This window comes from Sciurus vulgaris (assembly GCF_902686455.1).
Source record: "Sciurus vulgaris genome assembly, chromosome: 13".
In the NCBI taxonomy this organism is placed as follows: Eukaryota; Metazoa; Chordata; class Mammalia; order Rodentia; family Sciuridae; genus Sciurus; species Sciurus vulgaris.
This window is the reverse complement of record NC_136474.1, coordinates 94,716,929-95,005,286: the sequence shown is the minus strand read 5'-3', so window position 1 is coordinate 95,005,286 and position 288,358 is coordinate 94,716,929. Positions and strand designations below refer to the sequence as shown.

The 288,358-nt window shown below is 40.0% G+C and overlaps 1 protein-coding gene and 1 long non-coding RNA gene across 6 annotated transcripts; one reads left to right on the top strand and one right to left on the bottom strand.

Moving 5' to 3' along the window:
- Nucleotides 1–160,058: 160,058 nt before the first annotated feature.
- Nucleotides 160,059–166,837, bottom strand: LOC306643243. The gene is made up of 2 exons (XR_013758863.1): nucleotides 166,682–166,837; nucleotides 160,059–163,348 (listed from the first exon to the last, which is right to left on the bottom strand). It is a non-coding gene; the product is annotated as an uncharacterized lncRNA (long non-coding RNA).
- A 4,635-nt stretch (nucleotides 166,838–171,472) lies between these two features.
- On the top strand, nucleotides 171,473–277,464 carry NETO1 (neuropilin and tolloid like 1). 5 transcript variants are annotated; one of them, XM_079109262.1, is made up of 11 exons: nucleotides 171,473–171,803; nucleotides 173,749–173,802; nucleotides 174,041–174,178; nucleotides 180,817–181,065; nucleotides 237,382–237,423; nucleotides 237,542–237,669; nucleotides 247,833–248,061; nucleotides 269,155–269,268; nucleotides 273,301–273,856; nucleotides 274,803–274,877; nucleotides 276,138–277,464. In XM_079109262.1, exons 1-10 carry the CDS (start codon nucleotides 171,776–171,778, stop codon nucleotides 274,861–274,863), a joined length of 1,599 nt encoding a protein of 532 aa, XP_078965388.1. In that variant the 5' UTR covers nucleotides 171,473–171,775; the 3' UTR covers nucleotides 274,864–274,877; nucleotides 276,138–277,464. The 5 variants fall into 5 exon arrangements, with proteins under 5 accessions (XP_078965388.1, XP_078965387.1, XP_078965389.1 ...); XM_079109261.1 differs by having other exon boundaries at nucleotides 275,725–277,464; XM_079109263.1 differs by lacking the exons at nucleotides 237,382–237,423; nucleotides 237,542–237,669; nucleotides 247,833–248,061 and having other exon boundaries at nucleotides 275,725–277,464.
- Nucleotides 277,465–288,358: the final 10,894 nt, after the last annotated feature.

The following is a 288,358-nucleotide window of genomic DNA, read 5'->3' as shown; positions in this document are numbered from 1 at the left end:
ATCATACTACCTGTATTAATAAGAATAGTGATGAACCTAAAATGTCTTAACTCTGATTGTCATTGATCTTAAAAATCTCACTTTATTGTACCTTCAGATCAAGAGGTATGAATACAATCAACCCTGGAGCAGAGGGAGAGGAGAGACATGTATCACAGAACTTCATGTTACAACTAATGTTAGTATGATTGTTCATGCTCTTCAATGCTGACACGGATGTTATTGGTACCAGTTAAGCAAACACTAAAATAAACAATGGAGTATTTATGATAAAGATCAATTGACTGAGTGGGTACTTTGTGGACTAGTAAACTGGATTCTAAGTAATTTCCAAATCATATTTTGTACAAGAGCCATCAAATTAAGGTGTGATATTATGAAAACCCAGGGAGGGAGAATGCTGTTTTTATGCTTCTCCTGTCCCACCAGGTTAATAAGGTACAAATGAGGATGAATCTGCAATGCATTCTGTATTCCTTCTCCCTGTAAAGGCAAATGGTCTCTAAGGTAAATGTTTTTGAGCATGCATAATGCAAAATATGGTTTCATGTGCATGATGGCAAAATTTTCCCACTGTGCATAAAGACAATCTACAAAGACATATAATGTTCTTCCTGGAGTTATTATGTATGGAGATTTGGAAGAAGACTTTGATACAAAAAAACATAAAGTAAATATAAATATATTTAATATATTAATATATGATGTGCAAATGAGGAATGTCAGGGATGTGGATATATTTATGTTATGTTTTAAAATATTAATAACTCTCTTTACACAGTATCTTCTTTCCCTGCTTCAAGAGTCCTGCACCTCACTGACCACACACACTTGCAACATGTTTTGCTTCAGAAGAGGGGTGATGTGGCACAAATCTTGACTGTCATTGGAATTACGGAGTAAACATTTTTACCCCGAGTAATGAGAATTTGGAAGCCTTAGTCAAAAGTTAAAGCCATGATTTTTTCAGATTGCAAAAAGAAGTCAAGTGCGCAGAGAGGAAAGGGGTACATGGTGTGGTGGGGCATTTGAGGTGGTTGTGTGTCTTCCAGGCCCAGCTGGGTTCTGGGAAAGGGTGAGGGTGGTGGGCCAGGTTCCAGACACTGCGCGACTGCGCTTCAGGAAGGACAGCAGCTCCTTCCTTCCTGGGCACAGCCTGGGAGCTTTCCTTATGTGGAGCAGGGGCAGAGTGTAGGTAAGCAGAGGTCTGCATTCTTCCCCAGCCCTGCCACACCTGCAGACCCCACCCGGCCAGAGTTGGTGGGGTCTCTGCACCTGAGTGTGCTGTCCCCTGGAGGCAGCAGTTAGAGAAGGCGGTGACTTTGTAGGAGAGGAACGCCATACCTACTGCCTCAATTCAGTCTTAAAAACAAGTTCATTTTTGGTTCTAGTCTAGACTGGAAGTGAGAAAAAAAAAAAAAAAATCTTTTCATGAAAGAACATCCTGACTAGGTATGACTTTTACTTTCTGAAGAAATCTTTAAAATTGTGAAACTCAAAACACCATTAATCTTGCATATTTTCTAAAGGACATCTTTAAGCATTTTAAACTTACAGAATTCCTTTTGAATTGCAATGAGCAGAGTATTTTATTGCAAAGAAACCCTTCTGCTGAAGGAGAAAGCGATTTCAACAGACTCAGCAGGTATTAACTCCGCAATTACAAGTTCTATGGACAAAGATGGACTATGGAAGCCAGATGGGTTCTCAGAAGAGACCAGAGGCTTCTCATCTCCAAATCAAATACATGAAGGGCAAAGAAAACTAGAGCTTTTCAACTCAGAAAACGAAAGGAAGAAGAATAATTTGAAAGCTAGCATTAAACATCATTTTCTGGTTGTATATTCTGGCTTTCATTTTATTGAAAATGTCTGAGAGGATAAGAGAAATTAGTTTAAATCAAAAGCTTAAGACATTACAGAAAAGGAAATTCATTAAACATTAGAAGTGGGTTTTAAAGTGTTTGTTGGAGCATCTATAAAAACATTAAATTCATTCCTAAAATAGTGAAAAGTACATTTATGCAGAATGACTGCATCAGATAGAAACAGAACCTTTTCCTTTCTTTGTACAAAAATATTTCCATACAAATCAGAACTTTCAGTGGGTGACAATACAGAAATAAAAATCATACATATGCAGATACCTACACTTAATGCACAGATGTGTCGGCATGTGTGCCCTGTCTACATATGAAGCACCACACTCTTCTTGGACACTTAGACATTCTGATTTTCAATGAAATCAGCTTATACAGGAGATGTCAGCTAGACCAGGACTGTTGGAGGCGGGTTGCCTAGTCTGATGGGCCCAGCCCATGCTGTTCTCCAGCTCCACCTTGGCACTGAAGCTGGCAGCCAGAGAAGCACCCAGGATGTGCACAGTAAGTCCGCCGGACCTGGGTGTTTGTGTTTTCAGAGTCACCATGGAGAAGAAGCTATTTCCTCTTTTAAGGAAAGTCCTAGCTACCTGCAGAACTAAAACTGTGCCACATGAGATAGAGAAACCAAGCAGAAAATACCTGAAGGCTGAAGGTTGGAAGCTCAGGAAAAGGCAAAACAAGCCATTCAGATGTGAGGGAGAGGAAATGCTATTTTTGTTTATGGATTTCAATCGTATCTTTTATGAGATGAATAATGTAAGTGCTATCGATATTCCCACAATTTTCAAATTTAGAAGTCAGTACCTATTGCCTCTCTAAAGTCCAGACTTATAGAAACAACTGGAAACTCAAATTCCACCCTGAGGTATCAATCCATCAATGAAACAGAACATGAATCTGGCTTGAGTCAGAGTTTATGTTAATGTAAGTGACAAACAATTCCATAAGGAAAACATGATTCTTTATCAATAGGTGCTGGAATAACCAGAGAGCTTTGCAGAAAGAACTGTACCCTGATCCTCTACAACATATACAAAGGTCATCTCAAAAAAGGACGAAACCTAATCTTAGGCTTCCAAAAGAAAGTTGGAGAAAATCTGGGTTAGGCAAAATTTCATTGAACGAGTGAGGAAATCATGAAATAGGAAACAAATTGATAAGATGGTCTGAAACAAGTTTAAAAATGTCTCCTCTTAAAGGATGGGGTACAGAAAAAGCTAAGCTGTGGTCTGGAGAAAATATTGGCAAGATATTTGTCTGTTAAAGACAGGGTCTAAAATGTCCAAAGATTTCAGTACAATAAAAATAAGGTAGTCAACCCAATAAAAAAAAAAATGGCCATAAACTGAGTTTTTAAAGATATGTCAATGGACAATACACATATAAAAAGGCTCAAAAAACAGCCAGGGAAGTAAATATTAAAGTCAGGATCAGATACCTCTTCAAACCCCTTATGATGGAAAAAGAAAACCCAGAGGTTGGTTAGGATGCAGAGCAACCGGGACCAGCACACATTGCTAGTGAGGACGAAGACAGGCAGCTCATCCATTTGCACCTGTGGTTGCCATGGGAACGCCCTGCTCACCGCCAAGGACCAAGAGCAGAGCTGACCAGGTGCCCCATAGTTGCACTTTGATTTGCACCACAGCGTGTGCTGAGGTCATGATTCCCAAGTCTGCTCCCCGAAGGGCTGAGCGCACAGGGGACCAAGCGGCAGACCTGTCATCCGCCCACTGACTATGGCAAGGACGCCCCTTCTCCTGGCTTCTCGAAACTTCCTCATTCCCCCAAGTCTTGGCCCCACTCTCCTGCAATTTGCCACAGATTTTTCTTTGTAATCAGATGGTTCTCACTTGCTTCTTTGCCTGTTTCTCTGACACAGTATCTTCTCAAATACTGATGATGACCCTTTTAGTACCTTGCAGGCACATTTTCTTAGAAAACTAGAGCAATTGTCCTAGGGCCCAGCATTCCACTTGTAGGTATTTAATCAGGAGAAAACCAAAAAGCAAGAAGACAAGTCTACACCCAGTCTTGCATATGAATATTCATATAGTCTATAAAAATAGAAAATTGAATGACTATCAATTGTTCTGTTTATAAATATATTATTTTCCATAATATGAATGTTGAATCAATTAGAAAATATTATGTGACCACAAATGAATGAGGACAAATGCAAAAGCCTCAGACCCTATGATTTCACCTTCATAAAATTCTGAAAGAGAAGACATAGTGTCAAAAGAAATTGCTGATTAAATGGGACTAGGGTTTTGAGGAGAGGATTAACTAATGCCAAAAAGAATGATGCTTGGTAGAATTCTGAAATTGTTGAGTTGGTGATGACTTTGTGACCATCTACCATTATCTAAATTTACCAATGACACCAAAAGTGTGAGAATCTTGTTATACATAAATTATAATTCAAGGAAGGTAACTTGAAAGAAAATGATATATGTGAATATAAATATATAAATACATATCCTATATCCATTTATTTTCTAAACTTAGGTTTACACAATGATTTTATAAGTTATTTATAAAATAAAATGTAAAGATTCCATGAAATAGAGGCTGTATTTTAATTTTAACTGAAACGCTTGTGTTTTATACAATAAGGCTAAACCAGTGGTACTAACCTGATGTGGACAGATGAAGATGTACTTTTGTCTTATGTTAATTAAGTCTATTCTGTATCCTCTGCATATGATTGAATTGAATTTGCACATTCATGCACTGCTCAATAACTGCCTTTAACTTCTAAAATGTAGCTTTGTAACTGCTTTTCTCATTACCACAGATACTAAAATGCTCTAGTCTCTATGTTACCTATGAATTTTTATTGAATAGAAGAAAGATTAAGAAATGTCAGAACACATAATTGCAGCTTATGGCACAAAACCAACCCAGAGCAGTTACAAAAGGGAGACAGTTGAAGTCTGGCCAGCAGAAGAAAGGAGGCCCGCCAGTGAGGGGCACTAAGGAGCCTGAGAGTTACTTGGTCCATCTGAAATAACTTCAGTGTTCATGCCTGTCAGGATGACCCCGTGTGACTACAGCACAAAACCCAACATGTTTGAGAGTCCACATCGTCTTCTTACTCTGACCCTCACCTGCTGCCGGCTCTGTGTGTGCACACCAGGTGCCAAGCCGTGTCACCCTGTGCCGTGTGTTCATCTCCTGCCCCGTTCTAGGTGGTTTTTAGCCCAGGCACAGGAGTGAGGAATCCTTTGGTATTTCCATCATTTTACTTTGGAAAACCCGACAGGGGAAGCTTATGTGCTGAAATCGCTTCCTGGAACATTTTTTTTTCTGAAACCTTAAAGTGTAAGTGAAGAAAAACATTCCCTTAATCTTTTTTTAAAAATATACAAGGTATAATTAATTCCTTTAAATAGGGCTTAGTGCTTCCCAGAAAATAACAGAAAATTTAACAACAGGAGAAATGTTACTCAGAACATATAATTTCTTTCTTTAAAGTATTTGTAAATAGTCTGTTGTATTTTAAGTAAGTAGTGAGCAAGGAATCAAGATATTTTTAGTAGCTGAGCATTTTTAGGTCAATATTTTTATGCATGCCCCAGTAGAGGATCCAAATAAAATGACCTGTTGAAAAGTAATTCAATTTTGTCATTATTAATATAGTATCCCATTGTAGTCAAATATAATTACTGAATTATATGAAGATTAATTTTTTCTTATTTCCTTACTGATAATACCTCATTCAAAGTATTACTTCTTTAAAAAGACTGTCAAACTACAGTGAAATAAAGAACCACCTCTATTTTACAACTGAGATATTTAAAAATTTCTTGAAATTTGTTGCTTTTTCTCTTGGATCAGAAATTATTAATATTTTTTCCCTAACCCCTTAAGAAATATTGCAGACCATGGTGAATCTTGGCTGTTAGACTAAAGTATTACTAATTACTACTTTCACTTGCCCAAGCCATGTTATCCACCTTATTCTGCCTTTCCTAAGAGGTGAATTTCAGAGGACAAAACTCAGAAGCAGTACCATGAATACACACAGACAGAAATAGAACAATGTTCTTGTATTTTCTGTGTCTTTGTCTATGCCCACAATACAATGCATGATCCCTTGAACAACCTGCGACCCTGACAAGTATTATGTGAATGAGTGAACAAACACTGACTCCAAAACTTCTGTTTATCTGAACAATCACATTCAGCGTCCTCAAAGGCTGAAATTTCTCAACCTTGGCTATGCACCAGAGCTGACAGGTTGAATTCAATTTTGTCAAAATGTAACAATACATTGGCTCTTAGCAGGATTTACCCTGTGCATTTCACATACCTAAATAGATAATTTTGTAAAATTAAAGGAGTCACAAACTTGGCAGTACTGAGAAAAGACTGGATATATTTAAATGACAGATTTAAATTAAACTTTGCTTTCCAGGAATATCAAATCTATTAAAAGCTCCAGGGATTACTGTTGCCAGGAAGAATTCTGAAAAAACAACTTCTCTAAACCTAGAGGTCATGGTCCTTATGTTGATTCCTGAGGATCCAGTCTACAGAGAAGACAAGAAGAGGAAGTATACATTTCCTTTGGTTATACTGAAATAACTTAAAATCATCTCATTTAACAATTTACTGGTAGTGCTCATGAATATACTAATATTCTTACATAGTTCTTAGGTACTTTTAGGTCATCTCGTTTATTTTGGACATATGTGTTATGAAAATCAGTGCATACACTTACTAGATTCCAAACTGAGATTATATTCTAAAAGCTAATTTGAAATTTCAGTACTGAGCCATGACATTGGGGCTTCCCACTACCTCATGCAAGCTAATACAATGAATGTATGCATTGCTTACTCTTTCTCTCTCTTACTCATAACAGATACAGATATGTAATATATGCATTAGATAAGAATTTTTTCTCCTAGAGCTTTTTAAAAAGTCAATATAACACAAAGAAACAAAGATTATTTTGTAGAATCAACTAACACATGGAGAAAAACAAACCATATTTTTCTTTTTCAATAAAAATTAAAATTACAAATAAGTACCACATCTAAAATTCCATCACCTGAAATCATGTCTGCGATAGTGAACTTCATTTTGACTGAATGTTTTCCAGAGTTAATTTTTGAATGTGCCCCTTCATTCCTATTTAACAAACCGGGAAGTTCTGCGCCGTGCTTGGTGAGCGGCCTTGGGTGGAAATGACCAGAGCAGGGTGCAGCTCCTGGGGCTCTTGTCCAGATCAGGTCAGCTCTGCAGGGCTGCGGGCACACTTGCAGACGTCACACTCATTCTCACTGTTCTTCATGAATCATGCCACACGGCGTTCGGATAGAACATAATAAATTATAGGGTATGGCTTCTGGCCAACCAAAAATTGCCTTTACTTATTTTAAGATACCATCATTAGTAGATCCTTCTGGATGTTATTTATCCACCGCCCACTGCTGAGTCCTTAATCACTGCATTTTTCTTTCCCTGTTCTTGGAGTGTGACATAAAAAAGAGTCAATCTGAGACCTACAAAGAATGTTCTTCTGCCTCAAGGCATCTACCACTTTCTCCTTTCATGCATATTTTGTTATCTGCTCACACACAAATAGAATCGCTTTCATTTCACTCTCCAATGCTGTTTGCTAAGTCCCTTTGTAAACTTGGTTGAGTACAGCATTTTGCCTAAGAGTTTACAGTCCAAGTGTGTGAAAAGAGCCTTTTCCCATCTCTGCCAGATGTCATGTGGGCAAAGGCAAAAGTGATCTGTGTTCCTTCTTGGGGGATGTGGGACCATTTGCCCCGTCCAGGCCCCTGCATAGGTATCTGTGCCCACACTGCTTGTTGGTGTTTATTTCTCTCAGTCAGAGTTTCCCCAAACCCTTCACAGGCTAGCTTGAGTCTCCCAAAGCACCTGACCACGCAGGCCCTGGTGCACACCCTCCACACTTGACATGCACACGCCAAGACACCAGGGCTCCTATTTTGCCCTTGATGAAATAATTCGATCATTTTAACAGTTCTCAGTAGATATCCTCAAAAATATCTGACTCTGGTAAGGAAAATGTGCTGCACTCGGCACTTCTGCAAAAGTCCGTGTTCCTTGGTATGGCTGCTTAACTTCCGCTACAGTGGATGATTTCCCCTGAGTGCCGCCCTCCCTTCCCACCCCTCTGCTCCCTTCTGATCCTCATAAGGCCCCTGGGTTTGCTGGGGCTTTTGACTTTGGCCTTTGCTTTAGTCCTTTATGAAGAAACTCTTAGCTGTGAAAGTATGGTTTATTCTGACTGTGTGGTTTGCTTTACATGTATCATGAAAGCAAATAGGAATGGCTTTCCAAAAGTCCTGTTTCCTCTTTATAAGTTTTTTGAGGTATTTCCAGGTCCTGTCCACATGGATCATACCATTAACGTCTCAAAGTGGCCCTCCCAGGCAGCTTGCTAGAGCTCCTCGGAGTAGAAGATTTGTAAATGAAGTGAACAATGATACCCTGGCCTCAAAGCACCGATCACCCAGGAGAGGTTCCCATGTGGGGCAGAAATGGGAGAGCAGAGGATTTTATGAAATGCTCCCTGGAGATCTTGCTACAAACACATCTGCTCCCTGGTCCACTCCACACTGCATCATCGGGTGACACATCCCTACACAGAGTGATCTACTGCCTTGACGTAAGAATTGTGGCTTGAAGGTTGTGTTGGTTTGTGTGAATTAATAAATTGATGAGGCACTAAGAAAACTGGGTTATGGTTCCAGAAAAGGTGACTGAGACATAGGGTGGCAGGAATTCGCAGGAGGGATAGAGGACAAGGTCCTAAATGAGCAAAGTCAGTGTCAGAAATGCAAGGGGAGCCAAGAGCAGCCTCGATGTAATTGCTGAAAGCTGCATGGTCTGCACACTTGCTTAGGAATGGATGCAAACAGGAAAGTGTCTTGGTTCTAACCTCCCTCCTCCATTTTGCCCCTTCCTGCACGACTGCACAGCAGCTTCCTTAACACTGACAAGGTGCGGGTCAAGGTGAAACGCAAGTCAATATTCCTGCCTCAGTTTGAAATCTTCACCTATATCTTCAGATTCTTTTTTTTAGCAATGGGGTAATTTTGAAACTCCTGTTGCAATTAGTTGGTAGCTATAAGTCTTTTTTAAATTTTCGTAGATAATTGAGTGTTGATTACTTTTAGGGAAAATCACTAAACATGAATACAAGGGACAGATGAAAACAGGATGACCCTTAATTTTTACCAGCTCCGCAACGATCAGATCAGCAGATGAGGACCGACTCCCAGATCCAAAGCCTAGAAAAGCAGCTTCCCTATGGTGTTGCTGCGTCGTTCTGAGTGTATGAAGCAAGTCGTCTCATCTCTACAAAATGGGGATGGTGACCTGGGGAGCTTCACTTGTTTCTCTCTTCCTCATGCCAGGATGGGACTTAGAAGTCTGTCTTGAGTTCCGGATTTCCATATGGTAAGAATGAAGGTCTTGGTCACTCCCTACGCCACCCTAAGCATGCTGTACGTGGACACTTGTGCTCATTGGCTGGCCGCTGTAGGAGGAATTTCAAATGCTCCTGCACCAGAATCCCAGGTAGGGAGGGTGTTGGACTCCCTGAAGGGAACCTGCTGCCTGTTACGTAGGCACTCATTGACACCCACAGGTGCTTTCGGAATAATCTCCCACTTTGCTCTTTATCTTCTCCAAGGGCAGAAATAAACTCAAAGATTTACAGAATCATCTAAGATTTATTTACATTGCATGCCCTTTTGGCATTTCATGGTTAATACATGGACATATTTATTGAGCACCTATCTGGTATGCCATGTATTCAAGTCATAAAGGGAACAAACTAAACACGAAGATCCTTCAAGAATCTTACAAAGTAAGAGGAGGTAAGTAGAACCTCATCAGATAATTATTTCTTAACTAAAATGATCTCAAACTCAGATTAAAAACTATGAAAAAAAAAAAAACCACTTGTGAACTGGTCAGGAGAAGGGGACCAGAGCCAGAGGAGGTGGAAGGAGAGGGAGACAGAGGAGGTGGAGGACTGTGAGGATCTACAAAGGAAAGGAGTTGCTTGAGGTAGCTGGGCTCAGCAATTCCAGCAGCTGCATGGGAAAATCTGGATGTGAAAAAAAAGAAAGAAAAAACTCGGGTTTCTGGGAAACTGGCAAAGAAGGCCTTATCTGTTGGGGACTCAGGGAACTGAGAGCAGATGATCTGAGGATGTAGCAGGCAGGGCACTCAGGCCTTAAAGACCCAGTAGAGGTCCCAACCTGACCTTTAAGTAACTGGGACACTGTCCACTTGAAAAGCCAGGCAAAGAATTTTTAGGGGCAACGTTATGCAAACATTTATTCTACCATTTTCACTACCTAAGAAGTTTGTCAATAATCATAAAAACAGAAGAAAAGAAAAAAGTCCTTTTTTGGATTTAGCGTATAAGTGACCTATGTATTACATAGTAGTTTTTGGATATAAGTTTTAAAAACTGAAAGCAAATTTGGCAAGCAGGATACATTTCACATGTTTCCACACAAAAATGTACAATTTTTTCTTTGATAGATGCATTGTGTCTTAAAGCTTACCAAATAGCTGTCTTAATAAGCTGCCTGAGTGGTGTGTGTTTAGTTCAGTTGGATTTGTATGTATAAAAATAATCTTGCTATTCAATAGTTGTAGGTTTATAAATAGTATTGCCTTCATGACCTGGCGACTGGATAATTAGGACCAAATATAAGTATTAAATAACTTCTCAATCTAATTTTATTCATATGTTTTTTTTCTAAGAGTAATGAATGTTCTGATCATCCATTTAAATAAGGAGATTTATTACTCTTAAGCAGTGAGATGATTATCAGAAAGTCTCAGTAGCGATGAACCCAGTTTGCAGTGACTTGCATTTGGAAGTTCTCTGGGCTGACACCCTTCCCACATGCATCTGCAATCTGTTGGCAGCTGTCAGAGGGTCTGCCACCCAAAGCTGCTGATATGGTATTTGGGTGACACAGAGATATGTAGTCCTTAGTTCTAATGATATCAGCATTATCTTGGTTTGAGTCACTTTTATGCTTTATGCTCAACTGATACTTAAAGTGATGGTTTTGCCCCTTGTTCAGAACAAAAATGGGGTTTGTCCTTGATGATTTTTCCTTGTGCTGGTGGCAGTGCCCTCCTGCACTCAGCCGGCAGCACTGGCCACATGGGTTCCCACCCTCCTCCTGGACAGGAGAGCAGGGGGCTTCCCGGAGGCTCGTCCCCTTCCTACCTGCACTTCTCCTCACAGGCTCACCATCGGTGGTGTCAGGGCTGTGTGCCGACCGCACGCACAGGTAAGGACTGGAAGAGCAGTCCAGCCGAAACAGTGTGGCACCTGATCCAGAGAGATGCAGTTTCAAATTCAGATGCTGAGCTTACTCACTTTTAAACTTCAGTTAAATTTCTTGCATTTTCAGACCCTGAGTTTCTTCACCAACTAAGGGTAACATTGCCTCCATTTCATGAATGCCTGAGATTAGGTTAAGCCAGTGCCCAAATGGTGTGGTAGCCTTACATAGCTAATTGCTGCCTTGTGACCTGTGGGCAGAGGATCCACTGATTGACAGCAACATGACAGAGGACACTGGGAGGTATTGAAGATGAAACTCAGAAACATCCTGATTTTTCTTGGGGTGCAGCTGCACACTGAAAATAGTTAAGTTGGGCCTACAATTGAAGTTCAGATGGCTGAACTGTATTTGAAGAAAGGGTAGACAAGTACCCTGACAGATGGAAACATAGAGTCAATAAAATCATCATGCCTCCTTGAAAGAGAAGAAAGCCTGAAAATAGAGATGACCGGAAGGAGGGTAAGCGAGGTTCTAGATCACTACAAATCTACTCCGGTGGTAAGAAAGTCCCAAATGTCAGATCCTGAATTCATTTTATTTGTGAATATATTACTTTGAGTGAAGAAAGGTCTTTGTAGGGGTGACTAAGGCTGCAACTTGGTATAGTGAGTGATGCAGATGGGCTCAATCCAATCACATGAGCCCTCGAAGCAGAGGACCAGAGTAGAAAGATTCAGTAGAAAGGGAAGTGGGAGAGGTTCCAAGGACAGGGAAGCATTGATGCAGCTTTTTTTCTCCACCTACAAGGAGCCCAATTATGCAGACAGCCTGAATGAGCTTGGAAGTACATTCTTCCCAAAGTCTCAGAAGGAGTACCTCCCTCTGCCACCTTCCCCTCAGTATCCTGAACCTCTCAGCCAAGGACCAGCAAAGCATCACTGTGCAGAGATATCTGTTAACTACAAAACCCTGGGACCAAGCAATAGGCTGCTTACTTAAGCTGCTGGGTCTGTGCTTATTTGTTATAGAAGCAACAAAAAACAAATACACTATGCACCATGGGAGGAAAGCTACATTAAAAAAAAAAAAAAAGCATATGAGGTTCGTGCAAGTTCTATTGCCTTTCCAATAGTATATTGACTTATAAAAGTATGTCCAACTTGTCATATGTCTATGTAAATAAGTGTGAGAGGTTTTAGAAAATTGATAAGGATAGTTACCCCATTAAAGGTAATTATAAACTCATGTTACAAAAGGTCTCTAATAATTTTTGAATTAATATATAAAGGTGAAACCTGAATATTGATAGGAAGGAAATTTATGAAAATAGTATGGGCAGATTCTTTAATTGGTTCAGGGAATCGTTCTCAAGAGGAAAGTTTAACACAAACACATGTCAGAAAAAAAAAGAAGAAAGCAAGCTAAAATTTAAGTTTTATATATATAAAATATTTCAGGGGTCTTATTCAATGGATGCAATAAATGCTGAACACACCAGTGTATCAGAAGTGAGTTAAATTTTGCATCACTTCTGATTGACAAAAGAATCCTCAAATATTGAAAATATAAAGCCAAGACTTTGAGTAGATACCTTTATATGGTCATGTTAAAGATAAAGAAGAAATCTGTACTCTCAAAGATGGTTTAAAAAGAATACAAAAATAAATCAATCCATGCTGGTGGTGCAAGAATATCAGAAGCAACTATTTTTCTCAGGTAATCCAAGTTTAAAGTACATTTTAAATAAAATATTTGTTACAACCATGTAAATATTTCAGGAGTTCTTGCTGTATTCAGAGGTAGGTATGAACTTGCAGCAAAAGTATTATCTTGTTTACCACACAGTTATGGTAGTAACTGTGATAATGGTACTTAACTCCACAGAAGGAGAGAAAAAAATAATAAATGAGGTACAAGAATCTGATTTTCAGCAAATCTTCTCTGTAAGAATACATTTATATGCACTGACATTGCCTCTATGTGTTCTAGATTTTTATTGATATAGTCAGGCCATTCCAGGGAAGACATAAAAAAAAAGTTATGTGCATTGTAATTTTGATGGCCATATAGAGAAAGGGAAAATAGGTCGCTCATGAGTATGAGCCAGTGGAATAGGGACTCACAAAATACTGAATTTTTTGTTATTTTTGTTGTTGCTGTTGTGATCCTGGTGGCCCCAGGGAGGAAACGCAGATCCTCAAGTTTGTGAAGCACTCTCTAACACGAGTTATGTCCCCAAACTCCAAAATACTGTTCAAAAGTCACATTATTTCCAGGACATACAATTATTTTTCTTGTTTTTTAATTTTTTAAATTTACCTATAGTTTTATTTGTACTTTTTAGATATGCATGTCAGTAAAGAGTATTTTGACATATTACACATACACGGAGTATATATTCATGGAGGACATACAACTTAATTGAAGTTCTCTATTTTTGTTAATTTTATCTTGGTGATATGAAGACAAAAACTCAAATATTACTAGCAGTGAGACTACCTGGTATCCACACTACAGAGACACTGGTTTGCGAAGACACACACTGTTCTAAAGCTTGTGCATTTGGAGTATAGAATGACAAAGTCAACGGGCCCCAAGTGAACTTGAAAGGAAGAAGGCTATTATAGTCACGAGTCCCAGAGGTGGGGAGGCAGCACAGTCAAGGAAAGACACCAGGGTGTTCAGGAGGAGAGGACAAGAGCCAGGAGTGGCCTTGATCAGGGTTTCCGGAAAAGGCAGGCAGGATAAGCATTTTAAGACGGTCAAGTTTGGATATTTTGATAGGCATTGGGCCTTAGCTGCTTCCTGCCTGTTCCTGGATGCCCGGACAGGGGAACCTGGCCTCCCAGGTTTATGCAGCAGGAAGCAGAGGTTCAAGGATGAGTTCAAGAAGGGGCCATTTGCATCTGGAAAGCAGCTGACCCCAGAGGTCACTTTGCTCTCTGCTAGTGCTGACCATTGCAGGGAGGTAGTCTCCCAGAGGGAAAGGGTTTTAAAATGGCCAAACACCGTTATGTACAGAAAATTTAAAACACAGACACAGCATAGGAACACGTGGACTCAACTGTATATAACATAAAACAACTGGAAGCAAATTAAATGCCTAACACTAAAGGTTGTTTAAAAATATTGTCTTCCCTAGAACAATGTTTGAAAAAATGAACTCTGATTCAAAGCCTAATGTTCAATATTTCTGTCATTGTGGTTATTGCTTTGGAGTTTGCTTTAGGATCAATAAAAAATAATAATGTTCACCTGTAAAAACCGTGTAAAAATAGCCAATGAAACCTTCCAGAGAATAATGCAGAGATTTTGCCATGCCAAGGAACAAAATATGCTCAAACGTTTCTCTAATTAAATAAAAGAAGACTGGTGAAGAAACAGAATGCAAGTCCAAGGGAGGACCTGGGAGCAACATCAACCTGTGCTCACAGGACCTGAGATCTTCTAGGCAAGGTGTGAACCTTTGGGATTAAAGAGCAAGCAAGTGTGGACATGGCCCTTGCAGGTGTGAATGTTGGAGTGCAGTCTGAGGCACTAATCAAATAATCTTTATAGCAAAAATGAAATTAGAATTTTACCAAGTGTGATGGAGAAGATATACACAGTAGCCAAAAATCTCTAATGGAGAATTTAACTCATCAGAGAATAGAGAAGTGCTGATTTAATAAGTGATGAATACTTCAGGATTGTAGGAAAGAAGAGAGGAAAGGAAGAACACCAGAAAATGAGGCTCTGGGCAAGCAGGGCTGGGAGGAAGTGCAGAGGTAAAGCACCTCTCTGTGCCTCCCCAGTATCAAAAAGAGAACAAATTTTGAAAATGTGCAAAGACAATGAACAGTCCATTCCAAAGTGAACCAATACTCAGTTTCTATGGACATGCCAATGTGATTAAAACTTTAAAGATTACAAAATCTTTTTTTCCCATTGATTAATAATAATAAAAGATATTTACCCAGCATCAGTGGGAAAACAGGCATGAAAAGAAAATCAGCTTGGCAGTGTTTGCCATCAGAGTAAGAACATATGCTTATAATTACTTACATATGCTTCAATTAATTTGTGTTTTAATTATATTATAAAATAAAATAATAAACAGATAACATATAATGAAATAACATGGAGGAGAGGAGTAACACAGGATCTCATCCACACTGGGGGGAAATTTCGAGTGCTAGGCTTGGGTGCCTGAGAGTGTGTGGGTCATAATCCCTTGCTACCTTTCCCCCTGGCTTACCCAGTAAACAAACCATGTTTTGTAAAGCCACTTGGCGTTCCTGTCACTCAAATTGCAACAACTCCCTTGAAGAGAGTCTTGGAGTGCCCACCATTGTGGAGGTCGCTTTCCCTCACGTGGGATCCCAGTGTACCTGGCGTGCCCTGCCGCTCTCACTGCTGCAGGATCATTAGCACATGAGCTGCCTGGGCATGTCCATGCATGCCATTGAGACAACGTGCTAAAGAAGCACATGCTACAGAGCCAGGTCCAGTCATGTTTTAAAATATTTACTAATACTATTTCCCCCGATTCTAAATCAGTCAATGGTATGGCTACCGTGCAAAATAAAATTGATGTCCTCACCATGGCTAAGGCCCATATTTCACTGCCCCTTCCCTTTCTCCCCTCTCATGAACTCCAGTCACAGTCCCCTCTACTGTGCCTGAAATAGTGTGAACTTGCAAACACCCATCTTCTCTCCTCTTTCCCCGGCCTAGATAATGGGTTCCCCAGCATAGATGTGACATTCCCCGGGCTGTACCTCAGAAATTGTTCTCTAATCCAGAATAACATTGCCACTCACTAGCCTATTCACTTCACAGATAATATAATTTTGTCCATAGCTTGTCTTTTGTGTGTCTACGTGCTTACTCATGGGAAGAATGTTTAGCAGAATCAGGCTCGGCTGAGCCATGGGATACAGAGGTCCGACTCTAGACACTGGCAGTCAGGAGAGAATATATCAGACAGCCTGGGGTAGGTGGCCCTGCACAGAGGGGCTGAGGAAATGCTAATTCTCTAAGCAAAGGCTTCCCTAACTCTATCCATCCCATTCCTCACAGAAGCCCCTCCCTGTCCCTCTTTACCTGTGTGACTGTAAATGAAGGTGAAGGTGGGCTTCTCTATGTTGTAGGAGGCCAGATTCAACACACCCCTTTCCATTTGAAAAGATTATTGGCTATTGTGTTTATTTGACTAAATAAATTTCTTGGTGATTAATCGATAGCCAGCACCATACTCTGACAGAAATTCTTTCCCTCATTCACACAGGATGTGGCAGGAGAATTTTGCACACTTACTAATGATTGCATGTATAAAATTGTCCTTCATAACCCTGAATGATAAAGTCTTTGAAGCCAGGATATTTGTGTGCTTTATTTACATATATTTTATATAGAACAAGGCATATATGAGTTCATTTTAAATATATAGTACATCAATGAAAATGGTATTGAAATATTGAAAGTGATATTGTACACCCATGTGTATTTGGGATGGTGGGAATTAAGTTAATTTTTACTTGCTTTTGACTGATTAAAACTATTTTTTTGGCAATGATTTTTACTTGCATAACAAAATGTAAAGTAGTGGGGGAGTGTGATCACAGAACAAAACTGTTAGAAATAATAGCTACTGTTTACTGAATGCAAGAATGTGTTGGGTGCTATTCTAAAAATTACATACATAGTAACTCATTTCACCTGCACAACATTGTGAGATGAAGGTGTTACTCTGCCTGCTTTCTAGATCCGGAAACTGCTTCACAGAGGTCAACAGCTCATTCGGCAGCTTAGGGAGGCTTCAGGCTTGAGGCTCAGAGGCTGCATTTCGAGCTGGGTGCACAGCTCACAGAACTGCATTCTGAAAGACAGCCCTTTGGCCAGCGTGTCCACATTAACAGAGCATCGAGAGCCAGCCAGCTTCTGGTCAGGTTTCCTCATTTTCAAGGACCCTGTGCCCGGACACTGCATTTGGCCGTAGAGCCTCATGTTACTTCTGCCAACAGCCTGCAAGCACTCCCTGGTGGTTTCATGAGTTCAGAACTTGTCCCAGGTGGGATTTTTGGCAGCTTGAAAGTTAATTACATAAAATTTGTTATATTCAGCTACTTTTTCTATTCATAGACATAGACTGCTCTTCTAGTCATAAGGGAAAAGGCCAAAGAGATTTGTTCACATGGGTGACAATGAACTTGATTCTGGCATTTCTGAAAATGCATCTTCAGTTTAAAAAATGCCTTATTGTGGGACCAGAAATGGAAGATCATTCCTTTGTTCTGAGCAATGAGTTTGTCTTGATCCCTCCCGTTGTTACTTGGGTCTTTGGTCTTATCACTGGCAAGATCAGGCCATCCTTAGATCTAACGCCCCATTGTAAGTCTTTCTTTACTTCTTTCATAATTTGTGTTCTTGGGCCTCAGTCTAGTGTTTTTTGTTTTTTGTTTTTTTTTTTTTTTTCAGTGAATTTTCTTTTTTTAGAAATAAAAATATCTAAAATCAGTGTTCACCTCTAGCTTTCCAGAGCCCCTCAGTCAAGAGTCCATCTTCATTCACAGCAAAGGGAGTTGAATGTGCTTCCTTTGGAGGGATCTGTGCACAGTCAGAGGTTGGGGCCAAAGACACGCCGTGGCAGTGATGGTAACAAAGAAGGCTCTAATACTTTTTAAAAAGACGCGTCTAATGCTGGCTTTGAATGAAGATGTGAGACCGCTCTGTTCAGCCCTTTTAATGAACAGCATGTCTCTTTAGATAAGCCCAGGAGAAAGGGCTCCTTTTTTCCTCTAGAAAGAACTACTTTAGCAGAGTGACGGGTAATGAGATGCAAAAGCCCTTGTACAGAGTCGCTTTTATGACGTTCCCTCAATGAAAATGGCTGCTGGTTGCATTACCCCATCCCTTCCCAATAGGAAAGGAAACAATCCTTTGGCCATAAATCGTGAAGAGATGTGGGGAAATCCCGTGGTGCACAGAACAGTCCTCGACATCACACGCACAGACACACACACACTCTCAGGCATGCACACACAGTATTTGAGAATTGTTGGGATGAGCACTAGGAAATGTCATTGCTCCAGAGAGTAAGAGGAGCAGAACTCTAAAGATTGTGCAAGTAGGAACTGGAAAGAGGAAGCTGGAGCCCCGCCTGGTCTCCAGTCCTCAGTGAGAATCAGAGCAGAGTGATCCTGGCTGGAATATGTTCATGGACTTCAGAAGAGGTGCACCTTGCTGCGGCAGGCAACCTGTCCCAAGCAGTTCCCTGCTGGTGGCATCTAGCAGCTCTCCTGGTGCCACCCAGGAGAGTGAACAATAAAAAGCCCAAACCCTCTCTGTCAAGCATGTCAGTTTGGTAATGTTTTGCTTATTAGTAAACAGCATGCCAGCCCCTGTGCAGCCCTGGGGTTGAAGGAGAGCCACATTTGTCTGAATGTTTATATCAGGTGTAAAGTAGAAGTCATCACTCATAGAAAGATCGGAAAGAAATACAAACGACAGCAGAGAGCAAGAGGCTTCCTTTCTACTTTACCTAGCAGCTGTTTTTAAAAAGAATACAATAGCAATTATAATGTATCTTCCTCTAAAGCCATACAGGGAGTTATCCTGTTGAAATGGGATTGGAAGATAATTCTGAACAAGACTACCTCCCAGGTGCGACCTAGAGAGTTGGTACTTATGAAGAATTTTTGTAGGACAGGTAGACAAAAACTCTCTAAGCATCCTTTTAAATGTTATTTTAAAGTGTGTGTGTGTGTGTGTGTGTGTATGTGTGTGTGTGTGTATAGTATTCCTGATATTATTGGCCAATCCTTTCTATAAACTAAAAATAAGGAACAAAAATATAAATGGAAGGAATTACTTAGGTATGGGAATATTGACTTAAAGAATTCGATCATTTTATTTCCTGCTCTGTGTTTGAACTCGTTCACATTAAGATATTTCATTTCTGAAAGAAATACAACGTTATTATCCAGTTGGCATAGCTCTCAGTTACTCTGGCATGTGATTCTGTCTGGCTTAGTATGAAATTAAGAGTCTAAGAGAACTAAAGGACTTTGGTGTGGCCTTTATCCCAAAGAAATATAAGCTTTCAAATTTAAAGAAGCATTTTATTTAATCTTCTGAAATTGATCTCATTTATCAGAAAATTCACAAAAGCCAAAACATTCCTGTGGGGATAAGCTGAGTTAAAAATCCTCCATGCTTGGTTTCTTAAACCCAGGGGTGGTTTCCTTGGTCAAAGAAAAATTTCACTGAATGAGGTGAGTAGTCAAGGAAGGTTTTATTCAAGACTACTGCAATAGGGGAGAGAGATTGGACTCTGAGACAAAAGGCCAGAGAGGGGAAGTGCTGGTGTTAGCTGGGGAACGTCCTGAAGGATGATCTAGGGGGTTGGTCAATAGAATCCAGCATCTCTGTGGTTAACTGGTACCTTTCCGTTACCCTCCCACCAGGCAGAGAGATGGGTCATGTACAACTAATTAGAACATGTTAATTTTTTTTTAATGGAAAAAAACTGAAAAGAAATTTACATTTCAAAAGAGCAAAGGAAGAATTTATAGTAACGGGTTTTCTAAAGTAAGTGTCCTAAGATAAAGGAAATCAGAACAAGTCAGAAAGAAACTTTTGCAAAGTTTACTCAAGCTGAGAGTGAGGGGAGGCTGCCTGGATCACCTGACATGCAGCAGGACCCTCCAGCTCCAGGGCCCCGTCTGAGAAAAGGACTGGGAAGCCCTGGAACCCTCACGGGGCAAGTGCCTGACAGTGACCTCGACCCCCACTGTCTCCCAGTCCACTGGGAACAGATAAATCAATAGAGATAACGATAAAACCATCTTCCGATCCTTTCCAAATAGATAAGTAAATTTAGAGAGTGGAAAAGAAAAGAAGGCTGATGACATCTTCAACAAGGAGAGGGATAAATACTCCAGAGTCCCTTCCAGAGCATGATGAGTGATGCCAAGACAGACAGCAGCAGGTGTGCGACTCCAGCCGCAAAGGAAACAGGAGAAAGGAAACCGGAAACTGCAGAAAGAAACTCATCCCAGAAGGGACAGCAGTCCAGGCTTCACACTCTGGAATGTCCACATGAGACACTCCCAGGAAAACCGACAGAGCTGGAAAGAAGGTCGCATGGACTCCGGACCTTTCAACAAGCATTGTGGGAACCGTGGCGGTCATTAGATTAAATTCTAACAGCACAAAATGGCTAGTGACAGTGAGCCTATTGAGCCTTCAAATGTCTCAGAAATATTCAACAAGGTTCTTTAGAAGGATGGACTCTGAGGAGAATTTTTTTAAATTTTCGAAACAGAATTTTAATTGTACAAGACAGAAATGTGACACAATCTCAGGGAGCTGAGGAGTTCAGGTGCCAAGCAGGGCAGAGGGACAGCAAAGGCAGAGCTAAATGCTGTAACAGAAATACCTTAAAGATGGAAGCTGTGTCTTAGGGAACAAGATTAAGAGAGCTCTGGAGTTGCAGAGACAGGTAGGGAGGATTTTGAATTGGGTTTCATCCTACAAAAGAGCAAACTAAAACATTACACAAAGAGACCAAGCACTTCAATACTTACATGAGCTGAGGAGAAAGAACCTCAGATTTTGGGCCAGAAATGCCATCCTGACTTATTTTACCCTAAGACAGGAACAGTCGATCACAGCTCTTGAATACTCATCTTATATACAAATTAGCAAGAACAAAGAAAACTATCAAAACTCCCATACGTATGTATAGGAAAAGAGAAAAAATCAGTAACAGTCTAATATGTTATTTAAAGTTTGTACTAGGTGAAATATGTACACTTATATATCAAAATCAGTCAAAGGGATTCTCAGAAAGCAAACTCACCACTGATGGAGGAAGTAGGAAAAATCTTCCACAATCAAATGAGAACAACCAAAAAGAATAAATGAAACAGGAAAAGGATAAAAAAATCAGTGGCAAAACAGAAATGCATAGGAAGGAAAATTTTCAAAAGTGGAGATTACATTATTAGGTGGAAATAGGAGCACATAGATGGAAATATGAATAGAATAAAGAGAAAAGAAGAATGAAGTAATAAATGGTCATGGAGGAGGAAAGGGAGGCAGAGGTGAAAGAGCACAGCATGTTTATTTAAGGAGACTGGACGGTACCAAAGGTATGAAGCTGGTTACAACGTTAACCAGGGAAATTCTGATATCAAAGCATGTAGGTCTAAATACTGAATGGGTGAACTATACTTTTCCTATTCAACTCCATATGGTCTGTTTTGAGATATAACCTAGAAAAAATTATTAGCTTTTATGATAAAGAAAACATATTTAGACAGAAAAGCTGAGTCACTTAGAAGGAAAACTGATTTGGCATCAAGCTTCTCCTAGCAATACCTTAAAGGAAAAGATAAAGCTGTGTGCTATTTTAAGAGATTCTTGGAAAGAATTGTGAGTCAAGGATTTCATATGCAAGTAAATTTCCATCAATTACATGGAGCGAGACAAATAAGTACAAACACAGAAATTCCTGGATTACATCTCACTGGCCTTGTCTGAAGAACCTTTGAGAGATCAAACTACATGTGCTTAAAAGAATCAGGCACTAATACTAATAATGACATGACTTACCAAATGAGTTGTGTGCACCTGGTGGGACTCTGAAAGGAAACAAGGAGCAAGAGCAAGAGGAGGAGGTGAATCAGAGGACAGTTGTCACATGCCACCGAGGGCCTTGGAAGTTGTCTAGTGTTGGAGGGTGATTCAGAAAATCAATAAGTAAGGGAGGTGATTAAGCACTTATTTTAAGTGACCCAGGGGAAAGCAAATTTTAGAATGAAATGGGACACATTAAAAATAACCACACATTGGTGGATCCACCAGTTTTCTTTTCTCTCTTTTTCTTTTAATATTTGAAATCATCCTAATTAAAAGTAAAACGTCAGCAAAAGCAAAATTTACAGAGAATTATGGAAGGCTCAGTGGTGCACACCTATAATTCTAGTAACTCAGGAGGCTGAGGCTGGAGGATGGCAAATTCAAGGCAAGAGTGGACAGTTGAGCAAGACCCTGTCTTGAAATCAAAAATAAAAAGGGCTGGGGATGTAACAGTGGTAGGAAGCCCCCCGGGTTCAATCCTCAGAACTGCGGAAAGTGAATTAATTAATGAACTAAAGTAAATGTAAGTTTTATTTTAGAGTAAGAACAGAGTTATATTTACGGAACAGTTGAGAAGCTAGCACAGAGAACCCTGCTTCTCTCTCACCGGACTCCCACTCTCATCCTCCTCCCTCACAGACACCTGGCTCCCGACCAGCCACCCAGCATGCCTCACTACAGCTGGCTGGGTCCACACGACATCCTGGTTTCCTTACTCCCCACCCCAGGCCTGTTTTCCTCCCGGGCTCCCACCCTGGACACTGTGTTCCACTGGTCATCATGTCCACTCAGGAGGCCCCTCTGAGCCTTGGCCGTGTCTCAGACTTGCCTTGCTTCTGGTTTCCTTGACCATTTGAGGATATGGTGTCCATTATCCGTTAGCTAGGGTTGGCCCAGTGCTTTGTCACGTGCCTAGACTGGGGTGACGGGTTTGGAAAGGAAGACCCCCACCAATAAACTGCCATTGCCATCCCTTGGTGTCCAGAGTTGACAGAGTAACGTGACTTAGGGTCACTGCATTAACCCTGATCATCTGGCCAGGGTAGTACTTGCCATTCTTTTTTCCTGAAATTATCTCTAAAGTGGATACTGAATTATCCATTAAATACAAATATGTCTATTTAGACACCATAGACGATGCATGGAACCTGTACTATTGAATTCCATACATAGGAGGAACCAAAACATTTATTACTGTATGCACAGGCATCCTTGCAGTTTCATAAGCCTAGCTCTCCAAAATTCTCAGGGGATATTTCATTTAACTATAGATGAGTGATCAGATTTCAAATTCAATTTATTCCTTTTAAAAATATTGTTTAGGTAAAAGTAGTTGACACTTGGTTAGTAATAAATTATTATATTTTATTTGTTCTTTTTACTTATACTTGACACCAGAGTCAATTTTGACGTATTTATAAAAAACACGGAGTGTATATCTTATTCTAATTAGGATCCCAGTCTTGAGGATGTACATGATATGGAGATTCACTGTCATGTATTCATATATGGATGTAGGAAATTTATGTCCGATTCATTCCAGTGCCTTTCCTATTCCCACCCCCCCTCCCCTCATTCCCCTTTGTCTGATGCAATGAACTTCTATTCCCCCACCTTGTTGTGTGCTAGTATCCCCATATCACAGAGAAGTAACCGATTACTAATAAGAAAGACTGAATTTTGTCTTTTTACCTTTCGTTTGGTACATGTGTATAGTTATTTTAATTGTGGTAAATTGATAATAGATTTAAATTGCCAAACGAAATGAAATGAAATAACCACAGTTAATCATTCTGTACTTCCTGAGAGCACCTCTGAGAGATTATGCTCAGCAAAGCTTTGAATATTTTCTACAAGAAACTTAAAAGTTACAAGTGAGTAAGAAATTCAAAGCACTAAAAGAAGACCAAGGAGAGAATAATTCAGAAACCAAGGGCAAAAAGAGGGTTTGTTATAAAGGTACAGTCAAGAGACTGATCGAGACAGAGCTGGAAAGTGCCCATAGGCTCCGTGAACATGTGAAGGGGGACAGGTCCCTGGAATCCTGCAGACATGAGCAGATGACAGTGGTAAAGGCCGAAGCAGAGGTGAGAAACTCTCATGGAGATGAAAACTGTCAGCTTCCTTACCAGGGAGCGTGAGAAAGAGTGTAGCAGCATCATTTCTGAGAACAGGGACAAGAGTGTAAGAGGGAGTGACAAGGGTGGACCGCAATACCTCTTTTAGGTAAAGGAAAACAGAGGACTGATGAGGGACACAGAGAAAGGCTATCAGACACTGGGAAGGCCCAGGACAGCCTGAGGGTGGTCGGGGAACTCCGCTGTCCTCCACCAGCACAGAAGGAAATGGTTGGGGGAGTCCCGTGGGAGCTGTGGTGGGCAGCAGGCTGGCCATGGCTTTGGGCCACGGGATGAGGTTCAGCTGGAATACGTGCACAGGGTCATCAGGTAAAGCACCCTCCGGGGGGCAGCCGAGCCTCCTTAGAAGGTCACTCATTTGCTTCCACCCAACCAGTTTTTACTTTCCATAAGCTTCTCTCTGACCACTTTCTAGGATTCAGAATACACTGACTCTAACCAGTACAGGCAACATGGAGGAAATTCATGCTAGCACCTTTCAAGGAATCCCAAGGAAGTAAAAGTCTCCTTTCAAATGACGCTTGTACTGGAGATGCTTCAGGCCAGAAACTGATGTCCTGGGTGTAGAGGAGGCAGCAAAGTGACAACCCAAGACAGAGTGAGACACATCCAGATGTGGGCTTGTGTGAATCTGCCCTGTCAGTGAGAAACCAGTGGGATCTCACACTATAAAAGCAAGTTGATGGCCATGGTTTGATTCTGATGACATTTCTGCTGTCCAAGAAGTGCAAATGGGTACAGTTTAGCCTTAAGGCCATGAGCAACCCTTCATAGCCACTTTTCTGGATTCCTCTTTAACTCCTATTAATTGCCATTTGTACTCTCTTGAAGAAAATAATTGGAAGTTCTTGGGCATTTATAATTGAGCATCATAAATAGAATGTCCCATCTTCTCATATGGTTTTTCTTAAAATGTAATTTTTAATGATATGCATAAAAGTAATCTTTTAACTTTAAATTTTATGCAAGCAATCCAGTTTAAGAGTTGAAAGAAAATGAAATTTCTTTTACAGTTAGCTTTTTGGTCCCAGTGGCCAAAAGACCCAACACTAACGAAGTAGAAGAGGGAAGTATATTCTGGCTCACAGTTTCAGAGGTTCAGTCCATAGATGGCCCACTCCATTGCTCTGCTTCCAAGGTGAGGCAGAACATCATGGCAGAAAGGTGTGATGAGGAGAAAAACAGCTCAGGACGTGGCAACAGGAAGCAGAGGGCACTCTGCTTACCAGGACAAAATATAACCCCAATGTCACAATATCACACTCCCGGTGACCCATTTCCTCCAGCCACACCATACTTGTCTACAGTTGCTACCAGTTAATCCATACTAGTAGATTAATGCACAGGTTAGGTTACACCTTTCCTGACCTAATCAGTTCACCTCTGGACACTTGCATTTTCTCACATGTGAGCTTCTGGGACACCTCATATCTAGACCATAACAGTTCCATCTGGGAAATTGTTGGTACCGGAAGTTCAATGAAGCCTGCATAGTGCACCTCATTGCATATTTTCTGTATCTTGGTTTATTTCTTTCAGACTATTACACTTAACTGTGCAGAGAAACATGAACTCCTATTTCTTCCATATTATCTTACCTGATCAAACAGCCCTCTGTTTCCTTTTGCCAAGGTTCTTTGGGGTCTGCTTTGGGGTGGGCCTACCCATTTATAATATGCCATTGTGTTGTCATTTGATTCTAGACTCATGCACTTAGCATCTCTTCTTTAATGTGAGTGATTTTCCCATTTTATAAGACAAATTTATAAATTGTGCTGTTTGGTTTTTTTTCTGAATATTTTAATGCCATGAAACATGCAGAATATATTACATGCAGACTACACAGGATTCGTTTCAGGGGACTTTTGGCCTAAAGTTCAAGGCATAGAAATTTTCAGACTCTTTACCCATACCAGAGATTCCACTGAATTTTCAGAAGATTGGATACTATAAATCTGTCATTATAAAGATATCATGGGCTGAATTGGGCCCCCGCCCCCCGCTCATTTCTTGAAGTACCAATTACCAGTGTGAATGCTTTTGGAGATGGGACCGAGCAGGTAGCAGTCAAGACTCCATATGGTCCTGAAGCGGGGTCCTCCCATACCACTGGAGGAAGAGGGAACAGAGGGAACAGAGGAGAGCCACATAAGGACGCAGTGAGAGGACACCACCTGTGTTATGGTTTAGGTGACCTGTCCCCCAAAAGCTCATGTCTGAAACAATTTGAGAAACTTCAGAGGAGGAACGATTGGGTTGTGAGAGCCTTAACCTGATTGGTGTATTGACCTCCTGACAGGGGTTAATGGGGTGGTGATTATAGGCAAGTGGGGTGCGGCTGGAGGAGGCGGGTGGATGAGGGCGTGATTTGGGCTGGGTATTTTGTTCCTGGTGAGTGCAGCTCTCTGTTTCCTAATTGAAACGTCCTAAGCCACCTTCCTCACCACATTCTTCTGCCATGATGTTCTGCCTCCCCTCAGCTCAGCAATGGATTGACCATCCCTGGACTGAGATTTCTGAAACCCTGACTTCCAAATAAACTTTCCCTCCTCAAAAACTGTTCTTGTCATGTATTTTAGTCATATCAGAAAAAAAAAAAAAAAGATGACTAAAGCAATCTGTTATTTAGGAAGTGGAAGATGGACAAACACCAAATGTGCCTATGCCTTGATCCTGAACTTCCCAGCCTCCAGAACTGTAGGAAATAAGTTTCTGAGTATAATCAGCCCCGCAACCTAAGGTATGTGCTGAGAACCACCCTGGCACAGTAAAGTAAACTGGTAAAAACGGGATCAAAAATCCCAAAGATCAAAAATCCAGAAGATACTATGTTTAATTGTTATCAGGTATCAAAGAACGTTTTTGAGAATAAAGACTATTAACAAAATTTCTAGGTAGAGGTGCAGCAATGTTTATGAGGAATATGCTTCTTTCTGAAGTATTCAGCTACCATTAAAAATTCCCTCACTCTTGGTTAAGTTTGACAAATGTCAGATTTCCATCACAATTGGACTCCTACGTGGGGTATTTGAATGATGTGTGCTTACCACCTCTAGCCAAGGACACCTCCATGGCATCCCCTCACATGGTGGTTGTGGTGGGTAGTGTTTTCTCTCAATGCACTGAGTTGGGCCAAGTTCAAAAGCATGATTGCACCCTTTCCTTAATCCACTACCTTGAGGGCTGAAGCAACTTGTTCTCTCCTTTTATTTTGGCCCTGTACCATTCTGTCCCTAATTCTTTCCCTGGCTGAGATTAGCATGAGGAACAAACAACATTTAATTGACCATCAAGAAATATAACTTAACTGCTCGTTTTAGTCTGATTCTAGAAACTGGGCTTATTTCCTGAATTCTCCCTTTAATATCCTTTGGGTCAAATAATCTTTTGAAAGTAAACCAAGTCAGTCATGGACCTGACACACATTAGAGTTGGAAATATCCTTAAGAGAAATAAAGGCACAATCTGCATTTTACACCTGAAGTCATACAGTGGCAAGAGAAGCCTGGGACACACTAGGCAGCTAGGCCGAAGTGACCGCCGGCCCCGTGGGTCTCCTCTCCCTAAGTCACCTTCACGACCCTAGTAGAGACACCACACAGGGGCTCCTAGACCCATGTTTGGGGGTAACTTGGAATTAGGATAATGTATTCACCAGTTGGAGTCAAGAAGAGGAAATTTTGAACAAAAGGGTAGCATTTTCATTAAGGGCACTTGTATAATTTATAGGAGTACTGCGTATTCCTTGTCTCTTCTTATTTTTGGAGAAAAATCTTACTGTATGTGCTTCGATGTGATAGCAGGTTGCAGGGTGACTTTTAAATGCTTAATAAAATGTGATAAATTTTAAAATCAAAGTAAAATTCTGTGTTGATTCCTAATGTTTGTTTAAATGTTGCCGGACATGTGATCTCTGTATCCGGGAATCGGGGAGAGCCCTGGATTCCTGCATGTCCTGATTCTTTCCTATCCCGCCACACCTAGAGGAAGCTGTATCCTGCCAACCCTGAGGGCGAGCGCCAAGGTCTCCCGGGTGCTGGGCCCTCCCTGGCCTCCTGCCTGGGGCTGGCTCCCGGACTGGGCTCTTCCCCTCTCCCTTGGGCACATGCGCCACCCCTCCCTCGGCTTGGTGATGACTCGCTTGCTTGTTTTTCCTTGTTTTTCCTTCCTCCTTACTTCCCTTTTCCCATCCTAACAGTGGTGGGGACTGAACACAGGGTGCTTTGCCACTGAGCTTCCTCCTCAGTCTTTTTCTTATTATAATAATTTATTTTGAGGCAGGATCTTGCTGAGTCACCCAGCTGGTCCTGGGCTGGTGCTCCTCCTGCCTCCAAGTTCCTGGGATTACAGGCATTGCAGTTCTCACCTGAACGTATCATGCACATGGATGTCAAGCCCCAGGACCGCAGGTCTAACCAAGGACTTTTCACAGCGCGAGGCCCATATAACTACAGTGTAAAGATGGAGCACGTTGTCCGGCATTCCACCATTGGTGAATAGCCATGGGGTTTTCATTGTCTGCTACTTGGAAGATTCTGGAGCAAACACATTTCTTCATACTTAGGATCGGTTTCTGCTTTTTTTCCTGCAAGTCATTCTTCCCAAAGTTAAGTTTCTCAACGGGATGTAAAATAGCTCAAGTCAAAAGCAAGGGGTCATTTAAGGGAGAGGAGATATTTCCAAATGAGAGTCAAGGGCACTGAAGGGGAGATAAGTTAAACGTTATTCCCCAGCATCTTCTCATCACAAGGGAGACAAGCTGCAGAGCTGTGGCTGCTTAGGTACCTAGTCAACATGATGACCTTCCTGGAAAGACTCAGAGAAGGAAAGATCATGTGAATCCCTGACGCACCAGAGCTTCACGGAGAAAGAGTTTGAAAGTAGCACAGCTTGACTGGATGACAAACTGAGTCAGTACAACAAAAAATGCGTTCATCTAGGATTTCACAACAATGAATGCCACACGCCCATGCAAAATTTAAAATTCTACCTGGAAATGGGTTTTAAATGAATTTATTTAAATGCTATTTGAAAAAAAAAAAAACTGCTTTGTCTCCATTCTAAAAGTCAGTCTTGTCCTGCAGTAGTATAAAATATAAAAATAATATACAGTGAATATGCATAATATAAAATAAAATAGGAAAGGGGGGAATAGTAGAAATAGTTAAGTCCTAATAGAACTTGATAACTTAATGTCTAGGAATAACTGTCCCCAGTGAGGAAATTATATTACTTTATAGATATTAAATAGCATTTCATTTTAGAATAAACAGCATTTCATTACACTGAAAATAAATTTGATTGGATATTTCCCAATAAAATAAACTTTTCAGCTTCACTTCAGACTTGATGAGATTTTGTTCCTCAAATTAGTCGTTTCATATGAACTTGCTATACTTATCAAAACGAATACTGTTTTATTTTTCCCATTTAGGTTCTAAATTGCTATTTTATACAGGTTCTGCTGTTATTTCTTTTTTGTGATTGCAGGTTTTCAGTTTATTTATTGTTTTGGCCAGGAATACACCCCTTTCCCCACAGCCGGTCCTTGAGTAATTTCACCAACTCCTTCATATCTTACCTTGGCTGCCACTTCTTCCGAGAAGCTTTTAACTCCTCCTGAGACTTGGTCAGACCTTGTGCCACACCCTACTACACTAGGGCTCTTGGTATTGTCTGTTCACACTCAGCGCCATCCCTCCACCCCAAGCTCTGTGAGGCCAGGGCTGTGTCCTCACTGGACGGCGGCACCACCATCTGACATGCAGTGTCTTGGGTGGTCGCTTGAAACTCCCCACATGATGTTCTAAGACAGATATGGCTCATGAAGGCAGAGGGCACACTGGGCTACCAATGGCACTGCTTTAAACCCCACATTATGTACGACCACAAAACTGGATCCTAATTGGAATAGGTTGCATTCCATGCGTGTTTAATATGCCAAAGTACACTCTACTGTCATGTACATCTACAAACAACTAATGGAGGCATAGAAAATAAATTTTAAAAGACCCGTCTTGGTAGGTAGCATGGGCCTGGGGACTGGTGGGCGTGAGGCGAGAGGCGCTCTCTCTGAGGAGTCCTCCGACCCTCAGTCACGCCTGCTCCTCGGGCACTGTGCCCTCCTTTCCTTCCCTCCTCTTCCTGTGGGCACAGGTTCCCTTCCCTCTGCACGGCTTCCTTCCTTAGTTCTACAGCATATTCTTGTCTTATCAATGCTCAACACAAACAGATAATCCCTGGACTGCAATTTCCCTTCTCTTCTTAATCAAAGTGCATCTGAAGAATATCACATTTCCCCCCTTTTCACACACATTCCATTTACTCCTTGATAAACAGGATACCAAAGATCCGGCTCTGCTGAGAGCTGCCCAAGTTTACCCAGGGAGCAAAGAGCAGGGTGCCCTGACCAGGAGGCTTCACCTGGGCTCCACACTGGCCTGCAGCCCCCTCAATGCTGACATTGACCGGGAGTGTTCACATGTGGCTCTCAGAACCATTGACTATGAGAAACAATACCTATTTTTTTTTAAAAAAGGTCATCTTATGAATCTCACCAGACTGGTGAGATTCAACCAAATATCTCCTCAATGTTGGACCTTTCCAAAATCTCAATGATTGGTGAATCCAGTTCCTCATGTTCAATTTGTATAACTAACATTCTGACAAGGTTGTGGCTTCTCCATGTGCCCAGGGCAGCAACCTACTTCCAGGTCAGCACAGAACTCTTCTCCTCCTCTTTAACCCACTCTGAGTCCAACATTCTGACATCTGTGTTCCTTGTCAGCCTCTATTCAATTTCTGTATCATAGAATTTTGGGACTGCAAGCAACAGGAATTCAACCTGACCCAAAGAGGCATCTATTTGGAAGAAAATGAGTTAGGTGATCGTGCCCAAGAAGCAGGCCTCAGAAAGCCTCAGGAAGCCCCAGTGAGGACTCTGTGGCTGTGGTCCATGACGCCCTCCTGCTGGAGTCCTCCTGAGAGGATCTCCTTTCCTCCTCGTCCATCCCATCAGCTCACTGGTCACACTGCAGGACTTCTGAGTGGTCAACCTGTGGATGTGTGTCCAGCCTATGCCACAGACACAGGCGGAGAAGAAAAGTCATTCTTCCAAAGGCGCATCAGTGAGGCAGTGCATGGAGGAAGAGGCCTGGACTCCAGGCAGGCAAGAGCCAGGGTGTGCGTCTACCACAGAAGCTGGTTTGCCTCCCAGGTACCAACTCTCGAGGCTTCTTGCCCTTGGCTCCACGGGCAGCTTTCAGAGGCGCTTTTGTTATTATCATCCTGCGTCCTGCATGGAAACACCCTCCTAATGACCCCTTTACTGTCTGCGCTGGTCCTCCTTCTCTGCCCCAGGGGCTAACGTTCCCTTCCCCCAGTGTCCTCTTTGGTCTTCCTCCTGATCTCCACCTCATTAACCTTCCGCTTCACCTCACATCTTAATAAAAATGATGCCCAGATATTTATCTCTGATCTTCATCCCTCTTTTGATTTCTACCCCCAAATATACAGCTGTTTGCAGCATGCCTGCAGGTAAATGTCTCATTATTATGCTTCTGAGGTGTTCAAATCCAAATTCACCATTCCTCCATCCATGTCTGTACCTTAGTTGGCTTAATGCAGTAATTCCAGGACCCAGGGGAGAAGGGTCAAATCATCAGCTCCTTCCTGTCCTCTCAAGGACAACTTTCCTTGACTCTCCTACATCTTGCATTTCACCTCGGAACAGCTGATCAGGAGGTGTCATGCTGGCTTTCCCAGTGTGCCTCTTCCCCACCTGTTGCTGAAATTATTTCTGGTGAGCTGTTCCTGAGGTGCAGTCTGTCCTAGTTGCTCACCGTCCTTATGCCACTGGATTCTGACTATAAGCCTTATCATCCATCTTCAACATAAATGCTCCCATTTTCCCTGCATTTTCTCATTAATGTTCATCAGTGACCATCTTGCAAAAAGGCTTTGAAATCTCATGGCTCCATTTCTTCCTCTTGAGACAGTTTTTGCCTTTTGAAACTTTACTTTGCATCTTAGTGCCTACTTTTACATAAAATTTCAGCAGATCTTGAATTTGACAGAAGAAATTCTCATCTAGTACAACTGTTCAGTGGATTCTCATGATCAGTCATGGTGGGAACCATTGAAATAAACTTAACTCTGTATCCAAATACAACACTCAGCCTCAGTGAGTTTTTTAAAAATCTCTTTTATCTGATATGTTTATAAACCTCTTTAGGATCACTACAGTGAAATCACCTATTGCTTTATTGCTGACATATTAAAAATATAGTCCTCTACATACAGTAGACGCTGAATAAATGACTTCAAAGGATAAATTAGATATGCATACATATATATAGGTAGTCAAGTTTGAAAGAACAGTGGGAACCCAGATTTTCAAAAATTTACGTAACATTTCTGATATGGGTTGCAGTCTTTAGTGATGAATTCACAGGAGTTATTTCATATGAAGATTTTCATTATTTTCTACATTTGTCTTCTCCCACCTTTAGCCATATTCTTAGCCTGAGACCATGGACATAAAACCTTAGATCCACGTGCTCACAGCAACCTAGTTCTTCCATCGCTGCTTATCTGCCTGCTTCTGTTTTTCTCAGTTCTCTTTTAACACCTCTTCCTAGTCAAATCTAACTTCATCTTCTCATCACAACTGTCTCCTCTGCTATCAACGCACCACTGGATCTGACTAGTTTAAATTCTGAGGGTTTATTTTAAAAGTCATCCACTGTGAACCTTTCCCAAGTTCCTCCCAAAACCTGTGGAAAATATAATAAAAAGCACCTTGAATTGGAAAGGGTCAATTAAAAATTCTTTACTAACCCATAAGCCACCAGCCCTTTGACCCCAAATAGCTGACTCGCTGAGCTGGGGTTGGAGCTGCTGTGCCTTTTGGGTAGCTCTTTCCCCTGGCAGGTGTCACACTGCTGAGAATCCACGGCAGAGGCAGTGGCACCTGTGCATCTGGAAAACCAAGACTCCCTTTTCCTAGAGTCTGTTCAGTCATTCTGAGTGATGCTGGTGCTTCAGAGCCGTTTCTAGAACTCCAGCCTCGTGGTCTATTCTGGAATACAGTTTTGCTTTTTTTCCTGTATAGTCCTGAGTACATGTTTTATTGAGACAGTGCTGTGTTTCACATATAGTTGCAATTTTAGAGATCAGTGTCTATAGTTGAGAAGTTCTCAATATAATGGAGAAAACAGCAATAAAAACACTAACTGAACTGTAGACATATGACTGCTGAAAGGGTCTGTTTAAAGGATCGCAACTAAAAAGTAAACTGACTGTAATATAGTGATTCATTTTATAAAGAATCTCCAGAAAATAGTTACCTTAGTCAAGGTCACAGTAACTCTTTGGTGTGGGTACTAACTTTAGAACTAGTTTGTAAATGAGGGAATGGACATTTAGAGTAACCCAGGTGCTTTGCCAAGTTTATATACCCAGAGAACAAACCACCCAAACAAATAAACAAGTTTTTTAAAAAAAGAATTTATTTCTCTGGCTATTAAATACAATCCAAACATTCTTTTCATATCCACATGAGTTGTGCACTCAAAAATACTGATTGGCTCATATCCTAGGCTGCAGGGCCACAGGAAAGCTATCTGATGTGCAAACACGTTGCACAGGCAGGCTGGCAAGTGTGCGCGCACACACACACACACACACACGCCACAGCCCAGAGAGCACAATTTCTTTAAGAACAGGAATTTGGAACAGCAAAATCCAAAGCAAATCTGCTAAGAAAATGTCAGATTATATGGAAATACTTTCTTTTCATTTAGCAAACAGCACATGGTCATCAATTTGAAAACTGGTCCACTCTGCTGGGAACCAAGGTTTTCCCCTCCAGCATTTGTGCGATGAGCTTGACAGGGAAAGCATTTGCCCCAGAGAAGAAACAAGTACATGCACTCATGGTATTCCGGTAGGTTCTGGTTCTGCTAGCAGAGGGGGCAGGGGGATGAGGAAGCTGTCCTATGATTGGGGGCAGAGGAGGCAAGAGCTGTGCAGAGGAGGTGATGCTAGAGCAAAGTCTTCAGAAGGAACTATGACTAAGAGTCACAGACTGAAGGCTGAGGAACTGTTAGGCCAGGTCATCTCTCACAGACAAGGAACTCAACTTAATCGACAACAGTCCAATTCATTGGGAATATCTGCAGTCACTCCTAAGTGACCACTCATCAGTTCTTGAGAAGCTGAGAAGCTATTTAGCCACACTCAGGTAAGCCAGGGAAATTACCCGCACACTCTCACGCAGATCACGCACAGAAGGTTGAAATTTGCCAGGACGCCCGCTCTGCTGCCAGTGCTATCTGAAGCCATGGAGAAGCTGGTGGCAAGCATCGTTCTCACACCTGCCAGGAAGTCCTCAAAAGACGATCCGGGGAAGCCATGGTCATTATTTATTCCTCCCCCTCCTCAGACATCACTGGTCAGAGACCACCACTGCCAGAGACCCTTCCACGGTGGAAAGTGCTCAGTCATCTGACTTCGAAACCGTCTCAGGCCTTAGCTAGAGAGTGTTTTAGCTGGAGAGGACCATCCGAGGTCTCCACTAGCTGCTCTGGTGCCCCAGGCCCACCTTGTGCGCCAGGCTTGGTGAAGGCATCTCACTGAACCTGCAGTTCACTCTAGAGCGCGGCTTCTCTGTCTGATCAGGTTTTCCTGGCTCATGTTCCTCTTGGTCCCTAGGGAAGAAGCAATTACTCACCCACCAGCTCCTTTTGATGAGCTCACAGGACATACGTTGTAACCAGGGTTTCTATTACAGACATCGACAACTTGCATTTATTACTCTTGTAGGTCAAGGCCCAGTTCTACATGATGTGGAAATTAAGCCAGTTCTTAAATTACTTCCTGTAAATAAGACTCATTAACCGTGGTGACCCGAGAGCACTTTCAATTTAAGATGCTGCCCAGTGAGCAGAGTCCTTGCATCAATCCTGCAGCCACTGGGGCTCAGCTTCCCTCTGGCTCTGCAGCAGGTGGGATCGACTTCCAGCTCTTCACAAAGGCAGAATCCTCCATCTTCTTCCACATTCACTCAGTGTTCATATCTGAACCGAAGATTTGATATTCTCATTTAGAGAGGAAAGGAGAAATCATTAACAGATTAGATTTTGGCTTTGTGAGGAACCCTGTGCAAAGGCTACAGAAACTGTCTTCACCTGTGCCCAGAAGTGACAGTGAGGTGCCATTCTTGGAGACCACTCAGGAATGCGCCTCACTACATAATACCATGGTTTTAAACGCTTCACAAAAATTAATGCAATTCAACTTTTAAAGTGTCCTGGAAGTGATTTGAATGTGTAGTATTTTGTTTTACTTGTACTCACACTTACCCTATCTCTTTATAAACCCTGCACACTTTTTATTAGATGAAAGAGAGAAATTTTAACAGCAGAGCAATCTTACGAATTCCTAGTCAGAGACAGAATTGAGGCACTGTTCTATAATAAACCTGATCAACACAGATGTCATTTCTGTACGTTATAATTAAATGCATATAATAGGAAGCTAACTTTGATCTGAAAGTCATAATGATTCAGAATGTTAGAAAAGAATCCCAACAGTGGCAGCTGAAATTGCGCCAAGATGAATTTTAACTGCCACTGTCATTTCCAATTGTTTTCTGAGAATAATGTATAAAACCATGTGTGATTCTTATAGACAGGAGTATAAAATAAATACTTGCTGTGCTAGAGCCAATTTATGGGATAGTGAATCCATTTGTTTCCCAGCGTTCTACAAGTGATCACTTATATGAGGTTAAAGAATGCCCTCAACGAATGGGTCTGGTGTAATGTTCCCTCCTAACTTTTGAGAACACAGGGCAACCACAGCAAATGTGAGCTGAGTTGGGCAGCGCTGGAATGCTGCCATGACTCCTGCCGTGGCAGAAGGAAGAGTTCTTCCTGGGGTTGGGGTTCGCTGGTTAGCCTTATTGAAGGGCAAACACCACGTCGGAAATGAGCATGATCAGACCAGCAGTGAATAGAAGTGGCGGGTGTATGTAGTGTCTTTAAATACCGCAAGCCCCAGATCATGGCATGTAAAATTCACCCTCTGACAGCTTCCCTTTGTTCTGAACCTGGGTTCCTGGTCTCTAGAAAGACCAAATGCTTATCTGGGAGGTGTTTACAGAATAGACCAGTTTCTGGGTACCTGGTAAATGCAAAGTACTCATCAGTAACCCCCAGCCTGTATCAGGCTTACAATCTAGCTCAGGAGGCAGAACTAAGACATAAAATAATTGGAAAAGATTAAATGCTAAATAGTGTGGAATTCAGTAGTGTAACAAGTCCATCTGCAAAATATATCATCATCCCTGAGAGTAAGCACAGAAGCTTTCAGTGATAGACCCTACGTGGGAAATTAGAATGCAATGGAAGGAAGAAGAAATAATAACAGTGGGAGGAAAAGATGAAATGAACCCATAAATCATGAAAGGAAGTGAGCAGACTTACCTGGAGGTTAGGAGTTAAAAATGCTGTAAAAAAATACTGTGAAGACAAGCCAAATTCCAAGCTGATGCTGGAAAACTCTTTTATACTAGCAAGCAACAATTTTAGGTCTTTAAGTCAGCAAGTTATTGCCGATTTATCTAGCAATAACGTAGACGAAGGATGGGAAAGAAGGAATGACCCAGAATCAAGGTACTTTACAGTAATCCTGAGACCTTATGCCCATTTTCATTGTCTGGGAACTAGAATAGTGTATGCCTCATAATAGTTCTTAATAACATTTCTCTTTTGAATTAATATTGAATGCATTTGTCCTTCCTGAGTCACTGGGATTTTGAATCAAATTGAGAATGCTTTCAAAACCATAAAGCATAATCCAAACATGAGCTGCTATTGTACTAAAGGAAGCATAAGAGGATGGGATGTGGAAGGTAGCATTAGAGACATCTCCAAGATTTTAACACTGAGAGAAGGCGAAAGCCCATATCCTTGCCAAGTAATAGAAAGTGGGCTTGTCCTGAGGAGAACAGTGAGGGCTGCTTTTCTCAGTTATTTAAATCACACAGAAAACAATGGTCTGTCTCAGTGAAGATGCTTCAGAGGGTGAGACTCAGAGGCGAGAACAGAATATAAACACAGATAATAATAGGAAGCAGCCATTGCTTACAAAACGCCAGATATCATGACAAACTCATTAAGTCAATTATGCTAAGTTTCCCGGGTGGTTCCCACTCAGTCTAAAAGCTGTATATGGTTACTTGTGGTCATCATCGCCCAGGCAGCTACTTTGCTGAATTTATCAGTTCTAGAAGTCTACTAGTAGAAATTTGCCAGATTTCTACTATAGGACCAGATCATCAGCAAATAAAGATAATTTGAATTTTTCCTTTCCTGTTTATCTGTCTTTAATTCTTTCTCTCATCTAATAGCTCAGGCTAATATTTAGGGACTGCATTGAATAAAACTAGTAAGAGTGGACTTCCTTGTCTTGCTCCTATTTGTGAAGGAAATGCTTTCACTTTTTCTGTATTTGGCATGATATTGACTTTGGGATTGTCACATATGACTTTTATTATGTTAGGTAAGTTCTTTCTATTCCTATTTCTTCTGGGTTTTTATCACGAAGTGGTGTTGTTGCCGACTGTGGCAACAATTGTGTGGGTATTTATTGGAGGGGCCTGGGAATAAACTACTTTTCCTATATTCACTAATTTATAGAGGAAGAGAGACTTTGAGAGAAAGATAGGCTTTGCTTAGAGGTTAGAGGAACTTTGCTTATCAGGAAGAGAGACTTTGCTTAAAGAGAAAGTTTTAGAGAAAGAGAGGCTTCTACGCTTATCAGAGATCTATTTCTTCTTAGGGTTCTGCTGCTTCTTCTTAGAGGTGCGTCCTTCATCCTGTGAACTAAGGGGTGAAACCTAGAGGTGTGTTCTTAGTTCTCTGCTCTACGATCTGCCTTCTGCCTCTGCCTACTGCTTCTTACTGCTAGCTGCTTCTTCTTTTTGCTAGCTGCTTCTGCTTCTCTGCTAGCTGCTTCTTCTAGCTGCTTCTTCTTACTGCTGCTTCTCCTCTCTGCCAGCTGCTGCCCCTTGCCTTCTGCCTACTGCTTCTGCTGCTGCTGCTGCTTTCTGCTTGCTGCTGCTTCTCTCTGCCTAGCTGCTTCCTCTCTCTGCTAGCTGCTGCTTCTTTCCTTCTGCCTACTGCCCACTTATATTCCCTCTAGGAGACGGAGGGCAGGGCCACGCCAGTTGAGATCAGGCGAGGAGCCAGCTGCCCTATCACGGCAAAGGTTAAAACAAGCAGGCCCGAGCAGGAGCACTCGGGAACACCTGTGCACGCATTGTGTGCGTGGACTTAATTGAATACGGCCAATGATAAATCACCTGAGTGTGCTTATGTTAATTAACCTCCTCACTGCCGATGTGATCAAAGCAACCCCCGGCTGGCCGCCAGGCGCCATCCTGGGGCACCCCACATGGCACAGCCCCCAACAGGGTGTTGAATGTGAATTTTACCAAAGGATTTTTTTTCTGTATCTATGGAGATAAGTTATCTTGTGGTTTTTGTCCTTGATTCTGTTTCTGTGATGTATTATATTCATTAATTTGTGCTTGTTTAATCATCTTTGCATCCCTAGATGAAATTTACTTGATTACCGTATATAAGCTTTGAAATATGTTGCTGAATATGGTTTTCAAGTATTTTATCCAACAATTTTGCATCTATACTCATCAAGGATATTGGTCTATAATTTTCTTTCCCTGAAGTATCCTCATCTGGTTTTGGTATCAGGATGACACTGGCTTTGTAGAATGAATTTCAAAGCATTTCCACCCTTTATATTTCATGGAACAATTTGAAAAGCCTTGGTGTTATTTCTTCTTTAAAGATTTCATAAAATTCAATTGTGAATCCATCTGCTCCTGGGTTTTTCTTTTTCTAAAGGCTTTTTTGTTTAAATCATTGATTCAGTTTTATTGATTACTTTTAGTCTGTTTAGGTTTACTTTATCCTCTTGTTTCATTCTTTGGTGGGTCATATGTGTCCAGTAATTAATCCATTTCTGCCAGATTTTCCAATTTATTGGAATACAAATTTTCAAATTGACTTCTACAAATCCTCTGGATTTCAGTGTCATTTATTGTAACATAATACCCTTTTTAACCTCTAATTTTATTAAGTCTTCTCTTCCTTTGTCTTGGCTACTTTGGCTAAGCATTTATCAATCTCATTTTCTGTTTCAAATGAACAACTCTGCTTCACCAATTCTTTGTGTTCTTTTATTATCTATTCTATTAATGTCAGCTCTTATTATTATTTATTTTTTCAATTTGTTGTAAATATGGTTTATTCTTGTTTTTTTAAGACCTTGAGATGCATCATTGGGTTATTTGTTTGTGCTGTTTCTGATTTTTTATGTAGGTGCTCATTGTTACAAACTTCCCAATTAGGGCTGCCTTCACTGTATTCTGACACTTCTCGTATGTTGTGCGTCTATTCCCATTTGATTCTAAGAATCCTCTGATTTTTTTCAATGACCCACTCATCAATTAAGTCTATTTTCAATATTCTTGTTTCTGTAAAATTGTTTTATTTAAACTTTTTCTTGATGTTCATTTATAATACAATTCCAGTATGATATTTTCTGATTTTTTTTGTATTTCCAAGATGTGCTTTGTTGATAAATATATATGTATATATATATGATTTATTTTGGAAAAATTTCTTTGAGCAGCTGAAAAGAAAGTGTATTCATCTATTACCATAATGAATATTCTATAGATTGTCAAGTTCATTTGATCTAAAAATATAGTTAACTCATAGTATCTTTTTGATTTTACATCTTAATGAACTGTCTATTAATAGGAGCAGTGTGTTGAAGTCATTCATAATTCATGTATTGGGTCCTATTTGTCCCTGTATGTGAAATAGTGTTTGTTTATGAAATTGGGTACACTGACACTTGTGGTATAAATATTTACCACCATTATGTTTTCATGTTCAATTTTGTTCCTTTACCAATATATTGTGATCTTCTCTTTCTTCCACTTAATTTTGGCTTGAAGACTTCTCTGTCAAATATGAAAATAACTACTTCTACTTTTTTTTTTTAATTCCATTTGCTCGTGTAATTGAAAATTGTATAATTTTCCATATTTTCACTTTTAGTCTGTGAATGTCTTTGCTAGAGAGGTGAGTTTCTTACAGACAACATACACATGGGTCTTGTTTTTAAATTCAGTCTACCAGTCTATGTCTTTTAATTGAAGAATCAAACCATTTGCATTCTGCATTATTATAGAGAGGTATCTATTTCCTGCTTTTCTAATTAGATTTTTTTCCATAGCTTTCTTTGTTGTTTTTCTCTTATTTTGTGTGTAGGGTCCTTTAATTATCTTCAGTAGTTTTGACTTACTGGTCATGAATTCCTTTTAATGCTTATCTTGGAAACTTTTTATTCTTCAATGCCGAGAGATAACTTTACTTGATATTGTAATCTAGGTTTTCAGTTATTTTGTTTCAGGGCTTGAAATATGTCATCATACCTTCCTGGTCTTTTGTGCTTTTTCTTGAAAAATTAGCTATTACCCAGATAGTTTTTCCTTTACAAGTGACCTGACAGTTCTCTCTTGCAATTTTTAAAATTCTTTCTTTGTTCTGAATTTTTGTCATTTTAACGATGTCATGGAGAACTTCTTTTCTGGTCATATCCATTTGGAGTTCTGAGTACCTCCAGTACTCACATCTTCATTCCATTCTCAAGATTTGTGAAATCTTCTGAGATTATTTTACTGGATAAACTTTCTGTCATTAGCCCAAACTTCCATTTCTGCCTTAAGACTTATAAGTCTTAAATTTGGTCTTTTAATGATGTCCCAGAGATTTTGGAATTTCTGCTCATAGTTTCTTAATTTGTTTTTTCTGTATTACTGCCTGATTGTTCCAGTCTTTTGGCCTTATCTTTGAGCCCGCAAATTCTGTTTTTTGCTTCATCTAGTCTATTGGAGAGATTTTCTACTGAGCTTTTTATTCATTTATTGTCTTTTATTTCTAAGATTTCTGTTTGGTTCATTTTTAGAATATCTATTTCTCTATTGAAATGTGTTTTGTATTTTATATTGTCTGCTTTAGTTCATTTATTGTTCTTTAACAAATTCATTGATTGCTTAAGCCATTTTTTTTTTTTTTGTCTGGCACACACTCCACTTCAATAACTAAGGATTCAGTTGGAGGTGGTTTTGAAGGTTTGGAGGCATTTTATAGCTTTTTTTTCCCTCACGTTTTCTGTGCTTCCATGTTGATTTTTGTTGTTGTCATTGGGGTGGATATATCTAATGCTGTTAGGTGGGTGCCTTTTCAGTGAGTTGCTTTCTTTTTATAATATGATCCAGAATGCAGGTTTATCTAATCTTCAAAGTACCCACTCAACATGTTCAGAGTACTACCTTCCATCTCCAGTACCACTTTGAGAGGGAGAATAATCATTAATCACTGCTAATGCCTGAAAGCAAATGACGTACAACCGTACAATAAATACTTAATGAAAACGTTGTCTAAAACCCAACTACCAAAGAGATGGAAAGTGACTATATAGCATACGCCGAAATATTAGTTGTGAAATAAAATTAATATTCCACTGCATACAAAATAGATAGAGAAGGGAGAGAAGGGAAAAGAAAGCAAAACAATAAAAAACTAAAATAAAAGTGTTAGGGGAAACAACAGAGTGAGTAGAAAAACAAAAGAAAGAAAAATGAAAAATAAGGAAATGAAAGAAGAAAAAAGAGATAAAAATCTAATTCAAATATTTAAAAGACCACCAAAAATTAGATAAAGGCATGAAATCACTTACAGTAATAGAAAGTAAAACTAACCAACATAAAAGAGAATTAGGTGAAATATAAAAACTAGTCTCTGAAAGAGATGAGCCATCCTCCTTGCCAAGATGTGACAGAGGAAGACTTACTTCAGGTGTTTACAGTTCTGCTGTCCTTAGGGCCAATGCCCCACCTCATGGGCACGTCCTCTGACAAGCTCTGGGTGTGGAGGCAGCAACGCCAGCCCTGTGCGGGGTGGGGAGCTGTGCATTTATCTTCCCCCAGTCTAGTTCAGTCTCTTGCTTCCAACACCGCAGGGAGCTCGGCCACGCAGGGCCTTTCCACCCCATCTTCACAAATCAAAATACAGGCGTAGGCATGACCCCAAGGTTCTATGTGCTCTGCTGTGGGCCTATGAGCTGGCAGGGCCCCTAGGACTGTGCCAGGGAGTCCCAGTCTGGTAATCAGATCCCCCTGGCAAAGGTGGCAATTTGTGCTCCTATAAACTGTTCCGTGCATAGGCCTAGACAGTGTCGAAAGCCCCCCCCCTCTGGTGCAGAACAAGGGGGCTCTGGGAACGTCTGCGCCCCTGGGAGCTGTAGAGGGGCTGGTGACTGGGTGCACCCTGCCCAGGGGCTGAACCCATTCCAGTCCAGGAGTTGGCTCCTGGGCTCTGTGCAGCTAGGCTGTGCAGTGGGCCCAGCCCCAGTCCCTCTACCGACAGGTTTCACTGACTCTTGTTTCCCATTGCTCTCACAGCATCGGGTGTTCAGGGTGCTTTCTACAAGGTCTTCCTACATGGAGATACGTGCCGTGATCCCTGGAGAAGATGGAAACGGAGGGAATTGTGTTTCCTCAAGATACAGGCATAGCATGACCCCAAGAAGGTGGTTCCTGCCATAATTCTCCACTTACAAAAAAAAGTGAGAAAAGGGGCAACTCATGCAGCAGCTACTCTTCAGTTCCTGGTCCAGTCAAGTTCAGACCACCCGCCTCTTCTGCTTCTGCTTTTGCTTCAGGAACATTTTGCAGAATTGCCTTTCATTCTCTGCCTACATATGGCCCCTCTCCCTGGCCTGCCGGGTCACCACAGCGGCAGGTTTGGATTCCGGGAACTTTCAGTCTCTCTCCTGGTAACCCGTCTCTGAGTCTGCCCAAGTCCTGTGTTGAACCTTGGTGCATTTCCTCAGCACCTACCTCATGGGGCAGCTGCTGTCCAGGTGTTTCAATGCCCATCTGCTAAGGGGCTGTGCTGAACAGGCAGCTCCTACTCCTTGCATAGATTTAGACTTTTATAACCTGTTAAGTTTTCTATAAGGTCCTAAGTAAGCTAGAAGCAGGCTAGGTGAAATGGTTAGCAGCTCCACCACAGAAAAACAGTCCCAGTGACCCCTCACTAGACAGAAAACCACCGCATTAAGATATTTGCAAGGGGGAGACAGGGCACCGTGTCCCCGGCGGATGGCGGTCTAGACTCTTTTGCTCCAGAACTCTGTATTTTGGGAAATTATGGATCGTCACATTCCCATGCATGCTTTACCTGAAGAAATTCAAAAGAATTCGAGATGCAAGCATGCAATTAGAAAGTCAACAAAGTGAATATCAGAGAGTACAGAAAGAATTGAGTCAGTTGCAACATGAATTAAAAATTAAACATAGACTGTCACAAGTCTTCAGAGATAGAGACACTAAATAAAAGTTTGACAGTGTCACAGAGAACTAAGGTATGCCTTGAAGAGGAAATGAAAAATCTCAAACTGTTGTCAGATACAGCCATACTGAGGTCCCAGCAGATTCATGTGTCCAAGCAGCAGGAAGAAAACTTACAAGTCAGATGCCATGATTTGCAGAAAGAAGTACTAGGTTCTCTCTCTTAAGAAGTGACTCATCACAAGCAGCCCAGCCCCCTCCGGCGGGAAGCGCCTCTCTAGGCTAGCTTCCCGGGGCAGACCGCCCAGTGAGAGCCTCTCGACGCAGAGCCAGCCACAAGTCCTCAAGCCAGTGGAGATATTCGACACGCAAGCGGCTTCTGGGACCAGGGCTGGGCAGCCAGAGACCTCTCCAGGCAGCATTGTCCCCCTCCAGCTGCAGGCTTTGTCCACGGGGCCATCCCAGATGGCGGACTAGAGGGTGACTGCATCTCCAGTCACCCCAGAACTCAGAATTCAAGAAGGGGAGGCATTGAGAGACTCGGACTAAAATAGAACCACGGGGTGAGTCTCCCCCACCCAGCGAAGCTCAGCTGGGCAGCAGGCCCGGATTCGAGTGGCTTATTAGAGTGGGACAGGGCAGATAGCGTCTCCCCCAGGCAGCTCGGTGCAGTCTGGCGGTGGGCTCTGCCCACAGGGACAGATCCTCCAGCCTTTCGGAACAGGCCCCCCAGTGAAGAGCCCTTCTGCACAGAAGAAGCGCGGCCAGCTCCAGCCCGCCCCAGCCAGCTACAGCCCGCCCCACTGCCAGCTACAGCCCGCCTGCAGGTTGCTTCAGTGACCAGCACAGGGCACCAGGGACTTCCCCAAGCAGCCCAGCCCCCCTCCAGTGGGAAGCACCTCTCTAGGCTAGCTTCTCGGGGCAAATCACCCCGTGAGAGCCAGTCTACACAGAGCCAGCCACAAGTCCCCAAGCCAGTGGAGACCTCCAACCTACAACCACCCTCTGGAACCAGGGCTGTGCAACAAGAGACCTCTCCAGGTCTCTCTCCCTGGAACCGGTAGCAGGCTAGGGGCAGCGTTCTTCGGAAGCACTGCATTATCAAATTAATCCAAGACTTCTGGCTACTGAAGGCTGGTAGGTGATACACTGGAAATCTACAGGGTCACTATAAGCCAATAGAGGAAATCTACAATATCACAGAGTCCCATTGACATCTGACCAATATGAGAAAACAAGGGTAGAAAATGTCCGAAACAAACCTAGATACTATATCAATAAATCCCAATGACAGCACAGCAGAAGAAATGTCCAAAAGGGAGTTCAGAATGTACATAATTAAAACAATCAGGGAAGCAAACGAGGAGATGAAAGAACAAATGCAGGCATTAAATGAACGCACTAATCAACAGTTAAAAGAGCAAATAACGGAAGCAAAAGAGCATTTCAATAAAGAGTTAGAGATACTGAAAAAAAACCAAACGGAAATCCTTGAAATGAAGGAAACAATAAACCAATTTAAAAATGCCATAGAAAGCATAAACAATAGGATAGATCACCTGGAAGACAGAACTTCAGATATTGAAGAACAGAACAGCACCAAAAGTAGTAGAAGACAGGAAATAGTTAAAATCAGAGCTGAAATCAAAGAAATTGAAACAAAAGAAACAATCGGAAAAATTAACAAAATAAATAGTTGGATCTTTGAAAAAATAAACAAAATTGATAAACCCTTAGCCACGCTAACAAAGAGAAAAAGGGAGAAAACTAAAATTACTAAAATTCGGAATGAACAAGGAAATATCACAACAGACACAACTGAAATACAAAACATAATTAGAAGCTATTTTGAAAATCTATACTCCAACAAAACAGAAAACCTCGAAGACATCAACAAGTTTCTAGAGATATATGAATTACCTAAACTGAACGAGGAAGACATACACAACTTAAATAAATGAATTTCAAGCAATGAAATAGAAGAGCTCATCAAAAGCCTACCAACATAGAAAAGTCCGGGACCACGTGGGTTCTCAACCGAGTTCTACAAAACCTTTAAAGAAGAGCTCATTCCAATACTTCTCATAGTATTCCATAAAATAGAAGAGGAGGGAACCCTCCCAAACTCATTCTATGAAGCCAATATCACACTGATACCTAAACCAGACAGAGATACATGGAGGAAAGAAAATTTCAGACCAATATCCTTAATGAACATCAACACAAAAATTCTCAACAAAATTTTAGCAAATCGCATACAAAAATATATTAAAAAGATAGTGCATCACGATCAACTGGGTTTTATCTCAGGGATGCAAGGTTGGTTCAACATCCGGAAATCAATAAATGTCATTCACCATATCAACAGACTAAAAGTTAAGAATCACATGATTATTTCAATAGATGCAGAAAAAGCATTCGATAAAATACAGCATCCCTTCATGCTCAAAACACTAGAAAAAATTGGGGTAGTGGGATCATTCCTTAACATTGTGAAGGCCATCTATGCTAAGCCCATGGCCAATATCATTCTAAATGGTGAAAAACTGAAAGCATTCCCCCTAAAAACTGGAACAAGGCAGGGATACCCTCTTTCACCACTTCTATTCAACATTGTTCTTGAGACTCTAGCCAGAGCAATTAGACAAACCAAAGAAATTAAAGGGATATGAATTGGAAAAGAGGAACTCAAACTAACCCTGTTCGCTGATGACATGATTATATATTTAGAGGAACCTGGGAATTCCACCAGAAAACTCTTAGAACTCATAAGTGAATTCAGTAAAGTAGCAGGTTACAAGATCAAGGTTCATAAATCCAATGCATTTTTATACATAAGTGATGAATCTTCCAAAAGAGAAATTAGGAAAACTACCCCATTCACAATAGCATCAAAAAAAAAATAAAATACTTGGGAATCAATCTCACAAAAGAGGTGAAAGACCTCTACAATGAGAATTATACAACACTAAAGAAAGAAATTAAAGAAAACCTTAGAAGATGGAAAGATCTCCCATGTTCATGGATAGGAAGAATTAATATTGTCAAAATGGCCATACTACCAAAAGTGCTATATAGATTCAATGCAATTCCAATTAAAATCCCAATGATGTACCTTACAGAAATAGAGCAAGCAATTATGAAATTCATCTGGAAGAATAAGAAACCCAGAATAGCTAAAGCAGTCCTCAGTAGAAAGAGCGAAGCAGGTGGTATCGCAATACCAGATCTTCAACTCTATTACAAAGCAATAGTAACAAAAACGGCATGGTATTGGTACCAAAATAGACAGGTAGATCAATGGTACAGAATAGAGGACACGGACACAAACCTAAATAAATACAATTTTCTCATACTAGACAAAGGGGCCAAAAATATGCAATGGAGAAAAGATAACCTCTTCAACAAATGGTGCTGGGAAAACTGGAAAACCATATGCAACAGAATGAAATTAAACCCATATCTCTCACCCTGCACAAAACTCAACTCACAATGGATCAAGGAACTCGGAATCAGACCAGAGACCCTGCATCTTATAGAAGAAAAAGTAGGTCCAAACCTTCAACTTGTTGGCTTAGAATCAGACTTCCTTAACAGGACTACCATAGCACAAGAAATAAAAGCAAGAATCAACAACTGGGACACATTCAAACTAAAAAGCTTTCTCTCAGCAAAGGAAACAATCAGTAATGTGAAGAGAGAGCCTACAGAGTGGGAGAATATCTTTGCCACTCATACTTCAGATAGAGCACTAATCTCCAGAATCTATAAAGAACTCAAAAAACTCTACACCAATAATACAAATAATCCAATCAACAAATGGGCTAAGGAAATGAACAGACACTTCACAGAAGAAGATGTACAAGCAATCAACAGATATATGAAAAAATGTTCAACATCTCTAGTAATAAGAGAAATGCAAATCAAAACTACCCTAAAATTTCATCTCACCCCAATTAGAATGGCGATTATCAAGAACATAAGCAACAATGGGTGTTGGCGAGAATGTGGGGAAAAAGGTACACTCATACATTGCTGGTGGGGTTGCAAACTAGTGCAGCCACTCTGGAAAGCAGTGTGGAGATTCCTTAGAAAACTTGGAATGGACCCACCATTTGACCCAGCTATCCCACTCCTTGTCCTATACCCAAAGGACTTAAAATCAGCATAGTACAGAGATACAGCCACATCAATGTTCATAGCTGCTCAATTCACAATAGCCAGACTGTGGAACCAACCTAGATGTCCTTCAGTTGATGAATGGATAGACACTGTGGCATATATATACAGTGGAATATTACTCCGCCATGAGGAGTGACAAAATTATGGCATTCGCAGGGAAATGGATGAAATTGGAAGGTATCATGCTAAGTGAGATAAGCCAATCTCAAAAAACTAAAGGACGAATGATCTTGCTGATAAGGGGATGAGGACATACGGGGGTGGGGGATAGGAGGGGTTAGTGTTAGGGTTAGGGTTAGGTTTAGGGTTAGGGATAAGGAGGGTGGTAAGAATGAGGAAGAAAGGAATGTATAGAGGGAAAAGAGGGGTGGGAGGGGAGGGGGAAGGGGAAAAAATAACAAAATGAATCAAACAACATTGCCCTATGTAAATTTATGATTTTCAATTAAAATTTTAAAAAAAGATATTTGCAAGGTGCAATTTTTATTAAATATAAATAAGGAAATGCCTTAGCATTTCCAAGTCATCATTGAATCATCTGCTGATGTCTCTGCCATTTTAGGTTTTCCTTTTCACTGTCTGGACTGGGGTAGTTTTTGCTTAACCTACAGACATAGTTATGATATCCAACTGCACCAGAAAGAAAATCCAGCTAAACCAATCTAATGGTGGTGTGCAAGCATTTCCATTGAGATCATCAAAGGATGAATTATTTTTCAGCCAAAGAATCAGTAGTAATTTGCATTTTTGCATTTGTGTGCATTTCCCCAAAGCCTGATGGAGACTACATGGAGCCTTTGCACTGAAAGAACAAGATAGCCTATCGCTACATTAAATGTTATCTATAAATATTCATATACTAAACACCGAGCATTTATTCAAGTCATCTGAAAAGTCATGCATTTTTTTTTTCTGAAAAATCTATTATTTATCTTTACTGTTATACTATCTTAAATACAAAGGAAACTTGTCACTGATGTTACGTCAAAACAGCAGGTGATACTCCATCCAAGAGGGTTTTGTATATGTGGAAAAAAAATGGTTCCTTTATATTGATTTCGGCCAACTCACACAGTTTTTTAAAAAACTGTCTAATAGTCTTAACTTTGGAATATATTTAAGCTTCATCATGGAAGCATGCACTGATGCATGAAATTATACATGAATTATTTGGTTATCCTTTATTGCCAAGAATATTAAGTGCCATTGGACCCCATAAATGCATCCTTTTCTCTGATGGAAACACCTAACATTAACTTCTTTTTTGCCTTTTAACAGTCTGTGCTGATGAAAGTGGAGAATAACAATGATCTTGGCAGGAGGCAGGGAGGCCTCTCTGTGCTTGATTGTGATGCTGAATCTGGGTAACTAATGAACTAGTAGTAAAAACTAGTAGTAATGATAATAGCACTTTCCATTTCTAAAATATTGACGAGGTTTACCCTATTGTTATGTATGACATTTCCTGGAAGTTCAGTGCATAAAAAAAGGATACAAATGAAATCATACTTGTATTAATCAGTTTTGCATTACTTTATTGAATATGTGAGGCAACTAATTTATGTAGTGAAAAAGCTTTATTTTAGCTGATAGTTCTGGAGGACTCAGCCCAAGATCAGGTGGTCCCTTGGTTTTGAGCCTTTGGTAAGGGCAACCATAACCACAGAAGCTTGTGCTAGAGCAAATCATTCCATGATCCAGGAAACCAAGAGAAAAAGAGAAGAAGAGACCAGGTTCCACAATACCCTGGAGGGCAGAACCCCAGTGTCCCCGAGGACCTCCTGCTGGGCCCCCCTCCTAAGGGTTTCCGCCTACTACCAAGTCTTAGCGGGTGGAACATTGTTGGGGGTGGGAGCATGTATCCAAACCACAGCAATATTAGCAGGAGGGATGTTTCTTAATGAAATGTTCCAGAAGTTGACAGTAACTTGAGAGACTGTTCATTGCATTATCATCCCATTAACAGGATTTGTGAGCCTAACCCTAAAATAAATGTGACTTATATTTTGCTATTTTCCTATCTAAATTATCCCTATTCAGTATGACCCCTTCACTTGCCAAATACACTCTAAATGCTTTCAATTTTCTCTATTATACTTGAAATTGATGATCCAAATATTTTAAGCATTTTTTCCCATTATGAACAAGTTGATATGTATACTGATATATATCATGGAATTTATTGCTTTTTTTTAACTTTATATTATCTATAATGATGCCTTAAAAATGTTTTAAAATGCAAACAAATAATTTTTTGTTTATAAATTCACCTCTGTAACTTTGTATTTTCCATAGGGACTTACATAATTTTTTAAAGATTAATCTTTCTGTGTGAGACTCATGTATATTTACTTTCTATGACTCATAATTTAAAATTCTGGCAAAATTCCACACAATACCTAATGTTAGTAGCACTGTTATAGTTTGGAATAGTCTCTTTTCTCAGGTTAATGGAAAGCAACACCTGACAAAGCAACAAAAGTATAGTCATTTACTCACGATAAGCTCAGCACTGACAGGACACAGGCCAATGAGAGGAGGGGCTGCACAGTAGGCAGAGTGGCCCTGGCTTCTGCTGTACCCATTGGACCTCATTCCTGTGTCATCCCAGGCTGGACGTTGCTACCTGAGTTGCTCCTCACCCTCCACCTTGCTCTGCACTGACCAGAGTCCTTCTGGAAGTTTCCATGAGGATGTGGGGAATGCAGTGTCACCAAGGTGACACAAGTTGCCAAGGCCTCAGGGGAAACCTGCAGAAGCAGGTTGAGAAGGGGAGTATTGGAGTTTTTGTTGAATTTTAGCTTTGATTTCTCTGTGTTAGCCCTGAATCAATTAATGGCCCTCTATGGAGAGTGTCCTACCAAATTAAAAGAAACAATGATGAGACCTGAAAACTTGAGAAAAAATGAAATAAAAGGTTCTAGTATGAAGGATTCACCCCAAAGCAGGAAACCAATCGGCATTAATTCTGAACACATTAGAAAACACATTACCCCTAGTTTCTAATTTTCCTCTCAGTATAAATTTACAAACATGTATTCTCAGCAAATGAAATTTGGGGTAGTAAATAATAATCTTAAGTATATTATAAATGATGTTAATCTCATAGAAAATACCAAAATATAATTAGCCAGACTTTGTTGCTTTGGGAACGTTATTAAAAATGTGCTTAATTGGAATCCAAAAAATGTGCTGATTGTATTTCACATGGTTTTTATAGTAAAGAATTAAAACTAAAATGTGTATTTAGAAATACAGAGTCTAATGTTGGTATATTTCAAGAAGTGAATAATTAAAAATCTACCAGTTGTGATGGGCTGATAGATCAGACTCCATGAGAATGTTATAGGCCAGACTCTAAGGGAAATGACTAAACAGACTCCATTTTGCTCTGAGACTCCATGTTATGTAGGAAATAAGCTTCTCCCATGGGAACACCCCACCTCTGTGCCCATCATCAGTTACTTGGTGTGACATGTTTAATAATATACAATGGCAACTCCTATGTAGTAAAGAATTGCTTTCTTTTGATCCCTAGTGCTCCTAAACAATGTACCATGTAAACAGTAATTGTGTGGATGTTAGCAACCATTCTTTAGTTTATACCTAGGTAAGGGTCATTTTGACCCACTTCCCCCTCTGTTGATGATCTCATGATGTTAGTTTGTAATTTTGAATCATAGCAACAGACACTTATGATGGATGTGATTTTTGGTATAAGAACCCCTACAACCCTGTGGTTGGGGCTGTTCTCCCAATAGCCATTTTTTGGGGCATTGTGTGAGACAGTCAGCCAGCCGGCTTAATAAAGACTCTCAAATTTGGACTTCTCAGTGGTGATCGGTCTGTTCTTAAGTTGTACCCTATAACACCAGTCATCAGTAGTTATGACCTTATGATAAAACTTTAAAGTATTTTTATATCTCTACTGGGCTTATTAAAAGTGCATTTTTGATTCATAATAATTGTCAACATGACCATGTCAATGCAAAGAAATCAATCACTCTTTGTTAGCTTTTTAATATTTCCTTTTCACCTTCAAATGGATTTTTTTCTTGATCATTATTTAATATTAAATAACAATTTTCAAATAAACATGATAAATGAGTTCAAGATATCTATATAGCTATGCTTTTACACTGAATTAAAATGCCTGTGTGATGGTAAAGACATTAATTCAAACATGCAGTGTGGCAATATTTAATGATTTTCAAATATTCTCCTATTTCTCCAAAAGTTCTAACTATGGAATTTATCAGGAAATCTGTTATGCAAGAGATGGTAAGTGTTCTCACCAGGAACTGAAGACTGAGGAAATAGCTTCCGTAGCCAGCCAAGTGCAACCACTGCACAGGGTTCCTGCACTTCAGAACTCCAGGGGTCTTGCTGTGCATAGGACATGTACTTTTTCTTATCAATATCTTTAAAAAGTAAATAAATACATATATTTATATAATTTATATACACAAACAAGACAAAATAAGACTTGCTTCAATTGTGGAATTTGAAAAGATAATAAAACTATAATCAGCTCACTCTAAGGATATTGTCCAATAAGAATGCAAAATTCCACCAAGAGGTTAATTAACCAGTTGCCACATGTCCAGTTTCATTAAATGCCCCCTCCTCTCCCCCTCCCCTGGCAGGTGAGCACCTCTGGCTGGGTGCAGTGTGCACAGTCCAACTTTCCAGCAGCTAGTCCTGCAGAGAAGAGGGGTCTGTCCTGCACAGGTGGGGTGGGAAAGGAGAGTTTGCAAAGCATGCTTTTATTAATCCAGATCATTTCTTTGGGTATGAAAAAAATGCTAATTTAAGTTAAAATGAAACAGGATATTAACATCCACCAACTACTCACTGAAAGGGATAGTGAAGTTTAGATTCAATGTTCCCCCAAAATTGAGTATTAAGGATGTGATTTTATCCAAGGAAATATTAAATTCAAAGGCATGAGTTTGGGACTGGAAATAAGAAAACTGATGAAAATGTGAATGATGCACATTAAAGCCACAGGTACAAATTAAACCCTAGAGATTTCTGTGCTACAGATTCTGGGCAGGCGCTTCCCGTTCGGGTTTGCAAGGCACCTGTCTCAATGTCTCTGCTTCTTCCTAGTGCAGTGGAACCTGCCAGCGGTCCTGGAATCAGATTCTCCTACTCCTGATTAAGGAAGCCCCTCCCTCCATTGTGCACATGTATGGAGGTGGTGTCTGTTAGGAAGGACCACAGGAGAATCTGGGCATCAGTCACCTGGGCTGAGTCACACAAACCAGTGACACCGTAGTCAGAGAGTTCTGCAGGACCTGAGGGTGTGTCTTAGATGATTCTGCTGGACCAGGCCAGCTCCTATGGTCTGAATGCTTGTTTCCCCAGGTCATCTGTCGAAATCCTGGACCCGAGTCAGCAGGATGAGGAGATGGGGCCAGCAGAACACCCTTATAAAAGCAGGTTCCAGAAAGACCTCACTCCTTCCACCATGTGAGGAGAGATTCTGAACCAGAACGTGGCCTCACCACATGGAATCTGCTAGAGTCTGGCCTTAAACGTCCCGTACTCCAGAACTGTGGCAGTGAGACTGTTCTTTATAAACCACCCAGTCTTGGCTGCTTGTTACAGAATCCAAAGGGAATGACAGACCAGTCATCCTGGGCTTTGAGTTTTCCTGTGGCAGAAACGCGTGAAAAGTAAACTCCAGAGCCAAGCTGGGAGCACTCATAACCACTTGGAGAGAGAGAGACAGAGAGAGAGAGAGAGAGATTGAGAGAGAGAGAAAGACAGACCCAAAACCCCACTGGAGCTTCCTCTGGGCCTGGTCCTCACACTTGTCGTAAACCACTGTGATACGGGCAGCAAGTCCTATGTGCCCAAGACAATCAAGCTGAGCCCAAGCCTGGTGACAGGGACATCCTGCACATTGTTCACAGTATCCTGAGAAACACTGCAGACCAGCTCTAGAGGCCTGGGGACAACCACCTGCTACTGCCTTCCGTGTTCGTCGGGATGCCCTGTCACTGAGATGGATGCAATGAGAGCAGAAGTCAGGCACCTGGCACCACAGGTGAAGCTGGCGTGTCCCTATGGACTGAGCAAGCTTTCTGGGAAACTCAATGCAAGCATTAGGAAGCTTTTGCTAAGGAAGAGAAAGTGAATTTCCAGTTTATTAATAGCATACACAGGATGAAACACTAACTTGAATATTATAAAGAAATACGAGTTTCCTTATTTCCCAGAGGACCTGGGTATCTCATGTAGATTCATAATTACTTCAATAATGGACACTTAACGCCTGAATATTCATCAGAATTCTGCTTGTTCTGCTATTGAAGGGAGAAGGATCAAGAGCCGCATACTCACATACATTGAGTCCTCAGTGCCTCCTACAGTGCTGCAGGGATGTGAGATGCTCACTCAAGAAAAGGTAATGTTCTAAGTGTTGTTCCCAGGTCTGTTATAAACATGGGCCGGGGCAGTCAGACCCAGGAGAGGGATCGCAGCAGCTTATTTTGTCATCTTGTCACAGATGGCATTTCCAATAAGGTCAGACGTGCTAGTGCCCCTGGGGCTGATGGTGGTGCACACAAGGGCTGGAGACTGAGGCCTGCTGGTGTGTGCACTTGCTATGGTGGACTGTGCTGTGCAGCCATGTCACTCATGCATTGGGGTTGATATACCTCTCACTTCAGAAGGACTGCAGGTTACAGGCTGGTGGAGGTGGGGAGCATAAGGGATTCATATTAACCTGGCAAATTGGACTGGTTCCGTGGCCCGAGCTGCAAAGGCATCATTGCAAAGAGACTTACACAGCGATGTGTTGCTCCTGTCATCTGGGCTCACCGCTGTTTCACCAGTGCCACGGGGCTCAGCTCCAACCCATTCAGTCACTCCTTGGACCCTGTTACATTCCAGTTGCTGACAGATTTCTCAAGGAAATCAGTAGAGCAGAAATTGTTCACATTTGTGAAGTTCACAGAAAGTTACTTTCTGAAAGCATTTATCAATACTTTTAAGTTAAGATTTATAATGGAGGTATCTACCCATTTGAATTTCATATGATTTAATTTTTTCATCTTATTTGCATAGATCAAGGTTGACACATGTAATTAAAATGGCACTAGTTTCTGCCAAACCATTCTGAAGAGATGTAGGGGTGGTTTCCAGAAGAATTTTTTTTAAAAAATCAGCAAAATGGAAGGAGTTTCAGAGCTTAAGCAACAGAAGTGTTTTATTTTCTAAACAAATATGAGATTCGATATGCACAGTTTATGAGGTTGACTCATAAAGGTAACCTGTGAAGTTTAGTGTCAGCTCTTAAATTCTTCAGTAATGATTTTTATTAAAGATATGTAAGGTTTTATGTGTTCATTCTCCCTGGAAACAGGGAAGACACTAGCTCTTGCTCTTTTGGGGAAGTGAACATACTATTAAATAACTCAGTTTTTCAAAAACAAGCACTTTGGCTTCCATACTTAATAAAGCTATTTTGGGAATAGACTTGTTGAAAAATTAAGCAATTTTATAAGGCCACATGTACTGAATTTTGGTGTATGTTGTAATGATTAATTTGAATTGTCAATTTGATTGGAGTAAAAGATGCCAATGATTAAGAGGTTTCTGGGTGTGTCCATGAGGGCGTGTCTAGGAATGATTGGCATTTGGGAGAGTGAACTGAAGTGGAGCCCCACCTAAGCACGGGCAGCACCGTCCAATAGGATGGTGGCTTGGATAGAATATGAGTTGGAAGAATAAGGAAGCAGCTGCAGATGCAAGTTCTGCTCTTCTTGAACGGATTCTTGATTGCTGCTTCAATTGTCTGGGGATATCAGACTCTTGCTTCTTCACTTCTTCAAAGCAGACTCTGCCAGTTGTTCTCCAGGTAGTTTCTAGAAGCCTTGGTCTCAGAGTCAAGTGGCACTGTTGATCCTTCTTGGTCTGGGGCTTCTGCCTCTTGGACTGCACAGCTGCTGGCTCTTCCAGCTCTCCAGCTACAGACGGCCATTGTGGACTATCCAGCTTCTGGTTGTGTAAGCCAATCTCATAAATCCCTTTTTATAATCATACATCCTGTTGATGCTGTTCCTCTAGAGAACCCTAATACTTACATTAATATGTTTATAAAGGAAATTCTGAAATACATTACTAAGAGAATACATCCATTTGTTAATGCTGTCACCCCCTGTCAATAGGTGGCTCACTCTACCTTCGTGGGTATCACACAATTAATTAAAATAAATTCAACTAAGTAAAAAATAGCCTCTCTTTACATCCCCTTTTCCTAGTTTGTGAATAAGTACCTGCTTCTGAGAGTCAGACCTGACCTCTCTGTGCTTGTGATTGCGTGTGTGTCCACTCCACTGTGATGCTGTGACCGTGCCCACTCAGCTGAGTGTGTTCACGTTACCATGCTGGGAGCAAAGGTGGCGCTCCAGCCCTGATCAGAAATGCCCAGCCATCCATGAAGAAGGAAGTATGGACTAGCAACAACTCAGTCTTGTCTGTAAGGGCTCTGCTGTCACGGTCACGCACAGGATACACAGAAAGAAAGACCCATGGACTGGTCCTTTAATTTCTTATTACCACTAATGTAAGCATGAATGACTAGTTTAAGTAACTTTTCATAAAAATTATTATAGAATAATCTTACCATATTTATGTAGATATATTTTTAATCTTCTTTAAAAAACATATTCCAATTAAAGCTTAATTTGGTATAAAATTGAGTTTCTCAAATATCTATATTGCCATTTTAATTTTGTATGCTTCTATATTTATAGGCATGGTCAGCCAACATTTGACTTTATATCGCTTACAACAGGGAATTGATTACACTGAATAAAGAATTGTATTCTTCTTGGTTGTGACCATAGAATATTTAAAATCAATTAATATTCTGAAATTAATTAGAATGCATTTCATGCCTCACAAATCTCACAAATAAGGTCCTCATTAAAAGAAAGACATAATGAGGCATTCTGAAGACAAGATAATCAGTGCATGTGGTATTTGCTTGGTATTTTGTAGGAGGATAATACTTTAATGGCCCAGGGAAATGTATTTCTTGGCTGGGCTTTACTTACGGAGGCTCAGAGCAGAGGCAGTACATTGAGAGGTGTGAGAGGAATCAACCAGAGTGGCTGTGAGCAGAGCCCTTTGGAAGTTTATTTAAGATTCTGGAGGAAATTATGGGATTAAGCAACCTATGCCAGAGAGGGAAAAGCCATACTTCCTCCAAGGGGTCAGTGGAAACTTTGCAGTTTATGTATGGTAAGTAGTCCACTGATACGGTGGTGGTTGTTAACTGCCTCCCTGCAAGCAGATTCCCTCCTCCAAGGATGAAGACCTCAACTCCTGCCTTCTCCTACACGCCTTCCGGTCCTGTGTCTGCCCACACAAACAGAATGCTACAGAGTGACTTCAAATTTCTTAGTGCAAGCTTACCCTGAGTGGCAGATCGCACTTCCTTACCCTTGGAATGTTCCTTAGAACCCACCTCCATGCTGTGAGGAAGTAAAAGCAGTAACTGGGCAAGGTCCCAGCTCAACCTCCAGCTTGAGCCAGTGCCAACTCTTAACTGCCAGCCATCTGAAGAGGCAACTGGTCCTGTAGCGACGCCAGTGCTATCGTTAACAAGCCAGAACAGGAGAAAGGCCTTGCCTACCTGCAGAGTCAAGTCAGACACAGGTTGCCTAAAGTTACTGAAGGCTGTGTGTTGCAAATAATGCTCCCTTCAGAGACGACCCTTGCACATTTCCTTTGTTTTGTTGGGAAATTTTTATTTCTTTGTTTCATTCCTTGGTTTTCTTTTTGTTGTTAGTTCACCACAAACTTTCAACTCACATTCTGAGGAAGAAAATATTCAGTTAATTATCAAAGTTCTAGAATTAACAATCAAATACTATAGGAGACAGGATATTCTCTGAGTATCAGTGTATCCTCTGAGAAGTCCCAGGAAAGGTATATTTAGAGAAGAGAAAGAAGCATGTCTGAATACTATTTTAATGTTGTTTTGTGTTTTTGCAGAGCTGAAGATGGAAACCAGGGCCTAATGCTTGCTAGACGGCACTCTGCCACTGAGTCACATCCCCAGCCCCCAAATAGGATTTAACTCAGAGTCTCAGCCTCACTGGACTGAGAAGTATATGCCTCATAGGGTATTTTGATAACCAAATTCCGAGGCAAGAGGAATGCAGAATCGTGAGGGGCAAAGATGTTTCAGCCTGGGTGAGATGAATGTCTGGATCAGTCACGAACGACAGACACCTGTCTCAAAGGGGCATCTGCAGCAGAAGCCACGAGGAGGGACGAGGGTCCCCTGGAGTGGCATTGCCACACCAAGAGGCCCCATTGAGGATGCAGCTACCTTGTTACAGAGGACAGCCAGCTGTCTGGCCCCACTCTTCACCCCTATTAAATACCAACATCCTGGGATATTATTTGATAACCAAATTTTGAGGATTTTTAGGTAGATGTTAATGCAGCTTTTCATTCTCATCAACATAAGAAATACACTCTAATTGCTTTCTGTCTTTTGGTCACAAGTACTAAAAAGCTTTAAAGAAATTATTTTTCTCCTAAGAGTGAAGATTCACACTTTTCAGTACCCATTGAATGTAGATTTCAACAGACTCAGTATTGGATAAGAGACTCTTGACGACGTAGTTCTTTTCCAATTTGCTTTATTAGTGTCTTTATAGGATATAAAGGTATTTTGGCTGGGTGAGATTCATTAACAGCTGAAATAAAATACAAAGCAATTCATGTGTCAGTGCTTTTAATTACATAGTTTATTTACTGAGGCACATAAAATCTCTCTTTCCACCAAAAAACACGTAAGCACTACTACAGTTCACAGTGGGCATGAGAGTTTTCTTGGAGTGAAATGGGGTATGCTAACCACACCATATTTAAAAAATCAATATTCCAAGTTTTGTCATTTTTTTTTTTCAGAAAGAAAAAATGTGACATAGCATATTTCTTCAAGATGCCCTGTCAGTAGCAATACCCAATGGACGCTTTGGGAAGTATGATCAATTCTATCCGTACACTTAACCCCTGAGGGACCAAACACCTTCTGCACACAAGAACAATTCCTCCAGTTCCACGAGGGGATCGCCAGTGGACGCTATTGTGCTCTGGGCTGTCCTTGTTCCATCTTGCAACTGCAAGGTCGAAGGTAAGAAAGTGTGTAGCATGAATAGGATCCTCGGGAGATAGGATGATGGCCCCCACCAATCCTCCCAATGTCACTGGAGGCCTCCGTGGCTTCTGGTAGTCAGAACCCTGCCACTTATACAGTGCTTCTTCTTAAATATAAGCTCTCGGTTAGGAAAATATTTAACCCTGAATATCTGTGTGCTTTTCCCATTGTGTGCTTCTCGAGTTGATGTAAACCAGAGAACATTTATTGGTGGGATAAATGTGTAAATGAAAACATTCATTTTAGAATCAAAGGCAGGCCCTCTTTCATTTCCAGCATGAACTGACAAAGTGAAATGCACCTGCTGATGGGGATGAAGGTGGCCCATAAGCCAGGACAAGGACTGTCAAGCGGAAAAGCAAACCAAGGAGAGAGGCAGGAGAGAGGGCTACAGAGCTGACCCCGGGAAAGATGGCAGCTCTCTGGTAGTGAATGTGAAGCTCTAGAAACTCCTAGGAGACGACAATGAAGCAACCGAGCGCTCCTCGTGGAACCTGTGTGCCTTCAGGGGGAAGACCCTTCAGGGGAAGACCTCCGCATGGCCTGGACTGCAAGGTGCATCTCCTGTGCCATGGCTGTTTGAAGGCTGCACACCCAACACTAAGGTGTGGCAAAGTGACATTTTCTAAAAACAGCATCTTCCATTTACTCACTGGGTGAAACGGAACCTGGGCGACACTAGTAGGCACCTCCAGCCTTTCTCAGGTGTCTGTGAAAATGATTTGTGCAAATGATTGTCCGTGTTTAATAAAGGACTTGGTGTAGAATCTGGAGAAGGGAAGATGTAAATTAATCTGGCAGTTCAATTCCTTTTGGAGCATCGATGAAGAAAACATCAGTACCAGCACTGGTCCCTGGGAGGACAGACATGGACACAGCTTGTACCTGCCTTGACTGTAGGGACTGTCTGGCGCCTTGCCTTTCTGTTTCCATCTCAGTGTCTGCATCTGCATGAATTCATTAGACACCAAAGACATGTGGATTACAGACATGGTACCAGCCCTGGACTGAGAATTCCCCCCAGTCCTAGTAAAGGAATTAAAATAAAGCAGAACAGTGGAATGTGGGTCAGCCCCTCCACAGCCTGGCCCGGGCAAGGTGGCCAGCCACTACATGACAGTCTGAGGTCATTCTGTTTTTCTGACATCTACATTTTCTTGGCACATATTCCATTTTTAAGTTTTCTGTTTTTAATTGTACTTAAGGCCTGTACTCCTTGTCAATGTGGTTGTGTGATTGTCAGTGTTAGGAGCTGACAGCTTAAAGTGTCCACCACTTACATAAAAGATTAGGTAGTCATCTTTTTAAAACTTGGAGTAAATCTTTACCAATTGAATGTTAGGCTTCAACTCTACAGTAAAAAGGGAAGAAAGGAAGAATTCCCTGGACTGCTACCCATATCATACTAAGAGGTTGATCTTCTATAACAAAATAACTTCCTCGTCTAAGTTGTGGTCAGACCTTTGACCACAGTGATGAGAAGCTAACTGATAGCCATGTTTTGTCAGTTCGTGTACTTTGGGTTCTTGGACAGAGCAGATGATTATATATGACAGAGCATATTTAATAGAAAGTATTCTGTCCATCAAGACTCAGTTGCTGACCAAAGAACCTTTAATGTGCTTGTTGGTTTTGTCATTAACGTGTTTCCAAGAAATGCACCTCCCTTTTTATTTCTAGAGACATTTCCCCACTGTTGGGGGACACGGTGAACCCCAGTGGTGCTTTTAGCTCCTTCTCCCCAATTTTCTTTTTACTTGTAAGACTCATTTTATTATTCTCTGTGGCTCTTTTTACATATTCTTACATTAGACTTCATAATATTTGGAAAGGATTTCTTTTTCTAATTATACTTTTTATTTTTACAGACTGCATGTTGATTCATTGTACAAAAATGGGGTACATCATTTTCTTTCTATGGTGGTGCATGATGTAGATTTATACCATTTGTGTAATCATACATGTACATAGGGTAATGGTGTCTGTCTCATTCCACCATTTTTCATACCCACCTCCCTCTCATTTCCTTCTACATAATCTAAAGTTCCTCCATTCTTCTCTCACTCCCAACCTCCCACCCCCATTTTATATCATCATACACTTACCGGGGGAAACATTCGAACTTCGGTTTTCTGGGATTGCCTTATTTCACTTAGCATGATATGCTCCAATTCCATCCATTTAACTGCAAATGCCCTAATAATTTCTAAAGCTAAATGAAATCTTAGAGCACTCAATGTGTATAGATTATGACCAATACAGCCATCAATTAATCTTCCGTTGGAGACTCTGTTTAAAAGTTAGTCAACTCAATACGCAAATAATACGCCAAGTTCAGTCTTCCACACATATATAATCATGTGAGTATAAATTAGAAAAATTTATAAGACTAAGAGTTAGAAAGAGATCATGGTCCCGAATGTCCTTCAAGGCACCACCCTTAACAGCTATGTAGTCCTGAGTTGCATGACATTTTGGTCAGCCTCCGGCTGCATGTGTGATTATGGTGCCAAAGGTTATAATGGAGCTGTGGACTGTTGCTGTCCAGAGATCTTGCAGCAGGTGCAAGGTCACAGTGCCCCACATGATCCACAGGTTCACAGTGATCATGCACAGTGCACAATACTTGATAATAAGTAGTCATGTTACTAGTTTATGTATTACTATGCTCTTTTTTATATAAGTATTCTGCTATTGTTTAAAAAGTTTATTGCAAAACTCTATGCGAGGTTATGCTGGCAGCACATCAATGACCCTTGTGTTTACGCCTCCTGATAGGACATGTATTGATATTTGTACAAGGACAAAACTGCCTAATGATGCATTTCTCAGGACATACCCTGAGTACTAAGTGATACTTGATAATTTGATGACTTTTAATGGAAGGCATCAAAATGTGTTTGAAATAATTGACAAAAATGATGCACTTTTATTCATTTGGAAATACAAAATTTTGCCATAGAACTGACATAGTACATAACATAAAGAATATCAAGATAAATTTAAGGTATCAAAAAGTATCTAGCAAAGAGTCCAAAATATTAGAGAATTTTTACTAAATCATTTTACAAAATTAATTTAGATATCTAACACTTGATTTTAAGGAACCAACCACTTCTTTTTACAAGCTAGGTTTCAGAACCTTTTTATAAGTTTCAGGAGCACTGAATACACCTCAGTCATCTGTGGAATCTGCTCCTAGCTCCCTTCTTGCTCACACGTTCTCAGGCTTGCTCGTCATCCACCGCCAAATCTGCTCTCCATGGTGATCTGCGTGTGCTGTGAGTTGCACTGGTTGCACTGTAAGTGTGGATAATCTGCATGATATGCTTCCTTAATTCCACTGCTGACCCATGAGACAAGCCTAAGTACTAATTCCACTTAGCTTCATTGCAATCAGTCATTATAGCATCTTTTAGAAATGTTCTCTGGACATAGAGATAACTCTTCAGAATAAAATGACCACTAGAGAACAACAAAAGCTACCACCAAACTTGAGCTTTGTTTCAGGCATTTCTAAAGCACCTGAGGCCTTCTGTTGGCCACATCCTTTCTCCCCAGTGGGCTAGTAGATTGGGTAGCAAAGCCTGTTCTCAAAGCAGGGCACATAATGAGAGGGAGAAAATCCTAGACAGCAAAGGTGTTCTGAAATTCAAGCTCATTAATGTGCTTAGCTCTCCAAGTTCTAGCCACAATTTGACTTGTAAGTGACTGAAGAGCAAGTTATCACTGGTGTGCAATTAGTGTGTCTATTTTGTATTTGACTCTTCTTCATCCCCAATCCATCATTCCCAATATTAAGAGAAAAAAATGATTATAAAAGACATTCAATTTATTTTTATTGTAAACAAATGGGATACATGTTGTTTCTGTTTGTACATGGAGTAACAGCATACCATTTGTGTAATCATATATTTACATAGGGTAATGATGTCTGATTCATTCTGTTATTTTTCCCTTCCCCCCACCCCTCCCATCCCCCCTTTCCCTCTATAAAGTCCTTCCTTCCTCCATTATTGCCCCCCTCTCACTTCCCATTATGTGTCATCATTTGCTTATCGGCAAGATCATTCATCCTTTGGTTTTTTGAGATTGGCTTATCTCACTTAGCATGATATTCTCCAATTTCAGATAATTTGGGATCTTACGTTACATTAAGGAACTTGAACTTGAACATAGCTGATAGAATGCCATTAAATGGTTTTTGGACATGGTCTCATTTGCATTTTAAATAGTTCATACTGGTAGTTATGTGGTGAATGGGTTTAACTGAGATATAATTGAAAGTAAGGATAACTTCTAAGCAAGTTAAAAAAACGAAGACATTCAAAATGGTATTAGAAAACAACTCATTATTTTTCATTAGGACAGAAATTTTAAGATTTGCAGGAAAAATTGGCTAAATATTTTAAAACAAGCCTCTGATAATCATCTTCTCCACTAGTCAACCAGATATAAAGTAAACTTAAGGCATCAAAAATTGCTGAATAATCCAATGATTCAGCAATATTTATATTTTAATATTGCATTCCCTTATCTCAGACTTTAAAAAATAATTATAATAATATATTTACTCAGTTCTTACTCTTTCAGACATTACTTTAGTTTTCTTTTTCTTTATTGTGGTAACACTAGATTCAACCTTTCAATAAATTAAATATAAATGCAGTATTGTTACTGGAGGCAACATACCGTATGAAAGATCTTAGAACATATTCACCTATGGTAACTGAAACTTCGTATGTTTTGAGCAGCAACTCCACCTCCCTCGACCTCTGGTAGCTACCATTCTATTCAACATGTCTCTGAGTTTGACAGTTTTAAATAACTCATATAAGTAGGATCAACAAACCACAAGGGGAGAAAGAGAGGAGAAGCGGAACAAAATAATTAAAATGCCATGGAAAACAACTAATAAAATGGTAATACAACCAGCTTACCTACCAATAATTACTACACACGTAAATGGATTAAACTTTGCAATCAAAAGGCATAGACCAACTAAGGAGATAAAGTAGCAAGACTCAAGTGCATGCTAACCACCAGAGACTGACTTTAGAACCAAAAGCAAACACAGGTGAAAGTAAAGGTATGAGAAACAAAAGAAAAAAAAAAGCTGCCATGTAAATAGTAACCAAAAGAGAGCAGGGCTGGTTGTAATTGTACCACACTAAATAGACTTCAAGTAAAAATATTTACAAGAGAAAAAGTAGCTCATTACATAATGTCAAAAAGGAAGGTACACCCAGCAGAATACCTAAATATATAAAGCAAACATGAACATATTTGAAAGACAATATGGGAACCAGTGCAATCATAGTAGAGTTTAATATTCTAATATCAGCAATAGATAGAAGATCCGAATAGAGAAATCAAGAAAATGGTAGACGTGGGCAACATCACAGACCAAATGGATCTGCCAGACTTAAAGTGTCCCATTCAACAGCAGTAGAAATCACATTCTTCTCAAGTGTACTCAGAACTTCCTCCAGGATAGATTACATGTTACATAACAAAAAACGAATATAAGAGTATTGAAATCATTCCAAATATCTTTTCCAAAAACAATGGAATGAACCCATACATCAGAAACATGAGGAAAACTGGGAAGTTCACAAACATGTTGTGATTAAATAACACATTTTTAAATAGAAGAAACCAAAAAGAAAATCAGAAGCGATTTCAAGTCAAATGAAAATGGAAGCACAACATTACAAAATCTACAAGATTCAACAAAAGCAGTTCAAAGAGGGAAGTTTAGAGTGATAAAATCTCTATGTTACAAAAGAAGAAACATCTTCAACTCACTGTAATTACAAATAAGAAATGAAAATCAAATGAATGGAGAATTACACTTGTGCAAGCCACACAAAAGTCATGAAGAATTAAATAATAAAACTGAAGGAAACTAATCCGCTGGACAAGAGTATTTGTAAAAGCCACATTTTTAGGAGACAAAAGAAAGAGTGTTTGAGTCATAGTGGGGTCTTTTGGGTTCTATTTTATTTCATTTTTTCCCCTAGTTTATTTTATAAAGAAAATAGAAAAGTAACATATTTGGGATAGTTAGCTCTTGGAAATGTTCTACATATTCTGCTGTTGTTGTTATACATTTCATGATTTTAAAAATTTTCAAGCATTGCTAGAAAAAGGTATTTAAGTCAGAGAGTTTGGGAAGGATCATGACCACTTAATATTCCTAAATCTCTGGCAGTGCTAGGACCCATTTAATGGGATCAGATCATTGAGAAGTGGGGTGCATATTTCATTATATTCTATCTAGTTAGGATCTTTCAAGTTTGAGGCAAAAGAGAAAAGAAAGTTATTTTGAGGGAGAAAGCTCAGCACATATTTGGCATGCAATTAATATATGCTGAATACTTATAGCATCCATGAGACAATAAGTATACACACAGACATTGGTCAGACCACATATGAAAACAGAACTCTGATGCAAAATCTGCAGCAATTTATTCTGAAAACCAAACTCAGCTTCTGCTCAGTTGTGAAATGTATTTTAAAGGAAATTTCTTTTTCTTGGTTATTTAAGTGGCTGTGTAATAATCTAGGCTGAGCTAATGTGCTAGCACCAATATAATAAACCTTGCCACTCAGTACAGAGACTGAGCAGTTTTACACCACATGTTTTTGTCAATAAGATATGCTACTTTTTTTGTACTGTGTATAATTTAATTCATCTTTGATGATTGGGAAATGTTTTCATATTCTGCATCCTTTCAGGAGTCATGTTAGAATTGTTTCTACTATTTCCAGCTTCTGAATACAAGTTCAAAATAAGTAGAAGACATAGAAATCCCTATAACAGAGATACTACAACATATCTATAAAAGTGTAGCTGAGTGACCCGTGATCCGAAATCAGTCTTCAGTTATCTTGACCAGGTTTATGCAGCACAAGTGGCTTCTAAGAGGGGTGGACCCAAGTCATTTTGGGCAGACGATGACTCTGGCATCCTCTCAGCAAGACCAATGGGGGGGCAGGGAAAGCTACTAAGCAAGGCCAACACTGGGATGAAGGAGTGGCTCCTATAGGATTCTTGGCAAATCAAAGGACAAATAGGCAACAGATGATAAATGAGACTTTTTTAGGCGTTAGTATGCAACCTACAATATGTATTTGAAGCAGTAGAATACAGTGTAACATAGGTGATATTTTATATGTAGGATAAAGAAAAATTGATTCATTTTAAGAAATGCTGGTGTTTAGGTCTCATTTTCACTGGAAGCTGTAAAATAAAATAAGGTGGAAAGCTTGTATTTAAACAATGTCAAGTGTGTCTACCAGAAGGGTAGAAGTGCTGTTTTCACATTGCTGAGCCATGAGGAATGGGTGCCTTCCCTCACAGGCACTTGGTAAGAATGAGGCAGGCACTAAATTAAACTGAATTTGTGCTCCTTGAGGCTGTTCTCCACTTCAGGAAATACCACTCAAACCAGAAGAGAGGCATCCCCTGAAACTGAACTGCCGCTGACGTTAGCAGGGGATTGCTTTCAAAGATATGCATTTTATAGTATATTATTTTAAACTTCTCTGGTAACTTCAGCCTTCAATTAAAAAACACACATATGGCATAGTTCTCATTAAAATGTCACAGTCTAAATAAACCAAAGGGTGAGAAATGACATTTGTAGGGGATTTGATAATGAGGAAAGAGGAGGCAGGGAAGACTTGCCAAGTGCAGGGGATGGGTTTTTGTGGTCTAACAGAGATTAAAAGTTACTCCATATGCAAACGTTCTGACAGAAATATTAAAGCTTCATATTGGATGAAGATAGCTTAATGTCTTTAGGTATAAAAGTGGGGAAAAGTGAAATCTGTCCTCTGTATAAGCCACTGACAATGGAAAGCCCAACATGCAACGTTTGCTAAAGGCAGAATAAGTGTGCAGAGGGGGCTTTAGGTCCACATAAGCACACTTCCTTTTTCTCTTTACAGACGTGTAGTCTAGAAAGTTCGATTGAAAGTGCGTGAATCAGAGTCTGAAATGACACGTCAGCTCCGGGAGTTCTGGACAGAGGCTGTGGGCAGATATGGCCTTGGCCACTTCAGATTGAACCGCAGCACCCTCGTGACCTTGAGCTCTGACCCCTTGCCCCAGTGACACTGGAAGAAGAATGCTGAGAGCCAGGGTCTCGAGGAGGTGGAGCTCCCTCAGCTGTCCCCAAGAACATGGTGGCAGAAACAGCCTTTGTCCAGCTCAAAATGCTGCAATTTTTGTTAATGCCACATAGACAAACATCTTAAATATCAGCATGAGAGTTTTACTTTGCATATTTGCAACCTCTTCCACATTTAAGCCATGTCACAATCCCGTGTTGTTTTCAATACAGAAAATTCACACTCAGTTAGAGATAGGCAAAACTCCAAAAATAGGAAATCTGCTTATATGGATTCTACATAGATCAAAATGTACATATATTTCTAAAAAGACCTAATAAAATAAAACTATTTTGTTTTTGACTATCTTGTTACAAAATATTCAAAGATAATTTACTCAGGAAAAAAAAATCCAAGAAATTGCCTACAATGTAGTGGAAATGAGAGAGCCAAAATAACTTCTGAACATTAAATAAAAAATTCTTATTTTCAGGCCCTGTGAACATGAGATAAATCATTTTAACAAACAAAACAAGAAATATACTAATGACTTATGAGACAAAGGTAGAGGGGGCTCCTATTAAATTTAAGGAATAAAGAAAAAAAAAAAGTCCTCAAGTATACTGAGTTCATTTTCCATTATTTAAAAATGTTTAAATCTGAGTTCTCTGAGCGTCTGGCTACTTGAACAGAAAGTATGCCTTTCAATTACTGTTCCAAGGTTGTGTCTCTAACATCAAAGCCACAGTGGTTAGTGCTGAGCCACCCTCGGTGCCTGGAAATGTCTCTGAGTGTCTCCTCCTTCCCGTGACCACAGCACAGCAGGGGACCTTTAGGGAAGTGCCTGCAGGGATCTGTGAACTTTGTGTTTTATACACTCAAGGTACTACCATAATACAATCTGTGCTAGATTCTTTACGGAATTTTGATCTGTTTAAAATTTGGTCTGAAATGATAGATTCTGAGATCTTTAAAGCCTGTAAAAGATAATTGAGGGGATAGAGGTGTTAGGTGTTATCAGTTCATCAATTTACAGCATGCAGTAACCCTTAAACCAGCTAACTCAACGTAGCTTAGCTTTTCTAAAATTCCACGTTAGCTGCTGGGGGTCACCATGAGTAGGCTCCAAATTTCTTATTTCTGATTCAATGCTTATTCTTTATAGCCTGCTGCCTAGTGTAGAGAATACACTAATAATTTTTGTTTGCATCAGTGCTAATAAGGTCTAGATTTTAACTTAACATTTTTAAGTGGCCTCATAAAAACTATAAAAATATGTACCTAGGATTTCCAAAGTAAAAGACCAAAAAAAGTTGGTGATTTAAAAATATCTAATATATCAACTGTATCTGAGTACTAATATTGGTGAATTTAAGATGCAGTTTGTTTCCTAGAGAGTATTTAATTTTTATATGTAGACAACTATGCTATCCAAAATATGGTTCCGCCATAAAGACATTTTGAAATAAACAGTGAACTTGTTTCAGACCAACTTGTTTGGAATCAACTCCTTTCAAACTAAAAAGATATTATCTGCTTGAATTTCAAGAAGTAAAACAATCTGATTGGGAAACCATATTCAACTTTATCCACTGTAAAGTTTGAACAAGGGCAGCAACTGAGCAAAGAAATAAGTAAGTGATAGTATTCCAATTTTCTGTCATCCATTTATTAACAGATATTGACTTATGGCAGAAAGAGTATATTTGTTGGAGGATGTCAACAGTAAAGGTAGATGCTATGGATTGAATGTGTCCCTCCAAAACTCATATATTGAATTCCTTGTTTGATGACATTTGAAGGTGAGGCCTTGGAGAGGTACTTAGGTTTGACGAACTCATGATGGTGGAGGTCCCATGAAGGAATCTATATGCATGTGAGAACAGGACGAGACCAGAGCTCTCTCCATCATGTAAGGAAACAGAGGAGGGCACTCTGAGATGCTAAATCCAGGCACCTTGATCTTGGACTTGCAGTCTCCAGAACTGTGAGAAAGCAAACCCTATTGTTTAAGCCAAGCAGTGTGGTGTATTTTGTTATAGCAGCCTGAGGTGACTGAGACAGTGGTGAACTATTAAGAAAATCTTTGTTCTTTTGTTGAATATTATTCAGTTTCATATTATTGGAGAAAATGCTTGCATATCATTATCAGGGGAAGTGCAAATCTTTGAGAGAACTTAAAACCCTATGCAGGGGAGGATTCAAGATGGTGGACTAGAGGGTGGCTGCATTTCGTGTTGCTCCAGGACTCAGGACTCAAGAAGAGGAGATAGAGAGAGACTTGGGACCAACTCAAAGCAGCCGGGTGAATCTCTCCCATTGGGGAGGCGTCCCGGATGGGGCAGTAGTCCCCGAACGCAGGGAACTTTGTGAAGTAGAGCTGCCCGACAAAGACACCCATCCCACCGCTGGAGCAGTGAACGCGGACAACTGGGAGCATCGGAGAGGAGGCCGCTCAGCACAGCTCTTGGACTCGGCGCAACCCACCCAGGCTCTGGGAGGCTGCCCAAAGGAGAGGGTGCACGGAGAGCTGTTTGGACTGAAAGCGATCACCCCTGAACACAGGGGGCTGCCCAGAGGAGAAGGAGAAGCATAGGCTCGGCACATCGCTTGGACTTGGAGCAGCTGCCCTAGGGCTCCAGGCGGCTATCCGGAGAAGCAATGTGGTGAGTGGTTTGGACTCAGAGCAAGCACTCCTAAACACAGGGGGGTTGTCTGGAGAAGGAGGAGGAGCGCGGCGGGGTGCTTGGGCTCGAAGTGACTGCACCAGGGCTACGGGTGGCAGTCAGGACGAGGAGGTGCACAGTGAGTTCCTGGGACTCTTGACGAACGCACCAGATCTCAGGGTGACTGCCTGGTGGAGAAGGAGGTGCGCGGTGGGTCACCTGGACTTAGAGCGACCACACGGAACACCAGGCGGCTGCCGGAGGAAAAGGCGTGTGGCGGGTCACTGGGACTCAGAGCAACTGTAAGGGGCTCCAGGTGGCTGCTCAGAGGAGGGGCCGCATAGCCAGGCGATTAGGTGCAGAGCAGGGTCCCAGGGCCTAGGCGGCTTCTTGGTGGAAGAGCCCCACAGACAAACTGAGGGGCGGAGCGAAGGCTCCAGGACTGTAGGCAGCTTCTCTGAGGAGAGGCAGCCTAAGGAGATTTGTCTGCGAAGGGCGAGGCTTCCAGGCCCAGGAGGTAGGTCCGGGTCCCTGGGAACATTGCAGAAGAAGGCTGCCCAGCCCAGGCAGTAGTTGTGAATTGAATGGAACCTCCAGGAGGGGAACTGACCAGCGAGACCTCCCCACCAGGTGAGTCCTCCCTGCCGGGTGAGGTTCTCCCACAAGGACTGTAAAACCAGAGACACAGGACCAAACTGGCCTTGCATTAGCCCACATCCTACTTCCCCATTGGATGACGATTCGTCAGCAAGTGAAGGTACCTCTGCCCACTAGCAGGGAATATACCCCATCGGAAGGCCACCACCCATAGGGAGTCAGCTTCCTTGTGGAGCACTGCATTATCAACTTCCTCCAAGACTTCAGGCCACTGAAGGCTAAGAGGGGATATACTAGAAATCTTCAGGGACATTATAAGTCAATAGAGCAAATCTGCAATATCACAGCGGTCAACTGATAACTGAACAATATGAGAAAACAAGGAAAGAAAATGCTGCAAACAAATCTAGATGTTACATCAATGAAACCCAACGACAGCATGGCAGAAGAAATGACAGAAAAGGAGTTCAGAATGTACATAATTAAAATGATCAGGGAAGCAAATGACGAGATGCACAAACAAATGCAGACACTGAATGATCGCACCAATAGACAGTTAAAAGAGCAAATACAGGAAACAAAAGATCATTTCAATAAAGAGTTAGAGATATTGAAAAAAAAAAAAAACAAACAGAAATCCTTGAAATGAAGGAAACAATAAACCAAATTAAGAACTCCATAGAAAGCATAACCAATAGGATAGAATACCTAAAACACAGAACCTCAGATATTGAAGACAAAATATTTAACCTTGAAAACAAAGTGGAACAAACAGAGAAGATGGTAAGAAATCATGAACAGAATCTCCAAGAACTATGGGATATCATGAAAAGGCCAAATTTAAGAATTATTGGGATTGAGGAAGGCTTAGAGAAATAGACCAAAGGAATGAACAATCAATTCAATGAAATACAATGAGAAAATTTCCAAAATCTGAAGAATGAAATGGAAGATCAAGTACAAGAGGCTTATAGGACTCCAAATATACAAAATTACAACAGACCCACACCAAGGCACATTATAATGAAAATACCTAACATACAAAATAAAGACAGAATTTTAAAGGCTGTGAGAGAAAAGAACCAAATTACATTCAGGGGGAAACCAATACGGATATCAGCAGATTTTTCAATCCAGACCCTAAAAGCTAGAAGGGCCTGGAACAACATTTTTCAAGCCCTGAAAGAAAATGGATGCCAACCAAGAATCTTATACCCAGCAAAACTTACCTTCAAATTTGATGAGGAAATAAAACCCTTCCATGATAAACAAAAGCTAAAAGAATTTACAAAAGAAACCCAGCATTACAGAACATTCTCAGCAAAATATTCCATGAGGAAGAGATGAAAAACAAAGAAGCAAATCAGCAATGGGAGGAACTATCCTAAAGGAATTGTCAAATCGTGTCAAAATAAATAAATAAATAAATAAAATAAACCAAATGACCGGGAATACTAATCATATCTCAATAATAACCCTGAATATTAATGGCCTGAACTCATCAATCAAAAGACAGACTGGCAGATTGGATCAAAAAGAAAGATCCAACAATATGTTGCCTGCAAGAGACTCACCTCATAGAAAGAGATACCCACAGACTAAAGGTGAAAGGATGGGGATAAACATACCATGAACATGGACTCAGCAAAAAAGCTGGGGTATCCATCCTCATTTCAGATAATGTGGACGTCAAGTCAAAGTTAGTCAGAAGGGACAAAGAAGAACATTACATATTGCTTAAGGGAACCATAAATCAGCAAGATATAACAATCATAAACATCTATGCCCCAAACAGTGGCTCATCCATGTATGTCAAACAAATCCTTCTCAATTTCAGAGACCAAATAGACCATAACACAATAATACTAGGTGATTTTAACACACCTCTCTCACCACTGGACAGATCTTCCAAACAAAAATTGAACAAAGAAACCATAGACCTCAATAACACAATCAATAATTTAGACTTAACGGACATTTATAGATTATATCATCCAACCAAGAGCGAATACACTTTCTTCTCAGCAGCACGTGGATCCTTCTCTAAAATAGACCATATATTATGCCACAAAGGTAATGTAAGCAAATACAAGAAGATAGAGACACTACCTTGTATTCTATCAGATCATAATGGATTGAAATTAGAAATAAATGAAAGAGTAAAAAACAGAAGCTACTCCAACACCTGGAGATTAAACAATATGCTATTATATGATGAATGGATAACAGAAGATATTAGGAAGGAAATTAAAAAATTCTTAGAGGTAAATGAGAACAAAGAAACATCATATCAAAATCTTTGGGACACTATGAAAGCAGTACTTAGAGGAAAATTTATTTCATGGAGCGCATTCAATAAAAGACGTAAAAATCAACAAATAAACGACCTAACACTACAGCTCAAAGCCCTAGAAAAAGAAGAACAGACCAACACCAAAAGTAGTAGAAGACAGGAAATAGTTAAAATCAGAGCTGAAATCAACGAAATTGAAACAAAAGAAACAATACAAAAAATTGACAAAATAAATAGTTGGTTCTTTGAAAAAATAAACAAAATTGATAAACCCTTAGCCACTCTAACAAAGAGAATACGAGAGAAAACCCAAATCACTAAAATTCGGAACGAACAAGGAAATATCACAACAGACAGGATTGAAATACAAAACATAATTAGAAGCTATTTTGAAAATCCATATTCCAACAAAATAGAAAATTGCAAAGACATCAAGAGGTTTCTAGAGACATATGAATTGCCTATATTGAACGAGGAGGACATACACAATTTAAATAGACCAATCTCAAGTAATGAAGTAGAAGAAGTCATCAAAAGCCTACCAACAAAGAAAAGTCTGGGACCAGATGGGTTCTCAGCCGAGTTCTACAAAACCTTTAAAGAAGAGCTCATTCCAATACTTCTCGAAGTATTCCATGAAATAGAAGAGGAGGGAACCCTCCCAAACTCATTCTGTGAAGCCAATATTACCCTGATACCCAAACCAGACAGAGACACATTGAGGAAAGAAAATTTCAGACCAATATCATTAATGAACATTGACGCAAAAATTCTCAACAAAATGTTAGCAAATCACATACAAAAATATATTAAAAAGATAGTGCATCACGATCAAGTGGGTTTTATCCCAGGGATGCAAGGTTGGTTCAACATCCGGAAATCAATAAATGTAATTCACCATATCAATAGACTTAAAGTCAAGAATCACATGATTATTTCAATAGATGCAGAAAAAGCATTTGATAAAATACAGCACCCCTTCATGCTCAAAACACTAGAAAAAATAGGGATAGTGGGAACATTCCTTAACATTGTAAAGGTCATTTATGCTAAGCCCATGGCTAATATCATTCTAAATGGTGTAAAACTGAAAGCATTCCCCCTAAAAACTGGAACAAGGCAGGGATGCACTCTTTCACCACTTCTATTCAACATCATTCTTGAGACTCTGGCCAGAGCAATTAGACAAACCAAAGAAATTAAAGGGATACGAATTGGAAAAGAAGAACTCAAACTATCCCTATTTGCGGATGATATGATTATATACTTAGAGGAACCAGGAAATTCCACCAGAAAACTTTTAGAACTCATAAGTGAATTCAGTAAAGTAGCAGGTTACAAGATCAATGCTCATAAATCCAATGCATCTTTATACATAAGTGATGAATCCTCAGAAAGAGAAATTATGAAAACTACCCCATTCACGATAGCATCGAAAAAAATAAAATACTTGAGAATCAATCTCACAAAAGAGGTGAAAGACCTCTACAATAAGAACTACAGAACACTAAAGAAAGAAATTAAAGAAAACCTTAGAAGATGGAAAGATCTCCCATGTTCTTAGATAGGCCGAATTAATATTGTCAAAATGGCCATACTAACAAAAGTGCTATACAGATTCAATGCAATTCCAATTAAAATCCCAATGACGTACCTTACAGAAATAGAGCAAGCAATCATGAAATTCATCTGGAAGAATAAGAAACCCAGAATAGCTAAAGCAATCCTTAGCAGGAAGAGTGAAACAGGGGGTATTGCAATACCAGATCTTCAACTCTACTACAAAGCAATAGTAACAAAAACTGCATGGTATTGGTACCAAAATAGAAAGGTAGATCAATGGTACAGAATAGAGGACACGGACACAAACCCAAATAAATACAACTTTCTAATACTAGACAAAGGCGCCAAAACTATGCAATGGAGAAAAGATAGCCTTTTCAACAAATGGTGCTGGGAGAATTGGAAATCCATATGCAACAGAATGAAACTAAACCAATATCTCTCACCCTGCACAAAACTCAACTCAAAATGGATTAAGGACCTTGGAATCAGACCAGAGACTCTGCAGATTATAGAAGAAAAAGTAGGTCCAGATCTTCAACATGTTGGCCTAGGACCAGACTTCCTTAACAGGACTCCCATAGCACAAGAAATAAAAGTAAGAATCAATAACTGGGATAGATTCAAACTGAAAAGCTTTCTGTCAGCAAAGGAAACTATCAGTAATGTGAAGAAAGAGCCTACAGAGTGGAAGAATATCTTTGCCAATCATACTTCCGATAGAGCACTAATCTCCAGAATCTATAAAGAACTCAAAAAACTCTACACCAATAATACAAATAATCCAATCAACAAATGGGCTAAGGAAATGAACAGACACTTCACAGAAGAAGATGTACAAGCAATCAACAAACATGAAAAAATGTTCAACATCTCTAGTAATAAGAGAAATGCAAATCAAAACTACCCTAAGATTCCATCTCACCCCAATTAGAATGGCGATTATCAAAAATACAAGCAAGAGGTGTTGGTGAGGATGTGGGGAGAAAGGTACACTCATACATTGCTGGTGGGGCTGCAAATTAGTGCAGCCACTCTGGAAAGCAGTGTGGAGATTCCTTAGAAAACTTGGAATGGAACCATTTCACCCAGCTATCCCACTCCTTGGCCTATACCCAAAGGACTTAAAATCAACATACTACAGAGATACAGCCACATCAATGTTCATAGCTGCTCAATTCACAATAGCCAGACTGTGGAACTAACCTAGATGCCCTTCAATTGATGAGTGGATAAAGAAACTGTGGTATATATATATACAATGGATTATTACTCTGCCATAAAGAATGATAAAATTATGGCATTTGCAGGCAAATAGATGAAATTGGAGACCATCATGCTAAGTGAGATAAGCCAATCTCAAAAATCTAAAGGACGAATGATCTCACTGATAAGTGGATGATGACACATAAGGGGGAGGGTGGGGGGAGTTAGTGTTAGGGTTAGGGTTAGGGTTAGGGTTAGGGAGGGGGGCAAGAATGGAGGAAGAAAGGACTGTTTAGAGGGAAAAGAAGGGTGGGAGGGTTGGGGGGAGGGAAAAAATAATAGAATGAATCAAACAACATTACCACATGTAAATTTATGATTATACAAATGGTATGCCTTTAACCTATGTGCAAACAGACAAACAACATGTATCCCATTTGTTTACAATAAAAAAATAAAAAAAAACCCTATGCATATGACAGAAAACTAAAAGAGAGATGTCACACATTCCAAAAGAAAAAACCAGGTTAGAAAGCAGGGAATGCAGAGCAGTGATTTGATATTGTTCTGTGAGAAACGTGCGGGTTCTGGCCAAGTACAGGTATGACCTGGAACCCAAGGTCTCCCTGAAGAGTTCTCTCTGGCCAGATTGCAGTGTGAAGGTGATATGTGAAGCCCACTTCCTGGATACATACAGTACATCCATGTTACAAAAAATAAGAGAAATGATGCTAGGGAACCTTCCTTTATGTGCCTCCCTGTAGTTGACCATGGAATGTTTTCCATGCAAATACTGCTGGAAACAATGACGCTGTAAACTCTAGAAGGCACTACGGGCAGTTTTAAAGGGATGAGAATCTGGAGTCAGATAAACATGCACATATGTCTCTTTTCCCATATATTCTCTGTATAAGGGAATCTATACATATGTATGATTATAAACTTTGGAGCTTGGTTTACAAAGCTGCAGGAATTAGGTGGATACGAGGGTTCTAGATTCAAAGGTGTTCTGGCAGCCAGCACAAGGGAATGAGGCAGGGACCTGGGACTTGGAGGAAGCACGGGAAGGCTGGTGTGGAAGGAGTGGGATGAGCAAGGTGGGCAGTGGGGAGAGACAAGAGCAGCTGCAGAATTGGGGACAGATCACATCGGGCTGGGGAGCCATGCAGGGCTTTGGATGTTCCCCAGGAGAGGTGGAAAGCGAACGCAAGTTTTCTAAGCAGATAAATGCCTATTTGACTGGGTGCTTGTACCATATTAAGAAGAGACTGCTCCAGAGCACTACCAGAAGTAGGGAAATGATGGTGGCATTTGGGTTTGAGGGGGGTTGGACAATTGCGGTTGCAGAGCGAGTGAATAGAAATGTGTTCAACTTTGGAAAACTTATGACTGTCATTTGAAATTCAACCTAACCAAGTGGCGCTCTGCAGTGAAGGCCATGATTGAGTGACACTTCTTGACCTGATGGACTGCTGCAGGACAGTAATGGCCAGTGTCATGTGTCAACTTGGCTAGGTCGAGCGCTCAGGGACTGGGTCGAACATTATTCTACATGTTTCTGTGAAGGTAAGTTTTTAAAAAATGACATTGACATCTAAGTGAGTAGATTTTGATTAAAGCAGTTACCCTTCCCATCTCCAGGACACAGGCTGTCCTCCAATCAGCTGGAAGTCTCAATATGAAGACTGACCTTGCCTGAAGAGGAATTCTGCCCACAGATGGCTTTTGGATTTTAGTTGCAACCTCAGCTCTTCCCTAGTCTCTGGTCTGCTGGTCTACCTTGCAGAGTGTGGACCTGCCAGCCTCCAAAATTATGTGAACCAATTCTGTGAAAGGGAGCAAAACATCACACACACACACACACACACACACAAACACTCGTAAACATCGTTGTCTGGAGAACCTTAAGTGATACAAAGGACCTTGCCCGTGTTGTATTTCTTTATTACCAAGGTTCTATTGTGTGTTTGACCCTGAGGCTCAGCTCCCCAAGGAAGGCAGAAAGGGAAGTGTTCCATCCAAATTTGACACTGCTCTGCCACTTTGGAAACACAACTTCACAACTCTACTTTCAGGTTCTTTGTTTAGAAATGGGCATATGACTAACTCAATCAGCTGCTGAGAACATTAAATGCCACAGTGCTTGTAAAGTATCTATTAATAAGTGAAGCTCAAAGGGGACTCCTAACCAATCACAGTACTCCTGCTGCCTGCCATTCTGAGGGCATCAAGCGAATGTTATTACTGTTAATAGGTAAGTGATAATAATGATAGAAAGGATAGCATACTGATTTGGTTCATGTAGCATTTTAAAGCACCTTCAAATATTATTTCCCTATTACACCCCTGATAATCTGAGTAGATTTTGTGAATGTTAAATGATTTTATCCCAATCCAGTACAGGGGAGTTTCTCTGTTTACAGGAGAATCCACCATTCTGTATACTATGGATGCAATTTTATTTGATTCTTATGATGTCTAATTATGGTTGAAATAATTATTGCACCAAAGCCACTAAGATACAGAGAAAAATGGTTTAAAAAAAAAGCATTTTAATCATAATAAGAATACTTTAAGGTAAATCTGTAAACATTTTATTCTAAAATAAACTTAATACATCGAAGTTTCATGCATCTTTGCACTCAATTGTACATATGTTGTACCTTTAATGAAATTTCACATCAGAAATGATGTCAATTTTCCTTCAGAGTCTTCCAACAATGTCTAAACTAGAAACTATTTCACTATATATTATTAGTTGATTTTTTTCAAAGAATAAATTAATTTTAATACTTATCTTAATTGAGAAATTGAAGTAAGATTAAAAATAATAATGACTGTAATAATAATAATGTACTGAATACACACAGGGTAGTTGACAGTAAGACAAGAACTTTACAGGCATTTCTCTGTGAGTGGCACTACGGGCCTTTCAATAAGATATCTTTTCTCATTTTCCAAATGGATAAATTGATGGTTAAGATATGAGGTGTCCTGCAGACTCATGTCGGTTCAGGAATATTCGAAGGTGAAAGGACTGGATTTCAAGAGCTGTGACCTAAGGAGTCCATCCTAGTTTGAATGGAATGACTGAGGGTTGGGCATGGCTGGAGGCTGAGGGTTGCTTGAGGCTGCCTTCTCTCTGCTTCCTACCACTATGAGCTCAGCCACTTTTCTTCACTGGGACTTTTCACCGTGATGGGCTGCCTTTTCATGGGCCCATAGCAATGGAGTCAGCTGTATGTGGACTGAGACCTCAGACACCACAAACACCAAATAAAATTTTCCTTCTCTGCATTGTTCTTTTTATTTATTTATTTATTTAATTTATTTTTTTATTGTAAACAAATGGAATACATGTTGTTTCTCTGTTTGTACATGGAGTAAAGGCATACCATTTGTGTAATCTTAAATTTACATAGGGCAATGTTGTTTGATTCATTCTGTTATTTTTCCCTTCCCCCCCACCCCTCCCCTCCCACCCCTCTTTTCCCTCTATACAGTCCTCCATTCTTGCCCCCTTCCCTAACCCTAACCCTAAACCTAACCCTAACCCTAACACTAACCCCTCCCACCCCCCATTATGTGTCATCACCCGCTTATCAGAAAGATCATTCGTCCTTTGGTTTATTGAGATTGTCTTATCTCACTTACCATGATATTCTCCAATTTCATCCATTTGCCTGCAAATGTCATGATTTTATCATTCTTTATGGCGGAGTAATATTCCATTGTATATATATACCAGTTTCTTTATCCATTCATCAGTTGAAGGACATCTAGGTTGGTTCCACAATCTGGCTATTGTGAATTGAGCAGCTATGAACATTGATGTGGCTGTATCTCTGTAGTATGCTGATTTTAAGTCCTTTGGGTATAGGCCAAGGAGTGGGATAGCTGGGTCAAATGGTGGGTCCATTCCAAGCTTTCTGAGGAATCTCCATATTGCTTTCCAAAGTGGCTGCACTAATTTGCAACCCCACCAGCAATGTATGAGTGTACCTTTTCCCCACATCCTCGCCAACACCTGTTGTTGCTTGTGTTCTTGATAAACACCATTCTAATTGGGGTGAGATGGAATCTTAGGGTAGTTTTGATTTGCATTTCTCTTATTACTAGAGATGTTGAACATTTTTTTCATGTATCTGTTGATTGCTTGTAGATCTTCTTCTGTGAAGTGTCTGTTCATTTCCTTAGCCCATTTGTTGATTGGATTATTTGTATTCTTGGTGTAGAGATTTTTGGGTTCTTTATATATTCTGAAAATTAGTGCTCTATCTAAAGTATGAGTGGCAAAGATTTTCTCCCACTCCATAGGCTCTCTCTTCACATTGCTGACAGTTTCTTTGCTGAGAGAAAGCTTTTTAGTTTGAATCTATCCCAGTGGTTGATTCTAGCTTTTATTTCTTGTGCTATGGGAGTCCTGTTAAGGAAGTCTGATCCTAAGCCAACAAGTTGAAGATTTGGACCTACTTTTTCTTCTATAAGATGCAGGGTCTCTGGTCTGATTCTGAGGTCCTTGATCCATTTTGAGTTGAGTTTTGTGCAGGGTGAGAGATAGGGGTTTAGTTTCATTCTGTTTCATGTGGATTTCCAGTTTTCCCAGCACTGTTTATTGAAGAGGCTATCTTTTCTCCATTACATTGTTTTTTTTGAGTACTTTGGTCACAGTGATGCAAAAGCTGACTAAAATGTGTGGTTTCCTAAGGTTCAGTAGCTGGGATTGCAGAGCTGGCATCTGAACTGTTTGAAGCTAGCAGAACAATCAATATATCTGGGTTTTTTATTTTGTTTTTATGAACGTCATTAGGAGTATTGTTGAAATGCAGATTCCTAGGGATACACCAGAACTACTGGGTTAGAAGTTCTGGACACAGGACTCAGAAAACTGTATGTCTAACACAGTTCAATTAAGAATCTTGGTGTCAGAAGTTTGGGATCTGCAATTTGATTAGCACTGTTTGGTAACTGGATTATAAAATTTTGGAAATTTTTAGAAATTTATTTTTAAATAAAAATTTAAACTTTATTTAACATGAAATTTTTATATTAAATCTTTGTCAATGGAAAAGTTCAAATTTATGTACCCCCGTGTATTAGGTGTCTGTTATTGTTTTAGTAGGGAAATGACTGTCTTCCTGCTGAAGCCTCTCTCCTCAGTGTTACCCAAGATTCATGCACCCTGCAGGAGGTAGCTCACTCTTCTGTATCACACCCTAAAATTCTGTGAGTGAGCAGGGCTATTCCGACCTACTTCAGAGTCCTAAGGAAACTTGAAAGAGCATTCCTGCCCTTGTGCACTTCTCTCTTTGGAAAGTTGAAGGCGCTTTTCTCCAAGTATCCTCTAGAACAGTTTCTATGTCTAATATTTAAGGTTACTTACATCAAAGTGCCAGGGAGACTCCAAAACATGTTTGTGTTGTATGTGCATTCACTGGGGAGTTTAAGATATCATCACCGATATTTAATTATGGGGTGGTGGGTAGAGAGCGTGGGGGGTTAATTGCTCTGGACTTTTGAAGAATAACTCACTATTGCATGAGTGGCTTAAAGGGATGCAATTGTGCACAGATCCGACCCGCATTTTAAAAATCATTTAAAATTATTTGCTCATCCTAAATCAATATTCTTCCAGCAAATATATTTAATTTGATGGGCTCCTGCTCTAGGAACTACTTGATTAAACTCTGACTTTGCAAAACGTTGTAACTTAAATCTCCAGTTACCAATGTCATTGCTGCAGGTATTGTTCTGTACTAAAAAGTATCAGAGATTCTTTTGTGGTGTGTGTGAATAAATGACAGCACTATTGAAAATAGTTTTTGATAGCATATGATCCTCAGAACAAACTGGTGAAATGAATAGGAATAAATGGTACTTTTTTGTAAATAAAGAAATGAATATTCCATGCATTCGAATGGTTTGCCCAAGATCACACAACCACATGGTGGAAACTGGGGGATGTTTAGGTTGTGGACTCCTTATTAAGTGGTGAATTCTTATGTTTTGTATAACTAACCTATGCTAAAGTCTGTTCCATGAAATTGATCTATGTGGGTGGCTGTCTACCCACACAGTACGCTTTGGAGGTACTGTGACATTGGTCTACTCAAATCACTTCCCAAAGAGGTTGTGGAAATCTCATGGGGTCCATCCCATTACTTCCTTTCAGGATGTGGTGTGGACTTCTTGCAGGGAGAATAGTCAGTCCTCTCTAGCCAATGATGGGTCCATGGTTTCAATCAACTTGGAATGAAAATGTTAAAAATAATTGTGTCTGTACTGAACATGTACAATTTTTTTTCTTTTCATAATTTCCTAAACAATGCAGCATATAGCACTGTTTGTATTAGGTATTAAAAGTAATCTAAAGGTGACTTAAAGAATGGGGTGTACATAGGTTACAGACAACACCATATCATTTTATATATAAGGGTCCTGAGCATCCACAGATTTTGTGATCATGGTACACCTGGAACCCATCTCTCCTGGTGGCCAAGGGTTGAGTATGCATCTTTGGGCACACTACCTGTGTTACGGTTGAACAGGGGACCTTGATGGTGGACTGAGGGTAAGGAAACAATGTCCTTTGTGTGTCAGTGCTGGCTGTGGTGTTGGAGTATTTGCAGGGACAGGCAATAGGCATTAAGATCCTGGAGGGATGTGGGAAGGAGCAGATGTGCAGAAGGAGGGTCCAGGGCATCTTAGCTGTTGGTACTGCTGACCAGGACCTGACAAGTACTCTCCATTGCAAACTACTCTAACTTTAATTTTCACATGGATATCTGCATGTGCCATAATCTTCAAATTGGTTGTGATTAATTAATAAGATATTGGCTCATGCCCATAGAGCATTCATAGTTCATAGTTCATGAACATCTCAATTACATTACATTTCTGTTATCTGTATACTAAAACTTAAAGGTCAGTCTGAGATCAGCTAGGAAAATGGATGTTTAAATGACAAAAATGAAAAATAAAACCACCTATAAAAGGCGGTTTGGGGACTTTGAGTGAGAAATGCAGTTTTGTTTTGCTTGTTTGTTCTGAGAAGAAAACAAGAGGCAGCAGTCTGTGGAAGGTCACCAGCCAGTGGCTTCTTCAGGACTTGCAATTGTCTCCTGAACCAGTGTCCCTGTCCACTGCTCTTCCGTTAGACTGCTTCCACCCTTGTCAAGCTGAGATATAGTTTCAATAAAATTACCAAAGCATTCAAATTTTAAAGCCATCTGTCGATATGTAGGCTTTTTTTTAAGCCTCAAAGTTGTCCTTGAAAATGATCAAAAGCGTGTCTGCATTCCCTTTGCAGGATTCTGAGAAACCGAAGACACTAAAGCCAGACTGCTTCTCTGAATCATGGTCCACCGACTTCCGTCCTGTGTGACCGTGGCTGGTTACCTGGCATCACTGAGCTCTCATTCCCCGTCCACGTGAAGATCATAATAATAATGGCCATGTCAGTTTATTGCAAGGAGACAACAGAGCAGAGCAGGACCTACCGAATCCAAGCTATGTCAGCTGTGCACCTTACAAACAAAAGGCAGGATTTGGTAACAAACCTGTGTGGTGAGTGATGTGGGAACTTCTCCCAATTGGAGTCAGACTGGTCTCGGAATACAGTTATCCAGAAGGTATTTGGTAGTGCTGAAAATTCCAGCATCGATTTGCTGTTTGAGATAGAAAATCTGTTTCCATGCATAATGTAGATATAGTCCTTTAAATAATTTACCAGCCACTTTATTGTCTCCAAAGAAATGTAAAATGTGTGAAATACTAGGAAACCAGTAAATCCCTTCTACTTGTGAGTTTAATACCAGAGATTTGGAAATGTTTACTGTCTTCATTCTCTGTTGAAAATATTCCTCCAGTTTAGTGAGCATTGTGCTACTTTAGGTTTTGTTTTCTTTGGGGAGCATGTAGAAACAGTATCGCTGCAAAACACAGAGGAATTATGCGCTGACCATCTAGAATAGGATCTCCCTAGAGGCCTGTCAGCCTGCCTCTCAATATTAAACTAAATAATGTGAAGTTCTTCTCTCATTAAAGGGTGTGGGCATGGAATGTGTGGGATGATCTAAACAAAGTAAAAACATCTAGTAATGTGAAATAATAAGATCCAAGTTCCTCATGACGAACTAACAACCTCAAAATGATCTGACCCCTGCCTTTCATTCCAAACTCATTTCTAAACACGTTTTATTTGCTCAGTCCACTCCAGAACTAATGCCTTTCTTTTCTGTTCTTTTTGTTTTAAACATGTCAATCTAATTTTAACCTCAGTATTTTTGTGCTTGGTCATCTCTCTGTCTCTCTGCCCCCTCTCTCTGTTTCTTGCTCTCTCTCTCTCTCTCTCGCTCGCTCTCTCTCTCTCTCTCTCGCTCTCTCTCACTGTCTCTCGCTCTCTTTCTGGAAAGTTTTTCTCCTGGTTCTTCACAGAATTCTTTTTCTTTTTCTTAACTTTAGTCAGGTCCCCACTGAGGCTGGGAACAAGCAGAGTAGATGCATTTCACTCACTGCGGTGACAGTTTGTGATCTGACAGAAGGCCAGAGGATGCGATGGGGTGAAATCCAGTTCTTTGCTGGTTGGCTGGTTGTTGTGCCAAAGGAGCATCATGTGCAGGGCAGGCAGGCCCCTATCCGGAGGGTGTGCATGTTCTAGTGGGGAGAATCTTTGCCTTCCCCACAATGGGAGGGCCTGTGTAGTTCTCAGGCTGGTGTGTGCAGGATTGGTTCATGTCAGGGATTGAAGACCTAGCATTGGTCTCAGCTGAGGGCAGAATAAGTCAATGTCAGGCTAAGGACTCAAGAGCAGTCAGGTCCTAATTAGAAACCTATAAGTCCCCCACCCAGGCTGCTATGCTGAAGGGTCTACTGAATATGGGTGACTGAGGAAAGGGACTAATCATACCTCCTGAGAGTGGGTGCTCGTGAGCTTTCCAATACTGTACCAAAATATCTGAGTCAACTTAAAAAGAGGGAAGGTTTACTTTGACTTACTGTTTTGGAGGTTTCACTTTGTGGTCAGTTCACCCCAGTGCTTTTGGGCCTGTGTCAAGGCAGACGATCATGCATGACAGGAACTCACGGTGGAAGGAACCTCATGGCAGCTGGGAAAAAGAGAGAGAAGAGAAAGGAGAAAGGTCCTACTGTACCTTCAAGGTCATGGCTCCTGTGATCTAAGACTGTCCACTAAGCCCAATTCTTAAAGGTTTCTACCAACTCCCAACAGCACTAAGCCAGGTCTAAGCCTTTCACATGTGGCTCCTGGGTGTCCACTGGAGATCCAAGATGCAGCAGGGTGTTGTTTTTGCCCTCCTAATTTTTAAAAGACTTTCCTCCAGTGCCTGTCCCTGTGGTGAGAATTCACAGGCAACACAAGATTTTGAAAAGCGTGTCCACCTACTTTTTCCACAAACATCTGGGCACCAATCTAATTGTGGTCCTTCCAAATTCCTGACCCACTTCCAAGCCAGCAGCAAAAGTGTGTGGGTCAGTACAAACCAGTGCTTCTGTCCACTGCCGCTTCAGCAGGAGGGGACAATCCACGGTTCCCTGGAGGACTCCTTTCCACTGGTGTTCCTTTCTGCTCAGCCCTGAGGGGCCCTATACTGCTGCAGCTGCCAAGTTCAGGCGGGGCTGGCATATGATGGAGTGCCAGCTAGAGAGCGGGCTCAGGATCACTGTGTCCTGGTGAGCTGGTCATAGACATGCTCCAGGTGTCCTCAGAATTGGATAGAAAGAGGAGAAATGGTGCAATGATGACTGACGTCAAGAGCCTGGGCCACCTGTTCTTGTAATTTATTTGTGCCTTCAGGACCTGCCCGAGTTAGGAGTCATATAGTCCATTTCCACCTGATAAAATACATACCCAAATGTTTGGCCAAGGAGATCCAATAACCACCAATTAATGATGGAAGCTCAGATCACACAGTCACCTGATATTCCATGGCTAAGTGTCCAGTATCTCCAAGGACTAGGAGCAAGCCAAAAACTATCTCAGAAAAGAAAATTGTCATCTGAGACGGAAACATAGATTTGTTCCAAAATCCAGAGGTCTCTGCAGTGATTTGAGCATCTGTGCTTGCCAGAGGCACCACATAACATCGCTATCTGCTGTGGACAGGTTGAGCTATCTTGCTTCTGCTGGACTTGGGGGCAGCTGGTGCTACAGCCCAAAGATGCTGCAGGGTCTCCTGGTCCCTCAAAGCAGCAGCCTTATGGCTTACTGTGTAGACGGTCAGAGCAACACACTCAAATAGGGCACATATTGCCTCTAAAATAATATGGCAGGCCTTTTAAATGTAGTATCTTAAGGATTCTGACAAAACAGTTATTTTAAAGTATGCAGAATTTAGAGGCATGTGTTTCACTGGTAAATGTTACATAAGAATATATGTTTAAATAAAATTTGCTTTAGTAGGTCAAAAAATATGTAATACTGTTGAAATAATTATATCAAAATTCAAAAGGTCCCTTCCAATCCTAAAATTACATAATGCATAAGTGATTTTTAGAAGCCACATAATTTTCAAAATAATCTATTGCTGACAAAGCATGCCATTCTATGTATATTTTTAATTTGCACAAATGATGAGTAAGTATGTTTTAAATAGCATATGAAAGGTCATTTTGATCAACAAAGCACATTTCTCCTCGTAGAAATTTTCTGAATGAACAGCACAAATTTGCATTTAAATCTGTTTTGAAGAAGACAATTACTAAAAAGTAATATATATAAAAGTATATATATATATTCAATACTAGGGAAAATCAGAAAATTATATATATCGCATAATATATAATTAAATATATTAAATATATATATTATATTTGGTGATTTTCCCTAGTATTCAAGGTCTATAGATTCTCCAGAGTAAACATACACATTTTGAAGTTATATATTTATAAACTAATGTGTTACAGTTTTATATTCTGTGTAGAATATGCAGGTATAGCAATGTTCTGTGTTATAAGTTTTAGGTTCACACTATAAATTTGTCCTGTGTATAAAATAATTCCAACATTTTATGCTAAAATAATCAAGTAGAATGAACATATTATTCATTGAAGCATATATATCCAAACACTGAAAATCAGTATTTGATATTATTCTGTCATTTAACTCTCATGCCTAATCCATCAAGAGTTTAGACAAACATAAGCTAAATGTTCATGATTCCAAAGCTCAACTCTAAGTGTTTTAAGACACATAAAATTAAATCCATCCTCTCGGGACTTCTGCAAACAAGCACCAGACTGGCCTCACTTACCTGTGAAACGTTCCCCACCCGGTGCGCTGAGGACGCGGCCCACCCCAGCTGAAGGAACGCGCTTCCACGATGCAAGCCGCAGGGACGCGCATGGGCCTCCTCCCGCGGTCTGTTCCCCATCCTCTCTCACTTCTCTCTAGCTGTCCAGTCCTCCCCATGCCTCGTCTCCATTCCTGTGTCGCTTGCAGGCACGTCCACTTCCAGACTGCTGGACTTCATCATCCCTTCAGGAAGAGACCACCACTTCAGATGCACTGTTAGCCAAACACCTTCTCCATGATACGTAAATTGCCTTGGTGGTGTGATAGAGGTTTACCAATGGGGAAGGGAATTGGATTTTCAAAGGTTTACTCTATCATGAGCCTGTGTAAAGACTCAGGCTTAGAAAACAATGTGAATCACATGACAGAAGCAGCCAAACTCTGATTTTAGAAAATTCATCGTGGAAGGTAACTTGCCAAGTGCTCACTGAAAGATGATTTATTTAAAAATCAAATTACTTTGGACTATCTAGAATTTTCCATTCTAAAAAGAAGTACATAACATATATATATATATACATATATATATACATATATATACATGTATATATGTGTGTGTGTATGTATACTTATATATATATATAGAGAGAGAGAGAGAGAGAGAGAGAAAACAAAGTTTAGACAAACATAAAAGCATGAATTTTGCCAGTTAACTCATTTAAAGATCATTTAATGTAATGTAATTATGAAATCTTGTGAAATATTTATCAAGGACATATATCACTGATATGCAGATGCTAATTCACAATAATAAGGGGGGCTAGGGAAGAATAGCATTACTTTAGGTAGAGGGGAGTAAGGGGGAGGGGGTGTGGGGGTAGGAAGGACAGTACAGTGAATCAGACATTGTCACCCAGTGTGCATATCTAACCATATGACCAGTGTGATTCTACATCACATATAACCAGAACTGAGAAATTATACCCATTTATAGATGACGTATCAAAGCACATTCTACTGCCATGTATAACTAATTAGAACAAATAACTTTTTAAAAGAATGCACCTAAATAGATGCAATGTTTTGCATGGATGTCACCTGCACAGGCAGGCTTCTTCTCATGGGTCAGTGTCCACTAAGTCCCCTTCATAGCAGCCAGTGCCCTTGCAGCAGGCAGGAGTTGGACAGAGCACAGCAGTGGCTGCTCCTGACCACCACTCACAGCACCCAGGTGTGTTCAGGCCAGGTTTCCCGGTTGTGCCACCGACTAGTCTAAGGGGTTGCAGCTGGACAAAAGGAGAGCTTCACAAGCTAGGGTGAGTGTGTCCAGTCAACTCTGCACACTTGGGTCGATCTCAGGCCCACACCTTATATCCAACATCTCATTCCTTGTCCATCCACGCTGCATAACCCTGTGTTAGTCCGCCAGTTGTCTCTGTGACCAAAATACCTGGCAAGAACAACTTGGAGGAGGACAAGTTTGGTTTGAGCTCATGGTTTCAGAAGACTCAGTCCCTGGTCGGCTGGCCTCATTGCTCTAGGCCAGAGTCAGGCTGCGCATCTTGGGAGGTGAATGTGGCAGAGGAAAGCAGCTCAGATCATGGCAGCCAGGAAGAAGCCAGGGCTGGGGGGAGAGGGAGAGAGAGAGAGAGAAGCGCCAGCAAGACACAAAATAAAATCCTCCAGGGCGCACCCCAGTGACCGACTCCCTCCAGCCAGGCCACACTGCCTAGAATCCCCACTCAGGAGTTGATTTGAAGTACCCGTGCATCAAAGCACTGATGAGGTTACCGCACTCACAGTCTCGTCATCGCCCTTCTGAACTTCCCAGCATTGTCTGAAAATGAGTTTTTTGGGGGAAACCTTATTTCAAACCATAGCAACCCTCAAACTCAAGCACTCCCTGGTGATAGTGCTGCTCATCTGGTGCAACAGCTCCCTAGGGTCTCTGCAGCTGAGCAGTACGTCTGGCCACAGGGGCAGCAACCGCACATACACATTACTCTTGGAGCTGGAAGCCCCTCAATCACCAGATGGATCTGCTGAGCTCCAGGGATACTTCTTCCTGTCCCCCTGTGAAGGAGCAAGGCCCTCTTCTGAGCCAGTTACTGGCAGTGTGTTAACTCTCTTCTTTACTCTGGGGCCCACTGGCATAAGGAGCCAACACGACCTGATGCCAGTCAAAACTTGAATTCCGAGGATCATTCACTGCATCCCCTTGTGCCAGCGTGTCTTCCCTGGAGCCAGGACCCAGTTCAAGCCATCTAGGGCGGGAGAACAAGAGTCAGAGCACCCAAACGGACCTCTTCTGTTGCTTGCTTCAGGTCCCTGGGTCAAGGTCATTCTACTACTAACATGTAGCCTATAAGACCCCCCATCTTTACGTAGCAGCGACCTTGGTCTAAGGCAACGCTGGGGGAGAGCTCACGACAGTGACGATCCTGTGAGCACTTGGGCAGTGCCGCCGGCTGGGACACTGCAGGCAAGGAACGTGCCTCTTTCTGAGTAAGGACAAACTTCCTCCTGCACATGGAAGGAGTCTGACACAAAAACACTGCCATCATGTGACGGGTGGATCCTGAAGCAGATAAAACTAAGGAAATTTAAATACTCTGTTTAATGAGAAGGCACAACACAGGTTAAGTGTGAAAAATGTACCCTGCTAATATATGAAATTGGGTGTGAGGTGCCCTGGAACTCTGTGTGTTCTCTTGGCAACGTTTCTTTAAATATGAAACTCTCCTGAAACAAACTTTTAAATAAATAAGAAAGTAAGACCAGGGCAAGCTAGACAGTGCCCAAGTTTGTCTCCCTACCACCCAGCATTCCCAACAGCAGAGGACGGGAGTCTTAGCAGCTGGACACTTCTGAGCACAGACAATGTCCCATCATTAGCTAAGCCTAAAAATTCAGACACAAAAGTAAGGATCGGAGAATTCCCAAACAACAGGAAGGCTTAGCCGAGACGTCGGGGCTCCTTCTGTAAGACATGAAGACTTCCTTGATTCAGCCTGTGCGAGCCAAAGCAGCAAGAGCAACAATGGTCTTCAAGGGGAAAATGCCAAACTCACTTCCTTCCTTCCTGTTTCTTTCCATCCTTCCCTCCCTCCTCCTTCCTTCCTTCCTTCCTTCCTTCCTTCCTTCCTTCCTTCCTTCCTTCCTTCCTGTTTCCTTCCTATTTCCTTTCCTCCATCCTTCCTTCCTTCCTTCCTTCCTTCCTTCCTTCCTTCCTTTCTTCCTTCCTTCCTTCCTTCCTTTCTTCCTGTTTCCTTCCTATTTCCTTTCCTCCATCCTTCCTTCCTTCCTTCCTTCCTTCCTTCCTTCCTTCCTTCCTGTTTCCTTCCTATTTCCTTTCCTCCATCCTTCCTTCCTTCCTTCCTTCCTTCCTTCCTTCCTTCCTTCCTTCCTTTCTTCCTGTTTCCTTCCTATTTTCTTTCCTCCATCCTTCCTTCCTTCCTTCCTTCCTTCCTTCCTTCCTTCCTTCCTTCCTTCCTTCCTTCCTTCCTTTCTTCCTGTTTCCTTCCTATTTCCTTTCCTCTATCCTTCCTTCCTTCCTTCCTTCCTTCCTTCCTTCCTTCCCTCCTTCCCTCCTTCCCTTTACCTGTCCTTCCCGCCTCCATTTGCTTTTCATTCTAACCTGACTTCCCTCCAATATTCCTTTAGAGTCGACCATATGCATTACAGAACTGAGCGCTTTTTAAAAATGCATGAGACTTTGCCCTGGGGGCTGCTGCCATCACCTGGACGTGGTGTCTGGGGCACAGCCGCCCCTGACGTGGGCGAGGTGCCCGAGGCCTTTTCTCCAGGACCCGCTGCTGCAGATGTGTCACAGACGCCCTGAGGTCTGCTGCCCTCCACGCTGCCTGGACGCCCGGAGGTCTTTTCTTAGGTGTCGCCCTCTACCCTGCTGCAGCCGCCATACTGCTGGCGCCAAAGCCACTGACGCCCCCGGAGGTCACCTGGGGGTCTCCTCTCTGGGTGACACTGCAGCCACGGTCGTAGCCCAGCTGCTGCCAATACCACGGAAGACTGCAGCTGCTGCCGACCCCTGCCTGCTGCCACCATCCAGGGATCCCCTGCCAAGGGGACTCCAGGTTAGGTTGCATGTGGCCGCCTGCATCTTGAGACTCCAGCCAAGGCCTCGGGGGTTGGGGTGCCAGAGGGTTTGCTGCCACCTCCATCCTTGGGCACCCCCATTCTGACTGAGGATGCCAGTTGAGACCTGAAGTTTCAGTGTTGGGGTGCCTGCGGGTTTGACTGGACCTGAGGTCTTCCTCCTGGGAGTGCTGGTGGCTGCCATCCAGTTTCTGTCTCTCAGGATTACTCATCCCTGGTGGTCTCTCTCCAAATTCCAGTGGCGTTGACCTCATGGGACTGCAAGGTGGCCGAACCCAGGACATCTGGGGTCCAGACTAGTGGGATAATGACTGGGTCTGCCAGGGCCTGCTGGGGCAGGCGGTCTTGTGAGTAGTCAGAGACAGGGCTGAGAAGCTTCCAGACGCTGGTAGGGACAGTTGTTCAATTTTCCACCAAGATTTATTTTATTTTTATTTTTTTTCATCTCTGGCATCTCTCTCGACCATATTTGGAGCAGGGTGTTTTTCATGCAGTTTGTTGAGGATGGTGCTATCTGCATGGTATTTTGCAGTTCTGTATATTTTTATTTATTTTTTTCTCTTTTTATGTATTCTTCCTCTCCCATGTCTGCTTTCCTGGATTCCCTACCCCCTTTTCTCCATCTAAGAGCAATCTCTGTTGGTTCCTCTTCCACTCTTTCTTTGGATTTTTGCTTCTGGCTTCTTTCTTTCTCCCTCATAAACACCATGTCCTGCACTATTTCCTTTCTTTGTCCACTATTTGAGATTGTAAATTCTTTTGGAAAATTTTCTGTTTATATTGTGGACAGTGATTGAACTCATCATTGCTGTTTATAGCAGGAGGGCAGTGGATGACTTTGTGGGAGCTATTAGCTTTGAGACTATATATTGTCTGCACTGGGTGCAGTGATATTGGTCTCCCTCTTAAAGGTGGGATACTGGAAATCTTCAGGAACAATATAGGTCTATAGGGTAGAATCTGTACTGCCTCAGATCTGTACAACTAGATGGGAAAACACATAAGCAACATGAAAAAACAAGGGAACAAAGTGCCCAAAAAACTAAGATGCTCTAATAAGAGAATCCAATGACAACACAGTAGAAGAAATGTCCAAGAAGGAGTTTAGGTGTACATAGTTAAACTAATCTGTGAAGTAAAGGATGGCATAAAGAATGAAATCAAAGAGAAAAAACAGAAAGTGAAAGATCACTTCAATAAAGATTCAGAGACTGTGAAAAAAAAGCAGCAAGCAGAAATCCTCAAAATGAAGGAATCAATAAACCAAATTATAAATTCAATGGAGAGCATCACCAACAGACTAGACCAAGTGGAAGACAGAACCTCAGACAATGAAGACAAAATATTTAATATCAAAAATAAAGTTGACCATGCAGAGAAGATGGTAAGAATCCATGAACAGAACTTCCAAGAACTATGAGATAACATGAAAAGACAAAAATCTAAGAATTATCAGGATAGATGAAGGAGCAGAGGTAAAAACCAAAGGAATGAACAATCTTTTCAATGACATATCAGAAAATTTCCCAAACCTAAAGAATGAAATGGAAAATCAAGTACAGGAGGCTTATAGGACCCCAAATGTACAAAATTACAGCAGAAACACTCAAAGACACATCATAATGAGAAAGACTAAAATACAGAAAAAGGATAAAATCTTAAAGACTGTGAGGGAAAAAAAGCAAATTATATCTAAGGGAAAACCAATTCAGATCTCAACTGATTTCTCAACCCAGACCCTCAAAGCTAGGATGTCATGGAACAATATATTTCAGGAAATGGATGCCAACCAAAAATTTTATACCAGCAAAATTGTTTCAGATTTGAAGATGAAATAAAAACCTTCCATGATAAACAAAAGTTAAAAGAATTCACAACTAGAAAGTCTGCACTACAGAACCTTTTCAACAAAATATTCTGTGAGAATGAAGTGAGAAAAAAAGAAAAAGTGAAAACCAGCAAAAGGAGGAACTACACTAAAGGAATAGTCAAAGGAAAAACTAAATCAAATTAAAAGTCAGAAATACTCCAAAATGACCAGGAATACAAATCATATCTCAATAATAACCTTGAATATTAATAGCCTGAAATCATCAATCAAAAGTCATAGACTTGCAGATTGGATTAGAAAACAAGGCCCAACGATATGCTGTCTCCAAGAGACTCACCTCATAGACAAAGACATCCACAGATTGAAGGTGGAAGGATGAGAAAAAAAAAATCACTCATATGAATTGCATAAACAAGCAGGGGTTTCCTTACTCATATCAGATAAAGTGAACTTCAAGCCAAAGTGAATCAGAAGGGACAAAGAAAGTCACTTCATTCTACTGAAGGTAATTATACATCAGCAAGAGATAACAATTGTGAATATTTATGCCCCAAACAATGGAGCATCTATGTACATCAAACAAACCCTTCTCAATTTCAAGAATCAGATAGACCACAACACAATAACACTGGGTGACTTTAACACACCTCTCTCACAACTGGACAAATCTTCTAAACAAAAACTAAATAAAGAAACTATTGAACTAACTAATATAATCAATAATTTAGACTTAACAGACATATATAGAATATTTCATCCATCAAAGATAAAATACACTTTTTTTCTCAGCAGTAATGGATCCTTCTCTAAAATAGACCACATCTTATGCCACAAAGCAACTCTAAGTAAATACAAAAAAATGGAGATAATTCCCTGCATTCTATTAGATCAAAATGGAATGAATTAGAAATCAACAATAAAATAAAAAACAGAAGCTACTTTAACACATGGAGACTAAATAATACACTACAGAATGATGAATGGATAGAAGAGAAAATCAAGGATGAAATTTAAAAAGAAATACTTCGAGGTAAATGATATTACCAATACAACATAGCAAAATCTCTATGACACTATGAAGGCAGTACTAAGAGGAAAGTTCATTGCCTTGAGCACATTTATTAAAATAATAAATATCCACAAATAAATGACCTAACATTACATCTCAAAGCCCTAGAAAAAGAAGAACAAATCAACATCAAAAACAGAAGACAGAAAATAATTAAAATCAGAGCTGAAATCAATGAAATTGAAATCAAAGAAACAATTGAAAAATTGACAAAACCAAAAGTTGGTTCTCTGAAAAAAAATCAATAAAATTAATAAACCCTAGCTACACTAACAAAGAGAAAAAGAGAAAACTCAGATTATTAAAATACATGAAGAAAAGGGAAATACCACAATGGACACAATTGAAATACAGAAGATAATTAGAAACTGTTACGAAAATTTATACTTTACGAAAGTAGAGAATATTGAGGATATTGACAAATTTTTAGAGACACATGACCCACCTAAACTGAATCAGGAGATCATAAACTATTTAAACAGATCTCAAGTAATAAAATAGAAAATGCCATCAAAAGCCTACCAATTAAGAAAAGCCCAGGACTAGACTGATTCTCACCCAAGTTCTACAAAACCTTCAAAGAAGGAATAACAGGAATACTCCTCAAATTATTCCATGAAATCGAAAAGGAGGGAACACTTCCAAACTCATTCTATGTGACTTACATAACCCTGAAACCAAAGCCAGACAAAGACACATCAAGGAAAGAACACTTCAGACCAATATCCCTGATGAACATTGATGCAAAGTTCCCATTAAAATTCTGGAAAATTTCATACAAAAACTTTAAAAAGGGTACCAGGATCAAGTGATGTTCATCCCAGGAATGCAGGGTTGGTTCAACAATAAACATAATTCATCATATCAATAGAATTAAACAAGAATAATATGTTTATCTCAATAGATTCAGAAAAAGCATTTGACCAAATGCAGCACTCCTTCATGTTCAAAACATTAAAACACCTAGGGATAGTAGGAACATACCTCAATATCAAAAAGGCATATATGCTAAACCCAAGGCGTTTAAACATAATTCTAAATGGAGAAAAATTGAAGCATTTAATCCAAAAACTGGAACAAGAGATGATGCCCTCTTTTACTACTTTTATTCAACTTTGTCCTTGAAACTCTAGCCAGAGCAATTAGACAGAATAAATAAAATAGTGGTCTATAATAGGTAAAAAGAACTCAAATTATCACTATTTGCTGATAACATGATTCTATATTTAGAAGATCCAAAAAATTCCACCAAAAAACTTCTAGAACTAATAAATGAATTCAGCAAAGTAGCAGGAAATAAAATGAATATTCATAAATCAAGCACATTCCTATAAATCAGTAATGAATCCCCTGAAAGAGAAATATAGAAAACTACCTCATTCACAGAAGCCTCAAAAAACTGAAATACTTTGGAATCAATCTGGCAAAAGAGGTGAAAGACCTCTACAATGAAATCTACAGAATACTAAAGAAAAAAATTGAAGAAGAGCTTAGAAGTTGGAAAGACCTTCAATACACCTGAATAGGTAGAATTAGTATTGTCAAGATGGCCATACTACCAAAAGCGTTATACAAATTTAATGCAATTCCTATAAAAATCCAATGATATTCTTCATAGAATTATAAAAAGCAATCATGAAATTCATTTGGAAAATTAAGAGACCCAGAATAGCCCAAGCAATCCTTAGCAAGAAAAGTGAAGCAAGAGGCATCAAAATACCAGACCTCAAACTATACTACAGAGCTATAGTAATAAAAACAACATGGTATTGGTACCAAAACAGACATGGAGACCAGTGTTACAGAGTAGAAGTCACAGAGACAAACCTGCATAAACATAGTTATCTCATACTAGACAAAGGTGCCAAAAACATTCATTGGAGAAAAGAGCCTATTCAACAAATGGTGCTGAGAAAAATGGAAACCCACATGTGACAACATGAAATTAAACCCTTATTCTCACCCTGTACAAAACTCAAATCAAAGTGGTTCAAAGACTTAGGCACTAGAACAGAGATCCTGTGCCTCATAGATGAAAAAGTAACCCAAATATCTACCATGTCAGGCTAGGATCTGACCCCCTTAACAAGACATCTAAAACCCAAGAAGTAAAATCAAGAATCAGTAAATGAAATGAATTCAAACTAAAAAACTTCTTCTCAGCAAAGAAAACAATCAAAAATGTGAAGAGAGAGCCTACAGAATGGGAGAAAATCTTTACCATATGCAGCTCAGATACAGCATTATTCTTTAGGATATATAAAGACCTCAAAAAAGCTTAACATCAAACAAATAACCCAATCAATAATGGGCTAAGGAACTGAACAGACACTTCACAGGAGAAGAAATACAATTGATCAACAAACACATGAAAAAATATCCAACATCTCTAGCAATTAGAGATATGTAAATCAAAACCACTCTAAGATTTCATCTCACTCTAATCAGAATGACAATTATCAAGAATACAAACAACAATAAATGTTGCCAAGGATGTGGGGAAAAAGGTACACTCATACATTGTTGGTGGGAATGCAAAATGGTGCAACCACTATGGAAAGCAGTATGAAGATTCCTTAGAAAACTTGGAATGAACCCACCTTTTGATCTAGTTATCCCACTCCTCGGTTGATACCCAAAGGACTTAAAATCGGCATACTACAGTAACACAGCCACGTCATCAATGTTTATTGCAGTTCAACTCACAACAACTAAGCTATGGAACAAAACTAGTTGCCCTTAAACAGATGAATGGATAAAGAAAATGTGGTGTATATATACATGATGGAATATTATTCAGCTTTAGAGAAGAATGAAACTATGGCATTTGTTGGTAAATGGATGGAGTTGGAGAACGTCAGGTCAAGCAAAATAAGCCAAATTTAAAAAAAATACAAAAAAACAAAAAACAAAGGTCAATTATTTTCTCTGATATGCAGAAGCTAATTCACAATAAGGTAGGGAGGCACAGGGAAGAATAGAGCTACTTTATATTAGATAGAGGGGAATGAAAGGAAGGGAAGGGATAAGAGTTAGGAAGAATAGTAGGTTAATAGAGACATTATTACCTCATGTACATATATGACTACATAACTACTGTGTTCCTATAACGTGTAATCAGAAAAATGAGAAATTAAACTTCATTTATGTATGATCTATCAAAGTGTATAAATGCATTCTACAGTCATGTACAACTAATTAGAAAAAAGTTTTAAACATTTTTAAAATGAGACTCTTAGACAAATCAAAACTGAATTTGGAATCCCAACTGAGCCCTTTTATTTTCTGTAAATGAATATTCTTTTACATGGAGCCAAGACTCCTAAAGTAGTAACAATATGACACCCTAGCGTAACATTTCCTCTTATTCCTCTAAACCCATTGAGTAAGTTGGAGGAATATCCTTGGCCCCAAGGGACACTTGCAGAAGGCCACGGCTTCTTACAGGCTTATTAAAACATGGCAGAGGTCACAGGCAGAGAAAAGGTTGAGGAATAATCTAACTGCTCAGGTTAACCAAACTGAACCATTTCAAACAATGAATTACACTAGCATGTTACAGCCAGACACCTGCTTTTAATTTAAGGCCCACAGACATCAGTCAATTTAAGATGGATCTTGACCAAAGTGAAAAGTCTGATTGCAAAATAGCAGGTGCACCAATGACACAGCATCTCTGCTCCCCAGAACCTCAGCATATCATAGGCAAAACAAATTCAGCAATGGTCACAGCCCAGCAAGGACAGGGGCACTCCCAAGGGCTATGCGGCTTGGAAGTGCAGTGCCTCCTGACAAGCTTGGCTTCCACCAGACTTGGAGCCGCTCTGCACCTTATGAGCTTGCAGCCCTCTAGGTTTGCTTATAGAAGTAATAGAAGACACTATATGGATAATCAAGAGGGAGTAATTCCCAGCTCCAGCAGGGATGATGAGCAGTCTGCTATCAGTAAAGCACATTCGTTCATGTCACTGAGTCTGTGATGTGATTATCATTAACTTCTGTCACCATACATGAAGGGAACTGAGGCTGCAAGAAGTATAAGAAGTTACGTACCTACCCCAGGTTTATGTGGTAGGAAGAAAGGGTGTTTGAGTGACCCTGTTGTCCAAGTCCGTGTCAAGGAACTGCTGTTCTATACAACCCAAAGACTACTTAGCACCACCCAAGGTACACACCTACCTGCATTCACCTCCAGGACACGTCTAGCTGTGTCTATCAAGGTGCCTTATGAGAACATGGAACCATTCTAGTTGTTCAGACAGATGTCGGAAGGAGACAGTATGCGTCTAACCAATAGCCAGGCGTTCAGGACTGCAAGGCACAAAGGTGACACTGGGAAATCATTGTGTGGCAATGCAGGAAATACCTGCTCCTTAAATCTCAGGAGAATGAAGGGTTACAGTTTTTAGAATATAAAAGTTTGAAGGACAAACTCTTCAAGCTGGGACACGGGTGTCTAGGTAGAGGCCTGCCAGCCTAGGAACACACTCAGGAGCTCAAAGTGGGGCCCCACATGAGTCAAAGAATGTGACAGAAAGGCTGGCCTTTTCTCCAAAGCACAGTAGACCAGGGTAGGTTTGAAGCCACCTGACATCGCTTAAGCACCAACGTAATTACTGAGATTGTGCTTCCAGGAATCAGGTGCCCTTCTTGTCATTTTCAGAAATACCTTTCGTAGGTGTGACTATGAGAGCCACCATTGTTAGAATGAACTCATATCAGGAGCCACTGTTCAGTGTTTTGTTCTCAGGATACCATGACTTACAAAAGCATTCAGTCCTTACTGAGCATGATATATAATCCATACACATGTATATATAAATGTTTATTTATACAATGATGACTAATTTTCATTTGCAATTCAAAATTACTTCAGGAGTGTTGATATTTCCATCAGAGACCCATGACTAAACATAGTTCATCTGAGGCAAACTTACATAAAATATTTATTTAAGTATAATTGTACTACAAAAACTTATTCAAATCTCAGGCCTCTTGACGAGATTTTCCACAGTTGATTTACATCTAGACAGGAAGGTTAATCACAATGTAATTACTCTGACCTTAAACCACATACATCTTTTTATGTATTGTACTATTTTAATACACTCTGTCTGATTAGCCATCCCAGCTCTACAAACCTATTTAGGAAAATGACTCATCATTATTGTTATCAGAACACACAGACATAAGTAAGAAGTGGTACTGAATGTCTCCTAAATGCTCTCCTGGAGACACCAGGAACTATGAAGCATGGAATCCACCCTGAGCTGACATTCACGTAGACGACGTGTCACACACACATGAACACACGTCATTCACAGCATCTCACTGGGAACCAATATATTATCATCTGGCATCTCACTGTAAGTGCTGTAAGAATTGAAAGGAGAGGAAATATTCCCTATAAGAGGGCAGGGGTACCAAACTAGTCAGGTGCAGGTAAGGGCCACAAAGTCAAGACCCCAGACTCCAGGAGTTGTGTAGAAGCAGACTTGTGGTGAGCAGCCTGCAAACTCATTTATTGCAGGAACAGGTATACATTTGATAAGTTTCTTGTCCAATCACAATGTGCCGTGGAGAATCAGACCACCAGGCTCCTGTACAGTTTCCTTTGGTAACACTAGGTCAACTTGGGGCAGTTGTTTACATTCCTAGGTGGTCAGAGCGGAATACTCCTCTCTGCAAGTTTACACACTTGAGACATTAACTGCTGTGAGCCAAGAACTAGGATTTCTCCCAATATTTTCCCCATTTTTATTAATTTGGACAAGGGATTCCTTCAGGAGGACCTGATTGACCTGAACCTTCATGAATATCTTGTTGAAAATAGACCACAAGCATTTAAGAACTGCAAGTATTATAAGGAAGAGTATACAGGCTAATCCTAACATTGTAGTAGGACTTAGCATATTAAGCAGGTTCAATTTAAAGTGATAGCACAGACCTCTCCCAGGAGGGAGAAGGGGACCATGGCTGATGTTCTAAAGTCCCAAGAAGTGAGCGCACCTTACATCCTTTATAGGTTAAGGTCTCTTTTGTTCTCCAGTTCTTTCCCCCTTATCTCTCCTTCTTACCTGTGTGATTAGGCCTAGTTTGTAGGTGAGATGCATAAAGTGAGAAGCAAATGGGCAGGGGAGGGGCCAATGTGATTCAGCCACGTAAATCTGGTAATCAATGGGCTCTGCAGATCCTTGACATTACATTCTCCCAGGGGCAGTCTCCAACTTCCAGAGGCAGATGGCTTTCATGGCCTCCATTTCCTCCATTTGACTTGATTCCCTATTTCTAAACTAACTGTCTGTCCCCAATTCTGGCTTCATCCCCCCTTTTTGCTCTAAGAACTCTTTACTGCAACGACTACTCTGGCTGCTTCGAACTGGAAGGGGGAAGCATGGGGCAAGCAGTTTGCAGTTCCCTTTTAGAGACCATGTCAATCAAGGGATCCATGGTAGAAGTCTGGTTGGGGAAGAGCAGGTTGTAAAGTCATCTGGAGGTGGATGCTTCTGTGAGAGAAGAACAAAAAGACATGAGTACTGAAATGAGATTAATACAAAATAAATGTTGCAGCATCTGGAACATGCCATGAAGATGACAGAAATCAATAATATATCACCAGGAGGAGGAAAAGTTGAGAAATTGTTCCCATAACAAGGCCTAACAAAGGCTGGAGAGGACAAGGCCTTCGTGTGGGAACCTTAACATTGTCCAAGTTATCAGGAATGTAAACACTACATTTAACTTTTACTGTCATTGGTGTCCACAGAAAATTTAACTAAGCTACTTAATGTCATCTGATTTTGTAAAATATCCTGTTATTGGTATGACCTGCTTTTAGTAGAGATTTCTATATTTCTGTTACTTATGGCTAGATAATCATATTAGCAAACATAAATTAGCATACCTGTGTAGCTTAGGAAGGTCTGCAGGCCTTAAACTGACTAAAAATTTCTGACTCTGGCAGTTTCTCTTGATAGCTGTCAGGCACATTTGCCTAAGAATCTCTCTTTTGTAGCTTTCAGTCTTTATTCTAGTATGCTAACAAAAGTGTATTATTTAAGTTACATTTAACTATTGTTTCTTTTAAATGCCCAAGAATGGCTATATTTTGGTTTTAACTGTTTTGCTAGATGTTTAAGATCAAGCTGGTCAAAGTGACCTGTTCCTGTCTTGTTAAGAGTCAGCTGAGTTCCCACAGGGGTCACTCATGGGGATCTTGAGAGCAGCTTCTTAGCTCCTTTTGTGCCATTTGCTAGGTAGGGTATCCTTGATGAGATGGCTTCCCTTGGAAGCATCAGGGATGTCTCCCTTTTCCAATGACCCTCCTCTGCAGCAGGTGCACTGATGGGCTTTTCATCCTCTAGTGGTCTCACCAATCTCCCTGATTGGGAGGTTGGTTGACTCAGAGTTGCAAAGCTCCTTAGAGAAGTTCTCTTGTTCCCTGGATTCAGGCTGACTTTGAGGGCAAGATCCAAATACTGGTTTTTTCTTGTCCTCTGTATTTAATTTTAATCTCTAAATTGGGTCTTAACCATCCAGCAAGCCAGTCTCACCAGTCAAAAGTAAGAGTACTGGGCTTCAACTTCAATGTCTGAAACTTTACAGTTATTTACCCTTTTCTTTAAGTGGACTCTGTATTAGTACTGGAGGTTACCACTCTATACTATCTGTTCTGTAGGTTATGGCTGATTATCACACGTTACCTAGGTTGTGTGTTCTTGAAGCAGTCCCTCTATAAAACTAACAGGTAACAGTTTTACAAAATGAAATTAGCAAGAATAAAAATACATTCAGCTTGCTTAATAGCTATCTTGAATTTTGGCTGAGCATTTTGGTTCTGTATTATATCCCCTGAGTGAGATCACAGTAATTCCACAATAAGGACAATCCTTTGACTGTAACGTTAAATAAGATGAAGTCTGGCTTATTTTGGAGCCACTCTAACATGCAGTAAGGTGGAAGGCAGAGCCCTGTCTGAGGTAAGACGTGGCCCCTCACAAATCTTAAGTGTTCTAATTCTGATGTTGATCTTTGACTTCCTTAAATATCATTTTAAGTTTACATATATCTTTTCTTGAGTCTATATGAACATTAGTTAACATGATTTAACATGATATCCATTATATCAAAGAAAGACTGAGAAAGTTTTTAACTTTCCTTTTGTGTGGCAAAGTGGCAAAATGTTTTTTATGTTTCATGATATTAATCTTTAGGCAAATCAGGCTCCCACTAACTTTTAGAAATACATTCACATTTAAAAAAATTTTTATCTTAGTGTAAAAAGTAACAAATTTTATATATACCCTATTGAGAACAGGTCCTGTAATAATACATTGAATGATAGAAACAAATCCCCAATAAAATTTACTCTTTACAAGTTTAAATTTACTATTACAGTTTAATTTGGAGAATAGTAGCTTGATAAATTTCTGCTTTAAAGACTTGTATACCTGGAAGAAATGAACTCATTTAATATACAAATAATGAGCATTCCAATTACCTTAATACCTTTATAATAACCAAATTTAGTTTTTAAAGACAACTTTAGACTCTGTAACATAGTACAATACTGTAACAATTGTTGTTTAACCATAATTGCATAAACCCAAAGTCTTAAGAGTAATTGCTCTAAAGAAGAAACTTAACAGACATGATGTTAAGAGTAAATTAGTGATTCTAAGAAATCCTTGTCATTTTAACATATAGATTAAACTTTGGTTTATATCAGTACATTAGTATTTGACCTTAGGAAAAATCTTAAATAGCTTTAACTGATTGTTTCACATACATATAACCAACTTAGTTACACACAAACTTGTTGAAATTTACCCTTTACTTACACATAAACTGTCTTAGCAATTACTTAGACCCTCATGTTTACCACATAAGCATTTTCTTACCCAGAAACATTTTGTTTTTTTACCAAATATATCTGTATATTTAGAACCTTTTATTTTTTCTTTTCTATTTGTTGACTGGCCCCTTGTTGTTCGAATCCTGAAACAACTCTTATGAAATTTCTGAATTTAGCTAAATCACTCCATTTGAACAATATTAAACACTTTGTTGTTTGTAGTACTCTAATTGAAACACAGTTGAAACTTTTGGAGCCCTTTGTATATAAAATTGTACTTGTTAGGACCTAACTCTTAGTCACCTTGTTTTTAGTGATAACACAAAGCAACTTTAAACCATTTTTATTCACCAATCTATGAAAACTCCAATAACTTTTAAGTATGTTACCCCCTGGAATTTAAGGAGTTAAGAGTACTCAATGTTATATGATAATCAGCATTTTAACTTTGCAAATTAATCAGATGTCTCTAACAAACACATTTGAGTAATCTTATGTATGTTAAGTCTAATTTATTTATTTTATTGTAAAACCAAGATATCATACAAGAGTATTGAATAGTATTTGCTAGTTCTTTCCTGTTGAAGAAAAATCCTAAAAACAATTGATATTAGACATTTATAAACATCAACATTTTATTAGTTTGACCACCTAGAGATTTGCGAGTTAATTTCAAAGACATTTTACTTGTATTAGTTTCCCCATTTTAAATTGAACCTTTTTAAATCATGTGAATTTTAATAAAAGCATTTGGATCCATTTTTTAAATTTTAATTTTATGCATGTTTAATTTTGATATCATGTAAATGATTTTTTAGCACAGACAACATGACATGCACATAACACAAAAGTAAAGACCTTGTTACGTTTATCTCCATTGCAATGTAACAGATGTTCAAAAATAACTCTAGAGTTGAATAAAAATAGAACTGATCAGAAAATCATTAACCTAGGTAGGTAGGATCAAAATTGTGAGCTCAAAAAGTATAGCCTTTAAGAAAAACAAAAGAAGAATCCTAGAAGAAAAAAGGATAATGACCATTAATTATAGCATGAAAGTGTGAGAAAGAGGTAGGCAGAGAGAAGGGGTGAGAGGGAGGGAGAGGGAGAGAGACAGTGAGTGAGTTCTGTGTTGCAGTCCAGGAGAAGTTTAAAAGGGACACTTTTTTTTTTTTCAGTCTCAGGTTGGTCCCCTGCTGAGACTGCTGCAGATTCCAATGCAGGCTTCAGCAAGGCCAGGCAGGGGAAATTACATAGGATGTTTTAATCCTTTTTCCTGGTTGGAAATCGGGACAGGTTTGGATGTAAAAAATCATGAAACATTATCTCCCACTACTTTTGAGGAATGGAGCTGCAATGTCATACTCCTTACTGTGACATGCTATGGGCTGTTGGGTTGGTTAGGGTTATTTAGGGTGGGGGGGGGCATGAGGAATGTGGCCAGATGGGTTTTCTCTGCCTAAGTTGATTGCTTAGGAATGTCCTGTTTTCCAGTTACTTGCAGAGAACAAAGCGGGGTAGCTGGAGAAGGGTTATGTTTTGCAATCTCTGCCTCATTTTCTTCACTATTTTTCCCCAGGGTGGCGGGGGGGACTACAGGTTTGTTCACTTTCTTCTATAGTCCAGGGAGTACACTCTTTGGATTTACTTCTCTGTTGGAACTCCCTTCAAACAGGCCTAGATTGCTGTTAGTATAGGATAAAGGGTGCTGGTGGGACTAAACCTTCTCTCACCTCTGCCTTCCTAAAGGAGGCCAGGTCTGGGACTGGGGTGGGGATTCAAGGCCTTCCACCCCCATCGGGGCCTGAATTGATGGAGTGTGCTACAAATGGATTCTCAGGAGAAAAGGACGACCCTTTTAAATTTCCATGCTTCACGGAGGGAACTCCGGAGGGAGCGGAGGGAGCGAGAGAGTGCAATTCACTCCAAGGGTATAGAGGAGAAGGGGCAGATGGCGGGAGGCCTTTGTTATTATTGGTGTCAGTCTCCTCATCCTCAGAAGTTACAATGCTTGAAGTAAAGGCCTGGGAGGCCATTTTCTTGTCTTTTGGTTAAAGTGGGGAGCTGCAGAGCTCTCTGCATAGGGGGGAGATTGGAGTAAACAAATCTCTTAAGAACAAGGAGAAAGACTGTAAAGTAACCTGTAATGAGTATTCCTAAGCCTAAGATAGGGGACCCACAAGGAGGACAAAGGGAGCCTATCTTCCAACAAACAAAGAGGCGTTTAGGATCCGATATATCTCATGCTTAGTCATGGGCTGTGTGTATGAACAGTGTCTCTGGTAAAAATCTCCACAAAAGGAGACCTGGTTCTGAATTTGGGGGCATCAATTCCTTATGTGAATTCTCGGGGAGAACCAAAAGGGAAGGTAGAGTCACTTGCGGAGGTGTGTGCCTTTTCTCAGGGATTAGGACAATCAGGACAATCAGGGAAGAAAGGGGAGGGGAGGAGCCCTGTGCTCAGGACCATCAGCACACAAAACACGAAGGGGCCCTTATCAAATCAGGGGGGACTCGCCAATTCCGAGGAGCCATGTGGGCGCCAAATGTAGGGGTGCCACACAAGCTCAGGTGCAGGTAAGAACCGCGGAGTCAAGACCCAGACCCAGGAATTGAACAGGAGCAGGCTTGTGGAGAGCAGCCTGCACATTCGTTTACTGCAGGAAAAACCATTCATTTTATAAGTTTCTTGCCCAATCACAATGTGCCACCTGGGATCTGACCACCAGGCTCCTATACAGGTTCCCTTGGTTTAACACTAGGTCAACACGGGGCAGTTGTTTATATTCCTAGGTGGTCAGAGCGGAATGCTTCTCTCTGCAAGTTTACACACTTGAGACATTAACTGCTGTGAGCCAAGAACTAGGATTTCTCCCAACATAAGACAGACTGGTGAAGGCAAAGGCAGTGCGCCAAAAACAAGGGCAGGGTGCCTGCTGTACTCAGGATGGAAAGAAGGTCACACCATGCAGGGGAAACCAACTTTGCAGGGTCTGCTTCAATCATATCCAAAACCAAGCAGTCAAGGTGCATAGGCTTCGTTTTCCCCAGAGGATTCCTCGCACCCTGCAGCCTGCCTTTCTCTCTGCCTCCCCGTGGGCACCATAGTTCGCTTTCTGTTATTACAGATTACCTTGCATTTCATATAATGGGGATGGTGCAGCCTGCGCTTGCACCTCGAGTGTGCTGGATTTCACATCTGGCTCCTCCTTGGGACACACGGCTTGTGAGTTTCCTCCAAGGCCAAGTATTACTCAATCCTCAACTGTGTGGATTGTCTTTTCAAGGATTCATGGATTTCTATTGGCTGCTATGAATAAAGTCACCATGGACATTTGTGTGGACATATATCTCTTTCAATTCCTTTTGGGTTGATGCAACTCTTCTTTTTTATGACATGGCTCTTTCAGGCCACTCACTTAGAGCAACTAAACTTATATCCAAACAGTTGTTATAATAATGAAAGCCAGATCTGGTTAGCTACTTGTGTATTTATTAGAATTACATTTTCTCTTTTATTTTTTAAAAATATTTGTTGGTCATGCTTGTTTATTCAAAAAATTTCATATTATGTTCAGACAAGCACCAAAGCTATTCTTTATAAGCACACGTAACAAGACAGCTCAAAAACTAAATTGTCACATTTGTGTGTGTGCTTGTGTGTATAAAGCAATATATATGGTGCAGTTCTAGATGTTGGAGGATGTTTCTGAATGTCTCATATGAATTATATTAAAACTGTAGATTACTTTGGGTAGTATGGACCTTTAAAAAGTTCTGATTTTGTACCTTTATTTTGTATTCTTAAGAAACTTACGGGGAAAGTATGTCTTAAAAATAAATAGCCAATATTAAATACTGGATAGTACAGTGGGGCACTCAGCAGTGACTGCACAGGTTTCCAGGTTGAGTGGTAACAGAGTTTAGTTCAGTCTAGCAGCGTTTTCTGCCAGTTTTGTTCCTTCTCTGTTGGCAACCCAGATGCAAGACGAAGAGAGAAGGGAAACTGAGCGCTGATATGTGAGTCACCATGAGTATCCGACATTCTGTTTTTTCCTCACACTTCCCCAGCCTTTCGTGAAGTTGGGTTTCTGTCCCCTGGCCAGTTTGGCCATGAGTTGTATGTGGTGATAGTGTCACGTGGGGAATTACGATCCTAGGTCCTTCTGTTTCATATGCCCTTCTGTCTGTTTCCATCGAGTCACAGGACGACACGATAAGGTGGTGAAATTCCAACATTAAAATAACCAACGCCCTGAGAAAGTTGCCAGAACCATGTGGGACTCTGTGTGAGTGAGGAGTAGACTGGCTGTGTTTGACCTGTGCCTGTCTGTGGCCTGAGAGTTACAGCAGCTTGCATAGGTCACTCTGTGTATTTTCCTAGCCAACTTAATACTTGTTGCTCAGGTTTCATTCTTAAGAAGAGTAGTTTAGGTATAAAAGAATGGCTTCCAATAATCAATTTAGTGCCCTGGAGACGTTAAGATTAAGCTTACCTTTGTGAGCTCACCTTTGGAAGGCATAAAGAAAATTACTATAACCAAAGATAATCCTGAATTCAAAGGTCAAGGCAAAAAATAAACTCCCCATCCAAGGAGACACTTATAAAGAGATCATGCAGTCAATATCATACAGATCATCAGAGATCGCGAACTCATGGAGATCCATAATGATGTGTCACATAAGTAACAAACATCGCACTTCCAAAATTCATTTATGCAGTGTTTCCAGTTGATTTATTCCATGAGTGCTCAATGTATTTTTGCTGATATAAATTTAACCATTAACCCTAATCCACAATACATCTCACTACTTTTTTTCCCGCAAATGTGCTTGAATAGAGCCATCACATTTAAATCAGACCCTTTAAATAGTTTTTGCAAACTTATACCGAGAAGAAATTATTTCTTAAACCAGAAGAGTATTATCATTGCAGCTGAATTACTTTTGAGTAAAAGACTTGCTCAGTGATCAGTGATGTGTGAAGAAAAAATTTCATACCATATTTTGCTAATTACCTAACTGAAAAAAAAAAAAAAAAGGTGTTTCCTCTGGGACTATATTAAGAAGTTCTCTAAAATAATATGAGGAAATTACTGTTGTTTCCTCACTGTTATGTTAATTGATAATGACTGAGTATGTGCAGTCCATGTGAACTGGCATTCAATGGCAAGTGAAATAAGGGCACAGAATTAAAGAGACTGGGCAGAAAAAAGTTAGCAGTGTAGACCTGAGTTTTCCCTTCTTAGAAACACTTGCTCTTCAATAAGTCCATGTGCTCTTGGCATCTGAGAACGTGGCTTTCCAGAGGGTTCCCACATTCCCGTGATAATTGGACTCCTGTGACTCAACCCTTACATAAACAATGTGACTGCAGAAATGACTTTGCTTTGGAGTCAATGCAAGCAGCCCCCGGCACCAAGCCTGGACTCTGGGTCTCCAGCTAGCTTCCCCTGTAGACACCCTCAGGTCTTGTTTGCGGGGGACTCAGTGCATCTGGTGTGACTTGATCCTGGTTTCCACCTCACTTGGCTTCATTCACCTTTGCCACCATTTGCTGGGTTTTCTTTGTGTCCTTGCCCTGTTATCATTCACAATTGTGTTTATAACTGTTGAAGTTCTGAGTCTTCTCAACAAATCATCAGGGGCGAGGTGTCTTGAGGATCCTTCACATGGGGACTTAAGATCTCTAGGTAACGCCTCAGGAGTTCTGCAACCAAAGCTACTGCTGAAATTTGTGTTAGAATTATAACAAAAATGAAACTATGCATGTGTCTGTGGATATGTTTTGGCGTGAGAATATTTACTAATTCTTGTGCATGTACTCAGCTAAAATGGGTGGAAGCTCAGAACAGGAAGCAGAATTTCTCCTAAACATACTCCAGTTTCTCATAAAACAGGATATGCACAAAACATCCAACAGAGTCGTGATAGGGTCTAGTTTAAAAAACTAGTCTTTAAAATAAACACAAATGCCTTCTTTCTTGTATAATTTGTAGTTTAAGAATTCAACAAGTAATGGCTGTATTTAGAAATATTCTTAAATAATACGAGCACATGGACTACTTTATAATTCACTTCCAGGATATCCTGAAATATGCATCCCCTTCTCAGGATCGTATCTGCCCTCTCTGGCTTCTCAGTCGCATTCTGTGTGGGTGCTCCTCTCCATTACTGCACTAAACCTCTCGTTCACAGGAATGGCAACTCTGGCTCCAAATGCAGGGGCATCGTTCTGGGCCTTTGCTGGGTATAATTTGCAATTTCGAACTTGGACTATTGCAGGATTCAGAACTGAAATACCATATTGTAAAAGAATTAACACAAACTTTACCTGTGATTCATCTCTGTGATCACATTTTCAGGAGAAGGTTACCAAGTACTGACTGATGTGGTTGATCTACACCTCGCCCTGACACCAAGTGCTTTGTGACTTTTCATCGCTCTTTCTAGTGTGTTATGGACACTTAATTTTCATTTCAGTTGATGAGTTACTTAGGTGAAAAACCTTGATATATTATGATTTTTTGTTATTCAGAATGAAATTAGTAATGTTCAAATTATCTCTCAGTGGAATTCTAACAGTAGCTTCAATACCACCTGTTCCAAGGTGTTGACCATTGGAAACAAGGCAGGGACTGTGCAGTTAGAATTAATATTTTGAGAGCAAGAGCACATCATAGCGAGATATGTCAATCTCAGCAGAATAATGTGAGTGGGCAAAGTGTGGGTTTGGTGGAAATAAATTTTAATTATTGGTCACATATATTAAAGTATATTTAATTTTCCAGTATATAAAATTACTGTAAGTTCTATCACATAAGATTCCTCTTTTTCACATTTATTTGGTCAAGACATTAGTAATACTTATCATTAAAATGTACCAGGCCATCTTATATATAAAAGGAAACTCTCTTTTAACTAAGGAAAACACTTTATAATTAAAGGTATCATGCATAAGAAATGTGCTCAATAAATTCATGATTGCTAAATTTTTACTTATCTTTAATGTTCACAATTATAATGAAGAATATCATTGTTCTTATTTACTGGATTTCCTAAAAACAAGTGATTTTCATTTTCTCACATTTCATCACATACTATCTTATTTGCATTTTATAATGATCCATAAAATGTTTTCAGATTCACATAAACCATGTAATTCTGGATAAATTGTTCTGAACATGATTATTGATTTCTCTCTTTTACCAGTGCTAACTGCATACAATCTTTAACGTACTCAACATCCTTTCACAAGAATTCCTAAGCATATTGATCAAAATTCTACTCGAAATGCATTAAATTTTAATTTGTCATTCAAATGAGGATTTAATGTTTTTATACTGGAATATTATTTGTACCATTTTATTACTTGCTTACACATATGAATACAAAATGAGTTGATGCTTAGTAAACTAAGAACAAATAAGAATAGCATCTAATTGGCCTATTTCTATGATTTTGTAAAATAATTATTATTTGTTTCTGGTACTAGAAGACCAATATTCTCACCAAAAACAACCACAAGAGCTACAAAAGTAATTTCACAAATTTGTGCCAAGTTATAGAGCACTGCCAAGCTCCCTGCTGGCCAGCAGGGCTGAGAGGGAGGGGAAGCAGGGGGTGGGCCCTTCCTTGGCACCACTACGCCGGGGAGTCTGTTGCCAACCTTCTGCAGCAGCCACGAATCACAGCAGAGCAGAAAATTCTGCAGTCTCCAGGGGCTGCAGTGGGAGCAAGAAAGATTGGATTTAGGGTTCTCCAAGGAAATTGCCTCAGCAAACACACACAATTTTTGTTAGGACCCGAAAATGACCATGCAATGTAGGAATAAAAGCAAAATTGGATAAGCCAGTTCTCATAAAACTCAAAGCCAGGTTCAAGCAGCTCAGTCTCCACTGGGAACAAAAGCATCTGCCCTGATCCTAACTGACATCTGTAAGCATGACTCCTCCTTGGCAAAAGAATAGCATCATCCAGATTCTTAAATTGCCCTTATCATTTTTCCAATACAGTGTATCAATCAATCTGAAGAACTGTGCATAAGGCAGATAAGCACTTGTGTAATCAAAACATGAGAATATGAGGATAACACAGCCAGAGGACCTGACAGAATTGCATTTAACCAAGTGCTTGAAAGTAACTATGAGGAATATGGAAAACTGAAAAGAATAAATAGGGGAATCTGGAAGTGAAAAAACATAAAAACCGAATTATGTCTATAAAAAATTAGGACACACCTGAAAAGCAGAATAGTTAATTGAACTATAACAGAAGAAAATGCACATACCAACGTAAGTACATGAAAAGCAGGAAACACAGAAGCCAATTGAGGAAACTAGTGGAACGCAGGAGCAGGCCTAACACAAGTACGATTGGAGTCAGAAAAAGAGGGGACACAAAAACAGGACAGAAGCAACATCTGCCTCCAGTGTGAAAATCCTCACTGGGAAGATTTGCAAAGCTCCACCACCCTAACCAAACCACCCAGGGATGTCACAGGAAAACTTAAGATTTAAAAACAGGAGTTGAAAACATCCTGAGAAAACTTCCGTTGAAGACGCAGAAGGGCTGGGGTGTGGGTCGGAGGTAGAGCCTGGGCACAGCCCGGCTGAGGGCCTGTGTTGCCCCCTTAGTACAACCAACAGAGCAAACTGACAAAGAAACAGGAAGATACAGATGACTCCTCACAAGGTAAGGATAGAAGCCCGAGGGACAAGAAAAAGACACTGCCAAACTAGAATTCATCTTTTTCATATTTTGTGAACCTTATTTGGTCATAATTGACAAGTTACAGTGTACAGGATGATCTTGGAGGCACGTAGGCATCGTGAAAGCTAGTTAACTCAGACAGCCTCAGGGACTCATCCCTTCTTGCATAGGCCAGAGCATTTAAGATCTATATCTAAAATCTTTTACCTGTTTTCAAATATACAGCATATTCTTATGCCTGTTGTGGCCGTGTTACACCACAGGCCTCCTCTAGAAGCTTCTCACTCTTTCACCAACATCTCCCTCCACCCTCTGGCCACTGGCTTCCTTCTTTCTGTTCTCTGCTTCTATGTGGTGAGCCTTCTTAGTTTCCACATGTAAGTGAGATCGTGTGGCATTTGTCTTCCTGAGTCTGTTCTTATTTCCCTTCGTGGAACACTGTACAGACCCATCTATGTCATTGCCTTCAACAATAGGACTTCTTTCCTTCAAAAGGTGACGAGGAAGGAGTCCATTGTGTATAGGCGCCACCTTTTCACGGTGAAGACTGCTGAATTGCACACAGGAGTGCAGATGTCTCTATAACACACTGGTTTCATCTCCTTTGCATGGATACCCAGAAACAGGACTGCTGGATCATATGGAAGTTCTATTTTTAATTGATTGAGGAAAGTGGATGGTGTTTTCTTCAGACTGAAGAAATAATAATTCCAGATAGAGGAATGGATAAAAGAATACGAACCTTACCTAATGTAAACGTAGACGCATCTAAAAGAAGTTTGATTGAAGATGGATTAAAGAAGATACTAATAATATAAACTTGAGTGTAAAAGTGCACATAAGATAAAAAATTGATTGAAATTGCACAATAAGCTAGGCTGGGAAACTAACAGAGTTAGAGTGTTCAAGGAGGCATTAGAATCTTACTGTACCTCCTAGGAAGTATTAAAAATTATTATATGTTAGATTTAAGAAGTCAATAATACATTTTGGAACTTCCAGATTAAACATTAAATGTTAGCAAAATGAAATGTAAAACAGAAAAAAAAAAAAAAAACGTAATACAATACATCTTAACTGTTTCAATAACAAAAGAAAATAAAAGCATGTAGAACAGGTAAGGCGATAGTAACATGGTAGACTACACAAAAACATGTCATCGGGTTAAAAATAAATGGATCACGTAGCTTTTTGCTGTGCAGAAGCTTTTTGATTTGTTGTCATCTCTATTTCTTCCTCTTGGTTCCTGAGTCGTAGGAGGCTCAGGAAGTCCCTGCCTGCGCCTGTTTGTTGCACTGTTAATCTTATATTTGCTTCTAGCAATCCCCAAGTTTCTGGTCTTATACCTAGGTCTTCGATCCATTTGAAGTAGGTAAGTTATAATTTAAGGTTTTGCATCTTCCTTCCACTAAAAATATTAAGGAATATAGAAAATAAAGCAAAATGTCAATAATGTTATAATATATCCAGATGTCTCAATTCCAGAACACTGCTCACCAGTCAACCTTACAGACTAGGGTGAGTTCCAGATTGTGGTTGTATTGCTTCATTGTGCTTTATTCCTGAATACTTTTGAGGTGGGTTAAATATTGTTTATCTACTGGCAGATTATTTGGTGTTTTTTTGTTTTTTGGTTTCTTTGGTGGGGTAGAGTGCGTGGAAGGGCAAGATGCAGGCATTGAAAGAGACTGTGAGAGTAAAATCTGAGCATGGTGTTATGGCCATAGGCTTGCCCAGACTACTGTTTGGCATTTTGACAAGCTGCTCAGCAGTCCTTATAGAACACTGCAGAAGTGGAACGTTTGTACAATGCCAGAATAAGAGCAAAGAGTCATCCTTTGCTTATTATTGTATAGATCTGCACAAAATAAATGGTAACATATCTTATATTACTCCAGGGATCTTACTAATAAAAAGTATCCGAACCTTCTTTGTTTCCCTAGATTTTCTAAAACTATAATGCTTCCTCCTTTATTTAAAGATCTATAACACTCTAGGGAAAGCTGTATGTGTGACTGGACATGGTGGAGCACACCTGCAATCCCTGCTAATCTGCAGGCTGAGGCAGGAAGACCGCGAGTCCTGGGGAAATTGAACTTGGTCTCGAAATCTTAAAAAATAGAAATGTAGTTCAGTGGTATAGTATTTGTCTAACACATCAAGACCCTGGGTTAAAGAAGAAGATAAGATAGGTGTGTGTGTGTGTGTGTGTGTGTGTCTGCATACAAAGAAAATAAGGGATGGGCTGGGATAGATGTAGTGGTAGAGCATTTGCCTACCAAGTGTGAATTCTTGGATTTGATCCCAACACTACTAAAGATAAGAAAGAAAATAAGGAAAATACTTATTCTTATAGACAATAAATTTGATTTGGGATGAGGAAACATACAGAACCAATGGTTCTCATACTTGTGACAAATGAGCATACCCTGTGTATTCGGGGAATCCAAACAAACCAAAGTAACCTGTTTATAATAGAAAATTCATATGATGAAGCTTGCTTTAATCATAAAATTAGTGAGAATTTTCCATTGCTTTGACACATTTTATTACCAATTACACATAAAAATATATTTTTCTTCCTCATAGATTTGAGGAGAACGCAACATTAATTTTCAGTACTAGCAAGGAAGTGACTATCATTAGCAGGTAAAAGTCTAATTCCAGTGATTTGTGAAGTCAATATTACATTTACTCTACTTATTTTGTGGTAGGTTTATTTAGTCGGACTGAATTCAATTTGAAGGAAACTCTGAGCATCTTCTAGTAAGCTGCATTTTAATATAAATACACATCCATATGGGAATCTACACTTTCAACTTCATGATCCGTTGTAACAGGAAAATGACCATATGAAGAAGCTCATGGAATTATTATTTCAAGATGTCGTGTTTTCAACTGACATTGAAGAGATGTGGAAATTTTTATAATAATATTCAACAAAGATTCTTGATTAGATATGATGCAACATTTTCAAAGTCTTAAATATATGCTAAATTTTATTTATCCAAGCAAGATAGTTTGAAATTATGTCTTTGAAATTCTTGTTGAAAGATATGGAATAAGCTACACCTTTTTTATCATCAGAAAATGAGGAATTAAAATGAACAGCCAGGTGAGCCAACATTAATGAAGGCTAGACTAGTTTGCCTGTGGCGGGAGGAGGTGGAGAGCTGGCCAGGTGTGCAGAGCACTGGTAGGAGTGACTTTGGACGCTCCTGTGCTGCTCAACTTGGAGTCACCCCTCAGTGCTCTGCACTGACCCTGGAGCAGGTTCCCTGGGGGCCTGCCGGGGATGCCACTGGAGAGTGGGGCTGATGCTAGAAATGCCCTGCTTGTTCTCCTTCCTGCTCAGAGGGAATGTGGGAGTCTGGCTGCGTTCAGACACCCTGCCACTGCCACAGCTCCCAGGTCCTGCCCTGTCCGCAGCCATGGAGTAGAGAGTGGAGCGGAAGTTAGGGTCCTATGGAAGCAAAGCCAGCTCCAAGCAAATGGCAAGGAGACATTCCTTGTCTCCTCAGGAAGCCTCATCAGCTGTGGAAGCCTGTATATTCATGTCCCTGACTCCATCGCTCTTCCTAAGAGAACCATAAAATTCACCAAGAGTTATGAATCTGCTGAGGAAAATGCCAAGAGCGAATCAACCAAGGCCAAGATCAAGTGCTCCTTTGCAGTAGATTAGACATCATTGAAAGGTGTACAAATAATTTATAGTGAGGGCCTCCTTTCTTCAGGTGGAAAGGGTGCAAATGGTCTCAAGAAACAGCACATGAGAACAAGAGCAATTTCTAATCACACCATTGCCGAACTGTGACCAGTGCGACGGAATGGAGGATACAGACTTGGAAGGGTGTAAGAGGAAGGTTCCCCAAAAAAATTCAAGACTACATAGCAGGAGAGAAGTAATAGCAGTAGAGTAGCCCAGCAAGGGAGGCAAGGGCAGGGCTGCACTGGGGCCTTCTGATTCTGGTAGAAATTTCACAAGGGCATTGGTCATAAGGACAGGTAGGATTCATTTTCCTTCTGGGATCTGTGCTAGACAATACAGTGGACTGAACCCTAGAGTGCTATAGCATTGAGCCACATCCCCAGACATTTTATTTTATTTATTTTATTATAAAGACAGGGTTTTGCTAATTTGCTGAGGCTGGCTTTGAACTCACAGGCCTCCTGTTCCAGCCTCCCTAGTTGCTGGGTGTACAGACATGTGCCGCCATGGCTGAATTAAGTCTATTTCTTAATTCAAATATTTAGTAATCATAAAACATTATGAGATAGATACTATTTCTATTTCTGCATTATAGATAAAGAAACTGAAGCACGTAGGTGTTAATTAACTTGCCTAAAATCACATAACTAATAATTGTGTCTCCTGAGTTTTACCACGGCCATTATTCAAAGGAACAAGCATCTCTAGAGTGCCAGAATTTTTTAAAAAAAACTTTAATGTGATTACTGGCTATATGCATGTCTGTTTAGTTCCTTTGCATAGTTTTCTGTGACTTTGGTGTTAATTATTTGACTTTTTCTGCATTCTGGGTTTTTGTTTGTTAATTTGTTTATTTGTTGGTACTGGGGACTTGACCCAGGGTTATTTAACCACAAACCACATCCCTAGTCTTTTTCACATTTTATTTCAAGACAAGGACTGGCTAAGCTGCTGAGGCTAGCTTTGAACTTATGATCCTCCTGCTTCAGCCTCCTGAGCTGCTGGGGCTATAGGCATGTGCCATTGCACCCAGCTTGAATTCTAGATTTTAACCTGTCAACAGACAGCATATGCCTAGACAGGAGATTTTCAGTGTAGAGGAAAGGGATCAGGGGAAGGCAGGGGAAGGGAGTACTGGGAAGTGAAATGGATCAATTTGTGTTTTATGTGTGTAGGGATATACCACAGTGAAACCCACTATGCTGTATAATTAACATGTACAAATTAAAAAAAAAAAAAAACATTTAAACAAGATGCATATTTATATCTTCTATCTTACTAAGGAAATGATTTTCCTATAAATTTTTGCTTTGTGTGATTAGTATTTACCAAACAGTCCATGTATTATATTGCTTTGATTATCTGTATACTGATGATAATTATAATGACATGCCCATTGGGAAGAAAAAAATTAAGAGTCACAAAAACAACTTTAATTTCATATGCATATTCACAGAAAAATACCATAGTCAGTAAAATCATCTTAAAAGTAAAATTATAATAGTATGGGAAGATAAAATGCAATTGGGAATTCAGTAAAGAAAATGCGTATAATGATTCCTGAAAGTTGAAGAACTGATTTTATTCCTACATATTTCAGAAGGATCTGTGAGTATCGGATTGCATTGATGCCCATAGTCTATGGCACATACCCGAGATAAAATTGTTGTGGATCATAATGACAGTATTTGTAAAAATGTGGCATCTGTCCTTGATGACTATTTTAACTTGTGACGGGAAATGTGAGGTGCCAATTTAAGCAGGAGGGAATATATTTGTTTCCAAAGACATTAGTAACATTATTTGGAAGCCACAGGTCTAGAGAACTGGGGAAAGTGAGCTTTCTGCACACCTCAAGGATCTTAGCCATGGCTGCCAGCACAGGACGACGCTCCAGGGCACATGGAGAAGGCCTTTATTCCCTTTCAAACCTGGCAAGTGTGTCCATCTGGTCTCTTCCCTGGCATACTAGGAAAAATTAGATAATCTTGGATTTGACCCAGTCCAGGCAAAGGTCACAACTGACCACCCAGAAGGTGATAGGAAAAACCCATTGCTCCTGAGTTTCTAATGGAGATGAGGTACAGGGCGTGAGGTGTTGCCACATAACAGCTAGACTGTCGGGTGCTTGGATACCTCGGCCTGTGCAGGGTGTGCCTTGATGAGTGCCTTTAGCTGCCCGGGAATAAGACAAGTCTGCAGACGGGACATTTCAGCAAGTGACGTTTTAGAAAAAAGACCTGAGAGAGTCATTCTCCTTTTCATTTTCACTTAACTTCAAGAGTCGTAAGTCGCTTTTAAGAAGTATTTGGCAGTGTATCTCTGAGGATCATTAAGAGGTTTATAATGTCTGTCCTGGCAAGCCGCCGGAGCGCTATTGCACATCCTCTGGATGGAAATGGTTGTACAGAAAGAGCCACCAGCTGATGCTGGTCATGTGAACCTGCAGGCTCCGGAGGGAGAGTTGAGTGCTCTCTGGCAACCTCTGCGGCCCAGTGTTCACGCCACAGAGCTGTTTAATTCCCTTGATACCTCTGTTTTGGAAGAAGTCACTGTTACTTTCCAGTAGCAGACCATTTAGCCCGGGGATGCTCCTTAACTCCACCTGATGGTGGCATCCCCAGAGATTCGGTTCCCAGAGCCAGTCCTTTTCACACACGTCAGGTAGCCCTAGGTAAACTCTACCAAACAGAGGGCAGCATTCACGTCCCTAAAAGCACAGTGAGCCCCTACCTGCGCGTGGGATACCTGGATGCCCTCTGAGCGAGCCCCTGAACAGCAGTGTGGACCCAGCTGGACCTCATTAAAGCACAGACTCCAAGCACTTTGAAACCAGCAAGCCCCTGGCGTGGGGTGCCCATGCTCTCTGCGGTGATCAAGTCCTGCATTTCAACCTCAGCTCCGAGACCACCCTGTGCGCTGGCACCTGCTTGTCTACTTGTCTCCTTTCTTCGTTCTTTTGCCACCTGTTCTTTGGAGACAGAGTCATCAAAGCAACATTCTTGTGGAAAGGATGGGACACAGTCTCAGAATGCATGTCCAGAGCACCCAACCTGGAAGTCCTGCAGGGTGGCATGGTGAGGATGGAACTGTCACGCTGAAGAGTGGCAGTCACCTGGAGAGCTGTCAGAGGTCGCGCATGTAGACAGTCTGGGAAGGAAAGCTCCTTTTGTTGCTATTTTCACAGATTGCCACTGGCCCACCATTCTATAGGCTGATATGTTGCCATCACTGATTCTGGCGAGTTTCCCCAAACTGTCACACGCAGGGCCACGTAGGGGCTCCAGGATTAGGACCCTGCCCAGCATCTGGAGGTAGGATGGACCGCCTCTTCCTTGTCCTCTTCAGCAGACCAGGAACACTGCTGCTGGTGTTTGACTTCCACCGTGAAAGTGCCCTTCTCCTCTTGCACAGAAACTATGATAATTTCAAATAACCTATTTTTCCAAAATATCAAAATGTTCTTGCAAATACTCTGTCATAGACCAATTAAGCATGAAAGTCAAAATAATTAAAAGTGCATATCATGTTTATAGACAGATGTTTAGTGTGCTGTGATTATTTAATATTTACATCTCACTGGTAAGAGCATTAACTCAGTTCTATTAGTGACTATTTAGGATCTACGATTTAGTGTGGAAGTCTATCAGCTACTTGCTTTGTTTATGTTAGAAGGAAACATATCCCATTTTCAGGACAAACAGATTTTTCAGAGGGAGACCATTTAGACTCTGGATCATCCCTGTTGTCAAGAAGGGGCTTCTCCTGAATCAGCCTGATACCCAGTATTCTGCACCGGAAAAGTTTCCCTTGCAATTCTAGCTGACCAAACTCAATCTGTCTTTTCTCTATGTACCTTTCTCTCCCTTTTCCTTACAGCATTTGCCAGTATCTAACCTTTGTTTCTATATTACCCTTGTCTTTCGCTGTTCTACCAGTAATCGTAAAAAATGAGAGTTGACAATTCCACGTGAAAACTCAGGGGAAGGCAATTGTTTAGCTTTCCACAGCAAATCTCAATTTGAAATAAAAAACAGGAAAGTCATCAAGGCCTATATCTGTCAAAAAAATTGACTAGAAGGGACAAGGGAGAAGAGTGAAGATCCATTTGCTTTCATGACCTTCTGGCAGGACAGTCAGATGCCAAGAGAAGAAAGGAGGAGCAGGAGAGAGCAGCAAGGACCAAGCCAGGAGCAGGAGTCCTGAAAGAGGGCAGTGAGCAGAAAGGGCCTGGCTGCGACCCCAGGTCCACACGGGTTATAGGTTCTCTCAGAAACACACCCGCAAGGTGCATCTTGATAAGTAGTCTAAACCTGTCAGGGAAATGAAGAGAGAAGAAAAAGATATTGAGCATTAGATTAATGGCACTCCAGATTGGAGAAGATTAAAACTATTTTAAAAGAAAATGAAAATACAAGCTTTCTGATTTTATATCAAGGAAAAATAAAGATTAGCTTTCATTTCTTTCGACATGGTCTATGTAGAATTTGGCACTTAAGTTTTCTTCCTGTTGCTGTGGGTTTTTTTCCTTTAAAAAATGTCACTAGTACCTTATTCTGAAAACAGAAGGAAAGGAGTAGGGGGTAGATGGGACCACTCAGGGCCATTGTCACAAGTCTGTGCCGCACCAAAAACCCATCATAGAATTTGGTTGACAGGTCAGATCAGCAAGGTCAGGGTTAGAGATCTCTTGAGCTGGAATTTTCCACTCACTGTCTGATGCACCATTTTTATGGACAAAACTGTGTATGCATATTACCCAAAGATCTTGTTAAGGGAGCCCTTCCTAACAGTTTTGCTTGGGTAAAATCTTGTATTCAGTTGCTGCATGGACAGGATGTGAGCCTGAATCTCTGCCTCACTGCAGAAGCCCCACGGGGCTCTGTCATGCTGTCCAGACTTTCACAGAGCATGATGCACGGCCCGACACACCCCAGTTTACACATTTTCATTCATGAGCTGCATTTCCTCACGGAAACATGTACACACACCCCCTTTTTTTTTCTTTAACATATCCTTCAATTAACTTTAAATACTGTTTTAATGGGCAGATGCCTCTCATGTGACCAGCTCAGCTCACAGTGTTTATTCTTAGTTTCATCTGATTTGAGAACCTTCAGTGGTCTGGAAAAGAATGATTTCAATGTGCTATTACATCCTTTCATTCCTGGACAAGAAGCAATCACATTCGTCTTATGGTGCTGAATAAAGTAGAATCCCACTAGAAAAGCAGTCGCAATTTGCAAAGCCTGGGGGAGGTCCCGTAGGCATGTTCTCACATAAGAGCTACTCATCTATGGGGCAGGGGAGATCAGTGCAGGTGAAAGCCGGACAATCTGCCCATTGTGACAAATATCTGTTTGAATTTTTAAAACTTTTTATGGAAATGGCAAACATTTTGAATCAAAACTAGTATTAGATGTAGTATTGGTAAATAAAAGCTTAAAACTCATACTATGGCATTCATAATCAATAAATAATAATTTTGAATCTTTGTTAGTAAGGTAGAGATACAAAGACTCTTGTAGATATGTTGCATATAGTTTTTAAAAGGGAGGCGATAAATGAGAACACAAAGTATGCTCTACAATGACATCTGAGAAGGGCTAGTTATTTAATGTTGACTTTGTCGCTGGTTATAAATCTCCCTGCACACCATTCGAGAATACCTTCCAGTGAAAATTGAGCTAACAATAAAATATACTACCTCAAGGAACAAAACCTAAACTGGGATTCTGCATTGTTATTGCTAATAATAATAGACTCTGATGTTGAGTTTATCTAATCATTTTTATTTGAATGTTTCAGTGTTAATGTAATAAAAAGTTAACTTAAATCTGTGAGGAAAAAGTAGATTATTCAATAAGTGTTGGGATAATCAAGCAACCATTTAGTGAAAAATAATGATGAATCACAACTTTGTAGTTTTTGGTAAAATAAATTCCAAAATGACTGATTATACATATAACCAAAATAAATCAGAAAATACTACAAAAATATGTATTATGAACCAAAATACAAAATACATATTTAATATGATTTTATTTTAAATGATTTTAAATCATTTTAAAAGGACATAAATGTCATTACCAAAAAAATCACATTTTTCTGCATGACAAAAAAATTGCCACGGACATATAAAAATCTTAAAATGAGGGAAATCACCTGTGACAAATACGACATTGTAGCCTTTTATATTTCTAAAAAATCAATGATGACAAGTATAAAAGATAAATCAACCAATGGGAAAATAGGCAAAGGAAATTCCAGAGTTCTCTGAAAATAGAAGTGATTTTAATCAACACAAAATGTTGTTAATTTTATTCACAAAAAGAAAGCAGATGAAAGGGTAATAGGCCATTTTTACATAAAAAATCGCAAAGTTCAAAGTGCTTGATAACAACAAAGTAGAAGAAAGAAGCTTCTCAATGTACGCTGTTAGTTGCTAAGGCACACACACACACACACACACACACACACACACACACACACAAGCCTTTAACATGAAGAGCACAAAGCACAGCAGTTTGGAAAAGATGACCCCCTCCATGACGTCAGTGTGCACCTGAGGCGGGCGCAGTGTGGAGCGTGGCCACAGGCCTTCGGGGATCCACTCTGCTCCACCTCCTTGTCCACCAGTCCCTCCCTGAGAGGGTCTGTCGTCTGCATACGGGCAAACAAGTCCCTGCTCTGGATTAGTGGGCAGACACAGGCATTAGGGAATCCCAGACCAATGATGAGAAATGGCGCTGAAAGCGTCTTCTGAGTCTCCCCCACTCCCACTAGAGTCAGCAGGAGAGCAGGTTCAGCGGGGTATAGCTCTTGGTGCTGGACTGTGGGCTGTGGTCTCCTGACCAGCAGCTGCTCCATGCCGAGCCCTCAAGGACAGACACCACCTGATGACTATGAATCCAAACAAGCAAAGATAAACAAAAACATCAAAGAACACACATCTCACAGATTCCCTTAATGACACTGTGTGGGCGCAGGTGACAGATGACATTGACATAGAAAAACAGACAAAATTTCAGAGTATGCAGAAATTTCAGAATAACACCCAGGAAAAAAATTTATAAAACTGGAAATAGTTTAAAATGTTCCTCAAATACCCTGATTGTTGTAAATTAGAAACCCATTTCCTAATAAATCCTAGAGAAACAATAAAAACAGAAATTGAAATTACAAACCATCTAGAAAACAAAATACAATAATAGAAGGTAAAACATACAACCAAGAGAGCAATAAGAAATTGTGAAAGCAAGACAAAACAATCTTCATTAGAAATCCAGGTTCATACAGATCATCTGCACAAGTAATCTACCACATACATACACATATAACAGATGTAACTCCTTCTGTAGTAGTTTTGAAATGAAAAATCAATCTAAATGTTGTATATTTCAGAAGTATATTAAAATAGATAAAACCCCTTAGGGAAGTTTTGAAACTAGAAAGATTAAAAAAAAAATGATTAGAAATGAGAATTACTAGCCAGTCACAGTTGAGAAAAAAAGATAAAGATTAAAAAATATTATGTAATATAATATTATTACATCACACCCATAAATGTAACATTGATTCAACAATATTATCAAGTGTATTATTATTAGTACTAGTAGTAGTACCAGGGACAGAACCCAGGGGCACTTAATCACTGAGCTACATCCCCAGCCTTTTCTATTTTTTATTTTGAGACAGGATTTCCCTAAAAAGCTCTGGTCCTGGCTAAATTGCTTAGGTTGTCTTTGAGCTTGTGATTCTCCTGCCTCAGCCTGGAGAGCAGCTGAGAGTAGTGGTGTGTGCCCCAGAGTCTGTGAAGTGATTTGTTGAAATCAACACAAAGAATCAGATTATCAAATCAGACTCCCAAGAAACTGACAGTTCAAAAAATATCACAATTCAGTACTAATGCAAAGACAGAAATAATCGAGGTAGAGAAGTGAAGGAGGAGAGGATCTGAAGTCTCCAGCTCAGCTCTCCAGGTCTGGTTCCATCCCCGGCACATCTCTGGTCTGGATGAACATCAGGCAACTCTGCCCATTGGTACAGTTCAAAGCTGTGAAGTGGAAGAGCGCTGGTTAATCATGAAAACATTCTGCTCTGTCTGGTGTCGCTCCTGTGAGCTTATGCAACATCTTCCAAAGAGTCCTGTCCACTAATGGTCACTACACATTGGCTTCTTGGGAGTCATCCTAGCCAACCAGCGCACCCGGCCTCCATCGCTCCACAGGGCAAGGACTCCAGCTGTCTGAAACATTAGCTTCTTGTCAGAAGGTGTGATAATGGATTGTTTCCAAGGAGACTATTCACTGCAATTTTTATTTCCTGGGGGCTTCCCACTGGTAATAGGGGAGAATGAATTGCAGAATTGCTGCTTAATTCTTTCCGTCCCAGAGGACCATATTTAAATATCCTCATTGTCTCAAAAATACTCTGTAAAATAATTTCATCCTCATGATTCACACATGACATTTGATATTCGAGTCTCTTTATTTTAATCAAATCCAGAGAAGTTCTTTAATTTTTTGTCATTTATGACAGTGACTTTATTTTAGAGTCTAGATTGATTGTCCTGCAGGAACTCCCACATTCTGGATTTCTTTCCTTTGCTTTTTCCCCTCATTTTTAGAACACATAAAACTCAGTTGGCAAGAATATCACAGAGGTGATAATGTACCTTATACATTTTACTTTTATATTTCTAAATTGTGTGACTTATTCCTAATCATGATTGATAGGATGCATAGCAAATGCTGTGCCTCTCGTCACATTGTGCACGTTATGAATTTATACTGCCTTCAGTGATTATTCATACATGCGGTCCAGAAAGCTCCCAAAATAACTTTACTTTCACATGCATCTAAATGTCTCATCAAAAGCATGATTATTTGTTAGACAGCTTTTCTCAAAGACGATTTCTTGTCCCCTAACACTAAACAGATGCTGGGTTGACAAAGCAATGGGAATATGGACACATGGTCATGGTGAGCACTGCTGCAGGCATTTGAAGTTTAATTGGCCTTCCTGAACTCTTCTCAAGAAGATAAACAAATGGTTTGCTGCTTCCTTCTGATCTCTATAGCTGTTTTGCTCTAAAATCTGTATCGAGTTGTGTAACCTTCTGCAGAGAACATGAATTGATTTTGTGAGCAAATTTAATGCCTACGTGAGTCACGAATTGCTATTTTACCATCTTATCATTTTACTGAACTCTCAGATAATTTTCCTGGTGATATTTATATCTCAATTGTTCCCCTAGATTTAGAAAGCGTCTCCTGGTATGTCGACTGTTTCCTGGCCCATTCCTAAACTGAACTTTGGTACCTATGCTAACTGTCCCTGTCGTCTAGTGAACTCTTCATGACAGACTACTGTCCTCCTTTCTTGTGACTACATTCTCATTCTTTGTACATAATGTCAGTTAGCATTAATTTAACATTTCATGACATTTTACATCAGAAAATTTTACACTGAAAATTATCAGTATCTTGCATACAACTATTCAAGAGTGTTCTTTCAACTAATTTTATTCAACTCTTTTAATTTCACAAATGTATGAACATTTAATATGGGATCTATTAAAATATTTGGTGATACTTATGTCAAAGCTTAATTTTCTGTGAAGCCAAATATTGTCTATACTTTGTAGATATTGCCTATATTCATATATATAAATGACCATCATCATTTTTACACAGTAGTGCATTTGTATGTTGAAATATGTATGTGGTATCTTTTTGTTAAAATTCAATATTTGAGAGAAATTTACATTTTTAAATTGTAGAAAATGAGACACTAGAAAAAGCAGAAGACAATAAGTTCTGAATGCTTCTAGAAATAAGTGGCATCATGATCATTTCCACACTGGTGCCAGAGAAGGACTCTGGCGGTGGGGAGTTCCAGACTCCACTCCAGAAATCCACTAGGAAGCTGTGGTTATGGGGTAATGGAGCTGGGTCTCCAGGAGACAAATGCCTGGAAACCCCACATGTGGGATTAATTCACAGAGGAAAGAATGGCTTATTACTAGAGATTAAAAACTGAGGTATTTTTGGACGTGAGATCATAGGACAGATATACCCTTGGATCTCATAGTCCATGACCTAACTGGTTGCATAGTGTAAATGTCGTTGGTCACCATGTCCAAGATGATGTCTAGGAACATCCCCTTTGGGGAGAAAATAACATTATATTATTAGAATATTTAATCTTCAGATATTCAGTTATACCATTTTTCTAAGACTGAATTCATTTTCTAAGAATTAATTCATCAAGACATACTTTAATATCCAAAATTTAGGTAGTCAAGTGAAACTTTATGAATGAAAAGATATAACAGAAGACATTCTATTCGATTAATATTCCATTTGGTCACATCATCTTTTCTGTTTGCATGTGGGTGTTGCAGGATCAAGGTTATCACAACAGGGTAGAATCAATCTTTATATATTTTTCAGTATTATCTGAATTAAGTTTAATTTTCTACTTTTCAAAATCAAACATTACATCCGAAAGTATCAAGAACCCAGATGCCATTTGAGACTTTAACTATGTCATCTGTGACAGATGCACTAATTTGTCACATTAATTTTTTTAGATGACATAAGGTTATAATTGGTGATTCTATGTAGTTATGTGGCAGATTTCAACATAATATAAATTATTACATTCAAAGACTCATAAAGTTTGGAAAATTCAAACAGGCTCATTGGATTTTATTGATAGCTTTATTTGGAGGTTAATGCATTAAATAAGCAAGTGAAGTCAGTTTCTGACTTTACAGTGAAAGTATGCTGGGAATATTTTCCATTTCATTACTGAGTGAACAAAGAAAAGCACCATATGACCTTGTCTTTTCAGAGTTAGACTTAAGAATTTATGTTTTTTTATATGCAATTAACATATTTCATATATTATTTCTTGCCACATTTGTTCACTATAAAATAGTTAAAATATACTTATTTCCTAGAATAGAAAGAATGTTCCTTATAAATAAGACCCATATATACTCTGGAACTTCTATCCTCTACCCTCCAATTGAAATTGGTTCAGTATGGTAGCCTATCTTTTTCCAGGCAAGCCAACAGACCAATCCATAGACATATAATCATAATGGACCTACAGTATATTGAAGCATACATATTTTGATTTTAATAGGCTTTGACTTTTGACAATAAAAATGAAAAAATGATGGTTTCTATTGGTACAAAGTAAAGATCACCTTGAGTTTCCTGAATGAGGATTACTGGGCTACTGGGAACAGATCTGGTTTGTTCTTACTGTGCACATAACTTATCTAGGCAGCCCTTTGACTGGGACTTCCCCGTGGTCAAATTTCCATGTGCAAGACATTTTATTTGGACTAGTTTATTAATTTAATGGTATTTTTTACTTTGAAACCAAGAATATTGGATAAATTTATTTAACCATTTTTATTCCTTTATTTTCTCATATTTCAAAGAGTGTGTTAAGAGATATAGTGTCATAACTCTTTCTTGTAGATTTAAAAAATATGAAATTTTTGGCAGAAACTGAAAAACAGAGATGAAAACTATGGTCCCACCCCCAGTGTTATCTTCCAAGGGTCTTTCCAATCCTGCAGTTTAGATACTATTTATAATCTTTATTTATAAACCCGAATTATAAGTTCTAACCTAAAGGATAAGTGGTTGACAAACAATGTATTTTGAGTGATTAATTATTGTTTCCATTAGCTGTGGTTTGGTATTTCACAAGGAAGATAAAAATAAGATAATGTTAATAAACATGCTGGAGCAGATGTTAATTAATAAATTAGGTGGGCAATATAAGCATCATTTTATTCTGGAAAATGCTTAGTAAGAAAATCTCTCTGGAAGAAGATGCTGGGTTTGAGCATACAAAGATGAAAGTTGTAGTAGAAAAATCCAGGAGTCAGTAAAAGATCAAAATATGTAACTTGATATAATAGTGTAAAAAACCCCAGCAAAGAAGTATAAGAGAAATGTTATGATTCGGATATGAGGTGTTCCATGAAAAGCTCAAATGTTAGGCAATGCAGCAAAGTTCAAAGATGAAGTGAGTAGATCACTCAAGTTGTAACCTTTTCAACGAGTTAATCCACTTAATGATTAATAATTTGAATGGATTACTGAGGGCAACTCTGGGCAGGTGGGGATGCTGCAGGAGTAGGTTACGGGGGGAGTGGCCTCTCCCAACTCCTCTCTCTCTCTCTCTCTCCCTCCTCCCCACTGCCATGAACTGGCAGCTGGCCTCTACTATACTCTTCTACCATGGTGGTCAACTTCACATCAGGCCCAGAGCAATGGACTGGGCCAGCCATGAGCCAAACCTCTAAAACTGTAATCCCCAAATAAACTTTTTCTCCTCTAATTTATTCTTGTCAGATATTTCAGTCACAGCAATAAAAACTGACTAAACACAAATTATAATGTGATCAAGAAATTAAATGACCATTGCTGTTCTCAATAGTACAAAAATTCCTTATACTCAGACTTCAACATATCAAGACAAACATACAAGTAATTTTATCACAATCTAAAATGCATTCTATTTTTAAAGGCAACAAAATAGGAAGACAGGCTATCAAGCACAAATGCTGCTTTTTATTCAAATAACTCATTTTGAGTCATTTCACCAAGATTGAAGAAGATCAGATATTGATATTACTTCTAAACCTGTGAACATCTGAAATTATGAGACTTATTTCCTTCAACGATGAAAAATAAATTTTTATTACTATGTTTTCATATTCCTTATAAATTTGACATCTCTATTAAAATGGTTTCATGTTTAAAAAATAAATTTCCAAAATCTATGTTTTTCTGATATCTTTTATCTACTGAATTTTCATAAATTAATTTTAAATGATGATGAATTATTCACCATAGTATGATTATGTTCTATGATTATCAGTGTTATTCAACATGACTCAAGTTTACCTTGATGTCTGAGAAATAAATAGCCCAGAACATACTCTCCTGAAATATTTAACTATCTTATTTCCATCCCTTCTTCTTTTCTGTATGGTAATCATGAAGTGGAAGTTGGTGTAACCATTAGGATTCCAGAAATATACAGTACTTGCAAAAAGTGACAAAGATGCTGATAGAATTAAAGAAACCAACAAGGTCTAATGGCAAAGCTCTAATCATGGCTAAAATCTACAACTGCTACCACACCTAAGTCAGAAGCAACAAGGAAAGAATCAGTACAGACCTAATAAAAGTATCCAAGGTCAAGTGTGTCTTCTGGGAAGAAACTTGCCAATTCAGTGTCCAGTGTGGAGGTTGACAGTAAAACAAATATTGTTCTGTCTTCTCTCCTAAATTCCCTGCCCCACTGGCCTGCAAACCCAATCGGAGATGGCAGAACCACCAAGCTGTCTTGATGAAGTCCTTGGAAGTCCTTCTCCTGAGTGGAGAGCTGGATGGAGGAGCCCATCTGGAGCAGCCAGTGGTGAGAAGTGGACCACACTCAATGCGTCAAGCTGTGGAAAAAGATGTAATTGAAAAACTACTTAAACACAGTGAAAACCATTTACAGGGGATTCACAAGATAAACACGGTGAATCTATATTATATTGTGTTGACTATTTTTCTTTTAATTTGTATTCTTGTACCTCGTCAACACCATGGTAATGGATTGTAACAAAGATGACTCACAAAAATGGAAGATGATAAAGTTTCACATGCAACACTTGATGGGAACTATTTACATAAAATATAATTAGTATGAGAGATTTCTTCTTGCACTCTAATTCTTTGAGAATTATTTTGTAAGGAAATTCTTAGTATTCAATTTTCCCATTGTTGCATTGAGCAATGTAAAATTTGAATATTAAGAAAACAGAATTTTGGTCTTTTGATTTTTAAATATTGGCAGGAAAATCTAAGGAGTGGATTGTAGCAAAGATCAAACTATTTTCTTAATATCACCTTAAAATTTTTAGTGCCTGCAGTTGCACATAATATTGTGGTCCATTTTGATATAATCATATATGCATGGAATACAATTTGCCCCACTTCAGTCCACAGTGCTTCCTTTTCCCTCCTCTCCTTCATCCCCCCTCCTTCTTCCTTTCCTCTGCTGGTTTTCCTTCTATTTATTTATAGTTTTTCTTATTTGGTGCTATATATCTATATATACACATACATACACATGAACGTAAAATTTGCTGTGGTGAATTCGCACCTGTACACAACACAATTTGGTCATTTCCTCCCCATTCCCCTGTCCTCTGCTCCACTGATTTCCCATCTATTTTTAGGGGTTCCTACCACCTTTTCCCTCTTATTTTGCTCTCTATTTCACATATGAGAGCAAACATTGAACCCTCTGACTTTTCAGAGTCTGGCTTATCTCACTTAGCACGTTCTCTGGTTCCGTCCATTTACCAGTAAATTCCATGATTTCATTCTTCTTTGTGACAAAATAGAATGTTATTGTGTATATATACCACATTTTCTTTATCTGTTGATGGGCACCTAGACTGGTTCCAAAGCTTGTTTATTGTGAGTTGTGTTATTGTAAACATTAAGGAGTCAGCATCACTATAGTATGCTGGTTTTAATTCTTTTGAATAAATACCAAGAAGCAGGATAGCTGGGTCATATGATGGTTCCCTTTCTAGTTGTTTGAGGAATCTCCATACTGCTTTTCAGAGTTGTAGTAATTTTCAGTCCCAACAACAATGAATGAGTGTGCTTTTGTCTCCACATCCTTGCCCATATTATTATTTATATTTTTGATAATTATCATTCTGAGGAGAGTGAGGTGAAATCTCAAGGTAGTTTTCATTTGCATTTCCCTGATTGATGGGGATGTTGAACATGTTTTCCATACATTTGTTGGCCATTTGTATTTCTTCTTTTGAGAAGTGTATATTTAGTTCTCCTGCCCACTTATTAACTGGGTTATTTGGGGGGTTTTGGTATTAAGTTTTTGTGTTCCTTCTATTTTCTAGTTATTAATCCCATCAGAAGAGTAACTGGCAGACATTTTCAACCATGCTGTAGGCTCTCTCTTTTTAATCTCTTCATGGCTTCCTCTGCTGTGCAGAAGCTTTTTAATTTGATGCTGCCCCACTTATTGATTCCTAGTTTTATTTCTTGCACTTTAGGAGTCCTGTTAAGGAAATCAAACTGCACCAATAAGTTGGAGTGTTGACCATATATTTTCCTCTCCTTGTTGCAATGTCTCAGGTCTAATTCCTAAGTCTTTGATCATTGAGTTGGCTTTTGTGCAGATTGAGAGATAGGGTGTAGTTACATTCTTCTCTGTATGGATTTCCAGTTTCCCCAGCACCATTTGCTTAAAAAGCTGTCTTTCCTCCAGTGTATGTTTTTGGCACCTTTATCATAATCAGGTGATCGTGTCTATGTGGATTTGCCTCTATGCTCCAATTATTTTAAAATAAAGATATTTTGATAAATAGAGTAGAGTTCAATGAGAACTCTGTAGTTCTTTGATTTTTGTGTTCGGTCTATTTTTTAAAAGCCCAAATGATAGAGAAAATTTCAATTCCCACTTTTTAAACTTTTAATTTCATTTATTTTAATCATTTTTAAAATTTTAAATCAGAAAGAAGAAACCTAAAATGCACTGCTTAAATCTTGTTCACCAGTCATGTGAACTGATATAATGGCCAAAGAGAAACAGATTAGAAAGACCAGGCAATCTCATTTTTGGAGTGAATGTGTGTGTGTGTTTGTGTGTGTAAAAGGTAGGTGACTATTTTTGCACAAGTCCAGGGACACTGCCTCCTCAGATTATGCTAAAGACCAGTCATGCTCAGTGCTCAGCACGGTGCTTCACACACAAGGAGTTCTGACTGAAGCATTCCATTGCCCCTGTTATCTGAGAACTTCATTCACTAGAACATGTGAATAATTCAATTGCTCATTTTACTGACCCCACTGGTCTGTTCCATTGCACTGAATATGAAGGATGGGAAAATCTCCCTATTCAGAGCTATTTTCAAATATGTCATGTAATTTGTATCATAACCGTTCTGTTAAATATTTTCAGAAGCAATTTCCTTAAATTGGCTATGAAAAATATAGATATACTTTAGGAATAAAATAATAAATTACATATTTCATTTTCAAAATAACATGAACACAGCGTGGAGGGTGCAGCTCAGGTAGAGCACCTGCTGTGGTATGTGGGTCTGAGTTCCGTTCTCAGCAATGAAAATAACAATAATAAAATAATAAAAACAATAATATCATGAAAGATTATTGGTATTTCCCTTCAAAAATGGTGAAGTAAGTAATTTGGATTTGTCCTCTTAATAAGAACTAGGAAAGTTTGGTGAAAATGTTTTTAAAAAATCAGTCAGAAGTCATCAGCTGCCTCCAAGGTGTCAATGGAAAATAGTAACTTTAAAATAGCTTTGTGAGCCAGGTATGGTGTAATCCCAGGACTTCGGGAGGCTGAGGCAGGAGGATTGCAATTTCAAAGCCAGCTTCAGCAACTTGGAGAGTTTCTAGGTAATTTAGTGCATACTCCCTCAAAATAAAAATAAACAGGGCTGAGGATGTGGCTCGGTGGTTAAGCGACCCTGGGTTCAAGCCCCAGTACCAAATAAATAAATAAATGAAATAGGTTTGCACATTGTGTTCAAAAATACATGATTTAGAAACTCACAGAGAACTGAAAAATAACTCATTAAATTTATGGTATTGAACACAAAGCACAACATTTAAAATTAAGATATCAATGTATGAACTTAACAGAAATTAGACACAGTTCTAGAGACTTTTGAAGCAAATCAGTATGTCTGAGAAAAAGAAGAGACAAGAAGAACATTTTCAAACTGAGGCCAGGAAAACCACAGGAGACACTATATGCTAAGGGATAGTGGTATACCTAGAGGGAAAAATAACAACAAAAACTAAAGATAAAACCATATAAAAGATAAAAGATATATTAAAGATAAAAATATATTAAAGATAAAAACCATATAAATTTGACTTCTTTTGTTAGTGCTGAGGGAAGAGAAAAAAAGAATATTAGGTCCATGCAATATTTGAAAATAAAGAAGGTGAGAATTTTCTAAACCTGTGAAGATTTCAGAGAGCCAGGGAGGCTGGGTCTTTCCCTCCTGACTTCTATGCCCTGGTGGTTGAAGGCTCCCCAAGTGGTTCACCTTACCCCTGAGGCCTCCAGGTTGTGCGCCTGTGCAAGACCCTGGTGTGGCCAGAGCCAGTCCTCAGGTGCCCACAGAAGCAGGAGGCTGTCCTGTGGACCCCAGTTTCTGAAGTCTGCTGAGAAACCCTGGTGGGGCAGAGCCTGGAGCATCCCCCACAACCTTTAGTAATGCTGATCTCTTCCATTTTATAGGTTTTGCTCTATATATTGTATGTTTCACAGAACAGATGTTCCTAATTTTAATCTAGTGTAGTTATGTGAAGTTCCTCTTTTTATTATCTTTTATGTTTTAGTTAGAAAATGTTGCCCTATTTTAAGGTCACAAGGACCTTTTATTCTTAAATCTTCTCCCACAGAATAGCAAAGTAGCGGCTTTGCAATGGTTGTTGGGTTGTTCAGATCACCGCAGGTTTTGCCACAGCCACGGATGCTGACCTTCCCACAGAGGTCACAGCGCTCCGGGCAGTGCTCACAGTGGTGAACATGTGTTGGTTGATTGCACTGAGTCCCCACAGTGACACAGGAGGTAGGCTTTAGTCTCCTCCTGGTTTACAGATGAAGAAGGAGAGGCCAGGTTCTCTCATGGCTGTCTTGTCCCTGTTCCACAGTGAGCGTCCCCATGTTACCCTGGAGGTACATTATAATGCATATCTTTAGTCCATAGGTGAGGGTACCATTTGACCTGAATGCTGGACACAATCTGCAATACATGAATTGATAACTTGAGGTGCAAAAATTGAGTGAAATTTTGAATTTTGTCTCTTGGGAAAGAAGGTCATTTTCTGTGTGTAGCAACAGAGGGCTAGAGAGATGGGGTTTGATACAAAGGGCTGCTATCCTTCCATGTTTGTTGATTCTTCTGGGGTGTTTTCTGGGAAGAGGTTTCACTCCTTTTGCTCCTAGATGGTTTTTGCTCTAAATACTTTCCAGGTAAGTCTCCTTACCCTCTTTTTTCCTGTACATGACTAGATGTCAACATCAGAATGGCCTTGCTGACCAGGTGCTGAGGTGATTATCAAGATAACCTGTCTGAGTGCCTTGGGAAGAGACCATCCTGCTCCTGGGGTGTTGATTGCACTTGAAACCACACTTGTCTTTTAAAGCAGCTAATATAAACTTCACTGCAATATCATAGTGTTAGCAGGGAAAAGCTCAAGTACTGATATGAATTTTACATTTGTGACCACCTGAAATTATGGTACTTATTTTCTTCAACAATGAAAAATAACTTTTTCTATTACTATAGTTCTTATGTTTGTTATAAAAAAAGCAAAAGCAACAACTCAAATCCTATTTTATTTCCTTTTTTCATAGAGGAAAATGTTATTCTAAGTGCCAAGGGCAGGATCAACATTAACTAGAAGTAAATGAAGTTTTGAAAATACACCAAATTTTACTATGTAGTTGCAATGAACATTATTATTATCATCTCTATTAAGACAAAACAAGGTAGTCATTCAAAAAGCAGAGGACAAATATTCACCACAGAAAATTACAACATAGAGTTTAAATATAGATCATTCTTGCCTCAACTTCCAGTAATACCCTGAAAAAGCCAAAGAAAACCAATGATGTTTAAAGGAGCCATAAATGGTTGCCTTTGAAAATTATTTAGAATTAATTTTATTTTCTTCTTCTGTAGGAATTCTAAACTAAATGAGTGCTCTCATCAAAATTATTCAAGGTCTCCAATGACTGGCTTGTTTATAAGAAGAGGAAAATCCAGTATGGCTCTCTTGTGTCCTGCTTCCCCTGGTCCTCACAGGCAGAACTTCTAATAGTGACCACGGGGTGGGATTTAGATTCGCTCCCACCTGACTCGAGGTCAGGTAAAGCAGCTGCACTCTTACTTGGCCTCAGCAGACACGGAGGCGAAGCACGTTCTGAGCAGCCTAGCCCTGGGGCCCCTGTGCTGCTTTTGCAGGAGACTGCCTTCCTTTTGGCCCTGAGAGCAGCATCTCTTCTGGTTCAGTCACAAAGTCAGGGACATCTTGCCTCTCTGCGTCTCAGGCATGAAGTCAGGGTCTGGCTTAACCGCATTGTCCTCTGTGACCACTGCACTTCTGTGTTCAATTACTGAGGCTTTACAGTGACTTGGCCTTCCTCAGGCCAACCATGCCTGAACTCCAGACAGGTGACTGGGCACTGTCATTTCCTCCATTTTCTGTATCTAAGAAGACACTGTGTGTCATGTAAAACCAGGTCCCCTCCCACGTCTGCTGTGAACAGAGGTGGCCATGGCCTTTGGGTGCTGACCCTGGCCATGGCGATCCCTCCATGCCTCCTCAGACTCTCTTTCGTCACCGCAGCCTTTCCTCTGGCCTCTGCCGGCTTGTTTACAACCTCTTGCTGAACATTTGTCACTCGCTCTGCAGTAGATCTCTAAGCCTTCCGATCTCTATATCTTATCCTTAAAATATACACATGAGCTGAATGATGGTCGATGGCGGACTTGGCCAGAAGGACAAGTGCTCCATAACACTGCTGGGATATGTGTGGACATTCATCAAATGGGCTCTGTCTGCAAATGTTTATTTTAATATTTTATCATGCACTTGCTTGGATATAAAATGCCATTTAAACAAATATATTGAGGACACAAATCTAGGAGGCAGTGATGTGGAAATGCAGCAACAGGGCTAACAATGGTTTTTGAGAGGCTCTTAGGAAAGAGCAGCACAAGAGATACGTAACCTGTTATCAATGTCCACTGTGGGCAGAGCGTGTGTGCACGTGTGTGTTGAAGGAAGCAGTATGTGCAGGGTTCAAGAACGAGACCGAAGTTAGAAATGGCTGGGAGCAAATCGATGAAGCCCTCCTTCCGCCTTTGTGACCCTGGCAAATTGCTTAAGAATCAGTTTCATCTTTCTTAAGTGGAAAAGTGGAAGAATTAAACAAGAATGAATGCCTAAAGTACTTTGCACACTCAAGAAATTGTATTTACTCTTATTAACATCATCATTATTATTGTATGGGAGAGACTGGAATCAAAAGCAGTTTAGGAAAAAGTCTGGGCTTAGTGGGTAACCACAAGTACAACATGAGATATGCTGCAATTCAGAGGCTACATAAGGTAAGGAAGGCACTGTTGTGCTGCCTTCTCAGAAGAGGTACAGCCTCTCAGGGAAGCAGCAGCCTCTGGCAGGTTGTGGTTTAGGACTTTGCAAACTTAAAGGTGAAAAGAAGCCACTGGGACTCCACAGGTCACAGGTCTGGGTGAGGTCTGCATCTCTGACTAGCGGACCTTGGGTAAGGGTCCAGAACAAATCTGCAGAGTGTGCTTCATTCCAGACACCAAATTCAATGAATACTGACAGAGGAGACATTGTAAGGAAAGTAAGCAAAAAGTTAAAAAATCAGAAACATGTTTAAATGACAAGAGAAATAATGGAAGGAATGGATATATTAACATGGGAGTTAATTTTGCTCAATTAATTTATATGAAAAGCATTTCAAATAATTTACTTTTGAGAAAATATAGAATATCCCCCCTGTCTTCCACCCTTGTGAGGAATAAGCAACTTAGAGACACTTAAAATACTAATGTGGGGTGCTCAGGAGTTGTAAAGTATTAAAGTGCTAAAAAATGTTTATTATATGTTCAGGCTTGCTAATGTCCTCTTGTTAAATGCCTAACACTAAGTTTGAAGTTTTTATTAAATAACCTCATATGTATATGATCATGGTGCTTCTGCTTGGAAACTCTGTGAAACACATTCTGCATGTAACAACTCACCCAGATGGAGGCAAAGTAGATCCATAAACACCTATTCATGTAACAATTAAAATAAAAAACAGTACAACAGCACAATGCCATAATAGGTAAACTGAATGTTCAAAGAAAAGCAAAGATGTAACATGTACTAAATCTTGCATCAGCAAAATGAATTGTAAAATCATCCCTAAGATCCAAGAGTCACACACAGCCGAAGTCTCAGGCACATTTAATTCCTTGCATGGAGTATGCATGTCATGCTCTGCTCCAAAAGTTAACTTAGCAATTTATACCATCGCGTGATTTGTTGGATATAAATCTGTAGAGTATGTTCCTATAACTAGATGCAGTGGTTGGTTTACAAGCAAATAACAATTGGATAATCCCTAATTTCTTAAAATTCTTCTATTGGAACAACACCAAACCAAGATGTTTGGCTTATTTTGGTGTTACTTCATTTTCAGTTGGCTTGTTTCTCTGCCAGTCACTATTAAATAGATTATAACACCACTAATAAAAGTACATGGCTTTACAGATCACTTTGTCAGACAGAGTGTATGTACTAAACTAGAAAAATGGAGGGTCAAGTGTAATTTTATAAATTACAAATAAATGTCATTATCTACTATTATAATTGTAGAATGCAGTTTTTATCTGTGTGTGTGGGATGTTGGGCTATGTTTTTTTAAATGCTTCCATAATGCCAGCATTAATCAGATGCAGGTAATAGGGAACCATCAGAGTATTTGCCCACAGTCAGTATTGGCTCTTTCTGAAAAAAGTGGCCAAAATAGAACATGAGAAGAAAGCTGAAGGCGAAAGCATTTGAGGAGTTGCAACGTGTGGGCATCGTACAGTGAATGAGACATTAGAAACAAATTTAGATCAGTTATGCCAAAATTTAAATTTTAAATCAACTGTCAAGTTTGTGCTGCTTGCTGTAGTTATGTAAGGATAAAAATCTACCTCATTCCCAAAGTCCCAAGGTTAGGAATCAAGGGTGACTACAGAATTGATTATCCAAGACCTGATATACACTGTGCTGTATCTGGAGATTGTCACTGACTGGGATAAGGCAGTAGCACTACAATAGAGGTGGGAATCAGAAAACAAAGAACTTCAAATGTTCTCTTTGTAATGGAATCCTCAGTTCTGCAATATGCAGAGACTAGAAAATATGATGCTCCTGGGAAACTAACACCCTGAAATAAGCCAGTGATAAGTTCTTACTCAACAGGGTAGGGTGGTATTTTATGTTGTATGGTGGTATTCTCTTGCTTTTTTTTCCTTTCTGTTTTGAAACAAGGGTATGGACAAATTCATATTATTTCCTTGGCCCTCATCACTTATTATTCTGAAATCAGGTGAATCACTGTGGTTTGTCTCAGCTATATTTAATGAGTTGAAGTCTAAAATGCTAGTTGTGTCAAAGAAAGATTTGGGACTTCACAGAAAGACTAGTGGCCAAAGAGCTTGACGTGAACCCAGATTCCTTACCAGATATACCTTAGGACTAGGTGAAGACAGCAACAAGGATTTTCAGTGTGTACATGCTCTGAATCCATCTGATGACGGTGTGTGTGTGTGTGTGTGTGTGTGTGTGTGTGTGTGTTTCAGGCAGCGTTCTGCCAACAACTGGTTTTAAAGAATCACAGCCACACACAAATGAAATAACAGAGTCCTCCAGGATCAGCAACAAATGAAGAGCAAGTGTCCTGAATTCCTAGTTTTGGAGCATCTTTTGATATACAAAGACAACTTTGGTAAACCTTCTTTTTAAATGATAACCATTCAGACAATTCTGGAGAGATCAGATAAAAGAGGTGGGAGTGTTGAGTGTTGGAAATAATGTTAACTTTCAATTTTTCTATATTTTAAAGAAACAGAGGAATAGTAGCAATTGTTTGAATAAATGTATTGCACATTACTTGAAGAAAATAAGCACAAAACCTTAAGATTAACATTATTCATCCTTTAATACACTTCAGTGTGCAGAATGAAGTCACTAAACATGTATCTTAAAAGCATCCATTTATACAACTGAACTGCCTATTTATTACAGTTTGAAATTACACTTTGAAATGGTATTCATTCTGTTCTAAGAAATTAACTTTCAGGCGTTTTGATTCCTGTGAGTGCCTCACTGTTGGTCACCGGCTTGGGAACTTGGATCACCTTTGCACTTACAATTGATGTTTCTCTCTCCATGCTTAAAATTTACCCTTTTCACCCTATAAAGTTGAACAAACTTTGCACTGCCATTTGGGTGTATCATTGATCCTTACCATGGGACACAAACAAGAAATCTCCCAGTTCCAAATAGAGGTTGAAATTTGCAAGATGATGGAGATATAAGCGCTCTTTTGTACAATGATTCCAGGTCCAATTTATCAAACTATGGTCTCTACATGTGGAGACTATATTTTTTAAAAGTAGGAAGAGCTGCTATTATAATTTTTCAGAAGTGAAAGGACTTTGCTTCAAAGTCCCAAATACTTTGCAATGTGCAATATAAATATGTGAGGTTTTTGTGGACCACTGCTTGCTCTTGAGTTCTAGCCATGATTATTGCCATCCTACAAATAAGAGTGCTATAGAGTAAAATCATTTGTTTTAAAAAGTACAGTCATTATTTTTGAAGTAAAATAATAGAATCCCCCTATGCTATAGATTTTCCAAAAATAATTTCTTAGGTTTTATATCTAAATACAATCCCCCCAAAATATTCTACTAAAAGGGAGGCATCTAAGGGAGATAATAAAGCTAATACCTTTGAAAGAAAAGATTTTTAAAAATAGTGGCAATTTTTTGTGGAATCCTCTTTCTGAATACTTAAATTCAGGGCTCTTTTGTGTAAATTTCTACACAACGTCATCATGTCTGTAGTCAGTTACATGAATACACATACATTTTAAATTTGTCAACGAGAAACTTATTTACCAAAAATCAAAATGCATTAAATGCAATGTAGTCTGATGGATTGAATTCTGAAATGAAAAGTAAAAGACATTAATGTAAAAAATATATAGTAAGAGTTGCCAAAGTTGGTTGTGACAAATGTGCTGAGGTAATATAATTTGCCAATACTGGGAGAGACTGAGGAATGTACACAGCCTCTCCAAACTACCTTTTAACTTTTCTGCAAGTCTAAAATCATTCTAAAACAAAAAAAATTATTAAAAACTCTACTAACCCAATTATGTATTTTTATACCTGTTATGAAAATTGCAGTTCTCTGAGTTGAGAACCTTCCTTGTTTTTTGTAGCTTATAATAGACAAAATAATTAAAATCAAATTGTAATACTCCCTCCAAAAAAATACACGCTAAACGCAGCTTATTTTTCTGTCCTGCTACGTCATGCCATTTTGATGATAGAGACAAGATGAGTTTACTAATTATTATGAGTCATTTTCATATCTTTAGCAAATACAAATTTTTATTAAATGCATTCTAGAATGTTTCTGAATGCATAAGACTGTGATCAATTATAAGTCAGCCAGTAAAGAGCAATTTTTTTTTCTTTTGCAAGTAGGCTGTTCTCTACCTCACATTCTGGAACTAGGATCATCAGTTTTGACACTTCACGACCACATGCAGTTCCACGGAGTGTCTGACTCCCATAATGTGTTGATGACAATAGTTCCTTCTCCTGGATCAGATGTCACCACCATAGAACAGTCTGTGTGTTCCTTCTGCTCACCAATAAAAGACGAGCAATATTTGTCATAGAAAATAAACTCTTTACCAGATGTTAAAGAGATAAATCTTCTATGTGGATTCTGAATTGATTACAGCCATCATGCATTAAACACACTATCTGGCAGGAAATGGGTGAAGATTGAACTATTCAGTGAATCCGTAACCAGAACACTTGGGAGACACATCAGATTTCATGGAATATATTGTCCAAAGCTAAAGAATAACTGGCAGATACTCACTTATGCTCAGGATTGAGGAGAAACCAGAGGGGAGTCAAAGGTTGTTAGTATGACTGTTCAAACCATTGTGAACCAAATAACAATGACATCATCTACAAAAGGAAGAACCTCTGAGGGATGGAGAGGAACATGAAGTTCTGTTCAACCTGAGACTCATCAGGCACAGCTCAAAGCCTGGGAGACACAAAAAAGGTTTATTCATGCTCTCTAGCTCCTGGGAATCAGACCAATAAAGAAAGTTTCCTAATATGACAGAATTAGAAAAAGATGGAAGATGTGCATGTGGAAGATGGGAGTCCCAGCAACTCAGTGAAGATAAACTGGAGAGGCAGGAGGCTGGAGAGGCAGGAGGCTGGAGAGGCTGGAGGTTGGAGAGGCTGGACCGAGAGGCTCCACTGTAGGTGCTATGGTTCCAGAGCTCTAGAGAAATCCAGGCCTCTGTGTCTTCATTTCCTCATGGCTTTCTAGTATCTTCCACAATATATCTGGTGTCCTGAAAGGGCTCAATAAATACTCTATGAACTAAGTTGTGTTGAGCATTCATTCACTCATGTCATACCTATGCTTAGAGAGGATATTCCACACAAGACCCTGATACATATGGAATTGGTGGGGAGTGTCTTCCTGGAGCTTTTTTTCTAGTGGGGGAAAGAAAAAGCAAGAAATCCAAAACTGTAGATATGGGAGCTGTTGCTAGGTATTGGTTGGTCAGAATCAGCTTTCCGATAATGTTAGGATAGAAAGTTAGGGGAGGTAAAGGAGAAAGGTGCCTTGGCTTTGTTGGGATAGAACTCATAGGTGGACTGGACAGTTATGCAAAGTCCTAAAAGGGGACGTGGGCCTATCTGAGCAAGTTAGTGAGGTGGAGAAATAGGAGGAGACCTTATCAGGGAAGTGACAGGCCTTCTCTCAGCAGAGACCTTCTACAGAGCAAAATCAGGGACCAGAATATTCCTTGATGCAATGGGATCCAACAAAGAAGCCCATGCAGGGTGGAAGCCCATACAGGGTGGAACGCCCCGTCTTGCTAGGCATTGCCGGGTGTAACGTGGACATTGCACCACTGGGGAGCTCAGAGTGAAGGCAAGAAGACCCAGTGGGAGGTGACTGTACCTGCAGGGTGGGATCCGGGCATTGCTGAAAGTGGACTTTGAAGAAAGGGTCACAGCATTTACTGATGAAGGACAAAGAAAACTAGGAAAGAACAAGCAGTCAAAAGAGAAGAGCCAGGGAAAGCGGTGGCCAGTGAGGACAGAGGACACGACTGATATTTCAGGTGCATAGGCCTCAAAGGACAGAGGCAAGTAAGAAAAGGGAAGAGCAAAGTGCATTCAAAGGAAGCACTATGGCTTCAGGTGACCCGTTGATTCTTAAGCAGCAACTTATTTATCTGAGGCACAAGTCTTGTTCATTCCCAATTTTTAAAGTGGTTTTTAAAATTATAAATGGTTTCCTAAACATTCATCTTAGAATGTCCAATCCTTGTAAGCATGTATGGAAGTTTAAAACAAAACACAGTTTGATTTATTCATATTAATTTTTTTTTAATTAAGCTGACAGCATTGGACGTATCATGCACACCTTGACATCCCATCTGCTGTGAAAAGTTTAGGTCTAGATGATTAACAAGCCCATTCCCTTACTTAGCCTTCAGCACTCAATAACCTCGTGTTGATATTTGAAGAATACAATAAGCCATCGTGAACTGTGGCTGCCACGTTGTACATGGATCTCTTGAATGTATTCCTGCCGTCCAGCTGTAATTGCACACCCTCTGGCCAGCCTCTCTCTGGTCCCCCTCTGCACTGGCCACCTCAGCCTCAGTTATCCGCATTCTACTGTCAGGACGCCTCTGGGGTCAGCTGCTCTGCTTTCCATATGCAGGTGGTCTCATGAAGTGCTGTCTCTCCATGCCTGGTTTATTCCAGATAGCTTGGTGCTGGCTAAACACCGTCTACGAGGAACTCTGCTCCACACCTAAACCTCAAGAAATATTGAATTGTTAAACTCACAGTCTCACAGCAGAATTTCTGGAAAAGTTTACATGGCAACCATAAGAAAATTGTCAATAATTAACTTGTTTTAAAAATACCATTTAGAGTAAAACAAATATATCAGGATAAAATGCAAGGTACCCAGGTATAATACTAAATATGTCAGAATTGGAATCCGCATTTTCCAGTAATCCCAGTTAACAATACAATTCCATTCCTTTTTTTTTTCTTTTTGAGCTTCTCTGCATTGTAAAGTTTTGAATGGACAGGAAACAGAAAGTCAATTCAGACATATCATATGGACTTCCCAAATCATAGAAAGTGGTGAATAAATGTGAAGTCAAAGGCGGTGTCTCATCAACACATTCCTGCCAGTTTGTGTCTTTTCCTCTGCCTGAAATCTGTTGAAAATGGACACTAAATATAAACACCAGCAGATATGCACCCTGCCCTAGCTTCTTGAGGCTACCTAAAATTATTACAAACCCCGTGGCTTACATACACAGGAACTTGATCTTTCATTGTTAAAGAGATCAGAAATCCAAACTCAAAAGTGTTGACTACACTGTTTCTTTCCGGGAGCTGTAGGAGCGTGTCCCTGCGCCTCCTGTCTCTATTGACTGCTTGAGCCTCTTGGTGATCCTTAGCTGTAGTTGTCCTCTATGCTGGGCCTTCATCTTCACATGGCTGCCCCTCCGTGTCTCTGTTCCTCTTTACAGTATCCTCTAAGGACACACGCCACTGAGTTGAGGCTCCACTCAAGGGTCATCTTGTCTCTAGACCTTACTCCAAGGACCTCTGTGTAGACCCTTGTTCCACAAGAGCTCAGCTTCCTGCTTCCAGGCGGACACGAGCTTGGAGGACACAGTTCTACCACATACTCTCTTCAACATGCATCTCAGTTGCATGGTGGCTTCCTTGGCTCCTTCCAGATTTCCCTGTACTTCCATTGTTCTCTTTGACTAGAGGCATTTATCCTTGAAGCTGATTAGATAAATAAATTTAAAGCAATAATAAACTTTTTCAAAAGACTTTCTCATGACCAAAGGGACTCTTGGTGAGTGTATTAGCAGTGAATAGCAATTCATTAGTATTTACATATTTTTAAGGAATTTAGCCTTCATTTATTTTGTTTTATGTTGTGTTGAGGTTCAATCCCAGTGTCTCACCTGTGCTAGGCAAGTGCTCTTCCACTGAGCTATAGTTATTTCAATGAAAACAGAATTTTCTTCTGAATCTCAGAAGCAATTGCTGCACTGCTTTACAATATTAACATAATATTTGGCTTATAGAAAAATAATAGATAAAGCAACTTGTTGTTTATTTTGAGAAACATGGATATATTGAGAAAACTGGATTGTAATTAGTATGGACAGGGGCATAGAGTGCACCTAAACATAGGGCCTGATCTGGAACAATTTGTGAACTTGAGTGATATATATGACCTCATTTTAACATTGAGTTTATGTTGCTAAATTTTATTTCGATCAGAACTTAAATTATTATTGATTACAAGTTTTCTTCTCCCATCTTTCTATAAGTATCACCATGATACAAAAAGTTTACAGAATTAGTAGTTTCATGAAACTACATAAGAACCAAACAAGTACTTCCTATCCTATTTAAGAAATATCTCATCTTTTGTGCTCAAGTCACAAAAGCTATACAAACACTTGAGGTTCCACGTTATTTGTGTGAAATACAGTCTAAATATTCTAAATATTTTAGAGAACACTTTCATTGCACAATCCATTCATTACAATATAGACTCAAGTGACTTAATCCTGAGCTTACCCTGTAGGCTACTGAGAGTTCCCGCTAGAGCAAACATGTTTACAACTACTGCACCTCTTAGGAGATGTGGCTGTGAGATATAATCAATGCATTTCGAAATGTCTAAAATAACTTCATCAATTTCAATAATTTTTGGTTTCAGTCAAAATCTGTGTTGTAATGTTCATAAGTACATGTCAAAGTCCCATGGTATTTTGGTATTAATCTAAGATTATTGAATTTCATTAATATTTTTCAAGTAGCATTTGTGGCAAAATCTTGGGAAGTGTAAAGTGGCCACTGTGTTTGAAGATAGATTTGCTGCATGTTCTGCTAACATTTACTATTGTTTTTAAGCTTACACCGTTTCCATAGTTACCGCATGAAGCTCCCTATCGCCTCTTTATTTGTAACACACTGAAGGGTAACTTTATAATAGGCTGAAAGAGTATAATTTTCACTGAATATACTCTCAGATACAGCAATTTTTATTTTACTATCAAACCGTATAAAGCACGAACTCGTGAGCAGGAAATCACGATACTAAGCATGAGTAATAACGCTGCACTTTCTAGGTGTTCTAGTCAAGGAAGGAAAGAGAAGCAAGGTCATTCTTAGTGTGGTTGATTTGACTTTATTACAAATGTCTAATCTTGTTTTTATTTTTGCAACCATGAAACAGCCATTTCTTGATCCAAAAATGCTTGACAATTGAGAGTTCTTAGATTCTTGCATCCTTGGAGACACACTGTGACTCCGTAGCTGAACATTCTGGCCGCTCTTGTCAGGGGCGGGCCTTCCCTCCCCTCTGTATCTCCATCTCTGTTCTGCCTTCCTCTTCATCCTCTGTGTGTGGAGATGTTGGCCCTCCTCTTTCCCAGGCCCTACTGTCTGCACTGAAAGGGGTGACAGGAAAAAGTCCCTGGCCTCTCACTTGCAACACTGTGGGACCAGAAGACAGGAAGCTGTGGGAATAAAGCAAGCGGTGTCTGCAAAGAGTGCTGGGTACCTTTCAAAAGAAAGGCAGAGCACGCTGCAGATCTTCTGCTTGTTTTAGTTAAGTCTTTCATTAGAGAGGCAAGCACAAAAAGTGGCAAAAACAGGAAAAGAACGTCTTTGCCCAAAAGCTAATTGCTGAGGACTTCTGTGGAGCCTTTGACTTCTGTTGTTCACGTGCATATTCACTAGCTGGTGGACCCATCTTAAGCTTGGGGGTTGTGTTGAATAATTGAATGGATCCATCTTCCTGAAACTTCTACCTGTGCCTGCATAAGTCATCTCTCCACTTTGGAGGCTAACAACTCCAGTCTGCCAGTCATCTGTTGCACTGAAACATTTCACAAATAGACGAGATGTGCTTGTTTTTTAATGAAAAAGAAATACGCCTCTATACATGCTGCTTTCATTCTCATGGGGGAAAGAGATTGTGTTCTCAATTTAAAACCAAATACTATCATCAATATCCCTTGGACATTCTACTTAATTAAAATGCTCTAGTCATAAAATCTGCCAAATAAAAAAACTTGGTTAGGTTTTTCAATTAACTGCATTTAATTAGAATTATATAATATGGAGTGGATCTGCTTGTTTAGCTTATCCTAAACTGAGAGACCGTGGTTTGGTCAAAATAAAGAACACATTAGAAAAAGCAATGAATAGGAATAGAATAAAATGTTCTTCTCAAATTAAGTCCTCCTCTGGCTGACACAACCCCAAGGAGCAGCTGGGCAGTCTCACGGAGTCTGTAAGTGCGGACAGTCCCAGAGACCCTACCTGCTGCAGCCGATTGCCTTTAGTCACATAGTTACGGCTCAGACCACAGGGCAGCTTTGGGCCTGCTGCTTTCTCAATCCCATTACCAGTCCGTTCTTGTGAATCTGGTTTTAAAAAAGAAAAGCTGAAACAAAACAAAACAAAAGCAAAACAAAAATCCGGGCACTTTTTAAACCATATGATTTATGAACTGTATTTTCTTCAGTTCAAACAGGCACACCAAAAATCACCAGCATTCAACACTGCATAGCAAGACTCCACAGATGTTTAAGAAGAAAGGAAAAGGGGCATGTCCTAGGGCAACCCCGATCAAGGTCAGCAGAAGCCCTTCTCTGAGGTCAAGGCCAGCGTTTCCATGGGTGTGGGCCGCTGTGAAGCAGGACATTGCCCCAGGGCATGAAAAGCAATTCACTGGTATTGAATCATGACTAGCACAACAGAGGGAAAGGCAAGGTCTAAGACGCTCCACACTTGCTGGCCGCAGGAAGCCTTCTGTATGTGCAGAAGTCTCGTCCTTTCAAGGACAAGCTTGGTAGGCTATGGCTCCACCAAAACACAGCAGAAATAGGGAGCTGTGTGACTCCAGTCCAGGCCTCACGTCAGTGTGTGATGTCACTGGGAGCCATCTGGAGAGTCAGGCGTTGGCAGGAAGAGGGAGATGCAATGAGTCAAGCTCTGGGCTTGACCTGGGCCTAAGGTAGTCAAGAGATGTGCACACCAGTGGCCTGAGACCGTTGGCCGCTCTGATTCAGTGAGAGTCACGTCTTTGACTATCGAATGTGAAGACCTTTCTTGGCTCTTTGCCATTACAAAGGTTTGCTCACCCTTGATGTTTTTGGGGCTGAGTTCCACCACACCCCTGTGTGGTGCTGTTTCTGTGCACTAGCTGTGTCCCAGACTTCCGCTCAGTCCTTCCCAGTGAGGACCCTTGTCACCTGGCTCTTACATGCTCCATGATCATGCTCAGGATCTTCAGAGTCTAACATGAACATGGGCTGGCACGCAACAGTCCTCACCCTGGCCACCATGGTTTGGTGACTGTGTCCTCCCAGAGCCAGTATGCAGAAACCCCAACCACAGTACCTGGGAGACCCACCGAGAGACTGGTCCATTGCAGGCGTAATTAGTTAAAATGAAATTAACTGGAGTAGGTGGGTCATAACTCAGTGAAATTATGTCCTTATGAAAAGGACATTAGGAAATTCAGGCACAGAAACACACAAAGAGAAGCCCATGTCAACGGGAAGGTCCTGGAGTGATACTTCCACTCACCAGGGAGGCTGATTGACAGCAACCACGGGGGCGGGGGAGGTCCTGACAGGGTCTCCCCACAAACCCTCAAAGTGAAACAGCACCCTAACTGTTTGATTTCAGACTTCCACATTCCATAACCGTGGGACAATAAATTTCTCTTTACATCATCCAGGTTGTGTTTTTTTGTTTGTTTTTTATTTTATTTTATTTTGTTCAGCAGCCCCAGCAAACCAGCATTCACCCAAAGAAGAAATGTGTGAATTGGAAACTGGAGTATTGCCACTAAGTATACTAGCTGGGGGAATATTTTGGCGTCCTTCCTTTTGGGGACACACCCTTCCCTGCTGTCCATGGATTCCAGTTCAGAAAACAAGTTCAGTTGCAGAGATAGAGCAATGATTTTGAGATGTTTTGATTGCTGCTTTCAGCATCCTAGTCATGTCCCCCCGATTTCTTGTGGGGTACGAGCCCAGTACTGCTCTGTGGCTTCCTGTCTACTTGTCCTTAGGACTCCAGTGTTCCCCTTTCTCTGTATTCTGCATAACATTCAGGGGATGCGCACTTTTGATTGCTGCCATTCAATCCACCACGATTGTTCTGACCTTCCAACCAGCTGGCTTCAGGGGTTTTTGTGTCCCCATTGCTATCAGTTTGCCTAATCATGATGTCACCACTGTAATCAATAGCTTGGCTTGAAGAAGAAAGCCCAAACTAAACGCTTGAGATCCTTGTGCTTCTGCCACCCAGCCAGTCCTTTCAGTGAGAGCTAATGGTGCCCTCCAAGCTCCTTTGTGGCTCAAGAATCTGCAACACCTCCATCCTCACAGAGCACATCAGCACCTGATCCCGAGCATTTACTTCCTTCTCTCCAACATCAGTTATGTGATTCTGGCCTTCCAACCTCACTTAGTGCTGGATTCAAGGCAAACAGACAGGTGTACACTCATGGAGGCTGGGAAGAGAATCGCCACAAGTCAGTGCGTGGTTGTGGACTGCACACACCATCTTCATGCACAAAATTTTGCATGCCTGGAATCTATTCTTCCCATTCCCCAGGTACATAACTGCAGGTGTCATCCCCAGGGAAATTCAACGTCCTCACAGGAGAACAATCCACATTCTGGAAAGTTGCAGTCACTTAGTACACTTATGTCTAGCTTGCTTTCCATTCTGGAACAAATAAGGCAATCAGCCTGGAACAAAACAGACTCCTCCATATGACCAGACTTCCCTCTCTTTTACTAACCTTGTCCTTAAAAATATTCAGCAAATTGTTGACAAATACATGAGGAAGGCCCTACCTTGAGGCACACACTTAGGTTGTTGGAAAAACAGATAAAACCCAACTGTACACGGTATATTTTCTTCACATTTGAGAAATTCAGGGAGAATTTGGACATTTTCAACATCTTTAGACATGCAGTGAAACTTCACAAGAGACTCATAATTAATTTTTTCTTATTATTCATATCATACTCTAAATGCTTTCAACATGTTGAGGAAAATTATTTTCAATCCAGAATTTTATATCACACCAAACTATAAATTAAATGAAGAATCAGTAAAGGATTTTCAAGACATGAAAGAACTCAGAAAAGCCCTGCCCTCTACAACTTGGTCTCAAAAAATTACATGAAAAGGTGTTCTAGCAAAATAGAGAATTAAACCAATTAAGTTTAGATCTGAAGTATCAATAAGGTCCTGGTAAAACTAACAGAAACCAAATACAAACCATAATATGCAAATCATGGTCATCATCACCATTACTATCAAAATTAGGCAAGTCTGCTATCTTCATTTGTGTGGTGTTAAAATTTAGGAGCATTTTAGTTGTATTCTCAAACTTCTGTCCTCCAATTGATGCCTTCCCTCTGCCTCTCCTCTCCTCTCTCTCCTGGCTTGTTGACTGATTCCATCTTATTCTGATCTCTAGGGAAGGGAACACATGGAGACACAACATGGTCTTAACCTCCTTTTTCTGGAACAGAATTCTGCCCTTTGCCCCCACCCCACACAAAACAGCCAGTAGTCTAAGGCCTGACTCTCCTGGACTAAAGTGACTCTGAGGGCAAAACTGGAATAAGAGGAGTCACTAGAATAAAGAGCTTGAACCTCAAGAGTGCACCTTGATTCTTGAAGGTTGGTTGAATCCCACATGAACCTCATTATTGGAGAGTGGGGTAAAGTGGTCTCAGGATGAGTCCTGGGCACAGCAAGAGAGGAGAGAAATGCTTAGACTGCAAAGGCCTGATGCCCATCACCCCAAAGAACTGGGACCCAGAGTAGACCCTGGAGAAGCAGGTGGGAGAATGAAAAGCTCAGGATTGACAGCTGAGAAGCTGTCTGGGTCAATCTGGAGCCAAAGGACAAAACACTCAGAGCTCTTCAGGAAAACAGCCGTTCTTAGAATACCTGCCACTTCAAAACCCATCAACAATTGTACCGCAAGAGGACACTGCAGTAAGAAAGTCAGAAACTCCACTGAAAAGAGACAGAAAAAAGTGAAAGGAGTGCAGCGACGATATACAGGAAACACCAGTGGACTTTACAGTGAGTGTGGCCAACAGGATCCTCCAGCTGTACACACCATACCCAAAGGATGGATCGGGGAGGGATGTGTGCCGGGAGATAGCTGAATTCCTAACCATCATAGCAAGAAGTGAACAGGAGGTATCCAACTTAGAGAAATCAAGATTGCTGTCTGTCTCGCTGCAACATACTGACGTGGTTACCAAAAGAAGAGGTGACAGGATGAAGATTCCATTGACCCCAGGAAAAGAGACATAGGAGAAGAGAAGATGGGGGATCGTTTTTCATTAAAAAGATTTCAGAATTATTTTGCATTTAGCCATGTTTATGTATTTTGGGGATAAAATTAATTTTATTCAGGATAAGCTCAACATATCTGTATTAGTCTCTAATTAACTCTAGAATCATAAAATCTTTCAAGCTAAGATTTATATGAAGTTTTCAATACCTGGAGTAGATTTTTCACTTTTCCTTTATTTTTCTAACAAAATATCAACACAGATAGTTTGGCCACTTTCCTCATTGTGTTAGACTCATGCCAAGTTCTCCCAAAGTTTCTACAATCCAAGTTTTGACACTGTGGATCACCGATTGAGCATAGAACATGGGATGAACAAATGGGATTTGAGCCACTTGGTTATGCAGTCCAGGCATGACTTCTCTCACTTATGAGACGAAATAAATACACAGACCTGTCATTCACCTTCTCACTGGATATTACAAGTTATCCTTAGGCAACTGTGACAGGGAAAAACTAGTCAATCGAAATTAAACGCTCTGCTTCTCTGGAGCGTTGTAGGATTTAGTACATCGTACACAAATAAAACTAACAACCTTGCATGTTAAAATAGGAGGGCGTGATGTTCTAAAGAGGAGCACACAGCTTGCGTGAACTTGAAGGAAGGAAGAGGGGAGGGTGCCGCTCACAGCTTGCTGCCACCCGCCCCTTCCTGATGAGAGACCGCCACTCCTTCTCCTCCACCTGTTCTGCCTCTGCAGGCACCTGGCTCCTTTCCCAGCAAGTTGCTGCAACCCACCACCTGTGGCAATGAGTCTATTCCTAACAAACGTTTTGCTATTAAATAATTCTTGAAACAGATATTTTAAAAAGAGAAGGTATGAAGGGCAACATGAAGGCTGCCTGAAAGTAATGCATGTGATGTTTGGTTTCTAACACATCATGCACGTTCCTCTGGGGGTTATGGTTTCCTCTTCAAGGTGTCAGTATTTTAAAAATGTTTCACCATTCAATGTCGAATTTTAACACTCATAAACCTAGATACTATTTTTAAAACTGTAAAATCAGATTCTAAATTTTAGTGTATATTAGGAAAAAACTATGTTTACATATATATATACACATATATATTATGTTTATATTAAGAAGTAAAACTTGGCTTAAACAATAATGACATATTTTCAACCTACTGAAAATCTTGAGTGATTTTAAGAGTGCTTTGGTTTCATCAGCAGCCAGTCTTCACCAGCACACTGACTCAGCCTTCAGCTTGTCCTTCCACCTTCAAAGTACCTATGAAACCATCTCTAGTCATCCTAGAAAATGCGCCTTTATCACGATTTATATGAGAATGCTCGTCATTGCTGTGGGGAGGTTTCTAGGCTAATACTATAATTAAAAATGAGCTGGGCTGGGGATATAGCTCAGTTGGTAGAGTGCCTGCCTCGCATGCACAAGGCCCTGGGTTCAATCCCCAGCACCGCAAAAAAAAAAAAAAAAAAAAGAACTATGTTATCTTATGGCTCAATATCAGATTTTCTTACAAAAGTAATTATTTATCAATAACCCAGACATAGAGATGATATTTTATTCTCTTAAATAATAATATGTCATTCTTAAATATCTAAAGACTATTTTGGAAAATTTAATTTTCCAATATTATTTCTTATTCCCAAAATATTTCTAAATGGTGAGTGTATGAGATTTTAAGACATATACATTACCTCTAACTTTCATATTTTATTATTATATCATACACTGTTCATTGATTAGCTGTTAATTCAGGCACACATTAATCAGTCATTCAATTAAGCAAGTGATAACACTTTGGAGAGGTGACATGATCTAATATTTAAATATATAAATTTTGTAGTAAAACTGCCTACATTTGAATCATCTCCTTGGTAAATCAGACTCACTTTGCCGAAGTTTTTCTACAGGGAAAATAGACATAAAATGCACATAACTCATGAAATTATTATTGAAATTATTATTTTTATATGTTAAGACATGTGAATTGCTTAGAAGAATCCCTGGCTTCAAATAATTACTAAATACTTTAAGCATGAATATATGTGATTCAAAAAGGGTATATCATTATCATAAGTGGTATATATTGCAGTTTGTAAATGATTAGAAATAAAAAACAGAAATGTGGAAGTATATCTAACTAAAAAGCTGTGTATAACAAAGGAAAGAATGCACAGAGAAGAGACAACCTAAAGAAGGGGAGAAATTATGGCCAGCTATTCTTCTAATAAAGGGTTAACATCCAGAATACATAAGCCTTTTCTAGGACTGAGTTTGCAAAAAAAGTCCAATTAAAAGGTGGGCAAAGAACATGAAAAGGCACTTTTCAAAAGAGGATCTAACAATGGTTAGCAGGTGTATGAATAGATTCACTAGGTCACTTATTATGAGAGAAGTGCAAGTCAAAACTCTCAAGAGATACCATCTGTCATTCAAGTAAAATAGAAGTGCCTTTGCTGATTAGGACCTACAGACAGAAAATTGAACATTCAGGAATAGAACTATATAGGCAACTTCACTAGAAGTTCAATTATTGGGAATATTTTTTCTTTTCAAGATCCTGTTTCCCAAGGGCTCATCATCTCTAGTTATTAGAGAAATACAAATCAAAACCACCTAAGATTTCATCTAACTACAATTAGAATAGCTATTATTAAGAAAACCAAGCAATAACAGGTGTTGGCATGGATGTGGGGGAAAAGGCACACTCAACTGGTGGAGTTGTAGATTTGGCAGCCACTCTGGAAAGCAGTACGGAGATTCCTCAGAAAACTTCGAATGGACCCACAATTTGATCCAGTTTTCCCACTTCTCAGTTTATACCCAAAGGTCTTAAAATTAGCATACTACAGTAATGTGACCACATCAATATTTATAGCTTCTCAATTCACAACAGTTAGATTATGGAACCAACCTAGATGCCCTTCAATTGATGAATGGGTAAGGAAACTGTGGTATACACAGTGGAATAGTATTCAGCCATAAAGAATAAAATTATGGCATTTTCTGGTAAATGGATGGAATCGGAAAATATCATGCTAAGTGAAATAAGCCAAGCCCAAAAAAACCAAAGGCCTAATGTTTTCTCTGATAAGTGGATGATCATACATAATGAGGGGGGGTGGCGGAGGGCAAGAGAAGAATGCAGGAACTTTGGATTGTGTAGAGGGAAATGGGGCTGGAGGTGGTGGGGGAAGGAAAGATACTGGATTGAGACAGACATTGTTACCCTATGTACATGTATGATTACATGAACGATGTGAATCTACATTGTTTACAACAATAGAAATGAAAAGTTGTACCCCATTTGTGTACAATGAATCAAAATGCAGTCCGTAAAAATAAAAATCAAAAAAGATCCCGTTTTCCTTATTTTGAATAAGTACTCAGCAGGGAAATTGCTCTGATAGCTCTGTATTGTCTTGAGCAACCCCCATCCTAACTCCCACAGCGGTTGTGTTTTGCTCTCGCACTTCAGAAAGAGTTCTAATTTCTCCACAGCATTTGTCTTTTTGTTTGTCTACTTGTTTGATAGCAGCTATTTTAACAGTTGTACTGTTGTTATCTTGTGCTTTCGATTTACAGTTCCCTAGTGATTAGTGGTTTTGAGAATCTTTTCATATACCTGTTGGTCATCTGTGTGGTTTCTTTGGAAAGAGGATCTTTAATACTTGGAAACAGTACCCTTGCCTACGCTGACGACAACGAAGATCGCTACTTTGCAGTAGGAATTCCTTTAGTGTGTCCGATATCAACACCTCATTAAACACATGATTGCCTCTTCACTCTGTTTCCTTTGCTACGTAAAGGTGGGGTTTGAGTTTTTGTTGTGGTTTGGTGTAGCTTTACTTATCTATTTTTGCTTGTTTTCCTTGTGATTTTTAGCATCATCGATGAATGTTAGGAAACTTTCCCACTCTGTTTTCTTCTAGGAGTTCTACACTTTCAGGTTTTTTGTTTAAACATTTAATCCATTTTGAGTTGTTTCCATGTACGGTGTAACAAGGCTCCAATTTCATTCTTTTGCATGTGGATATTCAGTTCTCCCAGCACATGTTCTCTCCCGGCACAGGTTCTTTCCCTATTGTTTATTCTTGGCACCTATGTCAAAGATCAACTGACTGTATAATCATGGGTTTATTTCTGAGCTCTCTCTTTTATTCAATTTGTCTACTCATCCCACTATTGATGGGAAGATTAGACTAACACAGGAGCTGCTACTATGAACATTCTTCACCTTGCAACTTTGTTCTAATGCATGCATTTCTATTGGATACACACACAGTGATGGAATTGCTAGCTCATATGTATGTGTATTTTCTACCTCTGGATAAGGCCAAAATGCTTTCCAAAAACATTGTATCAATATACTCAGCCAAATCAGTGCATGTATTTGTTTACACAATTCATCACAATACATGGTACCAGCAATCCTTTAAATTTTAGTTGTTATAGTGAATGTGAAGAGGCTGGGAAAATTGGAAAACCACATGTAACAAAATGAAATTAAACCCCTAGCTCTCACCCTGCATGAAACTCAACTCCAAGTGAATCGAAGACTTAGGCACTAGAACAGAGACTGTGCCTCACAGAAGAAAAAGTAGGCCCAAATCTCTACCATGTCAGACTAGGATCTGACCTCCTTAACAAGACACCTAAAGTGCAAGAAGTAAAATCAAGAATCAATAAATGGAATGGATTCAAACTAAAAAGCTTCTTCTCAGAAAAGAAAACAATCAATAATGTGAAGAGAGATCTTATACAATGAGAAAAAATTGTTACCACATGCCCCTCAGATAGAACACTGATCTCCAGGATATATAAAGAACTCAAAAACCTTAACACCAAAAATAATAAATAAACAAAATAACCCAATCAATAAATGGGTTAAGGAACTGAACAGACACATCACAGAAGAAGAAATACAATTGATCAACAAATATATGAAAAAAAGTTCAACATCTAGCAATTAGAGAAATGCAAATCAAAACTACTCTAAGATATCATCTTACTCCAGTCAGAATGGTAATTATCAAGAATACAAACAACAACAAATATTGGTGAGGATGTGGAGGGAAAGGGCACACTCATACATTGCTGGTGGGAATGCAAATTGAAGCAACTATTATGGAAAGCAGTATAAACTTGTAATGGAACCACCATTTGACCCAGTCATCCCACTCTCCATTCACACACAAAGGACTTAAAATCAGCATATTACAGTGCTGCAGCCACATCAATGTTTATAGCAGCTCATCTCACAATAGCTAAACTATGGAACCAATTAGATGCCCTTCAACTGATGAATGAATAAAGAAAATGCGGTATATATGCACAATGGAATATTACTCATCCATAGAGAAAAATGAAATTATGGCATTTGCCAGTGACTGGATGGAGTTGGAGACTATCATGCTAAGCAAAATAAATCAACCTCATTATAATTTTTATTTTCATTTCCTTAATGACTAATAGAGTTAAGCAATTTTCCGTAAGTTACTGTTTATCTGGATACTTGTTTGTTGAAGTCCCTCTGTAAATCTGTGAATCTTTTTTGTCCTATTTCTCTTTTTATCTGTTTAGTTTGAGAAGTTATAGAGTTCACAAATAAATTCTGCAAGTCTGTACCTTGTTCTCCTTTTTAGTGTCCCGAATTTGGGTTAAAAATGTTATTTCAGTCAAAAGCATTTTATTTTACTGAAATAAAATTTTGCAAATGATTTTCCTTTATTAGTAGTTTTTTGTTTGTAGAGCTTAAAAAACGTGAGCGTCTTTTTAAAAAATTTGTTCTAATTAGTCATACATAACAGTAGAATGGATTTTGACCCCTCGTGCACAAATGGAGCACAACTTCCCATTCCTCTGGCTGTACGTGGTGCAGAGTCAGGCCGAGGAAGTAGTCATACATAGAGTAGTAATTTCCATCTCATTCCACCTTCCTTCCCATTCCGACACCCTTCCCTCCCCTCACTCCCCTCTGCACAGTCCAAAGTTCCTCCCTTCTTCCCTACCCACCCCCATTGTGGATCATCATCCATTTACCAGAGAAAATACTTGGCCTTTGGTTTTTGAATCTTAAAAAGTATTCTTCCATTTCACCTTCCACAAGCCTCATTGCTTTTTTCTCAAAATAGTTCTAATGATCAATTTCCATATATGCATGAGGTTTTTAACATGAATTATCACCATCACTTTTTGAAAGACTCTCTATTCCTTTGTGTTTGCATTGTCACCTTCAAAATCAGTCAAGTGCCCATCAAGTGCATCCATCTGCTTCTGACCCCTCCTACTCACTCCGCTGACATACCTCTCTTCCTGCACTGGAAACACACTGTATCATGGAATTCATAAGTCTCCACGGTCAAGAGATCATCCTCCCGCTTCCTTCCTCTTCCTCCAAGAGCCTCAGATTTTCCTGCTTTTAAAATTTCTATTTAAATTTTAAAAATCAGTTTATGGTCATCCAAAAATATTTGAGAGTTTGAAAAGGATTTCATTGAAGTTTTAAATAAATGTATTAGCTTCAATTAACATCTTTACAAGTTAGTTCTTCCAATTTTTAAAGTCTTTTTAATATTCCCTCAATAGTATTGTGATGCTTTCTATGCAAAGGTCTTGCATATTTTTGAAGTTTTTGACATTTTTGATGATAGTAAAATCTTTTACTGCATGTGTGTGTTCATGTACATGAGCTTGTATCGCTGCTATTTACTAGCAAGGATAAAAACGTTTCTGGTGAATTTTATAGATAGTAACCCTGTGTCACTGACTCTTTAATCATCATAATTTATGGGTAGATACTTCTGGAATTTTTCCACATGCAATCATATTGTCATCAAATGTTTGTAGTTTTATTTTGCACTGTCTTGCATTTTTTCACGTTTGCCTTTGGTTAGTCCTGTCAGCACCATATTGATTCAGTAGCAATGAACTGAAGCAGCTGTCCATTGGGCATGGTTCCCCTATATTGTCATTACTGATGGACAAGAAGGTCCACTTTGCTCCTAACCTGCTTTTGCCAAGGGTAGCCATTGAAGTTTACTAAAGTCATTTTAGACATCTCTTACAATGTTTATATCATTTTCTTCCTTTTTCTGTTAATTTCACTGATCAGTCTGAAGATTAAACTATGGTTTGAAGATTAAACTAACCTTGCATTCCTGTTTGGAGTGTAGGATTTTATAGGTTTGATTTTTACTGATATGGGCATTCAAAATAGAAATTAAGCAAATAAGTTGTCTTTTTAAATAACTGAATATCTCTTGTTAATCTCTTTGATTTAACAACTTTAAATGAGTTATATAGGTGTTTCCATAGGCTGCTAATATCATCAAAATATTATTCAATTTCTACAAAGGGTTTTTGTTAATTTATTTTCATAAATTATAGTTAAAGAGAATTTACTTCTGCACATATGTGGCCACAATGTCTGCATGCATGCTCTTTAGATATGTTTTCCATTATTTCAGTAAAGCAAATTTCAGTATAGATTGATCTATAGGCAATGTATTTTCTATTAAAATATGAATTTTAGATCTACTATCCCTACTTTTATCCTGGTTTCCTTTATCTGGAAACATAAAAATCATGACTCTTTGATGCTGCTATCTCCATACTTGTAATTAATTGAGAACTATTTCTGTATTGATTTTAGGTCAATAAATAAAATTTTAACCGTATATTGTTTAAAAAGAATGCTTCCCTGCTTCAAGTGATTCATTTTGGTGATATTGTTGATTTATTATAGCTTTATTCTAGCTGGCATATTTGAACATTGACAAAATGAAAGTCAAGAAATAGGTTTTGGATTTTGTTCAGATAAATGGTAGAAGCCAAAAAGACTGAGTCATTAGAGAATTGATAATTTTTCTTTGAGAGAGTTATATTTTTAAAAAAATTAAATTTATTTTTAACTTCTACATGAAATTGTACCATATTAATGAGGTAACAGGATGTTTTGATGCACATATATTGTGTTATGTTTAGACTAGGCTAAACACATCTAGCTCCTCAAATATAACATTTATAATTTCTTCAGTGGAAATATTAGGAAATAATGTTGGCCAAATTAAATTGTTATGTTATTTGCATGTACAAATATGTAAAAACAAATCCCATCACTATGTGCAACTATAATGCACCAGTGTAAAATAAAGAAAAATAGTAAAAACAAAACAAAACAAACAAACAAACAAAAAAAACAAGCTGACAGGGGATGGGCAAAAAGACATCCAAGGTAGGAAAAAAGCCTTCAAAATCCTCTCTTCTGGCTTTTGAAACTGTACCGTACATTTTTGTCACGCATAATCACCCTGTGTGCAATAGCACACCACAGCTTACCCCCCCCCCCCAGCCTCTGGTGACCACCGTTCTACTCTCAAGTTCTATGAGATGCACTTTCCAGACTCCTCACACGTGTGAGATCGTGTGGTGCTCGTCTTTCTGTGCCTGGTTTATGTCACATAACACGATGATCTCCATTTCCACTTGTGTTGTAAATGACAGAATTTTAGCCTTGGTTACTGCCAAATTGTATTCCATTGCATATACGTACCACATTTTCTTTACACATTCACCAGCTGATTGTTTTGAAGATTTCATTTGTACCCAGATAATCCTGACCTCAGTCAGAAAGAAATGTCTGCTTTTTATAACAAGAAGTTCAGGGACAGGGCAGGCTTCAGGCACAATGCTGGGACTCTGAGTTCTCAGGTCTGCAAGTCTGAGCTTCTCCCTTCTTCCTTGGTGTGTGCACAGCATCTTCAGACTCAGGATTGCAAGAGAACAGCAACGTTACTGAGACGCAACCACAATATGGAAGGGTCAGAAGGCAGTCACAGACAAAAGAAAGTAAGCCTCCTACTTCCAGCTTTTCTTTCCAAGGTCAAGGTACAATTTTTCTAGAGAAACCACACACACCCGTCCAAACTTTCATTAGCAGTGGTTAAAGTGCCACCATCTCAATTTAAACACTGAACTGAATCTGAGTGCAGAAATGATGGATCACCTTCACAAAATCAGGTTTGAATTGCTGAAGTCAAAGTGAGCAATTAATGATGCTACAGCAGCTGCCAGTGACCAGACCATCTGCACTTTCTCTTAGTACACAGCACCGGTTCCTACCCTCCATCCTGCAGTTCATTACAACACAGTTCTACAATGAATGCTCTCATTTCTTACAAAATCCCCACCTTCTCATCTTTTTAGTTCTGTAGTTTAAAGCCCAGGATCTTCTGGTCATGTGTAGTCCACCTTACAAGTCCAGAATTACTTTTTATAGAGCATTTTGATAAGGGAAGCCAAACAAATTGTCTGCACCCAAAACACCCAATAGGCAATGGCATAGAAGAAATGGGGTAGCCAAGTGGAAATTGCCACTCGTTAAACAGAATGGGAAGCAGCACGTGGTAAGTACTGACCCACCCCCTGCATTCCTATCATAAATGGCGAGTGAGAAATCCCTGATTGCTTAACCAGACACCTGCATTCTCCTCCCCTGGCCACAGGTGGATTTAGACCGATGGGTGTGTTTCAGTTATTGCTAAGGAGAGAGGAGGGAGACCTCCATGCTAGGAGCCTATGCCCACCCCTTTCCTCATTGATAACATCAGACCTATGGTAAGAGACAGGACCTTGCGTTGGGATGCGATACCAGAAACTGCTACAGACAGGGTTTTAAAAGCACATTTCTTTTTCTTATTACTACTTTTGAGTTTTCCATCATCACACTGAATACATTAATTACAGAAAATTTAGCAAAACAGATGGGCAAAAACAAGACACATAGCATCAACCAATTTGGGGGTCACCTTTCCTTCTGCTTTTCTGTTTTTTCTTTCTATCTCCAGAGTTAAAAGAAGTTTCCAGACTGAAAGGTGTATGTTGAGTGCTTGCACTATAAATGACATTGAAAGAGCCCCAAGAGTCACCACAGAGGGAAAGCAAAGCATACACAGTTTTAGGAATCAGGATGGCAACAATGGGGATCAAATCTGTAATGGGAAAAGTCAACTCTCTGATGAGACAGTTACCAGTATAGGATGATATGCTTAGCCTGAGTTTTCAGTGGGAGGCTGAGAGTAGATATAATAATTTTCAAAAATAAAACATATCAAAAATGTGCATATCCTGTGAACATCTTTTCTAAAAACTGATGGACACCTAATTTTGCAATTTAGAAGAAAGCCAACATCAACTCAGCTATAACTTGATGGAAATAATCTTTACTAAAAAAAGAGCACACCAATGCCTTTTATGATATATAATTTACCAAGAATTGCAATCCCCATTAAGGTAGATTACTAAGCCATTCAGATCACTCAAAATACCTTTGTTTCATTTTATCATTCTTAAGTGATTTGTTATATGTCCTTGAACTGGGCAATAAATGGCTATGAATTGGGAAATTCATAAAACTTCAAAAGTTATAGAAACATGTAATCAGATAAGAGAGGATCCTTGAAAACTGGCACCCTGACAAACTCTTCTAAAAGCAAATCTTGTCCCAAGCTCTCTACCCAAGATCCCTCTGGGAGCATATTGCAATCCATTTATTGAACTTCAGGATGAGTCAAGGTAGGGAAAATAAATTGATCTGTACTTGACTCCACTTACATAATATATTCTATTTCATTGATAATGTGCAAGATCCTGTGTGTGTTTGTGTGCCCTAGCTTTCTTTATCATATGAAGTTTTCTGCAACAAAGAACAGTCAAACCTGAATTCATGCAGTCTCTTTTTCTCTGAGATTCTCTTAAGTCTTCTTTAAAAAGATTGCTTGAGAGAGCTACTGACAAATTCATATTCCACAGGGCAATCAGACAACTGAAAATTTTCTCTCCAGTTAAAGATGTACCATTATATAAATTAACAGACACCACATGCATAGAAAAACTGCTGCTGAATTTTATTGGGAATGGTAATTTTAGGAGGAATCAGTAAATTTCAGGCTTTCAGGTAGTTCTAGAATACGAAACATAAATATAACTATTATTAAATAATTTTATCAAGAAGACAAAAGCTGAATGAGTTTTGAGTGCCTCACATAATGTCTATTTTCAAGATATCTCAGTAGCTTACTAAAGTATATCAGAATTCAAGGTACACCAAAGGCACATTTTTATTATCTAAATAAAATGCATACATTGTATTTTAATAATGATTTTAAAAGCTATATCTCATCTTCCATTTCTCTTCTCCAAGTTCTGCTTGCTGTGACAGACTTTAATTTTGTATTCAGTATTCCAAAAGAGCAGATTTTCTCTCCAAGCACCTCTCTCCATATGTATGTACTTATGAGTCCTGAGTTGTGTGCCTAAAATTAAAGAATATGAGTCAAAGGTATATACTAAGAATATTTTATAAAAAATTCGTATTGCTAAGGGTAACAAGAACAATGTGTTCCATCTTGAAAATACAAGTTTCCTAAAGAAAGGAAAATAATTTCAGAAAGATGAATAGAAACATACTTAAAAGTAAATTCTAGACAAGAATAAGATAATGTATTTTGACCAAGCCTATTCATTATCTGTCTATCTATCTATTTGTCTTTCACCTATAATTTATTCATCTATCATCTCTTTCCTGTGGAGGAGCATTATCAGGGAGCAATACTTTCATTTTTGCAGAGGGGGCGTGTCCTGTGTACTACTACCTGGTTAGTTGGCCCTGGCTGTGCCCATGCTCTGTGGCTGTGTAGGAAGATTCACTCCAGCACTGCAGATTGACTCTTCATGGATCCGCCTGACCCTCTCCCTTACTCCCTTGCAAATCTACTCTGTTTATCAATACAGAATCTTCTTGTAAACAGAAACAAAGCTCACGAAGACTTTGTGTAAGATCTTTGTTTTTTCCCTGGAGGACAGTGTCATTTGAAAAACAATTAGGCAGAAATAAAATAATATCTACTCACTAAGACAATTGTCATGACCACATATTTACTCAGATAATATATTATTTACTCAAATATTACATTTATCAATGTCTCTGCACTTTCTTGGGAATCATTCCAATGAGCTCTAGGCTTCTAAAGCTGAAACATCACAATATTCCCATTTTAAGGATTGAAACAAATTCTCAGATTGGATGTCAGGATTCAAGTCGAGTTACCATGATAGCCATCTAAATTTCACAAGGAATGCCTCACTTATATTTGAAAATTAAATTGTCTCATGGGACAAAGGAGACACTGGTGTGAACACAGTCGGACGTTTACTCAGTGTGAGACAGGAGGGCTGGTGCTTCACCCTCACACTCTGCTATTTGCTCAGATAGATGGGAATGATCATTAAGAAGAGATGACATAATCGCTTGTGACTTAAACTCAGTTCCTCATGTCCTTTCACTAATTATAGACCAGTGACAAAGTTCAAGGTTCAACATGTCCCTACTGGAAGTCCTAATGATATGAAGGACAGTCATCATCATTAGTAAGACCCTGGAATCAATCCTCAGATGCCAGCCTTGGATAGCAGGGTGCTGGGGACAAAATATAAATATCGACAAGATGTTTTATAGGAGGGAATATTTTTGTGACTCCAAATTGATGACTGATACTTACTGAAGTAATAACGAGCTAATAATAAAACACTAATCAACCCCTGAAAGATCTTCTTGAAACTTCAGAAAGAAAATAATGGCTTACAACGAATCAGAGAGAGACCTTGAAATTAAGGTTTGTAGCTGTTTTCTCAGGAACATAACCATTCATACTAATTTTCTTTATTTTTTTTTTCTGATGCCTTCTAGGAAAGTACTTCAACTTTGCTCATTCCAAACCACTCTTTAGTTTTTAATGTGTATTTCAACAGTAATCAATCATCATTATACCTAATATTTCTAATGTATTTTCTGTCTCTAACAGTTAAGTGTTGCCATAAAATAACTAATCCAAAATATAGTGACTTAAAATAATAATTAATTTCTTGTTTATGATTTTTGGGGTTAAGCAATTTGACCTCAGTTCAGCTGGGTCATGTTCTGGCTGCTGACACCTGAATTCACTTCTCCCCAGCAATACTTGGTGACTCTTCTAGTGCTAGACAGTTTGATATTATCTCACTGAAAGGCTCTGCAGAGAGTCAGCTGGTTGAGGGGGGTTCCGCCGACATAGTCCTCTCACGGGCTGTGCCAGGTTCCTCAAACAGCAATGGAAATCTCGACACCCCCTTTGTAAGCACTGGCTGAGCCCCTGCATGCACTGTGTTTCTTAATCTCTCCTGGGTCAAAATTAGCCACAGGGATAAGCACAGATTTAGGTAACGAGTTGCAAGTCCAACATATCAGGAGGGGCACGAAGGTCATATTTTAAAGGAACATTTAGAGAGGGAGGAAGGAATCGTTGCAACCATGTTTGAAAACGTTTTTCTGCACATTTGTAACTTCTTCAGGGTTTTGATAAGTTCTCATTTGGGTGAGTCATTTTTTTCCTGAGCTTGTTCGAGTATTATGTGTATTATGTGTGGCTTTCCTTTCAGAGTATTTGTACAACTGTTAAATGATTTGTCGGTCCCTTGGGATTCGCAGCTGCCTTGGATGTGACGCTTATGTGAAGAACTCAACATCCATGAAAACCAAGCATTACCTGGGTTTTCTCCATTTCAGTTTCGGGGTTGAGTTTGGTGTGTGCCTCAAGGATACAACCTCTGTCGTCTTCTTGATTTAGTCACTCCCTCCACCCCAACTCACCGTATCCCTGTCCCAAGATCCAGGGCTTCCAACTTCCTTTGGAATTTCTCAACCCATGAAGGTCTGGATGTGGAATAATGGAAGGCTAATAAGTTCTCCCCACTATTGCAACTGTTCTATGTCATGACCACACCATGCTGTCCCTTGATATCACACTCAGCTACCACTCACCTTATGCTTCCAGCCCAAGGGTGGCAAAGGGACATGGGTAGCAAAATATATTTTTCAAGAATGGGTTAAAAAATACCTCAAAATACTTTTCTGTGACCGTGTCCTTCTAATATTAAAAGGCAGATCCTATTTCATCCCCTTGAGTCTGAGTGGGACTCAAGGCTGTTTCAATCAGCTGAACATGACAAGAGTGATCTTGTGCCAGTTTCAGGAGTGCATGTCCACTGACCTTGCAGCTTCTGTTGCCTGTTACTGTCAAGTTAAAACCACTGTAAGAAGTGTGACCAATCCAACACTCCCATGCAGTGAGAAGCCAAGCCATCTGAAAGACACCAGAGGAGGAGACATCATTATGGGGAGTGGGAGAGCAGGAGATGGAGCAGGTGGCAGACAGAAAGGGGCACCAAGTCACAGACACTTGGGTGAGGCAGCTTTTCTGGAAGTTGGCCCTCCACCTGGTCCATCCAGCTGGTAGCACATGGGGCAGAAAGAAACCACCCTTCCACACTGGTGACTACTGTAAGACAAGATCTTGGAGAAGTTCATTACACAGAAGTATGTATGTTCCTGGAACATAATGGTACCCAGTAGTGCAAAGTAAAAAGTAGTGAAAGCTAAAGCAAGAGGCATTGGTGGAGACCCAGAGAAGAAGACACTTGCTACATCCACCTTAAGGGACCTTAAGGTGGCAGTTAGTTGGAGCAGAAAAGAGAGTGCAAATGTGAGCAGGAGGTAAGCTGACATGTGCTGTAGAACAGATGAAAGTTCAGCAAAATTGTCACCTACAGCAATGTGGAAAAAAAGAAATATACATAATGATATGTTGAATGTGGCTAAAAAGCTTTAGGAGCAGGAATGCTCAAATATTTCTTTTAGTCATATATGATAAAGTGCAACTAGACAGAACAAGTAAAGATTAAATTGATCAGCTTTCAAGCAGAATTTAGGGGGGAGTAAAGCATCTGGATCTAAAACATGCCATTTTCAGTGTTTTCAGAAGGCAAAATATTCTCAAGATTAAGAAACAGATGCAAACTAAAAGCTATATATGGGGAATGACCCATGGAACTGGGCTTCACAATTAAGTCCAGCTCACATTTGCAACTATAAGAATGTGGATTAAAAATTCAGAAAAAAAAATCAAGCATCTTAAGGCAAACCTCACAATCTCTTAACAGGAGTATAGGGTAGCCAACATTCTTGTTGACAGTTTTCCACTGCTCCTAGTTTTTGACCCAATACAGGTAGGGAACTACTTTTAAAATTTTTGTGGATATGATTTGCCTCTAAAGACAGACACTCAATTAGATCTATAGGAAACCCACAAAATTTTGGGGAAACTGTATTGACAGAAACACGAAAGCAATATGAGCAGGAGATGATGGCATTATTGCAAAGCTTTCCTTCTGAGATCTTGTGCTCATAGCACTTAGCCTTCTCCATGCAAGCAAATGCTCACTAATCGCCTAAGCCCTCCCCAGTACACACTCTCCTCTGCTGCCCAAAGAGGCTCTATATCTAGAGTTAATACCAATAGCTATACCTACAGCTACTGAGGTACCTATACTACTTTCAATGTCCAGGTCTACACTTATATTTCCACTTATTTCTATATCATCAAGTCAGATTTTTAAGTGTTAATTCAGTAATGCTGAGAGATACCTAAGCCTAGAGAACTTGGTATATATCACAGCCAAGATCAATCATGAATACTAATACATCCCTTATTTTTACTTTCTACCAAGGAGTTTCTGGTACCTTGATTGTTTTTCACTTGTAGTCATCATTTTCCTTAGTTGTTCTTTGGATTGCTCTTTTCGTACTAACTCTCATGGACACTTGCTACATCCAACAATGACTCTGAGGTTTATACACTCTGGCTAGAAGTAAGTATGTAGTAAAATGCAAATAATTATGACTTTCATTGAAGTCAAATAAAATCTTCAAGCTGAACAGCAATTTTTTTTCCCCAGACTTAGAAGGTCTGGGGTTCTATCAGCTATGTTGCAAATAATGTGACATTGTAGAATTTGCTGCACTTGTTTTGGCCTTAATTCCTTCATTCTTAAAATTACAAGATTGAAAATTGCTGACTGAAATGCATATGGAGGCCAGGCATTAAGCCCGAACACACTTTAACTACGTTTTACGTCCTAAGCGGTGAAAATTAGTATCATAGAGTGTTAATATAGATCTAAGACTACCTTAGTACAGATGGAAGGGCAAAGTGGCAGTACTGTGGCTGCTTCGTCCCTGGCAGCAGGGAACAGGTGAGCATGGAGGGACTGAAGTGCACTAGTTGCTTGTTCTGATTAATACACTGCTGGCATTTAGCAACTTTGGTCAACTGTAGGCCAATCAGGGCTTCTCAGGGAAGCACAGATTATCCAGAACTGAACTCAATAAAAGACATTACTCAAAAGCATCATCTTGTATTCTTTGGCTCAAAAGAACTGTGTTGTACTTTCCAATTATAAATTAAAATCATTTTAACATATTCATTTCTCATCTTAATTCAGATATTAACTCAGTTCCCATATCCTCACCTCTGTTCTTAAGCTTTTGCATGTCTCCCATTTCATTATCTCCAAGAAGAAAACAAAAAAGCATTTTTAAATAAAATATTTGAATTTGTATCCCATGCATGTATAAAATCATTCTCCCTTTACTTCCTTGTCAGTTCCATTAACAAAGACCTGGCCTGCTCAGGGGACTGTGTTGAGACAGCTCTCAGAGCCCCTTGGAATGTGTGGTTTTCTGTCCTTTCCAGCAACCCACTATTTTATTTCATTCCATTAGAAGACATCATTTTAGATGAAATGCAATTGTGACAGCAGTCATGAGTTGTAGATAGCCTAGTAATAACTATAATAAATCCTTCTAGGTCCCAGAGAACTGTATTGATAAAAGAGTTGTGAATGTCAATTAGAAAATTGTTTTGAAGACTATTATTGTAATGGATAATTTACTTAAAACATAATGATATTTTCCCTTGGTTTTTGAAATTATCATAATCCTAGCTGCTTGGCAAAACTTCTGTTACATTACCACTTATTGAAATTGCATTATTTCGTAGCTTGGTCTACCCTAAAATTAGGAAATTAGGGTTAAACAGAGTTATTTCATATTTCTTTTATTCTTTCTCTCCTCTTCTTTTTTTTTTTTTTTTTGGAGGGGTTGTTTTGCAAATGTCATTGAAAATATTTCAAGACATTTTCTTCTGTTGTATCAACTATAAGAGAATGAACACTCAAAGAAAGAATAATACTTTGTTATTACCTTTTAAAAAGCATTTTTTGTCATTCATCACTACTTTCATACGCCAAAACTTATTTCTGTTCTCCAATGATTTCTTGAGTCAGAGGTGAGTCATGTCCCAGTGTAACATCCAGGGTACTTGTCAACAAGCAAATCTTGGCTTTTATTATTCTCCTTATCCGCATAACAACAAATCAAAGCACATTATATGCACTAAATAGTGATGGTTAGTAAATTTATGGGATGCTATTAATTCATAAAATTAAGAGGAAAAAAATCATCCAACCCATGTTATATTCACATATTTGAGTTAGCAATTTTAAGTAATATTTAGTCTGTATTCATTAATAGATATTTTGGCATAGAATGTGTAGATTTACTTTGCAGTTTAACTTACATTTTCTAAGTATGGTTAAATCTCTTTGTCATCTACGATGGAAACATATTTTCTCCGAAAAGTGGGCGTGAATGAATGTTGTCATTTGATACTTGTACTTTCACAGAGATTTTCAACTTTCAACCTTGGGATATGTCTTCATACATCTTCCTTTGGTTTATTATGGTATAAATAATGCAAGTTGTTAATTAATCTGGTGATTGCAAAAATATTTTGAAGTTATTTTTATGACTGTCAAATATCAATAAAAATAAAAATATTTCTAAAATCAGCATAGATTAGTAGATAGTAGAATTACTTTCTCTACCTTGTATTTTCCCCAAATAGAGACAAAAATACATTGTCCCTGGATCACGAAGGTCATATGTGAAACAACATGGATAATAATTTTATCGGAAGCTGCTGATTAAATATTGGCTGAGTGAGGCAGTGCTATGAAAGTTCTTTCCCACCAGGGGCTGATATTCTTGTGCTATTCAAAATGTTTGTACTGCTAAGAAAACCAAATTTTATATTTCCCTAGTCATGATCATAAAATATTCTGTTTGGTTTAAATAGAAAATTTCAAAGATTTTGACATGTCTTGTATTTTGTGAAGTCTTCTCATCTGTCAGGATCCACCTACAGATGGTTGAAGAGAAATTGTTTATCAATATTCCTGAAAACCAGTTTCATCTTTAAGTATTGCACATAATTTTCAAGAACACTGCACTATTTGGCAGAAAATTATTTAGAAATAAATTTTTGAAAACCTAATATTATGGCTTGTATGTTGATGAGTGAATAAAACAGGAAAAAACAAACCTCTACAATTCATAGCTGTGAAAAGAAATGAAAATGCTACTTAGAAATAAAAAATATTAGCATAATGTGAATGTGTCCAAAGCATTATTTCATTTCAGTTTTTTGTACCATCTTCTCTTTTAGCAACAGAAAGTCAGCCTTAAAGAGGTGGCTAGTGCTGCAGGAAGGAGTCCCAGTGGACCCAGAGATTCTTTGCTTCCTACAAAGAGCTGCCTGCACATAGTTAAGGAATCATGCATTTGAACTGAAAGGGTGTTTCCACCAATCCACTCAGCATGTTGGAAGTCTATCTTACCTGCCATTGTTTTGAAGTTGCAAGATAAGAGGAAACCAATGACCCTTAATTGGGGCCAAGAAGCTTTAATTCTGCATTATCTTCCATGGTACTTCATGGAACGCACCCTCTTCTTGGGCACCATGTTTAACCTTGAAAAGATATGACCTTATTAGCTGTCCCTTTCAAAATAACCACCTGTTGTAATTTGACCATAAGTGTGTGTAACTTTTCCTTGGAGAGGGGGAACTTTCCCCACATGTTGTTTTCTCTCAGAAAGAAAAGTCCTGTGTGGCCTATTAGGGAGGTAGCATTTCTCAGCAAGGCGGGATCCTGGGACTCAAGAATGAGAAGGCAGTCTGCCAACTAAGCAGCGGGTAGAGAAGGGTTAAAATTATTTGTGCATGTGTGATAAAGAAAAGGGAGAGGAATTAACAAGGAAAAAGTTGCACCTGAATCCTGGGAGGACTAAGGGAGCAGGGCAAAATCCTCTGCATCTGCTATGGCTCAGTTCTGGTGATGGAGTCCCTCAGTGCACCTCCTTGCTAAATGGGATCCAGGAGGTGCACACTCAGGTCCTCAGCACTGAAATTGCCAGTGTAACTCCTCAGTCTCAGGAACCATGCAGGACGGAGAGAGAGTACTGGGCCCTAAGGACCAGAGAGGCTACTATATGAGGATTCCACTTCAAAGAGGGGCATGGTCAAGTTTTAGAGTCCTTTCCTGGCTCTCTGGGATTTCTTTCCTGAGTTACCTGATTCCCCTTCTGCTACAAGGACGTCCTCTCCAGAAAATTTGTTCAGGCCACCTCCAGCGTTGAATTACAAAATCTATGTCTTGAGAAACTGTTTCCGGCAAAGAGGAAGGAAGAGGTGGGAATTTAGCATAAAACTAAGTTTTAATTCCTCAGTTGTGATTGAGAAATGCAATACATTTCCTTAAAATCATTTAAAATGTTGCCACTGTTCCTTTGAAGAGTCTTCTTATCATTTTCGAAGGCAGGCATATTTTGAATAGGAAAACTAATGACCTTCCAATCCTAAGAAAGATTCAATATTCGGGTATCATCTCGCGGCACTGGCCATTTTACAAGAGGCCCACCCGGCTCCTCCGTAGGTGACCCGGATCCAAGGCAACATTTCCTAGGCATTCTTTGTCAGTTATTCATCCCTCAGGAGCGGTTGGCGGACAGACCGGCGGGTTTTGCTTCCACAGGGTCTGGCCTTCCCTCAACTCCACTCCCACCTCCGGCTCCCCGCTCCCCTCCCGCGCGCTGGCTCCAGAATCGCACCAGTCGCAGGGCTCCCGCGGGGCCGCGGCTGGCCTGCGCTCCACCCTTTACCAGTGCATAGGTGGGCAGAAACCCACCGGCCTTCCATGCAACCTCTGGCCCCTTTCCCTTTTCTTGAGCTGGTAGCTCCTCTCTCAGGCCTCAGGTGCAGGTGCAGGTGGAACTCTGTGGGCGCGCGCAGTTCCCCCGCCCATCACCATGCCCACCAGCATCATCATCATCATCATCACCATCATCATCATCATCTCTCCCTTCCTCCGCCCCTCTCCTCACTCCCGCTCTTTAGAGCTCTCTCTCTTTCTCTCTCTCTCTCTTTCTCTCCTCCCCTCCCTCTCCCTCTCTTCGCTCCCTCCCTTCCACAACGGCCTGCCTTTCATTAAATGGTTGGACACCCGCTCCACTTGGTCACTTTACCCCACCATTAAGGAGTTGCAGCTTCCTGGAGATCGAGGAACCAACAGCTTGGTAGCTGGAGTCTTGAAGGTTGCGTTCGGTTCTGGGGATCCCCTCTGGACTTGGGGGTCATCTCATTGCCCCTCATCCCAGCGTCTTGGTAGGAGACCTCCACCTTCTCTGGGCGCTGTGATGGGGAAAATGTGGCAGGAGCGCGCCGAGCACCCACACCCCGCCCGCACCCACGCACGCACGTGGGCGTCCCAGGCCGCAGCAGCAGGTGCAGGGACGTGGCGGCCGGGAGCCGGCAGCAGCAGCACCGCAGCCTGGAGCGCTCTCCAGCCTCTCTTAAGACCCTTCCTTCCTCTTGGCCTTTTAAGGAGACCCCAGTCTTCGCAGCACAGCAGGGGTTGGCTGCCGGCCTCCCTGATTTTTCCCCACCCCCAGCGCCTCATCGCCATCCTCCCTGACTGGAGTGCAGTCGGGGCTGTGAAGCCGGAGGCGCAGGGTCCGGGGCCGAGCGCCCTGGAGGTCCGGGGCCGCAAGGGCAGTAGCAGGGCTTGGACCGCCTCTGTGCTCGAGGTCCGGCTGGCGCAACTGTGCTCCGGGCGAGCGGAGTCCGCAGAGGCCCGGGAGGGCGGGACGCCTGGGAGGGGAGGAGGTGCTGCGGCAGCGTCCTGGGAGGGACTCCCGCACCCGCGCGCCAGCCCCGCGCTGCTGCCCGTGTTTACCGTTCCTTGGTGTTCATGTGTTCTCCCTCCACACGCCGGGGCTCTTCCGGTGCTGTTTCCTCAGCAACTCCTCTCAGAGTTTAACGGCCCACGAGCGCTGCTGCTTGTGTGTGTTGGGGCTGGGTGGGGTGATCCGTTTACCTGGGGATGGGTTTTGAATCTTTAGAGGAGGGGAAAGGTAAACAGCAAGAACCTGCGCCTTCGTGGGAGCAGTTTGACAGGGGCAGCCACGGTCTCTGGCCCGGGGATTAAAGGCGAAACTTTTGCAGCTTGCCATATTCCTCCAGAGCCCAGCTCTCCTCCCCCGACTGAAGGGAGTAGACGCTGAAGCCTCACCCTAGAGGTGGCAAGGCTGGAGAGCTCCCACGCCCCCTGGACAGACGGAATCCGGGGGGTGGGAGACCAGCGCACCGCGATTGATGGCCCTTAAAGAGTGCAAAACCGAACCCCAAAGGTGACTCTCACATGACGGCCCCTCCCCCTTCCACGCCTTTTATCCATCACCGAGATCGAGCTAGGGATTTGCCCGCGCCTTTCTCGCCCCTTCTAGCCAGACTAGAAGAGCGACTGATCCCAGTCTGGTCTTCACCCCCTCCCCCTCCCTCCCCCCAGGATCCAAAGGGCTGTGATGTCCTTGCTGTCGCCGCCGCCGCCTCATTCCGCCGCGCACCAGCCCTGGGGGCGCCGGCCGGGCGGAGCTGCCCAGTTCCACCCCAGTCTCGGGCTTCCTGGAGGGTCCTGTAGCCCAGGGCTGTGACTAAGGCGCCCACTTGGTAACTCTGCCATCTTCCTGCTCCTTTCTCCTCCCTCCCTTCCCCGCCCCCTTTAGCCACCCCCGTTCCCCTCCACCACCCTCAAGCCCTCCTCCCAGACGCCCACCCACCCGCTCCTCTTTCCGCAAGATCGCAGAGGTGGCGCGGAGCCCGGCGAGCCGATGACGGACCCCTTCCTCCAGTCTTCAATGCCTCAGCGGAAGATCCCCAAGGGCTGGAGAGAGGAGGACTGCTGCTGGACATCCTCCCTGGGAGGCTGCTCCGACCTGCTGCTCGTGGTGTATGAGACTGGGGACTGAGCGAGCCCCCGTCGCCGCCGCCGCCGCCCGCTCCGTCGCTGCCGTCGGTCGGGACCGGCCCCCGCCTCGCTCCGCCCGCCGCCCGGCCCCGGCCCGGCCCCGGCTCTGGGCGCCCCGGGGCTCGCCCCGCGCCCGCCGCCGCCCGCACGCCGACTGCCCGCCGCGTCCTTCTGACAGCTGCGGCGGCGGCGATGATGCAAAGGAGGAGGGTGCTGCTGGCGGCGGTGCTGATGGTGGCGATCCGCGCCCGGGTGTGAGGCGAGCGTCATGGTGGGGATGCTGGCTTCGCGGCGGTGAGCGAGCGAGCGAGCGCGAGAGCGAGCCAGGGGCGGAAGACCGACCGACTCGGGTCTGGCTGCTGTGTGAGCTCCATCTCCTCCTTGCCTCTCTCTCGCGCTTTCCCCCCAGGATTCTGTTCTTGGCTTGCGTTTTTAAAATCTCTGGACTCCATCCTCTCCCCCACCACTGAAGTCTTCCCGTCTCTAAATGGAATTAGTGGAGATCGGAGCCTCTGGTGTAAGGAACAGACATGATCTATGGACGCAGTTTGTTTCACAGTGAGTACCTTTCCCGCCGCCCGGCCGGCTCCCCGGAGCCATTCCTCCCCTTCCCTCCTCCCCGCCGAACGCGCAGGGGAAAAGCCCCGCCGCCGCGCTCCGGCTGGACCCCGCAGTCCCAGCGAGTCTGGGGCAGATGTAAACTTTCTGTATTGCAGCATCATAGAGCCGGGAGTGGGGGCGGCGCACAGTCAGGCGTCGCTCGACCTCAGAGTGGGCCAGGAAAGGCACGTTCTCCGAAGGCAGGAACCTCCGGGGTCCAGAAGAGTGTGCAGTTCAGACAGGGGCACGTGCGGGAGCAGCCGCGGCCCCAGAGAGGGCGCAGGTGGAAAGGGCTAGGGAGCAGGGTTTATACTTGGTGGGACCAGGAGAAATAGTCCTCTTCCTGGTGTTCCGCAGCTCAGACTCCCAGTCCCACAGGCAATCTAAGGCGCGCTTGAACCCAGGGCTTGGGGCGAGTGCCAGTCTCAACTCTCTTCAGTCCAGTAGACCTAAAGCTGCTTTAGAGTATGGGGAAGCGTGCAGTGTGAGGCGGGAGGAAGTGGAGGGAATCGACATCAAAAGTCGTTCAGTAAAGGCAATGCAAAATTGTGGTGGCAATTTCACATTATAAAGTCAGGATTATAGTGTTAATCCTGTGCCACGCAGTTAAGAGACCGGCTTTGCTTTCAGTAGTGTGATTCCATGAAAACACCGAAAGCAGAGTAAGAAAAATACCAGATGTGTACCTGAAATTGGTGGATAGATGCCTCTGTGTGGTGGTGGTGGAGGTGGTGGTGGTGGTGGTGGTGTGTGTGCAGAATCATGGCGAACTAAGGTGATTTTTATTTTTTTATGCAACTTAAATACACAAAACAATGACACAAAAGCAATCACCAATGTTTTTATCCACAGTAAAGGTGATCACATTGTTGGAATATAAAGCAATACAGTTGACTGCTTCTCAAAAATTGATATCAAGGCCCAGATGATTTTCTTGGAGTAATGTTTAGGCATAATTTCTAAGCTCCTGTGCTGAATTTTATTTTAGGAAATTGTGAATTATACCCTTCCTCCCCTAAATTCATTTTAAGTGGAAATGTGAGACTGTAGACCTTTTACGTAATTCAGCATCAAAATAAATAAAAAGAAATTAGTAAAGAAAAAATAGAGATTATGACGACTAGAAGACTTTAACATCTTGTAAGTTTTATGTTGAACAAATCAAGAGTAGAGAAGTAAAACAGAAGTTCAGGTTAAAATGGTGTTGCAGATTTGCAGTTAAATTACAGACCAGTGTCTCTGGTACAGAACAACTGACTCAATAAAACAGTCATGGATTATAAATCTCATAGCCCAAAAAGTGCTTGGGATAGTGTTACTTGTTGGTTCCATACATTTTTGTAAGACCTTTTTATAATGCTGCTTAATGCCTCCAATCCACGCTCATCTGTTTGACTTGATCTTCCTCCTGCCATGCTTCATAGGATTAGCTGAGTGTTTATGTTCTAAACCACAGCCACATTGACAATGTGTTAGGATCAGTCATGAGCTCTTCCTCTTCTTTTCCCCTCTCTCCTTTTACCTGCTGTCGCGCTCCTTTAGAGCTTCCTTTAGAGAGGCTAGCAAAATCTTTCACAAAGCCTGGGTCTTGATATCTCACTGTAACTTGTGTGACATTAGTAAAATGTAATGTTATCTCTTAATTTTGAAATATGCTTTGACCCTAGGAGCTTGGGTCTCATCCATTCTAAGCATGCATTACTTCTTTTAGGTATTCCCAAGTTTTTCCTTTGTACATTTTAGACTGATTTTTCACAAATTTCTGAATCAACTTGTAACAGTTAATAATATAAAACTACTCCACTTTGGTATCATTTTATTCTTAAATTTGGTTATGTGCTCTTATAAGAGTTGGTCATTTTGGTGTATATGACCTCTTCCTAATTTCTCTTTCCTGTTGCAGTTGCAGCAAGTTTAATCATCCTCCATTTGTCTGGGGCAACCAAGAAAGGAACAGGTATGTTTCCATGAAAAAATGCTAGTGGACCAACTCTAATTATTTTGCATTTTCCTGTGTTCCCCATTCTTTAATATTCCAGAATATCTGAACATTTTATAGTGTGTATAATTGATTGGTTTTAGCTAAGAGAGCATTTCAAAATTAATTTACTAATGGATATTATAAGAGTGTTCTCTCTATTTTTAGTATTATAAAAAAATTGGATGATGGCTTTATTTATTTATTTATGCCACAGAAAAACAAACCACCTCAGAAACGCAGAAGTCAGTGCAGTGTGGAACTTGGACGAAACATGCAGAGGGAGGAGTCTTCACCTCTCCCAACTACCCCAGCAAGTACCCCCCTGACCGGGAGTGCATCTACATCATAGAAGGTAAGGAGTGGGCCAGAGCCAGGAACACAAGCCAGAACCTGGACTTCTCAGGGTTTTGGATGGCAATAAGCACATAGACATTACAAAAATTGATTTTGGAGATGATGGACATAAATATCTTTGAGCGAAGCAACTGCAAATCTGGAATAAGGCTAATTACTGAAATTATTAGCAATGGGTTATGAACCAGCAAATTCTGGGAAATAAAAACAAGTCAACAATGTGAGAGCTTATTTTGCAGCTGATTGAATTGATTTAGAATTCCAAAGTAACAGAATGGATTATAGTTGGTATAGAGTTACCTAATGTGTAATGTTTTGAAAAAAACAGTATTTTTTAGGTTAAAAATTATTAGAATAACCTATACATTTGCTATTTTCTTATATGAGGTATAAAGCAACAAAAACATTGAAGTCAAAGATGTATCTGTACTCATGTTTTAGAAACACTAAACTGAATGGCAATCACTTTATTTTGTGCTAACAATTGACATCACATTTTAAAGTGAATGTCAGGGTTCTAATTTATGAAGATTTCTTCCATCATTCTTTCTCTAGCTTGAAGGATAAATACTACTGAAAAAAAGAGACTCATCTCTCTTTGAACTTATCCCATTTCTGCTAACCTTGAGACACTTCTGTGTTAAATATAGCTTTTAAAAATATATGAATATTTCATCAAGTGATGGATTTCAATACTTTAAAGATCAGTGCCAAAACATATAAAACTTATGACACCCCTCCACACACATAGACAGAGGAAGCTGCTTTAGTGAAAAGGTATGCATGCTTGGTATCCAGGTTTGAACTAGGGAGATGGTCCTTTGATTGATGTTTCAAAAGAAAAAGTCTTCTGCGTAAATGATTTTAAGAGTCTTTATTTAGATAATATCCTTGTGGTCAGATAATATTCATGTAGCTCAGTGACAGTACACCTGTCTAGCATTCAAGAAGCCCTGGGTTCAACCTTCTTTACCACTGCAAAGAAAAAAGATGAAAAAAAATTGGTTATTTTTTTCCTGTTGTAATTTTGAGTTCAGAATGCTTTCCTTCCCCATTTCATCTTTAAAGGGGAACTTTTTGCAAATAAATGGCATTATGCAGAAAGGAGAAACATCAAAGTAATATTAAAAGAATAAAACGAACAAAAAATCAGAGATCTTGCAGTTTTGATTGATAGAAAAGGAAATTGAATTATGGAGGTTCTGGCCTGAAACTAGTTGTTCTTTTTGTCAAATTACTACCACACATGTGTGATCTACTTATGTAACAAATAACATAGATTACAAACTTTGTAAGAACATGTCAAAACGTGTTATTAGAAGTTTATTTCTTGTCCTTATTTTACTAATAAGGCAGAGATAAGTTAAATATACTACTTTACTTCATAGAACAATATTTGTTTTCTAAAACAACATTATTTTAAATGCTGAATTATTAAAAAGAATGAAATCACCTTAAAATTTCTTATTTCAAAATATTAATTCAGAAACAAATCTTTGCATGTTAATTGCATTTCCATGTTTACTATTATTTGAAAACAGAAAGTATTGCTAAACTTGACCTTAATAGTATGTACGAATTCTCATTCATTTGTAGTTATGTCAAGAACAAATCTAAAGTGAAGAAATGAGTAGAACCTCTTTAACTATGCATGTTGCTTCTATCCTAGTGACTCTGAAGGCTGAGGCAGGAGGACTGCAAGTTCAAGGCCACAAGGCCAGCCTGGGCAACTTAATGAGACCCTCCCTCAAAATTTAAAAAAAAAAAAAAAAAAATCTAGGCATGTGGTTAAGTGGTAGAGAACTTGCCATATGCAGGACCTTGGCTCAACCCTAGAGTACCTAGACTCTTTCTGAAACACTTTGTATACTTATTTAAGTAACATTGAACATCTGCTCTTGGAGGTAGAGTATAGAGGGCACTGAAAGAAAGAAGTAGTATTTGCATTAAGATGCTTACAATGTGGCCAAAGTAGTGTACTCCTTTCACTTAACAATCTAATGGGGCTCGGGGATTAGCACAGGATGGTTGGAATAGGAAGATGAAAGACAAGACTGTCAGGAAAAATGCCAACTTTCACTTTTAAAGAATATTCAGGAGGTAATCATCCAGTACACAAAGCTTCATATGCCAGCATTCGAGGTGTGGTAGGTTGGGAGCACCTAGGATTTCTATGTAGGAGCAGAGATGACGGAGACCATGGTCTCAGGAAAGCAGAACCTGGAATTCCATCTGTCACAACCATGGAAGTATGAATTTTGAGTTATATACAATGAGTACCATGGAATGATTAATGTAGAGAAATAACGAGCTAAGATTTTTAGTGAGGAAGACACTGAGGAGAAAGAATTTAAACTAAGACACTGCTGTACAGGACCAAGCACATCGTAGTGAAAACCTGAACGAAAGAAAGGAATTGGTAATGGAGTAAAAGGAGGAAATGAGAAGTATTTGGGACACAGCATCAAAAATGGGTGTGAGGTGTGAGAAGAGAGAGTCCCTGGGCCATTCCAAGATACTTTGCTTGGTGGTTTATGAGGTGAAATGTCATGCCAGGAAAAAAAATGCAGGTGGAAAAGAGGGTTTAAAGGGAAAATAATGTGTTCCATTTTGGCATTTATGGAGCTATCTTACGAAGACATCGGATATATGGATCTTGAGCTCAGTGGAGAGATCTGTGCTAACAATGCCTATTTATAGGACATAAGCATAAAGATTGTTACTGAAGTTAGCAGTATGAATAAAACTACCCAAAATATTTGAAGCACTATTTTTCAACTCTTGTAAAATCTGTAGATGGCAGGGCCCTTGCCTGTGAATCCTAACTTAGCTGGTCTTAGGTGGAGCCGCCGAGGGCCTTCTGTGAGGTACCAGTGGCCTCCAGTGTGCTGGCCTGAAATGAGAGAAGAGAAGATGCAGGTAGTCTTCAGGACGGACAGGGCAGAGAGAAACCCAGGGGTGGCAGGAGAGTCAGGTGAAGAACACCACGGCCACTGCCAGGGGTGGAGTTTCAAGAAGCAGGGAGTTGCCAGAGTGCATTTGTTACAACAAGGGACATAGGGTTAAGGCGGAAGTGTACCCTGCAGGAAGCAATTAGAGTGTGCCCGAGCTTTAGGATGCTCGCTCCTTTTGACACCGCCGGTGGGAACCAGGGTCTGGTGCATGCAAGAGCAAGGGTGGGTGTATCTGCGGACAGCGGGATCGGTGGAGGACAGGCAATCTCTCTCTTTTTTTCTTTGTCTTTTCTTCTCTTAATGGAAAAAGTTCTCTAAATTTATTTTTAAAACTAATAACCTATTCTGCAGGAGTAAATGTACTCTTTTTTTTTTTTTTTTTTTTCACTGATACTGGGGATTGAACCAAGGGCCTCCCACATGCTGGGCAAGTGCTCTATCATTGAGTTCTATTCCCAACCTTTTGTTAATTTTTAATTAAGATCTCATTAAGTTATCCAGGCTGGCTTTGAAATTACAAATTTTCTGCCTCAACCTCCCAGGTAACTGGGAATACTTTAAATACAAGAGAAAGAAGAGTAAGTAAGTGGTGAGTTTCTTGAGGTAAGACAGGTTGTGATCCTGAATACAGGGGATGTCTCAGTCACAGAAAGGAGAACCCCTTGTGGATTTCAGGTGGTCTCAATACTTCCACAAATTAGAGGAAATAAGCTGTACCTATGGGCACTAGTCAGAGTAAAGCATCCGCAGTGCACAGCATGTTCAGAGGCTCTCGAAGAGTTTGAGTCTTCTCAGAAAGCAGCCTGTTTCACATCAAAGGCAGCTTTGGGAAAATGTGAGTCTCAGCTGTGAAGAAAATGCATGTTTAAGGAGTTGGACGTAGAGAGCTTGAATTGGTTTTCTTGTGCCATAATCACTCATTTTTAAATCTGCAAGAACTATCTGGTATACTTCTGGGAGTAGGCAAGGAAGTTCTGGATATTGAAGCCAGGGAAACTTTACCACTAAGGTACATTCCCCAGTCCTCTTTCTTTCCTATCCTTCCTTCCTTCCTTCCTTCCTTCCTTCCTTCCTTCCTTCCTTCCTGCCTGCCTGCCTGCCTGCCTGCCTTCCTTCCTCCCTCCCTCCCTCCCTCCCTCCCTCCCTCCCTTCCTTCCTCCCTCCCTCCCTCCCTCCCTCCCTCCCTCCCTTCCTTCCTTCCTTCCTTCCTTCCTTCCTTCCTTCCTTCCTTCCTTCCTTCCCCCCTCCCTCCCCCCCCTTCCTTCCTTCCTTCCTTCCTTCCTTCCTTCCTTCCTGCCTTCCTTCCTGCCTTCCTTCCTTCCTTCCTGCCTTCCTTCCTTTCTCTTTTTTTAAATTTTTAGACAGAGTCTGTCTAAATGTGGCCGAGGGTCTTACTAAGTTTCCCAGCTGACTTCAAACTTGCATCCCTTCTGCCTTAACCTCTCAAATTGTGGAGATTACAGGCATATGCAGCCATGCCCACTGGTATACTTATCTTTAAAAGTTATTTTATTACATACTAAAACTTGGTTAGTGGCATTTTCATACGTGGGTATATGTAGGTAATTTTAACATGCTGGAAAAAGAAAACCAAATTTTCCACATACAATGTAGTCTACTAAAAGCCAGAGTGATGGTCTATTTCCTGAAGGAAAATGGAGTGGTTTGCTTCTCCATGTTGGACGGAACTTAAGTGACAGTGATGATGGTAAAAAAAAATAAACTCGTGTCAAATAGTCTCATGTTTCCTAATGAGGACACCAGGTGGGTGTGTGTTGAGAGAAGATGTGCAGACAGCTCTAAGCACCTGGCTGCTCACTGCCTCTCTTGCCCTAACACTACATTATTTTCTCCTAAAAGAATTGTGCAGATCTTGAAATAGTTGAGTTCCTCTTAAGACTTAATCAAAGAGGAGACAAGAACCCTCTTCTGCAGAAAGGTAACACATGCAAATGGTGTATATAGTGCTAAATGGGTAAACAGGTTCAATTTCTTAAGCATCTGCCATCTTGCTTTTAGACTACTACTTGGTTTTCAAAGTAACTTCTTAAGATATTTTCAAATTTGGAGATTTCAAAATATTAATGGAAACTCCTTCAAATCTGTCACTATCTTGGATATTATGTCTATGGAACTTTGTGATGTATATTAATGTCAGATAACATTATGCCTGATTTTTATACAAGTAATAAGTATTTTTTCAATGTCTAATAAGTCAGAAATATTCATAAGGATTAAGAGTGATTCACAAAATAATCTTTTTACATGAACTGACCTTTTACCTATTGATTTTAAATTTGTACTTGGAGAACAGTAAGATTTTACTTTATTTTCCAAGTCATCACGTATCTCAATTCTATATATATTTTTGGCATCCATGTATACAAGGGTTTAATTTTTATGTCACCAGGGTGATATGAATACACATCTAAGAATCTGCGGAGTGTGGACAACAGCCATTCAGCATGGTTTGCTGGCCACAGAGACAGCACAGCCTGCTGTGCAGATTCACTGCCTTCAAGCTTTTGGAGGGGCAAGTAGTGAGGATGTACTCCTGGGAGCAGGGCAGCAGCTGGTCACCAGCTCCTAGCAGGTCCACCAATGAATGGCCTCTCTGGAACACCCTGTAGGACAGAGTTTTGGACTGTTTGGGACCTGACAAGCGAAGAATGGAAGGACATTAGCAAGTGAATTCCTGTGGCGCTATATGTGGTCACAGCCCCATAGGCCTCTCCCAGGATCTTTTAGAGAGCTGTGAAAACATGTATGGGGATAGTTCATTCAGAGTTCACTCACGAAGACTCTCTTTTGGAAATCCTCAATGACAGATACTGTGCTATATGGTGCCGAAAAGGAAAAAGATAAATAAGATACGGTCCTTGTCTCTCATGAGCAGAGTCAAAGAGGAGGTTCTCATTTAAATAAGGTCTTCCTAAAAAGAGATGAGTTAAAATTTGGGTCTATTAGATACGCAAGAAAGTGGAAAAATACATATTTGCCTGAAGGGCACGTCATCTGAGAAAATAGAACATGTTTGAGGAGGCCTGAGTTTGGGCTGTCTGTGAGTTAGTAAGACCCTCGAAGGAGGAAGCCCTCAAGGTTTCTCCTATGCCCAGTGCTGGTCATTGTCCTGCAGGTGCCAGACCTGCTGAAGTTTAAACCGGAAGGGGTAGGGTCAAATCAGTGTTCTAGAAAACTGTTCCTAACAGTGTTTGCATTTGGATCTGACTGAGATTCCTGCATGGCATCTCTTCACCTGAACTCTTGTATAACTCCATGTTGAACTCTTCTCGGGTCGTGTCTGACCTTAAACCTGAGTACTGTAGAAATACGAGAAAAGAGAACAATCAATGCCCCTCTCCCTTCCACATCTGAGATGCCAGCCGCCTTTCACAAAAATACTGCAGGGATGTGTTGGTTCTGTGTTAGACATCAAAATGGTTGTTTTATATCAAAGCAATATTTTTTGCAACATCATCAGTTTTGAGGACTACCCCCTCAAGCATTTTCATGAAAATACCCCTTACAATACTGAGTATCCTCTGCTTTCTTTGTATTTCCATGCATATCATCTTCAGAGTTCGATAAAAGATATAACAGATAAAACCCAAAATAGAATCAGAAAAGTCAACCTAAATGATTTAAAAAATGGCCTTCTAGATACAATCTTTCTTTTTTACAGCTGCCCCAAGACAGTGCATTGAACTTTACTTCGATGAGAAATACTCTATTGAACCGTCTTGGGAGTGCAAATTTGATCATATTGAAGTTCGAGATGGACCTTTTGGCTTTTCTCCAATAATTGGCCGTTTCTGTGGACAACAAAATCCACCTGTAATAAAATCCAGTGGAAGATTTCTGTGGATTAAATTTTTTGCTGATGGAGAGCTGGAGTCTATGGGATTTTCAGCTCGATACAATTTCACACCTGGTAAGTAGGAGTTGATTTTTTTCTTTTTTTCTTCTACCTATCTATATCTTTTTCCTTACTCATTTTCTATCTACATAGTACAAAACTTTTGTAAGATGTTATAATTTTCCAAAGAATATTTGAGTTCTATTTTAAACCAAACCTACAATACTCTCTCTTTACACTTTATAAATTCTGAAAGGAAAAGAAAATTTCCTCAAACTTAACCTACCCTAGAGATAAAGTGTAATGACTCAGAAGTCCAAATGGTCACCTAGCAACACAATTAATTAAGTGAACTTATGAAATGTGTAATTTGAGAGACAGTCCATAATAAAGAAACTAAATATACATAGGATTCCAATAAACTTGAAAAGCTAATCATAGTATTATAAAAAGTATTCATTAAAATGGTTTTTGGAGAACTTGAATGAAAAAAGGTTATTTGTTCTAAAAATTACCATTTTCCAAAGCAAATACATTCCAGTCTAAAGCAGTTTAATGTCTGTTTTAGAAATGCAAATTCCTTAGAGTTTTGATGAAAGGAAAACAGGCCTATGGCAGCCAGATATCCACTTGCAAGGTCTGGCAGGTATCATGTGCAATTATAAAATTATGCAGTCTGTGTCAATTTTCCTTTTAACCTGTTAATATTTAAAACAATCTCTGATGTAGTCTGGCTCTCTTTATTAAGTGTTATCCTCCTTTACAATAAAAATGGGTTAGCACATTTTTAACCTGCAAGAGCACCGCACATTCATCAATTGAGATTTGAGGAAGCGAAGCTATTTTTTAAGTGGAAAATGGTTCAAATTATGCAGAGCACATTGTTTATATATGATTAAAGATTTTTTTTCACTTTGTCCACTATGTTTCAGTTAGGTCATGTTAGACAAAAGAAGGCTCTGGAGTACATACAAAATTTGTTGAAATTTACATGTGGCAGAGGTAACATACAAACAGTGTTTTGTTGCATAAAGAATTAAATTTTTAAAAATAATTAATGTAAGGTGACTCATGATAACTTTCATTATGATATCATGGTATATTAAATCAGATGATAACTGTGTCGTGACCCGACCTTAAGTATTGAGATTATTTGACAGTATCACTATGGGATTGTGGTTTTAATTATGCTTTGTTGACATAGGACTACTCACAGAAATCACAAGTCTTTCATATGCCACGTTCAAATTAACGTGACTTGTTCCCAAAAGGTATGCACATTGTTATTATTCTTGTTGGCCCGAGAGCTGTAAAGGGAAACGTATGCATTGTTTTCATAGCTGATTATTTTGAGTTACTCCGAATGTAAAGATAGTGACAGGTGGCACGAAGGAGCCTTCCTAAGTTGTGTGTTCATTCTGGGTTGGTGACCGTGAGCATGTCCAGGGTTTAAGGCTGGTTTGGTAGAGGCAGGATCAGTCAGCCCCTTCATCACATGGCCACACCATCCTGACTCCAGCTCCACCGGACCGAGCAAGACTGCTGCCCTCGCACTGCTGGCCAGGGCTTCCGGGTTTCCAGCGGCCATTTTGTCAGCCAGTCATCATTCTCCGCTGGGTTTCTCTGGAGCCTCACGCTTCATCTCTAGCAGGGAGGATTTTGTTGCCAGAAGCCTCCAGGAGATGATCCCAGAAAATTGGAGTGAGTTAAGGACGGGCCTAGCTTCTGTTTCCTTCTGACGATCTGGAGTAAAGCTGGCAGGGAACCCTGCATGTGGTATATGTGGGATGACAGGACCTTGCAACTCGTCCCTGACAGACAGAGATGACACTGCAGGGCCCACGGCCCTGGCCTGAGTGGCTTGACCATGTCCAGCTGGTTCCCTGAAGCACCAGTGCTGCAGAAGCCACCTAGCTGTTGACACAGGAAGTGGGCAGGGAGTAGCCATGGTGTCTGGTGTCACCAGACTTTAGTTGCCCTTTTGGCTTCGTGCGTACTTGGTGGTGTGACCTGGGGTGACGGAGGGAAGCTTGAGGGGAGACTTGCTCACGTCGGCGTAGTGCTCAGGCTGTGCAGTGGTGCTGGAGTTGCCAGACTACCACGGCCAGAATCTCTGGTTAGGAGCCACATCTGGCTTCCAGACCTGGCTTCTGCTATTATTTTTCTTTTCTTTTCCATTTCATGCAGTAACCTTGGACACAATCCCTAATATTCTATCCGTAGATATTTTAAATTTTGATATAAAGACAGTATTGATGATCTCAGAATTGTTTGAAAGACAAGTCATTCGGCACATGTGAATGAATTTCTTGAGTATAAGACTTCAACCATTATTAGCTATTAATTTTGTAAAGTAACTTGATTTTGTGTTCTTTAAAAGGAAAGACAGCTTGGCATAAGTTATTGAAAGACAAACAAGTGTCTCATTTTTTTTTTTCCATATTAAAACCCCTTGCTCTGTTTGGTGGGGGGGGGGAATCAGTAGGAAAAACCAATATTTGCGTCATGTCACTTTTTGGTAATGTAAATGATCCCAGATATCAGGGTGGGGATCATAGTTATTTCTGATAGCATAAAACACCTCATAAAATATGTCAAGGCAGAATTAACAGCAGAAAGACCAGGTGGTCTTTATTATTTTCATAAATTTAACACAGTCTGTAATCTGCATTTCAAACAGAATCTCAGAAAGTTGATATCAGCACGTTGAGAGAATAGCTGTTTCTTAGGAATGAGTTTCATTTGCCAAGATAAGAAAATGAACATATACATGTGTGCATATATATATGTGTATATAGATAGATTGTTATACACATATGTATATGTACTACATATATACACATATATACATCTATGAGCATATATACATATATATGTACACTTTCAAAATATTTTTTAGAATCACACACCTAATTTTTCCTTCCTGCAAACATACATATTTAGCCAGATTATAATCAATTTAAATCATGAGTGTGCAATTCAGATTTTGATACTTAGTTATATAATGTGCATACTTAAGAGAACTCTGCTAAGGTTCCTGACCGTTTACCATCATAGCAGGGATCAATTTTTCTAATGGTGCCTTAGGTCACAGACTCCTATCCTGTTTCCTGCTTCCATTGTGCCTGACCAGCATGCTAATTTGTGTTAACCCTTATCTCCAAATTGTTTCTGTTTCCTAAAATATGAATGCCTGATTTTCTTTTTACTGAACTTTAAAATAATGGTCTTTTCATCCTGGCTTGTGCTGTTCCTGTTACCTGTGCTTCCGAATTCCCAGAGACATCTGGGCACCAACCATCTGGAGGTCATGTGTGGACCTGGAGGGTAGGAAGTCAGAGCCAGAGAATTGCCATGGACACAGTGAAAGAAAGGATTTCTGTTTCTTCTGACATGTTTTGATGATTCTTTATTCTTTATTTCACTATTGGTTATTTTTTTATCTGAGTCTTGTCCAGGGCCACGGTGCCATGATGAATCACCTAGGATTGTAGTGTAGCATACATAAGGATTGGGAGATTGAGGAGAAAGTCACCTAGTTCATGGTCTGGGGTCTGCAAAGGACATGGGAGGGCTTAATGAAGGCCACGGGGCCCAGAGCCCTAGGATGCGATTCACAGATGGTGAATGAAGGACACCCCCCACTTCCTGTGTTGTGAGGGCACCTCAGCAAACACTGCCCCAATCCCAAGAAGAAGGATAAGTTCACAGTCATTGGACGTGCCAAAAAGTTACAAGATGAGAAATCTGATAACTCACAGATAATTCAACAAGAAAACATGAAACACATGAAAGTGCTCCTTGTCACAATGAAAGTGCTCCTTGTCACAGACATACATTGCTCTCCCATATAATGAGAGGCCTTCTTTTAAAATATTTAAATCAATCTAATATAGTATAACACATAACTAGAAAATACTTCATAAGTGCTTGAATCATACTGGAATGGTGCACCCCAAGCCCACAGCAATGGTTGCCCCAGGTAGGGCGTGGCATGAGGTGAGGAAGGAGGAGGACTTTAGGGACTGGGTGGAGACACAGTAAAATTGGACTCAAGTGTCCTGATAATAATAACAATGCTTGCATTTTTAGAAAGGATTTTATATTTTTGGTATTGCATCTTTTAATAAATTATCTAAGATCAAAATGATTTTAAAATGGAAAATATTGCAGTTGATAATTTCAATGTGAATTTTTAGAAAGGGAAGTGTGTTTCTCCATATTCCACATTTTTCTTATTCAACCTACAAATGTGTTCTGAGTAGACAATAATAATTTCCTACAACCAACTGCCTTTTCTACTCCATTTTCTTGACCTCTAGAAAACAGTCTGAGAGGAGAACATGGTCTATGCTCTACCTTCTGTTCCAGGGGCGTTACCCGGGGCGCTTTATGGTCAGCAGTAAGGCAAACACCCAGGTGCTGTCCTTGGGGCAAGGGGTGGGTGGTGACCTTCCCAAACTCTAGCAACAGAAGGCTTTTGTTACCCTTTTATTTTCTAATGAAGAGATTTTCTGCTATTTACAGACATGGAATGGGAAATTTATGGAATAGGCCATTTTTGGACTCTTCCACTTTTGATGGTATTTTTTTTTTTTTTCTGTACTATTTTTACCAAACAAAGTTACACACATCCTACTGGTTAAATTTCACTTAAGGATTAGGGCTCAAAGTACCAAATAGGTGAGGCTGAGTCAAGCACTGCCATTGATGTGAGTGAAGTCCTTAAATACATAGAAATTATTATGATACTTTGTACTTAAATAGCAGCTTTCATCTGAGGTGCTCAAAGTCTGTTAGGGACATTCTAGCCAATTCCTAGCCTCCGCTCACACCGCATGCCGATTGACTTCAAAGGAGATGGAAGAGTATGCTGCGGTGTGGGGATTTAAATTGAGCATTTAAACAAGGTTTCTATGCATAGTAGATGAAATACATTATTTAGGTAAAATGTCATGGATTTGGTGTTCTTTTAATTACGTAGAGCAGTGGTTTTGCTCTTTGTCTCAGAGACGTGAATGCACGTACTCTTAACCATTTTGAAAGTATCTAAATTTTCTTACTGAAATAGTCAAAGTTCTGATATCCATTCTGGCGACAAAGAAATAAAAACGTCTAGTTATTGATTTTTTTCAGTATCTAAAGTCTTGTTTGAATTTTGCACTGAAAAATGGCAGAAAGGAAGGTTTTAAAAGCTAAGGTTAAAAGGAGAACTTTGACTTATTTTTCATGTAGAAACGAGAGCACATAAATGTAGGCTACTATGTGTCCTCTTTTAAACTATTATTTTACACTGTTGACTCCAAAATATTCTCATTTCAGCCACAGCAAACGCTGTCAAATGCAAGGTGGAAGGAGTCAAATCCCATTTCCTCTTAAGGCATATTTTTCAAGAAATGAAATTAAAAACTTGAATTAAAAAATTGGGACCATTTAATAGGCACCAGAGACCCTCACATGAGGTGATCTCCAACATCCCTACTTGCCCTTACCTGGTCAGGTCTTGGCTGACCCCATCACAGAGCAGCAGGCTCAGGCAGAGGGACGAGGAATAAAGACAGACACAGAATGCTGTTTTGTCTAGGTGGGTGTTCAGGAGAGAAGCTGAGAGTGGGAGAGAAAAATTCCAGGATTAGCTCCCATCTGTGCACAGAATATTGAAAGCAATAGCAAGAAAAAGGAAGATTGGTAAGCAGTTCCCCTACACAAGGGCGCCCTCCTCATCTTGTTTCCTGGAGAGGTAGAGGAAAATGTCCAGGGGTGTTTATCTTTATTTAGTGGCTAATTGCCAGCATCCTCCCACACAGTCTCCCCCATCTGATTCCATTGTAGATGTGTATCTTGGTCAGATTGCCAAGAGACCCAGGAGATCATCTCATGGAACCCTTGCAGTTCAGAAATAAAGAGGCTAGAGGTCTAGAGCGAGCATTTGTCTGGGTTCATGAACTCTGTGCAGATGTTGACCTGCTACTGGCTTATCCATTATGTAACACTGTGCTGAAGCACCTTCTACAAAGGGTGGAGATTATGGCTTTAATCACATCACATTTTGCAAGTGCTTTTAGTACAGTTATATTAAGAAATTTAATTAAGGTATAATACTACATCATCCACATTTCACCACTGACTGGTGTATGAATTTAAAATCCACCTTTCCCATTTTGTCAGAAAGGTCTTTCAGTTTGCAGTGACCAAAGAAACAAGGTCTGTCCCTGCCTCCCTCTACCTGCTTCTCAGCCCATCTGAGCCTGGAGTGCCTGCTTCCTTTCCTGTCCTTCACTAACATCCGGTCTTTTGTTGGAGCAGCATGTCTTTAGTTGACACTGTGGCTCACACTTTAAATATTCCAGGGGAATGCTATCGTTACTTGCTCCAAATCTACTACAACTTTTTCACTCCCTAAGACACAGGCATCTTTGTCTTTCTTCTTGTGGTATCAGTCACTTCTAATTATCTTACTCTCTACCCCTCTATCCAGGATTGCTATATCTGGCTGTGCACCTTAAGGACACTAAATTGAGGGAGAGAGATGGACATGTTCAGAGAAAGTGCATTCAGACCACTGAGAACTCTATTTACTAATTACAGCAAGATGCTTTGAAGACCAGTGGCAGCCATGCCTTAAATCACCCTAGGGTCCCCTGTGCATCCAATCCCACATCTCAGGACCAACACACACTCTTCATTTACATTGCCCTAATGAGAAAGTGCATCATTTGAGCAAGAGGAACATTTAAGACACTTGATAGAAACCAGAGAAACAATGTGTATGCTCTCTCTCTGTTATGAATCCTCATATTTCTTGGTGTGTCTAGTTACAAGGTTTCATGATTCAATATTCTTCTTTCAGAAACTTAACATTTCCTATTCAAGGAATATTTTTTGAAATTATAACTACCATATATGTTTTTATAAGAAAAGATCGATGTTCATTCTTTTAAACATTTCCTTTTATAACAATTTGCAGATAAATTGAGGCTTATTGTTAATTCAGTTGCATATAAAGTAAGTCAAGAAATTGTCAGAAAACTCAGTATTATTTTTCTTAACCAAAATTATTTCCTATTTTAGAATTTGTATGTCATTATGACTACTTAAGTACAACACACATGACTGTTTTTAAAATGAATACATAAAATAACTTGATTTTTACTAGGCTGTATTTGCTGCTTATATTTACTCACCAAATATTTATTGGTTCCCTGAGCTACACTGCAGAAATAGAGTGTGTGCATGACTCTAGGCTTCCCTGGAGACAATTTAGTCTCTTAGAGGACACGTGAAGCCTACTTCATATGTCCACGTCCTCAGCTCTGCTGTCTGTGAATACGTTACGCTACACTGCAAAGGGAAATCACTGCAGCAGAGGGGATGAAAGATGCTTCTCGGCTGACTTTAGTCTAGGGAGATTATCCTGGATTTTGAGGGAGGACCCAATGTGATCACAAGGCACTTTCAATATGGACAGAGGCGGCAAAAGAATCAGGATCACATGGTACAATATAGGACTGCAACTGGCTTTAAAGATGGATGAAGTGGGAGCAGCTAAGGAATCCAGAAGTTCCTAGAAACTGAGAAATGCAAAGAAGGTATTCTTTCTTAAAATTTCCAGAAAGGAACACAGTTGACACCTTCATTTTAACCCAATGGGACTCATTTCTGACACCCAGAAGCATAAGATGATAAGTTTGCATTGCTTAAAGCCACTAAGTTTTTGACAGCAGAAGTAGGAAACAATTTTAGTTCTTAGAAGTGGACTTTTGCTGTAAAAACTATCTTAAAAATGTGGGGATGGTTTTGCAATTGGGCAGTGGGCAAAAGATGGAAGAATCTTGAGAAGCATGTTAGAAAAGGGCTCATATTGTGTTAAAAGAACTAGTAGAAGAAATATGGATGTCACTAGCTCTCCAGGTGGGGACTCCTGAGGAACTGAGGAGTATGGCAGAGAAAACATCCATGCCTTAAAGAACACCTCAAACATCATAACCAGGCTGTTGGCAGAAATGTGAAAGTTACAGATGCTGCTGGCGAAGGCTCAGCAGGGAATAGGGAGCATGGATTTGGAAACCCAGAAAGAGGGAATCCTTGTTTTATTGAGGCAGAAAGATTGGCAGGATTTTATCTTGGAGTCATGTGGAAAGCAGAACTTTCAATAAATTAACTTACTTAGTTTTAGAAATTTCCTGTCAATTAAAATCTAGGGGATCTTTGGATGGGATTGGAAAAGCATGTTATAGAGCAAATACTGAGCTGGAGGACCTTTTGCTATCTCCTAGAAAGGTCGAAGATCTAGTAGTCAGTCTCACAAAAGGCTCTCTGAAATGACCAAGTATGTGATTTAGGAGTATCTTCGGTCATTTCAGCAGAAGTCAAAAGGAGTTATGGTATCATCTAAGGAAGACCTGTGAAAGAAGCTTGTGTTTAATGGAGTGAATTCCCTGACATACATAGGAGACCCATAGTTCTTGAGAATGTTATTTTAAATGAAATGAGACAGCAAAAGAATAAAAAGAAAGAAGATTACCAGACCCCCAAATATCTACCAGCAAGAAACATGCTTTTGTTAATACTCGGACGCAAGCATCTGCTAGATCTCGTAGCAAACATAGACTGACTCTGCTGACTCTGAAGGCCTAACCCCAAGCCCAGAGGGCAGTGCTTTGAGTCCAGAAGACAGAGCAGAAGGGCAGAGAGTAGTACCTAGGCATTGAAACCAAGTGGAATCTGTCAACCGGATTTCAAAATTGCTTGAGACTGGTGAATTTTTTCCCCTTCCCCCCCACCCCCCTTTTTTTTTTCTTGGCGTGGGGTGGCTTTTTGAGCAGGAATGTCTATAAATGTTATTCTACACCTGCCCACCATTGTTTGGGGAACAGGTAACTTATTCCTTGAGTTTCATGGTTCAGAAATGGAGCAAAATTGTGCCTCCAGGTGGGTCTTACCTAAATTCCCATTCAGGATTTAGATGATCTTGATGCTTGTGAAGCTTCTGCGTGATAGAAATTAGAAATTGAGTTGATGCTGTAATGGGTTGAGACTCGGGGGCACCTTGAAAAGGAGGAGTATGTTCTGCATGTGGATGAGATGTGAGTCTTGGTGGGCCAGAAGTCTACCCGTGGTGGGAAGAATACTGACCCCAAAAGATGTCTATATTCTGAAGTCTGGACGCTAGCAATATGTTGCACTACATGGGGAAGGGGAAAAGTAAGGTGTTCATTGGATGGAAGTTTCCTTCAGGATGGAATAGGGAGGCAGAGCAACCCAGCATGAGAAAGCCCAAGGCTGTTGTTGGCTTTGACAGTGGAAGGACCCATGAGCCAAGGGATGTGGGCAGCATCTTGCAGTTCACAAAGACAGAAGATAGATGCTCCTCTTGAGCCTCAAGAAGGGGACATACCTCTGCCAGCACCTGATTGAATCCAGTGGGACCCTTTCTGGATTTCTGACCCTGAGCACTGTAAAATAATGCATTTATATCATTTAAAGTCACTATTCTTGTGATAATTTGTTGCAGGAGCAAAAGAAAACTGACATAGCCTGCAACTAAATTTTTAAAATATATGTTAGAATCTGGGAAGTGGTATAGAAAGTTAACAAGTGGTGTAAGAATTTGGGGAAAAAGCAACATCATAATTGGAATCTATCAGATCAGACTTTGAAGACATTTGTTCCAAATGCAAGATTTGCAGTCCTTCCGGTGGAATTTTTCTACAAAAATTAATAATTTATACCTAGATATATATACACACATATATATTTGTCTATGTCATTTGATTTTATATGAATTCCATTTTTATGCATAAATATGTATGAAAAATAACTTACAATTCTTTCCAAAGATGTGCATAGGATGGTGGTATTTTTGTTTGTGGCAATAATAGCTATTTGTAGAACCTGGCACCCTTGAAGCCTCTGCCTCTTCACGGCATATCTGCCTGATGCATTTGCTGCTAAAGAACTGGGCTGTCGTTCTTGCTGGCTCAGTTGGCCAGCTTCCCACCATTGCACAGCTACGCTGACTTGCTTGAAATTCTGCTTCAGTGTGTCCTTATGGCATCTTCCCTTTTTTGACTACTTTCAGACACCTTGCTTCAACTAGACTACCGCAGAAATTATAGGGTGACTGTAATATTGTAGGACTGCTCATAATCAACAAACACATGTCCCCAAAAGAATTGAAGTTGACTTTTTCAAGTAGGAAGACATATTAATCATAAATATGCCACTTCTATTCTGTTCCCTATTGATCATAACCCAAATCAGAAGATTCTTCTATTCCCTGGGAATGAGTCTTCAGAAATCTGCACTTCAAAGTCCCAAGAGTTTCTGTAAGTGATTCAGAGAGAAGCCTAGCTTAGCAGGTGTGATTCGGCAGTCAGTAATATCTCCCTTATGCTTGTGGGCAAGGTCCGAAAGGAATGCTTTCTTCCTCTGGCAGTTTTGGCGGGCAAACAAAATAGAATTTGTAGAATAGTCAGTGGCTGAGCTGAGGAAGGAGGAACGCACGGAAGAGGGTTGCCATGACGATGATAGGTAACAGCTGAAACAGAGTTTCTGTGAGCATGAAAATGAATCGGCCTTGCAGAGATCTGTTGTTGTAAATAATTGTCTAACTGTGGGGAAGATTCTTCCTGAAATTCTTTGCATCTGTACTTTGCCTTCTTTTAATAATCACTCTCAACATATGCATCTCAGTTTTAAATGAAAAGAAAATGATTATTTTTCAAAATTCCACTGGGATCATTCTCTGTCCACAGCTGTGTTGTGGCTTGGATGTCATTTCCATTCTGCCCATTTCATGCTGAGCCCTCCTGGGTCTTGCTGTGCTCCTGCGTCCCTCAGCAGGGAGGCACACCTCTCTCTTTGACAACTGCAAGCCCTGTGTCTCCCACGACCTCCCACTTGCTCCTTCTCTGGGCTCTGAGTCTGCATTTCATCTCCTGATTCTGCTAGCACCATTTTTTTGTGTGTGTGTTTCTGGTGTGCACCTACATTTTGTAAAAAAAAAAAAAAAAAAAAAAAGAAGCAGCATTTATGTTGGAACTATCTATGTTCCTGCAGTACAGGAGGGATGTAGTGATTACATGAATAAACAGGGTATTTAGTTTCCTGTTCCAAATGCCAGTGCTGACATTTACGTTCATTGCGCTAGACTTTTCACTGTGTAGCTTGAATTAGAAAGAGTTTTTTGTTCTAACTGCAACTTACATATTCTATTCTAGATCACAAAGTAATACTGCAAAGTCACACTTTCTATAAAATGGTTATAAAAATGTGGTTGGGAAGGATGTTCTCTGTCTATGGATGAAATATACTTTTATGGCCAAAAGGTACCATGCTTCTCAATGATTTCTAGTTTTAGTTAGTATGACTTTTATTTCCTCAGCATAGAAAAATTTACTGATCACGTGTGGCTGTTAATTTATAATACATGTTCACTAAGAAATTTTTAGGTTTTGCCTTAAAAATATACTGGATGATGCTCATTTCCTTTCAGAGGATATTGACAGTATGACAAATGATTGCTGTGATCTATTTGTATAGTTCTTCAGTTTTTCATTTGTGCATAAACCCATGTATCATGCATATGTTTGTATCATAATACATATGTGTCATGGTTTCATGAAACATAATTAATCATGGACTAAAATATCAGATTATCAGGGTTCCATTTCTGGCTCACTTTCTTGTTTTGTGACTTTGGGTAGAAGAAATTAATCTCTCAAACATTCATTCTTACGACATCACATGTACACAGATTTTGCTACCTAGTGGTATATATAGCCAAGTTACTGGAACTACTTTGCATGTGGTCATATGTGACCACATCTCACCCCTGATTCACTGTTTCATAGGTTCATTCAACAGCAGCAGAAGGTCACTGTGTGGAGTTTGCACTCTTGCTAGATGAGAACTCTGTTGAGAGTGAGCATCTACTCTCGAGGACCTACCGGTGTGTTTGAATATATGAATGTTTAGACCTGACTTGGTGGGTGCTGTGGGGTGTGTGCACAGTACCAAGTGCACTTTGAGAAGAGGGCTATCTTCTGATATGACCTGAGAGCTGCGCCTCAGTGGCTCTGCCCCACACAGCCCTCACTACATCCTCAGGGTGTGAGGCGTGCCCCTGTGCTCACTCAGCCATGTTCCACCATGCCCTCGGGAAGCATTACAGTGAAACACGCTTTCCCACCACTGACACTGAACTTCTTAAAGGAGGGACTTCGATGCACCTATTAAATTTCCAGTGCCTCATCCCTGTTCAGCAGTGACTGGAGCTTGCAGAATGGTGCTTAGATGGACCCCTGAATGTGGCAATGAATGGAGAAATGAACGGGTGCAGTTAACTAATCAGAGAGGATAGAATGAACAGAACATCAGCTATGGGAAGAATTGCTAACTGGTGGGATATAAAATAGGGAGTGAAGACCATTTGGAAAGTAATCATATGACCTTGAAAGAGAAGAAGTCAAGAGTGAGGTAATAACCTGATTGAGATGATTAAGGGCTCTGTAAGACATGAGAGTGTTTCACACATAACTTCAGAAGTGGGAAATATACTAATATTTTTAATTGAATAATAATATTTAAGACTTTCACTGCAGAAGTAATTGTTCAGAATGTGCATGATGGATTGAGTTCAGAGAACAAAAGAACAGGAGAAGAACACAGTTAAAATACAATTAGAGCAACGCAGGTAAGAAAGGGTGAGAGCCAGCACTAAAGTAGTGTCTATAGCAGGGGGTGAAAGAACTAATCTGGAGTAGGTGACATTTAGTAAGGACTGAAATGTACGTGCAGAGAAAGAGGAGGAGGCGTGGCTAGGACATGGCTCGTGGTCATGTCAAGCTCTCGTTGGAGAACAAAGCATGCTGCCAGGGACTGAGCCGTGAGCTGAGTGTGGATGTCAGTCTTCCAGGGCTGAAGCAGAGACCAGTGGCCAGGGAAAGGCAGGGGCTTATCAGGAACTAAGTGGCAAACTGCAACTGTCTCTGGTATCCACATATTAGAATAGAATATCAGTGAACTTGAGCCAATGCACTTGTCTAAGCAAAATAGAATACAAACATGTGTTTCAGAGCTCCGAAGTAGCTCCCTGTTAGCCTTTTCCCTCTTAGACCACTTTAGCATGCTAATTGATGCCAGTTTTTCTTCGGGAAATAGGTAGATCCTAACAACAAAAAGTTTTAGTTTTTAAGTTGAGGGGAGAGTTTTTGTTCTGTACCAAGCTCGGAGGATTTCCATACGTAGAGAGTTTTCCCACATATTTGGAGAGGACTGCTATCCTGGGAAACTGGAAAAGGAACTTCCTCGGGCTATTGCTGAAAGGGGCAAGGGTGGACATGAGTGATCATGTGTAATAAATGACCAGCTCATTTAGAAAGATGCTGTTTAGTCGTTAGTCCTTAATTTTTCTTCTTGTGTAGCTTTGCCATGCTTCTTTTCAGGAATGACCCTATTGTTTCTATACCTTGTTTTTAAAATATCAGATGACTATTACTGGGATAACTTCGGGTTTCTTATAGTATTAGATATTTGGTCCAGGTTTATAAAAGAGGAGAGGGAATGATAGAAAAGAGACACTGCTTTTGTTCATTGCATCATTTTCTTGTCATTCAGACAGTGCTTACTTTACTACTGTATGTTTCTTGATTCTCTTTATTGGAATTTACACTAGTTGAAAATGCACATGTTAACACTGTAAAATAACAATACCTTCTATTGGCTGCTATTTAGATGGGGAAATATTTTGGAAAATATTCTGATATATATATATATATATATATATATATATATATAACCTACATATGAAAAATAACTTCTTTTTTATCACAGATATTTGGTTTTGTTTATTAGATAGCATACTGCCTCTCCAGATTCCCTGTAAAATGATCCTGCAGAATAATATGTGATAAATGCAGTCATTCAAAATTAATTCAGATGAAATATGGTACAATTAGGCAGTGATTCCTGCTTTCCAAAAATCCCATTATAAGAAATTCATCTTAATAAAAATAATGAGTTATTGAATTCTATTTTATGCCAGGCATTGTTCTAAGCACTTTGCACACATTATCTCATTTGATTTTTATAGCCCACCTATGAAGTATTATATTATTTTCAACCTTTATTTTTCATTTTAAAAGGATACTTAGAATGTTTAAATGATGTACACAAGTTCATCCTCCAAGCAAAGCTGAGATTTGGACACAAAAGGGGTATGTGTCTAGATATTGCATCCCATATTCAACACATAAATACCTATTTGTTTCAGTTTAAAACTCAAAGACACTTATTATTCTTGCCCTCTGTGATTTTACTGGGTGCTTTCAGATGTTTTCAACAATTCTAGAATCTTCCTTTTCTTTGTGCTCTGATATCTTTCATACAATAGGAACATTTGTCCATGTGATCCAATCAAAAATTTCCCTCAGAATTCTAAAATATTAATTGTGATATTATTGCTTTTCCTTGGGCATCATATTAGTAATTAATATTAGTGATAATATTACTGTTATGAATCAATTTCAAACCCATATTTTCAGATATATTATGATGTGTACTTGACATTGGACAATGATTATTAATTCAATCAATGTTATCTGTTAGTAGGAAAAAGAAGTGAATGATTCTAAATGCTGAAATAATAAAGGACTTCAGCCTTCTTCAGTTTGAATATCTTCACCCACAAGGCACTACTCTACATTCCTATGTATTTTAAAAATTAATTTTGAAACAGTATTAAACCTATAGCAAAGTTGCACATATAGTACAGATACCTTCCCTCCCTCTCACAACACGTTCTCCCCCAGTCTGCTGATTGAACGCAGGGTTGCTCTACTACTGGGCTATATCCCTAGTTCTTTTTGTTTTTAAACTCGAGGTAGGGTCTTTCTAGGTTGCTGGGATTGGCCTGGAAGTTGTGATCCTCCTACCTTACCCTCTCCAGTAAGTAAGTATGTTAGCCAGTTTTTCATGATTGTGACCAAATTACCTGACAAGAACAACTTAGAAAGAAAGGATCATTTTGACTCAGAGTTTCAGAGTTGTTTATGGTGGGATGACACCATGGCTCTGGGCCCAAGGTGAAGTGGGACATCAAGGCAGAAGGGTAGGGCGAAGGGGTTGTTCTGTTCATGACCACCAAGATGCATAGAGAGCAAGGGGCAGCAGGGAAGACGTACCCTCCCAGGGCCAGCTCCCAGGGACCCACCTTCCCAGCCGTGCCCCACCAGCCCATGGTTACTCCCCATTCAGTTCATTCAAAGTAGGTGTTCACCTCTGAGTACGCTGCATTAACACAGGAGCTCCAGGGGAAACAGTGGCTGGTAAAATGCCACTGGACCCAGCTTTGCATCTGCTCTTCCTGTGTATTTTTTTTTTTTTTTTTGATGGCTTGCTACGTGAAATGGTCATATTTATGTTTCTGTTAGATTTCAGAAAAAGCTAAATATATTTCCTGTAAACCACCCTTCCTTGACTACGAATGTCCAAGTGCTGCCACCCTTGGTTTAGCAGGTGGCAGCAGAGGGCAGTGCCATGTGACACAGTAAAAGAAAACCCAGCTTCAGAGCAGAAAAGACCAGGCTGAAACCTCTGATGTGGTTAGAGGTTAAGTGAACACAGACCTGGGAAGAAAGGCGTAAGTGAATGCAAGCACTTAGGATACCATCTTGCTATTAATTAAAGCAAACAGCCTTTCTCAGCTCAACATGTCTGCCAAGTGCTTCCTATAATAACCGTTTGACCCAGTTTTTCAAGGATTGAATAATGTCTGTGTAACCTGCTCGCGTGGCTCCTCTGCAGCTCCGCCCCTCCTCTGGGACGTCACAGACTGGTCTCAGCCCTTCACCCTCCATACCCGAAGTGCGAGTATAGCAGCCAAGTCCTTCATCCCCGGTACAAGTTTTGCTAAAGATTTTTCAAGGACTTGGGTTAAGTAGTTAGTTCAAATGTTCAAAAGCAACTTTCCTAAATATTTGGAAGAATATCTCTCAAAGCTCTGCCATCTCCTTGCAAAACCAAAACAACAGATGAAGGCAGAAGGACCGTTACTGAAAGCTGGCCACAGTCGCATGGCCATTGCTGCTTCTCAGGCTTGTGCTGCTGCAGGTGAGGATGCAGGGCCTGGGACAGTGTGAAGTATGAGGACTCCCCAGGGGAGCTAGCGGCCTGAACCACGTGGAGGGCACCCTTCATTGGCTCTGCACCAGACCTCCTGAGACTCCTTCACCATACATGTACAGTTATATCCAGTAAGATCCCAGTCACAGACAATGGCTTCACCAGGAAATTCACCCTACTTTAAAAACTTAAATTAGCCATCGTCCTGTTGGTTAAATTGAAGAACGTAATTTCCAAGCTCCTCCTTCTTTTTTTATTTACTTATTTGTTTTAAATCTCAGAATTTGCATGAGAGCAAGCTCAGCTCTCTTAACGGGTTGTATGATGCATCGCATGTGGAAGTTTTCTCTGGGCCACTAACAGACTTCCCGAGAGCTTTATAAATCATCCTCGGCTATTGCTCCCCCGTTGCTTGTAACAATGTAGGAATGATCCCGGGGATCTGAGATGCTTGACTGCCATGCCACAGTCTAGCTGGTGTGCTTGCTTGCGCTTCTCACACTCTGGTATTAAGTATGATGGATTTTAAGTCTAGGACAAACAACTGCCTGCAGATAGCAGCTGGAAGTTGCTAGACCAAGAATGAGAGCTTCTGACATCTTCCATCTTCCTGTGAACAGGAAGGCAAACTAGGCCCAGGCAAAGGTGGAGGAAGGGATTTGATTACCCCCAACACCTCTGGTTTTGCACTTTCCAATTCTGCTAGTGTGCTCACCCCGCCTCCCCTCAGCAGCATTCACCTAGAACTTTTCTGGCACTGCAGCCTGCAGACGCTAGTGGCCTCGCCAGAGAAGGGCCCTCTAAGGCAGTCCCCACTGAGGAGGAATTTTACCTGATGAGGAATTGTATTTGTCCCAGCTGGGACCCTTTACACTGTAAATGGTGAAGCACGAGGACCGACACTCACGCTGATTTCAAAGGGATGAAACATGGAGTCCATGCTTCTAGGCAACGGGACTGTAGAGAGACAGGGATGACCTTTGACTTCAGAGCTAAAGGCAAAGACTTCAGCTCACAGAGTGTGTGCTTTGACCCACTGGATGTCCATCAGGACCCGCCTCCTGTGAGGAAGTGAATGTATGAAAACAAAGTCCTGCAGCAAGAACCCCTCAGGAGAAGTGTAATCTTGGCAAATTCAGAGGGCTTAAGCTAAATTAAAAACAAAAATAAACTTATAATAGCCTTCAGTGAATATGCTTGAATATCTGAACCACGGAAAAAGTTAACCTGTCCCTATTTTGTATCCTTTCATGCGGATAGTATTGCTGTATTTACACGCTATACCTTAGGGAGAGTTTGTACCTTTGTTGTGACAAGAACTAAAATAATTAGGCACTTTAAAGGTATTTGAGGAGTTCTACCAAAATAGGAGAGTTATTCACCTTCAAGGCACTTGCATAACATCATAGTCCCTGCAGGCAGGTGCTGGACTAAGCACTTGGACATGTGACCACAGCAAAGTCCTTCACCCACTGAGGCCCCCATTTGTAAAAGGGCTGCATAGGGCTAGATATCATCCAAACTCTTCAGCTCTGACATTCTGAAATTGTGGAATCATTTACTATCCCATTAAAACCGCTTTTAGAAACATTGATCACTTGATTTTTCAAAATGAAATTATACTGTTTTCGCTGTGTCCCTGTATTACAGATGAGTCATTTGAAGTTTGGAGCATCGAATGTCTGTTGCACACTGATGTGACTAATAACTGGGGGAGCTCACATTCAAACCGTCTCTTTCTGGCTCTAAAGTCCACACCATCTCTTTTTATTCAAATTGGCAGACAGCAGATTTAGACTTTTCATTTCATATATTCAGAATGTCTCCTTGATATGCAATTCTTAACAATAGCTTGGAATAGGAAAATATTGATCGTTTTCCCCATTTGGCTTCTTTTGACTTGGCAGTAATAGAAGTTTAAATTTGTTAAAGGCCATGTGGTCGTGTGCACTGAGTAGAGCTGTAGGAAAGAAATGATAATAGGCCAAATCTATTTATGTCCTTATGCTCTGTCCCCTTTCATCCCTAAAAAAACCTAAAAGCTTAAGCATTGTCATGAACATTACTGGATGTAATCTCTCCCGTTGCCTCAAAATTTTAATCAAAAGTTTACAGTTGGGGAAACAGGTGGTGAGAACAATCCTGGAAGCCTACAGACAGGCAAATGGTGCAGCCAGGCCTCACATTTCACCCTCAGTTTCCCAGTAGCTTTTATTAATTGGAATCCTAAAAATTCACAATGTTTTTGAGTAGGAGAATTTTTATCCTGGCTTAGGTCTCTGAGAGCCAGGCTAGACATCCTGGGCTCCTGTAGGAGTGGTGGGCAAGAAACTGTTAGCACCAAGAGGCGCTGGAACAGGCCACCAGCTGACTTGGGGATACCTGTGCCTAAGGCTAGAAGGCCCCCCGCTTGTGCTTTAAGCACGTCAGAGTCTGGAATCTGGACAGAGCAGCCTGAGGTGGCTGAAGTCACATGAGGGAGCTGCAGGCCAAGCCTGTTCTCCCCATCTTGGTGGAGCAAGAAAGTGCAAGTGTCCTGTGTCACAGTGGTCCCAGCTGAAGCCCTCTGGATTCCCATCGTGATGGCCCATCAGGGAAATAAAGACCAGTGGTGTCAAAGTTGTCTCAAGACATGAGAAAGAAGGAATGGGTGTGGGAGAAGTAGCCAAAGTGCTGACACAGCTGCGTCCTGTGCTGAGAGTTGTGTAGATAGCGGCGTCGTGTGGAGAGTGAGAGGTAGCTGTAGGGGTCACCTGCTGAGCCTGGATACTTGCCTCTCCTCCAGCCAAAGAGCTGCAGAAGGTGAGCAGGGAAGGGGAGCTAGAGGAGGAAAGGCAGCCTGGTGCCTTTCCCTCTGTAGGTCCCTCAGAAGGACACTTGTCATGGGGTGAGAGAGGATTTAGTTCTACACTAAACACTGGCTCTTAACTTCTATGTGGTGCTTCCTATGGAAATTAAAGTGATAAACCAGATTCAGTAACAAGTGTCTGCACAGTAAGGGAGAACAGTACTTCGACTACATTTGTACTTTGCTGACGAATGGGTTGTTGATTCTTAAACTCAGACCACTTAGTATTTTCTCATCCTCTTACTGAACTTTCTATGGAAGTCCAATTCTGCAGTCAGAGCTGTGTGCTGGTGTTCCCCAGATGTACTCCAGGTCGTTTCTTATCATGGCCAAATCTGAACTCATCAAGTCAACTCCATTTCCCGAAAGGAGCATGGCATCCTGGAAACACCCCAAGCCAAGTCTCCTTCTGTGCCCTTTTAGATACTGCCCAATGCCATCATGTCCTGGTGAATCTGCCTCATGAATCTGTGCTTTTCCTCTTCTCTACGACTCCAGCCTTACATCCTCTCTGGCCCTCCACATGCCTTACCTGGCCAAATGTAGGAGTCTTCTCCGATTATCTAATTGAGGTTGTTCAGAGTTACAGAAAAGAAACTCTGATTCTGCCCATGCCTGGCTCAAGCAGCTCGGTAGCCTTGTGTCCTCTTTCTTATGGCAATCAGGATCCTTCGCATCGGATCCCCTTCCCGCATCCAGCCCTCCTACACCAGTCTCCCTCTGACATAAGCCTTTTGCTCATGCAAAACTGCTTGCAATCTAAATCTTCTGGGCTTTTGTCTTGTTCCTCTTGCCTGAAGTGTCTTTATCAATTTGCTCATTTATTTGTGGATTTATTAATCAAATAAATACTGCACATTTGCTCTGGGTACGGGTCTGCTGAACTGGGTCCTGGGAACACAGTGATAATGCAGACAAATGTGGACCTTAGTCTCTAGGCCCTTAAATATCTAGTTGCAGATATTCAGTGACATTGAGGTCATTGACAATGTGTGGTTACTGTGAGTCAGTGGGATAAAGGATAAGAAGAGCATGCTATGGAGAGAGTTTGTCGCGGGGCGGGGGCTGACCTAGGTCATGGATAGGATTGAGTCGTGAGAAGACAGTGTGAGTTGAGGTGGAGAGGTTGAGGGAAGTCAGCTGAATGGAAGGCTGAGGGATGGACAGAGACTGGCCGAGCCGGGGTGCTCTGGATAGAGGCGCAGTCTGTGCAGCCTGGCACCCTGTGGGAGTGCTGGAGACCTGTGCTCCAGCAAGGCAGCCATGGTGGTTCTTGCCTATTTCTGATACATTGTCTCCACGCTGTCCCCAGTCCCCTTCCTGGCTGCCCTTCCCTCTGGGCTCTGTAACACACGTTCCTCTCCCGGTGCCTCGTAATCATGTTTATGTAGTTTGCTGCTGAACTGTGAGATTTCCAAGGAAGCAACTGTGAGTCACACTGGTGTTGCCGGCATCAGCCGCAGCGTCAGCACGTGGAAGACGGGACTTCGCGTGTCACCCCTTCCCACCCATGGCTTTCTCTCCCACTGCTGCTTTCACTTGCATTTCCTCTTCAAGTGGAAATTATCAGCACTTCTTTGACAGGCAGTTGGGCCTTCCGTCTTCTCTTCTTGTTTGTCCTAATGAGGCCACCTGCCCCGGCCTCCGGGCAGGCAGCTGCCTCCTTCTTCCCTCTCATCCCCACAGTCTTCAAAATGCTTCCCTTGCATCTCTGCCTGGCCTCTCTCCGGCACTCACTGCAGGCCCTCCTAATGTCTTACCCGCGTCTCTAGAACAGATTCTTCTCTTGTGTTGCTACTTCTGAATTTCTTCTCAGACGTTCCCCAAACATCTGGTGGAGTGGGCTTCCTGAAATTCACACCTAGTCATGATACTGGTCTAATGAACTCTGTTCACATCTCTTTGCCTCCTGGGGAAATGTAATTCCTTGGCAGGACACAGGACATTTGTGGTCTCCCTCCTTTCCATCTTCTTGTCTCCAGATACTATGGTGCCTAGAACTTTCATCCAAATCCATCTTGACCCACGTACAGGGTACCTAGGGCACCATGGTTTGTACAATGAAAATGTTCCTTGCTCCATCTAGAAAGTTTTCGATGGACTTCTCTCTTCCATGGGGCATTCCAGCTCCTTTGAAACTCTGATGAAGTTCCTCTCCCTGGAGTCCCTGCCTCAACAGCTCCTTCTATTTCTGATTCCCATGGTCTTCCTGACAATGTCAGTGGAGACCAGTTTGGAAGCACCCAAACAAGCCAGTAATTAGAATATATCCCTGCCCCATATATTTTGGGTTCTTCAGTCCAGAAATTGGGCTTTATTTTCTTATTGTCAGTAACTGGGAATTACCATATATTTAACATATTTTTGTTCAAACAACTGAACAGTAAAAATGGAAGATAATATATTATTCCCTTATTTACTAAGTTGGAAATGATTCAAGGACCAAAAAAATACACAAATTATAAAACACACATTTTCTGTAACCCTAACATCATTATGATCTGAATAAAGAACAATGTTGTGAAGTTGACTACTAGATTATTTTTATTAGGTCTATATTACTCATAAATTAATTAATACTCAGAAAAGTTAATTAACTTTTAATGATACCACAGAATTAAAAATGGAATTGAGATTTGGATCCAAACATGTTTTTCCGGTGTTTTGTTTTGCTTTTGTGAATATTAATGAGATGTTTTCTGTTCTCTTTAGTACTTTCGGGTTGTCTGGCTCCAAAGCTCCTTTCTATTTAATGTCTTCCCTTTCTTTCTAAAAGTGATAGATTAAATTATAGGTTTGTTATTCATAAAATTATTTCTGTCAATATTTGTACCACCATAGTGATAACTTATATCATTCTTGGAATAGTTGAAACTCCTTTAACAATATAATAATAAATATTTTATAGTGCACTAACATGTATGTTTTTTATATCCTTGAAATATTGAAATCTTGTATACACAATTTGTTAGAAGTTCTAAACACTGTGACTTTGATTTTCAGCAGACATTCTGCCAAGACAATAATGTGAGTAACCAAACCCAGTTTTTCTTTACATAATAAAACAAATTTCTGAATGAAAACATACCTGACTCTTGAAGAATTGGATGTTAGAATATTATATTCACTATGAACCTATGCATTTTAACATAGTAATGTCATAGAGGTGGAAATCATCACTGAGAAAATATATTTTAAAAGGGAAAACCATTAAACCATCGATAAGAGAGTCAATGTTTTGTATGGGGAAGCTGAAGCAGCTATTTTAGTGCAGGGATATTTTGAGTTTTTAATTTTGCACAGTTATTTTGAAGTGGAGACCATTTTAGGAGGTACCCAAAGAAGCAATTCATCTTCAGTTTTTAAAAGTTGGAAGATATGTGCATGGTATCTATTTCCTGCGCACCATAGGCTGCACCCTGTCCCTGGTTCTCACCCCAGTCCTGAGAACCTGAGATGATGGGGAAAGAGTATGAGCAATGAGGTGGAGCTGTGGCTGAGGTCAGGAATGATAGAAGGTTGGGGATTAGTAGAGACAGTAATGGGGCAAGAATTTGTCCCTAAACAAATTTTCCTTGAGAGTTACTAGGTTGCAAGCACTGTTCTGAATAGGGACAGATAGGCATGAAGACAATAGAGCTTAAAGTTCAGTGACAAATGCATCCTTAAGCCATTCAAATAATATTTGAGTGTCATGATAGAAAAAGCAGAAAAATAAAACAAAAGAATCTAATCTTGAGGTCAGGGAAATTTTCTTAAAAATTAACCTTCAGGTAGGATCTGCAAGAGGAGTAAGGTTTAATTTTAAGAGTCAGAGCTTATCCATGCCTCAATCAGCACAGCAATGAAAAACTGTAGATTCCCATCTTGGTAGTTTGTTTTGATATGTATCAAAGTTCCTAATATTGGATTTGAGTTCTAGGCCCATTGACAACTACAAAGCATTTGGGTACTTTGTATACATATTGTCTTTAAATATGGTTCACAAATGTGTAGTTTTGTTGAACTGTCTGGAAGCTTAGAGTGCAACTAAATTTGTGCGCCCATTTTTCTTAGGTAAGGGCCAAATACATGAAAAACTTTGGAGAAGCCACTTCCATAGTATTCTAAAAATGTCATCAGTTCTGGAACTATCGCTGTAATTCAAGACCACATGAATTACGGAGCAAATTTTTGTGTAGGGTGTATATCTATTCAGGAAACATGATGATGTTTCATTGATGTATGTATGTTACTGTCTAGCAGATGCTACATATGTGGCAATAGTTGGAACTAAATATTGTGGGTCCAGCATAAAGTGACACATACTCAGACCCTTTCAACTACTGTTTTAAAGCTTGCACTTCACCAACACATAACTAGTGGTTCAGGTGGAATATCTCACCTCAGGGAGTTTGGTCAAAATCATGATCCATCCCTTCACATGAGGTGCAAGGCAACCTTCAGATCTACCACCTATGACTTGGGAAGGACAGGATCAAACTGACTGATTTACTGTGACAAGATTTGCATGCAAATTTGGGGGTACATTACATGGCACATGTTTCTTAATAATCCTGTGGTGCTATCATTTTATGAGTCTCTGGATTCAGTGTAAATATCTGAATCTTCAGAGCATTTGAACGTGAAGCATAGTTAGATCTGTCTCCAGGGCAGAAAAAAAGTTCTGTGGCTGCCTTTAGCCATGCGCTATATGCAACCTGCCAATCCCTTATTTTGATTGATTATTCAGTGGAATGATTGGCTTGGCTTGTGCTTCCATCTTTGGAACCTATCAATCAAGATTACTTGGTAGCTGTCCTAGTCATCTAGGACACAGTGCTGGGGGAGGGTAAATATGAGGGCAGCAGCTTTTTTCCCTGTGAAAAGCCTTTCACCATCCTTTGCCACATATTTTTTTCAGATCCTACCATTATCAAAAGCACAGCTCCCCTGGCATTTTATCCTGTGCAAAAATATCTGCTACTTCTCCCTTACAGTGTTGCTTCTCCAAATCCTCCACCTGCAACTGGCTTTCTATATCTACACTCTGTCTCCTACTCCTCTGTAGACTGATGCCTAGTAGATAGTATATATTTTTGTTATTATTTAGTTTCATGTTGGTGTGTTAACATTTTAGGTAGGTATTTTACTGTTTGTAGCTAAGTAGTTTACTGCTCTGATTCTGAGACTTTGTTTTGTACATTGTATATCATTAGTATTTTGGAATCAGTATGTAGTTCATGATTATAGATTGATGACTGAGGAAATGGAGAAAATACTTTGAAAATTTTAAAAAGTAATGTTAACTATTTGCATCAAATGGTTTTCAAACTGTGGTCATGCATTGCACCATGAGATTTCAATAACAGACTACATGCATGATGGTGGTCCCAAGAGTTGAGGTACTTAGTGATATTGTAGCTATCTTAGATTGTGTAAGTATACTCTGAAGTTTGAACCAAGACAAAACCACCCAATGTTGCATTTCCCAGAATGCATCCCTATCCTTAAGTGACAGGAGTCATTCAAGTTTCAATATATAAGAATTATAAATCATATATAAAAAGAATAAGAAAAGAATCACTTGCTAGTAAAAATATAGAAACACCTTTTATCACACTACAAGAGACATGAAAATATGCATATAAACCCCAACACTCTGATGTTTTATGTTAAAAACTGAATTATAATGAGCCTCACTCCAGTATATCCATTACTAGCAGCCTGTATAAATGAGAGCAGCCTGAAGAATGTATTCAAAGAGTCTAGTCACACATCAATCCCTTGGATGACACTGAGAATCCAGAAGCTGTTGTGTAACTGGGCTTTTAAAGCTCAGCTGCCAGATGTCACCTAGAAGCTCAAGGGACAGAGTTGTAAGATCTGCTTATTGCAGTTTATGGGTTAATAAAATTCTAAAGAAGACTACTTGGCTATTTCATAATTCTTTTGCAGTATAATTTAGAAGTGGCTCTTCCTGAATGGTAAATGTCAGTAAATAAAATATGAAGTGTTTATATTGCCCCCAAAGAAATTTGATACTTATGAGTAAGATGCAAATTATTTTAATTACGGGCCTGAGACTTATTAACTTTTGCAAACAATATTTTCTCCTAAAATATTTTGAGTTATATTCAAATTTCTAGAATGCTGTGAAAGAATTGTTAACAAATTTAAGGGACTAAGACTTTATTTTACTTCTCAGGAAATTGGAGTTAGGAAATTGAAGAATCAGCAGGGATTTTAAAAATACCTTGTTTTCAAGCCCTGGGTTCAGCCCCCATCCCAACACACACACACACACACACACACACACACACACACACACACAAAGATATCTAGTTCATCTACCTGTTATTCTTTTACTCATGTATCAGACCCTACAGGCAACAAATGAAGATCAGACCTCCCTGTCTCCCACTCAGGGATTTAGGTAGTACAGCATGATATGGCATAATAGAGGTAAGTAGGCCATTTTTAGGAGACCTATAGCCCTTTAGCACATATTAGGTTACACAATCAACAACACTTTTAAGCTCTTAGGAGACCTCACTAGATCAGCGGCAAAAAAGGACCTTCTAGGCTGAGGACCACAGTGCTCAAAGATAGAAATACTACTGCAGCTTTTCCACCAGAAACATTGTCAGTGACTATGTTTAGCTGAAATAAAGGCTATGAATGGACACATGATGAGAGATATCTTGAAAATGTTACCCAAATTAGTATCAGTGTTTGGTATGCTGTGTAACTTAGTCTTGAAACAATGAAAGCCAGCAAAATGCTTTATGCATGAAAATAATCACTTTTAAGACATAAACACCATTGGATCATAAGGTGGAAGGTAAATTGGGATGGATTGGAATTGTTGATGAATTGAGAAGGTGTAAAATATGCTAAGGTGAATTAATATAAGCACCAGAGGCCCTACTGGATGCGATCAGGGAGAAACAGCTTCAAGATCTATGTAGACATTGAAATTTGTGGCACATTCTGCCTGGTTGTGTGTGAGGCAGAGACAGTGAGTTATGCTGGTACATCTGTGGTCTGAGGTACTTCTGAAATATAGAAGCAAAGTAACCCAGTATCTTTTATCATCTGACAGTCCACAGTGTAATTCCGGGGGAGAAATAGATCCTTCTAATTCATTGTGGTGGCTCCACTTGTTGAATAAAGTTGAAATTATGAGAGAGGTCTGGTCTGTGGACTCAGATGTGTTAGTCATTGGCGTGGAGGTGGTGTTAAAAATCACGGGTGTGATGACATTGCTCAGCAAAGAAATATCAAGAAAGATAAAGACAGAACATTTGAGTAGGTGTGCTGGCAAGGGATGAGGCAGGCTTCTGTTTGAGGAGCCTAAAATAATTCCTGAAATGTATAGCTGGCAGCCCAAAAGGAACCGAGTGTCAGGGGTTGGGGTCTCAGACTCGATGGGAAGACAGACTTAAATTAGTAGATGATGTGCAAGGTGGAATACCATTATCAAATAGATTTTGCATTTATAAGGAATAACTGATAACCCTATCAAGTACAATTTTCCTGCAGAGGTAAGATCAGAATTCAGATTGTAGAGGACTAAATGGTGAATAAAAACTGAACAGCTGCAGCCTATAAGCATAGAAAAATCTTTCAAGAACCTTGTTTGTGAAAAGAATTTTGTGATAGGAACAAGCCTTAAGACAGCTTTTCTTTTGCTTTGCCTCTACCTGGAGATTTCCACCCCCTACCCATCCATGCTTCTGCCAAATCAAGGACTGCTCCTTCAAAATTCTGGGCCTCTTATGCCATACTTCTGCTGGTTGAGGAATTGTGAGCCAACTTTCGGCCCTTATATTTGTGATTACTTTTTACTTCTTCCTGGGGTGCAGGAAGAGTGGCTAGAGTGGCCAACAAAGGGTCTGTGGCAGTGACTCTCTGAAACACACATGGCACCACTGATGTGAAAATTCAGATCCACCTGCCAAGGCAGCATGGGGTTTGGACTCTGTCCATGGTGCTGAATGTATTCTTGCAGCCTCCAGTCCAGCAGCATGGCCCTCTCTCCAAGCCTGCACCTATGTGGCACAGCTGCTCTTGTCTCTTGTGAGGTCTCCTCCCCACCTGTGCTGCTGTGACCCGGACCATGTGGACAACCTACCACACTCTGTGATGATAAAACAATCAGAACTGGAGCATTTTTCAATTTCAGCCACATGTGTACCACTGGGAACAGAACTGAGGCAATCTCAGAGATACTGTGGTCTCCTCCAAATCACCTTCTCTTTAGCCTCATGTGCATAACTAGGATTCTCTCTGTGCTTGGGTGAAGTTTATCATTTCCCCTCTATAGATATGCCTGGAAATATGTTCAGAAATATCTTTGCCTCCCTGAGCTAATCCCAGGGTGGTACAGTTTCATCCTGTACTAGAACGAGACCATGTTCCTGCTTATCTCTGGGCGTGTTGCCTCTGGGCCACACCAGTGTGCTGTGACGTGGCAGCGAGGCCAGTGCTGTCTCAACCCCTCAGCCTAGAGCACCAAGGGAGCACTGCTTCTCCCTCAGCTGGAGAACTGCCTCCCTAGCCTGGTGTGCATCCCTACAGCTCCTCTCTGGTCTTTATGACACTATACTATTTCAGACTGTGTTTTGGCAATGGAGCAAATAATGTATTTTATTTGAAAAAGGAAACATCTAGTTTAAAGAGAACATAACAGCTAAAGTAGATCTTGGGTGTTAAAATATACACTTAAAATTTCACAAGCATTTCAGGGTGAAGGTGCTGCAGTTGTGAGCCTCCAGTGACAGTCAGAATGATTGTGACTATAAATAATGCCACCATGAGATTCAATAACAAGAAGGAACGTCCTGGACATTTTCAGCCCCTTATTCATCCACAAAAAGTTGAGAATAATAATTAATAATTAATAATAATAATAATAATAAACAGGTAATCACCATTGCTATTTTATCCTGTTTGTAGAATCCTTGAAGGAAGTTACTACTTTTATTATGTTGAGTTTTATGTTTTGTGAATAAGGTACATGGTATACCTTGATTTTTAAAGCTCTTATCTAATATCTGATTACCATTCAGTTTTAAGTCTTTGCAATTTTTGAAGCATTTTAAATGTGATGATTTTATTTTTCAATTTCTAAGTGAAATTCATGTATTTTTGTGACTAACTTCTAACTTCTGTGTTGTGATCAGAGAATCATGAGTGTTCTTTGCTTTCATCTTATTGGGTCACTGGTCTGCATTAGTGAATTTTCAAATCATTTTGACTCTGTTACATTCTTAAAATGTCCTTTAGGACTGGTTTCTTGGAGATAAAATCTTTCAATAGCCACTTAGTCCCTAAGTGTCTTCATTTCCCCTTCAGCCTGCACAATTCCAACTTGACAGGTGATTTTCCCCAGCTTTGGGAGATACTCAACTGTCTGCTGGCTTGTTTTTACTGTTGAAGCATCTGCAACCATTCCGACATTTCCTTTCCTTGACTTACCCCTCTGTCCCTTCGAGATTTTACCTTCATCTTCCATGGTTAGCAAGTTCATTGCTATGTGTCTAGGTATGAATGTATTTTTATTATTTGTGTGTGAAGAACATCATGTCATTGACTATATTTTTCTTCAGTTTTGAAAAATGTGCACTTGCTATTACTTAAATGTCACAAATCTTTAATTATACTATTCATAAATGTTTGTATGGTAATTATATTTAACATATTTTTAATAGTTTCTTACTGTATATTTATTTTTGCAAATCTTTTTGTCCCAAAATTTTGCATTTATTCCAGGAGGTATCCTATATTTGATCACTGCCCACCTCAGAGTCTGTGGTATACTGTTGTTGTGATATTACTTGGCCTTTCATAAGCTCTTTTTTTATTCTTTTAAGCTACTGCTGTTATGCAGACTAATTTTGGGAAACTTTTCTCCAAAGATGGCTTGTTCTACCTCTGCTTCTTTTCTTCCAGCAGCAAATGATAATTTCTCATCAATGCTACCTCAATATCCTTAAAAAATTTTGGTACAGAAAATATCTCCAAACAGCTTCACTTTTGGGTTCTTTCCTAAGTTCAAAATTCCCAGAGAACTGTCTTTGCTTCTTTTGTTTGTTTGCTTGTTTTTGTTTTTGCATACCAGGGATTGAGCCCAGGAGTGTTTTACTACTAAGTTACTTCCCCAGCCTTTTTATTTTTATTTATTTATTTTTTAAATTTTGAGACAAGGTCTCACTAAGTTGCTGAGGATGAATTGAACTTGCAGTCCGCTTGCCTCAGCTGAGTCTCTGGAATGACAGGCATGGGCCACTGCACCTGCTCCAGAGAAGTGTTTCATTAGGCATCAGAGCCGCTGTCCCTTTAAGCCAATTCCCTGCTCTCCAAACTTCCTCCTGCTTTGGCTTTGACTCTGCCTTGGATTCCATGTGTTTCTCTCCCAGGTACTGCAGGGTCCCTCCAGCCTAGGTACGAGGATGCTCAGCTCATGGATATACAGGTGTCTGAGTCTGGAGTGTCTTCCTGCAGCTAATGAGAACAAGGAGGCTTGTCAAGGGACCGTTGCTGGGGAAGCGTGTGTGTGTGTGTGTGTGTGTGTGTGTGTGTGTGTGTGTATGGTGTGCTTCTCAGAATTCCTAGACATTTGTTTTATAGAAAGTCCTCTTTTACTTGCAAAGAATTAATTTACTTTGAATGGATCAAATAGAAAAAAATACAGGAAACATAAACATACAATTCTGTGAACTTAGGATGGAACATTTATAGATGTTAAAATGTTACCTTTATATCGTCAATCTGAAATTGAGAAAAACCACTGTCGATTGCCAGACAGCTCTCTGGGTGGTCTGGGACCACCCCAGTTCTTCTGTTCCTTTCACTTGTGGGTCTCAAAATTTACTGTAGAACGTGATGGAGATGAAACATTTGAGACCAGGAGGGACTGGTCAGGACATCAGGCTGTCACAGTCCCCTAGAAATAGGGTGTCCTTCACTGCTTGAGCCCAGCGTGTCCCATAGTCCCTGTGGCATAGTACCCAGGGCGGGATGCTTTCTAAGGACCTGCGGCTGTGGTGTCTGTGGGGACATGCAGAGGAGGCCACATCTGCCCAAGGCAGCTCCCCCATGCCCTGCATCCTGGCTGCTTTTATCCCTTGCTGACTGTCCATAGCAACATACCTTCTCAGGTGGCCCGTCGTGTGTGAGTGCTCTGTTCTCACTGAACTCAGGCAAGTCGGGGACCAGACCGGTCAGCCTACAGATGTGTAGAAATACAGCCTACGTCCACATACAGTCTACACCTCTTAATCAGCGAAGGCAGGAATAGTGAAAAAATGAAAAGAAAAAAGGATTCTCTGAGGAAAGCACAGAGTTGAGGGTAAAAATGATGAATAACTGTTCAGAGAGTAAATTTACTACTTACAAAATACATAAGAAATAGATTAGATTAAGGGAAAACTCCAGCAACCTAGTACTTACAAAAACATGCCTAAAATTAAATACACATACACATGCGCAAGAAGGTTGACAACTAAGAAATATAAAGAGATGGAAAAGCATCTACTAAACAAAAGCTGTTACAAGTAAAATCAAATTGAGACCAGCCAGACACGATGGCGCATACCTATAACCCCAGTAACAGAAGAGGCTGAGGCAGGAGGATCACAACTTTGAGATCAGCCTCTGCAAATTAGTGAGAATGTTCTCAAAATTTAAAATAATCATAGTAATAATAATAACATAAGGGATGGGGGTGTAGATCAGTGGTACAGTGCTTGCCTTAGAGTGTGAGAGGCTATGGGTTTCATCCCAGCACTGCAAAAAATAATAAATAAAAATAAAAGACTGGGGATGTACCTCAGTGGTGGAACCCCCTGAGTTCAATCTCCAGCACCATGAAAAGGAAAGGAAAGGAAAGGAAAGGAAAGGAAAGGAAAGGAAAGGAAAGGAAAGGAAAGGAAAGGAAAGGAAAAAGAAAAAGAGTTAATATCAGATGAATTGGAACATAGGGAAAGTCATTAATATAATGAAAGGAGTAATTGGTAATAGTACAAGAAAAAATTCAAATAAAATAACAAGTTGTTAAGTGATGAAAAAGTTGCCTTTAAATTTATTAATTGAAATAAGATATTTAAAAGAAAGTCAAACCACAGGGGTCCTGAATTATTTGTCACTTAAGTATAGTCAGTGTTTTACTCAAAATCAGCATATAAATGACCTGAGAAAGGAAACGGATTTTAGATGTAATAAAGCTTACAAGTATGCATCAATAAAGCACATAAATGATTTTCAATAACACAAAGTATTTGCAAAATGTTACCATACATCACAGAAATATGAATACTTACTAAAGTAATAGTTATTTAAATTACATTTCATCTAATTACATAGGATCAATGAAAAGATTGTAAACTCCTTAGTGTTTGAAATCAGGGTAAAAATGATATAATACAATGTTATACTAATGCCAGAAATGGTGGCACATGCCTGTAGTTGTAATCCCAGTGGCTCAGGAGGCTGAGGCAGGAGAATCTGGAGTTCAAAGCCAGCCTCAGCAAAAGTGAGGTGCTAAGCAACTCAGTGAGACCCTGTCTCTAAATAAAATACAAAATAGGGCTGGGGATGTGGCTCAGTGGTCTAGTGCCCCAGAGTTCAATCCCTGGTACAAAAAAAAAAAAAAAAAATCTTATGCTAATGAAAATATTAACAAAGATTTGTATAAAACTCTTTTGACTCACTCTCAAAGTAGCTATTAGAATTTAGAAACAATTATTAAAATGTAAACTCAAATATTTTAAGATTCAAGCACTATCTCGAGGAGAAAATAACAATAGATTAATTTTTTAAAAAATAGAAGTTTGGGAAACATGAAGATTAGGACAGAAATTAAGGAAACAAAACAAGTTAGAATATTAAAGGAAGCATAACTTTTGGAAAACAATCTAAAGGTTGATCATGAAGTAATCAAGGCAAGAATAAATATGAGTGAAATTAGAACATGCGAGTTCAGTACAGTACAAAAGGGGAAAGTAAGCATAAATGGTTTTGCTGATATATTTGAAAAGTTAAATAAAATAAGTCAATGTTTAGGAAAAATCAATAAAATCCCCTCAAATGGCTCCAGAAGAAAGAGGAAGCCCACAGCTGCTGCGCTTTGGGCAGGTGGGGGCCAGCGGGTGACGGGGAAATCCCCAGAAGCCCCTGCCCGGAGTTTGCTTTGCCCTCTGACCTTCTCCCTTGCCTCTTGCACTGTCTTCCTCAGGATTAGTCCTAGATGGTCTCATAGGGTAACATCGCTTCCTGGATTGTGACAAGTGATTTTATCTCCCTTCATTTAGGATCTCTTTCCTTGTCTAGGTTGACTTTGAATCTGTGACTTAGAGCCTCCACTGGAACATGTGACAACATTTCTCTTTCTATTTTTCTAAAATGAAGAGAAATTTTAAGGTTTAATCCCACATCTCCTTTATGGTAATTCGAGTTGCTGTCCCAGTCTCAAAAACTGAAATGAGTGCCTGTGAGTTGTCCTCCTGTGCTGACAGCCTCAGCAGCCGTGAATTCCCCAGGACATTGTTTATGGTCTGGAAGGGAACTCGAGCTCACATGTGCCAAGCACCCATGGCCAGATAATTACAAGTTCTAATCGAGGTCATAATTCTAAGATTCAGGCTCACGAAAATTTTACAAGACGCGAACCATATTAACAGTAGACTGCCAGGGAAAAATAATTAGGAATGAACGAACCAGCAGCCACGTTCCAGCTTGAGTGTAGTAGCTCTTTAAGAAGGATTTGATGAGTACCCACAGAATGTGAGGACTTGAGAACTGTATTTCCTGACAGTGAAACAAACAGACAAGCAAAAACTCCATTTTCACCACGTGTATCTCATCTATTCAAGATTTCTGGATAAGCAAACATTCGCACCTTAGAACACAGTGCTAGGATTCGCACGTGAAATTGTAGTCAAGTCAAGCCCGGCTCAGCAGAACACGTCCCCAGGGCCGTCAGCATGATGGTTTCAAAATGCAAGTCACTCCTCCACAAACCCCCAGGGGCAGACGTGGGGCCAGGCACTGCCCAGGATGCGTGCATTAGGGTTGTCAAACTTCTCTGGAAAGGCCAGATGGTCAACGTTTTCCCTTGGGCAGCACCTTCTATGGCCCCACTCAGCTCCGCCAGAGCAGCAGCAAAGCAGGAATGGGTGACTCTGGGCGCATCCCAGCAAAACTAGTGATGGACCCCGAGAGTCGAATTTCATGCCTTTTCATGTCGAGAGTATTCTTGATCAAAATCTATTCTTTCCCTGACTTAAAAAAAATCTGCTCAAAAACGCGAAACTGCTTTTAGCTAATGAGTTTTACAGAATCAGGAGGAACAGGTCCCATGTGTCAGCCCCTGCTCTCATGACCCTCTCTTCCCCACACTCTCGTCTCCGGGAAAGCCCCTTCTCACACCGTCCAGGCCACTCTGGCCTCAGGATGCCCGCTCACTGACCAGCCTCGAGGTCTTTGAACTACTCTTCCTGGGACACCTTCCTCTGCTCATCCTCAGCGTGGTCTCCCCCGTCTCTCTGATGCCTGAAGGCATCCCCGTATCTCAGAGGCCCTCTCTGACCCTGCCCAACCCCTTGCAGAAGAGCAACAATGCACCTCTTCCACCTTAATCCTGGTTAACCTCCCATTTCACATTCTTCACTACGACAGAATGACTTTTTAGATGTTCTTGTACAATCTCTTATTACCACAGTATTAAGGCCATGAAACTATAAACTTAAAAAAAAAAAAAAAAAAAAAACATTGCTTACTCATTATCCAAAACTTACAAAGCATTAAGTCTGCTGGGAGAGGAGACACAGGAAGCTTTTTGTGTTATGCATCTATTGTGAAAGTGATGTACACTCTTAAGAAGCCCCAAATTACAGAAATGTGTGAAGAAAAATTTAAAACCCCTCAGGCTCCCTGTACCCCCGCCCCTTCAGATAGCAGTCTGCTTCGTAAACACTCACACTATTCTTTATGCTTAATATATTTGAGTACAAGACAAATATGCACCATATAAATAGTCCCTCCTCCTTTCTGCTTGTCTCTTTTGGAGGGAATTGGAGAATTTATTGCAACTGCTACTGTTGTGTTCTTGTTCTTACGGAAATGTGATTATATATGCAAATTTAATAATTTATAAATAAGTTTACGGAACAGTGTCTCCCCAAAGCTGCGATTCCAGCTTTGATTCTTATGACAGTCCATGCTGTCTCGATAACAGTGGTGCAATTATTACATTTTACAGGTACAAGGTGCACCAAAACTCATGGATAAAATAATGGCATTCTCTTTTATACTAAAATAATTTTCTTGACTCTGAGCTTGCTGTTTCACTCAGAAGTAGAAAAATTAGTCTTATCCAGTGAATTTCCTTTCTTTTCTTCTTTGGAAGTCGGTTTGAGTTCAGTCGAGCGAGTTCTTTGAATGCCCCCTCTGCGACGTTCCTGCTCATGCTCTGCCACGCCGGCTCTGGGAGGTGGCTGGGGCAGTGGTCTTCCTGGCTGGCCCATCCTTCTCCTGTGCTGTCCTTGTAGTCTCACCTGAGGTTTTTACTGTGCCCAGTGCTTGCTCTTCCAGGTGGCCCCTTGGACATTCTGCAGCACCTGGCTTGGTGAGCCCATGGCAGTCAGCCCTAGCCTCACCCACCTGCCCACCTTCCTGCCAACTCTCCCTCTTGTGCCCACCTCTTCCCACTCTCTCCAACCTCCAAAATGGAGTCTTAGTCAAGTTCCAGATAATTTCTGTCCTTTGGTATCCACGGGTCACACTCGGATTCCCTTCCTGCTGTGAAGAGAAGTCAGAGCTGGGTTTTCAAGAATCCTCCCTGCTGCCTCTAGTCCCAGGTGCCTGTGGGGCCCGAGCTGTCTTGGGAATGCCCCTGGCTCATCAGACCCTGCAGAGATGCCATGACAGCTTCTCTGCTCACCACGCCCACTTTCTGGAGAAAGTTGGGAGCACTAACTGGAAGTAACAAGGAAGGGCGTGCCATGTGCCACTGAGCAACGAGGCGTGGCCCACGCTCGCTCCTCCCTTGCCTGGTGCAATTCCTTCACATTCAGTTTTGAAAGGACACTTGAATAGCAGAGCGTGGGCTTTAGAATAAGTTTAACTGCACTCAGAGTCCATCTTTGCCCTTTTATCAGTTTTCTGAATCACTTAACGTCTCCTCTCTTTCAATGTTAAAAAATTAGAATGGCAGCAAATTTTGCCATATGTATTATTTTGAAGATTGAGATCATCAGTGTCAAAATTTCCATCCTAGGGCATGGCACATAGAAAGGGCTTACTAACAACTGCACGACCTCGGGAGATAATTCCTACACTTTATTTATATGAAGAAGAGGACATTCGGGGTAAAGAAAGAAACGTGTCAGGCAGAGACTGAGCTCCAGGAGACCCAAGACAGGGCACGAGGAAAGAACAGGATGTGATGTGTCAGACAGGAAAAGCCACTCCCAGATCAGGAAGCTGAAGGGGACGTAGGGCCGTTACCCAGGCAACAGGTGAGCAGAAGAGATCTGCAGGGGCAGATCCTGGAAGCCACTGTGCCATCTGTCAGGGTTCTCAACAGGAGATCATCTATCTACCTGTATAAAGGATTTATCACAGGGGATTGGCGTGCACAATTACATCCCACAATTTTAGAAGCTAAGAGGTCCCAAGATCTTCAGTCTGAAAGCTAGAGACAGAGAAAAGTCAGTGGTATATTCTAGTACAAAAGCTGGCTAACTTAAGACCCAAGAAAATCCAGTTGTTCAGACTGAGTCCAATGTCTGGAGAAGCCTGGTGCTAGCTCAAGCAATCAAACAGCAGGTGCCCTCTTATTCATTTGGCTCTATTCAGGTCTTGCATTGCTTGGATGAGCTCAGCACACTGGAGAGGGCCATCTGCTTTTCTGTCTACTAGTTCAAATGTTAATCTCCTCCAGAAACACCCTCACAGACACATCCACGGGAACCTCAGGCCAAATGTGGGGTGACCCCTGTGGCTCAGTCAAGGTGGTGTATAAAATTGACCAAAATGCCATCCTGCTCTTTTTTAAAGCTGCGGCAAAGAGGCAGCTGTACAGGAGGAGAGAGCTGGATGGGCTTGGTTGAGGGCAGAATCCTGTCCTGTGGCTAGGTAACAATAGCAAAGGAGAGTGTGGCAGTGTTTCCTGTGGTGGATTTGTTTTCTAATTGGACATACTTTCAAGGTGTGGATGTCCTCGTTCAGCTGTTCTAAATTGGAGCACATTGCAGTGAGTTGAAACTTTGGAAACATACTCTTAGGATGTAATCTATACACATTTACTGTTGGTTTTTTCCGAAACATAAAAAGTAAAACTCATTTATCTTTCATTGTCCAGAGGTAAATTAAATAAACATTAAGGGACTATTCAATAAGTCTCTCCAAAATGTTTTAGAGGAGCTTATAAATTTGAATTGTTTCAGTTACATAGCCCTAATGTGAAATATGTTCCTCACTTCTTATGGATGCAAAAATATATCTAGGCCTCTTGCAATTTGAATAATCTCTGTCCCTTGACTCCAACCTGGTCTGAGTCTTCCACACCTTGTGGTGTCCTGTGTGACACCTCACATTCCAGGTCTTTGGGCCTCCTGCAGCATGCTGTGGCTGGCACCTTTAGTCACTGAGCCTCCCTGAGCTGCGCCTAGTGGAGTCCTTCGAAGAAGTCTCAGGTAGAAAAGATTTCTCTTGATTCTCATGAAAATTTCTTGGGTTGACTTCTATCTGCACCTTACCATTATCACCTAAGATAAATCACTCGTCACTTTTAGTATTTGCCTGGAAATCTGAGTAAAATGTACAAGTTCCTTAAGAGCATGTCCTTTCTTCCTTGTTACCCAGGCAAATAACACTGCTGCTTGTGCTGGGTTCCAGAAGATTCTCTTACCTGTTCTCCAACCATGACTGGGAGTTTTCCCTAGAGCTTCTGGGCCCAAACCCTACCCACATGGCTCCTAAAGAAAGTAGACAGTGTGTCCCCTGCATTCGGGGTGGGTGAGAGGCTCCCTGTCCCTGCTTTCATGAAGCCTGGGGCTTCAGTCAGTCTCCCAGCTCTGTTGGCTGTTTCATACCATCACGTATGATCACAGTCACGTGTGGGCTTGTGTCACATTCCGCAGACCTGGCTCTCCTCTGTGAGGAGCGCCCGTGCTGGACAGCAGCCTTCCTCACTGATGTCCTCAGCATGCCTGCTGATGGGTTCTTGCAGCCAGGGGCTCGCCTGTCATGCTCCTCACGGTGTCTTTGGAAGATGAGAAGTTCCGATGTTAATTTGGTGCTATTTTATCCTTCATTTTGCTACTTCAGAAGTCTCCTCTTACCAAAACTGTGGGGCTATGTTATGATGTGCTTACTACTGTATTTGCCACCTGTCTGGTTCTGGGTTTGGTGCATGGTGTGAAGCAGCCGTTCGTTTTACTGTCCTTCGAGCAGGGATTCCAGTTATATTGACATGAATAATCAAAAAGTAGATCCCCCAGATAGATGCTGCTGGAGAAAGCTGAGCACTTCTGCCCTTCAACTCCTGGGCTCGAGACTGAAAATAGCCCTGCAAGTCTGACCTTAGCAGTGTCGAGCAAATTGTGTATGCAGTATTTTCATAGTAATTGTTGCAGTAAGTAGAATTATTTTTGTTTTTGCCTGTGACAAAATCTGTCCCGGAGGTTGTATTTTTATTTCTCTTCAATTCCAGAAATATTTCATTGATACAATAATAACATTGTTCCTATGTAGTTAAGTTATTGTTCCTATGTAATTAATTCTACCTTCTATCTCCTCAGGTAGAATTCAATCTTTTGCAGTTTTGAAGTAACTCAGTTTGTATCTAGTAATGTTTTTTTTTAAGATGGTCTTTTACCCTTATGACAATGGGCACTTCAGGTCTCTCTGATTCGGTCTTTTGCAATTCTGAAACTTGCTCCCACCATTTACCCCTGTGATCCAGGTCTCTCCACAGCGGCACAGTGCTAATCTGTGTTGCTCTCACCCAGTCTTCCAATCTTCATTTTTCAGGGGTGCATTTAGCTCCTCTGGATTCAAACGTCTGGGTTGAGATCAGTCATGCTCTTTCATCTTTCATATTTCTTTCTTTTATTCGTGTTTTTTTTCTTTGTTTCCTGGTTTCTTTGATTGTTTTCTTATACACTTTCTACCTCTATTTACCTCTGAAATTAAATCACCCTTTTTCTCTCCAAATAGCATTATTCCGAGACATCACAACATGCAATTATCTCTACAAAGTCTGCCTTGATATTTTCTTTGGAAAACAAAAGAAACTTAAAACTTTTGTATCTCACCTTACCTTCTCCTCCTTCATGTGTTATGAATTGTGCTATTTCTGACTGATTCATCTAGTGGCCATTTGTGCGTATTCTCTACTCCCCGTTGCATCTATGAATGGGCTCCTGGTGTCTCTTGCTTCTGCCTGAACTACCTCCTTCAGAAATTTCCTCACTGGAAACAGACCCTGCACGTGTAACCTGAAACCATCTTTGTTTCATTCTTGCAATGGGTTAGCTCAAGGGCTGAAGTCCAGGGTGGTACCTGCTTTCTCTCAGCTGAATGATCAGTCTAGAGTCTTCTGGAACCTAGGGAACTCAGGTATCCATCCACTGCTCCTTGAGAGAAATCCTGCTGCTTTTTCTCTGGATTTCCCCTTTCTCAACAGTTTGAAAACTCAACCATTCTCTTTTTATATCTCATGTCCCCTATTTTCTTTCTTTCTTTTCCCAGATATCTGATAAGACCATCATCCCTCCCTCACTCTGTCTTGTCTTTTAACTTCTGTTTTCCTCACTTTATCTCTTTGCACGATTCATGGAGAATTTCTTCTGATGACTTCCAGTGCATTCATTTTAATCTGCTGTCAAAGCATTGAGTTGGTAATTTCAGTTACTGTGATTTACCGACCTGATGTTTTTAAAGGATAGGATTCTTTTTGATGGTTTCCTCTTTCCTGCAGATACTTTTAATCTCGTTTGTAATTTCTTCAAATACTATGAACATAGTGATTACATCACCTGTATTTGGCGGTTGTCTTACCTGGAGCCCTCGCAGGCCAGTCTGCTGGGTTTTCATTGTTTCTCCTCCAAGTCTGATGCTCCTCTGTGGTTTACTTTTCAATATAAACGGTCTTATGCTTTTGAGAAAATTGTGAGAACTGCTGCTAATGAAGTTAGGTTCTTGAAGAGAATAGGTGCATTTGCTTTAAACCAAAACTCTACCCATCCATGACCCTTGGGACTTAAATATATGTTCTAAGGTATTTTGATAATACAGGTAATGTTTATTTGGGCTGAAAATTTACTGACATGAAAAAGTTTCCTTGAAATTCCTCATACAAATTCTTATCCTGCACTGCTCAGCAGCAAGGCGTATTTCCTGTTTTCCTTCTTTGTTTATTTATTCATATTTTCCTCTGAGAGCAGGGTGGGAAGTGGGCTCCCTCAGTTCATCCCACGGAAGAGGTGGTGCGTTGCTGACCCCGGATTCATGGAGGGTGGGTCTGCCTTTAGACTTCTGGCCTCCCTTAGACTTTGACTCCTGCCGCATGCATGTGAGGTCCTAAAACCAAGTGTTCGAAAGATGGTCCCTAAACCATTTCTGCATCTGTTGTTCACTACTCTAGGATGCAGCCTCAGAATTGGAATTGGTAGAGCAGAGGCTAAGTCACTTTTATTTCTGTTGTCAGTTGACTTCCGGAAAGTAGTTATTAATGGTTACTATCCCAACTTGATAGCAGTACTTCATTTTCCTGTTTCTCATTCTTGGTATTCATTTTTTATCAATTGCTAAATTGAGATACAAAACATGGTATTGAATTACTTTATCAATGTCATTAAATAGGTTTTGCATGAGGATTTAGAGGATTCTAGGTTTTTGGCAATTTCTATCCCATCTCATAGCTTTTGCTTACTTGTTTATTGAGATTTTTGTTCATAGAAACATATGTAAGATTTAGATATGGAAAATCTCTTTCCCCTTTTTAAAACAACTTACTGTGAGTCATGAATATGAATTACTTGTGTTTCTGTTTTGATGTTCCTGTTCAAGAAGCTAAGTTTGCCTTAAATATATAAATTAAGAGAACTATTGCTACATTTTTCTCACCTTGTCTTACATTCTGAGATCAGATTTTGCTTTTGGTAATTACACATTCAATTAAATGATTTTAAGCTATAGTCACCAATATGGGTTTGCTTCCTACTTCTGGAAACACACACACACACACACACACACACACGCACACATACTTGACAAATTAAATGACTGTGGCAAAATAAAAATTATATTTTTAATAACAAAGAACATGTAAAGTATCGTGCAGAAGCAGAATGTCAGGACTTTGAATTAACACACTTGAATATAGATTTAAAGATTTTTTAATGTTTTGTTTGGGTTGAAGATTTGAATCAGAAAATAATAACATTTAGTTGGATGATGTAAAACATGGAGTCCAGGTGTGTGTTGTCTTGGACAGGAAACTCAAGTGCTTTCTGATGACGTGGAGAATAAGGTAGGGTATCCACCACCAAAGTCAATCTGCCCATGAATACAATATTAACATATCTTCACAGTTTAGCAACATATCTACATTTCCTTTGCACCAGCTCTGTCTCTGCTTCCGACTCTTCCAGAGTTCTGAGTCGTAGCGTTCTAGTCACTACCAATCAGGAACTTATCTACCGTTCTTCGTTTATGATTTTCCCACAGACCCTCATCTCTGCTTCTCCTACACTCAGCCCTCCTTTTCCATACGCCTTTATGAATAGCCCTGCACTTGCTTTCGCTGTTGTAGTTTGTGCTTTCCTTTATGCTTTTCCTGGAGGCTTTGACCTGGGGTAGTAAAACAAACAGCAAGTAGTGCCATGGATTTGAATCTGTGTCCCAAGGAATCGAGTCTTCTCTTGCTCAGTCTTCTTGGTGTACGTGGTACAGGAGAATGAGCATCCTGTGGCTCCGCGGGAGACAGGGCTTCCCCTGGAAAGTGTCCTTTGAGTCAAGCCCCAGTGTGGATCTCCTTGGGGCTGGTCTGGCATTCAGAGGACCAGGGCTGGTTCTGCCCATTCTCAATGTATCCCCTCACCCACTGGTCCATGCCAGACCACAGGGGATATAACAACAGCGGGGACAAATCACAGTAGGAGGGATCTTCTTCAGCCTCTCCTGTGGGTAACGGCGGGAAGTGTGCTGAGCACTGCCCATGTCAGGGACCAGTGTACACTCTTGTATGTCCTGGACTGCTTCACAGGAAAAAATCAGATCCACTGTATACTCACTTTAATATTTATCAAATCTAGATTTCCTTGACTTTAGAAAAAGTCGGTGAAATACTTCCATGTTACACTTGTTATTAACAGTGGAATTTATGTCTTATTTTTTAGATATAGAAATTAAGGTCTGCTACTTTCAGTTTTACTTAAAAATAATTTTATAAAATTAATATGGCTAGAAATATATAATGAATTTTATTATTGTATATATGTGTGTATGTATATATATAGAATATATTTTGTATATTCATATTTAGTTGTATGTATATTCATTTTATCTTTATTTTAAATACTGGTAGAGAGAATTTCAAAGGCATTTTTCAGTTTGTCTTTAAATGTGTGGGGCTTTTATGAAATAATGTTCTCAACCTAGAGAACGTGGGAAAGGTGGTGTTACTTGAAGGGCTTTTCTCAAGCTCCAGAGAACCGGGGTAGGTGGTGTTCTACCTCTGAGGCGCACAGCACCACTCCTGGGGATACGGTGCCTGCGCCGTCACAGGCAGGCCACTGAGAACTTGGATTCGGAGTCATGTTGAGTGAGGTGAACTTCTAAGCTCTGTGACATTGGCGACTCAACGGGCCTTTCTAATCTTTACGTTTTTGACGTGCAAATGGAGATTAAAGTACGTCGACTTCCAAAGATGTTGCCAAGTTTCTAAGTAATCATTTAATGAAGTCTGGCATTATGTGATGGGTGCTCACACACACACACACACACACACACCATGTTAGCTGATCTATCACGTGGATAAATGCCGTTTATTGTAAATTGCTAGGAGTTACTCTGAATCATTTCCTACAGGCTCTGGCCTGTGGAGTCCCCTGGCAGTGCCCTGACAGAAGCACAATCATCAATCCCTTTGTGATGAGGTGGCAGTACTGCAGGAGGTTGGGCACTCACCGGGCACTCTGGGCTGCTGCTGGAAGGGCTGAGTCAAACACTGGCCCAGGCACCCTGACTTTAGAGTCAGCCTTAACCAGGACCAGACTGCCTCCAGGTAGACAGGGAGGAAATCAGTGGTCTAACCCTCTCCACATGACAAATGCATGCTTCGTTGTTGAGGCCAGGAAGAGAGAGTTTAATATGTCTTCACTGTGGCCTGGATTTCACGACCTCCCTCAAGCTAGTAATACTCTTGATCCTAACATTCACAGTTGCTTTTGAACCCGTCTGAGTATTTAGACAAAAGTGCTAGGGACTGCAAAGCGATTTAATTACATAACACTAAAATGTGTCCCCTGACACTGGGTGTTAAGGTGCCACCTAATTCAGCCCTCCTGGAATAGACTCACTGAGCTCGTAGCCCATGCTGAACCCTGACATGCTCATCCAGGGATGTGGGCACACTGACGTCTGAGAATTAATGCCCTCCTAATAGGATATTTAGTGATGAATTATTTATTCTTTAATATCTTTCTCATGAGTGAGTTAAGAATCCTGGAACCTCACCAGTTTATAATTCCTATTTTGGCTTTTATGAAGATAACAGTATTAAAGTAGAAATATCTCCTGAGTAAAATAAAGCCAGTTAAGTTTAGTGGAGTTAAAATTCAACTTTTTCTTAGTAGAGTCTTTGTCTTGTCCTGAGCGAGCATACCATGCAGCAAAGAGCAAACACGAGCATGTAAGTTCAGGCCAATGGTCAGGTAGGATCTGAGAGAATGGTCCTTTGAACTGTGCTTCTTGGGAGTCTTCTGGAAGAAGGCCTTCTACCTGGAGGTACTGGTGAACTCTGATGGGAAAGGTACTTGAGATGGACTTTAAAAGTGCCACAACCTCGACACGTGTGTGCCTGGGATGAGCATTTCCTCCAGGACACTTTAGCCAAAGACACATTTCTGTGGCACAGGATTTGTCGGGCCTGAGGAATGAGGGAGCCAATTCTGGCTGGTTGTTGACTCTAAGAGAAATTCCAAGGATGGGTCTTGAATGGTTCGTCTTAAAATGTCTCTAAGAATTTCGAGTTCTATTCTGCAAGCACAATACAGGAGCAAGAAAATCTTTCTGAAGGAGTAGGTGGCATCAAAGCATGCTCCAGAGAGGCAGGATGGCAGAGCCCAGGGTCTGGAATTAGAAGACTGGGTGGAGCAACTGATTTGCCCTAAGTATCACTAGAGGAATAAGAGTGGAAAGAGGTCTTAAAGTCCTGTAGGGAGAGGATTTTTAAGAGAAGAATGAGCATGCCTGAGTCCTGCATGAAGTAGGAGACGTGACAGTGAGGTGAGAGAGAGTAAAACGAGACGCCACTGCGGGTGGAAGCTTGGCTGACTTCAAACTCGTTGATGGCATCGACCAAAGTGGGGGGAACAGTGGAGGAAAGATGGAAGCCTACGTTTTAGAGTCCCTGGTTTTGAAGTGGTAAATAAATATTAGATGGACAAGCCTTGAGGGTAGAGCTGGATCACATGCACAGCCTTGGAGTGCAACAGAGCGGGTGCTGAGACTGCCTCCGGCTCGCTCGCTGATTTTCTGTCTTTGGGGGAGTTCTTTGATATTTTTATGAACTTTATTTTTTCTCCTGCTTTCATTAAGTATTGATTTCACTACGGAAACATCACCCAGTCGAGTGTCACCTATTGTGGGTCCTCACAACGATGTCAGTCTTGCCCTTGCAACTACAGTCGGAAGGCTGCGTCCTCCCGGGACACTAGCGCTCCCTGTGGTACTCCTCTACTCAGGTCTGCCCGCTCGGTCTCTGCCCACTCTTGAACTGGGAGCCCTCTAGCCAGAAGCAGAAGCATAGTAGTAAATTAGGAGAGCCAGGAGAAGGGCACCAGGAATCAAAACACAAATTGCAGGACCAAATTCATGGATTCATTGATAACTTGCTTTTCTTATTGTTCCATAAAATATTTTTTATCATTAATTCTGTATAAGTTTAGCAAACTAAAGTTAGCAAGATAAATGAAAGGTGGTTTTTATGGCAAAGCATGAAAAAGAGCTACAGAAAAGAACAGTTAGGGTTTTCCAGCTAGCATTGTGGCTGGTGAGCAAATTCCTTGGGAAAATGGAATCAGGAGAGTTTCCAAGTTGAGGGACGCTGTCCTTGAGATCTTCAGCAGGAATAGGACCAGGGGAATCATTGGCAGAAGGAGTACTCAGAGGTTTCTCGTGGGTCCAGGTCACCAGAGCGGGTGGAGGCGTCACCGTGAGTGGGCAGGGAGAGATGCTTAGATCCAGAAGTCAGGAAGGCAGGTGCCAAGCACTGGCCGAGGAAGGCATGAGTTCAAGCAGCTTGGTTGGGATTCCAGTGCCCTAGGAGGACCATGGCTGGGGCTAAGAAGCCCACATGGTACAGACAATGAGGAAGGTTTCGTGAAGGTTTCGTGAAGAGTAACTCAAAGTTCTGGTATCTTGCGGATGAAAGGAAAGTATATGGAATGAGTCCAGTGGGTTTGATTTTGAAGTTTCTAGCATGGATAATCAGAAGGCTGATGATTGATAAAAATGAAAAAGTAAGGGACTGAAGCTGAAGACATCTCATCAATCTTACTGACTAAACAAGATAGACCTACTCTTTCCTGCTAATAGAACAGAAACGAAAATCATGGTATTGATTCATGTGACTTTCCACCATTATTTGGGGGCTATCTTGGACTGTTCTCACACCTCTTAACGAAGAAATCACCTTTGGTGTTTTGCATCTGAATGACAGAGAAATGAGCATAAGGACCACAGATTAAGCATATGTCTTGATAAACAGCTGGGTCTTAGAAGGCAATCCAAAGGCCAATAAACCATTTCAAAGTTCTTTTATAATGCAATGCTGTTTTCAAAATTATACTTTTTAAAAAAAATTACTAATGAGAAGAAATAGTATAGTATATTTCAAAATTCTGAGACCTCTATTTTAGTACATATTTACTGTTATATTTGATATAACAGGATATGTTCTCACCTCTTTCAATTCTTATGAGATGACAGGTTTGGGGGCCAGAGTGACCCTGTCCACCTATTTCTGCCTGAAGCTCTGGGTTTTGTTATTCACTCTTGTCTTCCAAGTCAGAAGCCATACATTCTAGAAATGATCTTTTCTCCAAGGCAAAGGGAATTAAGGACTATAATCTAAACTTTATCAATGCAAAGCCCAACATTAGCTTCCCCCCAAATGCTTCACTTCTATTTTTCAGTGGACTACCCATTAGAAATACCAGTTTCAGACTCCCATTCTCACCATAATAATTGGGAAACAAGCACCAGCAGATGAAAGGAAACACATGGCAAGGTGGAAGGACTCTGAATTCTCTGACAGTCTTTTACTTCCTTTAAACCTAAATGGAAGCAAATCTGCTGCTGTGGGAGATCACACACAGGCATCAAGGAAGGCCCTCGTTGTCCAACTGTGACATCAGACCCAGGATTTAAAAACTGCATCACATCCATTGATTAGCCTAGTATTACAATTATCCACAATATGGGTATAAGTTTGGGGCTAAGTAGTCACAGAAGGGCTTTTCATATCTAGTATATGTTGCTTTATGTTAAAGGAAAAGTGGTATCTAGCCTTATTTGGATATCTGTAAAGAGACAGTAAGAGCCATGTTACCAATTTCCTGCAATAATTCTCCAGACAGTCTCAGGCACTTGAATAAGTAAGGGGAATGCCTCGTTAACCAGAAGTTAAACGCTGCCTAATGAAAATAAGCGCAGAATGCCGAATAGCCAGTGAGGCTACAGTGGCATTTGATTTGTAAATGATGCCCACAGAGAAGCATTCATATCTCAGAGAGTTTCAACTGAGATTATTGTATCCATCAATCACAAAGGAATTCAAATTCTGAAGCACACACCCAGCAGATAAGCTCCGTTTACATAGCGCTGTATACTGTAGCCAGTGTGGGTCTCATTGGCTTCCTAGGTGATATTTGCAAGTGCTCTGCTTTGTATCAACCCAGGTTGATATTTCAAACCCCAGACTTCTACAAGAGTGACAGCTGAAGATTTAGAAGGTAGACCCCAAAGTGAGTGTTCTTAGATAGATATGGGTTCTGCATATTAAATCTTTCTGGTGAATTGCTCTTTAGGAAGTGAAGCATTTGATTTAATTTCCATCGTATACTTCAGTTTTGCTTTTATGTCCATTTCCCTTGACATAATCTGGTTACACATTTTTTTCTCATCATTTGGCATATTTATGTCCTACTAGTTCCATCCTTTCTACATCAGTATGTCATGTGTGGCTTTTGCAACAGGCATGTGTCTGAGTTGTGTGGATTTGAAGAGCAGAGAGATGGACGGAACACAAAGATTCTGACCTTGGTAAAGATTCTTACCCAAATTAGAGTTTTGACTTAAAAAGCTAGGGAGTGGGGAGTAGCTCAGTGTTGAGCATGTGCTTAGCGGGCAGGAGGCCCTGGGTTCCATCCGAGCACCACAAAGAAAGAGCCAGGGTTGCTGGACTTTGAAATAGAGAATGTGGTACCTTTTGTCCTTGTCCAGACTGATAGAAATGCATGCTATTGGCACCGCGTGAGCTTCTCCAGGATTATCAAGGGAGCCTCGTGCATGCTCCTCCGCCGGTCGATTGGCAGTGGCAGCGCTTGGCGTCCTGCATTGCTTTTCTCTCCCAGTTCCATGATGACCCCACTTGCCCATGTGTGCCGCTAGTGCCTGGCAGGAGAGCTGCCGCGTCCTTGCCAAGGGCACCGGCAGCGGGTGCTCCTGACGTTTCCATCAGAGGCAGCTCCAACTCTATTTAGGAGGGACTGAGGCTCGTCAGAGCTCCTGGAAGCAGGAAAGACCTAGCCTTGAGTCTACGTTTGCCTGGCTGTGACAGCTTTATTGTGGCCTTAGTGTTTATGTCACTGTAACCTAGAAGGCATCCTTGGGGTGCTTACAGTTAGGTTTAAAATAATATTGAGAAGACGAAACTTGCTCTAAAACATGCTTTGATTCTTGGCTTCCCTAACTTACCGGTTTTACGGGGATGTCAGCAGGATGTAGAGGACGGTGTGGGGCAGTGGCATTGCACACGTCACACACACACACACACACACACACACACACACCCCTGAGCCGCCTTGCCACAACACTCCCAGCTCTGTTGGAGCTGCAGCACTGCCCTCTCCGCAGCCTGCGCCATGCCTGCTGGCTGGTCCCACAGCAGTGCAGCCGCGTCTTCCTGGACCCTCGCTGCTCTCGTGGAAGGTCGCTGCTCTCCCGCTTCTTGGCGGAGCTCAGACCCAGTCCCGCATGGCTGCCGCAGCCTCAGCTCTGAAGCCCTGTGTGGTCAACCGTCCCTCTCCGCCTGTGCTGATCAGTGAATCCCGAGGGGTGATGGGGCAGGGGTGAATATGGACAGTTGAGAAAAAGACGACATGAAGGTGTGTCACTCCCGGATGGCCAGTATCACAGACAGGCCAGCACCAAATGCCCATTAAACCAGTTCTAGTGAAAGGATGGTTCAGAAGACGGTTCCTTTATTTAGGGTTCCATGTGATCTAGAATGTGCTCTGGATGCGTGAATGGGACTTTTCGAGAGAATCAATAGGGAAGCCATACTGCCAAAGGTCAGTCAAGAACTTGCTTTGAAGCCCTTGGACAGGAAAAGGGAAAAAGAATGAGAAAAGTTGTTCCATGGTAGCGACTTCAAATATACATGTGCCCCTTTTAAAGCAATCAAGCTTCTGCTTTTGTTGTTGTCTTGATTTCTGTCTGTCATTCTGCCCTTCTATGGTCTTCTGATGATTTCTTCTCTCTCACACAAGCTTTTTCTTTATTATGTATAGTAAATACTCTCTCCATGTAATCCTACCATTGCCAGTGACTATCTACAAAAAGTAAACTTTGTGAAAGCCTACTTAATGTGAGTCCAAGCAAAATCCAGCTTTTGGTTACCAATGTTATCAAAATAACCATGTTTTCTCAATTTATTTAAAAATATGAATATATGCACCATGAGAAAAACTATATATCACAGCTGAATCAAATGACAAAACAACAAAGCTATTATACAAGTCATGCAAATATCAATAACATTTTAAAGGGTTTAAAAATTTCTACCCTGTAAGTCTCTAATTTCTCCCCTGTAAGTTTTGGTATTTAAAATCTATATATGAGCAAATTTTATGCTAAGCTAGAAAAACTAAGTCATGACATATAAATCTATGTCCACAATGAATACATTACAAAGACAAGCTCAAAATGAGAAACTGATTACCAACTGTATGCTTCAAGAAAAGAGTAAATACTTTAAAGCAGTTTAAACATTGGGGTCTTCAATTTATACTAGAATGATGCTGTTTCAAGAACTAGAGCTGAAGGATATTAGATTATTAAAATAATGTGATTATGCAAGCTATTTTATTACCGGGTCATCAAGATCTTTCACACTTGGTTTTTAAAACAATATTTTAAATTTAGTTAACTGACTTCAAAAACTACAAACACCATGCACACCTGTAATCCTAGCAGCTTGTGAGGCTGAGGCAGGAGGATCATGTGTTTGAAGCCAGCCTCAGCAAAAGCTAGGCACTAAGCAACACAGTCAGACCCTGTCTCTAAATAAAATACAAAAATAGGGCTGGGGATGTGACTCAGTGGTCAAGTGCCTCTGAATTCAATCCCCAGTACCCCAAATTAATAATAATAATAATAATAATAATATTCAGTCTTCAGTGTGAAACACAATCTCTGCTATGGCAAGTTGCCAACAGATAAATAGGAATGGAAATAGGGAGCTGGTCATTGAAGTGTGTTGTTAGTTTGAGTATAAGAGCTGCTTCAATGAAGTTAATTCCCCAGACTGCAGGGCTTCCAAAGAAAATGAAATTGGTATCTTGAAGAAAAAAAAGAAAAATCACATTATGCTCTGTACTCATCTCATCTCTTGAAGCTTGGGTGTTCCCTGTTCTCCATACACTGCTTTTGTATCTTTTACCTCTAACACCTAAAACAAAATTTAAAATAATTGCTTCAAAAAATGTGGGTAGGAGATGTGGAAGTGATTTAATCAGAGTTGAACATGGACAGGCAAGAATGAGCAGACCATGGGGAAAAAGTTAAAGAAAGGAGCTTCTGTTTTTTATTTAAATGAGATAGGACTTACACAGATTTAAACTCTGAAAGGGTGTAGATGACAGAAGGTAGGTTGAAAATTTGTGGATGATAAAATAAGTGATGTGCTAACTGCTGTGAGGTAGTAGTGATTAGGGAACCCAGGGACATGTGGGAAAGGGAATTTCTCCAGAATACGATGGTAGAGATGTAAGAATGAGAGTGGGTCGGGATGAGGTCACAGGTGGGGAGCTGAGTAGCGTCCTGAGTCATGGAATCTGTGTGCTCACTCAAACTAGAGGACTGAGCGTGTTCCCCGGGCTTTTCTCTTTCATCTACTTCCCACACTCATTGCTACCATCAAATACAAAATAAAGTAATTGCTCTTTGTGGATTTACTGCAGGTTGTAAATCTGACCACATTTGCTGTAGACCCAGAGATGTCTCTGCTAGAATTACTCCCAGATCCCTCCATCAGCAGCAGTGCAGCCGCCACCCGGCTGTCCCCACCACCAAGCATGCATAACCACATGTTCTCCAAAGCAGCACCTCGCAGGTCTCACGCCCTCATCACACAGGTCGAGTCCAGTTCTTTGTAGAACAAATGGGAAATACCTACTTTCTTCTGTGGATCTTGATTGTTTACATTTTTAAAACATTATAATCATATTTTTATTTTTAAATCCTACTTCTAACATTATCCTTAAACCTATTTTTACCATGACAAAAATATTAATTTCATCAGTTTTATAAATAAAATGGTTTTAAGTCATCACACTTCCATTCAAGGGAAAACGGAAAGCAGTCGAGTGGAATGTCCAGACAGGCCCGGTAGATCAAGGGCATCGTGAGCATTTGCAAGTCTGTTATCAAAAGTCATGTTTATTTACAAATTCGGGGATATCCTCTATGAATTCATTAATTAGTCTTATGAATTCACCTAGAAAATGACAACATGAATTCTGGAGCTAGGCTGGCTGATGCGGATTCCAGACTTTACCTCTCATTAGCTTTGTGTTCTTATGCTACTGTCCAATCACTCTGTGCCTGTCCCCTTTATGGAAACTAGGCATGGTGTTTTATATGCCTCATTTCATAAGGCTGCAGAATAAAGGATTAATGAATTTGAAGTAATTAGAATAATATCCCATACATATTAACTATTGTGATAATGTTAACCATTTTCACAAATCTTGCAAAATTAAAATAGCAGAAATCAAAATCCTAAAATAAAGCATTTTAATTACATATATTTTAAGCTTTTATTCTTTCTATTTGTATAGAATATTGTAGAAACATTGTACCTCCTAAAATCTGACCATGTGTAAAGTCATTACTATTTTCAAAAATTTCTAGGAGATTGTAGTTAGAAACAAAATTGACAAATGCCCTCAAAACCATAAATTGACTCTAACATCTTCATTCTCTTATAGTATGAATACTAATATCTGTAAAATATTGGGTTTATTTTCCTGTGACTAGTTAATAAATTCTTTTCAATTAAATATTGATGCTACTTTATTTCATAATATTTTAAGAAGATTAAAATAATGCTAATAAAATTTTAGTGCCTCCATATTTTCCTTGTGATTTGTTTGATAAATAAGTAACCTTTTCAAGATCATTAAAATTTTTACTCAGTAACTCACAGCCAAACAAATGGAGACTGATAACTCAGGAAAGAGTAAGGATTTCACGCAACGTTGCTTTCAACTTCTGCTTATTGGTAAGGGAAGTGATAGTAAATAGGAATCACAGGACTCAGGCCAGCTGAGACTGTGGATAGTTGAGGACATTATTTACTAACGCCTCGTAGGTCTATCACATCAGGCGTTTGACCTGTGCATTGAAAACATATCTAAGAATCAGGGAAGGTTCTAGCTAGTTCCAGGGCCCAGTCAGACAGCTTCATTTGCATGAACTGTTGTATTGCAGGAGCAGCATCGGATTCTGTGACAGAGTAGCACTCTTGTTTTAAGAGCCCAAACTAAAAAGATCCTCTTTTCGACCTAGTTAAAAAACAAAACCAAAAAAAAAAAGAACACCACTCCTAGACAAATGCAGTTTTGTTCAACGTTCTAGAAAAAGCATTGAAGCTACTTAAATCTTAGATAAAAGCAAGTTGAATTTTTATAAAGTTGTCAAGCCCCCAAGTTTCTTCCACTTATAAAAGGAACGTACCTCTGCTGGGATTCAGTCATAGTCAATTAGCACACCAGTAGTTTGCCGACAGTTCATCTATCTTCTGTCTTGTGGCTAGCAGTATGAAAACTTCTTTGAATTGTGAAATCAGTACGTGGAGTAGGCTTGAGTTAAGGGTTTGCAACCCAGCTCTGTAGGAAGAGGCACATGATGGAGATGAGTGTGTGACAGCTGAAGTTCTGAAGCCTTGCTGGTCTCAATGCCGTTTGCACTCTTAAGCACTATCCAAGTCCTCCCAAAGGCTTTGACTAACTGGCTTATTCAATATTTATTATATTGTTTATTTATTATTATTTATATTATATTATCATTTATTATAAACAGAACCTTTTAGATAGCTATTTATTAAAAATTGCACCAATAAATCCACTATGTGTTAAAATGCTCTGCATATTTTATTAAATTGATTACTAGAATGATGTTAATAAATATTAGAATGTTGATTGGAACATTTTTGAAAATTTAATGTCTGACTTTTTAGAGAATACCTGGATTCACACACCTGCTTATGCCTTGAATCTGACATGATATGTTGTTTTGGCAGAAGAAGATAAAATTCAAATTCACAAAGCTATTTAACTGGTAAAGGGGAGGTTATTTTAATAGTCTTATAGATAATAACAGTAATTGTTTCATACTATACCAAACCTCAGCAAGTGATAAAGGTTAGTTGAAACGTGAAATATTCAACAATATCAATGAATTATTTTGTGTTTGTTACATTAAAATCCAGCCAATACATTTTTCTCTTCAAATGGCCCTTCTGTCCATGCATGATTGTGTCAGGTCAGATTATTCCCCTTGGTGAATTCTGGATCACTATGATGCAGAACTTCCAAATGTTGATACTATTTGCTTACATCAATGACAATCTCATTTAATAAAATTGTTCTAAGTATTGAGAAGCTGTCAAGTGCACATTGGCAAATACATTTTCTTCACTTGAATTTTATTATTGGCAACAAACATTGTCAGTTGTTTTTCTTAAAAGTCAACAGATTAGTTTTATTCATTTTCAAGAAAATGTCTGCCAGATATCCAAATTTGAATAACTATGTCTTTTAAGCAAAAATGATGCTCTATGAATAAAGCAAGCAATTCAGTTCACAATTAAAATAATTATGAAAGTGCTTTTTTGTGAATGAACGATTGTACAAGGTGGCCTGCAGCACCATGACTTATTCATAACCCATGTTTCATACTACATAAAATTAAGACATAAATTCAAGACTTTAGATATTAAAATTATTTTGTGCTTCATAAAGTGAATTTAAAATACAGTATTTTATCTTTTCTCACCCTGAAAATTCATGGACTTGTGCTCAGGATTGGTGCTAGTGTCCCATTATATTATTAGGACACCAGCAATTTGACCCACCATTGTTTTTGCACCATCAATGCAAAGGTCAACCCAGAAGTTCTAGTAAAAGTCAGAAGACTTGTTTTGCCAGCAATTAAACATTCTAGCCCAACTCGTATTTGCTGTCCAGCCTTCACATGAAAGATGATCTTCAGTGAATGGTCCATGCTGACACTGACCCAACAGGTCAAATAAGGAAGTTCAACCACGTCTGTACATACATCCATTGTTAGGCAAAAGTTAAGCTGGAGAAAACATATCAATTTTGTTCTCTTATTTAAACTAAAACATCAGTCCATGAATTATTATCTGGTTGGGAGGGAGTGGCAGCCTGGGGTTTTTTTGTTTGTTTTTGACTTTTTGTCCAGTAGGCATTCAGCAGTGGCAGCTACAAATGACCTTGTCTGCCTTACAGCTCTTTGTGCTTCTCAGCCAAGGTCATGCAGTAGTTTACCCTGTAAGATATTTCAGTGACTTCCCCATTTTCAATTGGAAAAGTGTTAGTTGGCCTTTAAAGAGAAAAGTATAGGAAAATCAGCATGAGTCAAGTAACTACTTTTCTATATACAAAGAATGATGTTAAATTCATAATATTCATGGTACATCTGCCATGCTGCAGGTCCTGAGCAGAGAGGAGATCAATAGAGAGAAGTTCCCTGAAAGAGTTGACTTTGTTATTGGCTAGTGGGAATAGACGGTTGGTTAAAAAGTATCCAATAGCAAAGGAAATAGAAAGTGGACTAAAAACCATGGAGGACAAAAGAATAGCTAGCTGGAGAGCTAGCGTGAAGGACAAAAGAATAGCTAGCTTAGAGAGAAATGTCGAGAAAAAGCTTTCTGAGAATACAGTGTGTGAGGTGTCAGCTGGAGAAGGAAAAACACTCAGCTATACAAAACTTGGGTGAAGTCTTGAAGACAGAAGAAGAGCAAGTTCTAGATGCTGTGGGTGTCGGAAATGGGCAGAGTGAATGGAAGTGGAGAACAGGGCCCAGCAGCACCATGGGGCTGGGTGGTCATGGACAAGATCACACAAACAGGTGTGGTCCTGTTCTAAGGGAAATGAAAAGCCAGCAGGAACCATGATTGAACTGCATTTTTAAAAGTTGCTTTGCAGAGAATAGGTTTGGAGAAATATCCAGGGAATGGAGCGCTAGTTTTTAAGTCCAACTTTATTGTACATCTCCATAATAACTTGCCATTGCCCCCAAACAACTTGGAAAATCAATCATACTTTATATTTTTAAATTGAATTTAAGCAATTTCAAAAATATTTTTTCTAGTCATATAAGCCACCTATAATTGTGGTATAAATGGAATTGCAAAAACAAATTTTTTCTCATTTAAAAAAAAAGCTATCAGTACTATCACTATTAATACAAAGACAAAAATAAATTTCCATTTCCCAGAACTGGCATTTCTCTCAACATTGTCTGGCATAAGTTATAAAAATGACAAATGTTAGCCTTCAAACTAGAAAATAGAATACAGACTATGTTTCCACAAAAATCGGAGGGACAGCCATGTATAGCTGAAATGTTCTAATAACATAATGGATAATGAGTATTAATAATGAATGCAATTAAACAGTATTCTAAAAAGTAAAAAGGATATAATGCATACCAAAACTTTAGATACCTGTTGGTGGACAAACTTGATCTAAAAATAAGGAAAATATGAGTGGGTCTCTTTAATACCAACCAAATCCTCAATGCTGTCAACACTCAGGAGTATTTCTCTAGAAAACTTATTCTTTTCTTGCACAGGATAGATATTAAATGAATATGTATTGGAAGAATAACAAAATGCCCACTCGATTAAGGTATTGAAAAATTCTATCAGGGAATTTCTTGGTTCACATTATCTATATGTCCTCACTTCTGCGCTTTTCATGGAAATCGCTTACAGGTATTTATTTTCCTTTTCTTTTTTCTCACTAAAGTAAAACAGCTTTTCAAAATAGTCACACAAAGTAATCTGTTTTTTTAAAGAATTTGTCTCTTGATTCCAAATATCTGATTCCATCCCACGTGCTCTGTAATAAAGCATGTTTAAGTAGTTGATATAACTAGACTGTAGCGGAGCTGATCCATACTGAGGGGTGGATAGAATGGTTTGTATCACTGTTTGACAAAACAGAAAGCAAACAACAGCGAGAACATTGCTTAATAAAGACCAGTAAACTAACACAAACTAACACTTGTAAACATACCTCACAAGTTTCGTGTCTCTGTGAGCACAGAAACAAAAAGATGCAGACTAAGATCCGGTTGTGCAACTGAGCTCACATGATCTTGGTATCTAGACCTAGAAAGAGTGGCGGCTTCTCCTATTGCATTCTTGGGTCATTTCTGAGCAATGCCTCCCACAATATCTCCAAGCGTTGAAGGATTTCAGGGTTAGATAATACTATAATACCAGTAGCATGTTGTTTCGCCACCATCTTTACATTGCATTTTGTGTATCTCCAACTGGAGATCACAGTCATTGATGTCTTCATCCACCCACAGGTGGAAGGAAATCCATTGCAATGTGGCTGAGGTATAAAGAAATGTGTTGTTTCACAAAAGCAAAAAGCCCCGAGAAGACAGAATAGGTTAACACAGGCCTCAGTGACATTCTGAAGGACCAGTTTTCATGTTTCCATTCTGCTCAGCATCAGTTAGCATTTTCTCCCCGTGGTGCCTCTCCACCTGAGACGTTGACCACTGAAATTGATTGCTTTCAACGGTTCCTAAGTAAAGTGACTAGAGTGAGTCAGGAAACCTGTACGTGTCTTGTCTCTATGTGAAGAACACTTTCTCACAAGTCCTTTCACAGGTTCACCTTTTGTTTCCTGGCTTCAAACCTATCTTAAAAACAATTCCAGGAAATGGGGATGAGACCAATCTTTTTGACTTATAGCAATTAGAGTGTTTCTGAGGCTCACAATGAAGTGAGTGTCCTCTGAGACACATAAATGAGTGGAGAAGGACAGATGCCTAAGCCAGGCAGGGACCCATGGGAGGAAGAAGAGAGGGTGGATGTTGAATTGACAAAGTAGAATGCTGAGAATTACTTTGAAAGCCAGTGTGTCACCAAATGAAGATTTGATGAACACAGGATAGCTCAGCTGCCAGAGGAGAGCAGCCCTGAGTCTTAAGTCTTAACTTTGTGCTTCCAATATTTCAGGTGAGAATTATGTTTCAACAATTTATAGAATCGCTTGAATCAGACAAAAGAATCCTGTGTAGAGTCATGCAGCTGACCCAAACCTTGAATTACCTATGCCTAAGTCTTACAAAAGTGTCTGTTGTCTGATTGTGGCATAATAGAGAATAAGTGAGATTTGTTTCATGATTAGATGCATGAATGGCATTGGAAGATTTTTTTAAAGGCTTCTTTTGTACTTTAGTAATGCAACATTATGTAAATTTAATATTTTTCTGTCCCAACATTACCGTGAACTTTTTATATTATTATTTAATTTCCCCTACAATGTTTTTTTAGGCTGATTCCTGGGTGATTTGATGGTAAATTACTCAACATTTTTGTAAGTAATAAATGCAGAATAGGACTAATTGTCTTTTTCTCAATTTTTAAGATCCTGACTTTAAGGACCTTGGAGTTTTGAAACCCTTACCAGGTTGGTAAAATAGATATTTAATAATGTTCAGAGGCCATTGTTTTCTGCTATAAAATATACTTTTGGTTTATTATTCAAGCTCCATTTCTGTGTGTTTGTTTGGCATCTTATTATTTAGCATGTGAGTTTGAGATGGGCGGCCCTGAAGGAATTGTGGAGTCCATACAAATTTTGAAGGAAGGCAAAGCTTCTGCCAGCGAGGCCGTGGATTGCAAGTGGTACATCCGAGCCCCTCCGCGATCCAAGGTCAGTCTTAAGAGGAAACCCAGACCTGAAGGTCGACTCGAGAATAGTCTAGAGTGAACATCTCTTGGAGGCAACTGGACGTGCTGAATCCATTTCAGGGTGCCGTCAGAGCTGTCCTTTCCTTTTGGTTTTGAAATGCAATCTGTCTGTCCTTATCCAATATAACTTTCTGTGTCATAATTTACAATACGGAGAAGGTGACGAAGGAATCACTTAGTAACCCAACGGAGACAAGAGACTGAAGTGAGTTTGCCTCTCTGAAAACTAGGTTGAAGCATTAGGCGTGACTCGGGTTCTATGTATCACAGTTATGCTCTTGATGTTGCGATCTGCAGTTTATTCTTTAACTTAGACTAGTGGAGGAAATGGTCAAGGATTATGAAACCATGTGTCTCTGGTATATAAAATGCAAGATGTGACCAGGCTGGGACAGTGGTGACCACAGTCCCTCAGAGAAAGCTCAGTCCCTGTGGTCCCAAGAGAACAGGCTCAGCCACACATACCAGTGTGTCCATCAAAGAGACTAGCAATGGTGAAGGGCAGGGAAAGAGCTGTGGTCAGTGTGGCCAGGTGAGAAGAACAGATATAGAGGACAGTGACCACAATGTGTCTTCAAGTGACTGACAGAAACTTGAACGCTTTGTAGAAAAGGTGAAAAAGGCAAGGTTTGGGGATTTGAATGACTGGGGTATTTGCATAGTTGGTGAAGTAGGTCATCTTGGCCAGGTCATGGTCTGGTTAATAATCATCTCAAGACTGTTCTGTGAAGCTCTGTTTGAGGGGCAATTCAGTTCCCATGGTAAGATGTTTTCTCCAGCTTAGGGGGTAGTCTCAGTCCCATAATGGGGTAATTCCTTCCACTTACTGGTTAGAAAGGCAAATGGAGTCAGAGAGAAAAAAAATGGAGTTGGTTAGGTCAATGACTGGGCCCTCCTTCCAGAGCTTGTGTCCATTGGAAAGGGACAGACTCTCTGTAATCGCCTATTAGGCTCTTTGTGGTGGTTAAGAGAAGATGTGCAGTCAATCTTATCAAATCCTACAATTTTTTTCACGGTGCTGAAAATCTAATTTCAATGTTGATCACCCTATTTTTGAGTGTTTGCAATACACTGTACAATTGCAGCCACTCAGGACATACTTCCTCAGGACAACCATATGCATCCTATTTAGAGACCCACCTTCAGAAATATTGGGAATGGGTGGCTTCCCCAGGTGCAAAGCTTTGATTATTTACTTTTCTCCTCCTTTTCCTCTTGTTCTTGTCACAGCAAAGCGTTACAAAAAAATTACTGATGACTAGATCCATGCTTGACTATTTATTGAGTTTGAAATAGTTAATTATTTCACTAATGCCACTATGATAGAAAAATAACAAAGCATACCAAATCTGTCCTCTGGTTTTCAGCTTATTACTCAGACAAATATGTAAAATAACATCCAAGCCTTAAGATCAGCCATCAAGGTGTAGGAAAGGATAAGTGAAGGAGGGATGAGGAGGGTGGGTTCTTCAGGAAGAGGGAAGAACACTGGGAAGCCATGGAATCATGAGAGAATGAGCTCTTCCATGGATTAAAGAAGCCCCTCTGTGGAGGGGCAGTGAAGCAGGAAGCTGAAGGTCTCTGTGGGCTTGGCAAAGAACATGGGCTCCATGCAGGTGCCTCAGTGATGTGGAAGAAGGGCGAAACAGGGAAGCAAGGTGAGCAGATAGCTTGTTAGAAGTCTAGTGTTTCCTGGAGAAGACAGGACAGGGACCAACACAGAGCAGAAGCTGAGCAGGAAGCTGTGCTCCACCTGACCCCCTGGCTGAGACCTGGATGCTGGCAGACAAAGATGGAAAAAGGAAGGACAGATACAGTAGAATCTGTAATGGACCATTCAGGCTGAGGGAAAACAAGAGTCACCTCTGAGTAGCATTTCAGGAAACACTGTGTCCTGCAGGACTCCTGAGTCTCCCTTGGACTGGTCTCTAGGTGCATCTGTACAGGAGACCAATACTCTTCGCCACACTTCTGCTACAGGAATCCAGAGACCCCTTTCCACCTTCCAGTTTTGACAGCTGCAGGTCTCTTTGCATCTGAGAAAATCTCTGAAAGAGTTAATTGCATTATGAAGAGAATATTTACTTCTTTTTAAAATTTTATTCACTTAAAAACTCTTGGCACCTTAATGCCATAAAAACCTACATGGATTATCAGAGAGCTAGAGTCCATTTTATTAGGATTTCTTATATAATTTATGGATTCACATGCAAGTACTTTCCACTTTTCTTAACCTCTATGAATGAAAGATTTTTAAGAGTTTTCACATGTGGGAAGTATGTGAGCAGCCCTCCCCGCCTGAGCCAGCAGCTCCTCAGTGCAACTTACAGGGAAGGTTTCCCTGAGAGGGCAGACACACACCTCTGTCTTCCAGCTGGTAAATAGGCTGTCTTTTGTACACTCCCAGAACAACAATACCGAGGGTACCTGTCTGTTACAGAAGTTGGCATTCTGTGACCCAAACGGGAAGCTGCCTGCAGAGCTGGACAAAGATGGCTCTATTGTGACAGGTTTTCTCTGCTAAATTAAAGGTTAGAGGACAGGAAGTGGCTTTGAATGCTGTGGAGAAAAGCAAGAACTGGAGATTACTGCCTGTGTGGGCTTTCTATTTTTATGAAGCTCTTAGTAGTTTAGGAGAATAAACTATCAAGCACAAGTTAAACTCAAAATGGCTTGCTGTGAATATTCAGCGATACCTGGTGACTGAACCATATTGCACAATGAAAGTGCTAAATAGCTTACTTGAATTCTTTTAAAGTTTAGATGAATCACATGTTGCTTCTCAGGTTCTGATAAATAGAAAATGTAATTTCTGACATCTCCTTTATTTAGTAAAAGTAATACAGATGATTCCCTTTAATTAGAATGTAATCTGTCCAGATTTCTTATATTTTGAAAAACCAAAGCCAGAAAAAATATTGACAATCAGCTACTGAGGAAGTCATTGAAGAGGTGATGTGTAGAAATACACCTCCATGAGCAAATATATCCCATACTTACAAATTCTGGAGCAAGGGTGGTAGAAGGCATTACTGTGTCCAGTTCTGAATCTTCTCCAGAGAAAAAGAAGCAGAATGGGATGAAGGGAGATCAAATCATGGATAACAGTTGGAACTTTAATTCTGGGAGGGCTGGACCTTGGGCATCTGCTGTACCCTAGTGCCAAGCAGAAGTTTGGCATTCAGTTAAAACTCTTGGAAAGAATAAATGGATGAGCACCCAGAAGAAAGGACATATTAGCAATCTTCAGACATCTGAAGGACTATCGTCTGAAGAGGAATAGACAATCTACATGGTTTAAGTACTGCAATTTATTTGACTTTTTGAAACTAGAGAAATGTGGCTTTTAATTCAATGAAGAGAAGGCTTTTGCTTTAATAATGGAGATCAAATGAGATTCCAGAGGAGGAATCCAAGCAGAGTTTGGCAAGGACTTTGTATATTAATTAAAACTCAAGTAAGTTTTTGGCAGAGATAATACGAAAGAACTCTCAAAACCAAATCCCACAAATCTATGATAAGTGATTTGCTCACATATTTGGCTAGTTAGTAACAGAACTGGCATGAGATCAACACCTCCTAACTCCTGGTACAGTCTAATATCACAAAAGCACACTATTGGGGGAGATGATCATGTTTGCTGAGACAGGAGAGGGAGATGGAGTCAAAAGACTCATAAAAGACATACTAAGGAGGTAACTAATTTAGTGAAGAGGTAACTAATTCAGTGAAAATTTTATTAGAAAATAAAATTCTAGTTTTTCTTATTTATTCATCATTTAATAGTTCAAATAATTTTTAATTTTTACTTAATTAAAAATATTTTGAGTCAAATAATAATCAAATAACCATATAAACCTGGCAAATACAATGTCTGTATAATCTTTCATACTAAAGTTGTGTGAAAGTTACTTTATCATGACCATAAATGTTGGAGGTAGAATCTTAAGAGGGCACCCAAGATTCCCAGCCTCAATTCTGGGACTGTGAATATGACAGAATATTCCATATCTCTTATGATAAAGTACCTGACAAAGGGGATTCAGACGATTCCATCAAGGTTACCAATCAGTTGATTTTGACCAAGAGGAAGATTGTCCAGGTTAGCCTTATTGAATCACCTGACCCTTTGAAAAAAAGTTGCTTTCTCTGGTTTTGAGCAATGGAGAAGCCAGAGAACCAGGTGACCCAGGAATCTTCTCTGGTAAAGAGCCATCAAGAAAACAGGCCCTCCCTCCTGACCTTCAAGAAACGAGATTTTTAGCCTCAGAAAAACACAGTCAAGCCTGGAGCACTTCTAAGCTATAGAACTGTGGCATAATAAATAGGTATTGTTTAAGCAGCTAAATTCAAGGTAATTTGTTATGGAGCAATAAAAATTAATGCAATAGACTAATGGTAATCACTGTAATTGATTCCAATGATAAGTATAATAGGTCTGAAGATTGAGTCTGCCCTTATTATTTCCAAAATGAGAATAAAATTGGGCAAAGTGAAAGTTTTAACTGGTTAAATAACTACCAACAAAAATGCTATGGCCCAACTTGTTTTTAAGGAAGTATTATTTTTGTATTACCAGATTTTAGATGGCAACTCAGATGGACTTCAAATATTTTGACATGACCCTAGGCTTACATGAAAATTACCTTAATATTATTGTACCAAGATTTGGGCTTGAGGTGTGTGTATTTCACATTTCAGGAAATAATATGATATTTTGGTTTTCTTCTTGAAATAAAGGGGATGCAGTTACCCTCCTAATTCACATGATAGCCCACCTGAGATTGCAGACCTGACATGCCCATCACAATTAAAACAGTAACCACAGAATTCCTGGGTATGTGATTTTTAGAATACGGTTTTATTTGTTAAGTATCCAGTACTATTGAAGCCATATGCAACATTTCTCAAACTGTGGAATACTTAATTCCATATGTTATAAAGAAAGGAGCTGCAACAGGTCTTGAATAATCACCTCAATATTTATTGTTTGCACATCATTATGACCATGAGGGGCAGGAGCAGGTTGAGCAGTTGGTATTAAATTTTGTTTGTCAATATATTACTTACTAAATTGTTGGATAGATTTATTTGCTTTGTGTAAAAAACAGGACTCTGCCTTCCATATTAGTGTGATTTGGAAAACAGATATTTCTAGAAATGGCTTATATTCTGGTTTCCCATGTCCTGTTCAATAAATCATCTTGTCAGCTCAACTCTTTTTGATTGATTAAAAAGAAGAATGTATCAAAATGATTCACTGAGAAGAGATTGTAATCTGACTATTTTACAAGAGTTATATATTATTCTGTTTATCATTTTCTCTTTTCTTTAGCCGAGTAACTGAAGAGTTTTCTATCATTTGCTACCTTAAATAATTCTTTCCCTTGGCATTATTATGGCACAAGATCTAAACTGACTAGACAGTCACTCCAATCATAACACAGAGAGGGATTTCATATGACTTATATGAGGGCTAGTGAGGAAAAGCTCAGTCACCTCTTCTGGATGATGGAATTCAGCTTTTGCACTGACACCTCTGGGCCAGAACAGCCAATACCCTACTGGCTTGTTTTATTTCTTCTTCTATATGATATAAAAATAGAAGTTCAGAAAAAAGCATAAAATGTTTCCAAAGTGATTATATAAAATCTAGTGATGGTAATTGTTCATTTCCTTTCTAAATAGTGTTCTACTTACTAAAAATGCCTTTTAAGTATAGGAGGGACTTCAATGCAGTCATTGTACTTCATTTACAAATGCAAGTCAGTCACTTCATAGAAAATATGGAGACTTCCAGTGCTGTCAGTCACAACACAGGAACCAAACATGCAAACTGACTTTCTAACTAAGGTGGCATTCTTGTTTAAACAATCCTATTTTTAAAGATTTGTAATACAGACATCAATTTTGAAGAGATACATTTCTGATATATGAATTTCTTTTATGTTTCCACAGTCAACCTATTTCCTAGACCCTTTAGGAAAATGGAAATGGTTTGCTTTGCTTGCTTATTTATCTTTGTTTGATTATTGTTTTTGCTACAGCTTGTTTTCCTTAAGAGTATAGCTATCTTTCTGGAATATGCATCTTGAGCTTTCTTTTAAGTTTTCTGCAAGGCTGCTTACATAGTGAGATCAGGAGCAGCTAAATGCCAAGCAGAGCTGACTTTAAAACCAACCCATTGTTTAAGGGCCCCAGTCACTTTGAAAAGTTTCTTAATTTTTCTAAACTCATTTTTCTTCTTAATGGTTAGAGTAAAGGTCTATTGTTGCTTAGGGAACCGAGAGAACAGTGCACTGTCAGAAGTGCTCTATCAACATACCATGCAAACCTTCTTTTCCTAATAACAAATTAAAATTTCAAGATGTGTTTGTATAGGAGTATGAGAAACTTGAAGTAATTGTTCAGACACATTAGTCCTGAAAACATCAGGTGTGTTTTTTCTTGAATTAGTCAAATGATTTCCTTAAGAATTTTTCCTTCAGTTACATCAAGTGTCTTTCCCTCAATGGGCTTCTTCCTTCTATTTAGTTTCCAAACTTTCAGAACTACTGAGAGAATGATTATTTTGTACCCCTATCCCAGGGTACAATAGACTGTCTCACTACCCTGTGGGTGTGCATCTGAGTGGTAAGTTTGTTTTTTCAGTTGAAATTGTGTATTCTTATGAGTGCTGATAAACTATGTTGGATTTATTGCATACTATTTTAGACTATGATGGATTTATTCAACTTTTTGTTTCATTAAAAAATTTTGTTATAAGAATACCTCAACTTTAGTTTACATTTTTGTTGCGCTTTATTGTGTTTACTGTTAGTCAGAAGAGGGCAAGGTCTTATGGCAAGAAGAACCTTAAACCACAGTTGAGAATTTCCATCCTATTCAAGGCCCCACATTGCTTTGCTTATTCATCTGGTGCAAGTTGTTTTGCCTTCTTTGCTTCAGGTTTCTAGTAAGGGTCATCTGGGAGACAAAACACACACACACACACACACACACACACACACACTCACACACCCCTCCTTTTAAAGAATCTGTGTGGATATTTGACGAAGAAGGGAAGAGATTGGCGACAACCTGGATGTTCAGGGTTTTTGGATACATGACTCCTTAAATGGGAGACATTGCAAGAATTCTCCAGATTATTTCAGGAGCTTACAATCATGTTGGAAAGATAGAAGACAAATGGACTATGTGAGCAAATATTTGTGCTCTTGATGGACTAAAATAAAGTGACAACCCAGGCACAAGGACAATGCAGGCTTTCTAGGCGTGTACATTTCAGATGGCTGCGGCAATGGCAGTTGATTCAAACTCATCATCACAGAAGTAGGGAACTTTGGGATGGCTTCCAGCCCGAGCATTTTGATTGCCTAGATGCAGAAACCTTGCTGCCGGGCAGCGTGCCCTGAGTTCCAGGGTCCTCGGCTGGTGCTCATTTCCATCCAATTCCTCATATGTCTCTGCTTTGTTCTTCCCAAAGTTGTGTTGGGATGTCCTCGCTGGGGATGTCAAAATGCATTTCCAGCTTCCTGCAGGACTGAAGCACGGTTTTAAATACCTTATGCTTTCGATCTGTACCATGCCTTGCTTTGAGCATTATTTCAAATAATTTCCTACTATGTAATAAAAGGATGATTATATTTGATGAATGTTGAACAAATGAAGTCAATATAGAAAACAGGTTTTCTAATTATTTAATCATTTGCAGGTACATACACTCTCAAACTTTTTTTTCTCTTTTCGCTTTGTTGTTTTGTTTTGTTGGTTTTTTGTTTGACACCAAGCTTTGAACCCAGGGGTGCTTTACCACTGAGCCACATCTCCAGCTCTTTTTTTATTTTTTATTTTGAGAGAAACTCTCACTAAGTTGCTTAGGGCCTTGCTAAGTTGTTGAGCCTGGCTTGGAACTTGTGATCCTCCTGCCTCAGCCTCCTGAGTCACTGGGATTAAGCCACCCTGCTCATCTGAAACTTTTAAAATTGGTACATTTTAGTTATACATGATAGTGGACTTCATTGTTCCATATTATCACATACACTAACACAAATTGACCAGGTTGTCTTGTGTGGATTCCAAAACTTTAGTTCAGTGTTTAATATTTGCACAACACAGTTGAATGTTAGGGCATGAAAATATAAAGCACTGCCCCAGCTTTTCAGGGGAACATAGTTTAGCAGAAGGAATGTATCACCTGTAACTTCAGGTTAAAGTACATTCAAAATCATAATGTAGCATAGAGGGTGCTGAGGAACACTCTGCTAGGTTTAGGGAGTAGGCATCACAGAAAATTCCTCACCAGGCATGCAGGAATTGAACTAGACCCTGAAAAATTAAGAAGCTACTGGAAGAGGTTGTGCTGCCAGTTGTGAAACTAACATTATATACAAATAGGATGACATTTTAACAGATAAGTGTAAATTGGGGAAATAAGAAGGGGCAAATTTGCCACTATATGGTTTTTAAATGTTTTTATTTTATGCCAGCTCAAAATTTGGCTGAGGAGGTGTGAATATTAGATTTATTACTTAGAAATGTAGCTGGCTAGCCTGGCCTTTGGGAGTAGACTGGAAGGTCTGTACCTTGCAAACATCCAGGCTGGGCAGGAGACCATATTCAAGTGTCACCTGTTGGTGGGCAGAACACGTTTTTGAAGGTGAACTTAACAGGGGCTGTACCTCACGGACAAGAACATTGAGTACAAAAGACTCATCTCTATTAATCGAGATACTGAAATTTTAAAATGAGAGTGAACATGTCAGATTCAGGGGGAAGTTATCATGAGATTCAGTGTTTACATAATTAAGTTACATAATAAAATGCATGCAGAGGGAGGAAAGATCTGTATTTTTAACTTAATGCATGTCTTGGTTCATATCCATGCTACATCAAGAGAAGCACTCAGGGTGAAGTAGCCTACAGGCAAGCATGTTAAAAAACAGAAGCCAAGTCCTTGGGAGACCTTGTGAAGGTTGCCTTTCATTCCAGGACCTTCCGGGTGCCTTCTCACTGTGCCAAAGCTTTCAGTGATGCTTTGCCTTTCTTCGTGTAATCCCCACAGTGTGACCTTGTGTCTTGGTGTCATGACTTGATGAGCACACATAGCACCGCTGGCCTTCATCCTGATGCTCACCATTGCATGCACAAGGCCTTCCGTTGTGTCTGGGTCCAAGCGAGAGGCCAGGCTGTGGAGATTGCAGAATTGACTGAGGAACCAACAAGGAACTTCCTTATAGACTTATCTCTGGTCGAATCAGTTGCTTGTGATTCTGAATAAACGCTGGTATGGAATCAAATAATGTCTATAGATCCAGAATCAGTGTGTCTGAAGCAGGGTGACATGGGAGAACAGGGACTGGATGTGGGAGGAACCTCACTACTACTTTCCAGTTCATACCCCCAGAGTCTGAGTTTCCACATCTGCACAGGATTGCTTAGGAGCTACTGATGGGACTGTTGAGAGTGTTAAAAACATAACATTGGTCACATGTGCCTTTTAATCATTAAATGCTAACTTAACGTTCATTTATTTGGATTTAGCTAAAAACTTTGACACGAGTGTGGTGAGTATGGTATAGACCACCTTTGCCGTTTTTAGTTGTTGGTGTACTGCACCTCAAAACTGAAGCAGTACTTGTCTTAAATAATGTCAACTCACTGAAATTAGAGACCTTTGAAACCATTTTTGTTTTCCTTTAATATTTAACACAAAGTCTTTCTTTCCACATAGTCTTTGCCAGTAAAAGGAAGCTGTGGAATTTTAACAAGAATGCATCAGGAATATTTAAAAATCATTTTTCTAACCAAAGTAAAGAAGTATAGAAGTTTGCAAAACTAATAAGTGATTCCAAATAAGTGAGGAAAAGAAATAAGGATAATTTGGCTAAAAATACTCAGTTAAGGAAAATGATACGTTTAAGTAAAGAGAGGATAATAATATTTGAAAAAAATGTTCAACACGATTTGTTCTTACTTGTACATCTTCTTGCTCTCCACTGGAGGAAAATAATAAGACTGATTGCAATCAAGACTGTCTTGTGAGACTAAAGGAGAAAGGAAGTTCTGGTACTTTCTGATCTACATTTTCAAAATGAAAAAAATGTTTTTGTCTTTATTTTACAGATTTACTTACGGTTCTTGGACTATGAGATGCAGAATTCAAATGAATGCAAACGAAACTTCGTGGCTGTGTATGATGGAAGCAGTTCCGTGGAGGATCTGAAAGCTAAGTTCTGTAGCACGGTGGCTAATGACGTGATGCTGCGCACCGGGCTGGGCGTGATCCGCATGTGGGCAGACGAGGGCAGTCGGAACAGCCGGTTCCAGATGCTCTTCACATCCTTTCAAGAACGTAAGATTCTCTGCACTTGACTGTTTGTCCTTCAAACATGTCACACCATGCTAGTCTCATAGATCCTTAATAGTGTTCTCTTCACACAGTCTGAGCACAGCAGGGTGTTCCCTAAGAAGTGGCTAAATCACTGAGATTTCCATTCCTTGGCCAAAGAGAGTTACACTTTACACTCTGATGACTTACTGTGGCATCACAGCCTTGCTTGTGAGAGTGAACTATGCAACGGGGAAATGATGGATCTTGTTTGTCTTTGGTTTAGCTCTTACGAAGCATGCGGAACTGAAGCAGCAGCTTCTGATGAAGTCTGAGTTTAAATCTTAAAAAGCTGCATAAAAATATTTGGTAGGTTCACTTTAGTAAGCTTCTCTTGCAGTCCCATTTATTTCAAATAGGTTTGTGATTCCAGAGTCACAATTAAAGGATGGAAAGAGAGAGAATTGCTTGGTAAGACAGTAAATAGAAAAAGTTTCAGGAAAGTCGACGACACCATTAATGATATTCAAAGTGACCCACTGCAGCAGTTAGAAAATTGTATTCTAACAAATAGTGAATCCTATCAATAGACTTTTTTGCAAGATCTCAGAAACACTGAGAATTTCATGTTTTACATTAGAATCCTGAGAAATTCAGCTTTCAAGAATAAACACCTTCTATTTCAAAACGATACACACTTTTGTCTAAATAAAAAAGACCATAAAATACTTTTGAAATTTCACAGACTTTTTTATTATTGTCAGAAGCACAATGGATAGTATATTTTTTTCTTTTTCTGCAACCCAGCACTTCACATTCAATAGGCAAGTGCTCTGTCACTAAGCTATATCCTCAGCTATATCTCAATATTTTTTTAAAAAAATTCACAAGTGTCAAATGTATAGACAATTATTTTATATAATGAATACGTAATTTTGACCTTAAATTTCCTGCTAATTGCCCTGTTGGAGAATTTCATGACATCAGAACTATTGAATGTCACTCAGTCTCCTTAAAACTTGGTACCATCCTCCAGTTGATCAGTATCTTTCCCAATGGTATATAAGATTCCAACAGCATGTTATGATCACATTATCACTTCAGGAGCTGAGTAACATGTTACAGTTAGTGCATCTTTATTTCAGTAAGATATTTAAAAACATATAATCATTTCTGAACCACAATATGAACTAATTTATCCTATAGGTAATAGTTTTGATATCTTGCTATACATTGCTCTACCAAACTTAATTAATTATGCTTTTAGTGAGGGATTTTAGGATTATGTCTACTTTAAATTATTTTATTTGTATCTGTGATAGCACACACAGTCACGTTAAAATGTGCCTTCTTAACCATTTTTTGAAATTTAATACATATTTTCATTATTTCTTTAAATTGACAGATATAGTTTTATATATTTATTGTGTGCAACATGATGGTTTGAAGTATATACGAATTGTGATAAGGTTAAATCTAGCTGATAGCAATGTATCTTGTTCTTGAGCAATGCTGGTAGTGAATATTGTTTTACTACAAAAACTATGTGAGATAATGTATATATTGATTGGCTACACTTAACAACTCCACAGGGTTCTGTATTTATTCACTATTCTTACCCATTGTGGACACCAGCATTTGAGAAGTACTATTTAATTTAAATGGCAGAAATATGGAAGGCAAACTAATGTATCAAATGATAGACATACTCTAGACTCTTTAAATAGGAAAAATCTGCAATTTTTATAAAAACTGTACTTTAAAATGCATTAAGAATAAATGAAAAATCTGCTATATTTGAAAATCAACTAAATGAAAGCATAGAGGAATCTCGACTCTTAGGATTTCTAAGGTTCATTTAAACTCAGTGTAAGTCAAAACTTCGGTCATAGTTAACAAAAATCATTAAGCTGTGTACTAAGGAAATGCAGTAATAGTGCAAAATGTGGGCTCCCAGAAGCTGCACTGGTGAAAATGGAAAAGGTGCAGTCTGGTCTTTTCTGGGTTTTCATGAGGAGAGTAGTCAACTGGGAGAGGCTGACAGAGATGTGGAGCCACCAGAGTCATGATAGACTCCAGAGAGAAGGCGTGCTCATCTTAGACTCTATGTTGTGGTTCAGACTGTGAAAACTACCACAGATGTGTGCTGGGCCATGCGAATTAACGCTCAGAGGTAAGAGCAATGTTGGAAGATCACAGGGAGCTACTGAGTGCAGCTTGAGGGGAAGTGCCTAGGTCACAGGAGCTGTGAGCTCGAAGAACTGAATGCGTGTCTGTGAAGGACGGAGGCCATGCATAGTGATTCAGCCTGGAAACGGACTATCGCCTGGCATCCAGCATGATTGGTCTACTAGTTTGTCGGGTAGCAGAACAAAAATAGGGAATATCTGTGGTCCCTTTGAACTCTGCAACAGATTATTAAATGTTATGAGTCTTTAGTAGTCTACATACATAAGAAATGGCAGATTTTAGCATGCCACATGTATATCCTATGTGTCCATTGACTCTAAAAGGTTAAATCGTCTCTGGAAGTCATTTCAGTGGGCGGATTTATGAGTGAGTGAGCCACTGTGTTCTGCCTGCCTAAGGAAAAAGGAACCCTGACCCTTGATGTGCCTGGCAGTGGATAAATGACCACTCTGGGCAAGGAGAATTAGATGACGTTCTCTAGATCACCTCGTACAGTAGCAGTAAGCCTCCACCACAGCCTTCGTGCACCCTGGTGTCATGCTGTCTACTGTGGTCTGACCATTCGTTTCCCCTAAGTTCGCATGTTGGATATGTAATCACCGATGTGAGGCTTTAGGTATTCGGGAGACTCTTCAGTTACAAGGGCAGACCCCCTCGGGAAAGGGGTTAGTGCCCTGATGGAGGGTCCCAGCTGCTTCGCCTCTTCGTCCATGCTCTGCAGGCACAGTGAGGAGCTCCAGTTGTGAGCCAGGAAATGGGCACTAGCCAGACACAGTCTGTGCGGGCCTTGGCCTTGGGTTCCATGCCCCAGAACCGTGTGCAGCACACGTCTGTTGCTGATGAGCTGTGTCATGTTGCTGTGTCATGTTGCCGTAGCATGCTAAACAGACGAGGGCGTTTCCGATGGCTTTTTATCATGATGTCTCATTTCTTCTTCTTTGGCTAAAGTCGTGCAAACTTCTATCTTTATATACCAAAGATGGAATCATGGTGTTCTGAACCGTGTGGGTATAGACTAGGTCTTTATTCATTGAAATGGAGGTATTCCTGGTGAGGTTGAAGACTTCAAAACAAGAAGGATGTGCTTCAGTTTAGCAATGGGTGGTTCAGAATCATTTTAAGGATCCTTACAGAGGAAGCAAGGGGCCTCTACTGAGCAAATTGAAAATTCCGTGGATTATATTGCTATATTCAATATTATGGCCAAAAAAGAAGTTTGAATTATGCTTCCACTGTTAACTGATGGTGATTGTGTTTGCCGTTGGTGATGATAGGCCTATGAGCCTGTTCGCTTTTGCTGGGAACATAGTAACCACAGATTGCACAAGTCATAAAGAAAAGAGACTCGTGGCTGATAGTTCTGGAGAAGCAAAGTCTGCACCGCATGTGGTGCTGGCAGAGCCCGAGGTCACAAAGGGCATCACATGGCAAGAAACAGGCTGGTGTGTGTGCACGCCCACCCTCTGGTCTCTCCCCCTCTTCTACAGTTACCAGGATTTAATCCAATCTGCTGACTTTATCTACTCCTAATCATTTCTCAAAGACTCCACCTCTAAAATCCATAGTCACATTCAATTTCCACCCTGCCCATACTTCAAACTGGGGTTTTAACTCCTGAGTCCTAGGTGGGGAGGGCAAGCCACATCCAAACCATAGCAATATGTAAACACATTCAAACCATAGCAATATGTAAACAAATCATGTGTATACAATAAGTATACAAACCATGTATAAGTATACATAACATACAAATAAAATATATAATTGAATATGATATAATATAATGAATAATAATATAAATGATATTTAGTCTAAGTTGTTGTCACTTCAAAATCCATATATGGAGACACTCGCCCCCAAGGCGAGAATATGAGATGGCGGGACTTTCATGAGGTGATCATTTCACATGGTCTGAGCCCTTAGAAATGGGAAGGGTCCCAGGACAAAAGAGCCTGAGGGAGACCCCTAAGCCCTCTGCCATGTGAGGTGGAGTGAGAAGACAGGAGTCAGTGGGAACAGGCCCTCACCTCACAAGTGCCAAATCTGTAGTGCCTGGATCTTGAACTTCCAGCCCCCAGCACTGTGAGAATTGAAATTCTGTGAATTGTAAGTCGCCTGGTTCATGGCATTTTGTCCAGTGCCACCGCGTTAATGAACACAGGAGTGTAAGAGCAGTTCAAGCTCCAGCGCTCGGAGGTGTTTTCAGGAGCATGAGGGGTGAAGCCTGGGCTCCTTGACAGACAGGCGGGGCCTGCGGGGCCCAGAGAGCAGTGCAGAGTGTGTTATCAGAAACGGAGAAAGGGAACCCCAGTTCTATCGTGGCAGGAAGCTCCGGAAAGTGTCTGGCAAGGAGCCGCAAACCCAGCTTGTGAACATGGACAGCAGAGTTAAGTCATTGCCCTGAGTCACCTGAGTTCTTCTTGCTGCTTATAGTACATGTGAGAGGGGAGAGATCAACCAAAGGAAGAGTGATTATGCAATAAAGGAATTAGAACGAAATGGTTTTGAAAATGCCCATTGTCCATGGTGGTAAAATGTTTGCTCCAAGTGTGACTTAGAGAAGAGACTGAATCTGTGGCTGTACAAGCTTTGCTGAAACATTGGAAGCATCAAAGCACACAGTATTCAGCAACACAATTGTGCTTTTAAGAGGTTAAATTGTGCCTCTACATCAAAGTAGGGGGCATCCAGAAGGATGAAGGGCACCTTCAACCTTCACAACAGGAGCCCAGAGAAAGGACCATTACAAAGTAGGTATAGGGGTGTAGTATAGGGGTGGCTTCGTTTAATGCAGCAAAACTCACTGAATCTCAAGCGAGGCCTACAAGCTTCTTAAGAAAACCATTTCAGCAAAAATACTGTCAACTTAGATTGAAAGGGACAGAGAGGCAAATGAAAAGGGTTTTCAGAAACCCAAAAATGAAGCAATCCGATAAAACCATTCAGCTGCATATACATTTTACCTTTTATGAGAGAACTCAGCAGAGCCCAGAGCTACAGAGGATGATTCCTGGAACTCAAAACATAATCAAGGAAAATCAACATTTCTCCTCATGGATTTCAAAAGAATGATAGCCTAGTTATTCCTCTTTGCCTCCATTCTCCCTTTTGAATTCTAAACCTGCCTACCAAAATGTGCTGGGACTTTGGGGGCCAGAGAGCTTGTCTCTTTGGTTTCCTATGACCATGCATGGAAAGAAACTTCCCCTGAGCATCCAGAATCCTCAGAGATTACACTTAGGAGTCTCATCACAGGGTTTAGATGATTCAGATGATAAGGTTTTTCAACCTCAAGCTGAGGGGTTTTATATCAAATTCTGGGCTTTGAGTCAATGTATCACAGAGTGGTATTCGTGGAAACCCTGGGCAAAGGCAAATGTATGATGGAGCACTGGTAGAAAGGATGATGGGAATTCTCTCACGACCCTAACATTTCTAATCCTGGTTGTACAAGCCTCACAGTCTTTCCCTTGGATACAGAATCCCTGGAAGTAACGGGTTATTTCTCCATGATCATGTTATGATATATGACAAAAGTGATGTTACACATGGAGTTAAGGTCCCTCATCAGCTGATTTTACATTAATCTAAAAGGAAGCTATCCTGGTGGGTCTGGCCTAACCAAATGTTCCCAATAAAAGAAGTTCTGAAACCCAGGGATGAAGAAATCAGAGGGACTCTGCATTGCATCGCCTGTTCCTGCTGGCAATGAAGGAACAAACAGCCACATTACATAGAAGAATGTGAGGCAGGGAGTCACTGGTGGTATTCAAGAGCTTGGGGGTTTCCTTCAGTTGGCAGTCAGCTAGAAAGCAGGGACCTCTGTCCTATAATCCTAAGCTACCGAGTTCCCCCAGCAAAATGGAATCGAAGAAGTTCCCATGCTTACCTGAGAACCCAACCTGAGCTTGACATTAAATTGCATAGCCCTAAGAAAGAACTCACCTGAATCATACCCAGACATTTGACATGCACAAGTGCAAGATAGCAAATGGGTGTTATTTTAAGACAGTAATTTTGTGGTACTTTATGACTCAGTAATAGAAACCAACACATTCCTATTGCAATGATGTGGATTTTTAATGGTCTAAGTGCCAGTTGTAACATATTACTTAAAAATGTTAATATATTACTAATTATTAATATATTACTACATCTCAATTTGGTAGTTTGTAAGCTGTGGCAAGATTTAATTGTACAAAAACAAGAAAAAAAAACTACTCCAACATCAGTTGATCCTAAAAGTTGAGCAACTACTATTAACTTCTTAGCCTAACCATCAGTAATTTTTCATTGTGTTATTTCTGTTCTTCCACTCACATTTGCTCTGTAAACAATTGAGCACCCAGAAGTTGATACACAAAGCTGAATAAGGTGGTTGCTTTTCCTTACATGCTACTGAACCACACTCATTCAAATTCAATGCAAGGGTGTGACTCACTGTGCAGAACGTTCATTTATATCTGATATTCTGTTCTTCACCTCCCACCACACACTTCCTCATTGACTTTAGTAATTACCCAATAAAACTTTTTATTCTACAAAGCAGAATTCCTGCTAGCAGAGAGTTTTTCTCAGCACTTGTCTAGTTGGATCTTTGCTCTTCTGTAGGTGATGGGTTATGATATCAGCATTTAGTTTTATTTCTTTTCCTGTCTAGAACATGGTATAGCCCTCCATATGATCCTTGTTTACAAAGTTGGCATTCTGTCCTGGATAATACTTATTTCTAACTTTGAAATAACTAGGTAAAACTCAATAAACTAAATTTGATGACTCTTAAACAAAAAAATTACAGATGATAACTTAAAATGTCAATGTGCTGGTGCACCATGTTCAGTGATACTTCGAGAATATGCACCAAATGGGCTGACAATAATCTGCTCAAGTTTATCTTTGCAATCACTGTCAGAACAAAACAGAAAAAGATGACTCTGTGTTAGTTACAGAAAAATAAATTTTCACATTTTCAATTTAGAGTTCTTTATTTAGAGAATCAAATAGAGAAAAGGGGAAAAATATGAATCTTTTCAGTGTAATATTTCACAAAAATATTATTTATTCAACAATAATGTTTTTCATCCAGAAAAAATTGAAGCCAAACACAATTGCAACTTCGGGGTCCTTACTAAGATCAAAAGGCATTGCATTTATTCTGTTTTCCGCCAAATAATGAAAATTTTATGTACTAAAGAATATAATGTTACCAAATATAATATAGTCTAGATTTTAGACTGATCTTGAAATAGGTCTAAATACATCAAAATTACGAATTGATGTCTCTTAATAAGTTAAAGACCACTTTATTGGTGTAGGAAATATTTACTTATGTATGTCTTACATGAGCATAAATGCCAGATGGTATAGATTTAAACTTCAATTGTACACAAAGCATGTTGGGGAAATTGCTGAATGTGTGTCATATCTTGTCAGGTTTTCTTAAAATAAGCATAAAAAAAGAATGGATGAGAGAAAGTATCACTCTACTCAAATATAGAAAATTTAAAATACGTGTTAATGTGAAAACATTGTAGTTAAAATAAATAATGAAAAGATGAATTGGAGAAAAATTGGCAAGATAAATCTCAGGCAAGAAGTAAATTTTTATTCTCTAAAGAATACATATTGAATGAGGCAAATGAAATAAAAGATTAATTTATAAAGAAAATTTATTTAAAAAATGACTAGTTGTCTAGGAAACAAAATTGCATATAATTATATCAAATCATGATGCTCTTGCCTTTTCATGTGTTTTTAACAAAGTGATGCAATACCCAATTGGGGAAGGCAGGGCAAGGTGAAAGAAAATATGCGTATTTCCTACAAATATGTGGGAAAGTGGACCTGAGCAGCAGTGCAGAACTAGGTGTCAGAATTACAAAACAGAGAGAGGACCAAGTGGGGTCTCACCTCTTCCTCTAAAATATCAACCTCTAAGAGTATACACCATGTGATGGGTGTGTTTAAATTAATGGGGAAAAATGGAAGTTGCTACAGTGGTTTGGCTAAGTGGTCCTGGGAGCAACACAGACTTCATTATTAAGATGACGTGGTAGGTGAAGGCTGGCCTAAAACTATTAAAACAAGATGCTACAAGAAAGGACAAGTCAACACGTCATCATCATCAATATACTGTACATATATCTGATAAATATGTAGTATGTAGAGTCTGCTACACATGTAACGTGTGTAGAGGACAGTAAAATCAAGATATCGACAGTTATTAGTTTTAGGTTATGATGGTTTCTTTTTCTTTCTTGTTTTTGTGCTTTTGCAATGGATATGTATTGTTTTGGTAAAAAATGAATCAAGAAATACTACTTTCTAGTTGGATGCATTGAGTCTGAGAAAACAAGATTATACATATTATTTTCTATGTTGAGATCATTAATACTCTTATGGTTTCAGAAAACAAGTGATCAATACAGTTTTAGTTAGGCCAGTAGCTAAGGACATCGCGTTGCTATCTAATGACCTATTATCTCAGACTAACCAGTCACTCTGAATCCGCTGCAGTAGAAGTGGTCCACCACTTGTCTTCTGAGACCCACTCAACTGAGGCCCTGACGGGTTTTGAGGCTGGGCCCTGGAGTGTGTGACCTCTGAGAATACCAGCAGTAGCCCCAGCACTGACCTCCCACTCGATAGGGAGTGCGCACACCCTCGCCTCCATCTTCACAATGTAGAGAGGGAAAGAATTAGAAGATGTCACCCTGGGCACATTTCACAGCTAGTCTTGACAAGTTGCCAGAGACTCCTGGTTGCCAGCAGCTGTCCCCCTGGGGGAGGTCCATTTTTACGTTAGCATTTCTGGCTGCTGCTGCCCCTCTTGCTGTGTGGCACAGCAGTGCCCCTCTGCAGAAGGCTAGCGGTCAACGCTCTGATCACCAGAGCGTCCAGCCTGGGTGTTCGTGGTCTATTCGTTTCCTGTTGTCCTGTAATGGAGTAACACACATCCAGTTGTTTAAATACTTCCTTTCACTATCTGCCACTTCCAGAGATCAGCAGTCTAAAATGGGTTTCGATGGGCCAAAAGTGTGTTGTCCACGGGCTGACATCTCTGTAGGGGCTTGAGGGGAAGAAAGTCCCTTGCGTTTTTCCTGCGCTATCTCCTTGGTCCATGCCACTTCTCCATGACCACAGCACAGCCATTCTGTCTCTGTGGCACCACCCCTGTCCCAGTCACCTCCTCTCTCCATCTCCCTCTACTGATCACACTGAACCACCTGGATGACCCAGAAAAGTCTATTCACCTGGAAGGCCTGAATGTCATCACACCAGTGAAGGCTGTTTGGACAGGCGCAGTAACTTCACTGGCTCTGGTAATTAGCATGGGGACTTCCTGAGGGAGAGCATTGCTCATCTTACCACAGGAAGTTTGATATTTCTCTTCTACTCTTTCTCCTTTTATTAAGTGATGAGTTCTTTTTCTGAAATTATGGAAACCATAATTAGGTTGTCTTGAAGCCTGATGGTATACCATGTTCTTTGATAATGGTGCATCTAAACACATGTCCACCTTATAACTTACTATGTAGTTCTCATCTATACAGAGGAATTATATTAAAATTAATTATTTTATTACTACAGAAATATCTACAAAAGGAAAATGTGTCCCAAAGATGAATATAATTTATATTGATATAAATTGAATATATGTTTGGAAATTTTAAAATGGATATGTGTTTAGAAGTTTAAATCTAAGGTCAACATTTTCCAAAAACAAAATTACATATGTGTTTTTTTTTTTATTGTAAACAAATGGGATACATGTTGTTTCTCTGTTTGTACATGGAGTAAAGGCATACCATTTGTGTAATCATAAATTTACATAGGGTACTGTTGTTTGTTTCATTCTGTTATTTTTTTCTCTTCCCCCCACCCCTCCCACCGCTCTTTTCCCTCTATACAGTCCTTCCTTCCTCCATTCTTGCCCCCCTCCCACCCTCCATTATGTGTAATCATCTGCTTATCAGTGAGATCATTCATCCTTTGGTTTTTTGAGATTAGCTTATCTCACTTAGCATGATATTCTCCAGTTTCATCCATTTGCCTGCAAATGCCATAATTTTATCATTCTTTATGGCTGAGTAATATTCCATTGTATATGTATACCACAGTTTCTTTATCCATTCATCAATTGAAGGACATCCAGGTTGGTTCCACAATCTGGCTATTGTGAATTGAGCAGCTATGAACATTGATGTGGCTGTATCTCTGTAGTATGCTGATTTTAAGTCCTTTGGGTATAGGCCAAGGACTTAAATGGGATAGCTGGGTCAAATGGTGGTTCCATTCCAAGCTTTCTGAGGAATCTACATACTGCTTTCCAGAGTGGCTGCATTAATTTGCAACCCCACCAGCAATGTATGAGTGTACCTTTTTCCCCACATCTTCGCCAACAACTATTGTTGCTTGTGTTCTTGATAATTGCCATTCTAATTGGGTGAAAGAGAGGTTAGTAAAACTACCCAATTCACAATAGCCTCGAAAAAAATAAAATACTTGGGAATCAATCTCACAAAAGAGGTGAAAGACCTCTACAATGAGAACTACAGAACACTAAAGAAAGAAATTAAAGAAAACCTTAGAAGATGGAAAGATCTCCCATGTTCTTGGATAGGCAGAATTAATATTGTCAAAATGGCCATACTACCAAAAGTGCTATACAGATTCAATGCAATTCCAATTAAAATCCCAATGATGTACCTTAAAGAAATAGAGCAAGCAATCATGAAATTCATCTGGAAGAATAAGAAAACCAGAATAGCTGAAGCAATCCTTAGCAGGAAGAGCAAAGCAGGGGGTATCGCAATACCAGATCTTCAACTCTACTACAAAGCAACAGTAACAAAAACGGCATGGTATTGGTACCAAAATAGACAGGTAGATCAATGGTACAGAATAGAGGACATGGATACAAACCCAATTAAATACAATTTTCTCATACTAGACAAAGGTGCCAAAAATATGCAATGGAGAAAAGATAGCCTCTTCAACAAATGGTGCTGGGGAAACTGGAAAACCATATGCAACAGAATGAAACTAAACCCCTATCTCTCACCCTGCACAAAACTCAACTCAAAATGGATCAGGGACCTCGGAATCAGACCAGAGACCCTTCATCTTACAGAAGAAAAAGTAGGTCCAAATCTTCAACATATTGGCTTAGGATCAGACTTCCTTAACAGGACTCCCATAGCACAAGAAATAAAAGCAAGAATCAACAACTGGGATAGATTCAAACCAAAAAACTTTCTCTCAGCAAAGGAAACTATCAGTAATGTGAAGAGAGAGCCTACAGAGTGGGAGAATATCTTTGCCACACATACTTCAGATAGAGCACTAATCTCCAGAATCTATAAAGAACTCAAAAAACTCTACACCAAGAATACAAATAATCCAATCAGCAAATGGGCTAAGGAAATGAATAGACACTTCACAGAAGAAGATGTACAAGCAATCAACAGATATATGAAAAAATGTTCAACATCTCTAGTAATAAGAGAAATGCAAATCAAAACTACATATGTATTTTTTAAAAATGGTTTGTTGTCTAAAAAAATCTGTAATAGGATGACAGGAATTCTAAGAGCATACGCTCTGGGCCGCAGTTAGATCTGCCCTTGTGCCTTATGTGATCGCTAGACCTCAGGGCTCTGCTCCCTTTCCAGAAAATGGTGGACACATCACGGCAGTGGGTAAAGTTTCAAATGCACGTGTCTGGAACTGAGGAACAGGTAACAGGGGGGCGACTACTGTCTACCTGTGAGCAGGATCACAGCACAATGAAACTGATCGTTAACACTTCTTACTTCCACATGCAATGAGCCTATTGAGGGAAGGAAGGTGCTTGGAAGTGCATCACCTGCCAGGAACTAGTGCCTCCTTTCTTTCCTCTCTCCTCTCACTTTTTCTTATTCTTGATGGACTTTTACTGACTTTGTCATTTCACTCCAATCACTTAAAAAAAAAAAAAGATCTATGTGCTTAGACATGTAGTTTAATGAAATACGTAAAACTAGTCAATTCATCCAAGTGATTTGTTAGATGAAAACAATTATTTCATTTAAATTTAAATAACATAGGCTCCGTGTTTCTTCCCTGAAGAGCTGAGCAGTGTGGGACCTGTGCTGTAGATCCCCTGGCCAGGCTGCCTGCTCTAGAGTAGTCCTGCAAGGCACCCCATATGCAAGGTCAAGGTAGCTGGGTTCTTGTAATTTTTGGTGGGATCCATCAGAATAATATGCATGAGCTCTCTGAGTCTGGTTCTGCAGCAACTGAGTTTATATCAGTCACTGAAAATACACACGATAGGTTTGCTCTATGGAGATAGAAAATTATTATCTTGATTCGTTAGCATACAGAATCACCAGCTCCAGGTTCTGTGATCTGTTGATGCTTGGCTCTAATCTCTATTTACTGCAAGTTCCCTTTTGGATCTTGGCATGTTTAACAATGAAACCAAATATTGTACCTTTATAAGAACCATGTGTCTAAACAAACCAAGTGTTGCCTACATGCATAAAACAGCCACCTAAACAAACCCTGGATCTCGAGTCCCAGGCCTGCTAATAATCAGAGTGCAGACTCAAAGCAATTCAGGATCCTCCTCATTGTAATTGCAGCATCTAATTGCACAAAATGAATAAATCATGGTGCAGCTGACCCAAGGCAGGAATGATAGCATAAAAATATACAGTAATTTCTTGGAATGAAAAAGGAAAAGATAACTCATGATGTGGTTCACACCATGTGACAGGAAAGAAATTGTCTCTATCTGCAGAATATAATTTTCACATAAGATGTGTTTCTATTTTCTTAAAATAATATCTTTTAAAATAGCAGGAATATGCAGTTTTAGTGCATGGTTGAGGAAGAATCTAATAATTGTATGTGAAATTAAATTCAGTTCATGAACAGAATTTCCCATATTATAAAAGGAGATTAAGATATTCTTACTTGAAAATGCTGAATATTTTTGATGATTAGTCACATTGCAGGACAGCATTTTGGAAACAGATATCGATTTTTCCAAACAAATGTGAAAATGATACAGGACACGAAGAGAAGATGCACAAATCCATTTTGACCTCAAATTTCTCAGCATGTTTCAAATAGAATGTCATTTCTTCTAATCACACAACCTGAGGGCCATGGTAAAGGTTAAAATATGGTGGCAGGGAAAATTTTTCCATTTGTTTTGGAGAAAAAACTAAACATTGGTTTTGGGGGCAACGTGGGGCCTAATATACTTAATAATTTCTAACATTTTTGCTTCTATAGTGAGAACACCTCATTTAAACGTGACAATTGAAGCCAGTTGTACATTTTTCTTGATATTTTGTTTTAATTGTAGGTGGACACAATACCTTGACTTTATTTTTATGTGGTGCTGAGGATTCCAGGACCCAGGGCCTCACACATGCTAGACTAGACTCTACCCCTGAGCCACAACCCCAGCCCAAGTTGTAAATTTTTCATCTGGGTTTTGGTGTTGGAAAAATCCATAATGAGTTGATTACTTACCACTACTGTCTCTAAAATTTCAGTTATTTTCCTCCATCAATTTGTCAAGAAAACTTGAAATTCCTTAGAAATCAAAACCATTGTCAGATCTAGTGAGAGGGTGGCATTTTGTTTAAAGTATACTGCTTGCAGCATTTCTGCTGCGATACGTCGCCTGCCAGCAAGCGCACATTAAGCACCTAGGAAGCGGCAGGGGTTGTTGTGGTCTGATCTTAGATGAGGAGGCAAACAATGCCCAGGTAAATTAATGAAAGAGGGAAAACTCGGATCCTAGCAAGGGCTGTGGAGGAAGCCACCCCGGGGTCCCTGTGGGGCAGCGGGGACGAGGTGCTTCCATCCTGCCTGTGCTGGTGATGTGTGAGCTGTGGAGGAGAGTCGGGGGCCTGAGGATGACAGCACTGTGCTCCAAGGGGTGGGAGGTGCTTGGAAGGTAGGTCTGTCAGGAAGGACAGAGGTCTCCCAGCCTGGAGCACAGTCTGGCAAGGCTTCCAGGGACCCCGTGCAGACCCGCTGGCCTAAGGTGGCCGTGCTCAGTGGCATTAGTGAAGATGCTTGGGGTTGAGGCACGAGGGGTGGCCAGTGTACACAGGCTATCCAGGGAAGAGAGGACTCAAAATTCCCAGCCCACAGGGATGACTGACGGTCGACCCTGGATTAATGATGCCCAGAAAGTCTGTGTGGGAAGAATCGAGGTGGGAAGGGCGGTGGGAGGAGCAGGGGTTAATGAGTTTCTGTGGGCCCAGAACCCTGCTCCATGCGGGGCGGTAACTGGAACTCCAAGTGGAGATGCTAAGAAGGAATCTGGATGTTCAGGGCAAGTCTGGTTCTCAGACATGAGTCAGAGCCGAGTGCCAAGGGTGTGGGCCCAGAGTGCAGCTGAGGACATCACACAAAGGACGAGGCGGGAGAAGAGAAGGGACCCAGGGTGGCTCTGGGAATCCGTCATCTGCAGACACCAGCAAAGTGGCCTCAAAAGGCAGAGGGACATGTCCTGTCACCTAAATTGATCAAAATTACTGTGAATAAATAGGACTGAGTTTCGGGTGTGCTAGATTTTGCTATGTAGTATGAATTCACTACCTAGCTGTACATAACACTGACATGTTTAAAACACTGTGAAGCTTTGTTTACACCTCTCACCCAATAGCCTACACAGCATCTTGAGGTTCAGGAAGTTTGAATAAACACAGCTGATCAAAGTGGATCCAAGCCGTGTTCAGTGGGGGGCACCTTTAATCCCCAGCGACTCAGGAGGCTGAGGCAGAAGGATCACAAGTTTGAGGCAAGTCTCAGCAACATAGAAAGGCCCTCAGGAACTTAGTGAGAACTTGTCTCAAAATAAAATATAAAGTGGGCTAGGGATGGAGTTCAGTGGCAAAGTGCCCCGGGTTCAATCCTCAATTACTAAAACAAGAAAAAAAAAAAAAAGTGAATCCCAGAAATAAAGCAAGGACATGCAAATGTTCTCCAAACGACTTCCTGTCCTGCTTCTCCATGTGTTTGTAGAATTTCTACTTAACTTACGATTGAGGAAACAATGAAAAATGAAGAAAGAAAAGAAGCAGAAGAAGAACCCAAGGCAGTGAGTGTGGCCTTGTGGTGTGTGTGTGTGAAGGAGAGTGTGCTGTGCCCACGTGGGCAGGCAGAGGTAGAAGACAGAAAGTCAGGGGATCAGGAAAGGAGGGAAACTGTGTGTGGGAAGAGCAACGGGCAGGAGTGGCCAGGGGGTCATCTGACCCTGGGCCCTTGTGCCTGTTCAGATGATCAGTGGTGTCTTAGGACCATGATACAAAATATCCCCTTCACTTGCAGATTTTCTTGATGCAGTGTTATGAGTTTTTAAATTAATCTACAAATAGATAGTTTGACTAGTCACAAACACAGGCATTTGAACTATCAGTGTTTCAGAGAGAAATCTACCCCTTCTACTTCAATTTTAGTTTTAATAGTTCTTGAATATTATTTAGTGGATTTCTGGATTTCTTTTAAAAATAGAGAATGGAATAATCCAGATAGAATAGGCCTTAGTGCCACCAGCATTCAAGTATCAATCATAAATATAAAGCCCTTTAATTGTAGATTCACAAGAGTACTTACTAACATAACAGACACACACGGGAAACAAGGCTGCTCCTGATCAGGTCCTTGGCATTTTAGGATGAGTGTTTTATGATTCTTGATTTAACACACTATGTAAAACTTCCTTAATTAATTTTGTATGTTGGTTACCCGGCTTTCTTTCCCCTTCCTTCTTAATTAAAGTATGCTCAAAATTCTTTCTGTTGTCTCCTGCTAAATAGTTTCTGTCTTTGAAGCGTCAGTGGTATGTGGGTTTAAACATGGTTGGTCACAGGTGCATCCCTGGTCTAGCAGTCCTAATGAAGGACTGAACACACTGCCACTGAAATTTAGTGTCTGGGCGCCACCTTGTGGTCACGATGGGAACAGGTGGAAGTTTAAAAACAATCCAAAGGGGCGGGGGGAGAGGGGGGATAAAAGTAAAAACAACCAGAGCCACGAAACAATGAAATACATTTTAAGTTCTTCAACTATTCTTAGAGCACAGGTGTTATGTGAAAACATTTGCAGACTAAAAAATCTGAAGGAGAAAATTGATATTTTTGATTAACATTTGGTATTCTTTTCATGAAACTTTCATGAGATTTTCTCCAATCATAAAACTACATGGATGTCTTTATACATATACTTTTAATTATATGTATATATGTGTATATCAAAAATTCTGAAAAGGGCTAAATATGGTGTGATTAAATTCTAGAAATAGCTATTACTCACATTTTGACTTTGCATTTTCTATAAAACTTCTATAAGAGTATAAGAGTTTTTATAGTTTTTCAAAAGTATACCCTTATTTTTCACCCAAGTTTATGTCTTAATAATATCCCAGACTATTCTCTATCTCCTTAAGAATGAAGGATTTTGTCATTATGATTTGGGGACACAAGGGTGATACTACCTAAAGTTTAATTTTTTTTTTCCTTATGTCTATGATGTGGTGAGCAAGTGAAATTAGAATTACTTGGATCAAACATTAAACAAGGTTGGACAGGTTTCTTTGCTGCATGACTTCTCCAAATCCTTCAGTTTGTCGCTGACTCTAAGAAAGATCCAAATCCTATTTCCTGGTCTCACCTTCTTACAATACACTTCTTCCCCTCTGGAGCAAAATGCTGTGCTAAATTTTGTGTTTCCAAAGAACTTGTTATGAAATGTGTGGATAAATAGTCACTGGAGACACTTTAAATCAAAACATTGAAATTACAGTTAAAGTACCTATAAATATAAAATTTGGATGTATGCATTCAATTTCTGAAAATTTTGAACAATTTTGTTACTACAATTGTAACAATATTGGCACTTTCAACCATGCTTCAGTTCTGTGGGATCACTCAACACTTTGAGAAAACTTTGGAGCCAACAAGCCAAAATGCATTCTAAATATGGCTTATTCATGTCTTTCCAAGTGAGACTTGAATATCGGCCTTACAGTTTGATGTTACAGAATGCAAGTTATTTTGATGGTCTTGTCAAACTGTTAACGATGGAATATGAAAAGTAAACATCTTTAGCAGTTAAACCTTGCCGCCACTAAGTAGCATAACCCCATGCTAAAACTTACAATTTTCAAGTCATTTAATAGGCATAAATTCTGTTTCCTGCTCCTCTTTTAGAATCCAGCCATAGTATTTGATGCTGGGCAGGATCATAGCAAAGACATATACCCTCCAGGATATAAAAATAACTAAACCAGCAAATCTTAGTTTCAGGGTCAGCCTGATCATATCTTTGAATTATTCATCCCCATGCCAGGGCCTGTGAATAACATTCCCTACTTTACAAGTTAAGTCACTTAACTATCTATTAAGTCACTTAAATTTTGTATCATCCATCTCCTCAGCAATGTAAAGTTTTATTTTATGTTTGGTAAGTTTCTTAGTACAATAGTTCAACAGTAGCTAACCTTTATCATATTCAGTGTGACAGTATCTGTTTTATGGTGTTCAGAGGCTTATCACATTTAATTCTTATGTTGACTCTTCGGTGAAGATCATCACCATCAGAGAGATATAAATCGGAATTTAAACGTCAGCTTATGCTTGTTCAGTCACATAACTAAGGAGTGCTGGACCCAAAATGAGACATTTTGACTCAGAGCCTCTGACTCACAGCCTGTGTGCAATATTCTCCTCAAACAGTTCACAAATATGCCCATGTGTGCATCTCTGTAGCCACACTGTGATCTGGACATAATGCAGTCACCTGGGTCAGCATCACCTTCCCCCGTTTTGCGGGTGTGGTGACTGAGTCACAGAGCCTTAGCCGGCTCCAGAGCAAGCAGTTTGAAAGGGGCAGTGCTGGGACTGGCAGCCAGGTCCCAGGCATGCCCTCACTGCTCAGCCTAAGAAGCCTGCTTTTGCTCAAGGAAAAAAACCAAAGCATAAGCATTTTCCATGCTTGCAGGATGAGTCTCGGCCTCTGTCCTGTTCTCAGGACTTTCCACCCCAGGCTGAGCTTTATTTAGGTGACAGTGGAAAGGACAGCACCAACAGCACACCATGCACATAGGCCGATCCATGAGGGAGGTGAGGACAGCGAGGGAAGACCCCTTTGGCAGTGTCGTGATGAGCACTTTCTCTTAAGGGTCATTTAAATCAAGAGCAATGGAATCTTACACGTGGGTCATTCCCTTAGCCAACTAGATTATTTCACTGCATTTTAACAAGTCAGTTTCTTTTTCTCTGCTTGTGAAGTGGGGCTGCAGTTTTAGGGTCCCCACAGCAGAGGCTGAAGAGTCCCATGAGACCAATGCTCCTGTGAGCTTGATTTGGTCAGCAGAAAGTACCCTCTGAGTCCTTAAGCAGGAGAGAGATGAGAATCTTGAAGGACCCACTGCCTGTCTATATTCCTCAGAGAAGTATACAGACCATCTCACAATATTCAGACAACAATGTAAAGTTATATTTTTCCTACTTGTAAGGCAAAATTTATTTTTGTTCATAGTCATTGATGTTATAGATCTGATTTTTAGCCATGAAAGGTAATTGCATTTTTGGTGTGTTTGTGTGTGTGAGTATAAGCATATATATATATATATTTTTTTTTTTTGTCATTTGCTCAGCAAATCTGTAAATTAACAAAACTAAAGGAGAAAAGATATGAAACATTACCTAAAATAATGCAAAACAGAGTGATGATGATTTCCAATCAAACTGGCACATCTGCAAAATTATTTAATGCCCCGAAGCATCAGGAATGTGATTTATTGGCATTCCTGGATAATATATTGAATGTCAGTAAACCCACTAATATTTGGTTACTGGTTTCAGTACATTAATCAACAGTTTCACAACTAAGACATAACAGAAACAAGTAAGACCAATATGGATTATTTGAAATTCAAATTTCAGTGCTTGTAACAACTTACTATTGGACTTCACTTAATTCCAGAATATAATATTGCTTAAATTTGTATTTTTAGAAATGTTAAACTAACCCATTCTATTTGATAATTATTATAATAATTTCTAATTCTTTATGGAAGATCAATAAATGTTTTTCTCCCTGTACAGGTATTCTTTAGTTGTTGGATGTCTATACTTCTGAAATCACCATAGTGAATTGTCATGCTTTTTACAAAACCACTTTGCAGTTATTGGACTGCAAACAACTATTTGCAGACAACTCCTTTATACTTTGTGTATAGATTTCGACATCATTTATTATTTTCTCAACAGACCATATCAGTTCTGCAAAAACAATTATGGTTGGCTACAGAAATTCAAATTTAGTTTCGTACCGAAAAGCAGATTTTTGCAGTAATATATTAGATTATTACATTTTACATTGTAACAGGTTTTTATAGTGCTTAACAAGTCACTAACCCAATACAATGCCAGGTATGAGGCTGTTCTTTTCACAATGACTATATTCTCCACTCTTTCATATTTTTTTCCAAGTGACTATGACATATTTTACACCCTTTACCCAGAACTTAAGTCCATCTGTGTGGGGAGGGGCTGGTCCAGAAGCCAGCAGGAGGCACTGTGTCTACGTCCACGGTAACCTTGTCTCTTTTGACTCCTGGGAGTTGAGGCCTTTCCTTTAAGAATTTCTCTAGAAGTGTTAAAATATATCACGTTGCCTTATGCAAAATATTTTCCTGACCATTTTTAATCATCTTTCAAATACACTAAGGAAGCTACATTGTAAAACATATGCAATCATTTTGAAAAATGAAAAAAATATTATGTATGACTGCAGTTTTAAGATAATCTTGATCATTAAAAAATCTTTACTGGGCTGCAGGTACAAATCAGTGTAGAGCACTTGCCTAGCAAGCGTGAGGCCCTGAGTTTGCTCCTCATCACAGCAAAATAAAGCAATAAAATTTTACTGCTCGGTTAACTAATCATCACAAATTGTATATTTGGTATGTGTCATACATTTTTCTAGGATTTCTATCTGTATAAGAATTACAGAACATATTTAAAAATTAAGATTACAACTTGGGGTGTGCAGTGATTAGAGGTGAAAACAAGTTTGTTTTAAAGGATTCTCTGTTTACTATAATCTACAATGCAAAGTTACTGTAGAGATTGTTTTAAACATGCCATTATTCTAATCATGAAAGAAACATTTTCTTAACATTAAAATCATTTTGCCTTACTCGTCCATGTAATTCACATTTTCTTGGAGTTCCAGTTATACCACAAAGTGCTAAATATGCATTGTAATTTGGAGACCATGGTTATTATACACTGTCACTAGAATGTGTAAAATACTTGCATAATGGGCTAATTTTGTCATTATTTTGTGTGTGTATAAAATTTAAATTATTATTTTTTTATGTTGCTCAGGATTAATTTTCTCTTGATTCTGAATATCCATGACTTACTTGGTTTTTTTCTTCCATATGCCTAAGTAACTTTACAGGGATGGATTTATTAATATTTCCTCATTATTATTTGATGCACATTTTTCAAAATATTTTAGGATTGCAATTAAGTGGTTTTGTGGTTAGTGAAACTAACTTTATACGTGTGGAATTCCATTGTAAAGAATAATTCATGCCAGTGGTCAGCATACAGGTTTTGCTCAATTAATGCATGACTTAAAAACAAGCAGGAACCCCTCTGCGTATGGCACTGTTGATGGCAGAGGTCTCATGCCATCTTATTAACCAAGCCCCTCAGAGGAACACACAAGAGACAATGGCCGCTGCAGCCCCACTTCTGAGTAGCACATAACAGATTTTTTTGCCTTGATTTGTTGGCAAATTATCCTTCTGATCTTTTTGTGTTTAGATTTGCAGTGTGAGTTCTTCACGACTGAGCTAAGATACAGCTCTCTTTCTCTGTCTTGTTCTTTCGTTTTTAGCTCCTTGTGAAGGCAACACGTTCTTCTGCCATAGTAACATGTGCATTAACAATACCTTGGTCTGCAACGGACTCCAAAACTGTGTGTATCCTTGGGACGAAAATCACTGTAAAGGTAATGATTGGTCCTGAAATATGTGATATCCCCTTCCTACGAGGTGGGAAGGAAGTTTGTATGCACCCGACTTAAAAGTAGAGCATATGGTAGCTTCTGTGAGTTTCATGTGTTTTATATAACCAATTGTAAGCAATTTTCTTTGCCTTGATTTGAGCTGTATCCAGAGATTTCCTAATTTATGCATGTATGCCGGATGATATTTGATACTGGGGTGGCCATTAGTGACATTTGTTACAGTCTTCAGAGCCACGGAAAGGGTACGGGAGCTCACAGCACAGTGCATTTCCTCCCTAGCGTAACTGCTACCCCTTTAATCCATGGTGACACCTCCCATTTATTCCAGTTTGTCTTTGTTGCCCTTTGAGCTCTAGTGATAAAATATGTTGAAGGAGCACTGGTATTGTCAATTGCTTCCAGCCACCTAAGTCCACTTCAGTCTTGTTACCAGAGTGCGTTTCCTTCTGTCCAATGAAAATAGTAACCAGTGTCCCTGGCCCCATCTCTAGCCTATTCACAAAGATTTCTTATTTAAACAGGGTTCCTTAAACAATTATCAAAGGAAGATAAACAGGCAAACAATTCTATTATGCTTAGAAGTTCCTTAAACAATTATCAAAGGAAGATAAACAGGCAAACAATTCTATTATGCTTAGAAAAGTTCAATGTTATCTATCAAAATACTTTCTGTAAGCCAAAGTGTTGAGTAGCCATTGCTTCATTGAATCATTTAGAATGGCAGGTCCATTAGAAAGAAAGGCCCAGTATCAAGTGCTTTGACGGCGAGGTGCTGGTGATAATTGTCTGATTGTGAGTAGATGAGAAGATAAATATTGTCAGACCTGTCCTCATGCAGCACCAGAGATGAGCAGTAGTCACCATCAGCCTTCTGCCCAAGGTGGGTTTGTGGCCATAACCGTAAGGAGCCTTGGGCCCGAGAGTGGGAAAGACCACACCACTCTCTCCAGAGGAGGACACCTTTCTTTGGATTTATAATTCATTCTCTTGTGACAGGAGAATACACTTCTTATCATTCCAATCCTTTCTAATTGATGAATTCTGTTGTTTTGGGCTTAGCCTACAGTTTTGCCTGAAAGAATGTTCCACGTGCCCTTGAAAGGGATGTGCATTGTTGACTTTGGGGGCTGCGATACTGCTGTGTCTCACAGGCTTAGCACAGAGGTGTCCAAGGCGTCTCTTGTCCTTTTGATTTTCTCCCATGTCTAATCCTCTAAGTATCATGCTCGAACCCTCTGTTCTTCTCTTCAATTCTGTAAAGCTTTTGACGCGTGCATTTTTTAGCTTGGTGGAGGGGTCTGTAGATGTTTGTAACTGTCATGACTCCATGATGGGCTGACCCTTTTCCCACGTAAAATGATGTCCTGTTTAGTGACCATTCTGTCTTAAAATATACTTCACCACTGGTCCAGCCACTCTGCCTTTCACAGGGTTGTATCTCTGCCCTTTTGATCTCAGACCCTGTCTTTGAATATAAAGCATTTTCTCTAAAATGCACTGTTTTTTCTAAAGTGCACTGTTGGTACTTATTTTTTAATCCACTTTAACAATATCTGCCTTTTCCTTTGGTTGTTTAATCTATTCCCATTTCAATACTGTTGGTCTAGTTGGATTTTTATCCACAATTATATTTTTTTCTTTTCCATATGTCTCATGTTTTCTCCTCTTAGATTTTTTATTTTTCTTTTACATAAATTAATATATTCTACAGTCACATTTTAACTTTAAGTAGTTTTTCAAGGTATTCCTGATTTATTTTCTTAGTGGTTGCTGCAGGGTTTATAGTACATACTTAATTTCTCAGGATATATTTCAGATTTATACCAAAAATTCTAGTGAGGTACATGGAAAGTATTCCTGTACAGCTCTATCCTCACTTCTGTTTTTCACATGTTACATCTATATATGTTAAATTCATTGCAATAATTATTAGTGCATATGATTTTATATCTCACTTTGAGAGAAGAAAGGACAGCAGGTATCTGTGAACATAATTTGTTGTACAACTCCTCTGACCTAATACCTCTGAACTCATTTGTTTAACAAACATGTGTATGTGGAAACATACTCATTTGTTTCCACGGGTTCTTATTATCCTCTGGTGTAATCTCCTTACTCCACTAACAGTTGAGTTCCTACCAACCCTGTTTACTATCACCACCAAATATACTACATTTCTGCAAGTTACAGACTCAGCAATACCATTACATGTCCTACAGCCTTGCCTCTTTAAAAAACAATTTGAGGAATGTAGATGAAATATGCAACTGAACTTCCAAAATTATTTACATCATTTCCTTTAATGCTATATAATTTTCCTATTTAAGTCATTGTGTCTAATTTTTTCATGTGGATTTGTTGTTGTCTCAGGTCACATGTTTTTAACTCAAAGAACCTCCATCACTATATTTTTAAGGCAGCTCCTTTAGCATTGCATTGACTTTCTTTCTTTCTTTCTTTCTTTCTTTCTTTCTTTCTTTCTTTCTTTCTTTTTTTTTTTTTTTTTTTTGGTATCAGGGATGGAACTCAGGGGTACTCAACCACCAAGCCACATCCTCAGACCTAGTTTGTATTTTGTTTAGAGACAGGGGCTCCCTGAAGTGCTTAGTGCCTCACATTTGCTGATGCTGACTTTGAACCGGCAATCCTCCTACTTCAGCCTCCCAAGCCATTGGGATTACAGGCCTGTGCCCTGCGCCCAGCTTAGCACTGACATTCTTTTTCATTTTGTTTACCTGGTATGTCTTTATTTCATTTTTTAAAGTACTTGTGCTGCCTGGGTTTTGGTCCACAGTGTTTAGCTGTGGGGAGCCTTGGTTGGTCTGCAGAACTTTATGTATGTCCCCACACCACCTGCTGGCCTCACTGGTGAATCAGGTCGTGGCCCCTTGGGGATCCTTTCCCATGTGACTCTGTCTCCCCTTGCTCATTTCTACATTTGATCTGACCTTTGTGACATTTTCGGCACTATTTTTCTGGGTGTGGTGCTCTTACATTTGTCCTGCTTGGACTGTGTTGAGCCTGGATATGAGATCTCTCATCAAGTTTCTGGAGTTTGCAGACACTTCATGGTGGGGTGTTTTTCTGGTTTCTCTCTCCTCTCCATTGAACCCCTGTCACGTCAGCATGCTTGAGTCCTGGCCACTTTTCTGACACTGTTCATTTTTCTGCATTGTTTCCCCTTCTTCTTTAGAGAGTGTGATTTCCGTTCTGAATAGGGGTTCCGTGTGCCTCTCTGAAGCATCTCTAATGAGAGATGATGATTTGAGGGTGGAAGGAGTTGGTTCAGTGCCACAGGAGCTCCCTGTTCCTAAAGAAATCTAGCAGATCTGTTGAAGGAAATGCATCTCGTTTGTCATATGCCACCAAGATGTTTTGCAGCGTTCGGCTGAACCAGAACTTAAACCATCATTTCTTTGCCATCATTTGGGTCAGTTATGACCACTGAATTTAGGAAAGAGTCCACAGGAGCCTCATGCCACCACCCCAAAATGTCTGTCCTGAATGTGAACTGGATTTTCTTTTGGCATCAGAATATTATTGTTGTTTTAACTTTAGTTGTCCCTGCCAAACATAAATACAGAATGATTCAGATACATTCATACTCCTAGGACGGGAGTTTCGAGGTTCGTTATCACCAAGAGAAGAAAGAATCTAGTTTGGAAAATTATCAGTTCATTCCTCATCGTTATGCTATTTTGAACTTGTACATATTTCTTCCACATATCTATGTACATGTGTGTATGAATATGCATACATAAATGCACACGTGTACACACATGTGGAGATGCGTGGTAATGGGATGGTTATCTGTAGGGCTAGAAGATAGGGCCTTTTAAAAAGTAAGAACTTTTGTTTATTTAAAAGATTTTCTTCCTGCTTTAAGCTTGTGAAAACGCGATGCTCGGCCTATTTGATTTTGAAGTTTTCAACACGTGTTCTGACCATGCTATTAACTTGTGGTGGATTGTCTCTCGTTGTCTGTCTGTTGTCTCCACTCTCTCCTACCTGCAGAGAAGAGGAAAGCCAGCCTGCTGGATCAGCTCACCAACACCAGCGGGACTGTGATTGGCGTGACTTCCTGCATTGTGATCATCCTTATTATCATTTCTGTCATTGTACAGATCAAACAGCCCCGTAAAAAATACGTCCCAAGGAAGTCAGACTTTGACCAGACTGCTTTCCAGGAGGTGTTCGAGCCTCCTCACTATGAGTTGTGCACCCTCAGAGGGACAGGAGCTGCTGCTGACTTTGCAGATGTGGCAGATGACTTTGAGAACTACCACAAACTGCGGAGGTCCTCTTCCAAATGCATTCACGACCATCACTGTGGATCCCAGCTGTCCAGCGCGAAAGGCAGCCGCAGTAACCTCAGCACAAGGGAAGCTTCCATCCTGACGGACATGCCCGCACAGCCCGCCAAGCCCCTCGGCCCGCCCGTGAGCAGAAGGAACATCCTGGTCATGAAACACAACTATTCCCAAGACGCTGACGCCTGTGACATCGACGAGATTGAGGAGGTGCCCACCACGAGCCACAGGCTGTCCAGACACGACAAAGCCGTCCAGCGGTCAGTATCTATTGATTTTTTGATGACACTGTAAGCTGAGGACTGAACCTCTCAGAGTGTGTCAGTCCCCCTGAGTGACGGCTTCAGCCAGGGTCTCAGCAGCTCCCCTCCTGCCTTCCCAGGGCTGCCCATGCTCTGTTGAAACCCCCACATCCAAGATATGTCACGTATGTGAACACACGCGTGTGCACAGACCAAAAATAGAGCATTTCTATACGTGTATTTACTTTTGAGAAAATTCTGACTTTTAATTAGTAACAGATTTATATTGCTGATTCATTTCCACATGGTCACAAAGGTTACCCCCTTTAATATTCGTATATTTTAAGATAAAATGATATCTGGAAACTATTGCCTTACCAAGATGGCTAAATCATCTTGTTGAATAATTTTAATGCAAAAATGATATATTTTGCAATATAATATGTTTATTTTTTTATGAAAAAGAAAACACTCTTTTGCATATATTTCATTATACTTATAATACACACTGCTCACAATAGCATGATATGCTAAAATACTAAACATTTGTGTTTAAATGTATCAATGAGTAGAAATAGTTTATTCATTTTCCTTTATATACATACAATATATACAATATTCTGTGTTTTATTATCAGTCCTAAGAGGAGCAAAAGTTATGAAGACAGAGAACCTAAAATTAGAAAATATTATTTTAAATTCCCACATCCATTCTACTTAAGCCATGTTTTGCATGCTTTCTAGCATTTAGTTTGTTCTATGAATTGACATACTGTCTCCATTCATTATACATTCTCAAAATCTAAAATATTTTAGTTGATTTAATATGTTTTGCATGCTGATGTAAAACAAGCACTTCCAGGGTTTTACAAGCTTTAGAAATGGTTTTCAGTGAATAGCAGTATGCATATATTTACTTCTGTGCAAATATTACTTTGTTGAATGAAATAGCCATAACATTCCAGGTTCTGCCTCATTGGGTCTCTGAGCAAACATGAATCTGAATACAACACAACTAGGGTCTAAAAAGAAAACTCAAGGTAAGCAAAACCCTCAGTTCCTTTCCACTCTGTTGTATTCTGTTTCGTTTTGTTTTGTTGCAATTGTCTTGTAGTTTTTCAGGAATGTGATATTTATTCATTATTTCTTGGGCTATGTGTTTCATGGCATTTCATAATTAGAAGTATAATGGATATCACATAACAGTGCTAATGGAGGAATGATTCTTAGAATATTTAACTTCAAAATGAACCTTGGTTTCTTACCAGCAAGCATGATCCTAAAATGATATTTAAAAGGATGTTGATAATTTTACATATTTTAAGGTAAAGATACTATAAGCAAGGAACTTTCTTTAAAGGAATACCAGAAGAAACCCAAGTTTTACAAAATAAAAAGTCTCATATTTATTTTTATTGAAAACTGGAGTGAATATATAAAACTAGTAACTACTCATATAACTTGGTGATATTCTATTCATAAGCAAAACACTAAATATTTGCTGGTGCACATGACGTTTTTGTACTCTTATTTTTGCATGAATGTGTAGCTCATCTCATCAAAATTAAATGCAGCATGTCATTTCAATTTTGTAAGTTAAAACTTGAATCCTTGATGATGTAAAAGTTCCATTATTGCAAGTCGTCTGTGTGCACATCTATTCTGTCACCAGATATCACAGTGATTGTATCTTTGACACTTGAAGGAGTCTTTATCAATGTCCAGTTAAGTTTGCTAAACTGCTGGTCTCCTTAGAACTCTTCCAGTTTATCCACTATTTCTGAATTAGATGAATGCATTTCCATGCTCTGTACTACCTTGATAAATTCATGTGTTTGCTTGCATTTTTCATTGGGAGAAAATGTTTTAACTGTGTTTTATTTTCAGAAAAGAACTATTTATACAAACATGGGGACTGTGAAAAGAAAATTCTATAGTGAATTGTGAAAAGTGGACCTATTTCTAAATTCATTCCACTGCCTTTATCCAAACTTAAGAATTACAGACATTTGTTATTCCTTCGGCAAGACCTCCCCGCTGCACAATGATATGCTCATTTCGTAATTTGGTTGCTGGCCACCAAGTGCTCCTTAGTTTTTAAATACATTTTGAGATTTACTGGAAACTTGAAGAAGAAATTAGATCCTGATTAAGACGATCCCAACTTTATTTTTATTGTCGGTTTCACTTTTGTTTCTGTGTTGTTTCTGTCTTTGTTCTGTAATTGTACATTGTGTGATGTGTGGAAGACACAACCTTGGACCAACCTTCGGTTACATGTAATTGTTTTCATTATATAGACTTCTTGAGAATAGTGCGTTCCTGAGTGGTTTTGAACATGCTACAGAGGAAAGTGGAAATGTGGACCATGGAAACACCAGCTAGAGGTCTTATGGACTACACGCCTATTGTTTTATTATGATTAAACACAGTAAAAAGTCATGAGTCCAATTACTAGATTGCAATAAGAAATATTTCTTTTTTTTTTTTTTTTTTGTCTATCCTACATTCCCCTATTTTCCTTTTCGTTTTATATCAAAGGGAGATACCAAGTTTCAAAAACAGCTTTTGAAATCAGGTATTTCACCGTTCATATCCTACCATAGAGATGTTTTTGACTAAGCACTTAGCAATATGACTGAATTGACAGTTTGAGAAAATACCCTGCATGTCAGTACTGGATATTTGAGTTGGGAAAATATCCTCTTTATTAGACACATTGTAAAAAGCATGCATTCTCAAATATTGCTGTTACTGTTCCATTTCTTTGTGTCACATGCTTGCTACTTGTAATGTTTTTATATAAAGATATATAAAATGTATAATAATTTCCTAACTTGAGTTAAGAGAAATGTTTTCTTCTGTTACATTGATCAAAACTGACTTACCGGAGGACAGGCTTATTTATATCAGTTCTTTCCACATTTCAGAGCATAAGACATTCTTCTGTATTGAGTTTTACTTGCCCAAATATTTGATTTCTAGAATTTTATGGACTACGTTCTCCTTTTCCAAGAGGAAAGTCATTTTACGCACTTTAAAAGCGTAGGCCCTTCATGCCCTTGAACTGCATCACTGAGTCCTTCTTATCCTCACGCACATAACACTCAAAAGCTAGTGATGAGGATGTGTTTTATACAAATAAAGTCAACCCTATCACGTACTTAAGCACTGCTGAATTGAATGCACATTCTATATTTGATTTAGTCAGTGGAAACTTTTAAAAATATTAAATGCATATTCTTTGGAAATGAGTTTTAAGGACCAGTATGACTATAAATCTGCTTTCAAAATTTTCAAAACTACTTTATTCTCCAGGATGAAAGATTCTGACCTTCAAATAGCAAAGCAATCTGGTCTACACAATTCAGACCTGGCAGCTCAGGCAGCCATCACAAACCACCCAGATAAATCACGTCACATGTCCCTGTTAGGAAGTCCGTTTCACATATGTTTAAAAAAAAAAAAAAAAAAAAAAAACCAAGTAAATGGAAAATATAATAATTTGATAATAGAAGAATCAAAGAATTATGGCAATTCTGAATACTTTGTATTTATTGAAAAATCAACAAAAATAATCACTTCCCTGAATTTGATTAACTGGTGAATAGAAAAATGTATTGAACATGATAAAGATGATTTTTTTATTATTTCACCTATTTTGTTACCCATTATTTGTGATAAAATTTTACCATTTTTTAAAATTTTTCATGGCATTTATTTATTACCATACTTACTTTTATGGCCCTTATTTCAAAGTTGATGCACCAAAGATTATTTTTAAATAAATAACCATATTCTATCTAGTTTTGGATCTTCAGGACTCTTCATAAGTCCTCTTCTGCTTTGAGTGACTAATCTTAACACTATGATATACATGTCTAGACTTTTTATTTATAACAGCAATGAAAACAGGAAAATAAATTAGGTGAACAATTTACCATTTGCTCATTCTAGAGCTGTTCATAGGATGACGGTTCCCTCCAGTTCTTTTTAAATGTGCAGAATGTTACTGATCTGCTTATTCTCTGCTTAACAGATATTTGTACCAGAAACCCACTAATAGGTATTTCAATTTTTTTATCATCAAACTAAATTGAATTTCATGGTAGATGGATAACTTGCATATATTTAGAACACAATAGCTCCATGGGAAAATAAAAATATTTCAGGTGAAGAATGGGCCTCATGCATGGTGATGCTAAAGTTGTGTAACAGCACATAAGCACCAGCTCATCAGAAAGAAGATGTGACAGTGCAGGACAGGGGCCTGCAGGCATTCCGCTGTCCCTGGTCCTGAACCTTGGGGGTGCAGTGTTCCAGCCAGGCTGGGGCAAGTTCCTTGAAGACCCCTGGATGTGTGCCTATTTAAAATGCACTATTGAAATCTCTTTTTATATTAAAAACTCCTGTTTCATGGCTTCCTCAGACCTCATCATCTGAATCTCAACATTTGCCTACATTAAAAAAAAATGGGGACACCTGTAGGTAAGGGAGAAGACGTTACAAAACTTTTAAATCAATTATTTTAATGAACAATTATATTTTTTCATAAAGTGAATTCAAATATGCTAACCTGAGTGTTTTATCTTTTATTTTTTTATTTTTTTAAAATTGGTTCTTCTTAGTTATACATGACAGTAGAATCCATTTTGATAAAATTATACAAGCATGGAATATATCTTAATCTAATTAGGACCCCATTCTTGTGGGTGGGCATGATAGTGGGATTCACTTAGGTATTTTCATATGTGTATGTAGGAACATTATGTTAGATTAATTATACTGTCTTTCCTATTCCTATCCCCTCTTCCTTCCTTTCATTCCCCTTTGTCTAATTCACTGAACTTCTCTTCTCCCACCCCACCCCTATATTATGTGTTAGCATCTACATATCAGCAAAAACATTTGACCTTGGCTTTTTGGGATTGACTTGTTTCCCTTAGCATGATAGTGTCCAGATCCATCAAGTTACTGGCAAATATCATAAAGTCATCCTTCTTTATGGCTGAGTAACATTCCATTGTGTATCTTTACCACAATTTCTTTATCCATTCTTCTGTTGATGAGCATCTAAGTTATTTCTACAGCTTAGTTAATGTGAATTGTGCTGCTGTGAACATTATGTGGCCATGTCACTATAGTGTGCTTATTTTAAATCCTTTGGCTATATGCTGAGGAGTGAGATAACTGGGTCAAATAATGGTTCCATTCCTAGTTTTCTTGAGGAATCTCCTTACTGCTTTCCAGAGGTGTTGCACCAATTTGCAGCCCCACCAGCAATGTGTGAGCATTCCCTTTTCCCCACATCCTCACCAACATTTGTTGTGCTTGTATTCTGATAACTGCCAGTCTGACTGGAGAGAGAGGAAATCTCAGTGTAGTTTTCATTTGCAGTTCTCTAGTTGCTAGAGATGTTGGACATTTTTACTTACTTGTTGATTATTCCTATTTCTGAGTGTTTTATTAACAAAATGTTTTCCAATAATGCTTGAAGTTAGCCCACTCTTAGTGTGTTAAAGCCCTCCGTTCTGCTGTGTTTGGATTCACTGCAAAATCTTGGTGGCACGTCATGCTCACGTTGCAACACCGTAAAGTCCTGAGTTAAGTTCTGTACCTCAGTTCAAGCCCATTTTTGTTCTCCTCCTCAAGGTGGGTGTGCTGAGTTGGAAACCTATTTTTCATCTGTTTTTACATACAAGCCAGCTGATGCATCAGATCTCAAAATTCACATATGAGATACTTGATTTGCCACAATTTGATTTGATTAGATAACTACATGTGGCTATAAACAGAATTGAAGATCAATGTTTTAAAGTTAGACCTTTGACTTCCCTTGAAAATTCACTAAGTTTACCCTATTAACTTTTTCTATGTTTTCCCTTTAGGATGCCAGGGTTTCCTGACATTTTATAGCATTTTAACAAAATCAATGAATGGATTTTTTTTTGGCCTCAGAATATAATAAAAAGGATCATATGAAATATGATCCTGGTTCCCATTCCCTTTATTAATGGCCAACAGTGCACAGACGTTTTGGTACTGAAATGATAGCAGCTTATCATGAAACTTGTGCATTGCAGGATGCAAATGAATGACACCAGATCCCAACTCTGGAGGAAAGCTCAGTGAGCTAAGTGGAACGTTGGAATTCTCTGCATCCTAAAAGACATGATTGGAAAGTGAGCTTCAGTCTGTTTAGTCCCACTGATAGTTCACTTCTACCTACACTTTCCTCCATCGACTCATTTCTGTTCATCACAGGATGACACAAAGGCCCAGCCAGGAAACTGTTCAACAGATAAAGGAATATGGAGGACTTGAGGTGATGAGTGGCCTCTTACTTACATAGTTACTGTTTCCCACAACCCTTCAAAATATTGAATAAATTAACAGATAAAGATATATTTTAAAATAGCCATAGATCTTTTAAATCAATAACCCAGTTCCATAAATCCGAGGCCCTTGGTTGATTTAAAATTACCATAATTCTTATTAATGAATGTTTGAATTATACTATGCATTTCTCTAACTTGATCATATCATTCAGATAATTCAGCAGTGTCATAAAAGCAGAGGTGGCCGATGTCAGACACTCCTAACAACTCCTTAGTGCCCTTCTGCTCAGGTTCTGTGTGTCCTTGCATGTTCTCAAGGAGGTAAATGGTCTTACCAGGTCTTTAACTCTAGGGGTAGGAAAAGTAAACTTCACCTGTGTCAGACTTCTGCCAACAACTTGAGTGTTTTCCAGAGGGTTCTGTTCCTTAATTCACCCCTTCCAGAGAGTCCTACTCCCTAGTTCATTCCTTCCATCCACAGTGATCGTACATTCAACCTCTCTTTTTGTCCTCATTTTCTCTCCAACCACTGAAGCATGCTATTTTACAGTGGTCCCTTCTTTCAAACATTGTTTTCAGTCTCTCTCTTAATAGTCACAAATACTGACATAAATTTTTAAATGAACAGATAACAAAACATATAAATTATTTAAAATGAAACATTTCTTTCATATCACATTGCAAAGTTTGTACTCTATATTCTAAAACTTGCCTCAATATGACCAGACTTTTTCGAGTTGAAGCAATGTCTATGCCAGACCTCTTCCTAGGTACTTGGGGAAAGAAAACACAGGAGGCAATGAAGTGGGGATAACAATGACAAGGACAAACAGGAGGAAGGGGGCTTTAAGGAGCTACAGAAGGAACATTTTCCATGTTGCCATCTTGAAAATATATCCCTGTGTTCCTGCTGTATCGTCTTCTGTAGAAGATGAAACCTATTTAACTGCCAAGAGAGTACAGTACAGATGATGTTTTACAATCAAGAAGTCAGTAGCAGAAACAGGGCAAATATCTTCTTAGGAGGATGGAGATGGCATGGTAGAATGGCCTTCTATGGGGGTCCCAAAGAGTGCCACCATTGTCCAACAGCAGGCAGGGAGGCGTTTCCACCCAGAGAAATGAGAGCAGCTGTCGTCTTGGAAGATCGTTGATTTGAGTTGACTGGGACACAGGAGGAGATGGGAGGGTGGTGGTAAATATAGTTAGAAGAATAGGTAGGAGTTCACAGCATGCTTTCTGCTTGTGTTGAGTGCTTAGCCAAAGGAGTTTAACCTTTATTCAAATGGATTGTTTTGAAGTTTTTCGAAAAGTGTGGCTTATGAATCCTTTGAAGACACTGTTGCCAAACTGGATGACGAGTGGAGAAAACCATAGCAAATTAGACCAATGGAGAAAAAAGACATGAGAAAGACTAATGATGAATGGGTAGGGATACAGGGTATTTGTCTGACTTTTCTATTTATTTTTATTTCTATTTTATTGTTTCATGGTTATGGTTGACTAACTGGTGAACATATTGAGTGTTACAAGCAAACACCATTCTGAGTGTCTTACATGTCATCTTTTCCTTGGTCATCTTAGTAATTCAATGAATAATATTAGTAGTAATAATAACATTTGTTATTGTGTCTAAAACCATTGTACAAATGAGGAAACAGGGAAGTTTTGATAAGTGAGAAAAGTTGTACAATAAGTGGTGAATCAGCACTGACCAACTGCAAGTCAGCCAACATTCTTCCCCAATGTGTGACACCTGTCCATCAATATTCAGCCCAGTGCATTTCACTGAGAGAAGTTGATACTCATGCATATTAACCCCATAGTTTTTTGTTTCCTCATCTGTAAAACATGTATTATAGCACCTTCTTTCCACTTTCCACCTTAGAGTGTACGAGGATCAAATTATCATGCACTGGAAGATATTTTTTATACCCTATAATGCATTGTAAAAATAAATCATTTTTCCTAAATCATGTGTGCATTTTATTTTTTAATTGACATGGAACAGATATTTCCTCTATAGAGAGCAATGATGAGAATAACTTCTGGCTTCTTTTGTCTCCAGTGAAATGCAGTCCTCTGGAACCCAGTGATTCTCAGTTCACCTGAATGCCACTTCCTGCACTGTTTTTCTATTATTGCATCCTGTTATTGGGGTATGGGTGTTGTTCATCTTCAAAGAACACATTGAATGCCAAAGCTCTTAAATAAACCCCAAACCTTAGTTATCAAGTACACAGAAGGATAGCAACACTTGAAAGGAAATCCTGGTTTCCAAAGACAGAAAGTTTGACTTACATAAATTCACATATCACGTCAATGCACAAGCACAGTTGTGCAGAAAAATGCATTCTCGTTTTCATGATTTTGATATAAAAGTGTGGTATGCTACCATGAAAATGCTTTCCAGTGGTTCAAATTCAAATTTTAGGTGCAATTCATGTTACATATGTGTTCTTTAAGAAGTTGCCGAAGGCGCTGAGTTTCACCTTTATTTGTAAAACAGCAGGCTAAAGCTCATGAAGGAGTTCCCACAAGAGCCAGAGAGGGTGTGCAGAAACCAACAGCATGAGACGTGAGACTGCAGGGCAGCCATGGCATCTGCCTGTTTTGCCAGTCTGTACGCGGCATGGGAAGGTGTCTCTTACAAGTCAGACTCCGTACGCCTGTGAACCAGGCATTCCCGGCAGAATGTCACCTTCTGCTTCTGCCATCCCAGTGGGTTTAAACAATTAAGGGAAGACCTCACCCTCCAAAGACACAAAGCAGCTAGCCACCACTTCTGAGGGATTTTCAAGACAGAACCATGCCCCATCCAGCATGGAAATGACGCCGACACCATGACAGCTGCTGACTTCTAGAACACACATGTGTGCAGACACACACCGGGACCAGCAATCTGCACAATCCTGCATAAGACCGCTGTTCCACACGCAGTCGGCTGCCAATGTGTGTCTGATAAATGGGAAAATGAGTGGAACAATTAAATATTTAGGTTTCTTTTTCACAGAAGCTCTATCCTGACATCTGGCTTAGATTTATTAGTGATACCAGTTGGCTATGAATTTACACTGTATCTGAACTTATTTATTTTTCCATTCCTAGCCATCTGGTTTGGGGTGTGCACATCCATAGTTTTGATGGATGAAAGAGAATGCCATAGCAAAGAGGAAATCTGAGTAAGATTAGTATTCAGAATCCAGTTCAAAGGCTGCAAAGATAAAGTAGTGATAAGGAGATGGAAGCATTCATTACTCTGATTTGATCAGTACTCACTGTGTCTGTGTGCTGACGTAGGACATTGCTCCCCACTACACAATTACTGCATGTCAATCAAAAATTTAAGAATTGTGATACAAAGAGGCCAACTACACTGATTTTATTATCATACTGTGTATATGTGTTAACTTGTCACACTTACCACACTGCAGCCCATACAATTAAATTAACACATAAAATAATAAATCCTTTTAAAAAATTTTAAAAATGCTTTCTAAACAAAACTTGTAGCTAAAAATACAAAAATCGGCAAGATTTAAAGCATAAGAAATTTAGATTAACATTTACATTGAATTACTTGAAGTGCATATCAATTCAGTATATTTAGAATTCATAGGGAATTCTGACTTTTTATCTTCTCATATAAGCTAAATTTATGAATAAGTGTCTCTAAAAGACACTTTCTAAGTTGATCCTTACTGCTAAGATGTGTCCTGTGACAACATGTTTCATATAATGTATTTGCCTAATTTTCTGAAAGGATAATCATTATTCATTACAAAAAGTCTAACACTTATTGAGGATATTAGAGAGTTCATGTTTTCAGGAGAAAATGCCTCGTCTTCTAACTCCTTTTCTAGAGCAAAACATTTTCTCCCTCTTGTGTTGAGAATTTTACAAAATACACAGATATTTTCCACCTACCTGACCAGTGCTTATTCTTTAGTCTCTGGAATGTAGGCATCTTTTAAAGGACTGTGCCGAGTGGCCAGAGGGCCCATCTCACCTTGGAACTCCCTGTGCTCTGAACCACTAGGGCTGGGACTCCAGCCTTCCTTTACCAGCTGACCCCAGTTAGGATTCCCTGATCCTGGTTTGGAGGCCTCAGGATCTTTCATCAGGGGGTTGGTCACAGAGGGACAGAAGGGCAGTGAACAGCCTTTCTGTGGATTCAGCTCAGCCGCAGCACCTGCAGCGTCAGCACCGAGAGCGCCCCTTGGTGTCCTGCTCTGCAGGACTCCGCTTCAGAGCCTGGATGGAGAGCGCATCTTTCCCCTTTGTTATTTCCTCCAGACTAGGGGGTTAAGGTGTTTTACAGCTTATTATCTCTGTGTTACCTTCAAGTTCTTTCTGTTTTTTTGTTTTGTTGGTTTTCTTTAGCCCTCCAATGTGTGCAGGATTCCATTTATTAAAATATCTCTGTTGATATATCTTGTGTGTTCTCTTTCTTACAGACCAGAGGATTAGGATGGATTTTAATTGGAATTGTTTTCCTTCCTAAGGGCATTTAAAAATACTTCCCTGAGATACTTTTGTTTAACATACAATTTTGTCTAATTAAAGTTTGCACTAGAAAGAAGATTTGGTTAGATTATTTCTGGACTATTAGTTTTGTACCATGAGATATTTGGTTTTATATTACAACGATGTACATGTTTATAATGAGGAAACATTCTCTTTCCATAAATGGGTGTCCAGTTCTTGTGGGGATTTTTCAGGGGCATGACTTTGACATGAAAGAAGTGAATCTTTCCAACTGATATTCCTTACATAGTTTTAGATAACTTCCTAATTCAGATGTGATTCACAGTGACTAGTAGTGCCTCTAAATTAGACTTTATTCTATAAAAGCAAAATACTTCTCTAAATGATCATCCAATTATGGACCTGCTGTTGTCTTCTAGGAGAACCTGGAGACTACCGTGGCATTAGAAGTTTCAAAGCATTTCTGAGGAGGGTTAATAACTGAAATTCTAACTAATCAGCCACAGAGCTTGGAAAGTTAAAAATATACTACCTCACTTTTACACAGGGAATGACTTTAAACCTAATCACCTGGTGATAAGAATTTTAATATATTCAAAATCAGCCACCATCAAATCTTTATCTTAGGCAGAGAGACTACCAGATGTGGCTGACAGAGTTGAATGATCCTGACTCAGCCTGTGGTCTATTTAAATTGTGATTCCCTACAGTCTATGATTATAAAGGGGAAAGATTCATTTTTCTAGCTTACTCAGATGAGACTATAACTTCTTATGATTAAACTCATTTTATACAAAAAAGGTTCTTGACATTTCTCCAATTTGAATTCTTACATAATACTAATATGTACGTATTCCTATTTTCTTAGAAAATCTACGAAATTTAGCTAATTCTGAAGGCACAAAAAGAAAAACAATCTTGATCTCAAAATAAAGACAATCAGCAACAGTCAGCCTTGCAAGGAAGAATTTTCCACATATGCCAATTATTGGATGTTCAGTTTGTGTGAGGCACAGTACCAAGGACCTTACAGATATTTATGTAGTTATTTCTCAGGACAACGCTGTAGTTATTAGCTGTGTTTTACAGATGAGAATGTGAAGTCCAAGAAGTCACATGACCTCCCAACATCATGTGACTAGTAAATTACAGGCCTGTGTTTTAACTTTGAAAGTGTGGCCACAGAATGCACCGGCTTGACCTCAGTTGTAGTGCTTCTTGTTGGTTATCCACATCCTCCTGAGTTCAAATGAGTGAGAAACCAAGTATTATTAGCCTCTGACCTGAAACTCACCCTTCTACCCAGCTAGAACAGAGAAAGAGGACACGCTAGAAACAAAAGAAAGACCACAGTCATTTCTCCTTGAAAATACTCTTTGGAACTCCTGATAGGTCTTCATCTATGGAATGCTTTTTAGCATGATGTACCTGGTCTGCCTAAGTTACATATGGTAACTTATAAATTCATTTACAATTCATAAATTTATGGGTCAAGATCAGCCAAAAAGAAATACTAGCATCAGTCTGTGATTGAGTGGAAATGTCCACATTCCATGACTGTCTCCCCTTGTGTAAACCACCCTTCATGCAGCACTTGGAGAGCTCCTGTACCACACTGATGTCAAGCTGGCACTGATGCACCAAGAAAGGACCCAGGCAGTGACATTTAATTCCATGTTCCTACCGAATTCACCTGCATCTCACAGTCACCAGTATCCTTTGAATCACTGGTAATTTGTGACCTTCTGTAAGACATGTGATTTCTGTAAGTCTGATTCTCACTGTTTTATCAGGAGTTTTCTTTCAAACTTTCAAAAGAGTTAAACTCTTGAAATTCCAGGATGTTAGCTGGTCTTTCCTGTCTGCCTTGTAGAAGGAGTCCTAAGGAGTCAGAGCAACATCAGTGACAACAGTTAGGTAGTGGATGCAGAGCCCGGCAGTGATGGAGGCTTGGTGTGCCCATGGTGATGGAGGTGGGAAAGCGAAAGTTGTCTGAATATCCAAAGCATTGCCACATCTGAAGGAATTACAGGGATTAAACAAGCCATGGAAAACCTGGAGCGGCCTGGGTAGAGGGGCTTCTCCAACTGGTCACAGCCTTATATGCTAAAGAGGGTCTGCTGCCTGAAAGGTTCTCAACCTTCAAGACTCTCTGCAAAACTCCACACAATTATTTGAGGCTACAGAAGTAAGGTGGGGCAGGGTAGTTCTGAAGAGCTTGCCTGCACACATGTGAATACCGTATGTCCATGTGTCTGGCTCCGCCATCTGTTCGTGTGCCCCTTTGGAGAAGAGGGGCCTCTCCGTCTCTCCCACCTGTCAACTCTTGCGCTATGATTGTCACTGGGGAAACTGCGTCACTAATTTTTACTCTCTAAAATTAGAAGCAGGAATCCCTTTGCTATGGCATTGCTTTTAACATACTGTTGTCTATGTCATCCATCGCTTAATGGGTTGGTCGGATGGGAAGGTGGAAATGTGGTCTTACTCTGTCTTCTGAAAGTAGAATTCAACCATAAGATAATTAAGTGAATCCTTTGCATGTTTGTCTTTACTTCCAGAACACAAGCTCTTTGAGAGAATGTAGAAATCCTTTTCATTTGTTTCCTTATAATATAGCACTACATATATTGTGTAAACAATAAATAAATATTTGGTTGAGTGGAAATGTCAATAAGGGGGAACACTGTGGGTTAAACTGAATGCTAAGAGGCTGAGGAATGGAATCAGCTGGTGGAGAGGTGTGTCCCGAGGCGATGCACACCCAGGGCACTGCCCGAATGCAGCGAGGACCAGAACTGCCCAGTCAGGGAAGGAAGCCAGGAACAGAGCAGGCAGGACATGGGTGGCACACGGGGCACTCCACACGTGTGTGCGTGGCACAGCCAGGCTTAAAACTGCTGGGACACAGAGTGGGTCATTCCTTTCTACCAGTTTTTTTTTTTTTTTTTTAAATCAGAAGACACTTTCATGATGGACTTAAAGGAAAAAGTAGGTCAGAGATTTATATTCTCCTCAAGGCTTACCAGGTATAATTGAATCGATGTGCTTGTAATTTTTTTCCTTGGTGCTGTTCTTTGTAAATTGTAAATTGACAGCTCAATCTTCTTGTCAGGTTCTGAGAGCATATATCCACAGACTATTCCAGAAAATATCTGGGGACCCTATTACAAAAGAGCAATGCAATCACAACACAGTCCTTCCAGAACAAGCCTCCATACTCTGGTACACCTGCTTGTCCCAGGCAGGTGGGAGATGCAGCCTGGGAGTTGCTCTGTCCTTGCAGAGGGGAATGGCACCTGCATCTGAGAAGAGGGTCTCTCCACCCACTGTGGACTCTTCAGGTCTCTCTTGCCTGAGAGACAATATGCATTTGTGGTAAAGACGCCAAGTTGCCATACAATAAGGTTAACTCTAAAGAAGATTTGGACACGTGTGTTTTGTATAATTGTGCCCTGGGCTGTAGTGCTGAAGGAAGACTATTAGACTCTCTTTTATAGGTAAGTAAACTGAGTCTTAAAGAAGTCAATTCAATCCACGGAGCCAATAAACTGGGGCCCCAGACTCTGTAATCTAAGTCTCTTAGTGATAATCTCATTTTCTACCAGTGATGACTTCCTACATCAAACCCTAGAGATGGGCCAATGTGGATAAGCATCAGATGAGTTCCAATGTCCACAGGCAGGAAAAAGGTG

Coding starts and splice junctions, on each gene's coding strand:
- NETO1 (XM_079109262.1), top strand. CDS start 171,776: ATGATCTATGGACGCAGTTTGTTTCACA. Junction 174,179..180,816: donor GTGCATCTACATCATAGAAG/GTAAGGAGTGGG, acceptor TCTTTTTTACAG/CTGCCCCAAGACAGTGCATT. Junction 273,857..274,802: donor CACGACAAAGCCGTCCAGCG/GTCAGTATCTAT, acceptor ATAACATTCCAG/GTTCTGCCTCATTGGGTCTC.